The 220889-nt window shown below is 43.3% G+C and overlaps 6 protein-coding genes across 12 annotated transcripts in view; 5 read left to right on the top strand and 1 right to left on the bottom strand.

The window, feature by feature from the left end:
• The window catches only part of vps53 (VPS53 subunit of GARP complex), a 31673-nt gene extending 23513 nt beyond the window's left edge, over positions 1–8160 (bottom strand). The window contains exons 1-4 of the mRNA XM_020467926.2: positions 7602–8160; positions 7065–7145; positions 5684–5733; positions 5530–5596 (exon numbers count right to left, since the gene is read on the bottom strand). Coding sequence (XP_020323515.1) covers positions 5530–5596; positions 5684–5733; positions 7065–7145; positions 7602–7691 — 288 coding nt within the window. The 5' untranslated portion in view covers positions 7692–8160. The remainder of the gene's footprint in view (positions 1–5529; positions 5597–5683; positions 5734–7064; positions 7146–7601) is intronic.
• Positions 8161–15921: 7761 nt separating this feature from the next.
• LOC109875542 (TLC domain-containing protein 2-like) lies at positions 15922–40250 on the top strand. The gene is made up of 5 exons (XM_020467884.2): positions 15922–16180; positions 16574–16656; positions 21052–21134; positions 35025–35193; positions 36220–40250. The coding sequence occupies exons 1-5, from the start codon at positions 16002–16004 to the stop codon at positions 36459–36461; spliced, it is 756 nt and encodes a 251-aa protein (XP_020323473.1). The 5' UTR covers positions 15922–16001; the 3' UTR covers positions 36462–40250.
• A 5470-nt stretch (positions 40251–45720) lies between these two features.
• On the top strand, positions 45721–54020 carry LOC116354691 (uncharacterized). Its single transcript, XM_031795230.1, has 4 exons — positions 45721–46187; positions 47162–47319; positions 49915–49962; positions 52379–54020. Exons 2-4 carry the CDS (start codon positions 47184–47186, stop codon positions 53188–53190), a joined length of 996 nt encoding a protein of 331 aa, XP_031651090.1. The 5' UTR covers positions 45721–46187; positions 47162–47183; the 3' UTR covers positions 53191–54020.
• Positions 54021–68181: 14161 nt separating this feature from the next.
• LOC109875600 (clustered mitochondria protein homolog) lies at positions 68182–93084 on the top strand. Of its 3 annotated transcripts, none has more exons than XM_020467966.2 (27): positions 68182–68530; positions 76009–76199; positions 76477–76648; positions 77046–77189; positions 77919–78046; positions 78596–78750; positions 79008–79133; positions 80891–81038; positions 81205–81297; positions 81537–81971; positions 82205–82464; positions 82746–83188; positions 83797–83898; positions 84140–84240; positions 85792–85944; positions 86148–86210; positions 86379–86620; positions 86770–86854; positions 87061–87214; positions 87598–87737; positions 87851–87931; positions 88017–88142; positions 88328–88449; positions 88580–88673; positions 88824–88958; positions 89144–89217; positions 89378–93084. In XM_020467966.2, the coding sequence occupies exons 1-27, from the start codon at positions 68407–68409 to the stop codon at positions 89517–89519; spliced, it is 4233 nt and encodes a 1410-aa protein (XP_020323555.1). In that variant the 5' UTR covers positions 68182–68406; the 3' UTR covers positions 89520–93084. The 3 variants fall into 3 exon arrangements, with proteins under 3 accessions (XP_020323555.1, XP_020323554.1, XP_020323557.1); XM_020467965.2 differs by having other exon boundaries at positions 82746–83272; XM_020467968.2 differs by lacking the exon at positions 68182–68530 and adding an exon at positions 69563–69653 and having other exon boundaries at positions 82746–83272.
• A 613-nt stretch (positions 93085–93697) lies between these two features.
• Positions 93698–181241, top strand: LOC109875604 (lissencephaly-1 homolog A). Of its 3 annotated transcripts, none has more exons than XM_020467976.2 (11): positions 93698–93777; positions 130153–130452; positions 156364–156448; positions 158811–158885; positions 159400–159606; positions 166864–167032; positions 168380–168482; positions 168637–168865; positions 173193–173294; positions 173574–173730; positions 177292–181241. In XM_020467976.2, the coding sequence occupies exons 2-11, from the start codon at positions 130421–130423 to the stop codon at positions 177363–177365; spliced, it is 1233 nt and encodes a 410-aa protein (XP_020323565.1). In that variant the 5' UTR covers positions 93698–93777; positions 130153–130420; the 3' UTR covers positions 177366–181241. The 3 variants fall into 3 exon arrangements, with proteins under 3 accessions (XP_020323565.1, XP_020323562.1, XP_020323563.1); XM_020467973.2 differs by having other exon boundaries at positions 93759–93921; XM_020467974.2 differs by lacking the exon at positions 93698–93777 and adding an exon at positions 93985–94118.
• A 1670-nt stretch (positions 181242–182911) lies between these two features.
• LOC109875612 (methyltransferase 16, N6-methyladenosine) lies at positions 182912–219093 on the top strand. Of its 3 annotated transcripts, none has more exons than XM_020467984.2 (10): positions 182912–183032; positions 183399–183536; positions 191033–191220; positions 198788–198928; positions 199038–199153; positions 199417–199559; positions 205597–205666; positions 207025–207114; positions 212349–212525; positions 218008–219093. In XM_020467984.2, exons 1-10 carry the CDS (start codon positions 182998–183000, stop codon positions 218701–218703), a joined length of 1794 nt encoding a protein of 597 aa, XP_020323573.1. In that variant the 5' UTR covers positions 182912–182997; the 3' UTR covers positions 218704–219093. The 3 variants fall into 3 exon arrangements, with proteins under 3 accessions (XP_020323573.1, XP_020323574.1, XP_020323575.1); XM_020467985.2 differs by having other exon boundaries at positions 182985–183111; XM_020467986.2 differs by having other exon boundaries at positions 183014–183135.
• The last annotated feature ends 1796 nt before the right edge of the window (positions 219094–220889 follow it).

Here is a 220889-nt window from a genome sequence, read left to right as displayed (position 1 = left end):
GGAGTTGGCAAGACAGCAAAATAGACTTGGGACCAGGCTATTTAGTCTCTCCTTACAGCAGGCCAGAAGCAAGTGTTCACGCAAGAATTTGGCTCTGGGTTTGGAGATTACAGGCTAATCAAACCAATCACTATATCTTGTTCAGTAGGAAAACCCAGGGACATTCTGGAGTCATGCTATTCTCCTCTCTTCCTCGTCAGGTCATATTTATAGCGCCTCACCAGGGGGATGGAAAACCAAACAAAATGTTGTGATGAGAAACCAGAAGGAACGGCGTGGGGATGAGAAACCTCTCCCACAGTTTGCTCTCACATTCCAGTTGGTAAGAAGAGTGGTCTCTCCCTACTGCCAACCGATGCACAGAGAGAGAGATCCAACTACTCATTCCCAACCCAATAGCCATGGATTTGAACCCCAACAACCCATGTTATAGACTGACTGACTAATGGAATAGCCAGTGGGCCTGCACATGACATGCGTTATAACATCGCTTATAGAGAGAGGTGCAAAGCAAAATGTAAAATAAAGTGCAACTCTGATCAAAAGATGAATCTCCAACTCTCTCAAAATGTAGGCCTAGTAACTAGTGTTTGGCCACAAATTCTTGAAACAATCAGAGTGGAGGGGAACAGAGTGGTGCTTATTTCACAGAGAAGTAAACTAATTGCTATGTTTCCCTTTTAGGCCACACAGCTGGGCTTTGATGGTCTGAGCTGGGCTTTGGCACTGCCATCCAATGCCAGGGTAATTGGGGGTAGCTGGTCCCAACACTGGTCCATCGTGGGGTGTCTGTGTCTGTGGGGGGCCTCTCCTCTCCTTCTCACACAGATGGAATCCTAACAGCCGGCACCAGCTGCCCAAGGAATGTACCACTTTTACAAGGCTCTTCAAAAACGCAAGTGGACGAACAGGGCAAATGCAAACACACATCTATTCTGTTTAGAGGCCTAGCATGATGACAGGGTCAAAGAGCCAGACAAGGTCACACACACACACCTTTCAGTTAAACCAGCACGCATGGAGGACAGGCTCTGATAATAACCATGTAGTCCATCTGTTACCAGGAAAAAGTGAGGAAAGTCAGGGGCAGGAAGCTGAGAACCTTGGTCGGTCATGACCTGTTGAGGGTTGCCACTGGCCAGGACCATCAACATACTTTGAATACTTTACAAAATGCTTCCTTTCCGCCTTACTTCCTTGAGCTTACCATTGACTGATCTATATCTGATTAAATAAGTGAAAGAAAGGTCTCAACCGTAACTGCTTCCACCAATCCAACCCTCTCAGATCTTTGATTACCTCAGGGAGGGAGGGAGGATGTTATTTTGATTCAAACAGGCCCCTAGAGACAAACTACCTCTAACCACCTTAGGAACCCACCAGAATACTAATTCCAAAGCCCCTCATTCACAACAACCTAAGGCCCAATCAAACAACCAATACCAAGAACACACACAGACACACACACTAAGTAGAGTCCATAGTCTGAAGACCTTGATAAAGAATTAGACTGGAGAAGCTGCTCAGTGAGCCAGCCTGTCTGGCCTCTCTCCTCCGAACGTTAATTTCCTACATTTAGCCTAATCGCCAAAGCGTCTGAGCATTGGGTAAGGAGTGGGGAGACCACAGCCCAGGACACTTCTGCCTGGCTGAGATCGCTATCTTTGCTACGCCCACATCCATCCCCTGTTCCAACCCAGTCCCAGACGGGGAGAGGCCATATTTCAACCCTGCAGAAATAGAGCACTGTCTGCCACACATGTGGACTCTATTTGGGGATTTTTGGAGGAGGGGAAGCCAGGGGGCGGTTAGAGGGGGGTTTCTTTACTGTCAGATATGAAGAGATGTCATTGTGGGGTACATCCACAAGTCACACATTCCTCCTACCCACAGACCCTGTAGTTTATGGGGTAAGCCTAGGTTGTACATTTATTATTTATTTATTGAACAAAGCAAAGTGAGTTAAGAACAAATTCTTATTTACAATGACGGCCTACCCCGGCCAAACCCTCCCTAAACCCGGACGACGCTGGGCTAATTGTGCACCGCCCTATGGGACTCCCGATAACGGCCGGTTGTGATACAGCCCGGGATCAAACCCGGGTCTGTAGTGACGCCTCTAGCAGTGCAATGCAGTGCCTTAGACCGCAGTGCCACTCGGTCCCCCTGAAATAGTGAACGAAGACATATTAAACATGCAAAAAACAGCATACAAGGCATTCTTCATATGTACCTAGCTGAACAATCACATACATTGGTTAAGAAAGCAAACAGGAGAGGCAACAATAAGTAGCCAATTGTCTGAACTAAGTACTCCATGATAACAAGGACAGAAATATGTTCTGATTTATTACAGGAGAGGGCAAAGCCATTGAGAATCAAGTATATACAGCTGGATGCTTGGTCCATAGAAATAGAATGAGCATTGGTTTGTATGGGCATGTCCATTCTAGTCAATCTATTTCTGTGGTTGGGTGGGCCACACGTGTGTCCAAATGACATGGTAACCATCACAATAACCCAGTGTTAAAGGATATGTTCATATTGTTTTGGGGAACAGGCAACAGCAACACATCAACATCAAACAGAGAATGAGAAAGCGAGGGAGAGAGGAAGAGGGTAATCGAGAGTTTTCCGTACTGCATGTAATATATTGTGTTTTGTATACTTAGGTCCCAAAATTTATTTCCATGTAAGTGGACAATAAAGTATATTGTATGGAAAACCAAGAAACAAAGAAAAGATAGGAAGGGATACACAGCAGATGAAAGAGCAGAGAACCCAACTTGAAGCAGTAAACCTCCCTTCCTGAGTTTAGATGAAATATTTATGTTATGTTTGCTTCTCAAGGAGGTTCCCATTCCGTCTCAGTGTTCCTAATAAGTACATCCAGATGCTAGGAGCTACAGTAACACATCTGCAACACACACACGTAAGACATTTGCATGGACACACACACACACAATAGCCATAACCCATCCACATGACGGCCGGCCGGATCCCCACCCGCTGCCTCGTTGACGACCATAAAGCCCCACAGCTGACCTGACCAAGTGGGGACATCAAGCTGCACATGGGAAAAGTTTGGTGCTTAGCTGAATAATGGCTATGGTGACTGAGCTATGCAAGCTCAATGCTGTTAACATTTTCTGGCATGAATGGCTAGGCTACGTGTAATTGATAACAAATGTTGCTTTGTGAATGAGCCTCTCTAGCCTAGTGACTAGAGTGTTGGGTCAGTAACCAGAAGGTTGCTGGATTGAATCCCAGAGCTGACAAGGTAAACATCTGTCGTTCTGCCCCTGCCTGAGCAAGGTAGTTTAACTCTGTTCCCCGAGCACTGAAGACGTGGATGTCCCTGGGCGACACTCAGGAAGGGGCTCCCGAGTGGCGCAGTAGTCTAAGGCACTGCATCTAAGTACAAGAGGTGTCACTGCAGTCCCTGGTTCGAATCCAGGCTGCATCACATCCGGCCATGATTGGGAGGCGCACAATCGGCCCAGCGTCGCCTGGGTAGGCTGTCATTGTAAATAAGAATTAGTTCTTAACTGACTTGTGTAGTTAAATCAAATATTTTTTTAAAGTCAATTAAGGCCTCTCTGATTCAGAGAGGTTGGGTTAAATGCGGAAGACACATTTCAGTTGGACAACTGACTAGGTATCCTCCTTTCCCCACTCCCATAACGTCCCACCCTCCCCCAAAACTGAGCCTCCGCAACTCACTCTCCCATACTGACTCATTGCTTGTCGAGAACAATTAATCAATTTCCTCAGGGCAGAAATAACTTCCCCTTTTAGTTTTGGCTGCAAAGTATCATAATCAGTATGTCTGAGAGCAAATTATGAATCACTTGTAAAATTGTTCCCTCTGAGATTGTAAAGACTAAAGAGAATGGCGAGGAATGGAAAAAACTAGAGTTGACTTGGGATTGAGGCAGTTTAAACTGCAGCGAGCCAGAGTGAGACATGTTTGGCCTTCTGGTCCATGTTACCATGACGATAGGCTGGACAGACAAACCACTTGTAGCTACTTTTGACAGCTGCTTAGTAGAAGAGCTAGCGAACAACAACAAACCAGTCAGAACTGCTTACACAAGGAAGAGAAGACTGAATGGAATGTGTGTGTGTGCATGTAATTCCATCAATCAACAACATCAAAGAGCCCCCTCCTAGTTCTAAGACTCTGATATGCATCTACACCAACATACATACACCTAATATCCCTGGCATTCTGATTCCATCTACCCCTTGCCTGGGGATTGGGCATCTGAAGCAGACACCTCCATCCCCACCCTGCTGATCACTGCCAGTCTGCCGCCCCTACAGACTAAATACAAGGGAAATCTTAACAGTCCTTCTCCACCTCAGTTCTTTTTCTGTTCCCTTTCTTTGTCATTAGGAGCGCTCAATTAATTAGGTGGATTTGGCACCTTCGGACACACTCTGCCAAACTAGAGCCCCAGGCGAGCTAAATCAAATCCCGCTCTCCTCTTCTCTCAGTCTCCATCTCTGGCTGTAATGAACACCTCTCCACATTTCTGTCTGCAAATAGGATTTTCCCTCAGCTCTTTGGGAGATGTGGATTGTTCAGTGGGCCACAGCTACGAGACCACAAGACCCAGAAACCCAACGGTACAGTACAGTGTCATGCTTGCCGTGCCTACCAACCTCATGGGTTAGTGGATTCTGTCCAGAACACTTCTGATAATCCTGTGGAAACAGAGCAGGACGGGACCACCATCCCAGAAACACACAACACACACACACACAGAAAGAGCTCCCCCATCAGGTGTCACGCCTCAAAACCACAGTTCCCTGACAGAGCGAGGGTCTGAGTTAAATCAAGGCTTTTTTCTGACTTTCTCAGACGAGAAATGGCGGGACACCAAGCCACAGGTCCAAATGTAATCCCTGAATAATGAAGGGTAATCTTTTCCTTTAAGACAGCAGTAGTTCTAACAGTAGGGAATGAGATGGTTCTGACTCATCCTGTCCTTTTCCATGGTATTAGTGAGGACAGAGGAACAGAAAAAGGAGCACCAACATATTTGTCTGGGTTAGAAGGACTAATCCTGGGGAAAAGGTTGCAAAACATCATCTCAACCAGTCTGTTGGAGGGGTGATGTGTGTGTGTGTGTAGTCAGTGTGAGACTGAAGCAACATGCTACAGTCTTGTAGCCCCAAAGTCAACCCTCTGTGAGGGCCCGCCAGTGTAGACTGACTGGCCGGTCTCTCTCGTCACCAAAAGGCCCTACTGTGTCTAACAGTAAACTGCTACTGCTATTCATCTGTCACAGCATGCTGTCGCTGAGCCCAGTGCTTAAAGCCAAGCATAACAAAACACTGCCTGCCACACACACACATTACCCCATCCAAACATGAGCTTACTCATGCACACAGCTTAGTCCTTAATTAGCTCATTAATAACAACCAACCAACCAAACTATTTACACAGTCAGGGGCAGTTCCTAGGAAAATTAACCAATAACAACACACTGAAGAGTAATCCCAGACGGTCCCCTCACTCACCTGTCTGCCATCCTGACCCACGTTGGTCTGACCTCTCACCACCATCCTGATGTTGTCATCCAGACGCCTGAAACACACACACAAAATCAATAATATTATGTCAAACTCATCTTTTAAAAAACTTCAACCAAAACAACACAATGAGGTCACTCACCGAATCTTCAGACGGATCTTGTTGACCACTTCATCTATATTTGCCAGTGACTGTGAGGAAACAGGGGTATCATGATTATCAATTGACCAAAATCTACTCCCCCACATAAAACCATGTTGCATGGACTGATTTGGATGATGAAGGATCCTTTTCTAATGTTACAAAGGTATGCAGGCAGCGCCACCTACTGGGCATGTCTACATGATTATTACTTTCGACTTGGTCAACCTTTGTTTTGCTAGGCCATATACATTTCACAAAATGTTTAATGAATTTCATTTTTTGAAAGGAAGGTGAGCAAGTGACAAAAGAAAAATAAGTAAACACTTTTTAAAATACTATAGGATCTTTAAAAAGAAAGGAGGACCAAGGCACTCATCATATAATTAATTAAAATGCCTTTATTTGTATGGAATGTTCAATAGAAACAAAGTTGTAAAAAATCCGACACGTTTCGGCTACAAGGTCTGTTTGATACGAGCAGGGCGCGCCGCGCTTTGCACGGTCACGTGGCAGGCCATAGCCTGGTTCAACACAGGGCAGCTTAATCGAATCCCCTCAATCAGTATATCGACAGAGCGTGCCTACAACATCAAGGAGCCTTTCCAGGCGAGATTCTCTATAAACACGCCACTTCGATACAACTATGACCGTTAAGTGACTTTTTCATAGCAGGTTAGGAGAACTTACGCAGCAGGTTAGGATAATTAGGTTAAGATTAGGAAAAGGGGCCTCCCAAGTGGCGCAAGCTGTGCCACTAGAGATTCTGGGTTTAAGTCCAGGCTCTGTCACAGCTGGCCGTGACCGGGAGACCCATGAAGCACAATTGGCCCAGCGTCGTCTGGGTTAGGGGAGGATTTGGCCGGCAGGGATGTCCTTGTCCCATCTCATACCAGCAACTCCTGTGGCGGCACCAGGTGTATGGTGTTTCCTCCGACACATTGGTGCGGCTGGCTTCTGGGTTAAGTGGACATTGTGTCAAGAAGCAGTGCGGCTTGGTTGGGTTTCAAAGGACGTACTGTTCTCGACCTTCGCCTCTCCCGAGTCCGTATGGGAGTTGCAGCGATGAGTGTAACTACCAATTGGATACCACGAAAAAGGGGTACAAATTAAAATTACATTTATTTAAAAAATAATTAAAAAATAAAATAAAAAATAAAAAAGGTTTGGGAAAATGCTCGCCTAACCTGCTAAGAATAGTCACGCAGTGTTTTTAGGGAGTCCCTTTCCAGATTGAAGCCAGGAAGAATTCAAGTTTGGTCTCAGCCAGGTGCTAGACTATAACTTTTTTATTATCATGTAACAACATAGCTTTGCTTAGAATCACAGAAGTAACGTAAAATAACTGTAGTTTCTGTGAAGTAATGGACTCTAGTCTTACCTGCTCAGTGGGAAACAATGTATTGATGTATTCCACAGCATTAAAATCTGCTCTGTCCAATGGGTCTTGACTGGGGAAAACCTAAGGCATAAAAAAAGATGACTCAATGAATACCTTGTTGGTTCTTCATTGCTTAACACCTAGCCTATACAGTGGTTAATAGCTAGCTAACGTTACTATCTATGTAGCTGGCCTAACAAACAGTTTTCCTAATTAATTAGAATCAACAACCATGCATTTCGTAAAGAAAGCTGATTTCATGCATTTCACTAATGACATTTTCAGATAATTATCTGAACCACTGTAACTAGGTGATGTTGTACAAAGCTAGCTAGTCTGCTAACTAAGTTAGCTAGAAATACAAAACTATACACTGACAATATGATGACTGTTGACATGTATTAAAAATAGCTAACGTTAGTAGCTAACTAGGATAGCAACACAGCTAACGTTAGGTAAGCTATCTAGCTCATACCTGAATACAGACTACCATTTTCATTGTAGATAATAAACGTATCCTTGTTTGCACATGATTACCTGCTCGATGGCCAACTGCACCTCCGGAATAAGATGCAAAATAGCCTCCAAATCCTCCGAAAATTCCAATTCTTCCTCCTCCATCATCATGCACAGCTAGCAAACTACCGCAGAAAGCCGAGGCAGGTCACTTCCTTCACCTTGTTCTTGTTCTTGTTCTTCTGTGGATTTTAAGTGGCGTTTTGCAACCAACATTAAGGTGTATTAACGTCACTAACTGGATTGGAGCGTGGACCAGAGACAGGGAAGGTCTACATCCTACCCAATATTATCGTCTTCCTAAGGAAACTAAATACATAATTAAATGCTACATCCCCTGAAGATTTCCCCAACAGTGCACTTAATCTTGGCTCTTCAACCCCATTACACCTCAAACCTAATAACAATCGCTCTCTTTCCCTCCCATATTTCTGACACTGAAATAGAACGTGTTTCACTGTCTCTATTTCCTCCTGACACTGATCGCGCCTCCCAGTCAGATGTTTTCCCACCAATTTCAATGTACTATTGAGCCTCTGTGTCCCAATCTCATAATTGTTATTACACTTTCCTCCCTTCTCCCTCGGCCTGAGGACCCTCCCTGCCCCCACCTTTTCATGACTCTAATACCGGGCGCAGATGATGTGGATGTCGATTAAGGCACCTCTCTAATTCAGAGGAGTTGGGTTAAATGTGGAAGTAACATTTCAATTGAATATATTCAGTTGTACAACTGACTAGGTATCCCCCTTTCCCTTTTTTTTTGTCTTCACTTCACTTCCTTTTCCACAACTCTTGCCATTTGTTTTCAACCACTGTTTTTATCAACCCCTTCGCTTCTGTTTTACTGATTGACAATTCTATCTCAACATTAGGATGTTTAAGAGTCTGCTTGGCGATAACATCCACCTCCTCATTCACCTCTACTCCCACATGAGCTGGTATGCAGAGGAACATCACAAATATCCCCATCTCACCCTAAAAACCTCAAACAATACATCCAGTCTGCTCCGAAATACAAATTAATTTAAGCTCATCAGCGCTGCACGGCAGTCAGAGCAGATGACTACCCTGTCTGGCCTCACGTCTTCCAGCCACTCTGCAGCCAAGAGTATGGCCATTGATGGGTTCTGACTTCTACACTTGAAATATGAAATATCCTTGTTCATGGTACTGAGGGAGAGAGGGGAATGCATGTTATTGTTATACATCAGGTATCATGTGGAAGGGAGAAGGGCCACGGTCTGGTACAAGTCAACAGGACAGCCGTGAGTTAGGGAGGTGTGAGGAATTTGGGCCGAGGTCAGGTCAGATGAAGTGAGAAAGAACAGACATCCCTAAAGTCTTGTCTAGCAACAGAGGTGTATTGGCTGTCTAGATGTGTAAGCAGGAGACTCCGCATAGGAGAAAGGTTTAAATGACACTGCTTCTGTGGGTGAATAAACTTGTTTTGAGCTTTTCATAGTTGTCCATTAGTTTTTACTCTGTTTATTTAGAACTTAACACAATCAACTCCATTGTGTAAACAGATAAATTATCCGTTGCTCTTTTTGTCACTGCCACCTTAAACCCGGGAACACGAAAAGCTGCACCTGTCCTCCCTGTTTTAGGGTCCTTAGATCCATCTGTTAATATAGTCAAGAAAGCATAGTATTGTGTTCTTAAATGGTAACTTACAACTGAATCTACTCCTTCCTCAATAGCTCAAGCAACTCTAGACCTATCACTGGCTGAGGGAGCAACCAAGGTGGGAAGGTCCCCAAGAACACAGCGGCCTCCATCATTCTTAAATGGAAGAAGTTTGGAACCACCAGGACTCTTCCTAGAGCTGGCCGCCCTGCCAAACTGAGCAAATGGGGGGAGAAGGGCTTTGGTCAGTGAGGTGACCAAGACCCTGATGGTCTCTCTGAAAGAGCTCCAGAGTTCCTCTGTGAAGATGGGAGAACCTTCCAGAATGACAACCATCTCTGCAGCACTCCACCAATCAGGCCTTTATGGTAGAGTGGCCAGACGGAAGCTACTCCATAGTAAAAGGCACATGACAGCCAGCTTGGAGTTTGCCAAAAGGCACCTAAAGGACTCTCAGACCATGAGAAACAAGATTATTTGGCCTGGATTATTTGGCCTGGATGCCAAGCGTCACATCTGGAGGACACCTGGCACCATCCCTATGGTGAAGCATGGTGGTGGCAGCATCATGCTGTGGAGATGTTTTTCAGCGGCAGGGACTAGGAGAATAGTCAGGATTGAGGGAAATATGAACAGAGCAAAGTACATAGATCCTTGATGAAAACCTGCTCCAGAGTACTCAGGACCTCAGAATGTGTCGAAGGTTCACCTTACAACATGACAACGACCCTCAGCACACAACCAAGACAACGCAGGAATGGCTTCGGGACAAGTCACTGAATGTCCTTGAGTGGCACAGCCAGAGCCCGGACTTAAACCCGATCAAACATCTCTGGATAGACATTAAAATGGCTGTGCAGCGACGCTCCCCAGACAACCTGACAGAGCTTGAGAGGACCTGCAGAGAAGAATGGGAGAAACTCTCCAAATACAGGTGTGCCAAGCTTGTAGTATCATACCCAAGGAGAATCAATGCTGTAATCTCTGCCAAAGGTGCTTCAACAATGTTCTGAGTAAAGAGACTGAATACATATTTCAGTTTTGTTGTTTTTTTTATGAGAAAACAAATCTAAAAAACAGCTTTTGCTTTTTCATCATGGGGTATTGTGTGTAGATTGATGAGGGGGGGAAAATATTTATTCAATTTTAGAATAAGGCTGTAACGTAACAAAATGTGGAAAAAGTCAAGGGGTCTGAATACTTAGCTACCTCAATTACGTACCCCTGCACATTGACTAGGTACTGGTACTCCCTGTATATAGCCATGTTATTTTGTCCTCCCTATATATATCCTTGTAGTTTTTACTCTTTATTTCTATTCATTATTCACTGGGCATTTATTCCTCATGTCACTATTTATATTTTTTATTTGATCTTATCTTTAACTCTGCGTTGTTGGAAAAGGACCTGTAAGTAAGCATTTCACTGTTAGTTTTCACATTTCACTGTTAGTTGATCCTCTGGTATTTCGGTATGGTGAGAGGAAAGGACGTCATGTCTCCATGTCTCCAAAAACATCTGGAATGTTGGTCCTCATGAACTGTATGAAAGCAGCAATGTGTTGGGGAGTGTAAACCATTAGTACCACAGTTATTACATCAACATAACTATAGTTTGTTAATGATAACCATCGCCATAGTTACCTATCAATGATGACAGCCTTTCTAGAATCCACCTCCACCTGGATTTCCTCCAGGAAGTCAGAGTTAGCGATGACATCTAACATCGAACCCAAACCCGCTGCGCATGTGCGCCATCGTGCATAAATGTATTTTGCGCGAGCAGTGTGGGTGCAATAATTGAATAACATGGATTTCTAAATTTAATTTGCGACGCTCGCGCACGCGATGTGTCCGGTCTGGTCAGCATGTAAGGAGAGATCATGATGGTTACCTCAATAACTACAAAAGTGCGTACGTTTGAGACATTGTGAAACCCCATCTATCAGACCTGCGTTCAAATAGTATTTATTTTCTTTAAAATGTTTCAGCTCTGGTTGATTGAGCTTGCCTGACACTGAATACTACTTGAATCCAGGTCTGGTTAATTCAAACAAATTGTGGAAATAGGATAGGAAAGTTCCACAGAGACCATGTAGAGAGATTTAACAGTGAAAGTGTGAGCTGATGGAAAGTCTAATAGATAATTGATGTATATTTGAGGATATGTAGAAGTATCAGAGATGACCTACCAATCCCTGCTATCACCAAATCCATTTCCACGACTGCACCGCTGCTCAGAACAACCTCTTTCACCTACACAAACAACTATTTGCCATCTTAATCATCACTATGGGTCTTGAGAGAATGTTGATTACGTGTATTACAGTGATATAACACTCCCTAAGTGAGGAGGTTGAGATGATGTTTGCTGATGGGTGAATATTGGTTTACTTTACCTTACCATTCTCCCCTCTGATCTCCACCACTCTGTCATTCATGTAGAACTTGATTTTTGCTCTCCTCCAACATTTTTGACAGAAGAGAAACAAACACTCATGTTGATATTTGTACTATCAAAACTTGGGATTTACATATACATAAACATTTGTAGCCTAGTGGTGGGTGTTGTATCAGGTAGAGTACATTACATATGATAACCATTGTCTCAGGCCTGCATTGTCATCTTCCCAATCTCTGGGCTCAGGCACCTCTCAAAGGGATATGAGCAGTTACCAACCATCACCACACTGGCAGCTTTGTCTGCCAAGTAGGATGCCACTCCATATTTATGACTTAAAAATGGAGGAGGGAAAACTTGGTTTTGAGGCACACAAATCAAATGAAAGTCTTACTTATCAAATTCAACAACCTTACCTTACTGTAAACAACCAAGTCACAAAACTATAGTATATAAACTATTTACTATTTACATTTATAAAAAATAAAATAAAATAAAAAATAGGACTTCTCCTCAGTGTACAGTATGAAATTATCTCTTTATGGTTAACCTATGAGGGAGGCTCCAATGACCACAGCTTTCTTTCCCACACAGAACTGGTGGATCTCCTTCTCATCCTCGTAGCTCTGCAGTATCCTCACTCCCTCCAGCTCAGAGCCAGGACAGCTCAGAGGCTCTAAAAGAGAGGCAGGAATAGAGGGAGACGTCGGTAAAACAACAGCTAACATGCTAATATGCTAGCATAGGACAGAGCAGTAGATAGGCATACAGATTCAGTAGTTTGACATTTAAAATTCAAATGGTCACCAATTCAAATTAGAATGTGATTGTCATGGAAAATATGGTGACAAACGTTGTAGGCCTATAGCTATTGGTGTCCTTTAGGAGTGGTTTCTTTGCAGCAATTTGACCATGAAGGCCTGATTAACACAGTCTCCTCTGAACAGTTGATGTTGAGATGTTTCTGTTACTTGAACTCTGTGAAGCATTTATTTGGACTGCAATTTCTGAGGCTGGTAACTCTAATGAACTTATCCTCTGCAGCAGAGGTAACTCTGGGTGTTGTGTGGTGTCAGGAAAATAACCTCACACTCAACGTCAACAAAACTAAGGAGATGATTGTGGACTTCAGGAAACAGCAGAGGGAACACCCCCCTATCCACATTGATGGAACAGTAGTGGAGAGGGTAGTAAGTTTTAAGTTCCTCGGCGTACACATCACAGGCAAACTGAATTGGTCCACCCACACAGACAGCATCGTGAAGAAGGTGCAGCAGCGCCTCTTCAACCTCAGGAGGCTGAAGAAATTTGGCTTGTCACCAAAAGCACTCACAAACTTCTACAGATGCACAATTGAGAGCATCCTGTCGGGCTGTATCACCGCCTGGTACGGCAACTGCTCCGCCCACAACCGCAAGGCTCTCCAGAGGGTAGTGAGGTCTGCACAACGCATCACCGGGGGCAAACTACCTGCCCTCTAGGACACTTACACCACCCGATGTCACAGGAAGGCCATAAAGATCATCAAGGACAACAACCACCCGAGCCACTGCCTGTTCACCCCGCTATCATCCAGAAGGCGAGGTCAGTACAGGTGCATCAAAGCTGGGACCGAGAGACTGAAAAACAGCTTCTATCTCAAGGCCATCAGACTGTTAAACAGCCACCACTAACATTGAGTGGCTGCTGCCAACACACTGACTCAACTCCAGCCACTTTAATCATGGGAATTGATGGGAAATGATGTAAAATATATCACTAGCCACTTTAAACAATGCTACCTAATATAATGTTTACATACCCTACATTATTCATCTCATATGTATATGTATATACTGTACTCTATATCATCTACTGCATCTTTATGTAATACATGTATCACTAGCCACTTTAACTATGCCACTTTGTTTACATACTCATCTCATATGTATATACTGCACTCAATACCATCTACTGTATCTTGCCTATGCCGCTCTGTACCATCACTCACTCATATATCTTTATGTACATATTCTTTATCCCCTTACACTAGATTACTTGTTGGTTATTACTGCATTGTCGGAACTAGAAGCACAAGCATTTCGCTACACTCGCATTAACATCTGCTAACCATGTGTATGTGACAAATCAAATTTGATTTGATTTGATTTGATTTGTGTTCCATTCCTGTGGAGGTCCTCATGAGAGCCAGTTTCATCATAGCGTTTGATGGTTTTTGCGATTGCACTTGAAGAAACTTTCAAAGTTCTTGAAATGTTCCGTATCGACTGACCTTCATGTCTTAAAGTAATGATGGACAGTTGTTTCTCTTTGCTTATTTGAGCTTTTTCTTGCCATAATATGGACTTGGTCTTTTACCAAATAGGGCTATATTCTGTATACCCCCCTACCTTGTCACAACACAAATGACTGGATCAAACGCATTAAGGAAAAACATTCAACAAATTAACTTTTTAGAAGGCACACCTGTTAATTGAAATGCATTCCAGATGACTACATCATGAAGCTGGTTGAGAGAATGCCACGTGTGCAAAGCTGTCATCAAGGCAAATGAGTGGCTATTTGAAGAATCTCAAATATAAAATATATTTGGATTTGTTTACCACTTTTTGGTTACTACATGATTTCATATGTTATTTCATCGTTTTTATGAATTCCCTATTATTCTATAATGTAGAAAATAGTAAAAATAAAGAAAAACTCTTGTATGAGTAGGTGTTCTAAAACTTTTGACCAGTAGTGTACATCATTTTCTAAACGTATTTACTTACTTGAAAAGGTTCTCCCAGCCATGTGGATGATTGGAAACAAGGCAGCAAAGTTTGTTTGTCACCAGAGCGTTATAGAGCATATTACTGTATACCTGTGAATAAATTCATGAAATGGAGAATGGATTAAACTAATTACCCATTTATAACCAGACCTTCATACAAACTTGCTGTCCTGAATTCTTGACGCACAGTCGAAGGTGCTGCTATATGCTGCCATATGCTGCCAGCACACCCAAAAGCGAGCCACTCTGTGCGCCTAAGCAGACAATTTACCGTGTGCTCGTGTACATGAGCCGTTACAGCAGTTACAGTTACAGCAAAAATAATATAATATTAACAATCTATCCGATTGTGTGATGGGTGTGTGATAAGATCTTAATGTCCATCTTGCAGGTCAGACTCCAGACACACCATCCCAGTGACCTGATCCTGACCTGTAGAAGCTTGACCCTGGCATTGACTCATATCTGCAATGGGGGAAAAATCATATTCCGCAGGGAAAATGTAAAAGGAAGGTTATGTCTGTATTTTTTCCCACAAATAAGATAATGCAAAGAGGATGGGTTAAAGAAGCCATTCTTTTTTACATTAAAAGCAAATGCTGTCAAATGGGGAACCCTTCTCTCCAAGCACTTTTTTGTGTTTTCCATCCGATGGCGATGAGATTGCGTGCACTGTCAAAATTGCGGAACATAGTTTCCTAGAACAGGCCATTAATTTTCTAAATAACAAACTTTGCTCACCTGTTGTCCTGCCAGGCAATGCACTAGTCCCGAGAAAATGAAACATTGAACGTATCAGACTGTACAATACCGTTGGTCGGCTCTTTTATTTTTTAACCAAAGAGTCGTTCGCGCGTGCATCCCAGTCTGTCACGTTGAGACGTCGGAGACGTTTTCTACCCACAGCAGCACCAAGAGCCAAACCAAGCTGAACTAGTTTTATCCAAGGGAAATAACATAGCTATATAATCCATACAGTCATACCCCACACCTCCTCAGCACTACACCGCTGATTCAAATAACCAGAGTTGGTTGCACCCAGTATGGGCCCAAGGACCGAGTTTGGGAAACCCTGTCATAGCCCACTGAATATTGTAGCCTACTGGATTTTAAGCCTATCAGTCCATGCACAACCATACATGTAAATTCCAAATACATTTAATTTACGGAGGATTATGCCTAATAGATTAGGAAAATAAGGAGTCATTGTGGATGAGGGAGTAATTATAACTACTACATAAGATAGATATGTATTGTGCAGTAGTATCCTAATTAGCGGTCATGTATGCAACAACCACTAATCACATACCATATATAGGAGTTACAAAATCAATTGTGTGGCCTAATATCTACCATGACCACAAGAAGTCGCCCTTTTCAACACAAAAATCAACCTGCGTCTATTTTGTCTGGTACGTTTCAGGAAAAAAACGATTCCCATAACGCTTTATGAATGAACAGAGGCGGGGCGATAACTTCATGACGCACACTTCAGTGAGTGTAGCTGCACCCGCGTTGACAGCGTAAATATCAGTCCGGAGCAGAGACTTCAGCGCGCGAATTTTCAGACGTTGAATTCTTCAAGTGGAGAAAGACACAGACAGGAGTTGGTCGTGGCCATGGAGTTGAATTCAGTGCTTTTGACGGCGGGTGGCTCTATTGGATTTTTTAAACTTGTCAATTGTGGTGTCAGTAAACTCCCTATACCCGAGTCTGCGTGCAGAAACGCCTGGAAATGGAGAAATGTATGCACATCTTTGACACACAGTCTGATAACTGGGATATGGTCTGTACTGTGGTGAGTCGTTTTCCACTGCCATGATGCTTAAAATGTAAAGATACATTGTTTTCAATTAGCCTACTGAAAGCTTATACGTTACAGACTAGTAACTGATATAATAGGTTTTATAATACATTTTTATGTTGATTTTTGTCGGATAAGGTAACGGAATAATGTGGACAATGTTTTGTTCTGGACTGAATTGTGAAATGTTAAATCAATGAATCTATGGTCATATAAAATGCTTCAGATTCTACTTTTATCTAGCCAACACATATTTTCACTATTCTAATTATGTCAATTTCTCTCCCAATAAAAAAATATATATATTTCATTGTTTTGAATAAAATATCAATTTGAATTGCTTTCTGCTTATTATCGCAAATGAATTTGTCTATTCTTCCCCTACAGCTTTTTCGTACACCCACAGATGGCCGAAGATTTGATAGGAACCCATTCTGTGTTCTCGCATGCGTTGGTTTCTGTATCAATCGGTGAGTGTGTGTGGATGGACAGAGGTAAAGGGAAGGGGTGTGTGAGCTTTCCACACATAGCCACAGGAAGTAGGTGTGCTGGAGGTGCTGCAGCTCCCCCTGATAATTTAAAATAATTTTGCCAAAATTAGGTTATAACAAATCATTTCCCCCAAAATGATATTACTCCTGTTTAAACAGACACGAATCAAATTATTCAAAATACTACACCAGAGAGCTTAATTTAGCTACAGAGGGTCAATAGCTTCTAAAAAAAATAGCAGTCGTTTAAGTTTTATCACAGGCACGTACAGTTGGGAAGGCTGCAATTTGACCAATACACCCTCCAAATATTGAACAGCTTGTTCCGTTGTGGCCAACGCGGACTGATTGAGACAAACACATGCAGGCACTCACACACGCTAGCACACGCACTATACACACACGTATATTTTTATATTGTTATATGGTGGTATTATACATTTTTTTGTAAATATGTAGTGGGTTAATGATGTTATTTGATGTACTTTTATTAAGAAAAGTGTTTGTTAATTGTGTGATGTGCCTTAATGTGTCTGGACCCCAGGAAGAGTAGCTGGCAGCAGCTAATGGGGAGTTTATTTATAGAGTGTGCGACTCTATTTATTTTTATAGCAGCTAATGGGGAACCATAATAAATACAAATCGATTTTGGAACTTTGACTGTTAAACTCATGGCTACACTAGCAATTTCTGTCAGTCCTGACTTGAGTGGGAACTGCCATCTATTAATTATATTTCTGTGGTTGGTTACGGCTGCCAGTAAGCATTTCACAAATTTCAAAATACATTCACGAGAAAAACGTGGCCCTACCGTTTGGAAAGCAAATGCCTACGGGTGAAAAGAGAATACTAATCTGTCTGTAGAACTTTATTTCTCAACTTTTGAGCGATTCTGAGCGAACAGCACTGCTTTTCAAAGTAGTTTATCTTGAGATATTGGCACAAGCACATCAGCAGTCACCGGTGAGTAGCCTATGCTTCATCTTTATAATTGAGTCAGTTACTGGACAGTTTATTTTGTACCCTACTGTAGCCTATACTATATATCAGGGTTTCCGTTATGAAGATTCGTCGCCGGACAAATTTACCGGTCATCCATTTGCACTGGGTTCATAACCTATTAGGATGCCCACCCACGCAGCCAGCACAATCAATATATATATATATATTTTTAATTTTTTTATTTAACTAGGCAAGTCAGTTAAGAATAAATTCTTAATTACAATGATGGCCTACCCCGGGCCAAACCCAGACGACGCTGGGCCAATTGTGCGCCGCTCTATGGGACTCCCAATATCTTCCGGATGTGACGCAGTCTGAATTCAAACCAGCTACTGCAGTGACGCCTCACTGAGGCTCAGGAGCCCTAAACGAGGGACATTAGCCAAATAAGCCAAATTTACATGACGTTAAAAACAGCCTATAACAACTTACAAAAACACTATTCCTTGTGTTTCCTTGTGGGTTATTACTTTCCTAAAGCAACAATTGTCACCCTCATGGTTCAGCTGTCAGAGATTTGAGCACTAAATGCATCATCGTAAGGGATGCATAAGCCTATAGGCTTAGGCGTCTACTGTGATATTAATATTTAAAGAATAAATAAAAATGAAGAGAAACTTAGCTCTAGCCCCAGAGAAAGAGAGAGGTATGCCGGCGGTATGCTGGCTACCCAGACTATTTGCAACCCCACCCCCTCTTTTACACCACTGCGCTACTATCTGTCATTATCTATGCATAGTCACTTTAATAACTTTACCTAGTAGTACATATTACCTCAATTACCTTGACTAACCGGTGTCCCCGCACATTGACTCTGTACCGGTACCCCCTGTATATACTCTCGCTATTGTTATTTTACTGCTGCTCTTTAATTACTTGTTCCTTTTATTTCTTATTGTTATTCGTATATTTTTGAAATTGCGTTGTTGGTTAGGGGCTTTAATGTAAGCAGTTCACTGTAATGTCTACCTTCACCTGTTGTATTCGGTGCATGTGACTAATACCATTTGTTTTGTTTTGAAGCAGTGTAAGCAACCTTCCAATTACTAGTCCAATGCTCTAACCACTAGGCTACCCTGACCTGCCACCTTACAATGTCTATCTCTCAGGTGATTTGGAACAATACTGTGTGTGTGTGTTTCAGGCAGCCTATACCCTTCCACTGATCCCTCCCCCAATCTCCCCAACACGCTTCATGTGTCTGACAGCTAAAATTGCTCTGTAGAATGAGAATTAAGCCTGCAGCACAAGTCAAACACCAGACCATAGCTTTCACATTTTTAGGAGTCTCTGCTAGATGGACAACATCTTTACGCCAAGCTTAGAGTAAACCCCAGCAGTACAGCTCCTTTAAATATAACTTCCTCTATTTTGACTTTGACTGTAATTGGCTAGTGTATTGTTTCCCCCAATGGCATGAGCCCATTTAAATGACTGCATGCCACGCTATAAACTGCTAATTTATTGGATATGTGCCTTGCTAACAAGGGCTCCAACAAGGGCTCCCTTAGAATTCCAAGACTTGTTAGCATTCTCCCAGAGAATCCAACCCACCCCCGAATGCTGCCTGCCAGTGTTGTTAGTTTTGCCAGAGTTCTAGAATCAATGGAGGGGCATTATGTTGCTTCGTCCCAAGCACCGCTCCGGACCTACCCCCCATAGATCACGTGACCCTAGAATGGGCTGTAGCGCCTGAGAAGAAGGCTGTTGATTTATGCCACAGCAGCCTGCCCGGGTCAAATGCCATATGTAACAGAGAAGGGAGTCAGGGTGAGGAAGGTACGTCCTCTGAGCCCTGCCTACAACAATGTGGCGTGACCATGACACTGAGCCTATAGTATGGTTGTCTCTATCAGGCCACAATGCAAAGCCGGAAAGAGAAAGTATTTCCACTATAGGCAATTTCAACATGGCAGATTGGCCACATAGTGAAAACCCACTATATGTTCGGAGGACATATTGACATCATTTTTTATTTTGCTCTGATTGACCAAACAATCACTAGCCTGGGACTCTGTTTGTGGGCCAAGTTGATGTTGTCAGGCCAAGACAACAGTGTTGACATTTTGGAATGCAGAACAGTTACATTAGGTACTCTCCCAGGCTGACCAAAGGTAAACGCAGTGTTAGACACCAAACATGACACTCATGAAGTGCCCCTCTCCTATTCAAAAATATTTTTGTTTTGAGAATCCGTGATCGGTCACAATATTTTCTGATAATAACTATTTCAGTAGACTTCTGTATTATTAGTTACCATCTCAAGAACCAAACATTCCAGGGTTTGGCTGTCAGCCAGTATAAAGACAAGTTGTGTTTGATCGCCATGTCGTTGGACGGTCACTGCCCAAAACCCACAGAACGGAAGAGTTTGGCTCCAGTCCCCATTGTGACAACATATAGAGCTATGCTGCTGTCGTATTTAAACACTTCTCAAAAAATACAACTTTTTCAGCCACGTGTGGTGTTAGACAGGTGAGAGACTGGGGCAGAAGGACAGGGGCAGGGGGAGAGAGAGGGAGAAAGGGGGAAAGAGAGAGACAGAGGGAGAGAGGGGCAGAGAGAGACAGAATCAATCAATCAAACCTTATGAAACACTGTCAGTGTCATAATGATAAGAGAGCCTGTTGGAAGGCCAACTGACAGAGTGTTGGTCACATGCTACCATGGTTCGATAATGTGAACACTTGACCTAGGTTGCCTGTCTTCACTGGTTGTAAAATGGCTTTTCTTTATACACCTCTAAGAATGATAAAATATGAATGGATGACACTTTTTTTAAATCTAATATTATGGCTCCTATTCAGTCAAAATTGATTCCCAATGCACAGTGAGAATTATTTTGGGGATTCAATTTGGATGATTTGGTTAAGTAAACATCAGTTGTTTCTTCAGCGTGTGTTTGTCATATACTGTAGCAACTGAGGATGCTCTCAAGGTGCCCATCTCATCACTATATTTACAGCAGCTTTTTGGTGTTGTCAAATGGATGTCAAATGGAATATGTAGTAGGAACGCAGACTGGGGTTAATTCTTATCTGCCCTAGAGGAGGACCTCCTCCACTACACACACACACGCTCACACACACACACGCCAGACTATCTTTAACTCTTCATTCTTTTTACACCATTCTGAAAGTCTGTCTCCATGGTTACACCCATAGTGGAGGACTGATTAAATAGCGTTCTCTAACTGACATCTTGGTTACCATCCTTGGTTTCGTCATGGAAGCGACTGGCAAGAGGGGTCCCCACTAAATATACTTGATAAGCCAAATGGTCCTCTACTGAAAAAGCCTTTGTTCAATCGATCTCCATTCCTTTGTTTTGGTTCTAAGCTAGAATATGCCTTTTCTATATTTTGTTCAACAGGTTACTTCATCTATGACTTCCTTGATATGGTGCTCAACCAGAAGATGATCCTGTCATGGGAGCTCCTATTCCATCACACAGTGGTAAGTGGTCCTCCTGGTAGCATCTAGGAGGTTTGAGGTACACGTTGTGGACAACCACAGATCTAGGATCAGGTTACCTTACCTCACTCACCATAACCTTGATCATGTATCAGCGGTTAGGTGAAACCTAGCCTAGAATCTCCTGTCTCAACCTTATTATCTAGCTAACACCAGAGAATACTGAAACAGTGCACACACATTTTACACATAAAACTACCACAGTCATTGGCCCCTGTTAGCATACAGCACAGACCAAATCACATTTTATTGGTTGCTTGTACAGTTTTGCAGATGGCATCACAGGTGCAGCAAAATGCTTATCTCTCTAGCTCCAACAACGCAGCAATATATAGCAATACAATAACAATAATCACATAATCACAAATAAAAAGAAGAACAAGAAATGAAGGCGTATCAGAACCTGCCTGTTAACCTTGTCCAGCTAGCATTCCTCATCAGGCTCCTAACCTGTCAGACATCCCCTTGAGGATGTCAACCCCCAGGCACTCCAGTGTAACAGAGGTCTTTGGGCAACCACACTCGCATGACGAGTAAATTTGCCAGAGACCTGATGAGTTGCATTGGCTCCCTAAGTCAATGCCTAGACTTTAGCTTAGCAGGCTAATGTGCTCTTCTGTCCCTCAGAAAATCAGAGTTCTAACCCCATCGGTCACAGTAGCTAGGAACTAACCCTCATTATCGTTCTCTTCCCCATCAAAGCTAGACAGCTCCAGTACGACGTAATAGGCCTCAAATGAGAGCACCTGCTGAAAAGAAATGCTCATTATTCATCATTGTCCTTTGAGAAAAGTGTTCATTGTTTACCAGTGTTCTTGAGAAAGACCTGATGGTCTTGTTCTCATTCCCTTGAGAATGGATGTCTCATCTTTGTAGAATGCTGCTCCAGGCTTTAACTCAGGGAATAAAGTTGCCTGTTGGCAACAGATCTAGGATCAGTTTTTCCCTCTCCCCATCCTAACCTTAACCATTGAGGTGTAAAATGCCATTTCCATGGCAATGCTGAGCTTTTGAAGACTTTTTTTTTAAGGACCTGTTTGGGATGTTGATGTACATTTTTAGATGAGTGGATAGAAGATGATTTGTGTAGGTTTGCACCTGCCTTTCAAGGATTTTGTTGTGTCGGTTTCTGTCTGCCTGTCTCATAGATTTCTTACTTATATACTTAATGTTTGTGTATACCCATCTGAAATTGAGCCAATGTATATGGGCACTTGCCTGTTTATATGTGTGAGCCTCTATAAGTGTGTGTCTCAGTATCTCTCGCACACATGCTGGTGAGTAGTACAGTATTCACACTCAGCCTCTCATGTGTATGTATGACTCACAGCTGACTGTTCCTCGTCAATGTATCAACACTGTCCAGGGCAAGTCCTGCATATCTAAACTGACTGACTGACTGGACTCACCCTGCCAGGCAGCTCCATATCTAAACTGACTGACTGGACTCACCCTGCCAGGCAGCTCCATATCTAAACTGACTGTCTGACTAGACTCACCCTGCCAGGCAGCTCCATATCTAAACTGACTGACTGGACTCACCCTGCCAGGCAGCTCCATATCTAAACTGACTGACTGACTGGACTCACACTGCCAGGCAGCTCCATATCTAAACTGACTGACTGGCTGACTGACTGGATTCAGCTCAGCTTGTCAGGCAGCTCCACCTGCTTCTGGCCCTGGAAGGTTAGTGAACCAGTGTATTTTGGCTCAGTCCCTCCCTGGACTCCCAGCTCCCTTGATGTCTCCCTATGGTTCTCATCCTTTCCTATCCCAGGGCCAGCAGCCAGCCAGTGAGTCCCCCATTCTGAGGTTTTGTTTTTGTTGCTCTTTGCTCCTTTTATTTGCTGGAAGCTCCATTCAGGACAGGAGAAGGAGGAAGTCTGGATGTGTGTTGACAGACCGCCCATGGCTGTGGCCTAGGAGGAACTATGACTTCCACTTTTCCTCTCCTTCTCTCACATCCTCCCTTTTCTCTGTGTTGTGATCCCTTTCATTTCCCCGCTCCCATCCTCTCTTTTTCTTTATCTCCTTATCAGTCTTTCTATATTCTCTCTCTCCTTCTCTCTTTGCTCTCACCCTCTCTTTTCCTCCTTCCATCTGGTGTTTACTGCTGGGGTCTGGTCCTGGCACTAATAATAAATAAGAACATTGTTTTGTGATTTTGGGGAGAAGTAAAGGGAGAGAAACTCTCTTTCTGAATCTGAGATCTCAATGGAGCATTTTGTTGGTCTTTGCTATTGTCTTGTTGACTATTTCTATGGTTTGCGGCAAAAACCACCTTAGTTTGGCATACCCCGTCCCCATCCTCTGAAAGTAATGTTGGTTACAGTCAGTCACTCACTTTGTAATCCAGTATAGGGGTTTCTCTGAAATGCAGACTTAACAACACTAAAGACTCAAGCTAAGGAACGTCCCTAAAGAGTTAACAAGGAAAAGTTGTAGTAGTAGTTCCAGTAGTCGTCGACCAGGGTTCATATTCATCAGGGCAAATCGTAAAATGGGTCAAAACGATGTGCAATGGAAAACATAAACTAAGGTTTCTTATTGGACTAGTTCAGATAGAAGGCTACCTCCCAGTTTCAGCCCGTTTTCTACCATTTCATGTCTAGTGAACATGACCCAGTCTTAATAACTGGGGGTGGATAAGCTGTCAAACGTTCCATGGAAACTTGGGGATTTTTTCCACTTAAGTGGAGCTTGCTGGGTAAGAAAGGCGGGAGTTCTCTTACAATGACATATGGGTACACCACTGGCAGTTTTACACAGAGCAACACAGAGTCCCCTAGTATAGCCACTGACCCTTCCTTTCCTTTGAGAAACTGTCTGTGGCAGAAATAGGGCACCTGTAACAACACAGCACTGCCCCACTCAGATCTGACTGAGAAGATACTGTAAAATATGTATGAAAAAGCATAATGAAGATTCATAACAGAAGATATAAGGGCTTTATAAGTGTCTGGAAACAGAACGAAATGGATAGACATTCTGACAAACACTAGATTTGCATTTTCAGAACTGTAGAAGTTGTCAGGGACGCTTTTTGTTTCTAGGGGATTTTCTCCTGTAGTTTCAGTAACATTTTTGGAGCTGCCACTGCCCTAGACTGGGTTCATGGAAAAACAAGGAATCATTTACCATAAAATACTCCCCTCTCCTCCTCGTGTGCTGCCCCAGTTGGCCATGATATTTGGAAATATTAAGGTTGCTATGAACAAAGGTGAGTAGATGCTAGAGAACTGCTGCAGAAGTTAATGAAAAAAGCATTTTGAAAATGGCATTGCATCTAATACAGTTCATTTAAGATATGTAGATCAGCAGGGAAGATGTCATTTGACTCAAGTTGCTTTTATAATTGAACTCTCTATTGCTACGCTCTCAGTTCAAATGTTCTCTCACTGTCAGATGTTTTTGTGTGTTTGCCATTTCCCTCATCCCTGTCTCGTTACGCATAATTGAGTTTGCTTATTAGTAGTGCTTAGGGCTGGAAGGGAAGTGAGTGTCATGCGCTACCCTCTAACTGACATTTACTGCTGTGTTCCATCTTTGAGATTTACTATGTTATCTATTCCCTTACATTCTGTATGTGCCCTGTCTACCACTGCTGCCATATCGGGAACCCAGTCTACCCTCCCTCAGGTTCTCTAACCCCATCTCCATGCTTAGTCTATTCTCCATTTGAAGGGTCATAAAACACCAGCCTAAAGATATGAATGGAACTCTGTTCAGTTGACTACAGTGATGTTTGATATAATCAGGCAGTATTGGAGAAGCTAGAAGTTTCTACTTGTTCCCTGTGAGAATGTAATGCGATTGGATCCATGACTTAGGCCTAACTTGGAGACTCCGTGTTCTACAAGAACTTCCGCATGGCCGTATTTGGACGTCACCGGTGGCTGTGGTTGTGTCACTGTGGTGTGACGCTTATGGAATGTCATGCCTGCACGCTTCTCTTCTCCTCCTTTCCTCTCCTGTCCTCTCATTTTCTCTCCCCCAAGCTTCTTCTCTACTGTAACGATTGTCGTCGGGAGAAGGAGAAGAGCACCAAGGTGCAGCGTGGTAAGTATTCATAATACTTTTAATAAATACGAATACTTGAACAAAAACCAACAGCACAACAAACGAACAGTTCTGCAAGGTGCAATACACACAAAACAGAAAACAACTACCCACAAATCATAGTGAGAAAACAGGCTGCCTAAGTATGGTTCTCAATCAAAGACAACGATAAACAGCTGCCTCTGATTGGGAACGATACCAGACCAAACACAGAATACAAAAACATAGAACAACACATAGAATGCCCACCCCAACTCACACCCTGACCAAACTAAAACAGAGACATAAAAAAGGAACTAAAGTCAGGACGTGACATCTACAGACCCTGATAGTCCTACTCCTGCAGACCAGTCTTACTCCATGTCCCCTCGTTCTGTCAGATTCCACTGACACGCAGTCTAATATGGCCGCAGTACAGCAGCCGCCAAAGCTGTGGTACATGCCATGCGTTCTGCTTCGTCATTCCAACATTTTTGAACATTCTCAACCCCCTGCTCTCTCTTATGTGTACTCTAAAAGCAAAACAGCATGTTGAGTTTTAATATCGAATTTGTAAATTCCTTAACATACATTTCCGTAATGTGGTTTGTTTTGTTTGTTAAATTGTGGTTTGCTTTTCACAAACCACTTTAATGTCCCTGGACTTGAAGAAGCAATGCCAGCAGGAGCAATTTCATTTGTATAGCAGGCTGCTGAATGTATTTGCAAAATAAATATTCCAAAAAACTTAATGTGCTCCACACAGACACTCCCATTTTGGCCAGGGTTCTATTCTGTGGGTTGAGGAGCCAGAAGGAATACCGCTTGCTGTTTATTCTTGCGCAATTCTCATCTCTTTCAACATGTCGCCTAAACATAGAGCTATGAGCTATAACCTCATATGGTGTTTTAGCCCTGCCCCTGCATGAATGTTATTCGAACTTACAAGAGCCAAAGTGAGAACACCAGTTTTGAGTTGGGATGCCATTCTACCAAGCATCCACCCACCTACTGTGTAGTACAATAGAGAAGGATAATGTGATTGAGAGTGAGATTGAGTGTGAAGGGTAGGAACGCAGGGTGAGGGAGAGAACGTGTCTATAGATTCTTGGCAGGAGAGTCGTGGTGTGTTTTGCGGAGCAGGGAAACACTCCAAAGAGCACCTGGTGTGTTTCCAGACAGGAGACATCTGGTCTCCACATGAACCCCCTCTCACACACACTCAGCCCAGCTGTCCGCCCCCATATCCCCTACACCCACACAGTCAAAACATCACTCCATCCCCCACGAATCCACCCACTCAAGACAGCCTCCGCCCCTTTCATCATTTAGCTTTCCATTCCTCAGTGTTGTTCTATACAGTAAACCACTAACCCAATGATACCATCCTATCTAAGGCCCCTCTCATCCAACATCCATACATAGATTGAACCACTCACTTAACTATAAACCAGTCAACCATAAAACATGATGAGTAAAGTTCTCAAAAATGCAAGTAAATACATTTTCTTGGAATTCTAATAACTCAACAGTGAACTGTAAACATGTTGTTGTACGCTGGTATTGGACAGAAACATATTTCTTGTGCTTAGGGCCTAACAATAAGAATGCCAACAACGTCCCCTAGAGAAAAAGTCCCTGCGAAGTCATGATGTCCCTACATTGTTATGAAGTGTCCACATTGTCAGAAAACCCCCACATTGTCCCCTCATTGTCATGACAACACCTTCAGTTCCAAAGGTTGGGCAGGAAATCCAGATGTGCTTAAACAGAGCGACTGTTGTGAGACGTTGACATGGCAACCAGGAATGCGGTTCTTCGAGGAATCTGCCCCGTTTAGAGACCGTAGAGTCAGGCTCAGGGGGAGGAGAATGAGGGAGTTGGTCTTTACTGACTTGAGGAGGAATGGTCTCTAATTGTTTTGTGTATGTCCCCCACCGAGAGAGATCCCTCCCTGACTTAGCTGCCAGCTAGAAGGATACCTGGGAATTCCAAAGCATGCACGTCTGTGGTTTTCCAGCAACTATGGAATGTGTGTAGTCTTGGGAGGAGAGGATGTACTCAAAAGATATCCCAGATTCCAACGTGTTTAAGGGAATTCCTATATTTAGCTCCTAAGTATCCATAGGATAAGTGTATTGTTTCACTGCTAGTAGTGTACATTTACAGCCAAGGGGTCACTGAATAGTGTAGGTACATTGTTTTTAAAGAAGCTTCTGTACTAATCAACATCTAGAAGAAACAGTTAGGTGAGAAATAGTGAGGTGAGTCACTGCAAAAACACACCAAAACCAATTCACACTTCCACACCTATTGCCTGGCAACCACTAGTGAGGACTAGTGACTTGATTATGAATAATGTCACAGCAACCTCTAAACATATTCCTTGACACACTTTGTTTTTCTTTTACCATTACTAACCTTGGATACACACCATACACGTAATGTTTTGGGTTTTCCTAACTCTATGGTCGTCTGTTTAACTTTAGTCTTGTGACATTGACCCTGGTCAGCCCTAGAAGCGTCATCCTAGTATCTACTACTGCGGATGTGTGTTATTTTATGTAATGTGGATGTGTGTGTTTATGTAAGCTTGTGTGTATGTGTCACGACCGTCGTATGAAAAATTGGACCAAGGCGCAGCGTGAGTGGAGTTCCACATTTTAATGATAGTGAATTTTCCAAAACAACAAAGATATAACAATCGTGCAATACGTAGCGCACATAGGCACTCACACAAAACAATATCCCCCATAGCAGGTGGGAAAAAGGACACACTAAGTATGAGCCACAATTAGAGGTAAAGGTTATCAGCTGCCTCCAATTGGGAACCATACACACACCAACATAGAAATATAATACCTAGAAACACCCCTGGTCACGCCCTGACCTATTACACCATAGAGAACACCGAGGGCTCTCTATGGTCAGGGCATGACAGTATGTGTATATGTGTGAACATGATGGTTCATACACGTATCTTTTACGTGTAGACTTTGACCCCTCGCTACACTCCCGTACTGTACATAAAACTTCCTCTCCTGAACCACACCCTGGCCCTGCTTTATACAAGACAGGACATCTTCCAAAGGCTTTCCCATTAGTTCCTTACCATAGACTTGCCAAGCCCATTTGCCAAGCCCACTTCCCTTACTCGAGTCCAGTATTGACACGTTGCTATCAGTGTAAATGTTTGAGTGTGATGGGGGGGGGGGGGGGGGGGGGGGGGAGTTTACCAGCCTGGTTGTGCAACCCAACTTTACAGTAATAGCCTTGTGTGGGTTTTTCCTCATAAAAAACATTTAGTTAGGAATACCTGTTACCGTTTTGATTCTTAGAATCATGACTAGTGGAGATGACACAGAACTCCTGCTGTTGTTATGTTCTTCATAGTCAGAGGCCACTATATTAGACCACCCACCCTCTGATGTCATCCCACTCAACCCACTCTCTTTAATCATTAGGCTTGTGATAAAATCACAAAAGCATCAAACACGTAACACCCCATTTTGGGTTTGGCATGCTTATTGAGTGTGTGTGAAGTTTGTGTGCATATGCATGATAGTATATTGTACAGGGAGTTAGGGTCTGAGTGTTGTTTATGCCTTCCTGTTATATTTAGGCCCTGTGAGGAATTTGTGGGATGCAGTGACACTACCTGGCTGCCTGGTCCCTGTCCCCATGTTTACATTACCCATACTGCACTGCCCTGAGGAGTGGCCATCAAAGGCTGTTTACCTTCACCTTTGACGCTGTGATGAGACACATTAAGATTTGGTGTGAGGGGGTGCTCGGCAAATAAAATCCCAATTTATTGGTCGCGTACACAGTTTTGCAGATGTTATCGCAGGTGCAGCGGAATGCTTATGTCTATAGCTCCAATATCTCGCAATACAACAACAATACACACATAATCCAAAAGTAAAAATAAATAAATACTAGAAATGAAGACATATCAGAATGAGCAATATCAAAGTCCGGATATAAACAAATATATGTATGTGAATGGTATGTATAGACCTGGGTTAGGCAACTAGATTCAGCCGCGGGCCATTTTTTTGTCCAAGCAAATGGTCTGGGGGACGGAAAATTATAATTTAAGCCCAGAAAATTGACCACAACTAAGCCCCAAAAAGATATTTATTATTTTTCAAACAATCTTTTCATACCTTACATTCTCATACCTTACATTTTTATTTGCGGGAATAATTGGAAACAGATTTACTAAATAAACCTACATTTCAGCTGGTAATTTTGTATTTTGTGACCAAAAACTAAACTTTTTTTATTTTTTACAAATATAGTCACTCGCAGCAGGTTTTGGGCCTCCTGTTGCCGACCCCTGATATAGACAGTATGGACAGTATGGACAGTGTATGAATAGAAAAGGTATGTATGCAGTAGTTATATAGAATTGGCCATGACTAAAGTACAGTATATACATATAAAGTGGGTAACAAGTTATGTAAACATTATTAAAGTGATTGTGATTCCATTTTTAAAATGTTTTTTTAAAGGGCAGCTGTCTCTACGGTGCAGTGTAGAATACCTGGTGGTAGCCGGCTAGTGACCGTGTCAAAGGTGTAGGGAAGGGTACTGGGCAGAGGCTGGCTAGTGATGACTGTTTAACAGTCTGATGGCCTAGAGATGGAAGCTGCTTATCAGTCTCTCGGTCCATGCTTTAATGCACCTGTACTGTCTCCACCTTCTAGATGGTAGTGGTGTGTGTGTGTGTGTGTGTGTGTGTGTAGCGTGTCTTCATTTCATCATTCTGATTATCCTGCAGAACAGGCTGTTCAGGCTGCCAACATTCACTCCGGAAGCCTTTTTTTGTCGAGAGGTTTCAATTCATCTGTAACCAGGGGAACAGGTTTGGTTCCAGGTGTGTCTCTACCGCTCAGAGAGAGGATGAGCTGACTCTGTTGTTCCATTCACACCTGTCTGACATTTTGGTTTCTCTGCTGCTTTATCTTTGTCTGGCATCTTTGCCATGACCTTACAAATCTTAGTCGGAGGAAGTTGCATCTAAAGGCTTTTCTACACCAAAGTCCATTCTATGTTATTCCTACAATTTGAGTATCTATGCCACCTTTGTTTTTATCCTCCGCCTTCGTAGGTCTGCCACTGCTGTGTGTCACCTTGCTCTTCCTGAACAATATCGGCCATCTTGGCTCTATCTGTCCTTTATCTGCCATTCTTTACTGTGGTTGAGGAAATATACACACACACTCACACATACTGTTTTCACCCTTTCTCCTTTATCCAAACCTGTTCAATATACACAAAACGAGAACTCTTTTGAAATTAGGTTTCTACTGCTGATTTTTTGTTTCCGTTTCAAAACGTATTGCTACGTTGTACCCTACTGAACACGACACAGCAGCACATACTGTAGGGACAAGGATAACCTCACCGTGCCCACAGACTGGGTCCCCTGCCAGCAGTCTCATCACCCTGGCCCTGTGCTACCAGCAGCTAGACGTCCAGCCTTACCTTGGCTTAGCAGGGGATAGCCTGCTAATGCTGAATCATTCTAATGGTCCAGGGGGCTGTCTTATCTGTGACGATCCAGGGAAGGGGGGATTACAGTAGCTTCAACCCCAACCAGTGGGGCTCACGGTCAGGCACGGTTTGGGGATTAATCTCCTCTCATGGTTTGATTTGATTTAATTTGGTTGACTGACAAGACCTGGCCAGGACCCAGGCTATGGTCTCTGGTCCTAATCCTACCCCACAAAGAGCCACATGCCTGAGCTCGGGCCTCGTGATGACCCCCTGTCTCTCTCAGGATGAGTTCAGATGGGTCAGTTGGGACATACTCGGTGCTTTGGGACTACCATCTCCAGATGATGCCCTGACTGATTCGCTGGGTCATAGTAAGGTTAAAGGTTTTGTTACTGCCAACTGTTGTATTAAATGGCTGGCTGCTGTATAAGAGATGTACAGTTCATATCACGTGTTTTATAGTAGGTAAGGTGTAAGGTGATATAGTGTGTAGCTTGTGTAAGGTGATACAGTGTGTAGCTTGTGTAAGGTGATAGTGTGTAGCTTGTGTAAGGTGATATAGTGTGTAGCTTGTGTAAGGTGATAGCGTGTAGCTTGTGTAAGGTGATAGTGTGTAGCTTGTGTGAGGTGATAGTGTGTAGCTTGTGTAAGGTGATAGTGTGTAGCTTGTGTAAGGTGATAGTGTGTAGCTTGTGTAAGGTGATATAGTGTGTAGCTTATGTAAGGTGATAGTGTGTAGCTTGTGTAAGGTGATAGTGTGTAGCTTGTGTAAGGTGATAGTGTGTAGCTTGTGTAAGGTGATATAGTGTGTAGCTTATGTAAGGTGATAGTGTGTAGCTTATGTAAGGTAATATAGTGTGGAGATTGTGTAAAGTGATAGTGTGTAGCTTATGTAAGGTAATATAGTGTGGAGATTGTGTAAAGTGATAGTGTGTAGCTTATGTAAGGTAATATAGTGTGGAGATTGTGTAAGGTGATAGTGTGTAGCTTGTGTAAGGTGATAGTGTGTAGCTTGTGTAAGGTGATATAGTGTGTAGCTTGTGTAAGGTGATAGTGTGTAGCTTGTGTAAGGTGATAGTGTGTAGCTTGTGTAAGGTGATAGTGTGTAGCTTGTGTAAGGTGATAGTGTGTAGCTTGTGTAAGGTGATAGTGTGTAGCTTGTGTAAGGTGATATAGTGTGTAGCTTATGTAAGGTGATAGTGTGTAGCTTATGTAAGGTAATATAGTGTGGAGATTGTGTAAGGGGTTATTGAGTGAGTGCCTTCTCACCCACTTATATCAATGATTACAGTCGGTTATTATATGCATGGCTCTGATTACCCACTACCTTCCCAAGACCAGGGAGGAAACTACAATCAGACTTTACTGAAGATCCCGCTCACTAACAACACTCCTCAAATATCATAAAGGAAGCCATGGACATACAAGCATAAACAGGCATAAACACACATACTAGGATCTCCAATGAGTCTGATAAGTCTATTGTCCCAGGAATCATTATTTTTTTAACTAGGAAAGTCAGTTAAGAACAAATTCTTATTTACAATGACGGCCTAGGAACAGTGGGTTAACTGCCTTTTTCAGGGCAGAACAACAGATTTTTACCTTGTCAGATCAGGGATTCAATCTAGCAACCTTTCAATTACTTGCCCAATGCTCTAACCACTAGGCAACCTGCTGTATGCAGGCTTTTTATTTCAACCAGTAATCCATGGTCAAATTCTACTATTTGAGTATCACAGATAGGTAACCAAAATAGTGTCTGAATATCTAAAAGTATTTATGAAATAGGTGATTCAGAAATGTGTGTTCTAATTAACCACGCAGTTGTTCTTAATACATACAGCAAGTGTCTGTCTTGATGTTCAGCCGAAGTGAGAACCAGTCTACACAGTGAGTGCCAAGGATCAACGTTGAGAGACCATACAAGACGTAACAGAGAGAGCTGCTAGGTGATAGATAACTACAGTATGTAAACAGAATCCTGGCCATGAGGTCTCTTATCAGGGCATTGTATAAGGCTATTATTTGACCTCCACGGTTCCTGTTTTGAGTGTCCCTAAGAACATGTCTGTTTGTGTGTGACCAGGAGGAATGATCAGACAGCTTGAGGTTTAGTGTGAGTGTGTATATATAAGAGACTGGGGTGTTTACCTGGGGCTTCTCTCTGGGGAGAGAGTCACACACACCTTATTGACTAAGAGCAGCATGTGATTAAGGCCTCTACATTAGAAAACAAGGGGAAGATAGGACATAGTACTGTATCTCATGTCAGTGCTGGCCTACTGGTAGTCTAGCTAAATAGGTGTTATTATTCAGACATGCTTGGACTTGAGTTGCTACATGTAAGCGTCTCATTCTGTCTTTTTATTCCTGTTGAGGGGGTTGCCACTAGCCGGTGTGTGTGTGTAACGGATGTGAAATGGCTAGCTAGTTAGTGGTGGTGCGCGCTAATAGCATTTCAATCGGTGACGTCACTTGTTGATGTGTGCAGAGGGTCCCTGGTTCGAACCCGGGTATGGGCGAGGGGACGGACTAAAGTTATACTGTTACATGTGCTGACCTTTAGACTAGACCCCAGTGTGTGTGTGGTGCTGTATATCACATGACCATTTGTCAGTTTAGGGATGGCACCTCCTCCGTTGACTTCAGCCTCACCCCTGGGGCCACACACACACACACTCACACACTTAAAGCCTCCCATTGGGTCCTGCCTAATTGTTAAGCTCAGTCTCACAACCAAGCCATTGAGGATGTTTGAACCGTTGTGCTTTACATTGCTACATTGGTGTGCCAGTAACTGCTATGTAACATGGTCTACAGTTAGTTCAGGGGGGCTAAGGCTGCGTTTCAATTGGCACCCTATTCCCTATGTAGTTTGCTACTTTTGTGCACAAGCATGTAGTGCACTATATTGGGAATAGGGTGCCATTTGCGAGACAGATTGAGTAATCCAGTGCTTTGAATGGAGAGTAGTGACAGTGTGGAGAAGGTTAGGGTTAGTAACAGTGTGGACAGGGTGAGGTCATTGTACTACTAGGGGGTTGTTCTTTCGGAATGGGATATTTTAGGAAAACATAAATCTGCCCTCCAGTCTGCTACAGTAACTAAGTTGGATGTGAGATTTACTGATCCAACTCTGACACACAATACAATACAGACCTTGTAAAGGCAGCTGCAGTCTAATAAAAGATTTTTCAAAAGATTTCCCTGAAGTTGTTGTATCACAGAGCAGTACGTATACATTCATAGTGTCTCTATTGTAGCCTGGCGCTGGGTGCCACCTATTGGTTCTGTTACGCTACTACAACATCACCCCCTGTTACCAAAGACTCACAGATAGAACAATGAGACAGATATTTCACAGGATGTATATGTGAAGCATCTGCTTGGCGTTTCTACTCACTACCAAATATGGTAGTGAGAGGAAGCCCAGTGGCCGGCAGTGGGAGAAGATGGAACAAGATGGATTTTGGCCGACCTTCTGCAAATGTTCTCATCGATGAAACATTTGATCTCAATACAGTTTTCTGTTCCTAAAACTAGAATATGTTAAGAACAGAGTGGACTACATTTTATAGACTTTAATCTTTGCCAAAGTTGTAAAAAATTGAGTTGTTTAGAAGGAGTGCAAAGGCGAATTGAGTTATTGCATATGCACACTTCACAGAGTAGGCGTTCCTTAACGGAAATATGCAGATGTATGCTAGAACGGGCTAATAAGATCTCGCTAGCTTGTGCTTGGCTCTGCCCACCTCCTTGCTTGTTCTGCCCACTATGACTCATTTGCTCACATTAGTTATATAAATCTTTGACTATCTGATATGCTGTAACCTCACTGACATTAAATTCATAACCATGACCTTGCAGATGTTTGATAAGCATGATGACCTTCCTCAATGTAATTATATAGTGTTTGACGTTCAGAGGCATGTATCAAATAAAGGAAAAACAAACAAGGGCTTGTTATGAGAATCTAACTATGACATTTTCCTGGAAATAATACAATATTTATCATAAAAACAAAGGCTGTAGTGTTGTGAGTCAGACAGAGATGGTCTTGCACCGTTGTTAATGTGGTAGACATGACCTAAGTCATGAGATCCCAGTCATCCCACTACTACCTCATGAGATGATGGTTAACCATGTGACTTCCAGGTAGAAGAGTTAGTTGTTTTTTTGTTATGTTATAGGACTCGTGAGTTGACTTGGACTCAAAGGCTCGAACTTAGGACTTGAGTCAAACTCTCGACTTAGGAACCTGAATACATCACTGCCACTAAGTGACTAACTTTCTCTCATTCTCTCTCTCACTCTTCTTCCTCCAAGGTGATCAGCTGTTTTGGCATCGCCGTCCTGACCGGTCACTACGTTGGCTTTGCTGTGGTGGCCCTCCTGGTTGAGATCAACTCTGTGTTCCTCCACCTGCGCCAGATCTTACGCATGGCCAGCCTAGCAGCGGGCGACCTCTACCGCATCAACAGCATGGTCAACCTAGGTACTGTCATGTTCATAAGGTTTCAATGATGAAAGTATATTTTTAATGAACAGCTAGCTTTTGCTAGTCATTATCCATAGCTTCACATCATGAGTTGCCATGAAGGGGTTTGTTTACATGACGTTTCAACTGTTGTAAAGCACTGTTGTGAGTAGATTATACAAATGTTAGCACCATAGAATTACATGCAGAATTACAGATATACTGAACAAAAATATAAACGCAACATGTAAAGTGTTGGTCCCATATTTGATGAAATTTTGGGTACAAATTTGTTTGCATCCCTATTAGTTAGCATTTCTCCTTTGCCAAGATAATCTACCTGACTAATGTGGCATATAAAGAAGCTAATGATCATTACACAGGTACCCTTTGTGCTGAGGACATTAAAAGGCCAATCTAATATGTGCAGTTTTTTCACACAACACAATGCCACAGATGTCTCAAGTTTTGAGGGAGCATGCAATTGGCATGCTGACTACAGGAATGTTCACCAGAGCTGTTGCCAGAGAATTTAATGTTTGTTTCTCTACCATAAGCCGCCTCCAAAGTTGTTTTTTAGAATTTGGCAGTACGTCCAACCGGCCTCACAACCACAGAGCACGTGTATGGCATCATGTGGGCAGGTGGTTTGCTGATGTGAACAGAGTGCCCATGGTGCCGGTAGGGTTATGGTATGGGCAGGCATGAGCTACGGACAACGAACGCAATTGCATTTTATCGATAGCAATTTCAATGCACAGAAATACCAGCCGGCAATTTCAATGCACAGAAATAACTGTCATCATGACGAGATTGTGAGGCCCATTTTTTTTTATATATCTGTGACCAACAGTCATGGGGAATCCATACATTTATTTAAATTTACTGATTTCCTCAAATGAACTGTAACTCAGTAAAATCTTTGAAATTGTTGAATGTTGTGTTTATATTTCTGTTCAGTATAGAAATACATATAATTTAATAAATATATGTTCTTGGCGCTAAGACGTTGTGCTGAAAGTAACAACCTGCATATCATTCCAGGTACCTACGTGGTGTTCCGGATCAACACCCTGGCCTGGATGACCCGCTGGCTGGTCCTGAACCGGGACAACATCCCCCTGTTCAGCTACACAGCTGGGAGTGTAGGGCTTGCCGTCATGACCGCCATGAATATAGTCCTCTTCTACCGCCTGCTGAGGTCTGACTTCCTCAAGAGTAGTGCACCCATGCCCACAGAGGTTAAAGAGAGTAGAGGGCAAGGAGAGGGAAAGAAGGAGACATAGTGTGGGATAATCTCTCTCCTGTTTTGGGGTACAGGCATTTACAATTCACACAAGTCCATTGAATGATAGCCAAAAATACACGTATGTATAAAATATACAATTCTACTATTCATTACATTTGATGTTTTACAGTGCATTCGGAAAGTATACAGACCCCTTGACTTTCGCCATATTTTGATACGTTACAATCATATTCTAAAATGGATTACATTTTTTCCTTATCAATCTACACACAATACCCCATATGACAAAGCCAAAACAGGATTAGTCATTTTTGCAAATTAATTTGAAAAAAAAACGGAAGTATCACATTCACGTAAGTATTCAGACCCTTTACTCAGCACTTTTTTTGAAGCACCTTTGGCAGCTATAACAACCTTGAGTCTTCTTGGGTATGACGCTGCAAGCTTGGTCCACCTATATTTGGGGAGTTTCTCCCATTCTTCTCTGCAGATCCTTTCAAGCTCTGTCAGGTTGGATGGGGAGCATTGCTGCACAGCTATTTTCAGGTCTCTCCAGAGATGTTCGATTGGGTTCTAGTCTGGGCTTTAGCTGGGCCACTCAAGGACATTCAGTGACTTGTCCCGAAGCCACTCTTGCCTGTGTGCTTAGGATTTTTGTCCTGTTTTCATCTTTGTCAGGTTTTCATCAAGGATCTCTCTGTACTTTGCTCCATTCATCTTTCCCTCGATCCTGACTAGTCTCCCAGTACCTGCCGCTGAAAAACATCCCCACAACATCATGCTGCCACCACCATGCTTCACCGTAGGGATGGTGCCAGGATTCCTCCAGACGTGATGCTTGGCGTTCAGGCCAAAGTGTTCAATCTTTGTTTCATCAGGCCAGAGAATCTTGTTTTTCATGGTCTGAGAGTCCTTTAAGTGCCTTTTGGCAAACTCCAAACATGCTGTCATGTGCCACCAAGAGTCTTGGTAGTTCCAAACTTCTACCATTTAAGAATAATGGAGGCCACTGTGTTCTTGGGGACATACAATGCTGAAAACATTTTTGGTACTCTCCCCCAGATCTGTACCTCAACACAATCCTGTCTCGGAGCTCTACGAACAATTCCTTGGACCTCATGGCTTGGTTTTTGCTATGACATGCAAGGTCAACTGTGGGCCTTTATATAGACAGGTGTGTGCCTTTACAAATCATGTCCAATCAATTTAATTCATCAAAGTTGTAGAAACATCTCAAGGATGATCAATGGAAACAGGATGCTCCTGAGCTCAATTTCGAGTCTCATAGCAAAGTGTCTTTCAGTTTTTTAAATTTGTTTTTGCTTTATCATTATGAGTTATTGTGTGTAGATTAATGAGGGGGAAAAAATAATTTCATCAATTTTAGAATAAGGCTGTAACCTAACCCAAACCTGTGTCTTCTTAAACATGTTGTAAACATGCTGATTAACACTAGCACTAAGAATTGAAGACGTTTATTGGCCAATTCTTATATAAACTAAACACTTGCTACCTCAGAAGTCTGTATGAGCTACATGAGCTCTGCTATCTATGTTGTAAGGGTTCAGCTGTCTTGTTGCCAATTGCAAACCGGTAAAAAGGAAATTGGCCTTTTTATTTGAAGGTTGATGAACTTCACTAGTTGTTCGGTTGTTGAAGTCTTTAATGTTTCAACCAGAAGAATAATAAATCATCCAAATTAAGAATAGAAGTGGCATGTTGGTATTCATCAAAACTGTTTGGTTGCTAACCAAACAACAAGGCTGACTTCAGATTGGGTTTCTCTCTCTCTCACACACACACACACACACACACACACACACACACACACACACACACACACACACACACACACACACACACACACACACACACACACACACACACACACAGAGAGAGGCAACAGCTGCTATGTTAGTCCATTTGGAGATTGCTCTTTAAGTCTAGAGTGTACCTGTCAATTCTAGGTCCACACATTCACCTTGACAACCAAGAGAGAAAGCTCTTCCCACGCCCACCAGCTAATGACATCACTAATGACATCCAGCCCCACGGGCCATTAGGCTGGCGTCTGATGACTCACATGGGGTGGTGGTCATTGAAGTGTTATTACAGATTTGGCCTGAAGGAGGCAGCATTCTCCATAGATTCATAATCTAGGTCAGGGGTTGGGTTCCTTACAGTCTCTAAGGAAGGATATGGGACAGGTGAACTAATCCTGGATTTGTGCCTAAAAGGGCAACTTCAACCTAGAGCTCCAGTCCTGATTGATGTCACACTTTTCCCCCAGCTAACACACCTGACTCCAGTAATCATCTAATCATGGGCCTCCCGAGTGGCGCAGTGGTCTAAGGCATTGCAGTGCTAGCTGTGCCACTAGAGATCCTGGTTTGAGTCCAGGCTCTGGCTGCGACCTGGAGACCCATGGGGCGGTGCACAATTGACCCAGCGTCGTCCGGGTTAGGGGAGGGCTTGGCTGGCAGGGATCTCCTTGTACCATTGCGCTTTAGCGACTTCTGTGCCGGGCGCGTGCATGCTGACACAGTCGCCAGGTGTATGGTGTTTCCTCCGACACATTTGTGTGACTGGCTTCCGGGTTAAGCGGGCATTGTGTCAAGAAGCAGTGCAGCTTGGTTGGGTTCTGTTTCGGAGGATGCACACCTCTCCCGAGTCCATACAGGAGTTGCAGTGATGGGACAAGAAATATGGGAGAAAAAGGCAGAATATATATATATATGTATACAAAAAAATAATTTGAATCCCCTAATCATGATCTTCAGTTTAGAATGAAATGAGTTTAATCAGCTGTGTTTGTTAGGGATGGGAAAGTGTGGCACCACTCCGGCACTTCGGTATTGTTGCGCTGAAGATTTTATAACAAGATGTATTTCTATGTTTTGTTCCAGTTTTTATTTAATTAAATGTTTTTATATTTGTAATTTATTTGTACTCTAAAAAAAATGTGGATTAATTGTCAAGGGTGAATAAAAGTATAAATATGTTTAATGAACACAGTTATCCCTTTGAATAATATTGTTTATACCTTCAGAAGAATTGTTGGTTATGTTGGAGCTATATGGATTGCTAGCTACAGTATGTGGTGTATAAGCTGTTGAGCATTGTGGTGCTTCTGTAACCAGTGAGGTGTTCTGCCTGTTTCCCTGAGTCTAGAACATCCATGAGGGTCTTTTGGAAAGAGACTTTATTCTTTTTGGCTTTTTGCTTATTTTGCTCTCTGACTAAATACATCCACTATTGCAGGGGTGGGCAGTCTTACCCTGCAAGGGCTGATGTGGGTGCAGGTTTTGGTTACATCCAAGCAGTAATTCTATTTGACCAATTCTTGATGAAATAGTATGATGAGAATAGCAAAATTAGATGACCCTACCAATGGCAACACACTGCTATACTGTACCACTATCGACAATGAAAAGACACTAATGATGTTTGATATGAAGCTAGTTAACAAAGAATAATTAACAAGCTTGCTTCAGCTGCTTGAATAGACCTCCCTAACAACAGAGAGTCGATGAAGGGCTGAAGATTTGTCTGTAAAAACAGTCATTTGTTTCCATTCAAAAGTTGCCTTTTTTTGCGAAAAGACTCTTGAATGAACTTCACTTGTTCACCACATATATGTATGTGCTATATTTGTTTATTTTCTAGCAGCTTAACCTTCAGTTGTGATGGTGATATCTGAAGTACTTGCATTAACTTGTAAGCTTTATATTGTGTGCTGTTTTGTAATGATATGATACCAGGAATGACATACTGTTATTGCTATTTGCCATTATAATTAAAAAGTACCATTGTGGCCTAGATGGTTGGTAAGTGTCTGTATATTGTTGTAGTCTTTTGTAACTTTGGTAATAAAGGATACGACAATCCTTACAGTGTTGCATAAGAGGTGGGGCGAAGCCAAAAAACGTGAAGTTGGTCGATCCCCGTCGAGGGAGGAGCTGATTTTTTGTTAAATATATGAGAGTACAACATTCTTATGTTGACCGGAAAATTTGTTGGCACCTTCAGTTCTTGCACATTTTCTCATAAGTATATTTCAACACTCTGCTCAGGCAAATTTGCCAAACTTGGAACCAATCAGAACTCCCATGCCCCTCAACTACAAGACCATTGTACTTGCCTATGGAGCAGCAAGAGGATCTGCCCCTCCCTACCTTCAGGCTATGCTCAAACCCTATACCCCAACCCGAGCACTCCGTTCTGCCACCTCTGGTCTGGCAGCTTGAGGACTTGTGAGGTGTCTGTTTCTCAAACTAGACACTCTAATGTACTTGTCCTCTTGCTCAGTTGTGCACTACTCTTTCTATTCTGGTTAGGGCCAGTTTGCGCTGATCTGTGAATGGAGTTGTACACAGTGTTGTACCAGATCTTCAGTTTCTTGGCAATTTCTCACATGGAATAGCCTTCATTTCTTAGAACAAGAATAGATTGATGAGTTTCGGAAGAAAGTTATTTTTGTCTAGCCATTTTGAGCCTGTAATCGAACCCACAAATGCTGATGCTCCAGATACTCAACTAGTCTAAAGAAGGACAGTTTTATTGCTTCTTTAATGAGAACAACAGTTTTCAGCTGTGCTAACATAATTGCAAAAGGGTTTTCTAATGATCAATTAGCCTTTTAAATGAAAAATTTGGATTAGCTAACACAACGTGCCATTGGAACACGGGAGTGATAGTTGCTGATAATGTGCCTCTGTACGCCTATGTAGATATTCCATTAAAAAATCTGCCTTTTCCAACTACAATAGTCATTTACAACATTAACATTGTCTACACTGTATTTCTGATGAATTTAATTGACAATCTTTTTTTTTCAAAAACAAGGACATTTCTAAGTGACCGCAAACTTTTGAACAGTCATGTACATATTAGCCAACACAGCATATCCTACACATATAGCATACCTTGCAATTCAATCTTCTCTAAAAACAGCTGGGCTGCCCAGCTAGTGAAGTATTTTGAAAAGATGTGCAAGAATTGACATTGCCAACAAACAGACATGTGTTCAGAATACATAAATATACACAATATGTGAAAACCAGCTAATCACTCACTAGGGACCGATCATCTTGAAAACTAAAGCAGATACAATGCTTTGGCCCACCTAGCCGTGTTGAGGTAGAAATGGCCTTAACCACCAAAGATCTAGGTGTATTTGATACCATTCCATTGATGTATTTGATACCATTCCACCAATTCCACTCCAGCCGTTACCACAAGCCCGTCCTCCACAATTAAGGTGCCACCAACCTCCTGGGAGGCCTGTAAAAAGCAATTCAGAGTAGGAGTGCTGATCGAGGATCAGTTTTGCCTTTACATTATAATGAATAGACAGGGGGGACCTTGAAATGCTTTATGAATACAGGCCTTGATTACCCAACACCAAATCCTAGCCTTAACCATTATGAGGATGGTAAAAATATCTGACCTTGGGCCAGTCGTTAGAGGCAACTTCTACCCAGCACCACAGTCCACAGATGTCCCAAAAATCTTGAAACGCCTCCTTGCCTTATCTTCTTTCCTTCATTATTACTGATAGATGATAGGACTATTCAACTTGAATATCAGTGGCGCTGTAAAAAGAGACATGGGCTATTTGAACACCGTGCAGAGCCTGAGATTACTTACAATCTTTCTTCAGACAAATACAGTATCTTGCTCATTATTTGATCTATAACATGTACACTACCGGTCAAATGTTTTCGAACACATACTCATTCAAGGGTTTTTCTTTATTTGTACTATTTTCTACATTGTAGAATAGTAGTGAAGACATCAAAACTATGAAATATGGAATCATGTAGTAACTAAAAAAGTGTTAAACAAATCAAAATATATTTTATATTTGACATTCTTCAAATAGCCACCCTTTGCCTTGATGACAGCTTTGCACAATCTCGGCATTCTCTCAACCAGCTTCACCTGGAATGCTTTTCCAAGGAGTTCCCACATATGCTGAGCACTTGTTGGCTGCTTTTCCTTCACTCTGTGGTCCGACTCATCCTAAACCATCTCAATTTGGTTGAGGTCAGGGGATTGTGGAGGCCAGGTCATCTGATGCAGCACTCCATCACTCTCCTTCTTGGTAAAATAGCCCTTACACAGCCTGGAGGTGTGTTGGGTTATTGTCCTGTTGAAAAACACATGATAGTCCCACTAAGCCCAAACCAGATGGGATGGCGTATTGCTGCAGAATTCTGTGTTAGTGATGCTAGTTAAGTGTGTCTTGAATTCAAAATAAATCACAGACAGTGTCACCAGCAAAGCACCCTCATACCATAAGACCTCATACTCCATGCTTTATGATGGGAAATATACATGCAGAGGTCATCCGTTCACCCACACTGTGTCTCATAAAGACACGGCAGTTGGAACCAAAAATCTCCAATTTGGACTCCAGACCAAAGGACAGATTTCCACTGATATGATGTCCATTACTCGTGTTTCTTGGCCCAAGCAAGTCTTTTCTTATTATTGGTGTCCTTTAGTAGAGGTTTTGTTGCAGAAATTCAACCATAAAGGCCTGATTCACAGTCTCCTCTGAACAGTTGATGTTGAGATGTGTCTGTTACTTGAACTCTGAAGCATTTATTTGGGCTGCAATTTCTGAGGCTGGTAACTTATCCTCTGCAGCAGAGGTAACTCTGGGTCTTCCATTCATGCGGAGAGCCAGTTTCATCATAGCGCTTGACAGTTTTGCATTTGAAGAAACTTTTAAAGTTTTGAAATGTTCCATATTGACTGACCTTCATGTCTTAAAGTAATGATGGACTGTCATTTCTCTTTGCTTATTTGAGCTGTTCTTGCCATAACATGGACTTGCTCTTTTACCAAATAGGGCTATCTTCTGTATACCTTGTCACAACACAACAGATATTCCATAATTTTGTGTTTTGTTGATGGTGGTGGAAAACTCTGTCTCAGGCACAACTACAGAATCTCCCATACGTTTTCAATTGGTTTGAGATCTGGTAACAGTGGGCCATGGCGTATGGTTTACATCGTTTTCATGCTCATCAAACCATTCAGTGACCATTCATGCCCTGAAGATTTGAGGCATTGTCATCCTATAGCCATGGTAGCCAAAATAAAAGCCAAAATAATAACTTGGCCAGCCTTTTTATTATACATGGCCCTAAGCATGATGAGATGTTCATTGCTTATTAAATCATTCAGGAACCACACCTGTGTGGAAGCACCTGCTTTCAATATACATTTTATCCCTCTCTGATTCAGTGGGGTTGGGTTAGATGCGGAAGACACATTTCAGTTGAATGCATTCAGTTGTACAACTGACCTTTCCCTTTCATTGCACCTATGCACCTTTCCCTTTCATTTACTTAAGTGTTTCCATTATTTTGGCATGTACCTGTGTATGTTTAAGCCTATCTGCCTTTCCCCATGAGTAGATCATATGTCATACAATCTTGTCTAAACTATGTATAGGATGATAATTTTGTTTTTTTATTCTGTTTTTTAAATTAATTGGGGTTTTGTAATTAATAAGATTCCAATGTAACAGATATTTAGTATTTTAATGTGAAAATAAAAAACATAACATTGGAAATTATTTTGTTTATTCATTCCATCAGTGGTTGAGTAATGAACACGAGGGGAGACTGGTTTCAAGCGCAGGGCGGACCATGTGTTTATTGCAAAGGACCACAGGAGGCAGGTAGCTGGGTCCAGGGGCAGGCAGAAGGTCATACACAGGAGGAGGCAGGTAGCTGGGTCCAGGGGCAGGCAGAAGGTCATACACAGGAGGAGGAAGGTAGCTGGGTCCAGGGGCAGGCAGAAGGTCATACACAGGGGGTCCAAAAGGGCAACAGTACAGGTAGGGAAAAGGCTAGTAACATCGTCCGGGAGATCAGGCAATAGGGAGATAACAGGAAATCCGATAGGCTAAAGTACATGCAGGGAATAGGCGTTGTTAGCGAGGCAGGCAAAAACTATCATTCATGGGAAACCCAGCACTCAAAAAGCTGTGTGTCACAAAACAAACAACACCTCACAGTGATGGGGTGCAAAGAACTGAACTAAATAGTGTGGGATAATGACATACAGATGTGTGAACAGGTGATTAGAATTCAGGTCATTGGGATCTGCGTTCAGGGGATCTACATGTTTGAGGGTGTGAGTTGGAAGCAGACGTTACAGGGTGCAGATGTTTGCCAACATATTTGAGGCATCAGTAACTCAATATCACAGCCTGGTCTCATAGACTAGACGTAACATAGTAAAGGTAAATCCGGGACGCCCAAATTAGTATGATATGTTAGGTTAGATATGGTTACATAAGACAGATGGTCACGTTAGGCAAAAACAAAAGTATGGTGATTGGTCGGGGTGAGCATATAACACGAACATCAAGCAACCCAAAGGTTTGAATCTCATCTCGGACAACTTTAGCAACTTTTCAACTACTTAGCATCTTAGCTAACCCTAACCTTAACCCTTTTAGCTAACACTAAACTTAACCTTAACCCTAGCATAGCTAACGTTTGCCAACTAGCTAACCGTAGCCACCTAGCTTGAATTCGTAAAGATATCATACATTTAGCAAATTCATAACATATTGTACGTTTTGCAAATTCGTAACATATAATACAAATTGTAATTTGTAACATATCATACGAATGGGTGATGGACATTCACAAATTAATAAATATCATACCAAATGTAGCATATCATACTTCATACTAAATGTGGGGTCTCGGATTAACGTAAAGAAAAATACTAAATGCTCTGAGACCAGGTTGACTCAATGATTGACAGACTTAATTCATGGCCAATTAAGCCTAATTATTATGCCAAATGTTGAGAAACTATTTAGAAACGTAGATCATTTCCCTATAGTCTTAACAGCTAGGCCTATCCGTCAAGCCTAGCAAGACATTGCCCCCCCCCCCCCCCCCCCCCCCCTCCTCAAGAGCAATGACCCTGTCCATGGTCCTGAAATTAAGTCATTTATTTGGAGTGCATATTCTCAAAGTAGCCCATTTGATATCGTAAGAGGCCTGGCTGGAATAAACAGGCTTTGGTGCCACCCCAACATTTGTCTATCCAAAAGTACAGTCATTTTAATATTCATAATAAAGGCTCTCCTGTCCTGTCTCTTCCTTCGGACTACTGCTATATCGATCCTGGCAAAAGTCGATATTGGGTACGGCCACTTCTTACAACAAGCTGCACTCTAGTCGTACGATCATCTCGCGTGTTCCGGTCACGATGTCTTGTTTTCATCATACGACAGTAGCCTACAGTACCAGCTCAACCAGCGCAACCCAACGGACGAGGGAGGAGAGGGATGCTGCGCCTGTCGAAATGTATCGCGCTCCGTTTCAATATGTTACACAGATGTAGGCTACAATCTACTTGCTTATGGTGACCTTGTTATGAGTATTATTTTTGCAATAACATTGACTGACGCAGCGAGATGGTGCGGCAGTAAGGAATATATATTTATCCTGTTGTAGCCTCCCAGGACCGTTGTGCGATGCGTCGCTGATTTTTTTCTGCATACAGGCTATCCTTGATAGATTCGTCGTCTTTCGTCCTTGATACAACGTTGTCGTCGGCAGATAATGTTGAATTGAGCTCAATTATTGGACGAATAGTATAAATGGTTTTGGAACATTCCTGGAAAACAATCATGTATGGATCGAAGAACTTGTTTATAGATCTTATGAATTCCATATAGTAATTCTGTGGGACTCCGTTCAAAATTATCTAAAATAGCACGGTAAGCATGGATCATTTTCATAACATTTCCACATCTATTGAGTGTATTGTAGGCATGTAATCTACTGATAAATTGATATATACTGGTATTAGGACTGTCAACATACCGTAACCTACCAAGCATGTTGCGTTGGTTTCTCCCATCTCTCTATTGGGTGATCAATGAACCTTTTACCGCATGACCTCAATGGTGAACTCATACACACGTTATCTTGCCTGACATCACCATCATCAATCAATGTGGGTTTTTATTTATCTTAGAATATATGGAGAATTCGGTGTTTCTCTTGTTGTAATGCTTAATGAAAATGTATGTCAGGTGGTATTCTAAACTGCATTATAAAGTAACATTAAATAATGAACCTACAGGGAAGTTCAATAAAGAAGGGGGAAAGATACTGCAAATGCATCATTATACACACACACACACACACACACACACACACACACACACACACACACACACACACACACACACACACACACACACACACACACACACACACACACACATTTGTAATCCTTTTATTATTGTTCATCATTAGTAGCAGAAAAGTGACACTTATACACATGCAGGTATAATTAGGCCACAAGGCACTAAGTGGTATATATATAGCCAATATACCACGGCTAAGTGCTGTTCTTATGCACGACGCAAAGTGGAGTGCCTGGATACAGCCCTTAGCCGTGGGATATTGGCCATATACCACAAACCCCCGAGGTGCCTTACTGCTATTATAAACAGGTTACCAACTTAATTAGAACAGTAAAAATAAATGGTTTGTCATACCTGTGGTATACAGTCTGATATACCACGGATGTCAGCCAATCAGCATTCAGGGCTCAAAACATCCATTATAAACCACGTTGCATTGTGCGTAAGAACAGACCTTAGCTGTGGTATATTGGCCATATACCACACCTCCTAGTGCCTTATTGCTTAATTAACACCCTCTGACCCCATTCTCTGTGCAGGGTGCAGGACAGGTGTGTCATCATGGAACCTACAGGCTCCACCTTGGACATGCAAATGAAGAGTGTTGAGAGGAGTACAGTGTTTCTCAGACAGGAACATCTCACCCTACTGCATGGCCTACACCTGGAGATCCTGTCCTTGCAGAAACGATGCACCGGTGAGTCTATACATCACAAACACACACACACAATTACATCATTTCCTGTCAGTGACTAATGTATGGTGTGGTATGTATTTAATCAGGCTTTGTGGCAAGTGATGTGGGACAGAATCCATTATAGAATTAATACACTCTATCTCTCTCTCTCACACACACACATCATACATAATCCATAGACAGATGTCATAACCCATATGAAGGAGGCTCAGCTCTGTCCACTTGACATGTCAGCAGCCAAGAACAGATCCAGAGAGCAAGAGAGAGAGAAGGGGTGGTCAGATCAAATTAGACTAGTGGAGTAGACTGTGACCCTCTTTACAACAGCAGTATTACTGCAAGCCATGCAGAGGGAGCCCTCACTGCAGAACAAGATGTAGCCAAGAAGGCCATGAAGCATCCCTATCGATGCATCTCTTCTCTGCCCTCAGCTCTCCTACTGTTGAGTTAAAGGGCATCACCACATGGTGTTATGGTTTGACTGACAGACTAGGCCTATACACAGCAAAGATGCTATAGCCATCAAATCTTAGATACAAACTCAATGTAGCCTACTGTACTAGTCTCTCAGCGCAATAGTTCCTTGGGACTATTAACTTTAACAGAGCAGGTTTACCTCAGTGAATCCTCTCCCCACTACAGCCAGGGTTTGTTTCCATGAAAGGGAACCACAGGTCAATATCTTCCTGTTCCTGGTAGTCAGAGGGTCTGATTCCTCCTCTCTGCTGTGGTTCATCTATTATCCTCCTCCTCTTTCTCTTTCATCATCCCTTTCTCTTTCTTTCTTTCTTTCTTTCTTTCTTTCTTTCTTTCTTTCTTTCTTTCTTTCTTTCTTTCTTTCTTTCTTTCTTTCTTTCTTTCTTTCTTTCTTTCTTTCTTTCTTTCTTTCTTTCTTTCTTTCTGTCTGTCTGTCTGTCTGTCTGTCTGTCTGTCTGTCTGTCTGTCTGTCTGTCTGTCTGTCTGTCTCTCTCTGTGGAGGTTGGTGGGATTTGCTGAGCAAGCAAAGAAGGGTGATAGGTTAAAGGATTTACTGTGCTTATTTTGGGAGGTAAACTGTCTATTCATGTGAGTGAGAGGGCATGGGCAGGGAAAGAAAATAAATACTGCACAGTATATTTTAGTCTTTGTCCTTGAGGGCAACCCAAGCATGGCGTCTGTCTGTGCTGACTGGAGAAGTGCTTAGAGTCCACCCAGATAAACAGAATCAGTTTAACTCAATGTGATTACTGTATGTCCAGTCTACACAAGGCCCTAATCATGTATGTTTGAAATGTCTGCAATCAAGTTACTTGACAGACTATATGCAAACAAATATATTGGACATATTCAATAGCAACAATTTTTTTAAACGGTTTATTTTTCAATGATGGCCTAGGAGGCAGGGGCAGAATGACAGATGTGTACCTTGTCAGCTCAGGGATTCCTACTTGCAACCTTTCAGCTCAGGGATTTGAACTTGCAACCTTTCAGTTACTGGCCCAACACTCTAACCACTAGGTTACCCTGCCGCTAGGCTACTTCAATAGCACTACAATCACAAGTAGAGATGAACATGGGTAACAGGGATCCCGGGACTGTCCCGAGAACACTGTTCACATTTCCTGAAAAAATGTAATGAAAGACATGAAAAATGACACAATTTCCCCCCAATGTTAGCACTAATGCAGGCCCTACACATGCGCAGTGTCAGATCACCAAAAAACAAAACAGCAGATTATCCAAACAAATTGTCAATGAAGCCTTTAGTCTATCTAGCGCATTGACTTCACACAAAGTCACCATAAATTCAAAGTGCATTCATAATTGACACTGCCGGACTGCACACGCGACCCGAATGCAAACCCTACAGGAAACCCCTACTATAAGCCTTTTGACTACAAAATAACGTGTGCCTCTTTTAGCTGTCATGGTGAATCTTCAGACAGTCACAAATTTGATAGGCTTATACACAATTCACTACATAGGCATCTCTGTCACAGACATGAAGTCTGTTAACAATTCGGGGAGGCATGAGGAAAATGTAGTCTTCTCCTGTCCTAGAGCCTAGGCTATTTTCCTATCCAGTCTCAATCCTAGTGAAACCTAAAATCCTGATTCCTGTCTTGCATGAAAATCCCTAACTTTATTCTGTAATCCATAGGTTGCATTATCAAAGCACGTCTCTTGTCAAAATACCGCAATAACATTTCCCCTGCTTCTCTGCGCTGACTCATAGCCTAGCCGACTTGCTGCCCATATGAGTGCTGAGGAAATATTCTGTTGAAGAGTATTTTGCTCCACTCATACAGGAGTAATAAAGAGTTTTGTATTTTTTGGGGTGATTTATCAGGGGGTGCTGCAGCACCCGTACTTCCCGCGGCTATGATGGCACTTCCGATTTTTGCGTTATTTCCCTGGAAAATATATGAATCCCTAGTTTCGATCAGTTTTAGCATTTAGTCTTTCAATGAGACACATCCCCGCATTCATTTCTTTTATATTTTTATATTCCTATCTGTCTCCTAGACTTACTCATATTACTAATTTCTGTCTCACACATTACTCATTCATGTCTCTGTCTCACTGATGTCTCATTTCTTGTCTCTGTTTTCTCAGAGTTGACATCTGAGCTGAATGTGAAGCCTCCAGGCAAGAGTGAACTGGGTAAGTTCTGTGTCCCTCTTTCTTTCTTTCTCCCCCCCCCCCTCTCTCCAAGCTTGGCTTTGTGACACTGACTGTTTGTCCTCTTTGGCTCATCACCCCAACTCCCCATCGCACCCTCATGGCAGTAACCCTCACTTTACCCATCCCCCAACGGACATCCCTGTGATCGACCTCCCCAAACAATCTCTCCCTTCTCCCTCTCCCATAAAGACCATATTCCAAAACAATCATCATATAGGGGATTCACATTTTATGGCTTGATTTGCTGTTACCAGGAAAAACATATAGGAGGATGGGAATTGTGTAGATTGGCAGCAGAGTTCAAGTTCATGAATATGAACCATCAGACAAAGGGCTGTGCACCTTAATAGGTTGTTTGTTGAATTGGAATGTCTAGATACAAGATGGATATTATGCTAATATCTTAGCTTAGATAATTACAGAGACAGAGGGGATGGGAGGGAAGGGTGGTGGAGAGAAAGAAAGGAGGAGATGGGGGGGTCATGCCCATCTGCAGCCCATTAGAACTCATCAGGACCCCCCTCTTTTTCCAGAGCAGTCCATCCCTTGCTCTATCACTCCGCCACAGCCCCCTCACTCTTCCATCCTCGCAAATTGATCCATCCATTTTTACTCCCCTCTCATGTTCCTCTGTGCCCTGGTGGAGGGATCAAATTACAGTCTGTTTGCTGAGACAGAGAGGTGGAGGGACAAGGGAGGATGGTACAGTTAGGGGGGCACAAGAAAGTGTTAGAGGGACAGTAAGAGAAAGAGAGAGATAGAGAAAGTGGTAAAGAGGGAGTGAGAGAGGGGAGAGAGAGAAAGAGAGAGATAGATAAAGTACTAAAGAGGGAGTGAGAGAAAGAGGGAGAGCGAGAGAGAAAGGGGGAGGGGAAAAGGATGGAGAAATGGAGATTAGATTACATAGCATTTTCTATATTTGTAGCATGACCTCACCACCCTGGTCTAGTGGGTGACAGTTAGACAGAGACCAGGGAGAACTACACCCAGGAGAGAGAGAGCTGGGGTTACCCAGAGAAAGGGGGAGGGGAGAGAGACATGAAGGGAGGGAGGGGAGAAACAGAGACGGAGAAAGAATTATCTGTAAAATAGTGATTGGGATCGGGAGAATAATTAAGACAGAGGGATGGAGAAAGAGGTATGGAATGAGAGAGACTGGTACAGAGAGAGGGATTAAGAGGGATGAGAGGAGAGAAGAACAAGAGAAAGAGAGGAGGGTGAGAAAGGAGATAGAGGAAGGAAGGGCTACTTATATGAATATCAGGTTCCTCCTATTCTAAACGTAATGCAGCAATCACAATATAGGCCTAACGAATATCTCTACTGATCATTTTACAAGGATTTCATATCAAAGTTTCAACTAATCACAGCACCTTTTGCTCCTCTTTTTGGGGGATTCTTCCTTCCCATCCGTCTTCTTTGACCTAATTCTTGGGTCAACCAGCGTACCAGAGGCTGTGGTGTAATTCCTCTCCGTTTGCACAGCTGTCTAAGCCCAAATCCACAGCTACAGTACAGCTACAGTTAGGTCTGACTAAGGCTTTTTTCCTACTAGAGGGATTTCAATGTGATGGAGAACCGTAGGTTTGACCAAAAACCCCTGCAAATGTTGTACAATGATTTTAAACTGGCGGTTAAAACTGGATGCAATGATGTTATCACTGCCAATTCCTGGTGTAATGATGACATCAGTGCAGCCAATTTTGTCCACTGGGAAATAAGTTATTATGTTACTAGATTGAATTAAATATCGGCCACCAACCCACCAAAACAATCACCTTCCTTCCCCTCCAATCACACCACCACTGCACGTGAGCAGTCTGCCAGTCTGCTATCTTCAATCTCTCTCTATAGTGGGTAAGTGGCAGCAGATGGCACATCCTGCCAGTGGCCATGCCGTGGTTGGTAGGGATTGGGTGGTGGCTACTGGCAGGGATTTCCTCAATGGCTCTGTAATCCTTTGCACATATGTGCTCAGTCTTCTGCCTTTGTCCAGGCAATCCCTAAACCCACATACCATTTCCTATCTGCCAGATTATCCACAAATGTGCATTGAGGGTAAATTAGTGATTGAAAGCAGCAAGCTCTGGTCACATTACTTCATTTCATATCCATTTGACTGACTGGATCATATCCAGGCTGTGTGTTATTTCTCTGTATGTGCTCTATGATCTGTTCTCTGGTCCTATGTCCAGATGAACAGGGGGTTGGGGGATGGGGTTAGGAGTGCTATGTGTGGGTAATAGATGCCAAGTACACACTGCCCTTAATGTAAATCTGGCAGCTGCATTTGGGGCATGTTTTTCTGTCTGTATGTTAGTCATCTGTCTGTGAATCTCTGATGATTTGACTTGTGTGTGCTTATCTGTTTGTGTGTTTGTGTGTCTGTCCTCAGACCTGGCGGAGGAGGAAGAGCAGCTGGAGGCCCGCTGTCTGGAGGTTGAAGATCGCCTGGCCGAGCAGCAGTGCACCCTGGGAGAGCTGCGTAAAGAGCTGATTCACAAGGGGGCGCTGGTAGGCGCGCTGCGGGCTAACCTCAAGGACAAGGAGCGCCGCTTCCTGGACGAGCTGAAGAGCCGCAGCCACCGCTCCACAGTGCTCAACACAGAGCTGCAGAAGCAGACCGAGGCGGCAGCCTACCTCTCCTTCCAGCTGCACGCCGCCCGCCAGAAACTGCACCACCAGAGACTGCAGCAGAGGCAGCAGGCCCTCAGGGAGAACCGGGAGAATAGGGATCATCATGGGAAACCCCCTGGGCTCCAGTACAGCCAAGCAGCTGAGTGGGACACCGCCACCTTTTCTCCATTTTCTCCTCAGTCGCCCTCTGGTTTCTCCAATGCCTCCAATGCCAGCTCCGCCATTGCCTCCCCTGTGGTAAAGCCTAAACGCAGGGGCAGCAGGGCCACATCAGGGCACCAGCTCCGGGCGGAGAGGGCCAGGGAGTGTGTCCCCCAGGAGAAGGTGATGGGTCCCGCAGAGCCCACCGCCATGCCTGACCCAGCGCTGTTCCTCCACCCTCACCGCAGGCACCACAGGTCCAGGGCCAGGCATTCCCACTCCCCGGCCCACAGACAGCCTCCTCTGGTGGGGGAAAGAGGGGAGGAGGAGGGGGGTGGAGAGGGGCCAATGGAGCCCCAGGATGGAGCTCCTCCTAGAATGGCAGCCACGGCCACAGCGCCACCTGCTGGCTGGTCAGATCAAGGCTGAATAGCTAGCCCCACTGTGACCATCCCTAGAAATGCATCATCATCACTAGCATCATCATTACTATCATCATAATAATTGTAATCATCATCCCTATGACCGTCTGATTTTATTAATACTGTAAATTGCCCATTGTCCTACACCTTGATGGAATTGATTCTGAAATTAATATAGCATTGTTGATTATAATCCTATTAACTCTAATGACTGGTATTTAGATGTATTGCTATAATGGACACTTTTTATAATTATACATTTTGACATGACCTGAATTAACTCAAACTTCCAGGTTTACGAACACCCAAAGGGGGTTGTTGTTACAAATCACTTCACGTCAATGTGTGGAATCATGTAGTTGAATGCATTTACACTGGCGTCGCTCTATATAACGTTATTATGGGGCCTTATCCGAGTGTGGCGTCCTTTGTGGAGGTTAGTTTAACCTATGGCCTGTAGCCTTAGACCACAGCACCTACTGTGCAATTACCTTACCCTACTGTGTCGTTTTAGGGCCAACCATAAATCAACACTGGGTCGCCCTTGTAGAAAAAATGTGTCTGACCTCTGTTGCGCTGAGTCACAGTTGGGTAGCGTTTGAGCATCTGCATCTCTTGTATGTCCTTGCTGTGAACACGATTGATCTTCAGATCTTCATTGTTGGCCTTCACTGGCAAAGGTCCCACAGGTCCAAGAGGGGTAGTCATGCCGTCCTATCCCACTGAATCTTTCTTTATTCCATTGGTCATACAATAGGTAGGCCTACAGCACACTATACAGTGCCTTGCGAAAGTATTCGGCCCCCTTGAACTTTGCGACCTTTTGCCACATTTCAGGCTTCAAACATAAAGATATAAAACTGTATTTGTTTGTGAAGAATCAACAACAAGTGGGACACAATCATGAAGTGGAACGACATTTATTGGATATTTCAAACTTTTTTAACAAATCAAAAACTGAAAAATTGGGCGTGCAAAATTATTCAGCCCCTTTACTTTCAGTGCAGCAAACTCTCTCCAGAAGTTCAGTGAGGATCTCTGAATGATCCAATGTTGACCTAAATGACTAATGATGATAAATACAATCCACCTGTGTGTAATCAAGTCTCCGTATAAATGCACCTGCACTGTGATAGTCTCAGAGGTCCGTTAAAAGCGCAGAGAGCATCATGAAGAACAAGGAACACACCAGGCAGGTCCGAGATACTGTTGTGAAGAAGTTTAAAGCCGGATTTGGATACAAAAGGATTTCCCAAGCTTTAAACATCCCAAGGAGCACTGTGCAAGCGATAATATTGAAATGGAAGGAGTATCAGACCACTGCAAATCTACCAAGACCTGGCCGTCCCTCTAAACTTTCAGCTCATGGGAAACCCAAGGAGAAGACTGATCAGAGATGCAGCCAAGAGGCCCATGATCACTCTGGATGAACTGCAGAGATCTACAGCTGAGGTGGGAGACTCTGTCCATAGGACAACAATCAGTGGTATTTTGCACAAATCTGGCCTTTATGGAAGAGTGGCAAGAAGAAAGCCATTTCTTAAAGATATCCATAAAAACTGTCGTTTAAGGTTTGCCACAAGCCACCTGGGAGACACACCAAACATGTGGAAGAAGGTGCTCTGGTCAGATGAAACCAAAATTGAACTTTTTGGCAACAATGCAAAACGTTATGTTTGGCGTAAAAGCAACACAGCTCATCACCATGAACACACCATCCCCACTGTCAAACATGGTGGTGGCAGCATCATGGTTTGGGCCTTGCTTTTCTTCAGCAGGGACAGGGAAGATGGTTAAAATTGATGGGAAGATGGATGGAGCCAAATACAGGACCATTCTGGAAGAAAACCTGATGGAGTCTGCAAAAGACCTGAGACTGGGACAGAGATTTGTCTTCCAACAAGACAATGATCCAAAACATAAAGCAAATTCTACAATGGAATGGTTCAAAAATAAACATATCCAGGTGTTAGAATGGCCAAGTCAAAGTCCAGACCTGAATCCAATCGAGAATCTGTGGAAAGTACTAAAAACTGCTGTTCACAAATGCTCTCCATCCAACCTCACTGAGCTCGAGCTGTTTTGCAAGGAGGAATGGGAAAACATGTCAGTCTCTCGATGTGCAAAACTGATAGAGACATACCCCAAGCGACTTACAGCTGTAATCGCAGCAAAAGGTGGCGCTACAAAGTATTAACTTAAGGGGGCTGAATAATTTTGCACGCCCAATTTTTCAGTTTTTGATTTGTTAAAAAAGTTTGAAATATCCAATAAATGTCGTTCCACTTCATGATTGTGTCCCACTTGTTGTTGATTCTTCACAAACAAATACAGTTTTATATCTTTATGTTTGAAGCCTGAAATGTGGCAAAAGGTCGCAAAGTTCAAGGGGGGCGAATACTTTCGCAAGGCACTGTATATGTTATACAATAATTTAAAGTAACATTAGTTCACTGGCCTGACACAAAAATCTTACTGGGTTTCAAATAAAATGTGCCTCTGAACTTAAAAAAAACGAAAACACATATTAGATCACAGGATTACAATCAATCAATCAAATGTATTCATAAAGCCCTTTTTACATCACAAAGTGTCACAAAGTGCTACACAGAAACCCAGCCTAAAACCCCAAACAGCAAGCTATGCAGATGTAGAAGCACGGTGGCTAGGAAAAACTCCCTAGAAAGTCAGAAAACCTAGGATGAAACCTGGAGAGGAATCTGGCTCTGAGAGGTGGCCAGTCCTCTTCTGGCTGTGCCGGGTGGAGATTATAACAGTACATGGCCAAGATGTTCAAACGTTCATATATGACCAGCAGGGTCAAATAATAATGATCACAGTGGTTGTAGAGGGTGCAACAGGTCAGCACCTCAGGATTATTAGCCGATCATTCAGAGTTAGAGACAGCAGGTGCCGTAGAGAGAGAGTCGAAAACAGCAGGGTAGCACGTTCGTTGAACAGGTCAGGGTTCCATAGTCGCAGGGAGAACAGTTGAAAATGCAGCAGCAACACGACCAGGTGGACTGGGGACAGCAAGTAGTCATCAGGCGAGGTAGTCCTGTGGCATTGTCCTAGGGCTCAGGTTCTCTGAGAGAAGAGAGAAAGAGAGAGAGAAAGAAAGAAAAGAGAGAGAAAGAAGAGAAAAAAGAGAGAGATAAAATTGAGAGAGCATACTTGAATTCACACAGGACACTGGATAAGACAGGAGAAATACTCCAGATATAACTGACTGACCCTAGCCCCCCGACACAAACTATTGCAGCATAATTACTGGAGGCTGAGACAGGAGGGGTCGGGAGACACTGTGGCCCCGTCCAACGATACTCCCAGACAGGGCCAACCACAGCCCCAAAACCACTAGGGGGATATCTTCAAACATTGTTGAAGCTTTTGGATGAGACTGGAGTTCCTGGGTAAATAGGAATAGGTTGTAATCTAGCAGATGCTTTGCATAAACAGGACACTTTTGGGTGATAATATATTGGGACCAGTTTGGCCAGATGTTTCTCTCAGGTTTTGTGAGGTGTTTGTAATACCGTACACAGAGAAGAGTGTTTGATTTGATTTTAATTCTTTGTGTTTTTATGGCTGATTTGATTTCACTATTGATTTCACTATTACTAGTCAAGCAAAAAGGGTTGTTAGGGCATTCTGGCAGATTTGTCTCAAGTCTCAGAGAGCTGAGAGGAGAAAATGTTTCTTAAGTAAAAGGGTCATATTGGTTATATACACGGTAGATTCCAAGCTGTGGAGGCAGCATCTGTTGAAAGTCATTATTTGACACAATAGAAAAAGCCAATGACATTGAGTTGCACTTGACGGACCCCAGTGGTGTAGACAGAATAGCACCCAAACAGATTAAGATGTGGGGTGTCAATGGATCTGAAGATTTAGCCTAATCTATTTGACTTTTTATGAGCTTTTAGTTGATGAAATTGGTGGATTTTACATTCAATGTCAGATTCTTACATTTTTAAACCGTTTATCTCGGTAGGTATATATCATAACCCTTATATGAATGTACATATACACACACATATATATATATAGTCTGATTATAACTAAATATAACAGGGAGGACATAAAAAAAAAAAATGTTGTCATTTAGCAGACACTTACAGTAAATAAGTGTATAGGTTTTCATACGGGTCCCCCATGGGAATCAAACCCACAACCGTAGCGTTAGCAGTACCGTTCTATACCAACTGAACCACACAGGAAGAGTCGTCTATGGATTATTAAGTACATGTAGTAAAATGGAATAGTGTAAAAGGTATTAGAAGGATATGTTTTATTACAATTGTTTAACTTAATATTTAAACTTATTTAACTGATTGTTTATTATATCACATAATGTTATAAAACTATTGTTATTTTCCGTATTTATCTGTTTATAAGGCATTTGGAGGAGGAATTGTCATGGAATGCCTTTGAATAAGTGAAGATGGGTTGAATTTAGTGCAGACATTTAACGTTGTAAAAAACAACAATGTAAGAAGAGCCTGTCTCATTACTGAAAAGTAACCAACTGACAAATTGCAAAGGTTACCGTTGCTGGCAACAATTGCGGTCAAGCCCCCTAAAAGATGTCCCATGTCCCATAGGAACAACGTTCTTTCCGTGTAAAAAAAATGCAAGGAGGTTCTGCCATGGTGCCCAGATTAATGGTCAATGTAATTTAACCCGTAGCCTGCAGGCAAGCAATTTGTCATGACTGTGCACTATTTCCTCAGCTCCTGAGAACACATTCCCTATTCAATATCAGAATTACAGTAACATGGCAATCCTCATTGAAAATGTTTTTATACAGCACATGTGATTCTTAGGGAACTAGAAGTTAGACTGTTAAGCTTTCGTGTAAAGCAAACATCCTTGGATTATGTACTTGTGATATACCTGTGCTTATAGTGATGTAGGTACAGATGTGGTCTGTGGCTAGAGCCAGCCATGTCCAAAATACTCTACAACTAAGCAATAAGAACAGAGAAGACTGACACTTCAAATCTGACACATTTTGGACATTGAAATGTGTAAGAGTGACACGCTGATACGATATTATATCACAGATAAATAACAAATAAAAACACTATCCCTTTATTCTTAATGAATCAAAATGCTAAACAGCTTTTAATATCCTGTTGAATCAGATTGTGGTGAAAGATGTCTTATGGTGACAATGATGAGCCAAAGAGGCCCAACACAGTTGTCTGGTGTTCTGTCTTAGAGTAGTCGCGCTGTGACTATGCTGCGTAACGTTACAGCACAGCCATGCACAATTACATAGAAAAAAACGAAACGTCCCTTGAGTGCCACGGATGTTGAATACAATTATATTTGAACTTACTCAGCCAATTGTGCGTGGGGTTGGGCATTCAGTTGATCAAAATTAGTAAACCAACTTCAAAACGCAGGTCTCTGTGTGTGGCAATCAATATTCGTTTGCTCGAGACCAAAGGAATATGCGCGAGACGGAAGTACATGCACGAGATGAATGAATACTAACCGAAGTCTTGCAGGTGTTTACATGGATTTGCGAATGTGCCAGGTGATAGAAATTGCAACGGCAGGTAAACGTTGGGTAAATAATACTTTCCTGTGGATGTTCTGAAGGACCAACCTCACAACAGGTAGAGTAAGTTCAAAAGTAATTTTATTGAAGATTCTGGCTTGTAAGGAAACTTTGTTTCAGACTGTATACCAATAATTCATATCAGTCTGATTTATTAGGCAAGCCTTAGTGTTGAGTTCTGTCAATGTTATCCTCTTTCTGGATACCAGGGGGAGGATGAATCATAAAATCATTTAGTTGATTATTCATAGAAAACTCATATCTTCCCATCCTGCTCTCCTTTCTTCCTTCTGATGCTTTGAGGAGGTGTCAAGGAGAACAGACACAAGGAATCAAGTAAAGACTTTTGAGATACTATATCACTTCTATATTCTATCTGGTTTCCAATTCCACATTTCCTCAAATGTTTCTCTATACATTTACTCACTAGCATGAAGAAAATTAGGATGAGGGAGACATTTGAATACATTTCTCCTGCAGAGAATGTCTTCCATTTTGATGAGCCATTTTTTTGTTGTTGTTGCCATTGACGCCCAGAGGTCAATCCCGACAAAGTCAGAGATCACTGAGGTAAATCCGCAACATTATTTCATACTAGTGGGTGTCACCATTACCTCATCGAGTCCGACTCATGTCCGCTACATGGGCATTTTAATAAGTATTTGGTTTTAATCTTGTTTGATATTTTTGGTCTTTTCAAGCAATAAAAAAGGCACCACTTCATACAACACAATGTATGCCGTGAGACACTCTGAAGGCGCCTCCTCTCAAGACCCCGAGGTGTGCTGTGTCATATGGTCCCTTGCTGAGCACCCCCCAACCTCCGTCTCTACCGCACTACTGTGTTAGCTTACTGTAGAGCATAGAGCTGTACATGTTATTTGAATAAAAGTTAGGTTTGACTAAAGTTTGTCTATCGTGTGTTATATTTTTGAATGCGTTACCCTGGATTATACAGTTTGATGACGAACACCAGCTCTGAAATCTAGATACATAAACGTCCCTTTTTCAGGATCCTGTCTTTCAAAGATAATTCGTAGAAATCAAAATAACTTCACAGATCTTCATTGTAAAGGTTTTAAACACTGTTTCCCGTGCTTGTTCAATAACCCATAAACAATTAATGAACATGCACCTGTGGAACGGTCATTAAGACACTAACAGCTTACAGATGGTAGGCAATTAAGGTCACAGTTATGAAAACTTAGGACATTAAAGAGGCCTTTCTACTGACTCTGTGAAAAAAAAGAAAAAAAATGCTCAGGGTCCCTGCTCATCTGCGTGAACGTGCCTTAGGCATGCTGCAAGGAGGCATGAGGACTGCAGATGTGGCTAGGGCAATAAATTGCAATGTCCGTACTGTGAGACGCCTAGACAGGAGCAAGGGATCAATTTGGAGGTGGAGGGTCCATCATGGTCTGGGGCAGTGTGTCACAGCATCATCGGACTGAGCTTGTTGTCATTGCAGGCAATCTCAACGCTGTGCATTACCGGGAAGACATCCTCCTCCCTCATGTGGTACCCTTCCTGCAGGCCCATCCTGACATGACCCTCCAGCATGACAATGCCACCAGCCATACTGCTCGTTCTGTGCGTGATTTCCTGCAAGACAGGAATGTCAGTGTTCTACCATGGCCAGCGAAGAGCCTGGATCTCAATCCCACTGAGCACGTCTGGGACCTGTTGGATCGGAGGGTGAGGGCTAGGGCCATTCCCCCCCAGAAATGTCCGGGAACTTGCAGGTGCCTTGGTGGAAGAATGGGGTAACATCTCACAGCAAGAACTGGCAAATCTGGTGCAGTCCATGAGGAGGAAATGCACTGCAGTACTTAATGCAGCTGGTGGCCACACCAGATACTGACTGTTACTTTTGATTTTGACCCCCACTTTGTTCAGGGACACATTATTGCATTTCTGTTAGTCACATGTCTGTGGAACTTGTTCAGTTTGTTTCAGTTGTTGAAACATGTGTAAATATTTGTATGAACATAACATGTTAAGTTTTCTGAAAGTAAACGCTGTTGACAGTGACAGGACATATATTGTTTTGCTGAGTTTACATATACATACATAAAGTATACACACCTCTTGACTTTTTCCACATTTTCCTTTGTTCCTGCCTGCATTAAAATTGATTAAATTGGGGCCTCCTAATGCACTGCATTGCAGTGGTAGAGGCTTCACTACAGACCCGGGTTTGATCCTGGGCTGTATCACAACTGGCCGTCCCATAGTGCGGCGCACAATTGGTCCAGCGTTGTCCGGGTAAGATGAGGGTTTGGCCGGGCGTTCTAACTCATTCTGATGGGCCGGTAGCCTGCAGGCTGACCTCGGTCATCAGTTGAACGGTGTTTCCTCCAACACATTGGTGCTTCCAGGTTAAGCGGGTCGGTGTCATGTTTTGGAGGACGCATGACTCAACCTTTGCTTCCCGAGCCCGTTGGGGAGTTGCAGCGATGAGACAAGATCAAAAAAGGTTAAAAATGTGTTTTATTAAATTGAGATGGTGTGTGATACCCCATAATGTCAAAGTGGAATTATGTTTCAAATAAATGTTTACAAATTCATCAGAAATGAAAAGCTGAAATGTCTTGAGTCAATAAGTATTCAACCCCTTTGTTATGGCAAGCCTAAATAGGTTCAGGATTAAAAACATGCTTAACAAGTCACATAATATGTTCCATGGACTCACTCCAATAATAGTGTTTAACATTATTTTTGAATGACTGACTCATCTCTGTACCCCACACATACAATTATCTGTAAGATCCCTCAGTCGAGCAGTGAATTTCAAACACAGATTCAACCATAATGACCAGGGAGGTTTTCCAATGCCTCACAAAGAAGGACACCTATTGGTAGATGGGTGTAAATAAAAAAGCACATTGACATTGAATATCAAAAACATGCTTTGCAAACAACAGATGTAGACTAACAGTGAAATGCTTAATTACGGGCCCTTCCCAACAATACAGAATACAAAAATATATACACTACCGTTCAAAAGTTTGGGGTCACTTAGAAATGTTCTTGTTTTCCATGAAAACATACATGAAATGAGTTGCAAACTGAATAGGAAATATAGTCAAGATGATGACAAGGTTATAAATAATGATATTTTATTGAAATAATAACTGTGTCCTTTGTCCTTCTAGTTGTTAATTCGTTGAGGTAATCTGAAGAGATTTCACCCCATGCTTCCTGAAGCACCTCCCACAAGTTGGATTGGCTTGATGGGCACTTCTTACATAGTGCCCATCAAGCCAATCCAACTTGTGGGAGGTGCTTCAGGAAGCATGGGGTGAAATCTCTTCAGATTACCTCAAGCTGTTCCCACAACAGCTCAATAGGGTTGAGATCCGGTGACTGTGCTGGCCACTCCATTATAGACAGAATACCAGCTGACTGCTCTTCCCTAAATAGTTATTGCATAGTTTGGAGCTGTGCTTTGGGTCATTGTCCTTGTCCTGTTCTATGAGGAAATGTGCTCCAATTAAGCACCGTCCACAGGGTATGGCATGGCGTTGCGAAATGGAGTGATAGCCTTCCTTCTTCAAGATCTCTTTTACCCTGTACAAATCTCCCACTTTACCACCACCAAAGCACCCCCAGACCATCACATTGCCTTCACCATGCTTGACAGATGATGTCAAGCACTCCTCCAGCATCTTTTCATTTTTTCTGTATCTCACAAATTTTCTTTGTGATCCGAACACCTCAAACTTAGATTCGTCTCTTCATAACACTTTTTTCCAATATTTAGAGGCTGAGCCCAGTGAGAGGGAGAGAACTTACTGTGAGCACCTGCACCCGGGTGAGGTAGAGCAGTGCCAGCGGTGGCAAACTCACCCACACTGCGGCTGGATGAGAGGGGCGTGAACGCTGGCAGCCAAAACAGGATGGGGGCGGGGGGTGAGTACCAGAGAAACCGGGTGAAAAAAATAAGAGAAAGAAATATAAAGAAAAAAGGGGGGAAAAGTGTGAAAGTCACCCAAAAGCAAAACCAAAATCATAACAGAGCGAATGGAGTCAGTGTGAAAGCAGAGGCAAGGCAGTGTGGTGGTCAGTGTGAATGAGAGAAGGAGGAGCCTTTGAGAGAAAGGGGTGCATCTCCATAGTCTAAAGTGGTTTCCTCTCCTTGTCTCCTCTGCACAGATCTGAAAACATATAGGATAGGTGAAAGATCAGTGTGGATGATGGAATGGAGACAAGGAGAGGACGCCACTGTAGAGTGCTGCGATGCACCCAGAGAGCAGTGCTTTCCCATCCACCACTGTGTAGAAATCAAGAAGTAATCTGCAGACAACGTCCAGCAGAGGGCGGTGTGGTACATTCAAAACTAATTCCCTTGGGGGAAACTAGCCAGTGAGTGAGTGCGCGCCTTAAGCAACCAGCTTGCAAATACAGTTCCAATATTTCTCTGTCCAGTGTCTGTGTTCTTCTGCCCATCTTATTATTTTCTTTTTATTGGCCAGTCTGAGATATGGCTTTTTCTTTGCAATTCTACCTAGATAGCCAGCATCCCGGAGTCAACAGGCGTCTGTTTCTCAAACTAGACACTCTAATGTCCTCTTCCTCAGTTGTGCACCGGGGCCTCCCACTCCTCTTTCTATTCTGGTTAGGGCCAGTTTGCTCTGTTCTGTGGTGGGAGCAGTACACAGCGTTGTACGAGATCTTCAGTTTCTTGGCAATTTTTCGCATGGAACAGCCTTAATTTCTCAGAACAAGAATAGACTGACGAGTTTCAGAAGAAAGTTCTTTGTTTCTGGCCATTTTGAGCCTGTAATCGAATCCACAAATGCTGATGCTCCAGATACTCAACTAGTCTAAAGAAGGACAGTTTTATTGCTTCTTTAATCTGGACAACAGTTGTCAGCTGTGCTAACATGATTGCAAAAGGGTTTTCTAATGATCAATTTGCCTTTTAAAATGATAAACTTTGATTGGCTAATATTGGAACACAGGAATGATGGTTGCTGATAATATGCCTCTGTACGCCTATGTAGATATTCCATAAAAATCAGCCGTTTCCAGCTACAATAGTCATTTACAACATTAACAATGTCTACACTGTATTTCTGATCAATTTGATGTGATTTTAATGGACAAAAAAATTTGCTTTTCTTTCAAAAACAATGAAATTTTTAAGTGACCCCAAACTTTTGAACAGTGTACATTTATAGTAATAATAGAAGAAGAAAATAGTAACACGAGGAGAAAATACACAATGAGCAATGATAGCTTGGCTAAATACATGGGATACCAGTACTGAGTCGATGTGCAGGGATACAAGGAAATGTAGGTACATATGTACATATAGGTAGGGGTAAAATGACTAGGCAACAGGATAGATAATTGACAGTAGCAGCAGCATATGTGGCGAATGTGTAAGTGTGTGTGATGAATGTGTGCCTGTGTGTTATGTGTGAATGAGTGTGTGTTGGAGTGTCAGTGTTTTTTATTTATTTTTATTTCACCTTTATTTAACCGGGCAGGCTAGTTGAGAACAAGTTCTCATTTGCAACTGCGACCTGGCCAAGATAAAGCATAGCAGTGTGAACAGACAACACAGAGTTACACATGGAGTAAACAATTAACAAGTCAGTAACACAGTAGAAAAAAAGGGGAGTCTATATACATTGTGTGCAAAAGGCATGAGGAGGTAGGCGAATAATTACAATTTTGCAGATTAACACTGGAGTGATAAATGATCAGATGGTCATGTACAGGTAGAGATATTGGTGTGCAAAAGAGCAGAAAAGTAAATAAATAAAAACAGTATGGGGATGAGGTAGGTAAAAATGGGTGGGCTATTTACCGATAGACTAAGTACAGCTGCAGCGATCGGTTAGCTGCTCAGATAGCAGATGTTTGAAGTTGGTGAGGGAGATAAAAGTCTCCAACTTCAGCAATTTTTGCAATTCGTTCCAGTCACAGGCAGCAGAGAACTGGAACGAAAGGCGGCCAAATGAGGTGTTGGCTTTAGGGATGATCAGTGAGATACACCTGCTGGAGCGCGTGCTACGGATGGGTGTTGCCATTGTGACCAGTGAACTGAGATAAGGCGGAGCTTTACCTAGCATGGACTTGTAGATGACCTGGAGCCAGTGGGTCTGGCGACGAATATGTAGCGAGGGACAGCCGACTAGAGCATACAAGTCGCAGTGGTGGGTGGTATAAGGTGCTTTAGTGACAAAACGGATGGCACTGTAAGTACAGTACCAGTCAAAAGTTTGGACACACCTACTCATTCAAGGGTTTTTCTTTATTTGTACTATTTTCTACATTGTAGAATATTATAGAAGAAATCAAAACTATGAAATAACACATGAAATCATCTAGTAACCAAAAAAGTGTTAAACAAATCAAAATATATTTTAGATTCTTCAAAGTAGCCACCCTTGATGACAGCTTTGCACACTCTTGGCATTCTCTCAACCAGCTCCATGAGCTAGTCACCTGGAATGCATTTAAATTAAAAGGTGTGCCTTGTTAAAAGTTAATTTGTGGAATATCTTTCCTTCTTAATGAGTTTGAATGTGTGGGTAGAATCCAGTGTGTGTACATAGATTCAAAATGAGTTAGTACAAAAAGGGTAAATGCAGATAGTCCGGGTAGCTATTTTGTTAACTATTTAGCAGTCTTATGGCTTGGGGGTAGAAGCTGTTCAGGAGCCTTTTGGTCCCAGACTTAGCGCTCCGGTACCGCTTGCCATGCGGTAGCAGAGAGAACCGTCTATGACTTGGGTGGCTGGAGTCTTTGAGAATTTTTAGGGCCTTCCCTATGACCCATCCTTGTATAGAGGTCCTGGATAGCAGGGAGTTCGGCCCCAGTGATGTTCAGGTCCGTAGGCACTACTCTCTGTGTTCAAGCAGTTGTCATGCCAAGCGGTGATGCAGCCAGTCAAGATGCTCTCAATGGTGCAGCTGTAGAACTTTTCTGAGGATCTGAGGGCCCATGCCAAATCTTTTCAGCCTCCTGAGGGGGAAGAGGCTTTGTCGTGCCCTCTTTACCACTGTGTTGGGGTTTTTGGACCATGATAGGTCCATATTGATGTGGACACAGAGGAACTTGAAGCTCTCGACCAGCTCCACTACAACCCGTCAATGTTAATGGGAAGTGTTCGGCCTTCCGTTTGATGTTGTTCCCGATAAGCTCCTTTGAGGTTGTTGTCCTGGCACCACAATGACAGGTCTCTGACCTCCTCCTTTTGAGCATGGTGAAGTTATTAATTACACTTTGTATGGTGTATCAATACACCCAGTCACTACAAATATACAAGTGTTCTTCCTAACTCAGTTGCCAGAGAGGAAGGAAAACACTCAGGGATTTCACCATGAGGCCAATGGGGATTTTAAAACAGTTACAAAGTTACATGGTTGTGATAAGAGAAAACTGAAGATGGATCAACAACATTGTACTTGCTCCACAAAACTAGCATAAATTACAGAGTGAAAAGAAGGAAGCCTGTACAGAATAAAAAATATTCCAAAACATGCATCGTGTTTACAATAAGGCACTAAAGTAATACTGCAAAGAAATTTGGCAAAGAAATGATCATTTTGTCCAGATTACAAAGCTTTATGTTTGGGGCAAATCCAACACAACACATCACTCAGTACCACTCTTCATATTTCAAGCATGGTGGTGGCTGCATCACGTTATGTACATGCTTTTTTAAATAAAAAGAAACAATAGAGCTAAGCACAAGCTAAATCCTGGGTTAAAACTTGGTTAATTCTGCTTTCCAACAGACACTGGGTGGCAAATTCACCTTTCAGCAAGACAAATATACACTGGAGTTGCTTATCAAGACGACATTGAATGTTCCTGAGTGGCCTAGATAGTTTTTACTTAAATCGGCATGAAAATCTTTGGCAACACTTGAAAATGGCTGTCTACCAATGATCAACAACTAACTTGGCAGAGCTTGAAGAATGTTTTTAATAATAATGGGTGAATATTGTACAATCCAGGTGTGCAAAGCTCTTAGAGACTTACCCAGCTGTAATTGCTGCTAAAGGTGATTCTAGCATGTATTGACTCAGGGGGTTGAATACTTCTAATAGACACTCATATATCGAATAAAGATATATGAGTGTTTTATTTCTGGTCCCATGTTTCATGAGCTGAAATAAAAGATCACAGAAAGGAATATTTCTGTCTCTAATAAAGGCCTTTTGTGGGGAAAAACTCATTCTGATTGGCTGGGCTCCCCAGTGCCTTCGCCCCTGCCCAGTCATGTGAAATCGGGCCTAATGATTAGGTCCTATTGAAGTTATTTCAATTGACTGATTTCCTTATATGCACTGTAAACTCAGCAAAATCTTTGAAATTGTTGCATGTTGCGTTTATATTTGAGTTCAGTATACATACATACATGTTTATATTGAACCAATAAGGCCAAGGTGGTGTGGTATATGACCAGTATATACCAAGGCTAAGGGCTGTACTTACGCACAACGCAATGCGGAGTGCCTGGACACAGCCCTTAGCCATGGTATATTGGCAATATATCACAAACCCGAGGTGCTTTATTGCTATTTTAAACTGGTTACCAACGTAATTAGAGCAGTAAAAATGTTTGTCAAACCCATGGTATACGGTCTGATATACCATGGCTGTCAGCCAATCAGCATTCATGGCTCGAACCACCCAATTTATAAACATCAACAACAACAACATCATCGGAAGTGTAGGCCAATATGGGTAAAGGTCAACCTATTCAGTCCTATATCCCTGGTTCATCAGCTTTGATATTGAGTGCAGTAGTTTTTCACACCCCTATAGCCATAATAACCAAAGAATGATGTTATACAAAAATTCTACATTTCGTAATACCAGTATGCCATATGGGCACAAATTACATGTCCAAAATAAATTCCAAGTTATAATTTTTGTGATCCTAGATACAACTGTTCATAAAAAAAGTTAAAGAAGTTATTTGGCACACTGCGCTTCCCGTAGCCAGACGTTTTGGCCAAATATTTTTTAGAATTATACCAAGATAGACCACAGAACAAGAAAGGAGGTGGGCAGAGCCAAGCATTCTAGTATACATCTGCATATTTCCGTTAGGGAACAACTACTCTGTGTGTGCGTGTGCAATAACTCAATTTACCTTTGCACTCCTTCTAAAAAGTATTTGTTTACACATTTTGCAAAGGATAAAGTTTACAAAACATAGTCCATACTGTTCATAGCATATTCTAGTTTTGGGAACAGAAAACTGTATTGAGATCCAATGTATAATTGATGAGAAATATTTGCTAAATGTGGGCCAAAATCCATCTCTTTACATCTTCTCCCACTGCCCACCAGTAGGCTTCCTCTCACTACCATATTTGGTAGTGAGTAAAAACGCAAACCGGATGCTTCACATTTATACATCCAGTGAAATATCTGTCTCATTCTTCTATCTGTGTTTTGGGGGGGTGGGAAAGAACGCAAAGAGGTCAGGAGGAGGAGAAACCACGTGTGATTGCCATGTTCAGCGTTGACTGTCCTTCCTCTGTAGACTTGTTTTTGTAAGATCGTACCCTCTGCATGTAGCTGGCTAGCCCGTTAGCTAAATAAGGAGCATTTAACAGATTCACATAGCAATTTTGAACAACGGATTTTTGTTGCCACCTTTGACTAACTAGCTGCCAAATAATGGTGAGCAAGACTGATGACATCCCGGCGTCAGTACCCAACTGTAATGTTAACACAGTTGATCTTGTAGGAGATACGCCAGACCGCAAAGAGACTACCAAGGCAACACACAGGGACCCTTGTGGTAAGCAACTAGCTAACGTTACGTATTTATCAAGTTTGATAGGCTATCCTGCGAAATGTTAAAGCGGTATCGGAATGCTGGGTAACTAACGTTAACTAGCCTAGCAGCGGCATCGGTTGTAAGTTATGAAAGTGTGCACATAGTCATGTTAGCAAGCTAACTGCACAGATGCAGAGTTCATTCAAAGTAACTTAGTCATCTCATCTGTCACTGAGTTGATTAGTCTGCTAACTAGCTGGAAATGCAACAATGGGCCTCAACATTCAAAACAGTTTTCTATAACCAAGATGAGTCAATTCTCAATTAAACGATGACAGCTAGCTACACCAGCCATTTTTAGGCTTGTTTGAGCTGTTGAACTAGCTAGTAGTTGTTGTGTTTGCTAAACTAACGTTAGCATGTCGCTAAGTGGTTAGCTCTGGCTATATCACGAGGGTTTGGCTAACAATCAAATAACTTAAGTATTTAGATAATGAGAACATTGTTGACAGGTGAGCTGTTCGGCTAGCAAGTTAGCTCATTAGCTGTAACAAAGACACAACCCTTTGTTGTGTGGCTGACTTGATGTAACTAGTTAAAGTTAGCTAGCTTAGAAATAGTTAACTAGCCAGGCTTGGCTAGCTAGTAGCAACGCAGCCAGCGGCGATGCTGGCTTGTTGTAGAAAAATGGTTGATATAAATGTGATTCTAGAAATAGTCGTAAATGTATCCAGTATCTTAACAGTGTCGTGCGAGCACCTGACGCACATGGGACCACAGCTGTTATGTACCTGCCTGAAAGAACGAATGGACTGAAGGTCACCTTCAGTGGAACTGCACATTAAGAGAACAGAGGGGTTCTAATCGATGTGAAGTAATTTCACACGCCGTTTTCTATTAATAGAAACGTATTTGTTTCATTGTCCATCAAATGCATGCTATTGTTGTGACCTGGTAATATCGAAGTGACCAGATCACCAATGTCTCCGTTAGTTGGCGTGATACCTCCCCGGCCTCCCTCCCGTTCAGAACCAGAGGTTGGCTGTTCCTCGACCGGGAAGCGGAAGCTGGCCCTTTGAGAATAGTAATGGTGCATGCACCGTGAGAGAAGGTTGTACTTGAGACATTCTGAGTCATATAGCTGGTAAGTGTCGTTTAAACAAACCGATAATCATTGTTCGCCACCCGATCGCATCATTTAAAGTATTGATTGTCGAGACTAGAGGTCGACCGATTATGATTTTTCAACGCCGATACCGATTATTGGAGGACCAAAAAATGCCGATACATGTATTTGTAATAATGACAATTACAACAATACTGAATGAACACTTATTTTAACTTAATACATCAATAAAAATCAATTTAGCCTCAAATAAATAATGAAATATGTATTTGTAATAATGACAATTACAACAATACTGAATGAACACTTATTTTAACTTAATATAATACATAAATAAAATCAATTTAGCCTCAAATAATGAAACATGTTAAATTTGGTTTAAATATTGCAAAAACAAAGTGTTGGAGAAGAAAGTAAAAGTGCAATATTTGCCATGTAAGAAAGCTAACGTTTAAGTTCCTTGCTCAGAACATGAGAACATATGAGAGCTGGTGGTTCCTTTTAACATGAGTCTTCAATATTCCCAGGTAACAAGTTTTAGGTTGTAGTTATTATCGGACTATTTCTCTCTATACCATTTGTATTTCATTAACCTTTGACTATTGGATGTTCTTATAGGCACTTTAGTATTGCCAGTATAACAGTATAGCTTCTGTTCCTCTCCTCGCTCCTCCCTGGGCTCGAACCAGGAACACAACGACAACAGCCTCCCTCGAAGGAGCGTTACCCATGCAGAGCAAGGGGAACAACTACTCCAAGTCTCAGAGCGAGTGACGTTTGAAACGCTTATTAGCGCGTGCTAACTAGCTAGCCATTTCATTTCAGTGAAATACGGAACCATTCTGTATTTTATCTAAGGGGTGGCATCCATTAGTCTAAATATTCCTGTTATATTGCACAACCTTCAATGTTATGTCATAATTACGTACAATTCTGGCAAATTAGGTGGCCCAAACCGTTGCATATACACTGACTCTGCTTGCAATGAACGCAAGAGAAGTGACACAATTTCACCTGGTTAATATGGCCTGCTAACCTGGATTTCATTTAGCTAAATATGCAGGTTTAAAACATATATACTTCTGTGTATTGATTTTAAGAAAGGCATTGATGTTCATGGTTAGGTACACATTGGAGCAACGATACGCACCGCATCAATTATATGCAACGCAGGACACGCTAGACAAACTAGTAATATCATCAACCATGTGTAGTTAACTAGTGATTATGATTGACTGATTGTTTTTTTTTTATAAGATAAGTTTAATGCTAGCTAGCAACTTACCTTACTCTACTGCAGTGCAGTGCAATGAGAGGCAGGTGGTTGAGAGGCAGTGCAATGAGAGGCAGGTGGTTAGAGTGTTGGACTAGTTTTTTTTATTTAACCTTTTATTTAACCAGGCAAGTCAGTTAAGAACAAATTCTTATTTTCAATGACGGCCTAGGAACAGTGTGTTAACTGCCTGTTCAGGGGCAGAACGACAGAATTGTACCTTGTCAGCTTGGGGGTTTGAACTTGCAACCTTCCAGTTACTAGTCCAACGCTCTAACCACTAGGCTACCCTGCCGCCCCCAACTGTAAGGTTGCAAGTTTGAATCCCACGAGCTGACAAGGTGAAAATCTGTTGTTCTGCCCCTGAACGAGGCAGTTAACCCACCGTTCCTAGGCCGTCATTGAAAATAAGAATGTGTTCTTAACTGACTTGCCTAGTTAAATAAAGGTGTTAAAAATACCTATTTTCGATTGTTATGAAAACTTGAAATCGACCCTAATTAATCGGCCATTCAGATTAATTGGTCGACCTCTAGTCGAGACAGTCACATGACGTACTACTGGTATAGGTTTGGTGAATGTATGGCCACTGTTGAAATTACACAACCTTATGCAGCTTTCAGGACAATGCCACAGCTTTCAGTGTCACATTTGACAGGACCTTGTGTTGGCACGACTATAACTTTACACACACTATAGTTAGTTCAGTTGTCAAACTTCGATAGGTCTAACTTGGATAGGTCTCATCATTGTCACAATTATTGAGCGACCACTGTACTTGCATCTGTAGAGAATTTCATTGATAGTAGGGACTCATTTTGTCACAGCCAATAACTGACATGTGTATTAACATATAATTTGTATCAGAATACAACTCTTTATTCCAGGTATTTGTAGGTATGTTATGTTTAAACAATAATTTGCATTTGTTAATGCAGATAATTATTTTGAGACATAAACAACACTTATGTACCAATCAGTATTTGTTGGACGATGAAGCATCTTTTTAATTGGCTAGCCTACACCTAGACTAGAGCCTTGTATGTGCAGCACATCTGCGATCATGCTTTCTTCAAGTGAATATAAGTTCATATTGATGGACAAAGTGTTTGTTCATCATAGAGCTTTTGTCTGTTGGCAACGTTTGTCAGCTATTGACAAGACTCATTCACAACTCCATAGGTAAGAAATTATCATTACCAACAACATCATCATTTACCCCTAAACCACTTTCCTATTCTTATCAACACTTCAAGATACTATCACCTCCTTGATCAGCTTTCTAATGCAACTCACATCTCATTTAATAGAAGCCTGCTGGACTGGATAAATGCCTTAGCCAACAGGCTCTAAATTAGACCTAACTACCAAGACACTGAGCTGTGCATCCTGCAGTACTTACAGTATTGTGACAGACAGCACATGGCAGACTGATGGGGGTTGAGGGGGTATGTTAGTGATTGTAACCAAAGAGGCTTAAATGCTCCTCAAGTGTCAAGAGGTGATCTTTATAGTCTTCATGTCACTGTCCAGACTCTCCACACCCTCCCTTCTAGCCCCATGTAATCTCTTGTAAAGTTCTACTAACCTCAGGCCTTCGTAATCACAACACAGAGAGGTATACTACAAAGCAGGATCAAATGAGTTAGCCAGCTAACTTTGATAAGCAACCCAAAATGACTGATTTGCTTGTTCATGAAAATAGTTTTTTTTGGACCATGCCCATTTCAAGATCTTTCTCAAAAATATAAAGTTATATCAGAATATTTAGGAAGGTTAGCTGGCTAAATCTTTGATCCTGCTTTGTAGTACACCCCTCAGGTCTGAGGTCATATATAACAACCCATTCTAAAACACATCAACATGCTTCAGACAGAGGAGCCATTTGACTGGTTATGAGAACTCCCTGCAAAGATGTATGCATGACTCTTCAGGAAAGCTTTCACTCCCTGATCTCTATCAATGTATCAAAATAAGGTTTGCCATCTTGTGGTGTAATAAATCTATCTATGTTGGGCTTTGTAAAAAATAAATACAAATAAAGCCCTTGCTCTGTGTTCCCCCCCAATGTTCTCTGTTCGATTTCTTGTTGCCCTGAGCCCATGGTCTGTAGGTCCGCCATGTCAAGTGGATGGTGAATTAATTCATCTTTAGTCGAAGCAAGAAACGCGGTCAGTCTGTGGTAAACCTTGATCAGAGATATAACAGCTTACAGCAGACAGGGCAGCAGACAGGGCAGCAGACAGGGCAGCAGACAGGGCAGCAGACAGGGCAGCAGACAGGGCAGCAGACAGGGCAGCAGACAGGGCAGCAGACAGGGCAGCAGACAGGGCAGCAGACAGGGCAGCTTGGAGACTAGTGGTTTGCTCTCTGGATTAGTTGGCCTAGTGGTCTTTCGCAATTTTGATTGAACAAGAACGTTAGTAGTGATCAAGACATTCACACCTCGAGGAAATTATTTAATGATTGTTGATCTCTTGTAGCTCCTTTCTATTATTTGTTGATCTCTTGTAGCCCTCTCCTTTCTGTTATTTGTTGATCTCTTGTAGCCCGCTCCTTACTGTTATTTGTTGATCTCTTGTAGCCCGCTCCTTACTGTTATTTGTTGATCTCTTGTAGCCCGCTCCTTTCTGTTATTTGTTGATCTCTTGTAGCTCGCTCCTTTCTATTATTTGTTGATATCTTGGAGCTCCTTTCTATTATTTGCCTGATTCATCTCCTTCGTCTTCCTTTCCATGCTATCAGGGACTTAACTCTGTGTTTTTGTCCAACTGGTTTAACTGAATGCTGGTCAGACTGGAGGTCTTCTGCAGAATAATGCCAGTATGACAGAAGTATGGCAGTTTGCAGATTTTGATTTCCCTTCCTTCCATATCTTAATGCCCTAATAGACTGCAGCTCTGAAGGGTTTGGCTCTTTGGCAAAAGGTTGTAGTGATAATGGTAATTTGTTGCTGCCCTCTTCATATGTGAATTGTGACCAACAACATTCATCTCTTGTCTACACTACACACAGTGACATGAAGGCTCAACCTCAACAAGTTTAGTTTGGCTAAATGTTGAGTTATGCAGAAGGTTGTGTAATATTGGACCCCATTCCCTATCACCTCACCCCCTCGTGCTCTGTTCTGCTGCTGTAGGGCCAAGTGGGTCTGTTTTGCAATTATTAGGCTACATGATTGCTTCAGCTTTCATAATGCTGTATAGCACTTCGTACTCTTGGTACTGGCTCTTTTGTACTCTTGCCTTCTCAGTGCAGATTGGATATCATTGGCAGCCAGCATTAATATACACTATTATTTGCAGGCATTTCCACTACCTTCTCAATTTTACTTGAGAAACTGAAACGGTTTACGTTTTCATTAAATTACAAGTTACAAAAACAGTCAAGCTGAGCTAAAAACTGAATCTTGAATAAAGCGAAGGGCCGTGTATGACCGAAAGGATTCCCACTGTGTGTTTGTGACCACTCTAAGAAAATGCAATAGCTGGGCCATTGATGGAAGAATGAATGGAGTGATGAAGAGTGACTTGGATCAGGCCCGAAGTAGGACACCCAAGGGGAGAGACAGAGTAACTGATGTAACCTTATCAAATCTGTCTGCTCCTCCTGCCTTGTTGTAGAAGCAGTCACTGGAGACACAGGTCACTGAACCTGTTCCTAAAAAAACAGTTGATCCCTTCCTTCACCTCCCTTCTGACCTACAGAAACATTATCCCTTGGCTCCTATTGTATGTTCAAGTCTATTCTCCTTGCTCTTTTTTAGAAGTCTGTCTTCTCTCGTAGCGTTGACCAGTTATTGGCCAAGGCTGTTGTGTTTGGTTTTCAGAGCATGACAAGTCTCTTTCTTTCTCGCTCCCTCATTCCCTCCCCCTCTCTATTTCTATCCCCCCTCTCTATTTCTATCCCCCCTCCTATTTTTTTTTCCAAAATTTCTCTTGCCTGCTCTCTCTTTTACTGTAGATTTCCCCCTACCGCCACGCCAGCTGTTTACCCTCCCCCAACCACCCCCTCTACATGTTATCCCTGACACTGCGTTACCCTTGACGTTGAACAAGGGCACGCTGGTTGCAGTTGTCTGGGAGAGAACAGCCCTTCCACAGGCCCCACTAGCTGATATTTATGTATGTAGCCTTTCCTCTTGGCAACCCAACCCACACCATTCAAATGAGTTTGACAATATTATTTTGGCTACTTTCTTATGATATATATATTTTTTAACAGCACCTTCTTGCCCTTTACTGTTGTCTGTGCCCAATAATGTTTGTACCATGTTGTCCTGCTGCCATGTGGTGTTGCTACCATGTTGTGTTGCTGCCTTGCTATGTTGTTGTCTTAGGTCTCTCTTTATGTAGTGTTGCGTTCTCTCTTGTCGTGATGTGTTTTTTTGTCCTATATTTGAACTTTTACATTTTTAATCCCAGCCCCCGTCCCCGCAGGAGGCCTTTTGGTAGGCCGTCGTTGTAAATAAGAATTTGTTATTAACTGACTTGCCTAGTTAAATATAAAATTAAAGCTGTGGTAAATAGGAAACACCACTGCTACAGCTAGAGGGGGTTTCCACAGTTACAAGGCCTTGTGCCAGTGAGGCCCCTAAGGAGGTTGAGATGGAGAGTAGATGGATACATACACAAGGATGAGGGGAGGAGTTGTGGGGTTGGCTTTATTTTCCTTTCACACTTTATAGTAAAGTTCCTTGTTGTGGACCTTGGGAGTCTGGTGCCCTATGTGGAGAAGGCCAAAGGCACCAGGCAAACCACTAGCTTTTGTGTTCTGTACAATAATCTGAGTGATGGTTGAGAGAAGCAGACCATGGTAACCTGTATCCCTCTGCCCCACAAAGCTGGAGATCTTGTTTTCTGTGCTAATTGGATCCTATTGTTCTCCTTGGATCCTATAAGTCGCCAACTTGGCACTGTAGACAATGCCCTTCCGGAGTAATCCAATCTGGCAACATGCACTACTTTGTTTGCTAACTGTAGTCTTATTATCCTTATTAATTTAGATATGTGTCACTCTGCCATGGCAACGCCTTCTCTATCCATCTGTCCAATCAGATAACAAGCTATGTTGAATGTCTCTCCTCCTGTTCAATCACAGGGCACAGTGGAGACACAGCGGTGATGAATGGGGGTGTGGCCCACAATCTTTCGGAGGAGGAGTCCAGGCAGGATGGGGCTGGTGACACAGACGGTGGGGAGGATTCTAACGAACAGGAAGTGATTGTGATTCAGGATACAGGTTTCACCGTGAAGATCCAGGCACCCGGGACGGAGCCTTTTGACCTCCAGGTACAGTACATACTTAGACAGCCCAACTGCCGGTCCCAATTTGCTCACTACCCGTTGACCCGCCTAATCCTTTGACGTCTACAGATCTGAAAAGTGTAAGCAATATAGTGGAAGCTCCACCAGCACACTGTTTATACCTATCCAGAGGCTTCAGATCTGCAAACATTGAAGGGTTAGGGACAAGGTGTACAAGTAGGGACCAAATTGTGACCAGCTGTACAACCATACACTGTCAGTCTCTATTGCTATAAGATGTTAAACCCGCCCGCTCCCGCAGGTTTCACCCCAGGAGATGGTGCAGGAGATTCACCAGGTGTTGATGGACCGTGAGGACACCTGCCATCGTACCTGTTTCTCCCTGCAGCTGGACAGCAACGTGCTGGATAACTTTGCTGAGCTGAAATCCATCGAGGGCCTGCAGGAGGGCTCCCTGCTCAAAGTAGTGGAAGGTAGGACTTGGTGTTTTGGGTATGTTCTAAAGTCAACCCCTAGTCCTAGACTTTATTGATCTTAAAGCCTAAGGATTGTTTAGGTGTAAGATCTACTCCTAGTTCCCTTCCTAGAGTGTTTCCTCGACTGTAGACCAGGCCTGGGCAACTCCAGTCCTCGGGGGCCTGGTTGGTGTCACACTTTCCCCCCATCCTTAGCAAACACTCCTGATTTAAACTAATTGCATTTTTAACTGAAGATCATGATTAGTTGATAATTGGAGTCAGGTGTGTTAGCTGGGGCAAAAGTGTGACACCAATCAGGCCCTCGAGGACTGAAGTTGACCAGGCCTGCTGAAGACTGTCCCTAGATTGCCTCAATAATAATGAAATGGCTATCCTCTCTGTCTCTCTCCAGAGCCCTACACAGTGCGCGAGGCCCGTATCCACGTGCGTCACATCAGAGACCTGCTGAAAGGCCTGGACCCGTCTGATGCCTACAACGGCGTGGACTGCAACTCCCTCTCCTTCCTCAGCGTCTTCACTGACGGGGACCTGGGAGGTGTGTGTGTGTGCGTGTGTGTGTGTGTGTGTGTGTGTGTGTGTGTGTGTTTGCGTACCCATTTGTTTATTTGCGTGTGTGTTTGGGTGGGTCTGTCAGTGAGAATTGGGGTGAGTGATATTTCAGTCAGTATTCTGAGGTATCCAGCCACCTTTGTACTACATATTAATGTGTATGTACAGTGGGGCAAAAAAGTATTTAGTCAGCCACCAATTGTGCAACTTCTCCCACTTAAAAAGATGAGAGGCCTGTAATTTTCATCATAGGTACACATCAACTATGACAGACAGCCCCAAAACATCACTGCTCTAGAGGAGATCTGCATGGAGGAATGGGCCAAAATACCAGCAACAGTGTGTGAAAACCTTGTGAAGACTTAAAGAAAACGTATGACCTCTGTCATTGCCAACAAAGGGTATATAACAAAGTATTGAGAAACTTTTGTTATTGACCAAATACTTACTGTCCACCATAATTTGCTAATAAATTCATTAAAAATCCTACAATGTGGTTTTCAGGATTTTTTTTCTTCTCATTTTGTCTGTCATAGTTGAAGTGTACCTATGGTGAAAATTACAGGCCTCATCTTTTTAAGTGGGAGAACGTGCACAATTGGTGGCTGACAAAATACTTTTTTCCCCCAGTGTCTGTTTCCTCGGCAGCAGGCTATAAAACATATTTGGTCAAGATGCGGTAGTCTGACCTGTGACCTTATCGTCTCCTCTGTAGACAGTGGTAAGCGGAAGAAGAAGGGCAGTGAGCTGGAACAGATAGACTGTACCCCTCCAGAACACATCCTGCCTGGCAGTAAAGAACGCCCCCTGCTGCCTCTCCAGCCACAGAACAAGGACTGGAAGGTAATAATGGCGGTAATTATGGTGATTTTAGCAAACACTTTTATCCAAAGAGACATACAGTTTTTAGTGACACATATTTCATATTTGTGGCCCATGCAGGAATCAGAACCCACACACCTGGTGTTGTCAGCAAGCTAATCATGATCATTCTAATGCCTTTTCATTTACATAGATTCATGTTTATCTAAGTGACATTGTCTGACAGTTAAAAAAACGTCACATTCTTCAAGGAGTTTGTCCATTTGTAGTTACTGGTTTGCGCTCCAACCTTTGATCTGCTTGTAGGAGCCATTTATTTTTATAGCTGACAGTGATTTGCCAGACTTACTCAAGCCTGGCACTAGTACACTTTTTCTAGAATAAGTAAACATGGTTGAAAAATAAAGGGTAAGATTAGTTAAGTGACTGAAACCAGCATACATCAGCTGGCTGGGTCATATTATGTCCTTACCACCATAAAGTGCAGATGAAGTAATCAGTCTATGGCCCTTTTCCAGTATCCATAAGTCACATTCCAATGTCCATATCTGATTCCGCCTCTCTCTGTAGCCCATGCAGTGCCTGAAGGTCCTGACTATGAGTGGCTGGAACCCCCCTCCTGGCAACAGGAAGATGCATGGTGATCTCATGTACCTGTATATGGTGACTGTTGAGGAGAGACACATCAGTATCACCGCCTCTACACGTGGCTTCTACCTCAACCAGTGAGTCTGGCTTTCCCTGTCTCTCATTAGAATTACCGCATACTGTTTTCATGCTACTGAGCCAAGCCGAGCTGTATGTATTGTGTTGGGATGATTACACATCCACCAGTTGCTGGAACTGTACTGGAAAGTGTGAAAGGAAACTATCAGAGCCAGCATGGTTAGGTTTGGCTAGATGGTGTGAAAAAGTTGTGTGAAAAACTGTCCAAGGGCGAAAGTTGACCATAATGAGCGATGACCATGGTGTTGTGTTCCAGGTCGACCACCTACACCTTCAACCCCAAGCCAGCTAACCCCAGCTTCCTCAGCCACTCGTTGGTTGAGCTGCTGAGCCAGATAAGCCCTGCCTTCAAGAAGAACTTCACTGCCCTGCAGAAGAAAAGGTAAGTAGTCTACACTATCCACAATGCACTGTGCTTTTTATTAGTTCTGTGTAATGGGGGGAAAACATACTGATAAGCATACAATTATTAGTAATTATATCAGAATTTTACACTACCGCTCAAAGGTTTGGGGTCACTTAGAAATTTCTTTGTTTTTCGAAAGAAAAGCAAAAAAATGTAATAACATAAAATTGATCAGAAATACAGTGTAGACATTGTTAATGTTGTAAATTACTATTGTAGCTGGGAATGGCAGATTTTTAATGGAATATCTACATTATCAGCAACCATCTCCTGTGTACCAATGGCACGTTGTGTTAGCTAATCCAAGTTTATAATTTTAAAAGGCTAATTGATCATTAGAAAACCCTTTTGCAATTATGTTAACACAGCTGAAAACTGTAGTGCTAATTAAAGAAGCAATAAAACTGACCTTTAGACTAGTTGAGTATATAGGGCATCAGCATATTTGGGTTCGATTACAGGCTCAAAAGGGCCAGAAACAAAGAACTTTCCTTTGAAACTTGTCAGTCTATTCTTGTTCTGAGAAATGAAGATTATTCCATGCGAGAAATTGCCAAGAAACTGAAGATCTCGTACTACTCCCTTCACAGAACAGGGCAAACTGGCTCTAACCAGAATAGAAAGAGGAGTGGGAGGCCCCGGTGCACAACTGCAAGAGGAGAGTACATTAGTGTCTAGTTTGAGAAACAGACGCCTCACAAATCCTCAACTGGCAACTTCAATAAATGGTACCCGCAAAACACCAGTCTCAACAGTGAAGAGTGAATAGGTGACTCCCGGATGCTGACCTTCAAGGCAGAGTTTCAAAGAAAAATCCATCTGACTGGCAAACAAAAATAAAATATTAAGATGGGAAAAAGAACAGACACTGGACAGCAGAAGATTGGGGAAAAAAGTGTTATGGACAGACAAATCTAAGTTTGAGGTGCTCGGATCACAAAGAAGAACATTTGTGAGACGCAGAAAAAAATGAAAAGATGCTGGAGGAGTGCTTGATGCCATCTGTCATGGTGGAGGCAATGTGATGGCCTGGGGGGGCTTTGGTGGTAGAAAGTGGAAGATATTTACAGGGTAAAAGTGATCTTGAAGAAGGAAGGGTATCACTCCATTTTGCAACGCCATGCCATACCCTGTGGACGGTGCTTAATTGGAGCCAATTTACTCCTACAACACGACAATGACACAAAGCACAGCTCCAAACTATGCAATAACTATTTAGGGAAGAAGCAGTCAGCTGGTATTCTCTCTATAATGGAATGGCCAGCACAGTCACCAGATCTCAACCCTATTGAGCTGTTGTGGGAGCAGCTTGACCGTAGGGGTACGTAAGAAGTGCCCATCAAGCCAATCCAACTTGTGGGAGGTGCTTCAGGAAGCATGGGGTGAAATCTCTTCAGATTACCTCAACAAATTAACAACTAGAAGGACAAAGGTATGCAAGGCTGTAATTGCTGCAAATTGAAGAACACAGTTGTTATTTCAATTAAAAATCATTATTTATAACCTTGTCAACATCTTTACTATATTTCCTATTCATTTTGCAACTCATTTCATGTATGTTTTCATGGAAAACAAAGACATTTCTATTTGACCCCAAACTTTTGAGCGGTAGTGTATATATATTTTTTCAGAGCTAACAATATTAGACAGCCATTGTGGTTTTTCTTGATAATTCTGGTAATTACTTCTGAGGAATAATCCCACTGGCTAATTTGGTTTCTGATTGGCTGCAGGGTTCAGCGGCATCCGTTTGAGAGGATAGCAACACCCTTCCAGGTGTACAGTTGGACCGCCCCCCAGGTAGACCACACCATGGACTGTGTCAGAGCTGAGGACGCTTACACCTCCCGTCTGGGCTACGAGGAACACATACCTGGACAGGTACACACACCTCCCGTCTGGGCTACGAGGAACACATACCTGGACAGGTACACACCTTGCGCCTAGGCTACGAGGAACACATACCTGGACAGGTACACACACACACACACACCTATAATACTCTGTTTTGGTTTTGTGTAACATTGCGTCTCTGTTATTTATTCAGACACGAGACTGGAATGAGGAGCTGCAGACAACCAGAGAGCTGGCCCGGAAGAACCTGCCTGATCGCCTGCTGAGAGAGAGGGCCATCTTCAAGGTGAGCCAGCCTACAGCAGTAGTTGAAGCTAATCTCCTTTCCCGTCTTCTGTCTCCTGCACTCTGGCCCTCTTATTTGCTTTCGCTAGTGAGCTTTGGTCATCAATTCTCCTCCTTGAAACACCCTCCTTTCAGCTCCGTTTCTCTGTTTCCGTCTATATCCTGTAGTGTGCAGACTATTATGCTGCTTTCCATCCTCTACATCCTTACACGTTCACTCTCTAACCCTCCTCTCTCCAGGTCCACAGTGACTTTGCGGCTGCTGCCACTCGCGGTTCCATGGCGGTGATCGACGGCAACGTGATGGCCATCAATCCTGGCGAGGAGACACGTATGCAGATGTTCATCTGGAACAACATCTTCTTCTCCCTGGGCTTTGATGTCCGCGACCACTACCGCGAGCTGGGCGGGGACGCTGCCGCGCACGCTGCTCCCACCAACGACCTCAACGGTGTCCGGGCTTACGGGGCCGTAGACGTGGAGGGGCTGTACACCCTGGGGACAGTGGTGGTGGACTATCGGGGTTACCGTGTCACGGCCCAGTCGATCATCCCTGGCATTCTGGAGAGAGAGCAGGAGCAGAGCGTGATCTACGGATCTATCGACTTTGGGAAGACAGTGGTGTCTCATGGGAAGTACCTGGAGCTTCTGGAGAGAACCAGTCGACCACTCAAGGTGAGGATATCATGAGGATAATGCCAGTTTCATGCTTTATTTTTAAGTCTGCTAATTGTTTGGGATTGACTTTATTTGTCACTACAAAGTAGGCAAACTTCAATATCTTTTGTTTAACTGTTTTTCTGTCACTGCACCGGCCTACAGACATTCAACGTTTATCACTGCCATGCCACAAACCTGCCATACTGTGGTTATCACATTCTCTCTGTCATAATGACTGACTCTTCCAGGTCCAGAGACACAATGTACTGAATGAGAAGGATGAGTCCATGGAGCTGTGTTCCTCTGTTGAGTGTAAGGGCATAATCGGCAACGATGGACGCCACTACATCTTGGACCTTCTGAGGACCTTCCCCCCCGACCTGAACTTCCTGCCTGTGGAAGGGGAGGAGCTTTCCCCTGAGAGTGTGAGACAGGGTTTCCCACGCCAGCACCGCCACCGTCTGGCCTGCCTCCGTCAGGAGCTCATCGAGGCCTTCGTTGAGCACAGGTACCGTAGAGTGCTTTAGGGAGGTGTTTTAATTCTGTGTGTGCTATGGGAATAGCATGGAGACTCTACCTTTCACATTTACATACCTGTGTTGTAGTGGTTAGCTATGGGCTTCCTTGGTGGTTTATGTGCTTTAGATAGGGTACTGGTTATGTCCCTCAAGATGGTCATCAGATGCTATTTTTAGTGTATGATTGGGTATGTGCAGATTTGAATGCTCACGTAACTGACTATGTCCTACCTCCTCTGGGATAATAAAGATTCTGTACTCTACTCCTCAGATACCTCCTCTTCATGAAGATGGCAGCGCTTCAGCTTATGCAGCAGAAAGCCAACAAGGAGAGCAAGCTGGCCACCCTGACAGAGAATAGCAGCCCCGGGGCAGCCGTTCCAGCCCTGCCCTCCACAGAGACCCCCGATGCCTCGGCCGAGTCCTCAGAAACCTCCACAGAAACCCTCACTGACGCCAACTCAGACGCAGTCCAGACGGAGACCACCTCCACCTCTGATGCCCCTCAGCCAGCAGCAACAGAAGCCACCACCACAGAAGCAGCCCCCAAGACAGAGCCAATGACAGAAACAGACAGTTCAGCTACAACAACCACTAATGCCTCCCAGGCAACCCCTATAGAGGATAATGTGGTTCCCACGGTGACCACCAATGGGCCGTTGGTGCCCTTTGCCACAGCAATTCAGAACGGGGAGTGCGAGAGCCCTCTGGAGGGTAAGGCTGAGGATATTATCCCTGGCTTAGCCCAGGCCAAAGAGCTGGCTGAGTCTTTAGCCGCGGAAGACGGATCCGGCATCGGTACGTCCAAACCGTTGCAGGGTAGAGAGAGGCTGGGGAAGCCCAGTCGGTGGGAAAATGCATTGAAACAAGAGGGCTCTTTTAATTTCACTAAGACATGCATTTAGAATGGTGTGTGTGTGTGATTTTTTTTCATCTGTATGTTGCCATCTTCATGAAGAGGTGTCTAAAGGGGCTTAATGCTGGTGTCTTAGTTGCATCTCTCCACCTGGATATTTGTCCCTGTCCAGTTCTTAGCCTCCTAAGTGAGCATGGACCCCAGTAAAATCACTTGCCGTGTGGGATATAGCAATCTTATAACCACAGATCTCTGTTTTGTTTCTCATTGGCTAGTGTGACAATTAATCAAAGGGTTTGTGACTCAGAAAGAGTCAATTTGAGGAAAGATGATAGTGATTTTTGGGGAACTTACACCATATAATTTTGATTTGTTGCCCAGGTAACTTGTTATATTGATATTCATTCAACTTCTCTCTCTTCCTCCCCTGATCTCTCCAACCCCACCCTGACCTGTTTCCATCAAGACCCTAAAAGCCGAGAGGTGGTCCTCAACGCCTGCAAGGCCGTGGGTTCCATCAGCAACACCTCCTTCGACATCCGCTTCAACCCAGACATCTTCTCTCCAGGTAGGAACTGTCACTTTATGTTGGTGGATGATGGGAAATGTAGCGCTTTTAGGAGAAGTTTGGTGTGGCAGCTGGCTCTGCTGAACACTACCAATTGTTGATAATTTTTTGGTATCAATTGCTGTTACCTCCAAAGCACTTCACAGGAATTACCTTATTTTCACATTCATGAAACTAAAGCGTATTAAAAGACTATTGCACCCCCTCCCCCCAAAAAACATTTCTGATGTCTCTCCCACAGGAGTCCGTTTCCCTGAGGACAGTGCGGATGACATTCAGAAACAGAAGCAGCTGTTGAAGGATGCTGGAGCCTTCATGGTGTCCTGTCAGATTCCGTCTCTGGTAAGTTTCAGGGCGGCAACATCCTACCAAGCACAAGCAGTCATTACCTTCACTATATTACAACATAATCAGCCATACAAAATTGGGTTTAATTATTTATTTACTAAATACCTAACTAATCACACAGAATTACACATTTAAATCATAACTTAATTAGAAATGACGTCATAAAGGAAAATGTCCCTAGCGGGCGGAACAGATATGACAGCTGGTTACACAAAAGAAAAGGGGTTGGATTTGAGTGAAAGGGCGAGAAGACTGAGGAACAAAGGGTGAAGCTGTGCTATCGTAAATACAGTATCTTATTCATTCTAAATTACCGCCCATTTGGAAAAGGAAAATGCAATAAATATTTACTCTGAGCTGCGCTTCGGTAGGTTGGTGGTAGATGGAAGACTGTGTTGCCCAATCGAGTCCTCTGTCCTTTGAAGAATGTCTCTGGTTGTCAATTGGATACGTTGTAGTAACGTCGTTGTGCGATAGACTGGATACTCTGTTCCTTCCTAACCCTCGTTTGCAGCGGCTGTTGCTAACTCAACGGCTAGGAGGTATCACTTCTGTAGTGAATAAGAGTTCAAAGTTCATACCATTCGCAACCAAAGCTCACGCTGATGTTGGCTTCGTTCTGTAGTTATTATCTGAACCATTCTAACATCGGATCGTCGTCCTCGGAACAGGAGGTTATATTGTCATCAAGGGCTTATATAGGAAGGGAGAGGAGGGCGTATTTGAAAAGTTTTATAGCCCATGTCCCTTCACAGGGGCAGGCCACTGATAGGGCTTTGCTCAATCTTATGAAAACCCAAATCTCACATTTTAGAAGCTCAAATCACATTTCATCCCATCACAAATAATTTCATATTCAAACATTTAAATTGAACAACAATTCCATGTGAATCCGATAACTCTGATGTGTAGACTTCCACTCTAGAGTTTGTCATCTAATCATTGATGAGAATGTCTCAGATGACAACCGAACTGACATCATATTCATTAAGTACCACCGCATATGTTCAATTGGTTGGAATACCAGAATATAGTTCATTTCCCCCCCACCTTCTGATGTTCCCAGAATCTCTATGTTAACCAAGGGTTTTGCAAATATAACATCAGTAAGGTAGAGAGAGGAAAAAGGGGGAAAATAGGTATTTATGACTGTTATAAACCCAACCCCAGGCCAATGTCATGACAGCTGTTTGTGTCTTAATGACTGTTATACAGGTGCATGTTATTAATTGTTTATGGTTCATTGAACAAGCATGGGAAACAGTGTTTAAACCCTTTACAATGAAGATCTGTGAAATTGAAATTATTTGGATTTTTATGAATTATCTTTGAAAGACAGAGTCCTGAAAAAGGGACTTTTCTTTTTTTTTTGCTGAGTTTATTTGCTTACATCGCTAGCCTTTTTGTCTAGCTATTTGTGGGTGAGTGGGTTGGTGTGTTTGTTTTGGTTATTTGTATTTTGTTGTGGGGGTGTGGTAATTTTAAATTTCTTACGTTGTATGTGGGAATTTATTTTAATTTTACTTTAAACTTTTTTCACTCCAGGTAAAAGACTGTCTGGACCACAGTGCTCTGCCCATGGATGGAGCCACGCTGACCGAGGCGCTGCACCAGAGGGGCATTAACGTGCGTTACCTAGGCAACGTACTGGCGTTTGTGGACCAGACCCCAGCCAAGGCACAGCTGGAGCACTTCTATGTAATCCTGACCTCCATTCGATCTTGAAGACTGACTGAGGAGAATTATAATGAAGGGCAATGATATCATTATGCTAATAATGCTAACCTTCTATACTGTTCTGTTGTTTCTACTGCAGACATTGCAGAACAGAGTGCAGGACAATACATCATCTGCATTTCAACTTGTTTCCTTTTTATTCAATTGTTTTGTATGTTCTGTAGAGAATAGGTATCAGCGAGTTAATCACCAGATGTGCGAAACATATCTTCAAGACATACCTCCAGGTGAGCGCAATTTTTCGAGCAATAATTGTTGTAGAATTATGATCACACAGGTCTTTGCTATTTTGCACCACGGAATTGTCACCCCTACTTGCTTATCATAGAATGTATTTGTCTCCCTTTGAAATTGATTAAATATGAGAACAATAGACTATGTACTCCGTCTCCCAGGGTGTTGAGTTGTCGGCCCTCTCCGCCTCTGTCAGCCACTTCCTCAACTGCTTCCTGTCCTCTTTCGATGCCGTGGCACACTTGCCTGCTGACGAGCTCGTGTCGCGCCGCAAGAACCGTAAGCGCCGTAACCGTGTCCCGGGGGGAGGGGACAACACTGCGTGGGCCAGCCTGACACCCAGTGAGCTGTGGAAGAACATCGTCTCTGAGGCCCAGAGCTACTACCACTTCACCCTGCACTGGTGGGTGAGAATTAGGGTTGATTTTGGCACAATAGTAGGCTTGACGTTAGCACATTATGCTAACAAGCTACCTCTTCAGCCTGCACTGGGTGAGTGTGCTTGGGTTAAAGTTGGTGTATGTTTTCCTAAAAACATGCATTTTTCTACAGCGAGAATGCCGACCAGGTAGTGGAGAAATACGGCCTTCAGAAGATCACCCTGCTCAGAGAAATCTCCATCAAAGCTGGCATCCAGGTAACTGCCATCAAACCTTATTTCGACTAGGTGCAATGTTCATCATATTGTATACATCTGTCCAATACCTTCAGATCTACAGAAATGCCTAGGGAGAAGGGGCCAGGGGTCAAATTGTAATTCAAAATGTATTTGAATGATGTCACGTTTTTAACCCTGTCCCTTCCAACACTCTTCCTGTGTCGTCTGCCTCCCTGCGTTTCTAGATCCTGATAAAGGAGTATAACTTTGACAGTCGCCACAAGCCTGCCTTCACAGAGGAGGACATCCTTAACATCTTCCCTGTGGTGAAGCACGTCAACCCCAAGGCCTCCGATGCCTTCCACTTCTTCCAGAGTGGACAGGCCAAGGTCCAACAAGGTGAGGCTAGCATGAAGCTACTAGACCTCAATCAGTATACAGCACTACTTACACTTATAATGCAACTCACATGCATGCGCACACACACACCTGCTACAGGTCCAGCATGGTGAGGTGGGTACCAGTCCTGCTAGGCGGGGTCAGCATGGTTCCTCCTAGGGCTAGAGACAGATATGTAAATTAAACTCTACTCACACATGCAACACACACACACAGGAAAGTTCAGGAGAAATGTTTCCTTCCTCCCCATACAAACCATGCAGATACATTCAGTGTCATGCAACTTACATTCAGTGTCCTCTCTGAACCCATTCACATTACTTTCTGTTGCGCTGTACAACGATTGTGGAAGCCTGACTTGTCAACAAGGTCTCTGTGTGCAGGTTACCTGAAGGAGGGCTGTGAGTTGATCAACGAGGCTCTGAACCTGTTCAACAACGTGTACGGGGCCATGCACGTAGAGATCTGTGCCTGCCTGCGTCTGCTGGCTCGCCTCAACTACATCATGGGAGACCACCATGAGGTGTGCTGCTTTCGACATTATAAACACATTTTGATATTCCTCTCACGCATGACAACAAATGGCCACAGCAATTCCAATGACTTAGTCCTGACTGTGGTCTTCTCTGTCCACAGGCTCTCAGTAACCAACAGAAGGCTGTCTTGATGAGTGAGAGGGTACTGGGCGTCGAGCACCCCAACACTATCCAGGAATATGTACGTATCCAGGAAAACATTTTTTTTTTTGAAGACAGGTTGTGTTTACTGTTTCTAAATGCCTCTGGTTGCTTTCTCTCCCCAGATGCACTTGGCTCTGTACTGCTTTGCCAACGGTCAGCTGTCCACTGCTCTGAAGCTGCTGTACCGTGCTCGCTACCTCATGCTTATGGTGTGTGGGGAGGACCACCCCGAAATGGCGCTTCTAGATGTGAGTGGGCCACAGTATTTCATTTATTTTCTTTTGATTGAAACCATCCTGTGGGTGTTTGTCACAATGTTAACTCTGAAGTTATCTACCATTTTTGTGTAACCCTTTGAGGTGTGTTTGTGACCTTTATTAAATCAGTTCTCCTTACACCTGTTCTCCCTGTCATCCCGGGTCTCCTCCTGTAGAGTAACATTGGCCTGGTGCTGCATGGAGTAATGGAGTACGACCTGTCTCTGAGGTTCCTGGAGAACGCCTTGGCCATCAACTCCAAATATCATGGACCCCGCTCCCTCAAAGTAGCCCTCAGGTAACTACAATGAAGAGTCCTTTCTTGAGTGACTGAACATCAATTTTGTTATTATAACTGATTTGCTGTTCTATACTCTAGTTTGTATTATCTTCAGTTGATTTAATACAAATCAAATGTTCTTCTGCAGTCATCATCTGGTTGCGAGGGTTTACGAGAGCAAGGCAGAGTTCCGCTCTGCGCTCCAGCAGGAAAAGGAGGGCTACACCATCTACAAAAACCAGGTTACAGCTACAGTACACAACGCTCTACACGTCCTCTCATCAGAAGTGGCTTAAGAACATTTGCTGAAATAAGAATATGTGCTAGATTACCAACAACTGATAATAGTTTAAGGTCTCTTTCTCACTTTCTTCCCCTCTATCCCCTCTCAGGTGGGAGAGGCCCACGAGAAGACTAAAGAGAGCTCCGAGTATCTGAAGTACCTCACACAGCAGGCTGTGGCTCTGCAGAGAACCATGAACGAGATCTACAAGAACGGCTCCAACGCCAGCATCATGCCACTCAAGGTACGTGGCTTAGGGCCTAGCTATATTTTCATATGGGTTTTTATCTGTAAGACAAAATGAAAGGGCCTTGTATTGTCCCCAGATGATAGCATACCTGCGTCTGTAGATTATGCTTTCAAATGTATTGTGGGTGTTAGATTCATAGTACAGTGTGTAATTTTGTTGGGTTCCACCACTTTTTCCAGTTCACTGCTCCCAGTATGGCCAGTGTTCTAGAGCAGCTCAATATCATCAACGGCATCATCTTTATACCCCTCAGGTAAAGTGAAGTAGCACCTTACTTTTACAGTTTGCTTTGAAAATAGAAACCTTTCAGGACCCAGTACTGACCCCTGTGGAATTCCATCTCCTCTTAAAAATATAAATGTGTCAGCGCTCAACATTAACCCTTGTGGTATCCTAACCCATTCACTCTGCAGCCAAAAGGACTTGGAGAACCTGAAGGCAGAGGTTCAGCGGCGGCAGCAGCTTCAGGAGTCAGGGAAGAGCGTGGAGGATCTCACTGTGGACGGTCCACTAGAGCTGGAGGACAAAATACCCATGGACGTTAATGTTGATTAACGTCAAACCCTCCACACCACATTACTTTCTGCAAGGGAGAGGACGTGATACAACTGCCATCTTCTTGAATGAGCATGTGGACCCGGGAACTGAGGGGTGAGGGGCAGACAAAGAGAAACATCTATGTATACAGTAGGTATAGAGTTTATAAGAGGAACTTCAAGGAGTAACAGAGCAGGAGTTAGTATTTACAGGCGTAGGAGAATACAGAATCCATGTTAACATGTTCAGTCTGAAAGTCTACAGCCTCAAGAGCTTTGGTAAAGAAGCAAAACGAATGTAAACTTGATATCTGCTGCTGTGTGTGTGTGAGAGAAGGCGACCAAGGACGACCATGACATTGTATTACCAGAGCCTTATCCACTGTTCATCCCACTCCACATCAACCAACTGTTCTCCCTACCCAAGGACCACTTTTTACCCAACACCTCCAAAACTCCTGAAAAAGCCACTGAGGCAACTACGGCTTGCCTCGAAAATAACATCTGACACCCTGTCCCAGAACTCAGGGGATTCTTTAAAAAAAAATTTTTTACTGCAAGATTAAAGTCACTAAAATTGAGAGATTTCTCTGTTTTGGGCCACAAAACACAATTCTCTTGCGTTTAGTCTTGTTAAACCTCCCCACCAATCACACATTTGCTCTTGAGTGTACCCTATGGTCAGTCAAAATTGTATTTGTATTTCATGGTTTTATCATGAGTTGCTGCTGTGTCTGTTGGTTCTATCACAGAAAAACAGACGGTGACGCATGTATGCTCTCCAATTCATCTTTTGATTGTTACACCTTTTTTTTGTAAAGATTTATCTTTTTGTAAAAGCAAAATGGAAACGAGGGAGACGCCATTTTTAGCTCTGACAATTATCCATTAATTTAAAGGTAAAGTCAGCGATATGATGTAGGTGCACAAAGTAAACGGCGTACTGGATCAATTTCCGCAACAACCTAGAGTGAAGCACAAGGCTAAACTCACCCACTGTTTTCGTCCCGTACCTACCACACTCGAACAGTTTGAAGTGAACCCATGCACATGCGCTGATACTGTGGGAGCAAAGTCAAGCGCCTCGCTCATTGAATTATCTGCGGTGTTGCTCGTAGCAACATCATTTCGCTGTTTACCTTTAAGCCATGTCTGTTTTTATAGAAAATATGAGTGGAAAAGATGTATAAATAAATCTGTCTGGCGTTTAGACAGGTATTTGATTAATGTTGATGGAAATACAGATATGAAACGTACAACTATGGCTTGAGCAGTAGACCTATATAGGACTCTTATGTTAGATGTGTCCAGTCTTCTATTTTTCCACTTTGAAAGAATATGTGCATGTATGTTTTTGTTTGTGTAGTCCGAGAGAAGGAATCGGATATGGCCATGATGAATTTGACACTTGCAGCTTCGTAGTATAATGACTAGGTTGGGTAAGCCACAACTTTCCAAATGTTTTATTTTTTATATGCAATGGCTGTGTTTACACAGGAAGACAAATTCAGATATTTTGTCCAATTATTGGCAAAAAGATCAGAATTGGGCTGCCCGTGTAAACAAAGCCATAGTAAAACCATGGGATGGCTAATGCAAACTTCCATTCTCATGTAACATTCTTGGCCAGCAATGTTGTAAATCTGCTGATATGAAGTGAGTATATGAGAAACTCCTTGTTTCAAAATAGTAAACAGTTATGTTTCCATTGTTTGGTAAACCCATTCAACAAGTTGACAGTAAATCGGGCAACAGCAGGCGATGTATAAACAAAGTTTCCTCGTCAGTATTGAGTGCACTTTCCAGTGCTGTCTGTCTGAATGCATACACACATACAGCACCACCAAAAGTGGGTTGAGAAGGGCTTCTTCAATATACCAAAGAAGACTGATTGAGGTGTGTGTTTTGTGTGCGCTTGTGTACGACTCTCCCTTGCAAATGTCTTTCTAAAAATTGTTGCGGTGTCTAAATGTATGTGATTAAAGCAATAGAAACTATGCTGGAACTGATCCTTTTGAAGTGCTGCACCTGTGGCTGCACAAACTGCTGTCATTGTAAAAGGCTGTCACTAAGAGAGGAGACAGAGCAGTTACAGTAATTAATTTCTTGATTATTATGCTCCTAAAAAGCTGGAACAATAGAACTTTGTATGATTTGTGCCTAATTTATGCTTTTCAAAACGTTTTAAAATATTTTTCTGGTTTCTTTTTAAAATTTTGCTCATGTTTTTCAAAGGAATATCATTGGTTTCCTTTTTGAAATATGTGTATCTGCATTTCCTTCTCAGGTTCAACTTCCTCTATGAATGTCAGTCCTGTCTTGCATTACACTTAGTAGCCATGGGGTGGTGCTCTAGAGTACTTCAGAAACAAATGAGAAGGCTTTATTCGTGTGAAATAATTTTGTCCCATACGCTGTTAACAAGCATATGTCAATGCTAGTTTGTAACTAACTGTTCCATATGCTTCTCATTCACTGGATGTTGAGGAAAGGAAAAAAAGTATTTGATGGAATTGTGACGATATGAACCTGAACGTTTTCAGACTATTGATTGATGAACATTTTAAATTGTTGACACCTTTACAAAAGACAGATTCTGTCCATTTCTGATAGAATAAACTTATTTAGAGTGATCAAAAATACTTTTGTCTGCCTCGAGCCATCACATTTTTTTTTTTCATGGATCATAATCATGCTACTTTGATTTATTCACAAAGGCACTAATTATTGTTGGAGTTCAGCTGCAATTCTGTTCTAATTGCGTCATAATGTACCTCTTGATACATTCAAGTAATTGCATGAGAAACTGATTTGACTGTTCTTTAGATGTTCAACATTTGGAGACATTCAGAATATAAAGGATATCCATCCATACAAACCAAGGGGTTTACATAACATGAAGAAATATGTAATTTCAATGCTCTGGAAATGAAAAATTGTAATATTGACAATATTATACATTGTCTTCAGCTTTGATAAAATAAACTGGAGGTCTGTCACTCCCTACTGAATTAATCTAATTTTAAAGCTCTTCAAATGACTCCCAGCACTTAACTGATGTCGCAGATATGATACTGCTATTCTGTACATTTACACATCCATTTCATGTTCTCTCCAATTTGATACAAAAAATGTGTATTTTCCAAGATAGCACATCGAATCACCTAAGTAGCACACAAGAAACCACCAATCGAGCTGTCTCTTTACTATGTAGAAAAATAGAAGGCTCTGACCATCAACATTTCATAGATGCACTGACACTGAGCGGGGTTGTCTCTGCCCTCTCGTCTAGGGGGGAGAAAAATAGGTCCTATGGGGCCAAGACAGTGCAAATATGGTCCCTATCACCTCAGTGTAGCTGGCTGTCTAACTCAACGAGGGTTTGTCAGTTTGATGTTTCATTCTTCTGTTTTCTCTCTTACCTTGAACTGATGAAATTTCTTCTGCACATTTCTAGTGTTAAAGTCTACTTCCCTGGCTGTGTGGTACCTGTCTGTTGCTCTTTACAAAATAACAATCGAATTATTTTTGGTCGTGAGTATGCTTTTGTATTAAAATGAATAAAGAAAACTAGCAAATAACAATTGGCTTGGATTTTTAATAACTACTCATGTACATTGAGATCTGATCTAATCAAACTTTTCTGAAATGATTCCAAGCTATCTGACTTATAACCTTTATTAAACTAGGCAAGTCAACAAAATCGTATTTACAATGATGACCTACCACAGCCAACCCCTAATCTGGACGACGCTGGGCCAATTGTGCGCTGTCCTATGGGACTCCCAATCACGGCCGGTTGTGATACAGCCTGGAATCGAACTTGGGTCTATAGTGACGCATCTAACACTGAGATGTAGTGCCTTAGACCGCTGTGCCATTCTTGGACATGCAATTAGATGCAGTCCTATCATTATCATGTATTCCAATGGTAAAGACTGGTTGATTATCTCTGCTAGCGGACAGGGGACCTGTCACACAAATGTTACAGTACGTAATTCAGAGACCTATGGGACGTCATCAAGAGAGATCAAATTCTGATAACATTCTGGAATCTGAATATCCACTATAAACAGACGTAAATGACACCATTGACAGAGGCTGACTAATGATGTGTTGTCAAAAATAGTGAGTGTTTACTAATAAGTAAAATTATAGTAGTTTATCAGTGGATGTTTGCAAGTGTATATTTAAGTAGGGCTGTGAGCGAAGGCGTACGCGCGCGTCGCTGTCAGTTTGCGAACGCAAGCGCGTCACCGACTCCGAAGGCAACTGCGGTAAGTAAAACAAGGATTGGTCGAGAGACAATTCGGCATACTTTAAACTCGACATCAGAAGTCCCTTATTTTGGAACAAAAAACATCCTCTTGGCTTTCATAACTGGCCGAACTTGTTAAAGTTTTTCAGGAGAAACTATTAGGGTAAGTGTAAATGATTTTGCATCATATATTGAGTATCGAAGAAATGCTAGGTGGGGAAAATGACGATGTGGCTGTAGTTTTTGCGCCTCCTTTTTATGTCTCAAAATGGCGGACAGGCCGCTTGGAGCAGCAGGTAGCTGGTCATCAGAGTTGTAAATGACTGTGTTAACCAACTAGTGACACTGGTCGATTTGCATGTAAGTAACTTATTAACCTGCTTTAAGTTACCATTTGAATCTAACTTGCACCTATTTTTCCAAGTAAATGATCAAATTGATTCGATCATTTTATATCAACTTTACAGCTCACAAGGCAGCTAACTAATGTTGTTCACACAGTGGAAATAATCATCAATTATGTGTGTAGGTAGCTAACCTAATAAACTAGTTTATTTACTGACTTGTTGCAATATCTTTTATCGATGTAGCTAGTTAACTTTCACTAATATTTTGCGGAGTATATTGGTGAAGTTCAATTCAATACTTCACCTCGCATTCGAATTGTTAGGCTAGCTAGCGTGCGCGCTCTAGTCTACCCTGCGTTCGCTTGGCGATCATATGTAGGTCATGATTTGAGACCGTTATTAAACATACCCGCTACAAATACTTACCAACTAATGTGTGGTGTTGTCGAGTGTAAAACGATATCTAGCTATCTGCTTGAACACTTTGTGACAAGCTAGATAACTTTAGCTAGGTAACGTTACCTACGATTTTAGAATGTTCAGTAATGGGAAAGGGCGTATGCAATCGGTTGTATTTCATTTATTTTTTACATCTATTTAGTAAGTAACTAGCTAAGTCTAAATATGTTATTTTCCTAGTATTGGCCGAATGTCATGTGAAACAATAGCTGTGGTCTGGCATTTTGATACCTTTTTTAGCTCCGCTAGCTACCAAGCTAGTTGTATGTTTCCTGTGTAGCCACTGGCTACCCTACTCCAGCCATAACGTTACATCCAGTCAACTGGACAACTTTGATCAACATTTTGTGAAATGTCATCAGCAAGGCTCTACATTAGACCGGTACCGTTTTTACAGAAATCTTTCACTGCAAGTTGGCTCTGTTTCACGAATCACCTAAGTCTGAATTTATGCATTCAGTTTATAAAAATAAGGGTGGAGCACATTGGTGAAAAAAGAGTTGTAGGAAAACTAACATTTGTATTGACCAATAACTTCAGCTTGAAACCTATGTTTTCTAAAATACTTTTTCATTTTATTTGGTGATTGATATCGATTAAGGATCGACTAGTCTGTTTGATCACATGTGGGTTGAAAGGCAGTGATACCCTCTATTCGGTTAGAAAAGACACCACCCCTCTGCTACTGCAGAATGGATCCTTCAGCCAGCATCGCTTTGAAACTGACAAGTCATTCTCCTCTTCGCCCGCCTTGTGGATGGTACCCCTGTCTTGTTTGTAGCCTGGATCCTTTGCTTTACAGTCCACTTCCCCTTAATGTACCATTTCATCCTGGACAGACCAGAGCTTGGCTATGCCTGTAAGGATTTCTGCAGCAGCTGATGCAACGGAAATTATGATGGGATTGTTTTAGGAGTGGCGCTTCAATTAATAACTCGGTAGCTATAATTCCTCCTCCAGTTGTAGCTAATGTGGTTCTTGGTTGAATTAGGTACAGTCATTGATGTAAGCAATCAGAGATGTTGAAGTTCTAAGTTCTGTTAATAGGCTACTTGTTTGTGGTTGCAGGCATGACAACTTTCCAGACTCATTTAGAAAATAAAGCGCATTATTATCGTGAGAATATAAACACGTGTGCCCTCAAAAGTATCTATTGTGCAAAATGGCTAATCAGTAATCATTGTATTTGTGTTTCTCATAATGGCCTCAATACACACATGCTGTGATATTTGGCTGTTATCAGAGGTGGGACTATGTCAACTGGACTGAGTGTTCAGCCTGCCTTTCAGTTTTTTGAGTAGTACCTGACCAATAGCGACATCGAAAATGTGTTTTTTCAGATTGCTCTGTGGAGGGTGTTTGATTACCCTCTCTGTGGAGGAGGTGGCAGGGTAAGGGAGATGGAGAGGATGAGACTGGGTGTGTCATTTTTGTGAATGCCGAGTGCCTCACTGACAGTCAGCACCAGATGCCCACGTTACCCTGATTTGAGCTTCAGCCCAGAGGTCACAGTAGGACCGTGGCTGACTTTCAGCACAGGAGGACTGGTCTAACACACACACACTGCTAGTAATGACCTACCAGGCCAGCAGCTCCCCTCCTTTCTCTGGATCTGGGACAGCCAGGTTGGGTTCACCTTCACATGACGGCTTGGTACCACTGCTCATTCAATGGGTTTTTGATTGGAAATCAGTCTTTCCAGGATTCTGTAATCCCACATGTTTGAATCAATAATTTCCTGCAATATGCGAGGACTTGGAAATCACTGCACTATTTCAAACCATCACAATATTGTTGCATAAAACTGACCCATCACTGCAGTACAAAAAGGCCTGCTATTTCAACCAATCACTGCACATTTACTGCATAATAGGGGTCAATCAAGCCACCTCTCACCCAAGAACGTTCCCCAAATTTGTCAATTGATGCATATGTCAGAATTGCCTTAGCAAAATCGGGCATTTTTGTCTGAAAATCCCCCCGACATCCATGAAAGACTGGGAAATATGGTGACTGTATGTGTATCTTCTGTTAGCTTATGTCATTGTTCTATATAGCAGCTTGATTCCCAAATCCTGTAATGCATAACTAAAAATGGATAATGTCTTGATCCCTGATTTGCACAGTGCACTGCACAGCCTACATGGATCAATTGAAAATATTCTGAAAACCCTTAATTTGATATGTTCTCATCAGTTTAATGTTGGCCTATGTGCAGTCAACTTGGATTTGTTAAGTAGCCTTATCCTATGTAATTTTGGTGCATTTTAAAGCACTTAGAGATTAATTATGTAATGGAATAGCATTATAAAAGTTTGTCTTGTGTCAGTGGTTTAGCTACCACTCACTGATGTGTTGCCCTGGCCTGTAGCAGCACCTCTTCTCAGACTCTCCCAGAGTCCTGTTTGTAGCACAGACCACAGTGTTGCTGCTGAGCACAGCACTCCCTCAGAGGATGTTTACTTTGATCTGCTAATCATGGCTTTTCTATCAGGGGACTCTGACAGCATTGATGGCTAGACCATGCTTTATTGGACTCACTTAGCTTCTCGGCAGCAGCAGTGCACATTCAGTCACTGCACTCGATCATGATTCCTCCCTCCTGCAATCTGTTTCAATTGGACTGTTTAAATATGCATGGAAGGAAGAGTAGCCAAGATTGACTTCTCCCACAACTCTCGCTGGGATGTGGCTAGTCAACAACGCTAAGATATGTTCAGTTTGATATGTGTTAAGTTTAAGAATGAACGCTATATGTTAATGAATAGTAGCAGCCGCCTTCCATTTTATCCCTGGATAATTTAGCTTGTAAAATAGCCATTGCAGCCAGCCCAGTTGATATCCCCTGGAAGACTGCAGTGTGTGCCAGATGTTCAATTATTTTCTGCAGGAGTGCCCTGCTTGCCTAGAAGGGAAATACTGTGCAAAGCTGGTAATTATTTACAGAATAACTAGCTTTGAAAATCCCATCTGAATGTAGCCTAGGCTATGTTGGAGGTTCTGGCTGTTCCAGCTGTTATTTTAGAAGAACCCCCCCCCCCCCCCCCCCCACACACACACACACACGCATGCTGGTGTTATGACAGGGCAGCTTATTCAGTGTGTGGGTGCGCGATGATGGAGGGGTGAACGGGCAGGGGCTTGGATGGTTGTTGTCCTTGATCTTTTTGGCTTTCCTGTGACATCGGGTGGTGTCGGTGTCCTGGAGGACAAGTCGTTTGCCCCCGGTGATGCGTTGTGCTGACCTCACTACCCTCTGGAGAGCCTGGCAGTTGTGGGCGGAGCAGTTGCCGTACCAGGCTGCGATACAGCCCAACAGGATGCTCTCGATTGTGCATCTAAAAGTTTGAGGGTTTTATGTGCCAAAACAAATTTCTTCATCCTCCTGAGGTTGAAGAGACGCTGTTGATGTTGCGCCTTCACCACACTGTCTGTGTGGGTGGACCATTTCAGTTTGTCTGTGATGTGTATGCTGAGGAACTTGAAGCTTTCCACCTTCTCCACTTCTGTCCTGTCGATGTGGATAGGGGGGTGCTCCCTCTGCTGTTTCCCGAAGTCCACGATCATCTCCTTTGTTTTGTTTACGTTGAGTGTGAGGTTATTTTCCAGACACCACACTCCGAGGGCCCTCACCTCCTCCCTATAGGCTGTCCCGTCATCGTTGGTATTCAAGCCTACTACTGTTGTGTAAGCTGCAAATTTGATGATTGTGTTGGAGGCCTGCTTGGCCATGTAGTCATGGGTGAACAGGGTATACAAGAGGGGGCTGAGCGTGCACCCTTGTGGGGCCCCAGAGTTGTGGCGATGTTTCCTACCTTCACCACCTGGGGGCGGGTCGTCAGGAAGACCAGGACCCAGTTGCACAGGGCGGGGTCGAGACCCATGGTCTCGAGCTTAATGACGAGTTTGGAGGGTACTGTATAGGTATTCCTATTCCTTATTCCTTTTGTCCAGGTGGGTTAGGGCAGTGCAGTGTGATTGCGTAGTCTGTGGACCTATTAGGGTGGTAAGCAAATTGGAGTGGGTCTAGGGTGTCAGGTATGGTGGAGGCGATATGATCTCTCAAAGCACTTCATGATGACGGAAGTGAGTGCTACAGAGCGATAGTCATTTTGCTCAATGGTGACCCTCCTTGAGGCATGTGGGAACAGCAGACTGGGATAGGGATTGATTGAATATGTCCGTAAACACACCAGCCAGCTGGTCTGTGCATGCTCTGAGGACGTGGCTAGGGATGCTGTCTGAGGGTTAAAACATAAACGTGTTACTCACGATGGCTGTGGTGAAGGAGAGTCTGCAGGTTTTGGTTGCGGGCAGTGGCACTGTATTGTCCTCAAAGCGAGCGAAGAAGTTTAATTTGTCTGGGAGCAAGACGTCAGTGTCAGCGACAGTAATCCGTGATTGACTGTAGACCCTGCCAATAACAGTGGGGAGAACAAGTATTTGATATACTGCCGATTTTGCAGGTTTTCCTACTTACAAAGCATGTAGAGGTCTGTAATTTTTATCGTAGGTACACTTCAACTGTGAGATGGAATCTAAAACAAAAATCCTGAAAATTTCTGATTTTTAAGTAATTCATGTGCATTTTATTGCATGACAAAAGTATTTGATACATCAGAAAAGCAGAAAAAGCATTTTTATATCTGGTATAGAAACCTTTGTTTGTAATTACAGAGATCATATGTTTCCTGTAGTTCTTGACCAGGTTTGCACACACTGCAGCAGGGATTTTTGCCCACTCCTCCATACAGACCTTCTCCAGATCCTTCAGGTTTCGGGGCTGTCGCTGGGCAATACGGACTTTCAGCTCCCTCCAAAGAATTTCTATTGGGTTCAGGTCTGGAGACTGGCTAGGCCACTCCAGGACCTTGAGATGCTTCTTACGGAGCCACTCCTTAGTTGCCCTGGCTGTGTGTTTTGGGTCGTTGTCATGCTGGAAGACCCAGCCACAACACATCTTCAATGCTCTTACTGAGGGAAGGAGGTTGTTTGCCAAGATCTCGCGATACATGGCCCCAAAGAATGATGTTTCCACCTCCATGCTTTACGGTTGGGATGGTGTTCTTGGTTGTACTCATCCTTCTTCTTCCTCCAAACACAGCGAGTGGAGTTTAGACCAAAAAGCTCTTTTGTCTCAAGACCACATGACCTTCTCCCATTCCTCCTCTGGATCATCCAGATGGTCATTGGCAAACTTGCGTGCACTGCAGGATTTTAATCCATGGCGGTGTAGTGTGTTACTACTGGTGTTTTGACTTCATTACCTGCTTTTGTCAGGTCCCTTCAGTAGTTATCAGGGACATGTTTTACATCATTGACTGTAGCAGGGCTCTACGCTGACCTTACTTACAAGGAGAATATGTGGGCCTAAGTTGAAGAATGTAAGAGCACAGAAGACCTATTCGCACGGGACTAGTATTACTAGAGAAAATTGATTATGTAATTATTAACCCTAGATGGTTGTTAATCCAGAGGGCAATTCGGATGGGATTCTTTTTTCTTCGCCATCTCCTCCCTGTAATTCTTTCCTTGTTTCATTAAATTGACATAATTATTTTCTAAGCTTGAAGATATTTCAACAAGTCCAGGGATACACCGATAACTCGAGCTTTTTGTTCCCAAGTTTGTAAACCATACCAAACCATAATATTTGAATTGAGGAAGTGTCATCATAATCCTTAGGATAATTTAGCGAACTGCAGTATGTCCTAAATGCCTCCTAGCCTTGAGATGCATTTTAAGACTATGGATGCGAAAGTGAACGTATCATTTCCAAAAGTTTAGGTCAGTTGTATTGTTCTTTGCCATCTATTAACAGCAAGGGTTACATTAAATGATCACAATATTTTTTTACTGGTCATTTAGCAATGTTAAATTAATACGCACAAAACATTTACAGTACCAGTCAAAAGTTTGTACACCTTTTTAAAAACTATTTTCTACATTGTACAATAGTAGTGACTGCATCAAAACTATGTAATAGCACATATGGAATCATGTACAGTTGAAGTCAAAGTTTACAGACACCGTAGCCAAATATATTTAAATCCAGTTTTTCACAATTCCAGACATTTAATCCTAGTAAAGGTTCCCTGTTTTAGGTCAGTTAGGATCACCACTTTATTTTTAAGATTGTGAAATGTCAGATTAATAGTAGTGATTTTATTTAAACTTTTGTTTCTTTCATCACATTTCCAGTGGGTCAGAAGTTCACATACACTCAATTAGTATTTGGTAGCATTGCCTTTAAATTGTTTAACTTGGGTCAAACATTTTGGGTAGGCTTCCACAATGTTCCCATAATAAATTGGGTGAATTTTGGCCCATTCCTCCTGACAGAGCTGGTGTAACGGAGTCAGGTTTGTTGGCCTCCTTGTGCGCACAAGCCTTTTCAGTTCCGCCCGCACATTTTCTAAGGGATTGAGGTCAGGGCTTTGTGATGGACACTCCAATACCTTGACTTTGTTGTCCTTAAGCCAGTTTGCCACAACTTTGGAAGTATGCTTGGGGTCGCTGTCAATTTGGAAGACCTGAATGTCCAAATGGACAACGACCCCAAGCATACTTCCAAAGTTGTGGCCTACCAAGCTTAAACTGATTTCTTGACGTTGCTTCAATATATCCACACAATTTGTCTCCCTCATGATACCATCTATTTTGTGAAGTGCAGCAGAACACCCCACAACATGATGCTTCCACCCCCGTGCTTCACGGTTGGGATGGTGTTCTTCGGTTTGCAAGCCTCCCCCCTTTTTCCTCCAAACATAACGATGGTCATTATGGCCAAACAGTTCTGTTTTTGTTTGACCAGACCAGAGGACATGGCTTCTTCCTTGCTGAGCGGCCTTTCATGTTATGTCGCTATTGGTCTCGTTTTTACTGTGGATGTAGATACTTTTGTACCTGTTTCCTCCAGCATCTTCTCAAGGTCCTTTGCTGTTCTCGGATTGATTTGCACTTTTCTCACCACAGTATGTTCATCTCTAGGAGACAGAACGCATCTCCTTCCTGAGCGCTATGGCGGCTGCATGGTCCCATGGTGTTTATACTTGCGTTTTAGTTTGTACAGATGAACATGGTACCTTCATGCATTTGGAAATTGCTCCCAAGGATGAACCAGACTTGTGGAGGTCTACAATTTTTTTTCTGAGGTCTTTGCTGATTTCCTGTGATTTTCCCAAGCAAAGAGGCACTGAGTTTGAAGGTAGGCTGTGAAATACATCCACAGGTACACCTCCAATTGACTCAAATGATGTCAATTAGCCTATCATAAGCTTCTAAAGCCATGACCAGCTGTTTAAAGGCACAGTCAACTTAGTGTACAGTCGTGGCTAAAAATTGAGAATGACACAAATATTACTTTTCAGTCTGCTGCCTCAGTTTGTATGATGGCCATTTGTATATACTCCAGAATGTTATGAAGAGTGATCAGATTAATTGCAAAGTCCCTCTTTGCCATGCAAATGAACTGAATCCCCAAAAATCCTTTCCACTTCATTTCAGCTCTGGCACAAAAGGACCAGCTTACATCATGTCAGTGATTCTCTCATTAACACAGGTGTGAGTGTTGACGAGGACAAGGCTGGAGATCACTCTGTCATGCTGATTGAGTTTGAATAACAGACTGGAAGTTTCAAAAGGAGGGTGGTGCTTGGAATCATTGTTCTTCCTCTCAACCGTGGTTACCTGCAAGTGAACACGTGCCGTCATTGCTTTGCACAAAAAGGGCTTCACAGGCAAGGATATTGCTGCCATTAAGATTTCACCTAAATCAACCATTTATCGGATCATCAAGAACTTCAAGGAGGTGTTCAAATGTTGTTTAGAAGGTTTAGGGTGCCCAAGAAAGTCCAGCAAGCCCCAAGACCATCTCCTAAAGTTGATTCAGCTGCGCAATCGGGGCACCACCAGTACAGAGCTTGCTCAGGAATGGCAGCAGGCAGGTGAGAGTGCATCTGCGTGCACAGTGAGGCAAAGACTTTTGGAGGATGGCCTGGTGTCAAGAAGGGCAGCAAAGAAGTCACTTCTCTCCAGGAAAAACATCAGGGACAGACTGATATTCTGCAAAAGGTACAGGGATCAGGGATCTGACTACTGAGGACTACTAAAGTCATTTTCTCTGGTGAATCCCCTTTCTGATTGTTTGGGGCTTCCGGAAAAAAAGCTTGTCCGGAGAAGACCAGGTGAGCGCTTCCATCAGTCCTGTGTCATGCCAACAGTAAAGCATCCTGAGACCATTCATGTGTGGGGTTACTTCTGGCCACGCAGTCGTGGGTGAACAGGGAGTACAGGAGAGGGCTCAGAACGCACCCTTGTGGGGACCCAGTGTTGATGATCAGCGGGGGGTTGATGTTGTTGCCTACCCTCACCACCTGGGGGCGGCCCGTCAGGAAGTCCAGTACCCAGTTGCACAGGGCGGGGTCGAGACCCAGGGTCTCGGGCTTGATGATGAGCTTGGAGGGCACTACGGTGTTAAATGCTGAGCTGTAGTCGATGAACAGCATTCTCACATAGGTATTCCTCTTGTCCAGATGGGTTAGGGCAGTGTGCAGTGTGGTTGAGATTGCATCGTCTGTGGACCTATTTGGGCGGTAAGCAAATTGGAGTGGGTCTAGGGTGTCAGGTAGGGTGGAGGTGATATGGTCCTTGACTAGTCTCTCAAAGCACTTCATGATGACTGAAGTGAGTGCTACGGGGCGGTAGTCGTTTAGCTCGGTTACCTTAGCTTTCTTGGGAACAGGAACAATGGTGGCCCTCTTGAAGCATGTGGGAACAGACTGGGATAGGGATTGATTGAATATGTCCGTAAACACACCAGCCAGCTGGTCTGCGCATGCTCTGAGGGCGCGGCTGGGGATGCCGTCTGGGCCTGCAGCCTTGCGAGGGTTGGCACGTTTAAATGTTTTCCTCACGTCGGCTGCAGTGAAGGAGAGTCCGCATGTTTTAGGTGCGGGCAGTGTCAGTGGCACTGTATTGTCCTCAAAGCGGGCAAAAAAGTTATTTAGTCTGCCTGGGAGCAAGACATCCTGGTCCGTGACAGTGCTGGTTTTCTTTTTGTAATCCGTGATTGACTGTAGATCCTGCCACATACCTCTTGTGTCTGAGCCGTTGAATTGAGATTCTACTTTGTCTCTATACTGACGCTTAGCTTGTTTGATTGCCTTGCGGAGGGAATAGTTACACTGTTTGTATTCGGTCATGTTTCCAGTCACCTTGCCCTGATTAAAAGCAGTGGTTCGCGCTTTCAGTTTCACGCGAATGCTGCCATCAATCCACGGTTTCTGGTTTGGGAATGTTTTAATCGTTGCTATGGGAACATCTTCAACGTACGTTCTAATGAACTCGCACACCGAATCAGCGTATTCGTCAATGTTGTTGTCTGACGCAATACGGAAACATATCCCAGTCCACGTGATGGAAGCAGTCTTGGAGCGTGGAATCAGATTGGTCGGACCAGCGTTGAACAGACCTCAGCGCGGGAGCTTCTTGTTTTAGCTTCTTTCGGTAGGCAGGGAGCAACAAAATGGAGTCGTGGTCAGCTTTTCCGAAAGGAGGGCGGGGCAGGGCCTTATATGCGTCGCGGAAGTTGGAATAGCAATGATCCAAGGTTTTTCCCGCCCTGGTTGCGCAATTGATATGCTGATAACATTTAGGGAGTCTTGTTTTCAGATTAGCCTTGTTAAAATCCCCAGCTACAATGAATGCAGCCTCCGGATATATGGATTCCAGTTTGCAAAGAGTCAAATAAAGTTCGTTCAGAGCCATCGATGTGTCTGCTTGGGGGGGAATATATACGGCTGTGATTATAATCGAAGAGAATTCCCTTGGTAGATAATGCGGTCCACATTTGTTTGTCAGGAATTCTAAATCAGGTGAACAGAAGGACTTGAGTTCCTGTATGTTGTTGTGACCACACCACGTCTCGTTAACCATAAAGCATACGCCCCCGCCCCTCTTCTTACCAGAAAGATGTTTGTTTCTGTCGGCGCGATGCGTGGAGAAACCAGCTGGCTGCACCATCTCCGATAGCGTCTCTCCAGTGAGCCATGTTTCCGTGAAGCAAAGAACGTTACAGTCTCTGATGTCCCTCTGGAATGCTACCCTTGCTCGGATTTCATCAACCTTGTTGTCAAGAGACTGGACATTGGCGAGGAGAATGCTAGGGAGTGGTGCACGATGTGCCCGTCTCCGGAGTCTGACCAGAAGACCGCTTCATTTTCCCCTTTTTCTAAGTCGTTTTTTTGGGGTCGCCGGCTGGGATCCATTCCGTTGTCCTGGGTGAAAGGCAGAACACAGGGTCCGCTTCCGGGAAAGTCATATTCTTGGTCGTACTGATGGTGAGTTGACGCTGCTCATATAGTAGTTCTTCTCGACTGTATGTAATGAAACCTAAGATGACCTGGGGTACCAATGTAAGAAATAACACTTAAAAAAACAAAACTGCATAGTTTCCTAGGAACGCGAAGCGAGGCGGCCTTCTCTGTCTGCGCCGGAAGTAGACACCTGTAAACGAGGGTCACCTGAAGTGTACTGTTAGAGGCGCTTGACCAGAAAGCATGCTTCAGTTTGTTTTCTTCCTGTATTGAATACAGATCATCCCGTCTTCAATTTTATCGATTATTTACGGTTAAAAATACCTTAAGTTGTATTAGAAAAGTAGTTTGAAATGTTTTGGCAGAGTTTACAGCTAACTTTTGAGATATTTTGTAGTCACATTGCGCAAGTTGGAACCAGTGTTTTTCTGGATCAAACGCGCCAAATAAATAGACATTTTGGATATATATCGACGGAATTAATCGACCAAAAGGACCATTTGTGATGTTTATGGGACATATTGGAGTGCCAACAAAAGCAGTTCATCAAAGATAAGGCATGAATTATATTTTTATTTCTGCGTTTTGTGTCGCTCCTGCAGGGTTGAAATGGTTTCTCTCTTTGTTTACGGAGGTGCTATCCTCAGATAATAGCATCGTTTGCTTTCGCCGAAAAGCCTTTGAAATCTGTTGGCTGGATTCACAAGTGTAGCTTTAATTTGCTATCTTGCATGTGTGATTTAATGAAGGTTTGATTTTTATAGCAATTTATTTGAATTTGGCGTTCTGCATTTTTCCTGGCTTTTGGCCACGCTAGCGTCCCACATATCCCAGAGAGGTTAACAAGAAATTGAGTGGTTGAAAAGCGTGTTTTAATTGCTCCGACCTAAGTGTATGTAAACTTCCGACTTCTACTGGAGTAACCAAAAAAGTGTTATACAAATCAAAAAAAATTGAGCTTCTTCAGTGTAGCCACCCTTTGCCTTGACAGCTTTGCGTGCTTTTGGCATTCTCTCAACCAACTTCAACTGGAATGCTTTTCCAACAGTCTTGAAGGAGTTCCCACATATACTGAGCACTTGTTGGCTGCTTTTCCTTTATGCAGTCCAACTCATCCCAAACATCTCAATTGGGTTGAGGTTGGGTGATTGGGGGTGGGGGGTCCGCTAGCGGAACGTGTGTCCAAGACCGGTTTAAGCGGTTTTTGCTTTTAATATGGACTTGGTCTTTTACCAAATAGGGCTATCTTCTGTATACCACCCCTACCTTGTCACAACACAACTGATTTGGCTGAAATGCATTATTTGGCTTAAACTCATTTCCACAAATTAACTTTTAACATGTCAGACCTGTTCATATAAATGCATTCCAGGTGACTACCTTATGAAGCTGGTGGTGAGAATTAGTGTGGAAATCTGTTTATAAAGGCAATAGGGTGGCTACTTTGAAGAATCTCAAATATTCTGTTTTGTTAAACACTTTGTTGGTTACTGCGTGATTCCATGTGTGTTATTTCATAGTTGATCTCCTGGATTGAGTAGGTGTCAACTTTTGACTGGTACTGTAAAGAATAGCATTCACTGTGAAAGGTGATACATGTGGGCCCTTCATATATAGGCTATGCATAGCATTTTGTTCAATTTATCCAATCTTTTTTTGTTTCTCAAACCGTGAGCAACACCTGTGAAATTCAGAAATTTCTCTAATGTTGATTCACACGGGACTAGCATTATCAGAGGACCTCGGAGTTTGCACAAAAATTGTTATTCTGGTTCGAATTATTACGCTCCTGCCATGTAAAAATTAATGACATGGCAGATTCGGATGGGACTAAAATGACAGATGTGGTGTTTTGTGCACGTAATTACATTACCCGACCAATCCCAGTAAGACTTATCCCTTATGACTAGGGCAAAATAATTGTTGGAGCCCATTTGAAAAAAAGAGGTGACATGTTGTTTTCTTTCTAGTAGTGATGCAAGGATGAGTGTCAATCTGTGGTCACTGTATTCTCCATGGCATAGGGAAGTAATCATTGCAACAATTATGATCGGATTTATTTTCACTTTTCCACATGCGCTGGTGCTCCTAAATAAAAATTCCAGGTCCCACAGCAAAATATTTTGGCGCATATGCAAGTCAAATGGTCGCACTGTAGAGCCCTGGCCTTCACCGATTTATTCATCCAATAACCACAGCAGTCAGGTGACAGACGAGAGGTCGTCAGGGCCCTGCATTCATAAAGCTAGTGCTGATTTAGGATCAGTTTAGCTTTTCAAATACACAGGAGACCTGATCCTAGATCATTTAACTAAACCGAGAGGCTTTGAGTACAGGCCCAGGGCTTCAACATTTAATGTACTCTATATTCAAAGCCAATTTGGATTGTTCTGGGGGTGGCGACAGCAAAGGAATCATGCTATTGTGATTGGTACTTGGATGTGGTAATCTGGGAAAGGGAATGCAGTGATATTGGACTTGCCCCCGGGCAGGGATTCTTCTAAGTCCCTATTGCTGTATTCTTTGTTTGGCACAGTATGGTAGAGCTGCTAAATACTACATGCTGCTAAATAGCACATGTGCGCCACCCATTGTTTCCATCATTCCATAGAAGTGTACCCCTGAAGCATTTGCCATTTCTTTGTTCATGGCTTTGTTGGACTCCAGAAAGGCATTGACTAAATGCAATATCAGTGTACATTACTATTGTAAGGATGAAGATGAAGAAATCCAACAGTTATTTGCTGTGTTTTGTTAGCCTGTTGACTCATGCTTACATCTCTCTAGATTTTGATATGCTATTGTAGGCCTACAGTTAATCTGCTTGCTGCTTTCATTATTACATTTATAATCAGATGTCAACTAGCCTACTAGTCTTAGTTGATTGTAAATCAAGATATTGTAAATTCACCTACACCTCACGGTTTGAAGGCTGTGAGAACTTGCATCACCGTTACAAATCCCTTTTGGCCCGACAGTCTAGGGGAGATGTTAACGAGACCTGTAATATAACTCATGCAAATTATAATAGTGAAAAAGTGAGAACGAAATAACCACAGACCACAGCTGGACCCAAGGAAAGAAACAATAAGCATCCAAAACACCCCTAAGCTAGACTAGCCTATTTCAACAACAGCTAACTAACCAAAAAATACAGTGGGTGGTCCGCCCAGTTTTAACTAGTGTTTTTAACAAAGTTTACCTACGGGTAGTGTATGCCCATGGGCAACTTGTCTTGGTTCCCCCTTTCCCACCAGCAAACAAACACAAACACCATAACCAAAAACAATACTCACAGGTGAGGACAAAGTGATAGAGGAGCTCAATACATAAAGAGCGATAGAGAGACATAGTAGGCGAGGGTGAAACAGAGCGATCTACAGACATATGGCATTTACAGAGAGATTGAGCTCTAGAGCAAACTAACTGACAGGGTTTTTAAAGGGAAAAGAACTGTGATTGGGTAGGAAACAGGAGGTGTGTCTGATGATTGATTGGTGACTGATTGGGGAGTGATGATTTTCACCTGTGAGGGGAGAAGGAGAGAAAAGAACACAGGACACACACACACACACACACACACACAGGATACCTGTATCTGTAACGATCTCAAACACTGCTTTTTTTTAATAACAGTTATTGACATTACTTTGTTTTCCTGTTTTTAGTGTCAGTGGAGTGTTGACCAAGAAAGTTTCCCTGTGAATTGAGGCGTTCTTAGAATATTGATTCCTTACTGGAGGTTGACCAATTAATCGGAATGGCTGATTAATTAGGGCCGATTTCAAGTTTTCATAAATCGGATATCAGTACTTTTGGACACTAATTTGGTGATAAAAAAAAAAAAAAAAAAAATGTATTTTTTTAAATATATATTTTTTTACACCTTTATTCAACTAGGCAAGTCACTTAACCTCTTATGGCTGCATCCCTTGTTCTCAATTTCCGCCTGAAGACATACCCAAATCTAACTGCCTGTAGCTCAGCCCCAGAGGCAAGGATATGCATATTCTTGGTATCATTTGAATGGAAACATTCTGAAGTTTGTGGGAATGTTCATTGATTGTATGAGAATATAACAGTAGATCTGGTGGAAAAGAGAAAGGAAGAGCATACGTTTTCAGTTTATTGTTGTAGCATCATCTTTCACATGTAATAGAATAGGATGCCGGAGATACTTTTGATGGATAACACAAGAGGGCAACTGTAGGTGTGCAAAGTTTCAGACTGATGACTTCAGGAATGGGTGAGCTACATGACATTTAGCATGAAGTCACCCAGGTGTCCCACACAAGTTGCCCAAATGTACCCAAGTGGCTGAATTGGTGAAGTTATACATTTTGAAGCAAATAACTATATACAAATTACCAAAATGGTATTCTGACACACCCCTCCAAAAAACACACAATACATAAAAATAAAATAAATAACAAGGGTAACTATTTATACACTTTCAATATTTGGAAGACCCTCAGTCTTCGGAGTCAGTGTCACTGTGAAAGAAAATGTTCAGTTAGAATAGTTTCACATATGAGCCCTGTATCAACAGGTATAATAAATATATATATATATATATATATATATAATGAGTACGGGGAACATAAGGTTGAATATATTATTATAGACCTACTAGATCTACTGTATTTTATATTATGACATTTCAGCTAGATCTACTGTCTCTATTATATTCCAACAGACCAGCTGTATCTACTGTCTCCATGTCACTTTGGCCATTGTTGTGGGCCTGCCCTCCCCTCAACAGCCTCAAATAGGCTATTTCATGTGGGGGTGGGGTTTGGCAGTAGACACGTGCATCTCACATTTCATTACATTACATTTTTATATATTGCTACTAAAATTGTAAAGAATCACAAATAATATTTTATATTATTAATTTCAAACAACTTCATAAGCATGAGAAGAACTTACCAGTCCAAAACTATCTCCTCTCCGTTCAAAAAAATATTCCTCCATTTGGGAATCGCTAAATGAATCATCCTCCAACAATCTGTCTCCCGATCAATTTCTTCTAAAATTGTGTGTACATCTGTATATCTAGACTTAGATTTAGCTTTCCCTGACTTAGTCGTCATACTGATTTGATATACACTGCTCAAAAAAAGGGAACACTAAAATAACACATCCTAGATCTGAATGAATGAAATATTCTTATTAAATACTTTTTTCTTTACATAGTTGAATGTGCTGACAACAAAATCACACACAAATTATCAATGGAAATCAAATGTATCAACCCATGGAGGTCTGGATTTGGAGTCACACTCAAAATTAAAGTGGAAAACCACACTACAGGCTGATCCAACTTTGATGTAATGTCCTTACAACAAGTCAAAATGAGGCTCAGTAGTGTGTGTGGCCTCCACATGCCTATATGACCTCCCTATAACGCCTGGGCATGCTCCTGATGAGGTGGCGGATGGTCTCCTAAGGGATCTTCTCCCAGTCCTGGACTAAAGCATCCGCCAACTCCTGGAAAGTCTGTGGTGGATGGAGCGAGACGACATGATGTCCCGGATGTGCTCAATTGGATTCAGGTCTGGGGAACGGGCGGGCCAGTCCATAGCATCAATGCCTTCCTCTTGCAGGAACTGCTGACACACTCCAGCCACATGAGGTCTAGCATTGTCTTGCATTAGGAGGAACCCAGGGCCAACCACACCAGAATATGGTCTCACAAGGGGTCTGAGGATCTCATCTCGGTACCTAATGGCAGTCGGGCTACCTCTGGCGAGCACATGGAGGGCTGTGCGGCCCCCCCCAAAGAAATGCCACCCCACACCATGACTGACCCACCGCCAAACCGGTCATGCTTGAGGATGTTGCAGGCAGCAGAACGTTCTCCACGGCGTCTCCAGACTCTGTCACGTCTGTCACGTGCTCAGTGTGAACCTGCTTTCATCTGAAGAGCACAGGGCGCCAGTGGCGAATTTGCCAATCTTGGTGTTCTCTGGCAAATGCCAAACGTCCTGCACGGTGTTGGGCTGTAAGCACAACCCCCACCTGTGGACGTCGGACCCTCATAGTTTCTGACCGTTTGAGCAGACACATGCACATTTGTGGCCTGCTGGAGGTCATTTTGCAGGGCTCTGGCAGTGCTCCTCCTTGCACAAAGGCGGAGGTAGCGGTCCTGCTGCTGGGTTTTTGCCCTCCTACGGCCTCCTCCACGTCTCCTGATGTACTGGCCTGTCTCCTGGTAGTGCCTCCATGCTCTGGACACTACTCTGACAGACACAGCACACCTTCTTGCCACAGCTCGCATTGATGTCCCATCCTGGATGAGCTGCACTACCTGAGCCACTTGTGTGGGTTGTAGACTCCGTCTCATGCTACCACTAGAGTGAAAGCACTGCCAGCACTCAAAAGTGACCAAAACATCAGCCAGGAAGCATAGGAACTGAGAAGTGGTCTGTGATACCACATGCAGAACCACTCCTTTATTGGGGGTGTCTTGCTAATTGCCTATAATTTCCACCTGTTGTCTATTCCATTTGCACAACAGCATGTGAAATTTGTCAATCAGTGTTGCTTCCTAAGTGGACAGTTTGATTTCACAGAAGTGTGATTGACTTGGAGTTACATTGTTGTTTAAGTGTTCCCTTTATTTGTTTGAGCATTGTATTTATTTGTATTTTTATGGGGCTTTGTTCTCGGATAATCGTATTCTTTCGCAGTAAATCCTTTTTTAAACCTGACAATGCAGTTGGATTAGCAAGATTCTATGCTTTCGACCCATGTGAGACACTTGTATTTTCATGAATGTTTAATGACTACATGTAGCGATCACCGTATGTTGTCGAATTTAATCCCGCTAACGGATTCGGTTCGCAGAGAGGTTAACAAATATTGGCAAATCAGCCATTCTATGCAGTTTCCTATTATACACTGAACGATATGAAGTGAAATTCAATGTGTTGTATTGCGTGTGAATTGAATTTCAGTGACACGTTTTTGCGTAGCACATGCGCAGAACGTTTAGAAAACGGGAACAAGCGTCTGGAGGATGTGGCGAACAGAACGCTAGAACAGATTATTTATTTATTTTTCCCTCTGGTATCGCGAAACTACTTGGTATTGTGATACTTGGCCTGGTATTGTACCGTTGGTATTGCGACAACACTAGCTCCAACAGTGTACTTACTACTGACAACACTGTAATTAGAATGGTAAAGTGCAATGTCGAACACGATACACAAATTATACACAGAAGCTAGCTATTAATAGTAAAAAAACATCTAGTTTGGGAAATCAACATGTTAGATTGCACTACAGTCATTTAGAAGGCTCTTATCCAGAGCAAGCCTACTGCTTTCATGTTGCCAGCCATGTAGCCCCTGCCTGGAGTGTATGACACATGGGAGCAACCAATGCAGTGTTCTATCTGTAAAGTTGTGAATGATTCACCTCACTGAATAAACTCCTGAGACTTTCCCCCTGCAGTCAGTGTATGACAGGGTGGTTACCGCTGGCATGGTGATGACATCAGTGTTCATAGGTCAGGTGGTGCCCAGGGCACATCACATTCACAGCAGAGTTCAAAGCCAAAGCCCCATGTATCTTTCCTCTAGCTCTCTGCTGCTGACAGCCAGTTCTGACTGTCCTGCTACACCAGTGTCAAGTCCACCAACCGCTGATAAAGAACCACTGTTTCCGTGTTTTATTGATTCCGGTATTCCTCATTGCTGGTTTTGTGTAGAATCTATTGTAGGGCTCACCCCATTTAGTTGACTGGTAAAAAAAAAACAATTTAAATATTTTTGGGGGGTTGATTGGCTGTTTGTCAACTTTATTTTTATTTTTAGGTGAGCTGTGGCAACAACAAAAGAGTTATGGCACACGAGACACTTGAGTGGACTAATCCATTGTTGAGGCCGCAGGGATGGTACACCAGTATCGCTAGTTGTACATTTACCCTTATTTACCATACTTTCTTATCTACAATGTTTGGTAAGGGTCATTTATTTTAATGCATTTCATTTATTACATTTTCAGCGTTGTAGGAGTGGACACGTTGTTTGCAGAGTACACAACCTAGGTTAAACTTGTAACAAAAGTGTTGGGTTATTTCATTCCATTTACGGTTTGTAAATCTAGTCATTATTTTGTTTGGAGCGCTCCTGTTAATCTTGTGTAAGGACATGCACCTGATTATGTAGGCTTATACATGTACCCATTTGGGAATCTGATACTATTTCTGATAGAGATGCTTCATACTGCCTAAAAAAGAAGGTAAAGGAAGTCAGTTTTTAAATAATTGAAAAAAGGCTACTTTGAGGAACTATACCCATTTGATCAATCTTTCCAGCTTTCTCTTTCTATAACCACAGCATGAAAGGTGAAAAAAAATGTCAAGCTCAGATCCAGTGGAAATGTCATAAAGGCCTACCTTTATTATTTACTTATGCAAATAGCCTACTGCTGTGTCTGTCAGGAGCTCACTGGTGCAGTAAACTGAGGACCCAGAATATTTTATAAAATTGTTCCAGTTTGCTAGAGCAAGCGTCAGGCCAGACCTAAGTTAATAGTTGATACAATGTTTAAAGTTCCTTGCAGACAGGCCATGCATAGCAAATGTGATTTATAGCATATATATTTTTGTCATATTTTCTAACTGTGGGCTGCAATGTTTGTATTTATTGGCAATGGTAATAGAAGATACTTTTAGATGTATTTTCATTTAGATAGATCTGGTTAACCACATGACATTGATTTTGAGATATGAAGGCTTCATTATACATTTAAATGAAAATAACAGGCACGCAGATAAGTGGAAATGGTATGATAACTTGGCAACGCTGTTGTAGCATATTACCGTCAACTAGAAGTTGCCTAATGGCAGAATCTGGGAATGCCACCAGCAGGAAGAGGGGGCGGGTCTGGAGCAGGATTTTGTTGTCTTCTGGTTAAGCTATAATCTCTGGCTCCTTTAATTTGTCACAATTTTTAATTGCTGTGCTTAAGCATCAGACAGTAACCTACATATAGTGGATTTTATTCAAACATAGGGTGTGTCTATATATGGGAAAATACACATTTAAAAAAAGGCCTACCAATCAATTGGTCGAAAGAACAGATCTCGGTCAACCAAGATGTTTTGTTGTTAGGGACAGCCCTAATCTATTGACTAGGCAACCTCTGCTTTTATACGTTGTCTCTAGGTTTGATGTAGGTACTACTCTTGCTCAAAGGGTTCCCTTTCTCTTGCAAAAAAGCAACAGGTGGAAATTGACTGTTGACTAATATAAGGAATGTAATTGAATGATCTTCCAGTAGGTTACAACTAGAGGTCGACCGATTAATCGGAATGGCCGATTTTTTTTTATTTATTTAATTAGGGCCGATTCATAATCGGTCATCTTTTTTTTTTTTTTTTTTTTTTACCATTATTTATGACCTAAGGCTCATATTTCTGTGTGTTTTATAATTAAATATTGATATTTGATAGCGTGGTCTGACTGAGCGGTGGAAGGCAGCAGCAGGATCATAAGCATTCATTCAAACAGCACTTTCTTCCGTTTGTCAGCAGCTTTTCGTAATGCTTGAAGCACGGTGCTGTTTATGACGTCAAGCCTATCAACTCCTGAGATTAGGCTGGAAATACCTTTAGTGCCTATAAGAACATCCAATAGTCAAAGGTCTATGAAATACAAATGGTATAGAGGAATAGTCCTATAACTATAGCCTAAAACTGGGAATATTGAAGACTCAAGTTAAAAGGAACTATTCATATAGTCAAACTTTTTTTTTTGCATTATTTAAACCAAATTGAACATGTTTCATTATTTATTGTATTATATTAAAATAAGTGTTCGTTCATTCATTGCCTGCGTCCGTAATGGGTCCGCGGTCAAACGACCACCCCTCATCACTGTCAAACGCTCCCTAAAACACTTCAGCGAGCAGGCCTTTTTAGTCGACCTGGCCCGGGTATCCTGGAAGGATATTGACCTCATTCCGTCAGTAGAGGATGCCTGGTTATTCTTTAAAAGTGCTTTCTTCACCATCTTAAATAAGCATGCCCCTTTCAAAAAATGTAGAACCCTTTCAAAAAATGTAGAACCATCTCCAAGGTGGCATAGCAGTTCAGACGTCTTTTGTCCTCGTCTTGTCCTGTGTATATATATATATATATTTACAACTTTTTCACATACATTTTATTTTTATTTTCCATCAACTCATCTTCAAAACACTCTCCTGCAACCCGCCTCACCAATGTATATTTATAAAAAAGTATTATTTACCTCAGATCTGTAATCCTCCAAGAAGCTAGCCAGAAACTCCAGGAGGCTGGCCTGAAACTAGCCAGAAGCTAATCCAGAAGCTAGTTCAGAAGCTAGTTGGCTCCTTTACTGGCAAGTCGTTGGTGTTCAGCTAACCACGGTTTGTGGTCATCGGCTATCCTTTGGCTCGAAAGTCTATCGCCAGTTCTGTACGGCGCAGCGCGGCTCGGAGCGGAGCATACCGGACCAATTTTTCTCTCCATGTCCCTGGATTTCGACTGCTCTCTGGACATTCATGCCCGGATCTCACAGCTAGCTAGCTGCTATCCGTGTGACTATCGGCCTTCGTCGATTCCGGAGCAAACATCAATTGTTCCGGAGCTAGCAAGCTCCGTCAATCACTCCTGAGTTCCATCAATCGCACCTGGGCTGCAGTCGCCTATCCGGACCCGTTTTGCTGCCTTCGCGGAGCCCCACCGGGCCTTAACAACTGGACTGCCGACGTTATCTACCCGAAGGAGTTATTCGGCTGGCTCCTCCGTCGCGACGTTACCTGAACGCCCATCTGCGGCCTGCTAACCGTTAGCTGTTTTAACGGCTGCTATCTGAATAGACAATCGGACAATTTTCTTTTTGTATTATTTTTTATTATTATTATTATGTTTTCTTCTTGGGCCTCTATAACTATATCTATTGTTTTTATTTTTGTTGTTGTTGTGTGATTTGGATTGATCCCCTCTACCACACGGAACCCCACTAATCTACTGACGGAGCGCAGGAGGTGGCTAACAACAGACCTCCATCCTATGCTAGCTTGCTACCGATGCCCTGGCTGTCTAAATCACCAACCAACCTCTCCACTCACCGGACCCTTTTGATCACTCGACTAAGCATGCCTCTCCTTAATGTCAATATGTCTTGTCCATTTCTGTTCTGGTTAGTGTTTATTGGCTTATTTCACTGTAGAGCCTCTAGTCCTGCTCACTATACCTTATCCAACCTATTAGTTCCACCACCCACACATGCAATGACATCTCCTGGTTTCAACGATGTTTCTAGAGACAATATCTCTCTCTTCATCACTCAATACCTAGGTTTACCTCCACTGTATTCACATCCTACCATACATTTGTCTGTACATTATACCTTGATGCTATTTTATCGCCCCCAGAAACCTCCTTTTACTCTATGTTCCAGACGTTCTAGACGACCAATTCTCATAGCTTTTAGCCGTACCCTTATTCTACTCCTCCTATGTTCCTCTGGCGATGTAGAGGTGAATCCAGGCCCTGCAGTGCCTAGCTCCACTCCTATTCCCCAGGCGCTCTCTTTTGACGACTTCTGTAACCGTAATAGCCTTGGTTTCATGCATGTTAACATTAGAAGCCTCCTCCCTAAGTTTGTTCTATTCACTGCTTTAGCACACTCTGCCAACCCGGATGTTCTAGCTGTGTCTGAATCCTGGCTTAGGAAGACCACCAAAAACTCTGACATTTTAATTCCAAACTACAACATTTTCAGACAAGATAGAACTGCCAAAGGGGGCGGTGTTGCAATCTACTGCAAAGATAGCCTGCAGAGTTCTGTCCTACTATCCAGGTCTGTACCCAAACAATTTGAACTTCTACTTTTAAAAATCCACCTCTCTAAAAACAAGTCTCTCACCGTTGCCGCCTGCTATAGACCACCCTCTGCCCCCAGCTGTGCTCTGGACACCATATGTGAACTGATTGCCACCCATCTATCTTCAGAGTTCGTGCTGCTAGGAGACCTAAACTGGAACATGCTTAACACCCCAGCCATCCTACAATCTAAACTTGATGTCCTCAATCTCACACAAATAATCAATGAACCTACCAGGTACCTCCCCAAAACCTTAAACACGGGCACCCTCATAGATATCATCCTAACCAACTTCCCCTCTAAATACACCTCTGCTGTCTTCAACCAAGATCTCAGCGATCACTGCCTCATTGCCTGCATCCGTAATGGGTCAGCGGTCAAACGACCTCCACTCATCACTGTAAAACGCTCCCTGAAACACTTCTGCGAGCAGGCCTTTCTAATCGACCTGGCCGGGGTATCCTGGAAGGATATTGATCTCATCCCGTCAGTAGAGGATGCCTGGATATTTTTTTTAAATGCCTTCCTAACCATCTTAAATAAACATGCCCCATTTAAGAAATTTAGAACCAAGAACAGATATAGCCCTTGGTTCTCCCCAGACCTGACTGCCCTTAACCAACACAAAAACATCCTATGGCGTTCTGCATTAGCATCGAACAGCCCCCGTGATATGCAGCTGTTCAGGGAAGCTAGAAATCATTATACACAGGCAGTTAGAAAAGCCAAGGCTAGCTTTTTCAAGCAGAAATTTGCTTCCTGCAACACTAACTCAAAAAAGTTCTGGGACACTAAAGTCCATGGAGAATAAGAACACCTCCTCCCAGCTGCCCACTGCACTGAAGATAGGAAACACTGTCACCACTGATAAATCCACCATAATTGAGAATTTCAATAATCATTTTTCTACGGCTGGCCATGCTTTCCACCTGGCTACTCCTACCCCGGACAACAGCACTGCACCCCCAACAGCAACTCGCCCAAGCCTTCCCCATTTCTCCTTCTCCCAAATCCATTCAGCTGATGTTCTGAAAGAGCTGCAAAATCTGGACCCCTACAAATCAGCCGGGCTAGACAATCTGGACCCTTTCTTTCTAAAATTATCTGCCGAAATTGTTGCCACCCCTATTACTAGCCTGTTCAACCTCTCTTTCGTGTCGTCTGAGATTCCCAAAGATTGGAAAGCAGCTGCGGTCATCCCCCTCTTCAAAGGGGGGGACACTCTTGACCCAAACTGCTACAGACCTATATCTATCCTACCGTGCCTTTCTAAGGTCTTCGAAAGCCAAGTCAACAAACAGATTACCGACCATTTCGAATCTCACCATACCTTCTCTGCTATGCAATCCGGTTTCAGAGCTGGTCATGGGTGCACCTCAGCCACGCTCAAGGTCCTAAAAGATATCTTAACCGCCATCGATAAGAAACATTACTGTGCAGCCGTATTCATTGATCTGGCCAAGGCTTTCGACTCTGTCAATCACCATATCCTCATCGGCAGACTCGACAGCCTTGGTTTCTCAAACGATTGCCTCGCCTGGTTCACCAACTACTTCTCTGATAGAGTTCAGTGTGTCAAATCGGAGGGTCTGCTGTCCGGACCTCTGGAAGTCTCTATGGGGGTGCCACAGGGTTCAATTCTTGGACCGACTCTCTTCTCTGTATACATCAATGAGGTCGCTCTTGCTGCTGGTGAGTCCCTGATCCACCTCTACGCAGACGACACCATTCTGTATACTTCCGGCCCTTCTTTGGACACTGTGTTAACAACCCTCCAGGCAAGCTTCAATGCCATACAACTCTCCTTCCGTGGCCTCCAATTGCTCTTAAATACAAGTAAAACTAAATGCATGCTCTTCAACCGATCGCTACCTGCACCTACCCGCCTGTCCAACATCACTACTCTGGACGGCTCTGACTTAGAATACGTGGACAACTACAAATACTTAGGTGTCTGGTTAGACTGTAAACTCTCCTTCCAGACCCATATCAAACATCTCCAATCCAAAGTTAAATCTAGAATTGGCTTCCTATTTCGCAACAAAGCATCCTTCACTCATGCTGCCAAACATACCCTTGTAAAACTGACCATCCTACCAATCCTCGACTTTGGTGATGTCATTTACAAAATAGCCTCCAATACCCTACTCAACAAATTGGATGCAGTCTATCACAGTGCAATCCGTTTTATCACCAAAGCCCCATATACTACCCACCATTGCGACCTGTACGCTCTCGTTGGCTGGCCCTCGCTTCATACTCGTCGCCAAACCCACTGGCTCCATGTCATCTACAAGACCCTGCTAGGTAAAGTCCCCCCTTATCTCAGCTCGCTGGTCACCATAGCATCTCCCACCTGTAGCACACGCTCCAGCAGGTATATCTCTCTAGTCACCCCCAAAACCAATTCTTTCTTTGGCCGCCTCTCCTTCCAGTTCTCTGCTGCCAATGACTGGAACGAACTACAAAAATCTCTGAAACTGGAAACACTTATCTCCCTCACTAGCTTTAAGCACCAACTGTCAGAGCAGCTCACAGATTACTGCACCTGTACATAGCCCACCTATAATTTAGCCCAAACAACTACCTCTTTCCCAACTGTATTTAATTTTAATTTATTTATTTATTTAGCTCCTTTGCACCCCATTATTTTTTTATTTCTACTTTGCACATTCTTCCATTGCAAAACTACCATTCCAGTATTTTACTTGCTATATTGTATTTACTTTGCCATCATGGCCTTTTTTGCCTTTACCTCCCTTCTCACCTCATTTGCTCACATTGGAAATAGACTTGTTTATACTGCATTATTGACTGTATGTTTGTTTTTACTCCATGTGTAACTCTGTGTCGTTTTATCTGTCGAACTGCTTTGCTTTATCTTGGCCAGGTCGCAATTGTAAATGAGAACTTGTTCTCAACTTGCCTACCTGGTTAAATAAAGGTATTTTTTTTTAACAAAAAATAAAATATAGCCCTTGATTCACTCCAGACCTGACTGCCCTTGACCAGCACAAAAACATCCAGTGGTGTTCTGCATTAGCATCAAATAGCCCCTGTGATATGCAACTTTTCAGGGAAGTCGGGAACAAATATACACAGGCAGTTAGGAAAGCTAAGGCTAGCTTTTTCAAGCCGAAATTTGCATCCTGTAGCACAAACTCAAAAAGGTTCAGGTTCTGGGACACTAAAGTCCATGGAGAATAAGAGCACCCCCTCCTAGCTGCGCACTGCACTGAGGCTGGGAAACACTGTCACCACCGATATTTAAATCCACTATAATTGAGAATTTCAACAAGTATTTTTCTACGGCTGGCCATGCTTTCCTCCTGGCTACCCCTACCCCGGTCAACAGCCCTGCACTCCCCACAGCAACTCACCCAAGCCTCCCCCATTTCTCCTTCACCCAAATCCAGATAGCTGATGTTCTTAAAGAACTGCAAAAAAGGGGTTGTTTGTAGATGTATGGAAGCATGCAAAACTGTGTCCTATTCCGAAAGACTGCAAAGAACCCATTACTCCTGCCAATAGTCAACCAATTAGTCTACTCCCTACACTCAGTAAGATATTGGAGGGTATTGTGAGTAGACAAATGTGGGAGTATATGGAAAAGAATGATCTGATTACAGCCAATCAGCATGCTTATCACAAAAACCATTCCACTATCACTGCATTGGTTGACATGACTGACCAGTGGCTCAATGCTATGGGTAATGGCAGGTTTGTAGGTGTACTATTTTTAGATTTTCAGTGCAGCATTTGGTTTAGTGAATCTACCTGGTTAAATAACAAATCATAATCGGCCGACCTAGTTACGCCTCTCCCCTATTTGCCAAAATAGTTTGAATGCATTGATATGTAGGCTACGTGTGCCTTTTTAAAATACAATTTTTAAATATACGTAGTTCTGTCCTTGAGCAGTTCTTGTCTATTTATGTTTTGTGTGGTCCCCAGGAAGAGTAGCTGCTGCTTTTGCAACAGCTAATGGGGATCCTAATAAAACACAAATATTAGTCAACGCAGGCCCCTGTGCCTTTGGGTCACCTTGTCCTGGGTGCTATGTTGAAGCAAATGCTGGAATTGATCTTCTCTTCCAATGCTCTCGTCATTTACCTCTGTCGTTGTTGAGAAGGAAATGAGGAGTTGGGACACGAGGAATGCATTGGAGGAGAAGAAGCCCAGGAATCAAGAAAAATACTTTGAGATTCCCCCTTAGCATTTAACAGCTGTGTTTTTGTTTACTGGTCTGGGTGAGACTGTGATCCTGCTCCCAGTAGATTAAGAGGTTTACCGTGGCGGATGGCCGTGGTTGTAAACTCAGGTTAATCCCAAGTATCAATTGGTTCCTGAGTGTAGTATGTTTTCCTGTATGCTTGGAAGCACTCATGTCCTTTTTGCTTTGAGTTTGTATAAAATTAAGTAATAGTTAAGATGTTTAGAAACTAGAGGTCGACCGATTTATGATTTTTCAACGCCAATACTGATTTATTGGAGGACCAAAAAAGTCGATACCAATTTTTAATCTGCCTATTTAAAAAAAAAAAATCTAAAAAACATTTGTAATAATGACAATTAACACAATACTGAATGAACACTTATTTTAATTTAATATAATACATCAGTAAAATCAATTTAGCCTAAAATAAATAATGAAACGTGTTCAATTTGGTTTAAATAATGCAAAAACAAAGTGTTGAAGAAAGTAAAAGTGCAATATATGCCATGTAAGAAAGCTAATGGTTCAGTTCCTTGCTCAGAACATGAGAACATATGAAAGCTAGTGGTTCCTTTTAACATGAGTCTTCAATATTCCCAGGTAAGAAGTTTTAGGTTGTTATTATATGACTATTTCTCTCTATACCACTTGTATTTCATTAACCTTTGACTATTGGATGTTCTTATAGGCACTAGTATTGCCAGTGTAACAGTATAGCTTCCGTCCCGCTCCTCGCCCCTCCCTGGACTCGAACCAGGAACACATCGACAACAGCTACCCTTGAAGCAGTGTTACCCATGCAGAGCAAGGGGAACAACCACTCCAAGTCTCAGAGCGAGTGACGTTTGAAACGCTATTAGCACGCACCCCGCTAACTAGCTAGCCATTTCACATCGGTTACAATAGCCTAATCTCGGGAGTTGATAGGGTTGAAGTCATAAACAGTGCTGTGCTTGCGAAGAGCTGCTGGCAAAACGCACAAAAGTGCTGTTGGAATGAATGCTTATGAGCTTGCTGCTGCCATCGCTCAGTCAGACTGCTCTATCAAATATCAAATCATAGACTTAATTTTAACATAACACACAGAAATATGAGCCTTCGGTCATTAATATGGTCAAATCCGGAAACTATCATCTCGAAAACAAGACGTTTATTCTTTCAGTGAAATACGGAACCGTTCTGTATTTTATCTAACGGGTGGCATCCCGAAGTCTAATTATTCTTGTTACATTGTACAACTTTCAATGTTATGTCATTATTATTCAAAAATTATTTGCAATGAGCCAGGCGGCCCAAACTGTTGCATATACCCTGACTCTGCGTGCAATGAACGCAAGAGAAGTGACACAATTTCACCTGGTTAATATTGCCTGCTAACTTGGATTTCTTTTAGCTAAATATGCAGGTTAAAAAATATATACTTCTGTGTATTGATTTTAAGAAAGGCATTGATGTTTATGGTTAGGTACACATTGGAGCAACGACAGTCCTTTTTCACAAATACGCACCGCATTGATTATATGCAACGCAGGACACGCTAGATAAACTAGTAATATCATCAACAATGTGTAGTTAACTGGTGATTATGATTTATTTTTATTTTTTATAAGATAAGTTTAACAAGTCCAATACAGCAAATGAAAGATAAACATCTTGTTAATCTACCCATCGTGTCCAAAAATGCTTTACAACTAAAGCACAACATATGATTGTTAAATCACCGCCATGTCGAAAAACACACACAGCCATTTTCCCAGCCAAAGATAGGAGTCACAAAAAGCAGAAATATAGATAAAATGAATCACTAACCTTTGATCATCAGATGACACTCATAGGACATCATGTTACACAATACATGTATGTTTTGTTCGATAATGTGCATATTTATATCCCAAAATCTCAATTTACATTGGCACGTTACGTGCAGTAATGTTTTGATTCCAAAATATCCAGTGATTTTTGCAGAAACACTCATAATAAACATTGATAAAAGATCCTAGTGTTATTCACAGAATTAAAGATATGCTTCTCCTTAATGCAACCGCTGTGCCAGATTTTTTTTTTTTTACTTTACGGAAAAAGCATAATCTGAGAATGGAGCTCAGAACCCAAAACAGCCAGAGGAATAGTCGCCATTTTGGAATCAACAAAGTTAGAAATAACACCATAAATATTCACTTACCTTTGATCTTCATCAGAAGGCACTCCCAGGAATCCCAGTTTGACAATAAATGACTGATTTGTTCCATTTATGTCCAAATAGCCACTTGTTGTTAGCGTGTTCAGCCCAGTAATCCATCTTCATGAGGCGCAGGCACTCCGTCCAGACAACTCAAAGTTCCGTTACAGTCCTTTAGAAACATGTCAAACGATGTATGGAATCAATCGTTAGGATGTTTTTAACATATAACATTTAACATATGACACATAACATCAATAATGTTATAGAAAAGACAACCTGAGAAATTCCTTTTTCACCTGCCATATGCGTTCTGTTATACTCAGACATCATTCAAACAGTTTTAGAAATGTCAGTGTTTTCTATCCAATACTAATAATAATATGCATATATTAGCATCTGGGACAGAGTATAAGGCAGTTCACTTTTGGCACGCTATTCATCCAAAAGTCAAAATGCTGCCCCCTATCCCAAAAAGGTTAATTGACTTGCCTGGCTAAATAAAGGTGATTTTTATTTTATTTAAAAGTACAAAAACAACATTTTTATATACTGACGTTTGATTGCCATTGCGGAGGGAATAACTACAATGTTTGTATTGGGCCATATTCCCAGTTGCCCTGCCATGATTAAATGCGGTGGTATGTGCTTTCAGTTCTGAGCGAAAGTTGCCGTCATTACACGGTTTCTGGTTAGGGAAGGTTTAAATAGTCACATTGTGTACAACATCTCATATACACTTCATTATAAACTAGCTCACTGAGTCAGTGTATGTCACTGTTATCTGAGGATACTTGGAACTAATCCCAGTCCTAGGCCATCATTGAAAATGTGTTCTTAACTGACTTGCCTAGTTAAAAAATAAAGTATAAATAAAGGAGTAAAGTTTTTTAAATCGGTGTAAAAAAATACTGATTTCCGATTATGAAAACTTGAAATTGGCTCAATTAATCGGTCAACCTCTATTTATTTTATTTATTTATTTTTTTATTTTACCTTTATTTAACCAGGTAGGCAAGTTGAGAACAAGTTCTCATTTACAATTGCGACCTGGCCAAGATAAAGCAAAGCAGTTCGACAGATAAAACGACACAGAGTTACACATGGAGTAAAAACAAACATACAGTCAATAATGCAGTATAAACAAGTCTATATACAATGTGAGCAAATGAGGTGAGAAGGGAGGTAAAGGCAAAAAAGGCCAAGATGGCAAAGTAAATACAATATAGCAAGTAAAATACTGGAATGGTAGTTTTGCAATGGAAGAATGTGCAAAGTAGAAATAAAAAAATAATGGGGTGCAAAGGAGCAAAATAAATAAATAAATTAAAATTAAATACAGTTGGGAAAGAGGTAGTTGTTTGGGCTAAATTATAGGTGGGCTATGTACAGGTGCAGTAATCTGTGAGCTGCTCTGACAGTTGGTGCTTAAAGCTAGTGAGGGAGATAAGTGTTTCCAGTTTCAGAGATTTTTGTAGTTCGTTCCAGTCATTGGCAGCAGAGAACTGGAAGGAGAGGCGGCCAAAGAAAGAATTGGTTTTGGGGGTGACTAGAGAGATATACCTGCTGGAGCGTGTGCTACAGGTGGGAGATGCTATGGTGACCAGCGAGCTGAGATAAGGGGGGACTTTACCTAGCAGTGTCTTGTAGATGACATGGAGCCAGTGGGTTTGGCGACGAGTATGAAGCGAGGGCCAGCCAACGAGAGCATACAGGTCGCAATGGTGGGTAGTATATGGGGCTTTGGTGATAAAACGGATTGCACTGTGATAGACTGCATCCAATTTGTTGAGTAGGGTATTGGAGGCTATTTTGTAAATGACATCGCCAAAGTCGAGGATTGGTAGGATGGTCAGTTTTACAAGGGTATGTTTGGCAGCATGAGTGAAGGATGCTTTGTTGCGAAATAGGAAGCCAATTCTAGATTTAACTTTGGATTGGAGATGTTTGATATGGGTCTGGAAGGAGAGTTTACAATCTAACCAGACACCTAAGTATTTGTAGTTGTCCACGTATTCTAAGTCAGAGCCGTCCAGAGTAGTGATGTTGGACAGGCGGGTAGGTGCAGGCAGCGATCGGTTGAAGAGCATGCATTTAGTTTTACTTGCATTCAAGAGCAATTGGAGGCCACGGAAGGAGAGTTGTATGGCATTGAAGCTTGCCTGGAGGGTTGTTAACACAGTGTCCAGAGAAGGGCCGGAAGTATACAGAATGGTGTCGTCTGCGTAGAGGTGGATCAGGGACTCACCAGCAGCAAGAGCGACCTCATTGATGTATACAGAGAAGAGAGTCGGTCCAAGAATTGAACCCTGTGGCACCCCCATAGAGACTGCCAGAGGTCCGGACAGCAGACCCTCCGATTTGACACACTGAACTCTATCAGAGAAGTAGTTGGTGAACCAGGCGAGGCAATCATTTGAGAAACCAAGGCTGTCGAGTCTGCCGATGAGGATATGGTGATTGACAGAGTCGAAAGCCTTGGCCAGATCAATGAATACGGCTGCACAGTAATGTTTCTTATCGATGGCGGTTAAGATATCGTTTAGGACCTTGAGCGTGGCTGAGGTGCACCCATGACCAGCTCTGAAACCAGATTGCATAGCAGAGAAGGTATGGTGAGATTCGAAATGGTCGGTAATCTGTTTGTTGACTTGGCTTTCGAAGACCTTAGAAAGGCACGGTAGGATAGATATAGGTCTGTAGCAGTTTGGGTCAAGAGTGTCCCCCCCTTTGAAGAGGGGGATGACCGCAGCTGCTTTCCAATCTTTGGGAATCTCAGACGACACGAAAGAGAGGTTGAACAGGCTAGTAATAGGGGTGGCAACAATTTCGGCAGATAATTTTAGAAAGAAAGGGTCCAGATTGTCTAGCCCGGCTGATTTGTAGGGGTCCAGATTTTGCAGCTCTTTCAGAACATCAGCTGAATGGATTTGGGAGAAGGAGAAATGGGGAAGGCTTGGGCGAGTTGCTGTTGGGGGTGCAGTGCTGTTGTCCGGGGTAGGAGTAGCCAGGTGGAAAGCATGGCCAGCCGTAGAAAAATGCTTATTGAAATTCTCAATTATGGTGGATTTATCAGTGGTGACAGTGTTTCCTATCTTCAGTGCAGTGGGCAGCTGGGAGGAGGTGTTCTTATTCTCCATGGACTTTACAGTGTCCCAGAACTTTTTTGAGTTAGTGTTGCAGGAAGCAAATTTCTGCTTGAAAAAGCTAGCCTTGGCTTTTCTAACTGCCTGTGTATAATGATTTCTAGCTTCCCTGAACAGCTGCATATCACGGGGGCTGTTCGATGCTAATGCAGAACGCCATAGGATGTTTTTGTGTTGGTTAAGGGCAGTCAGGTCTGGGGAGAACCAAGGGCTATATCTGTTCCTGGTTCTAAATTTCTTGAATGGGGCATGTTTATTTAGGATGGTTTGGAAGGCATTTTTAAAAAATATCCAGGCATCCTCTACTGACGGGATGAGATCAATATCCTTCCAGGATACCCCGGCCAGGTCGATTAGAAAGGCCTGCTCGCAGAAGTGTTTCAGGGAGCGTTTTACAGTGATGAGTGGCGGTCGTTTGACCGCTGACCCATTACGGATGCAGGCAATGAGGCAGTGATCGCTGAGATCTTGGTTGAAGACAGCAGAGGTGTATTTAGAGGGGAAGTTGGTTAGGATGATATCTATGAGGGTGCCCGTGTTTAAGGTTTTGGGGAGGTACCTGGTAGGTTCATTGATAATTTGTGTGAGATTGAGGGCATCAAGTTTAGATTGTAGGATGGCTGGGGTGTTAAGCATGTTCCAGTTTAGGTCGCCTAGCAGCACGAACTCTGAAGATAGATGGGGGGCAATCAGTTCACATATGGTGTCCAGAGCACAGCTGGGGGCAGAGGGTGGTCTATAGCAGGCGGCAACAGTGAGAGACTTGTTTTTAGAGAGGTGGATTTTTAAAAGTAGAAGTTCAAATTGTTTGGGTACAGACCTGGATAGTAGGACAGAACTCTGCAGGCTATCTTTGCAGTAGATTGCAACACCGCCCCCTTTGGCAGTTCTATCTTGTCTGAAAATGTTGTAGTTTGGAATTAAAATGTCTGAGTTTTTGGTGGTCTTCCTAAGCCAGGATTCAGACACAGCTAGAACATCCGGGTTGGCAGAGTGTGCTAAAGCAGTGAATAGAACAAACTTAGGGAGGAGGCTTCTAATGTTAACATGCATGAAACCAAGGCTATTACGGTTACAGAAGTCGTCAAAAGAGAGCGCCTGGGGAATAGGAGTGGAGCTAGGCACTGCAGGGCCTGGATTCACCTCTACATCGCCAGAGGAACATAGGAGGAGTAGAATAAGGGTACGGCTAAAAGCTATGAGAATTGGTCGTCTAGAACGTCTGGAACATAGAGTAAAAGGAGGTTTCTGGGGGCGATAAAATAGCATCAAGGTATAATGTACAGACAAATGTATGGTAGGATGTGAATACAGTGGAGGTAAACCTAGGTATTGAGTGATGAAGAGAGAGATATTGTCTCTAGAAACATCGTTGAAACCAGGAGATGTCATTGCATGTGTGGGTGGTGGAACTAATAGGTTGGATAAGGTATAGTGAGCAGGACTAGAGGCTCTACAGTGAAATAAGCCAATAAACACTAACCAGAACAGAAATGGACAAGACATATTGACATTGAGGAGAGGCATGCTTAGTCGAGTGATCAAAAGGGTCCGGTGAGTGGAGATGTTGGTTGGTGATTTAGACAGCTAGCCAGGGCATCGGTAGCAGGCTAGCATAGGATGGAGGTCTGTTGTTAGCTACCTCTTGCGTCAGTAGATTAGTGGGGTTCCGTGTGGTAGAGGGGATTAATCCAAATCACACAACAACAACAAAAATAAAAACAATAGATATAGTTATAGAGGCCCAAGAAGAAAACATAATAATAATAATAATAAAAATAAAAAAAAAAATAAAAAAAAAAATAAAATAAATAAATAAATATATTTTAAAAAAAATGTCCGATTGTCTATTCAGATAGCAGCCGGTAAGACAGCTAACGGTTAGCAGGCCGCAGATGGGCGTTCAGGTAACGTCGCGACGGAGGAGCCAGCCAAATAACTCCTTCGGGTAGATAACGTCGGCAGTCCAGTTGTGAAGGCCCGGTGGGGCTCCGCGAAAGCAGTAAAACGGGTCCGGATAGGTGACTGCAGCCCAGGTGTGATTGATGGAACTCAGGAGTGATTGACGGAGCTTGCTAGCTCCGGAATAATTGATGTTTGCTCCGGAATCGACGAAGGCCGATAGTCACACGGATAGCAGCTAGCTAGCTGTGAGATCCGGGTATGAATGTCCAGAGAGCAGTCGAAATCCAGGGACATGGAGAGAAAAATTGGTCCGGTATGTTCCGTTCCGAGCCGCGCTGCGCCGTACAGAACTGGCGATAGATTTTCGAGCTAAAGGATAGCTGATGACCACAAACCGTGGTTAGCTGGATACTAACGATTTGCCAGTAAAGGAGCTAACTAGCTTCTGAACTAGCTTCTGGATTAGCTTCTGGCTAGTTTCAGGCTAGCTTCTTGGAGTTTCTGGCTAGCTTCTTGGAGGATTACAGATCTGAGGTAAATAATACTTTTTTATAAATATACATTGGTGAGGCGGGTTGCAGGAGAGTGTTTTGAAGATGAGTTGATGGAAAATAAAAATAAAATGTATGTGAAAAAGTTGTAAATATATATATATACAGGACACGACAAGACGAGGACAAAAGACGTCTGAACTGCTATGCCACCTTGGAGAGAGGAACCATGAGACTAAAAAGGCGATTGATTGAATTATTAAAATAATTATTTGAGCCCTGTTGTTTTGAAGCCCTTGTCACTTGATTTAATTTGTATTGTTATCAGCCAATTCAGACCCAAAATTAGTTTGGGTCTGCCTGGAGATTTGGCTGTACAGTCTGTCCTGCTTTCTACTGTTCTATTGGACACCCATTGGGATGGGAACGGAAGTGGGCTCCCTTCAGCTGGATGAATCTGGGTCATCTCTCTAGCCTGCATGTGTCAGGGTCTCCCTACAGGGTGAACCAAGGGCTCCAGACTGAACTGCCACCGTGACATGACCAGGCTACCTCATAGGGCTGGAGTAGTGGGTTGTTGGTGGAAGTTAGAAGAAGAGGGGTTATTGGGAGAGTTGTACAGGTGACTCACCTGATGAAAATGAGGATGTTTTGAATTCTTGCTGGGTGTCACATTGTTGACCAAGCCCTTAAGTATATTAGTCTATTGATTCAAGAGGTCAGCTGCATTATTGTGACCTCCATATCTTTCTGGTTCTCAGTATTGTGACGAGATTGCTTTAGACCAAGGGGGCCCACAAAATTGGGGAGTAAAAAGGGGCACACATTGTAGTTTTTTTTTTGTCTCGTGGGCTGGAGGAAGTACCCCTTTTTTTCTCCCCAATTTCGCGGTATCCAATTGTCCCATCCCTGCAACTCTCGTACGGACGCAGGAGAGGTGACGGTCGAGAGCCGTGAGTTCTCCAAAACACGGCCCAGCCAAGCCGCACTGCTTCTTGACACAATGCTGGTTTAACCCGGAAGCCAGCCGCACCAATATGTCGGAGGAAACACCGTACACCTGGCGACTGTGTCAGCTTGCATGCGCAGCCTCGTGGATCTCCCAGTCACGGCCAGCTGTGACACAGCCTGGGATCGAACCCGGGTCTGTAGTGACGCCTCAAGCACTAAGGCACAGTGCCTTAGACCGCTGCGCCACTCGGGATGCCCCGCAAATTGATTTTAACAAACATTTGGTCCCCCAAAAAATGTAGCCCTCCGTTTAATTTCTAAATCACGACGCGATCCTTGTGCCCAAAAATGTGCCCACCTCTGCTTTAGACACATGATCTTTACTGTCATATGAATGTCCTCGTCCCCATCCCCAGTTCTATGTGGTGTCTGTCATGCATAATACTGACCGCTCGCTCTCCTTTTCTCTCTCCCTCGACTTTCTCTCTCATGCTCATATTCTTCCTGCTCTTTCTCTTTCCAGATGCGGTTTAGAACTGACTGGTAACCCTACTGCAGGCGTTATCCTCGTCTCGTTCCTGGAGCCAGAGCTTTTGGGGGGCAGAGTCCTGCATTTAGTGGCAGAGCCTCCATCCCCCAGTTAGCCGGCGTCGTTGTTGTGCATCGGAACGCCATCACTGTCAGTGTGTCTGGTGTTCATTAGATTGAACTGATCTGATCTTCTGACTGGGGAAACTGCAGCAGCTGCAAGCCACGCCTTGTGCTCGACCATCCCTATCCCTGCTGCCACCATGGTGCTGTCACAACGGCAACGAGACGAACTGTGAGTAACACATACACGACCAACCATGTTAAAACACACAACCCACAATTTTGTTGCAATAACTTGCTGAGCTGCCCTGTCTTTGATATCCACCACCAGCTGTTCCTTAGAGCCACCCTGAATAACACAGCCATGTGACATCAGCAGTACCTGTGACATCAGCAGTAACTCTATCAGGGACTGTGGCTGGTTAATGTCTTTATTAGGTGGGCTAGAAGCCCCATGAGCTCAATACATGCATCTGTATTCAGCAAAGTGGGGAAAGCAGGTGAACACTGAAAATTGCATTTTCTTCCTAGCCCCACTGCAAAGTGCAAACCTTCTATGCCTTGTTAACCATTCGATCCATTCCAGAGACACAAAGCAACATATCTCTAGCTAGTAGTTACCATTGTTCTCATCAGACAGACATGGATGTAGTGAAGGAAAATGCCAACTCAACTCACAGCACAAGATGTGCATTGATTTTTGAAACCGACCAACTGAGGTGAACAATAATAACTAAAACTATAAGGCCCATCCAGGAAGAATCAATGATCTGTAGTTAGGTGGGGTGCTTGGGTCCCAGACACCCCTGAGGTCCCCAGCCCAAATATATTGATCTCCTCCTTCCTGTCTCAAATGTTATTGATCACTATTCAGTTTGGCCTCTGTAACCCAAAAGATGGCATGAGGCAGAATATAACAAAGGATGTGGATGATGACACTGCCTAATATTCCTAGTGCAGAGAAGATCTCTTTAGCTTGTGGCCAAGGAAATGGTCTGAGGTATACAATGGCTTTTGTACTTTGTGGAAGTCCAGACAGTCCCATGTGTGTTGTCCCGCGAATCGTTAGCCAGAGGCATTGATTTGCGGAGTTCTCCACACACACACACACACACACACACACACAGAGATGTGTTCATCTGTGCAGTAAGTCAGGGTCGATGTTGAAGCCAATAGCAGGGGAGACACTGTTGTAGCCAGAAATAACAGGGTAGGTGTGTAACCATCCCTGCGGTGTCTGTTGCCCTGTGGTGTCTATGAACCTGGTAATTAATTCCTGAGGTGGGGGATAGGGTTAACACAGCCCTGTGTCAGATCAGATGCATGATGAGAGTTGTGTAAGAGAAGGTGAAGAAATGTGGGGAGGGGGTGTGTGTGTGTGTGTGTGTGTGTGTGTGTGTGTGTGTGTGTGTGTGTGTGTGTGTGTGTGTGTGTATCTGAGCTCGGCCCGGGGTAAGGGGATTTCAGATCTATAGGAGGGGAGAGATGTCAAAGGTTATGCGTTTAATTAACACACTCATTTCTAGGGTCACATTAATGCAGGAATGAAAAATATTTGTGTTTTTATATCTTGATGTGTTTTATATCGATGTGTTTTGTAAACTCAGATCAAAAATGCTTGTTGTAATAATAAGCTCTCGTTATCAATGAAATAGCTACATTCACGAACCGGTGTTCTATCAGCAGACAGCTCTGACTGTTGTGGAGCCACTTCTCACAGTACTTTTTTTTTCTTTTTTCAGAATGTTAGATTAACTTGAAGAAAACATTAGGAAATGTAGCTGGCTACATTTTTCTGATAAATATTAGAAATATTATAATCGTGCATTTGTTTTTGCAAAAAAAAATACCTAGCCTTTTCATTATAAGCTAATTTACTTAGCTAGCTATGTGTGGCTGCTGGCCAAATAGCATTGCCTTTCTGTTGTCATCTGAAGCTATTTTCTGCCGAATGTGTTGCACCAAATGTACTTTGTGTGAAGGAAAACGAGTTGCATGCCCCTGATCACTCTACTGAAGCAGAAAAATAACCGGTTGAAATGGTTTAATGATCTGCGTTTTGAAAATGTATCTGTAATATTGTGTTAGGAAGAGTTAGCCTAACAATGCATCTTTTATTTGCATTGATGAACTAAGTTGGTGCTGTTACCTTATCTGTAATGAGATAGGTTGACAATGAATGTGTCGGTCATTCACATGACATAACAGAACACTCGTCAGTCTCTTGAAACTGTTTTAGTTTAGCCTTCGAAGACATGGGGCCAAAGGAACTCTCAGTATCGCTATTGAGTGTTCCGTTGGAATTCTAATCCTCCATGCTCTTTAATCAGAACACTGAGCAGGCTCCTCACATTCTTCTCCTTCTACTCCGTTATGTAATGTCCGGACACGCACTACAGGAAACCAGTATGGGACCATTGCTCCATGCGAGCCGCCAGGCCGATGAGGACCAGCATCTGTTGCATTCCATCTATTGTGGAGTCTGTTGGCCCTGGTGTTTTAAGAGAAGGCTCTTGACAGTAAAACACCCACTCCGATCTGTGTGACAGACCAACCGCCAGTCCCGCTCTATCTGTGTTCTGTGAACCCTGGTGGGAAACCGGGTAGACATCTTGAGTCATTACATCTAAAACAATGGACTGACTGTAGGGAAATGGTGACTGTTACCAGCTGACTGCCCGCCTGCCCTGGCCTCCTCAATACTCTATGACCCCTGTTCCCCTCCCTCACCCTCTTCATGGTTTGTTATCAAGCCGCACACAAATGGATCTTGTTCCCGTTCTATTTAAAACTTCCTCCCCTCTGCCATTGCTTTTGTCTCAACTCAACTGTCAGATTGAGCTGGAGAGAGATGGTTCTTCAGGGCATGTGTGAAAGCTTCTATAAATTGCTGATGCTTTTTGAAAGAGAAAGTCTAGTAGAATGCATTTTGCTCACTGATATATAAGACATGTCACCATAGAGATTGTTTGTTCAGGGAGAAAGAATGGGGAAGACATTTGTGTGCTGGTTTTGTAAGACTAGACTTTTTTGAGAAACTTTGTGGTTCTTGGAGGTCTTCCTCACTTATGTAAATTGTATTTATATATGTGTGAGAAGCCTTATTCTGAAAACAAAAATATTTGTCTTAGGTGTCAGGCCTATTTTATCAGCTGTTACGATTACGAAATATTCTTTTTGCAACCAGTCCTTTTCTATTCTTATTTCCAGAACCAATGAAAAGCACGTATTTTGTTTTTCCATGGTCAGTGGATTCAAGCCCAGAGGTCACGACAGAGCCCCCCCCCCTTATTATGAGGAAGACGTTAAAGCGTCTTTATTTTTTCCTGCTTCACAAAGAACCTCTTAGTATTTTCCAGGTCTTTAGTCAAATATGTTTCATGTGACTGTGTTCCTTCTCAGCAGCCCCCACTGGCTGTGACTGCTCTGGCGTAGCTGCATCATGAATGTTACAGATTATTAATAAACAGTGAAAGTACATGTACAGGCTGAGGCAAATGGTACAGAATAGCAGTGAAGGGAACCTGAAGACAGACAGTACACACTCACACAGACCTTTGATCCGCATCTATGTGACTGACTGGAAAATGGAGGCCTGTTATTTTTTTTTTAATCGATGCCGTTTTTCACTCTTGATTGTTACGTAACTTTTCCATGCCGTTTCTTTTTGGGATAGCTAAGCTTCTCGTCTCTCCCTGTGGAATTGTCAGCTGACGTTTCTGAATATGCTAAACATGGAGACGTCATCAAATGAACACATTTTGACGGCAGATATATTGCTGTAGTGGTACAACAAGCTCAATCACTCCCTGTGCTCTGTATTGGGTGTGGCAGCTGGCTCCTATGGGAAATGGCTCACACCTGTCCACCTTGTCTACACACTCACCCCTACATACACTCACCCCTGTGGCGTGCTCCTGGTGGGCTGGGTATCGAGTTTGGCTGGGTGGGCTGGCAAGGGGTCCATCATTAATATGTTCTAATATCCAGCCTTCAGATATGCACAGACCTGATTGTGTGGGACACAACTGTTCTAACTACACTGAAAAATGCTGGTGCTCAGACCATGATAACATACATTTCTCAGAGCATATTTCTTGAAACCTGTTCCTGTTAGAGGATGTTTTTGCTTGTTGAACCTAGTGCATTAAATGTTGGACAAATGTGCTTTGTATACATTACACAAGCATGTAGTGTACTTCAGCAGGCTAATCTAACTGAACCTGACTTGTGGGTCTTGCCGCTAGTCCTCTCTACTGCTGAATACATGAGTTGGTAATCTAAAGCCTGTGCTCCCCCACTCTCCCTCGTTGGTATCGCCCCTTCTCTTGATTTCTCCCTCTTGCGCTCTCCTCTACCCCATTTCTCTTTATTTTTATTTTTTTTAACACTCAAGCTGAACAATGTAACACCTGGTAGGTTTAGTCTGCCCTTGACTGCTGAGAGGCGCGGCCTCTGCAGAGCCCACCAAATCCCATTATGCTTGCTACTAGTGGAAGAGGCCATTAGTTGTATGACGAATCTACGGCAGATTGTGTTCACCATGCATATTTTGTGTGTGGTGTGCATTTGCAGCTGACTCAACATTTCTAAGCTAGACACACAAACACACACCTCACCTCCATGTGTTGTAGAGCTCACTGACCCTCCAACCAGCAGATCAGTACCATGTCATTGCCTCTGTATGGAGTGGGGAAACTGACTTGGTTGGTACTGGTAAATACTACAGTCAGAATTACCTTCATTTCACTCCCTTTCCCTGTGCAGATTCACAGCTGTTTAGATAGTGTAGGAGTGCAGTATGGAGTGCTGAACCATGCTGGGCTCCTCTAATCTAATCCCAAACCAGTCAATTCCATTTTAACTGGTGCCTCCACTGCTAAAGGGGATGCATTAGCTGGCTGAGTATTGACTGTGACATACCCACCTATCTCACAGACCAATAATAAGTGAACTAAGCCTACTTTATGGTATTATTATTAACCTTTTTAACGTGAGTTCCAAATAGCTCTTACGGTCATCCTAGTGTGAGCTATTTTGTTGACAAAAAAAATCAGTTTAATGCACATGTCACTTTTAAAAAATATGATTATTACGCAACGGGACAGTTAACCCGTACGGCCTGTTAATCATGTATAGGCTATGTTTCCACTTGTCAATTTTCAATTATTTTCTAAGAAGTTTCATTTTCTGACAACCGTTTGAATTGAGGTGTGTTCCGCTTCTATATTAATTCACACAAAGTAGCACATTTCACTGTTGCGGACCATTTATGTTTGAGGCTTTGACCGGCTCCGTAATCTTCTCTCTTCGTGGAGATCCCAAGCATTTCCACAGATGAATTATGCAGACATTTGCACAGTCTTGCACAAACCTTTTTCCCCTGGCACATTTTCTGGCTGGTGCTCGCATTCCGTGAATTGTTGTTTTTCCTTACAAATAGTAACTTTGGACGTGTGCGTTCCTATTAAATGAAGTGCCTTATTTTCTATATATCATGTTGTCATTTCTACTGTATACATACATTCTGTATGCTAATTTATTTAGTTTTATTCACGTTTTCAAGAACTGGTGCAAATCATGCATTCCGATTGAGTAGATTGTGATGGAAACTATATGATGTGGTTGAAATACATTTTTGAAGGTTGAACTGATTTATGATGAGCCTAATGTTCAGCTATGTGTGGCGCCATGTTTGTTGACAATATACAATGCATTTGGAGGGTCACGTAAACATCTGTCAGACCCAAAAGTTAATGACAAAATGAGGTGAAGGAATGGTTCACTAATCTTTTGAGTAAACTTCTGGAAGAGAATGATCGTAGACTACATACCCCCTTCAACATGAGTACTGAAAACCGACCAAACTCATATCGTCTCTTGTCTTTGGTTGATGTGAGAACTAATGGTGGTGAGTACAAACTACTCTAAATTGTTAGTAATCCGATGGGTAAAGAAAGGTTTATTTCAATCAATGGTGAGCTCAACTGTGAAGTGATAAATTGTCAATAGTAATTGCTATTAGCTAATTCATATTGTGGTTTCTGTAGGCTGTGAGTTAGCTAAATATGACTGCTTGTGTTATGGCAATCTTTCTTCGGTTAGTGCCAGGACTAATGTAGCCTTCATTTTCCGGTTTGGATAATTGTGTTGTGCTGTCGCAACGTTTGAATGTCTAAACATTGTAAACCACGTCACATTCAGGACAACTTGGTAAGGACTGTTTGTGCAAAATGCGAAAAGAAAAAAGGGTGGCCAGCTCAAACGTTGACTGTTGCGTCAATCGAAACTGGACGTTTCTAATCACACCGGGTTGAGAGTACACTCCAGGGACCACAGTAGAATGATCGGACCAGTTTGTTGGTACGTGTCAATAGGGCTGGGTGGTATATAATATTTTATGATATACTGGTATTGATGCAGGGACCAGTTTGTGTTTTTACTTTACCTTCTATAATGGTATTTGAATGTTTTAACTTCTCAGGGTTAGGCGCCCCGACGGTCGCAGATTTTAGAGAAACAACAAATGTTCGTACATATGTGTCTTATATCGGCTGAAAGCTTAAATTCTCGTTAATATAACTGCACTATCCAATTTACAGTAGCTATTACCCGAGAAAAAATAGGTCTGATATATTCCACTCTGATGGTGAAATGTGTACTTACATTCTGAAATCTTGCTCTGATTTATCAACCCAAGGGTCCCAGAGATAAAATGAAGTGTTGTTTTGTTAGAGAAAATCCTTTTTCATATACTAAAAAGGTCCATACAGCATACACGATCGATTTTGTATTTTCACTCGTTCAATTTGCAAAGAAAGGAATCTGTGAAAATCTAACCCTAAACGTTCTTTCAACCAGTCAAATCGACAACAAAAAAATCCCCCCAGCCCCAGCTGAAACACCTGACTCTAATCACCTAATCATGATCTTCAGTTTAGAATGCAATTTGATTAAACAGATGTGTTTGCCAGGGATGGAAAAAAGTGCGACATCAGTCAGGCCCTTGGGGAAAGGAAGTACCCACCTCTGCGCTAGAGGGTAAACATTTTCTAATGGCTAAAATAGTTTCCCCACCCCCTCAATCTACAAACAATACCCCATAAAATACAAAGCCAAAAAAGAAAAAGCTTTACCATTTTTTTCAGTGGGGGGGTTATATTTACATAAGTGTTCAGAATTTCTCCCATCAAGCGCTGTCAGGTTGGATGGGGAATGTTGCAGCACAGCTATTTTCAGCTCTCTCCAGAAATATTCGATCAGGTTCAAGTCCAGGCTCTGGCTGGGCCTCAAGGACTTTGAGACTTGTCTTGAAGCCACTCCCTCGTTGTCTTGGCTGTGTGCTTAGGGCCGTTGTCCTGTTGGAAGGTGAACCGCCGCTCCAGTCTGATAGCCTTGAAAACCTTGTCAGGACATCTGTACTTTGCTCAGTTCATCTTTCCCTCCATCCTGACTAGTCGCCCAGTCCTGGCCGCTGAAAAACATTCCCACAGCATGATGCTGCCACCACCATGCTTCACCGTAGGGATGGTGCCAGGTTACTCCAGACATGACATTTTGCATTCAGGGCAAAGATTTCAATCTTGGTTTCATCAGACCGGAGAATCTTGTTTCTCATGGTCTGAGAGTCTTTAGGTGCCTTTTGGCAAACTCCAAGCGGGCTGTCGTGACTTTTACTGAGTGGCTTCTGTCTGGCCACTCTACAATAAAGGCCTGATAGGTGGAGTGCTGCAGATATGGTTGTCCTTCTGGAACATTCTCCCATCTCCACAGAGGAACTCTGGAGTGACCATCGGGGTTCTTGGTCACCTCCCTGACCTAGGCCCTTCACCCCAGCTCTAGGATTTCTTGGTAGTTGCAAACTTATTCCAAGAATGTTGGAATCCACTGTTCTTGGACCTTCCATGCTGCAGAACTGTTTTGGTACTCCTCCCCAAACGTGACCCTCGACAAAATCCTGTCTCTGAGCTCTACGGACAATTCATTCGACCTCATGGCTTGGTTTTTGCTCTAACATGCACTGTCAATGGTGGGACCTTTTTATATAGACAGGTGTGTGCCTAACCAAATTATATCTCGTCAATTGGATTTACCACAGGTGGACTCCAATCAAGTAGAAGAAACAGCAAGGATGATCAATGGCAACAGGACGCACCAGAGCTCAATTTCGAGTCTCATAGCAAAGGGTAGGAATACTTGTTGTTTTTTATTTTAGCTTTATTTAAACTAGGCAAGTCAGTTAAGAACATTCTTAATTACAACGACGGCCTAGGAACAGTGGGTTAAACTGCCTTGTTCAGGGGCAGAATGACAGATTTTTACTTTGTCAGCTCGGTGATTCGCTCTAGCAATATTTCGGTTACTGGCCCAACGCTCTAACCACTAGGCTACCTGCCGCCCTGAATAAGATATCAGTTTATGTTAAAGACATTTGCAAAAATTACACACGCAAAAAAAACGCTTATTCATTATGAGGTATTGTGTGTAGGTTGCGGAGTTATTTAAAAAAAATCTAGTTCGAATGAGACGAAACGCAACAAAATTTGGATAGTCAAGGGGTCTGAATACTTTGAATGCACTGTATGCACGCACGCAGTACCAGTCAAAAGTTGACACCTAGTCCAGGGTTTTTATTTACTTTAACATTTGTTGAATTTCTTTCCTTCCATTTGAACCAATCAGTTGTGCTGTCTCAAGATACAGAAGATTGCCCCATTGTGTAAATGACAAAGTCCATTTTATTTTAAATATAACTAGGCAAGTCGGTTAAAAACAAATTCAAATTTACAATGATGGCCTACCGAGGAACAGTGGGTTAACTGCCTTCAGGACAGATTTACCTTGTCAGCTCGGGGATTCGATTCAGAAACCTTTCAGTTACTAGCCCAACGCTCTAACCACTAGGCTACCTGCCGCCCCATTATGGCAAGATCAGCTCAAATAAGCAAAGGGTGGCAATTTCGAACCATCAAAACTATGAAATAACACATGGAATCATGTAGGAACCACAAGTTTAAAAAAAGTGAACAAATCAAAGTAGCCACCCTTTGCCTTGACAGCTTTGCATACTCTTGGCATTCTCTCAACCAGCTTCACCTGGAATACTTTTCCAACAGTCTTGAAGGAGTTCCCACATATGCTGAGCACTTGTTCGCTGCTTTTTCTTCAGTCTGTGGTCCAACTCATCCCAAACCATCTCAAATTGTGTGGCCAGGTCATCTGATGCAGCACTCATCACTCTCCTTCCTGGTAAAATAGTCCTTACACAGCCTGGAGGTGTGTTGGGTCATTGCCCTGGTGAAAAACAAAATGAGTGGGACTATGTGCAAACCAGATGGGATGGCCTATCACTGCAGAATGCAGTGGAAGCCATGCTGGTTAAGTGTGCTGCGAATTCTAAATAAAATCACTTGTCACCAGCAAAGCACCATCACACCTCCATGCTTCACGGTGGGAACCACACATGCAGAGATTATCCGTTCACCTACTGTGTCTCTCAAAGACATGGCGGTTGGGAACCAAAAATCTCACATTTGGACTCGGACCAAAGGACCGATTTCCACCAGTTTAAATGTCCATTACTCATGTTTCTTGGCCAAAGCAAGTCTCTTCTTATTGGTGTGGTTTCTTTGCAGCAATTCAACCATGAAGGCCTAATTCACGCAGTCTCTTCTGAACAGTTGATGTTGAGATGTCTTACTTGGACTCCGTGAAGCATTTATTTTGGCTGCAGTTTCTGAAGCTGGTAACTCTGAACTTACTCTCCTCAGCATAGGTAACTCTGGATCTTCCATTCCTGTGGCAGTCCCCGTGAGAGCCAGATTCAATATTGCGCTTGAAAAAACTTTCAAAGTTCTTGAATTTTTCTGTATGGACTGACCTTCATGTCTTTTAATCTGTTATGGCTGCACCCCTTTGTTCTCAATTTCCGCCTGAAGACATACCCAAATCTAACTGCCTGTAGCTCAGCCCCAGAGGCAAGGATATGCATATTCTTGGTATCATTTGAATGGAAACATTCTGAAGTTTGTGGAAATGTTCATTGGATGTAGGAGAATAGAACACAGATCTGATGGAAGAAAAGAGAAAAAGAGCATACGTTTTCTGTTTTTTATTGCTGTATTATCTTTCACATGTACTAGAATAGGATACTGGAGATAATTTTGATGGATAACACGAGGGAAACTGTAGGTGTGCAAAGTTTCAGACTGATAACTTCAGGAATGGGTGAGCTACATGACATTTAGCATGAAGTCACCCAGCAAGTTGCCCAAATGTACCCAAGTGGCCGAATTAGTGAAATTACCTATAACTATATACAACATATCAAAAAGTAATTATAACACACACGCCAAAAAAAAACAGTACACCCTTTGGAAGTCCTCGACACAATATTTTGCTGCTGTGCCATAGCAGTCTCTTTCTGATATAAAGCAGAGGCAAACTGAATAAGTGGTGCAGTTCATGCGACACAGAACACAACGACGCCTCCATGCTGTGCCCTTTTGGCCCTGAGGCACAAAAGCCTTTTATCAGCCTTTTATCATCACATAAAATAAACATATGTATTGTATAGAGCAGAGGGAACAGTCCCTAAGGTGAAGTGCTGTTCCATTCAACTCCGGCCATGGTTGAGGGCCTGCCCTCCTCTGAACAGCACCCAATGGCTATTTCATATGGAAATGAAGAGGAGTAGCAGGCGCAGTGGCCATATGTGTGTTTGCTGTTCTACTCCATGCCATTTTAATAAAACAATTGAAAATATATATCTGACATGGAATATATATATATCACACAAACAAACCACACATTTCATTACAAATTTAAAAAAATATATATATATATTTCATAAAACGGCATTAGCACTTACCCGTCCAGGAGTACGTCCTGTCCTTGCAGAAACAGCTCCTGAGTTCCTGTTTGAATCACAACACAAATCTCTTTCACTTTCGACTTTGACTTTGCTTTTCCTGATTTATTCGCCATGATGTCTTCAATGAAATCGTTGAAAATACCACTTTCCGAAATACAGCTGCGCGTAACAAGCCTCTGATCGTCAAGGCGAGAATGGAGTTCGTTACGCGTGCGATATCAAACAAGGAATGGTGTTCCAACCCAAAACCATTACATACTGGCGTTTACCTCAGCTCATTGGCGATCTACCCAGCTAGATTTCAAGAAGATCATTGGGCAGAAATACAGTCCCATCAATGAAGCTTCGCTAAAATGATTGGTGCGTAAGGTAGTCATTGCTCGTTGTCTTCAAATCAGTTCACAATTTTTTTTTATTTGGCTGTGTTGCAAACATCCAGAGGAATGAACTGAAACCAACCATGACTAGATAAACGATGGTTTACCGTGTGTAATTACGTTGAATGCTCTGTAAAAAATTGATGAGATGGAATTCACGGCACAAACAGGTTACAAAATGTTTCGATTTAAGCTATAAAAATGGATTTTATCAAAGAAAACGGCACTTCATTTGATCACTGGGACCCTCAGGAAGAGAAATAAGAGCAAGATATCAGAATGTAAGTCATAATTTTACCTTCAGATGTGAATGTGTAAAAACTGTCATGGCGGAAAATGTTTCTGTTGATTGCTCTTAAACAAAAGCATGGTATTTGTTCTCTGTAATAGCTATTTTAAATTGGAAAATGTAGTTTGATTACCAAGATCCCAATCTTTTGAAGGGCGTAAGACACTTGCATTTTCAAGAATGTTTAATGTTACGATGTTGTATTTTTAGTTGTCACTCTGAAATTTCCCCTGATGTTGATTCCTGTACAGGGATCGCAGCCATAACAGGTTCTTCTTATGGCTGGGGGCAGTTTTGAGTAGCTTGGATGAATAAGGTGCCCATAGTAAACTGCCTGTTACTCAGTCCCAGTTGCTAATATATGCATATTATTAGTATATTTGGATAGATAACACTCACTGTTTTGAATGATGTCTGTGAGTATAACAGAACTCATGGCAGGCAAAAACCTGAGAAAAAAATCCAGCCCGGAAGTGGATAATCTGACGTTGGTCATTTTTTAAATCATTCCCTATTGAAGATACAGTGGGATATTGGTTGTTGCACCTCCTAAGGATTCCACTAGATGTCAAGTCTTTAGAACCTTGTTTGATGCTTCTACTGTGAAGGGGGGCCAAATGAGTGGGGAATGAGTCAGAGGTCTGCCAGAATGCCTTGAGCTCGTGACGCTTGTTCACGTGAGTTAGCTCGCATTCCATTGCATTTCTACAGACCAAGGAATTCTCCGGTTGGAACATTATTGAAGATTTATGTTAAAAACAGACTCAGGACAACTGAGCTTTGAAGGAATATGCAGATTTAAAGAGGAGTCCGTAATTTGCTTTCTAATAATCATAATCTTTTCCTCAAAGAAGTTCATGAATTTATCACTGCTAAAGTGAAAGTCATCCTCTCTTGGGGAATGCTGCTTTTTAGTTAGCTTTGCGACAATATCAAAAAGGAATTTCGGATTGTTCTTATTTTCCTCAAGTAAGTTAGAAAAATAGGATGATCGAGCAGCAGTAAGGGCTCTTCGGTACTGCACGGTACCGTCTTTCCAAGCTAGTCGGAAGACTTCCAGTTTGGTGTGGCGCCATTTCCGTTCCAATTTTCTGGAAGCTTGCTTCAGAGCTCTGGTATTTTCTGTGTACCAGGGAGCTAGTTTCTTATGAGAAATGTTTTTAGTTTTTAGGGGTGCAACTGCATCTAGGGTATTGCGCAAGGTTAAATTGAGTTCCTCAGTTAGGTGGTTAACTGATTTTTGTCCTCTGGCGTCCTTGGGTAGACAATCTGGAAGGACATCAAGGAATCTTTGTGTTGTCTGTGAATTTATAGCACGACTTTTGATGTTCCTTGGTTGGGGTCTGAGCAGATTATTTGTTGCAATTGCAAACGTAATAAAATGGTGGTCCGATAGTCCAGGATTATGAGGAAAAACATTAAGATCCACAACATTTATGACTGTGACAGTGAGTGGGTCCAGAGACATGTTGGACAAAACCCACTGAGTCGATGATGGCTCCGAAAGCCTTTTGGAGTGGGTCTGTGGACTTTTCCATGTGAATATTAAAGTCACCAAAGATTAGAATATTATCTGCTATGACTACAAGGTCCGATAGGAATTCAGGGAACTCAGTGAGGAACGCTGTATATGGCCCAGGAGGCCTGTAAACAGTAGCTATAAAAAGTGATTGAGTAGGCTGCATAGATTTCATGACTAGAAGCTCAAAAGACGGAAACGTCATTTTGGGGGGGGGTAAATTGAAATTTGCTATCGTAAATGTTAGCAACACCTCCGCCTTTGCGGGATGCACAGGTGATATGGTCACTAGTGTAGCCCGGAGGTGAGGCCTCATTTAACACAGTAAATTCATCAGGCTTAAGCCATGTTTCAGTCAGGCCAATCACATCAAGATTATGATCAGTGATTAGTTCATTGACTATAATTGCCTTTGAAGTAAGGGATCTAACATTAAGTAGCCCTATTTTGAGATGTGAGGTATCATGATCTCTTTCAATAATGACAGGAATGGAGGTGGTCTTTATCCTAGTGAGATTGCTAAGGCGAACACCGCCATGTTTAGTTTGGCCCAACCTAGGTCGAGGCACAGACACGGTCTCAATGGTGATAGCTGAGCTGACTACACTGACTGTGCTAGTGGCAGACTCCACTATGCTGGCAGGCTGGCTAACAGCCTGCTGCCTGGCCTGCACCCCATTTCATTGTGGAGCTAGAGGAGTTAGAGCCCTGTCTATGTTGGTAGATAAGATGAGAGCACCCCTCCAGCTAGGATGGAAAATCACCAGATGTTTTTGGACTACTTTACATAACGCCCCAATGTATACTGAGATTTTCTTATATAAATATGCAGTTTATCGAACAAAACATATGTATTGTGTAACATGAAGTCCTATGAGTGTCATCTGAAGATCATCAAAGGTTAGTGATTAATTATATTTCTGATTTTTGTGACTCTTCTCTTTGGCTGGAAAAATGCCTGTGTTTTTCTGTGACTTGGCTCTGACCTAACATAATCGTTTGTGGTGCTTTTGCCGTAAAGCCTTTTTGAAATCGGACACTGGTGGGATTAACAAGAAGTGTATCTTTAAAATGGTGTGAAATACTTATGTTTGAGGAATTTAAATTATGGGATTTCTGTTTCGAATTTGGCGCCCTGCACTTTCACTGGCTGTTGTCCCATCGATCCTGTTAGCGGGATCTCAGCCCAGTCTCAACGTCAACAGTGAAGAGGCAACTCAGGGATGCTGGCCTTTTTGGCAGAGTTCCTCTGTCAGGTGTCTGTTCTTTTGGCCATATTAATCTTTAAATTTTTATTGGCCAGTCTGAGATGTCGCTTTTTCTTTGCAACTCTGCCTAGAAGGCCTGCATCCCGGAGTTGCCTCTTCACTGTTGACGTTGAGACTGGCAAATTGAAGAGGTTCTAGGGTGGCAGGTAAGGTGGCGATATGATCCTTGACTAGTCTCTGAAAGCGCTTCATGATGACAGAATGAGTGCTACGGGATGATAGCTATTTAGTTCAGATACCTTTTGCTTTCTTGGGAACAAGAATAATGGTGGCCATCTCGAAGCATGTGGGGACAGCAGACTGAGATGGGGATTGACTGAATAAGTCCGTAAACACACCAGCTAGATGGTCTGCGAATGCTCTGAGTACTCGGGTAGGGATGCCATCTGGGCCGGCATCCTTGCGAGGGTTAACACGTTTAAATGTTTTACTCACATCGGCCACGGAGAAGGAGAGCCCACAGTCTTTGGTAGCGGTTTGTGTCTGTGGCACTGTATTGTCTTCAAAGCTCGCAAAGACATTGTTTTAATTTGTCTGGCAGCAAGACTTCGATGTCTGCGACAGGGCTGGTATTCTTTTTGTAGTCCTTGATTGTCTGTAGGCCCTGCCACTGGTGTTTGAGCCGTTGAATTGCGACGCCACTTTGTCTAAATACCGCTAGGCAGGTAGCCTAGTGGTTAGTGTTGGGCCACTAACTGAAAGGTTGCTAGATCGAATCCCTTAAGCTGCCCCTGAACAAGACAGTTAGCCTACTGGGGAACAGTGGTTTATCATTGTAAGTAAGAATTTGTACTTAACCTTTCTAGCGCAGGGCTTCCGCTAGCGGAACACCTCGACAACATTCCGCTGAAAGACAGTGTGCGAAATCCAAAAATAATTTTAACAAGTCTAATACAGCAAATGAAAGATAATCGGACACGATGGTTAACAAGATGTTTATCAAAAATGCTTTACAGCGAAAGCACAACATATGATTGTTAGGTCCTAGCCAAGTCAAAAGAACAGCCACTTTTCCAGCGAAAGATTGGAGTAAAAAAAGCTGAAATATAGATCAAATTAATCACGAACCTTTGATCTTCATCATATGACACTCATAGGACATCATGTTACACAATACATGTATGTTCTGCCCTACGTGCAGTAATGTTTTGATTCCAAAACATCCAGTGATTTTGCAGAAATACTAAAAATAAACATTGATAAAAGATACTAGTGTTATTCACAGAATTAAAGATATGCTTCTCCTTAATGCAACCACTGTCAGATTTCAAAAAATCTTTACGGAAAAAGCATAATCTGAGAATGGAGCTCAGAACCCAAAACAGCCAGAGGAATAGTCGCCATTTTGGAATCAACAAAGTTAGAAATAACACCATAAATATTCACTTACCTTTGATCTTCATCAGAAGGCACTCCCAGGAATCCCAGTTTGACAATAAATGACTGATTTGTTCCATTTATGTCCAAATAGCCACTTGTTGTTAGCGTGTTCAGCCCAGTAATCCATCTTCATGAGGCGCAGGCACTCCGTCCAGACAACTCAAAGTTCCGTTACAGTCCTTTAGAAACATGTCAAACGATGTATGGAATCAATCGTTAGGATGTTTTTAACATATAACATTTAACATATGACACATAACATCAATAATGTTATAGAAAAGACAACCTGAGAAATTCCTTTTTCACCTGCCATATGCGTTCTGTTATACTCAGACATCATTCAAACAGTTTTAGAAATGTCAGTGTTTTCTATCCAATACTAATAATAATATGCATATATTAGCATCTGGGACAGAGTATAAGGCAGTTCACTTTTGGCACGCTATTCATCCAAAAGTCAAAATGCTGCCCCCTATCCCAAAAAGGTTAATTGACTTGCCTGGCTAAATAAAGGTGATTTTTATTTTATTTAAAAGTACAAAAACAACATTTTTATATACTGACGTTTGATTGCCATTGCGGAGGGAATAACTACAATGTTTGTATTGGGCCATATTCCCAGTTGCCCTGCCATGATTAAATGCGGTGGTATGTGCTTTCAGTTCTGAGCGAAAGTTGCCGTCATTACACGGTTTCTGGTTAGGGAAGGTTTAAATAGTCACATTGTGTACAACATCTCATATACACTTCATTATAAACTAGCTCACTGAGTCAGTGTATGTCACTGTTATCTGAGGATACTTGGAACTAATCCCAGTCCACGTGATCGACGCAATCTTGAAGCGTGGAATCCGATTGGTCTTACCAGTGTTGGATAGACCGAAGCGTGGGTGCTTCCTGTTCTAAACTCAGCAAAAAAAGAAACATCCACTTTTCAGGACCCTGTATTTCAAAGATAATTAATATAAATACAAATAACTACATCTTCATTGTAAAGGGTTAAACACTGTTTCCCAATCTTGTTTTAATGAACCATAAACAATTAAGGAACATTCACCTGTGGAATGGTCATTAAGACACTAACAGCTTACAGATGGTAGGCAATTAAGGTCACAGTTATGAAAATTAGGACACTAAAGAGGCCTTTCTACAGACTCTGGAAAAACACCAAAAGAAAGATGCCCAGGGTCCCTGCTCATCTGCGTGAACATGCCTTAGGCATGCTGCAAGGAGGCATGAGGACTGCAGATGTGGCCAGGGCAATAAATTGCAATGTCTGTACTGTGCGATGCCTAGGCAGCGCTACAGGGAGACTGGACAGACAGGTGATCGTCCTCTCAGTGGTAGACCACGTCTCGGACCTGTTGGATCGGAGGGTGAGGGCCATTCCCCCCAGAAATGTTTGGGAACTTGCAGGTACCTTGGTGGAAGAGGTGGGGTAACATCTCACTGTAAGAACTGGCAAATCTGGTGCAGTCCTTGAGGAGGATATGCACTGCAGTACTTAACCTGTTGGTGTTAGGGGGCAGTATTTTCATTTTTTGAAAAAAATGTTCCCGTTTTAAACGGGATATTATTTCAGGAAAAGATGCTAGAATATGCATAGCTTTCGATAGAAAACACTCTAACGTTTCCAAAACTGTAAAGATATTGTCTGTGAGTATAACAGAACTGATGTTGCAGGCGAAAGCCTGAGAAAAATCCAATCCGGAAGTGCCCCAGGTTTTGAAAGCGCTGCGTTCCAATGACTCCCTATATGGCTGTGATTGTACCATCAATGAGCTTACGCTTTCTACGTATTCCCCAAGGTGTCTACAGCATTGTGACGTAGTTTTACGCATTTCTGTTGAAGAATAGCCGTATGGGGGTACATTGCGTAAGTGGTCACATGGTGGCTCCGAGAGAGATTCTCGCGTAAAGTGCAGAGGTACCCATTACTCCAATCGGTCCTAGAGAAAAAGGAATTGTCCCGACGGATATATTATCGAATAGATATTAGAAAAACACCTTGAGGATGGATTCTAAACAAAGTTTGCCATGTTTCTGTCGATATTATGGAGCTAATTTGGAAAATAATTAGGCGTTGTGGTGACCACTATTTCCGTGAAGAACAAACGGAGCTGAATAACAAGATGTTAATTTTGGGGGAAAAATTTACTTTGGCGATCTACCTGGGAGTCTCGTGAGTGAAAACATCCGAAGTTCATCAAAGGTAAACTATTTAATTTGATTGCTTTTCTAATTTCCGTGACAAGGTTGCTTGCTGCTAGCAAGGCATAATGCTATGCTAGGCTATTATAAACTTACACAAATGCTTGTCTAGCGTTGGCTGTAAAGCATATTTTGAAAATCTGAGATGACAGGGTGATTAACAAAAGGCTAAGCTGTGTTCCAATATATTTCACTTGTGATTTTCATGAATCGGAAGATTTATGTCCGTTGCGTTATGCTAATTAGTGTAAGATGATGAAAACGGTCCCGTTCTCGGGATGGGATGTCACTAGAGGTTAATGCAGCTGGTGGCCACACCAGATACTGACTTACTTTTGATCCCCCCTTTTATTCAGGGACAATTTATTCCATGTCTGTGGAACTTGTTCAGTTTGTCTCAGTTGACTTGTTATATTCATACAAATATTTACACATGTTAAGTTTGCTGAAAATAAATGCAGTTCACAGTGTCAGGACGTTTCTTTTTTTTTGCTGAGTTTAGTTTCTGCAACAAGATGGAGCAACAAGATGGAGTCGTGGTCGGATTTTCCAAAAGGGGGCCAGGTGAGGGCCTTGTATGCGTCGTAAAATTTAGAGGAGCAGTGGTCGAGTGTGTTACTCGCTCGTACTGCAATTGAAATGCTGCTAGATTTTAAGTAGAGTTGTTCTCAAATGAGCTTTTGTTAATTACCAGCTACAATAAATGCAGCCTCAGGATATATGGTTCCAGTTTGCATACGGCCCAGTGACGTTCCTTGATGGCCGTCTTGGTTTCCGCTTGCGGGGGGATATACACGGCTGTGACAATAACGAAGGAGAGTTCTCTTGGGAGATAATGCAGTCGTCATTTGACTGAGGATTTCTAGGTCAGGTGAACAAAACAACTTGTTCTTATATGATTTTACAATTACACCATGAGTTGTTAATCATGTAACATACCATACCCTGTCCTTCTTTCCGGAGTGATGTTTATTCCTGTCGGCAGCATGCACTGAATATCCCGTTGGCTGTAATGACTCTGACACCATGTCCCAAGCTAGCCATGTTTCGGTGAAACAGAGTATGTTTACAATCCCAGATATCTCTTTGGAAATCAACTCATGCCCTTATTTCGTTGACTTTAACTAGGGACTGGACGTTAGCGAGTAATTTACTCTGAAGCGCTACGTGGTGTGCGTGCATCCGAAGCCTCACTAGGAGACCGCTCCGGCCCCTCTCCTCCGGCACCGTTGTTTTGAGTCTGCCTCTGGAATAATTTCAAACGCTACAGACGTTTTCATGAAGACCGATTTTTCGGGATGTCTCATGGTCTGACAAACACTGCTCTAGCTCTGCCACCTTTCACCGCAGATGCCGAAGAGCAATATCGGTGGATTGAGAAACATATTTCTAGCTGAAATAAACAAATTGGTATTTTTTATGTTAATTAGATTTCCACAGTGACGCTACCGTTGTAGGCCAAGGGTTCATTGCTGGATGTCTGCAGGTAAGAAGACTGTTAATTGCTGCTGTCTAATGACATAGACATGGGGTCAGTCTCATGGTACACTATTCTCTACATAGTGCACTGCATTAGGCCAGAGCTCCCTATTCCTCATACCAGAGCACTATGAGACACTGGTCAAAAGTAGTACGCTAATAGGGAATAGGGAGCTATTTTGGATGAAAGTCTGCAGTAGCCCAACCCCACCTATCAGATTCATTGAACTGGACAGAATTCATATGACTGACTTGTCTTTTTCATGGACATTTATGGTTGCCCAGGGATACAACTGTAATGACCCAATCCTTTTATATAATTGGTTCAAACTCCTGAATGTTAGAGGCAAAGGCCTTTCCTACACACTCAGAACTGTTGAGTACAGTACCTACATGGTTATAGAGGGGGAGAGAGAATATGGGCACATGCTCCACACAATCCTTTGTTATAGAAATGTCTTAAAAGCTTCCCGCTCCCTTGGTTTTCTCTTTCCCTCCCCCTCTGTGGGCAGAGTAACTCCTGTGCCTTACAATAGTGCTGCTCTTCCATGGCTTCGTGATCTTAACCGCTCTACTAAGCCATGTATCACATTGCTTTTATTCTATTGTCTATTTATTGAATGTTTCTCTCTTTCTGTAATGTATTTCTCTGCCTGCCAGTCAGTGGCCTTGTCTTTTTATAACTGTACTGAGCCTGGTCCTCCACCCTATTTGTTTCTACTGAGGTTATCATTTCACAGGCCAGAGAGAGAAGCACTGTAACACTGAGCCAGAACAAGCCCAGGTTGTGATATCATGCTCTATATACAGCAGCAGGCAGGCAGCACAGAGCAACTGATAAAACATTGAGCCTATTCAGAGTTAAGGTCTACCACATAGAAGCCTTAATACGCCAATACCACACTTGGGTTCAAATAATACCATGTTATCTTTCAAATACTTTAGCTGCACGTCATTGAGCTTGCCCGGTGCAATATAATAGTCCTAAAAGTGCAAATTCCACACAATTTGTAATCCAGGCAGTCAAGAAAATGAATACTAGCTACCTTTTTTTAAAACCAGGTCTACAGGGTATACCTACACACACAACCAGCATATACGATCAAAGACTTGACCTACATACAAATGGATATAAAATTCAAAAGGGAATAGAATTCTATATGTGACACGGTTCCTCAGAGTTCAGACATTCATTAAATGTTTTAAGCATACAGGCTAGTGTTGAAATATTCAGCAGGTCTATACATCTTGTCTACGGCTGTGATGTCAAATGTACTTGAGAAACCTTGTTAGAGAGATGGTGTCCTGGCTGGCGAAGCAGAAAAGCTAGTTTTATAGCCTGGATTGACCAGTAAGAAGATGGCTAAGTAGCCCATTGCTTGGTAATGATTGGCACAATCAAGACTGAGTGAGTGTATACTGAAATGTGTGCATGTCTTTGACTCTATGGGCTGTTGTAGGGTGTAAGACTAGGCAATATGTAACAAGTTTCTCTGAGTTGGAAGGCTAATTTAGGATCCGGTCCCCCCCTGTCCATGTAATATTATTCATTATAAAAGACAAAACTGATTCTATATCAGCAATCCTACTCAGATGCTTGATACATGCAGCACCAGGTCTGTCGCGCATTGCCTTGCTTTTAAATTAATTTCATAGTGACTTTAGGGGCCGCAGGTAGCCTAGTGGGTAGAACAGTGGGCCATAACTGAAAGGTTGCTAGATCGAATCGCCGAGCTGACAAGGTAAAAATCTGTTGTTCTGCCCTGAACAAGGCAGTTAATCCACTGTACCTAGGCCGTCATTGTAAATAAGAATTTGTTCTTAACTGACTTGTCTAGTTAATTCAAGGTTAAATAAAATAGTGCAGTGTGAAAGCTGTGCAGCGTGGCTGCTCTGGGGCGGGGCTCTTGAAGCAGGCGTGTGTGGTGCGGAGCTAGCTCAACAGGACGTGACGTGATCAACACGCTGGCTGGCAGGCAACAGGCTTGCGCTGTATGAGCTAATGCAGCCTCTCCTTGCTCTGTTTGTTGTATATTCTTCATGGAACCGCTCTCACTGTCTTTGCCATTTGAATAGCAGCATTTCACCCTCTGCTGCATTCAGCCTATGTTTAGGGTTGTTATACGTTTTTTTGTCTAATTTGTCTACGCTCCCATTGGTGCAATAGCTGGTGAAATCCTTGTTAGAGGAGTTTCTCATGATCATGTCATTTTTTAAATTATATTTTTAAATAAAAGGGTGGGGTTGGGTATTGGCTGTCTAAGTAAGCAGCATGACGTAATCTATTTGCCAACCACTGTTTTTGTGTGTGTGTGTTGAATTGGTAAACAACAGTTTGTAGATACAGCATGTACTCTGAGCGAGGATGTCTTTTGTTACCTCTGGCCATGGCGGCCCACTCACTGATAACAACCAACCACACACGGTTTCCTCTCACTGTGGGCTGGTAGCCATGGAGACCAGCGTGCTTGCGCTCTGTTAGTCCTCTTCCCATTTCTCTCTCCCACCCTCTCCCTTTTCTTTTTCCCTCTGTTTTCTCTTCTTCCTTTTTATCTCCCTCTTTTGCCCCTTCTCTCTCGTCTGTTCTTGCCGCATAGTGAATTTGGTATGTTTTTTTTTATATAACCCCCCCCCCCCCCAGAGGTCGAGCCAGGGTGAGGAGGGAAAAGCTTGGATCTCAACAGTCCGACACTGCAGTACTTCAGCATCTTGATTTGACTGATGCCGATACAAGAATGCTTTTGTCCTTCCCAGTCTCTGTTGCTCTCATTGATACATCTTGTTCCTAGCTGAGGTAGAATAATTAATTGGCCCCCATCTTCCCTTGTATGGAGGTCAGATATTTCACCGGATGTAAAAATGTGAAGCATCCGCTTGGCGTTTCCACTCACTACCATTGGCCAGGAGAAGATGGAACGAGATGCATTTTGGCTGATCATCTGTAAATGTTGTTACAGATGAAACATTTTGATCTCAATCCCAAAACTAGAATCCAGAGTGGGAAAAAAAATAAGGCTTGTTTAAAGGAGTGCCATGGCGAATTATTGCACATGGGCACTTCAGAGTAGGTGTTCCATAATGGAAATATGCAAATTAATGTTAGAACGTGCCAATTGCATTTCGCTAGCTCGTGCTTGGCTCTGCTCACCTTGCTTGCTCTGCCCACTATCAATAATTTGTTCCTATTTGAACTGACAGGCTGTGATCAATCGTGGCTTAGTTTTACCAATCCTTGGTGGTACTGTAAGCGTTTAATGAATCTGAAATGAGAAATGGGGTGATGTCTATCTCTTGCTTGGCTCTGGAAACCCTTGTGCAGGGTTTTGTGCTTTTCTGGAGGACAGAACAGGCTGTAGCTGGTTTGGGTTGTTCTTTTAATATATCTGTGTACATGACACCAAGGATCTTTTTGTTTTGCCCGTCTCAGCTGAGAGGCCCACAGTGTACCATTGTCTGCTGCGGCAAGCAGCCCCCGAGTAAGACTGACTGTTCTGTTGCAGCCCAGGATAACACTAGTACATACGCACAACCAATATGCTTCAGGGGTTTCTGTCTCTGTCTGCTGGGCCTGGGTGGAGCTAGGGAAACACGGTACACACAGTCACAACACACACCCTTTTAACTCTTTTACACAACACACTAACCTCTTCACCAGACCTGCAGCAGGCTGTCACATGGCCGATAACCTCCTGCTGACCTTCAGTTGTAATCACACTGCTATTGTCATCTGGGAGTAGGCAGGGATACAGGAGGGGAGGAGGGGGAGGGCAGGGTGGTACATGGAGCACAGGGTGCAGTCAGGCTGAAAGGCCAGCTACATGCTGTCCTGACAGACTGTCAAACACACACACACACACACACCACTTTAAAGCCAGCCAGCCTCCATGTGTCTGCCAAGCCCAACATCTTTATTTAAAATTATTTTTTGGTCAATTTTCTCACTCAGGTGAATAGCCTTGCCCAATGCCCCCACACACATCCAGACCATACAACGCTGTGAGAGTAAGCCCTCCTTGAACTTTGACACCTATTATCGATCTATCGAACTTTACTACTTAAACTCACATTCTGTTCTCACTGTAAATTCATTCCGTTCAGACCAGGGTTTCCGTTAGCCAGTAATAGTTGGCGTCAGAGAAGAAGAAAATAAAAAATCCCTTTGCAAAATAATGCTTTTTCTTTAGGCAATTCAGTCATTAGGCTATTCACCAGTTGCGGTAAATACATTTTGACTGGCCATGCTTATGTCTAAGTTACTTTGTATAATTTAATGGAATTAAATTGCCGTCTGTACAGTATATTTGTTTTAATCACATGCGCAGAGCGTACAGATACAGAGCCTTTGAATGGACAATCTGTCAGACAGACTGCAGTATCTTTCGCTGCTTTCGCGACAGCTGGGGACTCTGGAAAAATGAGGTCAAATCATGACCTCTGTGATCTTCAGGTCGGAAAGTCGGAGCTCTAGAAAGAAGCCGGAGTTCCCGAGTTGGATGACTGTTCAAAACAATTTTTCCCAGTCGGAGCTATGTTTAAAAAAGAAAATAATAATCATGTCTCGACTGCACAGAAGTCGGAAGTCTGATATTCCTGTGGTCCCAGTTGTTTTGTAAGAGATCAAACGGCAATGGAAGGCAGGCTTCATCAGTGCATCACACCATTTTGCAATGAACTGGAGGCAGTATGCATTTTTTTTTAAACTACTTGTGTACAGTGTGTGGACACCCCTTCAAATTAGTAGATTCAGCTATTTCAGCCACACCCGTTGCTGACAGGTGTATAAAATCAAGCACACAGCAATGCACTCTCCGTAGACAAACATTGGCAGTAGAATGTCCTTATTAAAGAGCTCAGTGATTTTCGACGTGGCACCGTAATAGGATGCCACCTTTCCGACAAGTCAGTTTGTCCATCTTCTGCCATGTCGAAAGCTTTGAAGTGGAAACATCTAGGAGCAACAACTGCTTAGCCACGAAGTGGTAGGCCACACAAACTCACAAAACGGGACTGCTGAGTGCTGAAGTGAGTAGCGCTTAAAAATCGTCTGTCCTCATTTGCAACACTCACTACTGAGTTCCAAACTGCCTCTGGAAGCAACTTCAGCACAAGAACTGTTCGTCGGTAGCTTCATGAAATGGGTTTCCGTGGCCCCGAAGCCTCACAGAAGCCTTAGATCACCATGCACAATGCAAAGCATCAGCTGGTGTGGTGTAAAGCTTGTTGTCATTGGAGTAGTGGAAACCCGCTCTCTGGAGTGATTTATGGCGCTTGACTATCTGGTAGTCCAACAGACTAATCTGGGTTTGGGGGATGTCAGGAGAACGCTACCTGCCCTAATGCATAGTGGAGCTGTTTTTAATGGTTCGGACTAGGCCCCTTAGTCCCAGTGAAGGGAATTCTTAACACTACAGCCTAGTGACATTCTAGACGATTCTGTGCTTCAAACTTTGTGGCATGGGGAAAAGCCCATTCCTGTTTCAGCATGACAATGCCCTGTCTACAAAGTGAGGTCCCTACATAAATGGTCGAGATCAATGTGGAAGAGCTTGACTGATCTGCACAGACCCCAACCTCATTGAACACCTTTGGGTTGAATTAGAATGCTGACTGCAAGCTAGGCCTTATCGCCCAACATCAGTGCCCGACCTCACTAGTGCTCTTGTGGCTGAATGGAAGCAAGTCCCCGCAGCAATGTTCCAACATCTAGTGGAAAGCCTTCCCAGAAGAAGGGAGGCTGTTATAGCAGCAAACGGGGGAACCAACTCCATATTAATGCCCATGATTTTGAATGAGATGTTCGACTAGCAGGTGTCCCAAATACCTTTGGTAATGTAGTGTATATATATGTAATTATTTGAGACCTGAACATTTTAATACATATTGAGGCATGTCTTACCTTGCTTCAAAGCAGCCTATTAGAGCTCCCTTTTTACTTCTTCAATGGATATTTTCATATCGGTCACATGAAACCGCTTGCATGTGCCGTGCACTTTGACAACTGTTTTCCCACTAATTGCATTATGAAACAAACCATTTGTGTGTGGCCTTCAGCCTTGTGCAAGTTGCACCCAATGCATGTCAATAAATTGAAAATGTTGCCGGTCTAATGTCCTGCTCCACATTTCCTTAACGGAAACCCTGGTTCAGACAAGCGTTTCAGCTGAATGACTTTTAGCACTGAAATAACCTAGCCCTGGGTGGGTAAATTTAGCCTCAGCCGTGGCTTTAGTTCCAGGTTGCACCCACAGGTCAGTTACGTGTGTGTATTGGCCCAACTCTGAACAGAGGAAGAGTCACACAGTGAAATGACTGCCTGACTCCTCTCTGTCTGGTTTATCTCCACATCTCATACCGCTAGGTCATCTTTCACTTCTCGTCTAATATAAAGAATTTTATAGAATAGCTGGTTGTGCGCACTATGAGTTGTTTCTGTGGTGTACAGTAGGCTAGTTTTAATTTTCTCTCTACTCTGTGGGGAGTGATTCCTCCATTATTTGCCCAGAGCAACAAGATCTCATTATCGACAGCAGACATGTGCAATCTGTGCCAAATTGGTCTGTGCGTGTGATTTTTCTATAATGCATGTCAAACAAAAGACCAATGCAATTTACATGTTACTCAGACATGCTTATTTAATTTATTTGTTTTACCTGTAGTCACATCCCTGACTCTAAATTAAGTATGTCTCGTCTTCTAATCTCTACTGCTTTTAACAAGTTAACTAATTGCTGTTTTGTCCTATTGCAGAAATCGAGCGATAGCTGATTATCTTCGTTCCAATGGATATGAAGAGGCTTATTCAACTTTCAAGAAGGAGGCAGAATTAGACATGGTGAGTAATGATGGAACACATTACACACACTATCAATCAAGCCTATTTACCCAAACAATACGGCTTTGACTTCTACTTTATTCCCCCTTTTAATTGACGCGGACGTGTGACTGAATCCATATGAGCCCAATTAAGGTGCTTTACAGCCATGATTATAGGTAGTCTCTCTCACACACACACACACACACACACACACACACACACACACACACACACACACACACACACACACGACACTGCAGTCAGGGTTGTGGAACAGAAGCTGAAGATAACCTCTCTCCCTGTCTTCCCAGCTGTGCTCTATCAGAGCTAATGTAACTGCAGGTAGTTAGCAGCTAAAGCCCTGAATGAAAGAGCCCTTTGAATTTATGCAATGAACAATCTCTCCTCAAACAAGACAAAACAAGGAGCAAAGACGACGTGTGGCAGGTTAACATGTAAATGCTCCCTCTGCCTCTTTCTCCCAGTCTTTGTCATTACCTCTCTATTTGTATAGCACAGATGGGAGAGGTGTTCAGTCCTTCCTTCTCCCTAGTTAGTGGAAACAGCCTGAATAATATATGATTACTATGGACGGAGAAGCTCTGATGCGTCTGACACCACACGCACGCACTTTGAAAGGATTGTGTTAAAAGCCTGCCCTAATGATGCTGGCAACTCCATTAACAGCCTTCCATTGCCTTAATCTAGTCTATTCATTATCTGTTAAATGAGGAGGCTATGCCAATGGAGAATGAAGGCATTTCCCCTAATGCTACATTTACACAGCCTTTGTCTCAAGTTTCTTTTAAGACCTCCTAAAATAATGTAATGCGGTTTCTAGGTGAGCAGAGTGGTGTTGAAGATGGCATACTAAACAGCATGCCACACCTTGCGTCTGGCACGGCCCGCACGCACGTGCGCACACATACACCCTACTGATAGACTGGCAGACCACAGTGATAAGGAGGTGTGTGTGTGTGTGTGTGTGTGTGTGTGTGTGTGTGTGGAGCACTGACTGACTTTGTGTTAAGCCATCGGCAGATGGCAGATCACATTTCTCTCTCCTCCCTCTCTTCACAGGCACAGTGCCACAACTCCTTTCATCCCTCCATCCCCATCACCTCTCCTCCTCCCCCTTATCACTCTAAGCGCTGAGTGAGGCAGCAACTGTTCTCTTGTACACCTCTGCTATTTCTTCCAAGGAGCAGCAGCAGCTCAGCTTCAGTACACACACCTGCCCTCTGTGCCTTGCAGCACTACTTCACACATCCACATTTTCTCTTCTCCTAAGAGGGGAAAGAAATGGGTTAAATCTACCACAAAGCAACAAAATAATTCCCTCACTGAAACTGGCTAGCCTGTCAAGCTGGTGACCTGGTATAATACTTTACTGAATCACCAGAGAAGAGGGGTTGTACTACCCCTATCCCAATGCACCTATCTCCCTCTTGGCTCTTTCATCGTCTCCCATTAGTAACACCACATGAAGAGACAATGGAAATGCGTAGCAACTCTACTCAAACACCATCCCTTACCCCTTTGAGTTTTTAGAGTTTAATAGCCATATTAACAGGGTTACAGATGTAATTACAGGGTACAGTGAAATATGACCCTGATCACTGTGACTGGATCTATTTAGCATGCTGTGGAGGCAGAGGCAAGTGTGGGGCTCAGCTGCAGGTGACTTAACTCGACCTCACCCTGGCCCGTTGGCACCCCCAACTTAAACAAGAGCTGGGGGGCTCTGTCTAGTCTCCACACATACCAACCACTTCTTTGTCCTTTTCTGCCATCCCTGAATAAAACATGTAGGCTAGTTTTTAGGCAACATGATAGTCTTGATCTTGGCTAGTACCCGCAACAGGTTTCACTTAAGTTCGCCTTACTCCATACCCTAGCCATTCTGTAAACACGTACCAGAAGTCCCTCCTTTACCCTTTAGGAAAATGGCCTCCACACCCCTGTTGCTAGTTTTTTTTCTACAGGTGGAAGCCGCTCTCTTGCCAGGCTCCCTGAAGTTAATTTTCCTCCCCAGTGTACGGTTTGAGGGCATAAACCCTTGTCTGCAGGAGATTAGTTTGTGTGAGGGGGATTAAGAATGTGTTTGTGTCTCTAAGTATGTCTCCGTGTGTATATGTTTACAATTAGCCTCAAGGCTGACTATGTTTGGCTGTAGGGATGTAAATCCCATTCCTTATTACTGCGCTCTCGCTCGCGCACACTACTGTTCCCGAAGACTCTGTCTGCAATCTCAGCTGCCCCACAGGCAGACCCATAGGCCCCACTGATTAGGCCTAAGCTAAGTTCTGTGCTAGTGTGTGTGTTTCTGTGTGCGTGCAGTGTTCTTTTCCAAAAATGTATTTTTTTTTTCCCCAACCAGAATGAAGAATTGGATAAGAAGTACGCTGGCCTTTTGGAAAAGAAATGGACCTCAGTCATCAGATTACAAAAGAAGGTTTGTTTTGTTTCAGGTGATGCTTTTGTAGCTGGGGATTGTGTCTCCTAGTCTTGGCCCATGACTGCGGCGGAACGTCATCTGAGCCGATACTCACTATACACAGCGTATTAAAAAGATTACACAACAAAGAATTTAATGTGTTAACCTAATGCCCTTAAGATATGAGATCGTTTGATATGAGTGGCTTTGATGTGCTTACATAGCAGTACACTGAAGAAGCCAGCAGAGATTTCCATGTATCATCAGCATTAGCAAGCTTATATTAGATGTTTTTGCTCGCTTTTACAGATTATACACGTACTGTATTCCAAAATGGAGGTTTTCCAAGCATCTCAAAGTGCTTTACGTTGTAAGGGCTAAACTCACCTCATCCACCACCAATATGTATTTCCCACCAGATGAAGCGCGGCAGCTATTTTGTGCCAGAAATTTCTAATTTCCTTCTTTGTTACCGCATATCCTATTGTGACGGTATTACAATGTTGTCTACATATGCCCCCTAACCCCCAAGGTGATGGAGCTGGAGTCAAAGCTGAACGAGGCCAAGGAGGAGATAACCTTGGGTGGGCCCATAGCCCAGAAGCGTGACCCCAAAGAGTGGATACCTCGCCCGCCGGAGAAGTACGCGCTGAGCGGCCATCGTTCCCCCGTCACACGTGTCATCTTTCACCCAGTCTTCAGTGTCATGGTGTCTGCCTCCGAGGACGCCACAATAAAGGTCAGTAGAATATAAGAACCATCATAAACAACAAGTATTTACTCTGTTATTCTCCAGGGAAACAATTAAACAATGTACAAACAACGTGATGCACTTAAATGGGATGCAAGCAAAACCGCCCCAAACAACTTCCCCAACACTGTGCTGGCAAGTTATTTTATCCACTTGTATGGGAGTTGACAGTGATATGTATAACTGCAACCAATAAGGCCTGGGTTTGAGTCCCTTTTCAGTAAAGGTCAACTGCAGAGCTGTGTATCAACCATTGAACTACATCATCTTTAACCAATTCATGTCCTTACACAATTTCAAAACGCGCCACTGAACCAATTATATTTGGTGCAAAAGCATGAAATTGGGTGTCAACATATGTTGAGCAAAAATATAAACAGAACAGGTAAAGTGCTGGTCCCATGTTTCATGAGCTGAAATAAAAGATCCTGGAATTGTTCCATGCTCACAAAAAGCTTTTTCTCTCATTCTGTGCACAAATTTGTTAACATCTCTGTTAGTGAGCATTTTCCTTTGCCAAGGTAATCCATCCACCTGATAGGTGTGGCATATGAAGAAGCTGATTAAACAGCATGATCATTACACAGATGCACCTTGTGCTGGGGACAATAAAAGGCCACTCTAAAATGTGTAATGTCACAGATGTTTTAAGGGAGTGTGCAATTGGCATGCTGACTGCAACCATGTCCACCAGAGTTTGCCAGATAATGTAATGTTCATTTATCTACCATAAGCTGCCTCCAACGTCGATTTTGAGAATTTGGCAGTATGTCCAACCGGCCTCGCGACCGCAAACCACGTTTAACTACTCCAGCACTTCCACATCCTTCTTCTTTACCTGTGGAATACTCTTAAACCAGACAACTGGACAGCTGATGAAGCTGTGGGTTTGCACAACCCACACATTTTTGCACAAACTCCCAGAAACCTTACCGGGAAGCTCATCTGCATGCTTGTCAGGGTTTTGACCTTGACTGCAGTTTGGCGTTGTAACTGACTTCAGTGGGTAAATGCTCACGTTCGATGGCCACTGGCACGCTGGAGAAGTGTGCTTTTTAGGGATGAATCCCAGTATCAACTGTTGCGGGCAGATGGTGTGTGGGCAAGCGATTTGCCAATGTCAACATTGTGAATAGAGTGCCCCATGGTGGCGGTGGGGTCATTGGATGGGCAGGCATAAGCTATGGACAACGAACACAATTGCATTTACCGATGGCAATTTGAATGCACAGAGATACCATGATGAAATCCTGAGGCCCATTGTCATGCTGTTCATCTGCCGCCATCCCCTCATGTTTCACCATGATAATGCACAGTCCCATGTCGCAAGGATTTGTACACAATTCCTGCAAGCTGAAAATGTCACCAGACGTGTCATGCATTGAGCATGTTTGGGATTCTCTGGATTGACGGCGTGTATGACGGCGTGTTCCAGTTGCCGCCAATATCCAGCAACTTCGCACTGCCATTGAGGAGTGGGACAACATTCCACAGGCCACAATCAACAGCCTGATAAACGCTATCCAAAGGGGATGTGTCACGTTGCATTAGGCAAATGGTAGTCCCACCAAATACTGACTGGTTTTCAGATCCACACCCCTACCTTTAAACAACAAAAAAAAGATATGTGACCAACAGATTCATATCTGTATTACTGGTCATGTGAAACCCATAGATTATAGCCTACTGAATTTATTTCAATTGACAGATTTTCCTTATGAACTGTAACTCAGTAAATTGTTGCATTTATATTTTTGTTCAGTGTAGTTGGTGCAAGTTTGAGTTTATTTTATTTTTTACAGGGGCAGTGCACATTAATCAACGTTTCAGTAAAAGTGTCGGTTTTAGCCAGCCGGCTAAATTTCAACCGCAGTCCCTGGGCAGGTTATTAAAAACAAGTACAATATAGACAATCATTGAGCACATGCAGAGCAACGGGACAAGCAAGACATAGCATACAGACAGCGCAACATAGGACAAGCAAGACGTAGCATACAGACAGAGCAACATAGGACAAGCAAGACGTAGCATACAGACAGAGCAACATAGGACAAGCAAGACGTAGCATACAGACAGAGCAACATAGGACAAGCAAGACGTTGAACAAAAAGCAGTAAGACAAAATTCATTAAAGCAACAAAGTGTTTCCACACCTCACAAGCTACAGACATGGAAAGTGGCAATACACAGCTAGGGATCATGATCAGAAATATGATTGACCTTTAGCCATATTCATACATTTTGTGAAAGTGTGATAGGTGGTGCAGTTGTATGTCTGATGGCAGTGAATTCCAGATATGGGAAGCTCTCACAGAGAAAGCGGATTTACTAAAGGTGCTTATCCTTAAGGGAACTATACAGTCACCTCTCATGGCAGACCTTGTGGATCTGCTGCCATATGTTTGGGTTTTCCATTTTACAAAAATACTCAGTGGAGGGGGAGCCAGGCCATTTAGGATCTTGAATCTTGTGTATTGCACAAGATTTTCCCAACTCAGGAGTAGAGGTCGACCGATTTATGATTTTTCAACAACAATACCGATTTATTGGAGGACCATAAAAGCCGATACCGATTAATCAGCCGTTTTAATTTGTATTTTATTTTAAATGTATTTATTTGTAATAATGACAATTACAACAATACTTGAATGAACACTTATTTTAACTTAATATAATACATCAATAAAATCAATTTAGCCTCAAATAAATAATGAAACATGTTCAATTTGGTTTAAATAATGCAAAAACAAAGTGTTGGAGAAGAAAGTAAAAGTGCAATATGTTCCATATAAAATATGTGCCATGTAAGAAAGCTAATGGTTCAGTTCCTTGCTCAGAACATGAGAACATATGAAAGCTTGTGGTTCCTTTTAACATGACTCTTCAATATTCCCAGGTAAGAAGTTTTAGGTTATAGTTATTCTAGGAATTATAGGACTATTTCCCTCTATACCATTTGTATTTCATTAACCTTTGACTATTGGATGTTCTTATAGGCACTTTAGTATTGCCAGTGTAACAGTATAGCTTCCGTCTCTCTCCTCGGTCCTCTCTGGGCTCGAACCAGCAACACAATGACAATTACCATGCGCTAACTAGCTAGCCATTTCACTTCGGTGCCACGAGCCTCGTCTCGGGAGTTGATAGACTTGAAGTCATAAACAGCGCAATGCTTGACGCACAACGAAGAGCTGCTGGCAAAACGCACGAAAGTGCTGTTTGAATGAATGTTTATGCGCCTGCTTCTGCCTACCACCGCTCAATCAGATACTTGTATGCTCAGTCAGATTATATGCAACGCAGGACACGCTAGATAATATCTAGTAATATCATCAACCATGTGTAGTTAACTAGTGATTATGATTGTTTTTTATAAGATAAGTTTAATGCTAGCTAGCAACTTACGCCCACATCATAGCTAAGAGTGTACTTAGGCCACATAGATAATGACAATATTACAGTATCGATCATTGTCAATCTAATTTGGGGTTTTGAGAATGTTGAGACACTAAATTACTATTTTGAGTTACATTTCAGATTAAATTGTTTAAAAGCATATAGTATTACTTGATCTGTTCTTAACCCAAATATGCCAAATACAGTGCATTCAGGAAAGTATAAGTTACAACCTTTATTCTAAAAAATTATTTTTTAATTATTTTTTATTCCTCATAAATCTACACACAATGCCCCATAATGACAAAGCAAAAACAGTTTTAAGAAATGTTTGTGAATCAAATATTTAAAAATAACACATGTATTCAGACCCTTTACTCAACTTTCTTGAAGCACCTTTGGCAGCAATTACAGCCATGAGTCGTCTTGGGGATGACGCTACAAGCTTGGCACACCTGTATTCGGGGAGTTTCTCACATTCTTCTCTGCAGATCTTCTCAAGCTCTGTCAGGTTGGATGGGGAGCGTTGCTGCTCAGATATTACCAGGTCTCCAGAGATGTTTGATCAAATTCAAGTATGGGCTTTGGCTGGGCCACTCAAGGACATTCAGAGACTTGTACTGAAGCCACTCCTGCATTGCCTTGGCTGTGTGCTTAGGGTCTTTGTCTTGTTGCGAGGTGCACCTTTACCCCAGTCTGAGGTCCTGAGCACTCTGGAGCAGGTTTTAATTAAGGATATCTCTGTACCTTGCTCTGTTCATCCTTCACTTGATCCTGACTGGTCTACCAGTCCCTTCCACTGAAAAACATCCCCACAGCATGATGCTTTACCGTTGGGATGGTGTCAGGTTTTCTCCAGATGTGACGCTTGGCATTCAGGCCAGAGGTTCAATCTTGCTTTCATCAAACCAGATAATCTTGTTTCTCATGGTCAGTCCTTTAGGTGCCTTTTGGCAAACTCCAAGTTGGCTGTCATGCCTTTTTACTGAGGAGTGGCTTCCATCTTGCCACTCTACCATAAAGGCCTGATTTTTGGTAGAGTGCTGTAGAGATTTTTGTTCTCCCATCTCTGCAGAGGGACTCTGGAGTGACCATCGGGATCTTGGTCACCTCCCTGACCAAGGCCTTCCTCCCCTGATTGCTCAGTTTGGCCGGGCGGCCAGCTCTAGGAAGTCTTGGTGGTTCCAAACTTCTTCCATTAAGAATGATGACCACTGTTCTTGGGGACCTTCAATGCTGTTGAAATATTTTGAAAGATGGAGTACGCTGTAGCAGGCCTCATTCTCTATTGACTTGCATTGGATTTGCTCAGCTGTATAATATGCTCTAGGCATGTGTGGATTTCTTTTAGATATTTTTTTACGAAATGCAGAGGAGAGATGCTCATAAAACAATAGTGTTTTGCTTTTGGCTGCGTTCCCAAAGCGATGAGCTCTGCTTCCTTGTTGTTCATTCAGCCTGTGTGCCAGCCTGGCACCGCATCAGCACTACCTAATACCTACCACACTTGCCCGTGCGCTTTCTCTCGCTTGCGTTCTCCTTTTATCAGGACACGCTCTACAGCAACCCCCCCCCCCCCTATCGATTTGACATCCATAAATTGCTATTTTTAAGTGCATTAATACAGGCAGTATAATAATGACCCTGGTTCGTCTGCCATGCTGTTTTTACAGCGTCTGGTCTGCTGCGCTACCGCAGCGAGCTACCTCTGTGCCCAAATGAGTATAAATATTTGTGCTGTATCTTTTATTCATGTGGAATCAGTCGCCTGTTCTCTATTTTGCCACACTCCCTCCAGGGGCCTTCACCACCACCTCCCCCCTTCCTTTACTCCTGTTATTTTATCTTTCGCTTGCGTGCTGGCCCCCCTGCCACGACCACCATCCAGCCATCCCAGAGCAGGCACAGTCGGGCTCCAAATCTCCCAATCTGCCCTCTTATGCCTCTTCTTTCCTAGCCTGGCTCGCTTCACTCTGTGCCCTACTTTCCCTCCAGACCTTGCTGTTAAATCTTTAACTGGGGAGCTGAATGTAAGAGCTCTGCACACTGACATTCTCTCTTTGACCTTCCAGTAAGGCTGTTGGTTTGCCTGCAGTCTGAAACTAGTCTCTCTTTCTCCTCTTTTGCTATGCAGGGAGTAATTGTCAGAGCTTTGATGCTCTGCTTGCCCTCACTCCTTCCCCCTCTGGTCCTCTGCTATCCCTTCTGCTAACGTAGCAAATCTATGCAATCCATTTTTATTTTAAAAAAAAATATATATATATTTTTTTTTTTTACATATTACCGTCCTTGAGCTCGCCACCTTGGCCGTATGTAAATCAGCAGGTTTTGTGAGCAGTGAGTCTTCTCTACTTCCTTTGCTCTCTGTGTCTCGCATTCCCTTTCTCTGCATGGTGATAAGAAGCCCTGTCCCTCACACTAAACTAGGCCAAACAGCTTGAGGTTGAGTGTCAGGTTAACTGCTGCTTATGGCAAGAAAGACCCTGCCTTCAGCGCAGACTGGACCACATTATTTTAAAGTGACTATTTTAGTATCCTCTCAAGTAGGCCTATATTAATTACTGGTTTGATCTTTAAATTGAATGTAGCTTATTTTTAGTTGGTCAATGGAAAGAGTTAACGTTAGTCTCTCTCTCTTAGAGCCACATCGTTGCGAGTGGCGTACATTCATTTTATGGTTTATCTCATGCTGTTAGTACATAAACACAGTTTATTTTCAGGTTAGCCTCCCTTGACCTCTGACCTTATTACCTAATGACATTGTGCAGTTGCATCTATACTGCAGCTTACTGAGCTAACAGGATACGTTGGTCTGCAGAAGAAAATACCATAAAAGCTGTAATAAATTGCACCACTGTTTCACTAGCCTGCCATTTGCATAGGTAACAAGCTCAGCACTGATGGGTTTGGTGGCAGAAGCACAAGCTCCGCAGACTAAGTGATGGTCTTGGTGGTACTGGCAGACTTAACAACACGCCATACTGGGGTGGATTTTGTGGTAGACTAGACTCAAAACGGGCGGGGGCGGGTGGAGAAAGCCCAAATGAGGCAGAAGGAGGGGGCTTCTGTCAGTTTGCCCAAGTCCAGCCCCCCCCCCCCCCCCCCCCATGCTCAGTGATGGAGGAAAAGCTTATCCCCACAGTGCCTGCCTGTCTGGAAACACAGGGTAATGTGATACCCATCATGTTTTAGATGCAGCCAAACTAGTGTTTGTTGTTGACCCTGCTATTTAAGACCCAAATCCCACGGTCAATATCAACACAATCACAATAGACATTTATTCAACCACCCTAGGCTTATTCCTTTCTCTCACTATCCCAATATGGGGATATTTGAATTTATACGCTTCACAGACAAATGTATTCTTCTAGAAACAGTAACTTAATCAGACAAAGGTTTTGAACGTTGAATATGTATGGGGTCGGTGTTTGCATGTCGAGACGCTGTCTGGCTTGTAGGCTCGTCATTCTGTGCTGTTGGAGCTCTAGAGACGAACCTCAGACAGTGAACTGTAGGTATTTAATGTATAGAGAAGTATTTCTGGCACCTCACCCAGGATGTATTGGTTCTCTTGTGATATGACATTAATATGATATTCTACTGCATTTTATTGATCTATCCTTATCTCTCTGTGCCACTCACAGCCTGCCTCCTGTAAGCCTGTTTTGGCTGCTTGGTCGCTCAGGGAAGAGGCAGTGTCACGGTGCAGACTAGGCTAGACAAGACAGTGGTATTTGGTCTCTGTTGCGGTGTGAGGACTTCTAGATTTTGGAGAGCAGCTGAGGGGTGTTCTGTTCATGCGTTATGTTCACACAGCAGCTGAAATGGTGTGTTTTCTCTCCTTGCCAGGTGTGGGACTATGAGACAGGAGACTTTGAGCGGACGCTGAAGGGTCACACAGACTCTGTCCAGGACATATCCTTTGACCATACTGGCAAGCTGTTAGCCTCCTGCTCTGCAGACATGACCATCAAGCTGTGGGACTTCCAGGGCTTTGAGTGCATCAGAACCATGCATGGTGAGGGGACTGAAGGGACAGGAGTGGGTGGGTGGGACTGTCTAGAGAGCTAATCGGTTGAAGGATATTATGTCTTAGACCATGAGGAGGACCAGGGATGGCAAGGTATGTGTGATTCAGGTTCAGGCAAAGCTTGGATGAGCAATTCCAGACGTATGTGTGAGCATGTGTTTGGATGGTGCGTTGGGACACAGGTGCTACCGATGCTGTTCATTATCACATATGATATGGCTCATCCTCAATTACGTTCATGGCAATCTGCTTCAATTAACAGATAACCCAGGGAAACACAGGAGCTTCACATCACAACCAAATTCTGTCACACAGGCTTTAATGTTAATGCCAAACTTAACATCCTCCCCAATCCAACTCCTACAGGCGGTGGGGACTTTCTCTCTCACTCTTGCACTCACTCACACACCCTCAAGACGAGGTGCTATTTCTCATATCATCAGCACTCTAAATGTACCAGTCCTTAGGCAGTGTCACTGCCCCTCCCCTCTTTTAATCCTAATTGCTGGATAATTCCAAGCGGCACATTTTACGTGTGCCTTCAGGCCCCCCTGAAATAGATAACAGCCCTTTTGAGCCTTTGACCACCCATTACTATAACAGCCATTGCGCACTGTGGGGGTCCCCCACACACACACACACACACACACACACACACACACACTACCCCTCCCCACCACATATATTTAAGCTTGCCTTTTTAGAGCCTCTTTAGTTTCCTCATCTTTTTAGCAGATTAAAGATGGCTGCCTTGGTCTCTAGGTAATTAACTGCCTCTTCTCCAGGAACAAAGACACCCTGGATGTAATTGGCCATCTCACTATTCATGTTAATTGGCTAATTTGAACAAAACCGATTTTTATGGCACGTTTTAGTTCCGGTGACATGATGGGGAGGACTTCTTGTCAAAATGGGTGGCATTCAGAAATGGCAAGGCTTGGGCAGGAAAAGCTGGCTAACAATGCATTTAGCCCATCTGGCCTCTGTCTAAAGTACAGTACTTGGACATTTAACCAAAAGTTATTTGTCAGTGGTTATTTTGGAAAGGGGATACCTTGTCAGTTGCACAACTGAATGCATTTAATTGAAATGTGTCTTCCACATTTAACCCAACCCCTCTGAATCAGAGAGATGCAGGGGGGCTGCCTTAAATCGATGTCCACATCATCGGCCCCCGGAGGGTAAAATTTGTTGTTGGTAGAATGACAGACTTTGTCAAACTTGCCAGCCCGGGGATTTGAGCCAGCAACCTTTCGGTTACTGGCTCAGTACTCTCAACCGCTAGGCTACCTATGGCCCAGTGACGGTCTCATTGCGTTGTCTTTTGTTTTCCAGGACACGATCACAATGTTTCATCTGTTGCCATCATGCCCAATGGAGATCACATAGTATCTGCCTCGAGGGACAAAACCATTAAAATGTGGGAGGTGGCCACTGGGTAAGTATGTTGCCAAATAGCAGTGCTTACCGTGAGCAAAAATGTTCACAAGTGTGCAGGAGCTTCTCTTCTTTTAAGTAGTATTCTACATTTCCTATGCCTCTGCAAAGTAAGCAACCATCTTTAACCCATCTCTCCTCTTCCCATCCATCAGCTACTGTGTGAAGACGTTCACGGGCCACAGGGAGTGGGTGAGGATGGTCCGGCCCAACCAGGATGGCACCCTGATCGCCAGCTGCTCCAACGACCAGACGGTGCGTGTGTGGGTGGTGGCATCCAAAGAGTGCAAGGCTGAGCTGCGGGAGCACGAACATGTGGTGGAGTGCATCTCTTGGGCTCCTGAGAGTGCCCATCCCACCATCTTGGAGGCCACCGGCTCAGAGGTGAGGAGCTTGACACTGAAATATTGATATTCACACTGAACTAAAGGCTTTGCTTCCTCCTTCATTCCTCAAAACGCCACCTGCTGACTCTTCAAAAGCACCTTGCCCTGTCCCTGGATCTGTGCCAAAACCTTTATGTGCATTCAGAAAGTATTCAGACCCAGTCCCCTTTTCCACATTTTATTATGTTACAGCCTTATTCTAAACTGTATTAAATAAAACATTTTCCTCATCAATCTGCACACAATTCCCCATAATGACAACGTGAAAACAGGTTTTTTTTTTTTCCCATGTTTTAAAAACCTTATTTACTTAAGTATTTAGATTCCTCGTAATAAGACTCGAAATTAAGGTGAGGTGCATCACGTTTTCATTGATAATCCTTGATGTTTCTACTTGATTGGAGTCCATCTGTAGTAAATTCAATTGATTGAATATGATTTGGAAAGGCACACACCTGTCTATATAAGGTCCCACCGTTGACAGTGCATGTCAGTAAAAACCAAGCCATGGTTTGGTCAAAAGAATTGTCCGTGGAGCTCCGAGACAGGATTGTGCCGTGGCACAGATCTGGGGAAGGGTACCAAACATTTTCTGCAGCATTGAAAGTCCCCAAGAACACAGTGGCCTGCATCATTCTTAAATGGAAGAAGTTTGGAACCACCAAGACTCTTTCTAGAGCTGGCCGCCAGGCCAAACTGAGCAATCGGGGGTGAAGGGCCTTGGTCAGGGCGGTGACTAAGAATCCGATGGTCACTCTGACAGAGCTCTAGAGTTCCTCTGTGGAGATGGGAGAACCTTCCAGAAGGACAACCATCTCTGCAGCACTCAACCAATCAAGCGTTTATGGTAGGGGCTAGACGGAAGCCACTCCTCAGTAAAAGGCACATGGCAAACTCCAAGTGGGCTGTCAAAAGGTACCTAAAGACTATCAGACCATGGAAAAACAAGATTATTTGGCCTGAATGCCAAGCATCACGTCTGGAGAGAACTTGGCATCATCTCTAAGGTGAAGTGTGTTGGCAGCATCATGCTGTGGGGATGTTTTTCAGTGGCAGGGACTTGGAGACTAGTCAGGATCGAGGGAAAGGTGAACGGAGCGAAGTACAGAGATTCTTAATGAAAACAACCTGTTTCAGAGCACTCAAGACCTCCAGAATGTGGTAAAGGTTCACCTTCCAACAGGACAATGACCCCAAGCACACAGCCAAGACAACACTGGAGTGGATTTGGGACAAGTCCTCAATGTCCTTGAGAGACCCAGCCAGAGCCCGGACTTGAACCGGATCAAACATCTCTGGAGAGACCTGAAAATAGCTGTTTAGCGATGCTCCCCATCCAACCTGACAGCTTTTTTTTCTGCAGAGAAGTGGGAGCAACTCCCCAAATACAGGTGTGTCAAGCTTGTAGCATCATACCCAAAAAGACTTGAGGCTGTAAGCGTTGCCAAAAGCGCTAAAACAAAGTACTGAGTAACGTGTCTGAATATGTATGTAAATGTGATTTCAGTTTTTTTAAATACATTTTTAAGAAACTCTATAATCAGTTTTTTTGCTTTGTCATTATGGGGTAATGTGTGTAGATTGAGGAGGGAAAAAGTATTTAATAAATTTTTGGAAAGTAATGTAACAAAATGTGGAAAAAGTCAAGTGGTCTGAATGCTTTCCGAGAGCATTGTATGTACATGGCTTAAGTAAAATGGTAATGTGATATCAAGATAATATTGTGCGCACACCTATTTAAATGTTACGGCTAGGTACATACAAGTGTCTGATTGCCCAAGGGAAAGTTGACCTAGATATTCCCGGGTGAACACCCAAGTTAATAATATGCCCACGTCCTACAGTGCGTGTATTTCTTATGTCAGAAAATGTACTTTGCTCTCCACCCTCCCTCTGACTTCCCATATATCTTGCTTATTTGGTCCGTCTTCTAACCTAAGATTGGCACCTCACAGAGCCAGACATGTTTGAATCAGACCATGAAATTAAAAGTACAGGAGCAACCCTGTCATGAACCCAGGGTCAGACCATCACCCTGCCCCTGTGATTGTCCTGCTCTCCCAAGTCTTGTGATTATGCATGTCCAATTTCAGTTTCATTCGATTAAAACATTTATCCTCACCGGCAGCTAGTTGCCCTGTCAAGAACCCGGTCTGCCTCGATGCCTGCGCACAATGATACACAATATCCCATGTTCTCACAGAGGGAGCCGGTTTTTCTCTTTAGCGCTCTTTCTGTATTTACCCATTTTGAATGGTTGATGTGCTAAGTCTGCAGTGATGGTATTGTTGATCTTGGCTAAGGTATTGTTGTATGCGCACACACACACACACACACACACACACACCCCATTACCCTTGCCTTTGATCAAATGCTCCTTTTGAAGACTTGAAGAACTTGGTGCTTAGGAGCAGAGCTGGTTCAGGTAGAATGGTTCTCCTGACATCAATTATACTGGCACACTTTATGTTCTGTGAACAAAAGCAGCCAAATGTGAGTCTAACATTTAAGACTGCTCTGCTCTATGTGCTGAGATGAGCCTGCACAGGGGAACCCAAACTGTTAGAGTTCTGAAACAGGGAAGGGCATGTTCTGAGGCATGTAATTACTTTTATATCTGTGTGCACACTACATGTCCAAAAGTATGTGGACACCTGCTTGTCGAACATCTCATCCCAAAAACATGGGCATTCATATAGATTTGGTCCCCCCTTTGCTGCTATAACAGCCTCCACACATCCGGGAAGGCTATCCACTAGGTGTTGGAACATTGCTGCGGGGACTGATGTTGGGTTATTAGGCCTAGCTTGCAGTCAGCATTCTAATTAATCCCAAAGGTGTTCGATGGGGTTGAGGTCAGGGTTCTGTGCAGGCCAGTCAAGTTCTTCCACACTGATTTTCACAAACCATTTCTGCATGGACTTCGCTTTGTGCACAGGGGCATTGTCATGCTGAAACAGGAAAGGGCCTTCCCCGAACTTATGCCACAAAGTTGGAAGCACAGAATCGTCTAGAATGTCATTGTATGCTGTAGCATTATGATTTCCCTTCACTGGGACTAAGGGGCCTAGCCCAAACCATGGAGAACAGCCCCAGACCATTATTCCTCCTCCACCAAACTTTACAGTTGGTGCACTGCATTCGGGCTGGTAGCTCCAAACTTAGATTTCTGTCCGACTGCCAGCGTGATTCATCACTCCAGAGAACAGGTTTCCACTGGTCCAAAGTCCATTGGCGGCGCGCTTTACGCCACTCCAGCCGACGCTTGGCATTGCGCATGGTGCTCTTAGGCTTGTGTGCGACTGCTCGGCCATATCATGGTTCTCCTAACAAACAGTTAATGTGCTGACTTTGCTTACAGAGGCAGTTTGGAGCTCTGTAGTGTGTTGCAACTGAGGACAGACCATTTCTATACCCTATGCACTTTGCGGCTGAGCCGTGGTTGCTCCTAGACCTTTACACTTCACAATAACATTTGCAGTTGACCTGGCCAGCTTTAGCAGGGAAGAAATTTGACGAACTGACTTGTTGGAAAGGTGGCATCCTATGACTGTGCCACATTGAAAGTGACTGAGCTCTTCAGTATGGGCCATTTTTCTGCCAAAGTTTGTCTATATGGATATTGCATCGCTATGTGCTCGATTTTATACACCTGTCAGCAACAGGTGGGTCTGAAATAGACAAATTCACTCATTTGAAGGGGTGTCCACATACTTTTGTATGTATAGTATATAATATCCCACCCATACATTTGGCGACGCTTTGTTTGCCTAGTGCCCAAGAAATAGTTAGTGCTGAAGACCAAAAATATCCTCTTCACTCATGCTTAGCTGCTGAAGATAGATATTTGATTTTAAAATAAGAAATTGATGGTTGTTTTAGTATGGGAAAATTACAATTTATACTGCACCACAGACCATATAGAAATGGAACAATTGAATGTAAGTGCACATTTTGGTCTATAATCAAATATTGCCCTCAGCTGTAAGGTCCCCTCAGTGCAAGTTTCTGCTATTGTGTTCAGAATCACTCTTATATGGAAGCAGAGTCTGTAATTGAACCTCTGAAGTGTAGGCATGTGCCCTGCTCTGGAGATACATTGTCTGATAACTATTTTGTTGGTAGTCCATTTCCTCTGATTTTAAGGTGGTATTTATTTATCAAAGGCTGTGGTATAAAAATACATTTCAGAAGGCTGCTGGCCCTCACAAAGAAATGATTAAGGGTTGACGTCCCGCAAGTGAAGACTGCTGAAGGTTCTGTATTGGTATTTTACTGCAGCAATTGGAGCTCATCGTGTTCTTGTTCTCCCTGTGTCCTTCCAGTCTAAGAAGAGTGGTAAGCCGGGCCCTTTCCTGCTGTCTGGCTCCAGAGACAAGACCATCAAGATGTGGGACGTCAGCATTGGGATGTGCCTTATGACACTGGTGAGTGGACCATCAATCTTAGACACAATAATTTGGTAATTTTGATTCATGCAGTTTTTATTTGTAAAATGTCCACATTTTATGTTGTTGAATCCAGTACTCGCATGACATGAATTGCAATAGGATTGACCTTCTTGAACCCTAGTCTTAACTGAACACTGTCCCAGGTTGACTGGTTTTCTGAACTAAGCATAGTCCTGGACTAAAAAGCTAGTTTTAGTCTGGGAAACTGACCATAGATTTTGTATTAACAATTCTAACCAAATGCTTTTATCCCAGGTTGGCCATGATAACTGGGTGCGCGGGATGCTTGTCCACCCCGGAGGCAAGTTCATATTGAGCTGTGCTGACGACAAGACCTTAAGGATCTGGGACTACAAGAACAAGCGCTGCATGAAGACCCTGAGTGCCCATGAACATTTTGTTACCTCTCTGGGTAAGCCGCTCTCAATCTTTTCTTCTACAGTCAACGTAAATTACAGCTAGGTCTTGTTCAGTACGGCACACTGTCGCAAAATGTTAGTGCTGGGCGATTAACTGAAATTTCAGGTATTTTTTTCAGTTTTAACCCAACTAATTCCATTTAGTTTTCTTTCTATGCGCTCAATGCACACATCGCACAGTTTCTCTAGAGATCAATCAGATCCAGCCTGAACTGTGTTTTGTAGTAGGGAGTTAGTTTCCAACTTGCCAATATTCTACTTAGTTTAACGCATAAAACATTGACTACAATGACCATAATCCATTGCGCATTTACTTGTCCTTTCTGTTTCTACACTGCTCAAAAAAATAAAGGGAACACTTTGACAACACAATGTAACTCCAAGTCAATCACACTTCTGTGAAATCAAACTGTCCACTTAGGAAGCAACACTGATTGACAATAAATTTCACATGCTGTTGTGCAAATGGAATAGACAACATGTGGAAATTATAGGCAATTAGCAAGACACCCCCAATAAGGAGTGGTTGTGCAGGTGGGGACCACAGACCACTTCTCAGTTCCTATGCTTCCTGGCTGATGTTTTGGTCACTTTTGAATGCTGGTGGTGCTTTCACTCTAGTGGTAGCATGAGACGGAGTCTACAACCCACACAAGTGGCTCAGGTAGTCCAGTTCATCCAGGATGGGACATCAATGCGAGCTGTGGCAAGAAGGTTTGCTGTGTGTCTCAGCGTAGTGTCCAGAGCATGGAGGCGCTACCAGGAGACAGGCCAGTACATCAGGAGACGTGGATGAGGCCGTAGGAGGGCAACAACCCAGCAGCAGGACCGCTACCTCCGCCTTTGTGCAAGGAGGAGCAGTAGGAGCACTGCCAGAGCCCTGCAAAATGACCTCCAGCAGGCCACAAATGTGCATGTGTCTGCTCAAACGGTCAGAAACAGACTCTATGAGGGCCCGACGTCCGTGCAGGACGTTTGGCATTTGCCAGAGAACACCAAGATTGGCAAATTCGCCACTGGCACCCTGTGCCCTTCACAGATGAAAGCAGGTTCACACTAGGCACGTGACAGACGTGACAGAGTCTGGAGACGCCGTGGAGAACGTTCTGCTGCCTGCAACATCCTCCAGCATGACCGGTTTGGCGTTGGGTCAGTCATGGTGTGCGGTGGCATTTATTTGGGGGGCCGCACAGCCCTCCATGTGCTCGCCAGAGGTAGCCTGACTGCCATTAGGTACCGAGATGAGATCCTCAGACCCCTTGTGAGACCATATGCTGGTGCGGTTGGCCCTGGGTTCCTCCTAATGCAAGACAATGCTAGACCTCATGTAGCTGGAGTGTGTCAGCAGTTCCTGCAAGAGGAAGGCATTAATGCTATGGACTGGCCCGCCCATTCCCAGACCTGAATCCAATTGAGCACATCTGGGACATCATGTCTCGCTCCATCCACCAACGCCACGTTGCACCACAGACTGTCCAGGAGTTGGCGGATGCTTTAGTCCAGGTCTGGGAGGGGAGCCCATCCGCCACTTCATCAGGAGCATGCCCAGGCGTTGTAGGGAGGTCATACAGGCACGTGGAGGCCACACACACTACTGAGCCTCATTTTGACTTGTTTTAAGGACATTACATCAAAGTTGGATCAGCCTGTAGTGTGGTTTTCCACTTTAATTGAGTACGACTCCAAATCCAGACCTCCATGGGTTGATAAATTTGATTTTCGTTGGTCATTTTTGTGTGATTTTGTTGTCAGCACATTCAACCATGTAAAGAAAAAAGTATTTAAGAATATTTCATTCATTCAGATCTAGGATGTGTTATTTTAGTGTTCCCTTTATTTTTTTGAGCAGTATGTATAGATATCTATATCTATCCATACAGTGGGGCAAAAAAGTATTTAGTCAGCCACCAATTGTGCAAGTTCTCCCACTTAAAAATATGTGAGGCCTGTAATTTTCATCATAGGTACACTTCAACTATGACAGACAAAATGAGGGGGAAAAATCCAGAAAATCACATTGTAGGATTTTTTATGAATTTATTTGCAAATTATGGTGGAAAATAAGTATTTGGTCACCTACAAACAAGCATGATTTCTAGCTCTCACAGACCTTTAACTTCTTCTTTAAGGGGCTCCTCTGTCCTCTACTCGTTACCTGTTTGAACTTGTTATCAGTATAAAAGACGCCTGTCCACAACCTCAAACAGTCACACTCCAAACTCCACTATGGCCAAGACCAAAGAGCTGTCAAAAAACACCAGAAACAAAATTGTAGACCTGCACCAGGCTGGGAAGACTGAATCTGCAATAGGTAAGCAGCTTGGTTTGAAGAAATCAACTGTGGGAGCAATTATTAGGAAATGGAAGACATACAAGACCTCTAATAATCTACCCTCGATCTGGGGCTCCACGCAAGATCTCACCCCATGGGGTCAAAATGATCACAAGAACGGTGAGCAAAACTCCCAGGACCACACAGGGGACCTAGTGAATGACCTGCAGAGAGCTGGGACCAAAGTAACAAAGCCTACCATCAGTAACACACTACGCCGCCAGGGACTCAAATCCTGCAGTGCCAGACGTGTCCCCCTGCTTAAGCCAGTACATGTCCAGGCCCGTCTGAAGTTTGCTAGAGAGCATTTGGATGATCCAGAAGAAGATTGGGAGAATGTCAGATGAAACCAAAATATAACTTTTTGGTAAAAACTCAACTCGTCGTGTTTGGAGGACAAAGAATACTGAGTTGCATCCAAAGAACACCATACCTACTGTGAAGCATGGGGTTGGAAACATCATGCTTTAGGGTTGTTTTTCTGCAAAGGGACCAGGACGACTGATCCGTGCAAAGGAAAGAATGAAAGGGGCCATGTATCGTGAGATTTTGAGTGAAAACCTCCCATCAGCAATAGCATTGAAGATGAAACGTGGCTGGGTCTTTCAGCATGACAATGATCCCAAACACACCGCCCGGGCAATGAAGGATGTGCTTCGTAAGAAGCATTTCAAGGTCCTGGAGTGGCCTAGCCAGTCTCCAGATCTCAACCCCATAGAAAATCTTTGGAGGGAGTTGAAAGTCTGTGTTGCCCAGCAACAGCCCCAAAACATCACTGCTCGAGAGGAGATCTGCATGGAGGAATGGGCCAAAATACCAGCAACAGTGTGTGAAAACCTTGTGAAGACTTACAGAAAACGTTTGACCTCTGTTATATACCCTTTGTTAGCAATGACAAAATATTGATACACTTTTGTATTGACCAAATACTTACTTTCCACCATAATTTACAAATAAATTCATTAAATCCTACAATGTGATTTTCTGGATTTTTTTTTTTCTCCTTTTGTCTGTCATATAGTTGAAGTGTACCTAATGATGCAAATTACAGGCCTCATCTTTTTAAGTGGGAGAACTTGCACAATTGGTGGCTGACTAAATACTTTTTTGTCCCACTGTGTATCTATATATTCAGGTCATAATGTTAAATGGAATATAGGTTTATGATGAATAACCTATCTACTCTTCCTTTGTACTAATGCCCTTTCTCCTCTCCTCTCAGATTTCCACAAGAATGCTCCGTACGTCGTCACCGGAAGCGTAGATCAAACAGTTAAAGTGTGGGAGTGTCGCTGATCCGATCAGACCTGAGCAGATCAGACCACCACCACCCCCTCTCCTCCCACTCCACCCCTCTAGGCCTCTTTCCACCCCCCTGCACCCCACCCCACCTCACCTCCCACAGTCTCCTTCATCTCCTCTGGCTACACACACACACCATGGTTAATTCCTTATCCTGTCATAACGCTCTCTGGTCCAATAACTATGGTCCTTTTATGTACATTATTCTGGATGTAGATTGAGCTATTAAATGTTGCACAGCAAAAAAAAGTATTGCATGGTGATGATGAATACAAAATTGTATACTGTAAATTTACATGATAACGTTGTCTAGAAGTACCATAGGTTTAACATGGGCGGGGCTGTCTGTCACAGGCAGCCTTACCTACCTACTTACTGAAGGCAGATGTTTCTTTGTGTGTCACAAATGGCTCCCTATGTGGTGCAATTACTGATGGCCAGGGCCCTTGTGCCCTGTTAAAAAGTAGTGCTCTATACAGGGAATAGGGTGCCATTTGGGATACACTCTTTGACTGGGTGTAAAATGTAGGGCACTAAAACTGATAATTTAAAACACGTTTCTTTACATGTCATATTTCTTTTTGTCTGCCTATTTTATTTTTATATATTTTTTTCTCTCCTTTTCACTGTTGTAGTCTCTGTTGGTGATGTTTTTGAGGGGGTGGGGAAACGACAAAAGGAAAAGTATAATCCCTTGATGCCGGAGGATATGAGATTGTCGGTTTGGGGGGGGGGGGGGTTATTGGAATAATCTGTAGCTTTGTAACTTCACTTCTGAAGTGTGCATACCATTTCTCTTCATGTGGAACTAGTGAATATATTAATTGCTGCATATACAAATGTTTCAAACTGTATCTTTGGACAGCTGGGGGTTTGAGAAAACAAAACAGCTTTTTACTCTTGTCATGACGTGTACTAAACTTAGTAGAAAAACGTACAATTATCCTATACAATAAATGTGTTCTGCTTCACGTTTATTGAATCGGATAACATTTCTGTTTTGGCATCTCAATGAATTAACCTGGCTATGCTGTGCAGATGGTGCCCTTATTTCCGTTGGTTAGCATTTAGGCTAAACTCAGTGGACTGTAAGCCTAAATGCCAACCTGAAAGCTATGTGAGACGATAGCGTGAGGTTACTCCTCCCTGATAAGCTGCCCCCTGTCTGTTCGCCCCGGTACTGGGCCTTACGGTTGGCCGCAACTGATAAGGCGAGCTTCTCAGCTTTTCTCTAGCACTTGGCCCTTTAGCAGCAGACATCAGGGATCACCTCTTTTAATTTCAATTCACTTGAAAATAATCTTTAGGTGTCTCCCTCCCTCTGTAAGATGGCTCATTGACATCCCAAGTCTAACCTGAGTGATTTTCCATTGGACTCAACTGAACTCTCCCTTTTTCAAACCATTTGACGAATCTGGTGTCTGCTGGGTTGTCTGTTATACTATAGGAATCATGTAAGTGATTTGATGCTCAGTTGGCCATTGTCTTGTGCTGCTTGTGTCTATGGGCTGTGTAAATTAGGGAGGGTAAGCTTAAGCCTTAGTTTTGGATGAAATATGCAAGTTTCGAATGAGTCGGAATGTCATAGCATGACAAGGAGTCAGTTGCCCCTCAGGTATGTTTTGGGATGTGCAAAAGATCTCTCCGGGGGGGGGGGGGAGAAATGGTTGAGAGGTAATAAAGCTGTTTCTGTGGGGGGCAAAATACATGTTATTTTACTGAGCTGTAGGGAAGTGTCCAAATCTGTTTCCACCAAACTGACTGGTGAACTGTTGGGGTGATTCATTCAATTGATGATGAAATAAAATGCTAGTAGTAGACATGCTAATGAATGCTTGTGTTCGTTGTACAGTAGAGCGGTCTGATGGTAGTTCTTGTAAAGGGATCGTAACCCCTAAGCCTACTTAAAGCAGCTCCCTTCCCACAGACCGGCCTTGGCTTTGGTCTTGGGCTAGGCTTCCTAGGCTGCGTTTGTGCCCAGAAGAGTGCTTAGACTCCTAGTGAAGAGCTCTCGAGGTGAAATTCCACAGGCCGACTAACACATTGCAGTCGTCTCCTGGGTGGCAGGCAGATCATCATATTCTGTTCATTTTATGAGCTTGGAGGCTGAACAAAATGAAAACCAAATCCCTCCATTTCCCTTAAAAAAAATTACATCTTGCTGCTGCTTACGCTGCAGCAGGTGAGGGAAAATCCTATTGTCTGGCACTTCCCTGCTTTTCTTTAGATCTTTGGTCCTTTGTTGGACTGATGATCGAAGATGTAAGAAATTTAAAAATACTTAATTTTTTTTTATCAGCCTTTTTCCTTTGATGAATTTCTATAATAAAGAATTCCACTTGCTTAACTGATCTTATCTTAAGCTTCTTTGCTGAATATCTTCCTGTTCCTCTTCCTGTGTGTGTTTGTTTTGGATGTAGCTAGCTGCTGACCTTTGAACCCTCATAGTGGCTAGTTTGACCTGTCAACAATAGAACTGCTTCATGTACCCCTGTTGTACCAGGGGCTGAGCTCTCTGGTTTGGTGGGCCTTTCTGGTTCAAGAGCTGTGATGTAAGCCACTGAACACTCAGGCCGAGTCTGAAATGGCACCCTAATTCCCTAAAAAGTAGTGTATTTCAGACGCAGACTCAATCAGCCACAGGCCACCCCGCTAAACTGCCAAATGCTAATTGGTCCATTTGACAAATGATATACTGTTAAAAGAGCGAGAAGTAGAATAAGAGAACTCTATCTCTTATGAGAAAGGATTGTATCCCTCCTGTGTCTTACCAGTAAGCAGGTGTGTAGTTTCTATGTATACGGTGTATTTTGAATATTGACTTTTCAAAGACACCAGACAGACTCTACCAGACAGGTCAGCTCAAGCTGGCATGATGTCTGCAGACAGACTGCTCTGTACTTAATGTGGTTTTTTGTTGCTGTTAGGAGGACAGGTCTGTAAATTAATGAACTGGCTCCTTCCTCTATATGTGATGGGATTGCGGCAGACTAAAGATGTTCTAAGAGAAAATAATCTTCTCAATGAGAGAATACCACTTTTGCCTCTTCTGGACTAGAGGCTTCCATATGCATTTAGTCAGACCCAGACTGGTCTTTCTCCAAGCTGCTTTCTGTCAGTCAGTGGGAGACTGATTGGAGAGTCGGCGTGCGTTACTCCATACACCAGCAATCGATAGGAAAATTGGACATGGTGGTGCTGATGCACCATAAAACGTGTTTTAGCTGAAGCCCAAAAAAATATCTAGTAGGACATTCTGGTGTAGCTTCAGCATTCAGATGTCCTGATCTGTTCTGTTCTCGATGCTAGACTGTTAGCTTCCTGATTTAAGACGATTTTTCTCTTTGATTGGCTAAATTCAGAATTATAATATCGGGATCCTTGGGTGTTAATTCTAAACCAGGCCTGAAGTGAACCTAAATGGATATTAGATTTGTCTCTTGTTGTCAACTTTTTCCCTTTCTTGGGTTGGATAAGAAAGGTCTATAAACAAATTGTTGGGAGGGAGAATGTGTCTCTTCTTGTAATATAGTTATCGAATGAATGCTTTATATAACTGTGCTGTTGTACCTACCCTGTGAAAATAAATCACTTTTTGCCATTTGCAGGTCCCAAGCAATCCCTATGCTGCACTGGCTAGGTGGATCAGAGGGACTGGCAGACAAGCTTTTCACTGTCTGTTGGTCCTTTCCCCCAGTCTCAAGTCCATCTGTCTGCTATGATCTGCCTTGTGAATAGATTGAGGGCTTCAGACTTCTTCACACCTTTAACAGGATTTATTGTTTTGCTTTCATGGTCTTTCTCACGTTCAGCAAAATTGTTAACATCTGGATGTCATTATTGTTTGCAACATTAAACAAATATCTGTGACTGTTGTCCTTTTATTGGGTTGGAGGGGGGTTCTCAAAGAACATGCACAGCGTGCCATATTACATGTCTATAGCAAGTTCACACAGGAATTTACTGATTTTGAGCTAAAGGTTTCATTGATGGCGTGTCTAAACATTTCATGATTTTCTTCAGTGACTGCATGGTGTTTTTTTTCTTAGGTCAATAATGAGCCAGACTAGGGCTATTGACATTAATCATTAAATGTTCATAATTACATTGTATACTGTGTATATTAAGTATTAATATAATGGGAGGGATTCATTAACGTTCACAGCTGTGAGGAATGCCTGGCGATGATGGAAACCATACTTGGAACAGAATATTATTGACATTTTACATTAATATTGAAAATAATAGGTGAAGCTTAAAATGCAGCTCTGGGCACAGATGAATCATGAGTAGTTTAGGCTATGACTCAAAAGTATATTCGCTCAAGCAATAGTTAATTTACTTGGATACATTTGAGCAAGTGTTAACATCTGTTGTACTGTAGCCCCTTTGCAATGTTTGATTGGGTGGGTGAGGTGTACAATTGCCATGTTGCCATCTGCTTCAAAATGAATTCAAGTTTAAGGAAGCACAATTTGTATGTGAATAATAAATCAATCAACCACACACTCGAGATCATGTATAAAATTGCTGCCTGAATACTACTGATGACACACATGGCCAAGAGTATGTGGACACCTGCTCGTCGAACATCTCATTCCAAAATCATGGGAATTAATATGGAGTTGGTTCCCCCTGTCCTGTTATAACAGCCTCCATTCGTCCGGGAAGGCTTTCCACTAGGTTTTGGAACATTGCTGCGGGGACTTGCTTCCGTTCAGCCATGAGCATTAGTGAGGTTGGGCCTGGCTCCAGTTCATCCCGAAGGTGTTCGATGGAGATGAGGTCAGGGCTCTGTGCAGGCCAGTCAAGATCTTCCACATCAATCTCGACCAACCATTTCTGTATTGACCTTGCTTTGTGCATGGGGGCATTGACATGAAACACAAAAGTGCCTTCCCAAACTGTTGTGCTTGTGTGCGGCTGCTCATCCATGGAAACCCATTTCATGAAGCTCCTGGCTAACAGTTATTGTGCTGACATTGCTTCCAGAGGCAATTTGGAACTCTGTAGTGAGTGTTGTAACTGAGGACATAAGATTTTTACACTCTACACTTCAGCACTCAGTGATGCTGTTCTATGAACTTGTGTGGGCTACCACTTCATGGCTGAGACATTGTTGCTCCTAGATGTTTCCAATTCACAATAACTGTACTTACAGTTTATTTGGGCAGCTCTAGCTGAAATTTGATGTGCTGACATGTTGGAAAGGTGGCATCCTATGATGGTGCCACGTTGAAAGTCACAGAGCTTTCAGTATAGGCCATTCTACTGCCAATGTTTGTCTATGGGGATTGCATGGCTGTGTGCTCGATTTTATACACCTGTCACCAACGGGTGTGGCTGAAATAGCCAAATCTTGGAGGGATGTCCACAAACTTTCGTATGTAGCCTCAGCCTGTCAGACTTCAAAAGGTCTGTGCTATCTGGGATCCTACACATTGAAGTTGAAATTTAACATGGTTAGGTAAGAAGTTAGATTATTGATTTAGGGTAGGGACGTCCCAAGGATCCTTGAAAGCACTGACACTTCAAAATGTGTCTTTGGTATTGTTTCAAAAAATGCGCGGAATATTGACGTCACCAATGTCTCGGCGCAGAGTTGTGACTTCATCCACCATTCCGGATGAAATGCGGTCTAAACGTTTACGCAAGTCTAACGTGAGTTCTCTGCTCGTGTGTGCAAGACAACTGTTGAAATTTTCAAACTTTTAGAATATATTCCGAGCGAATATTTCAGGTACTCAAATCACCAAAACAAGAGGTTAGCTAGCGCATCTCGTTTAGAGAGGTCTAGCTAGCCATTTTGTTGACAGGCAACATGGATTTGAAATGTGCTTTAGCTAACGTTAGCTAGCTTGCAGTTTACTGATGAATGCCTGTTGTTTGCTAACAAGCTAGCTAATACCCACATAGCGTTATCTTTGTATGCTTTTACACGCATCTACGTCAGTTAGCTAACTTGTTAGCATTCCAACCCTTTGACGAGTTACTGGTGTAAATACAGCTGTGTCCTTCCTTCCACAGTGAGGTGAGAATGTCACTGAACAAATCAATGCACCCGCGGAACCGCTACAAAGACAAGCCTCCGGATTTTGCCTACTTGGCCTCCAAGTATCCAGACTTCGAGCAGCATGTCCACACCAACCTGGCAGGCAGAGCTATGTGAGTACAGGGACGTATTCATTAGCTACTGACATCGTTGACCTTTTAAGAACCAAACGGAAGCAAACAGCAACACGATAATTCTATTTGACAAATGCAGATAGGTCCTTTGCGGTTGTATCCATTTAGAAAAACGTTTTTCAACAAAAACGGCGTAATGAATACGCCCCAGTACATATGCTGTGGGCCAGTGGTTCCCAACTCCGGTCCTCGAATATATATTTATTTATTTAACCTTTTATTTAATATCCCATCAACAGCCCCTGACAAACACACCGTGATAAGTTAACTTTTCAACTAATCATCAGGCCATCAATGAGTTGAATCTGGTATGTTTGTCAGGGGCAACAACAAAAATGTGCTGTTGGAGGTACGGGAGTTGGGAACTACTGCTGTAGGCTGTTGACAAGTTATCTACGACTGAGTGCCATTTTGTGCCACTATTGATTTTGTCACACCAGTAAAACCCATTTGTGTGGCAGGATGATTATTTTTTTTGTCCTTGAGTGAAAAGTGCTGCCAACTTCCCAGCATCTTCTCTCATTACTGTAGCTTTCTCACCAGTGTGTGTGTGTGTGTGTGTCCTCACTATGTTACCTGAACTCCCAGTAGGAGGTTCAGAGACTTAGCAGGAGAGAGGCATCAAAGACTCTTTGATTTTCCTCTCATCCTTTTTTATGGTGTTGTGGTGGTTTTCTCCCTTCCTCTTTTGGAGGGAATGGGGTCTCTGGATTTGGGCAGGGATCAATCAATGCCTCTGCAGGGACACATCGCCCAGTGTCCGTCCCATTGAGCTGACCGTTATGATTGGATGTCTGAGTGCTAGAGTGTTGGGAACTGATGGGGTATGGGGAGGAGGTGAGGTGACTTTAGGTGTTCAGTTTTTAGACAAGATGACCTTAACGGGCGTCATTGCTGACAACCATGATGATTAGTAACCTGGCCATGTTGGTGCTATCGTTAAGTTAGACATTACCCATAGACACTAGCTTCCCTGATCTCTATTGGAGCAGGGTTTAGGAAAATGCCTGTGGTTGCTTGTGAGGTTCATCAGATACAGAGGAAGAAAAAGGATGACTCATGATTAATGTATGCACTACAGACAGAATCTCAGCTCTGATGGGGAGGAGTGGGAAGTTGTGAACCAGGGCTGGAGAGGGACTGGGAGCTGCAGAGTGGGGGGTTATGGGACACAGAGCCTGGGGAGGGAGGAAGGCAGTCTCAATTCTTCCTGAGCCACTAACTGGAAGACAGGGTCTGCCAGCCAGTAATTGGGACATACAGGGATATGAAATATGCAGAGAGTAGGAGAAAGAGAGGTGGGGATGGAAGTAGTGGGAGGGAAGGGACAGAGAGCGAATGAGCGAGAGGGAGCCTAGATGGATGTGGAGATGCAGAGAGCTTTGGTGCTGCTTTCTAGCTCCCTGAGTTGCTTTTCAGATCACATTTCTACTGTCAAGATTGTCATAACTGTTCTTCACAGCACAAAGGCTTGAGAGAGATTTCTCTCACAGAACTGACAAGGGGGAATATTGTGTGATTGTGAGTCCTGTCACATATCATCACATCGTGGTGTGCATTTGTGTGATTTACCCCCTCCTGGTTGTGGGAAAAACAAACATGCTGGCTGCTGAAGTCAAGACAGTCAGGGGTTGGAACTGAAATAATTGTCCAATCTTAACAGAACCCTTATTTCGTTACGTTCCACTGTTCCGACCAGCAAAATGAAGTTCTGAACCTGTTTGAACCAACAAAAAAACAAATGGTTTATATCATTCCTTTCTGTTCCTTTTTAAAGCTTTGAAATCAACAACAAAAAAATGTTAGATTACTTTACCAGTCAGTGCAGGGAAGCTATTTACATGCATTGGACAGGCGAGTGTAGGGCGCGAGATGCAACAGAAATGTTGTTTGGCGAGAGAGGATGGAGGACGAGGCTTGCTTTGAAGCTCTGGGTATCTTGTTATGGCATGCATTATCTGAATTAGGCCCACAGAATCATACCTATAGAGGAGTGGCTTCTATTGAGGAACTTTGAATGTCTTTGAACTTTAGAGTTGGCTTAACGTTAGAGCAGCTAGCTAGCTAGCTAGCTAAAAAGCTTGTGTGTGTGCGCAAAGCGTCACCAGACTATGCTTTGGAGGGAGAGAGGCAGGTTGCCTATGTGTGCACCCACTGGCAAAAGCTTTTCAGCTGGCAGGCACACGCTGGAATAAGTTTCTGGGTGACAGAGTGAGAGCTTTTCATAGGTACTTTGTTGCACCTGGAACATAAAATAACATTATTAACTGGTTCCCATGCTTTTAAAATAACAGTTCTGTTCTGGGACAGTATAGATCACCTTTGTTCTGATTATGTTGCAAAAAAAACAGCATTTGATTTGGAATAGAGTTGTGAGGGTGTATGAGAAACCAATTTCAATAATTTCTTTTAATTTACAAGACTAAATAAAGTATTGCATCAAGAAGCTTAGAGGCGCGATTGAAAGACGTCCTGGTCGACCAGTATTGCCTTCACTTGTGTCTGCAGGAGAGGTTATTATGGCTGGATAGGCAGCCAGGTGCAGTAGAGCGAAAGACCTGACAGCTGAGCAGGAGAACAAAGAAAGAGAGGGAGGCTGTTGGGATAATTTTGTTTTTGACATCAACTCAACTGCGAGGTCATCGTTACACCTGGAGCTGACGGAGCCAAATAAAACACATCTCTCTTGCTCTTCTATTCTTTCTATACCTCTCTCTCGTCTCTGTCCTTTCCTTCATCTCTGCTTCTTTTTTCTCTGCCTTATTTCTGTCTTGCTCACTCTCTTCTTCCTTCATCCCCCTCTCCTCTATTTTTCTCTATCTATCTACTGACTGTGCGGTCTCTGTTTGATGGTAGAGGATGAAAAGTGTCCTGTGTAGCCGGCCTCTCTTTTGATTCCTTCTAATGACAGACTGAAGGCCCAAACTGCCCCTGGACTAGCCTGTCCAGCACCACTCCAATTAGTTGGTGGATACCCCCCACCCCCCCATGCTCGTGTGTATACCCCTCTCGTTTGTACGCTGGAAATGATCCAGCCTCGTCTTTGTGTTGAAATTGACAACCGTCTGCTCAGTGTGAAAATTACATTGTGTAAATGCAAATGAATGTAGACAGACATGCCGATGTCACCACCAGGTGCAAGCATCTACTGTGAAAACATATTATATGAAACATATTGGCGTGGGCTGTGGGTATTTTCATTGTGAATGTGCAGAGTGTGTGTGAGCTAGTTAGTTTATCAGTTGTCTGGCGTGGCTGTTACGTGACTTTGTGGGTGAGCAGTGAGGCAGAGGAGAGCTGTTTAAATGTGCTTGATGTCCATCTGCAGCAGCCAGGTGGTAATTACAGAAGAGAGAATCATTACTATACAGTACATGACTCGCTGACAGAAGGATAGACAGAAAGAGCTCCATTACCATACGTGACTCACTGATGGACAGAATGACCGACTGTGGGAGACAACACAACCTCTTTCTCTAGAGTTTGCTCACTACCAGACCTGCCTGGGTTAAAATATTATTTGTTTTCTTTCAAATATTTCAGCAGCGCTTGATTGAGCTTGCCTGGTGCAATGGAACAAATGCAGTAGTCCCAAAAGTGCAAGATCCGTAAACTGAACACAGACCTACCAGTGAGACAAGTCTTCATCCTGAATATCCCTACAATCCAGCACTGATGTCTCCCTGCAGCTCTTACACTAGTGTGAACACAATTTAAAGCTTCAAGGGAACTTCAAGATTAGTCCACTGCTTGGCAAATCTTGTCTATGGATATTTTCCTCTTTGCCAGTGATTTAGGATCCCCTTCTGCCACCAGGCAAGTGGTTGGATTAGCATACTTCTGTATTTGTGGTGTATTAATCTGGTAAGTAAGTAGCCTTAGTTGAGTACTTGAGCAGCCATTGATTCAGTGGATCAGAGTTATCTTGGGGAGACGACGAGGAGACGACCAATCCCTCTAGGAGATGAATAAACCAGTCTCCTCTCACTCACTGAGCCCCACTGGAGCTGGCGGAGACTGAAAGATAGAGGAGAGGTATGTGATTGAGAGAAGTTTGACGAGATGGATGAGAGAGAATTAGCCTTTAGAATTGAAAGTAAGATATATTTGCGGCGGTTCTCGTCAAGGAGGGAGAGCGATGTAAGAGATGGAGAGAGCGAGGACTGAATGGCAGAGAGGTGGGATTAGGAAGCATGAACCAGAGAGATGACCCAGCCCAGGCATTTCATCGCGGCTGTCTCTGGCTGGCTGACGACCCATGATGTCACGGCAGGGCATAAAAAATGTAACAATCTGGATGACATTTAATTTGGCTGTCATCGTTTTTGGGGGTGCAGATATTACCAGCAGAGAAACCATCCCTGGTGCGTGGAGTTTTTTTCCAGTCTTCCTTTAATAAATGGAACAACGGAACTTTCCATCTCAGTGGTTTCCTTCCTGGTGCTCTGCTTGCATTGTTACCATCGTAGAAGGCAGGAGGAGGTGGTGAAGGGAGAGATATCAGTCTGAAAACGAGTGCCCTGGCTAGACCATATACAGTGCCTTTAGAAAGTATTCACACCCCTTTACTTTCTACACATTTTGTTACAGCCTGAATTTAAAATGTATTCAATTGAGATGTGTGTAGATTAGTGACACAAATACCCCATAATGTCGAAGTGGAATTTGAAAATCTATGGCTAGACTGGAAAATGTATGTCTAGCAATGATTGACAATCAACTTGTTTTATGAATAATAAGCTTTTTTTTGGGGGGTGCAACGCTTTTAGACTTACCCCAAAAGACTCCAAGTTGGAATTGCCGCTCGGGTGTGAATACTTATGCAAATTCGATATTTCTGTATTTATTTTCAATAATTTAAGCAAACATTTATTAACGTGTTTTCACTTTGTCTTTAAGGGGTAGTGTGTGGAGATATGTGAGAAATTATAATTTGAATCCATTTTGAATTCAGGCTGTAACAACACTGTCTGAAGGCACTGTACATCTTTTGTGTATGCTAAGCTTGCAGATCTGAAGGCACTAGATGGGTAGCTTATATTGTGGAAGTGGGCTAAATCACCTCAATCTCCCTGATTGGTTGACTGGGTTTCTGATTACGGCCAACTGATTACCAGGACCATTCTGATTGCTTCGCTTGTTAACCAATGAGAGTCCCTGATCAGCATGGACTTTGATTCGGGCTGAGCTCTTTACTGAGGATAAATGTGGTTTCTTTGAATGGCTTCAGCTTCTCCTTTGCATTTAACTTAGTGGCACTAAAAAAAAAAATGTTTTATACCTGATGAGCTCTTCTACATAAGTTCCTCCTTCATTTAAAGTGGAGCTCTCCTAGTCTTGGCTTCACCTCTGCGTCAGGAACAATCAATACATGTTGTGTTCAGTGCAGTGAACAATAACCTGATGTGGGAAATGGAGCTGCTAATCTGCCAAAAAATTATCCTGTGCATTCAGAATTAAAATGAGTTTGACCTGAAGGTCACCTCTCCATCTCTATCTGTGCTGATGGACTACGCCAGTGGAGGGGGGAGATGTGGGGGCTTACTGTGCTTCTGGCTTCTTTAGCTGCAGCAGTTCCCTTGATAGAAATAGATTTGTTCATCTCACTGCACTAGGACTGTTCTCATGCTCATCAGTTTCACTTCCCTCATCTCTCATGAGGTCACATTCTTTTGTTCCATCTGCTGATATTTTGCTCTCACCCCCACTTTCTAATTGCTGTATTCCCTGTCTTTCTCTTTGTCCTCTTTCTCTTTGTCCTCACTATTGTTTTTCCAAATGCAGAGGGAAACTGCTGAGTATGCCTCTGCCCAGGTAGTTTGGAGACCAGAACTCCCTGTGTACTCACCCACCACAACCCTACCACAGCCCACAACCCTCCTAACAACAGATCTCAACCTTTGTCCCCCTCACAACCTTACTCTGCTTTCATTAAGTCAGGTTCCCGTAGGCTTCTTACCGCCCTTATCATTCCACCTGAGTCCTCTACATCAAAATTCCCCTCATTCACCTTATTCCTGTAGCACTTTAACACAGACAACATGAATTCTCTCATAAACGTGGTTTATACTGCCACTGGTTTGTCCCATGTCCCACACCGTCCATCGTCTGGCACACAAACGTCCACCCTACAATGTGCGTCTCGTGCACGTTCACGCTTCTTCCGGTATCAGCCATATTGCTCCAGCGTGGCTGGATTTACGTGTGCTTTACTGCCTGTGTGTGCCGGTGGTCCGGGGTGGTTGCCATAGAGATCTGGCGTTGCAGTGCTCTGCAGTACATTCGCACGCGCACACACCCATTACGGTCTAAAAATAGAAGGCTGGGCAGGCAGGCTCTGAACGGCCTCGTTCTCTGCATATTGATCATCTGACTGCTTCTAAGAAGAGAAACTGTGAAACCTGACGACTACCGTAGCCAATGCCTAGGATTTAACTCAGTGGGCTAACACAGTCTTCAGGGACACGGGTTCGAACCCCAGTCTGTCACATTGTACTAGATAAATTACACTTTCCCCCATAGGCACGTAGTCTAACTCATCCTCTCTCTATAGTCACGCTCTTCATCAGTGAAAGTCTCTCCTCTTTGCTGTAGCTGTGGTGAATAGGCTCTCCATCTCGCCCCCCGAACCCAGCTAGGAGGTGCCAGACGCTCCTATCACCAGGAGGTGTCTAATTGCTGTCTAGAGGTGTGAATGCAGCACACAGACTGGTTAATTACACACATCTTGCTCTATCTGTCCTACTCTCTTTGTCTCTCAAACCCCCAAATTATTTTGTGTTGTTTCTCAAACACAAAACGTGCTTTCAAGACAATGGATATCATAAAAAATGTAGAGCGAGAGGTGTGTGGGTCTGTTTTAATGCTGGAAAATATGATTTCTATATCATTAGCGAAGAAGTGTAAATTGATAAGCTCATTTAATTTGTTGACGGGTCACATCGTGGTGGTTGACGTGTGATGAGCAGTAATGAGGGGGAATGGGAGATATGGAGCACTGGGCTGCTCAGGAAGGGAAGGGGGGAATGTAGTCGAGGGCTGCCTGGAAGAGGGGCGGTTTATGTGACATGGTGTCAGCCTGGAAGGGTGGTCTTTAGGAGAAGCAGCAGTGGCAGGGTGGTCTTTAGGAGAAGCAGCCGTGCCAGGGTGGTCTTTAGGAGAAGCAGCCGTGCCAGGGTGGTCTTTAGGAGAAGCAGCCGTGGCAGGGTGGTCTTTAGGAGAAGCAGCCGTGGCAGGGTGGTCTTTAGGAGAAGCAGCCGTGGCAGGGTGGTCTTTAGGAGAAGCAGAAGGGTGGGGTAGAATTGATTTGCCATTTAATTTAGGGTTTCTTAGTTAGTTAGCTCTTTGTGAGTTTACAATAAATGTGTTAAGGTCTGGGTTTATGGTGTAGTTACTTGTTTTTCTTTTACCTGTGTAGTTATGGTTTAGTTACTTTAGCATTGTAACTACATCTGTTGCCCCTCCCCCTCGTGCAGGCTGAACTTCAAGGAGCCAGAGGCGGTGCGAGCCCTGACCTGTACCCTGCTGAAGGAAGACTTTGGGCTGACCATAGACATCCCTCTGGAGCGTCTCATCCCCACTGTGCCTCTCAGACTCAACTACATCCACTGGGTGGAGGACCTGATCGGAGGCCAAGGGGAACCACGCAGGGGCATCGATATCGGTACAGTTCTGACCTCTGATAACCCCTACTAAATATAGCCCCTCTCCCTTGATCTCTTTGAAATTAACCATCCATCTTGTTTCAGCTATCATTGCTAGGATGCCTTTTTACCACCAGTCCTATGTCCTGTTTCTGTAGAGGAATAGATTGGTTTTATAAGGCCTGGCCCTTTAATCCCTCCACTGGTTCTTAGTAAATTAGACAGTTGGTTTCTCACCTGTCTATATAGATAGAGCACAAATATCCTCGATGCTAAATGGCATGAATAAACTCCCATTGGGGCGGCAGGTAGCCTAGTGGTTAGAGTGTTGGGCCAGTTACCGAAAGTTTGCTAGACTGAATCCCCGAGCTGACAAGGTAAAAAAAATCTGTCTTTCTGCCCCTGAACAAGGCAGTTAACCCACTAGGCCGTCGTTGAAATTAAGATTTTGTTCTTAACTGACTTGCCTAGTTAAATAAATCCCATATAAACATCACATCAGTAGTGGAGAGTGGTCAAGTTATTTCATGTTTGTTTGCTCAAGGGATATTCCTCCAGCAGTAGCCAAACCGCGCTTCTTCACACCCGCCCGCTTAACCCGGAAGTCAGCCACACCAATGTGTCGGAGGCAACAATGTTCAACTGACAACCAAGCTCAGTCTGCAGGCACCCGTCCCCGCCACAAGGAGTCGCTAGAGCGCGATGAGCCAAGTAAAGCCCTCCCCTAACTCGGATGATGCTGGGCCAGTTGTGTGCTGCACTTTGGGACTCTCGATCGCAGCCCGTTGTGATACAGCCTGGGATTGAACCCGGGTCTGTAGCGACGCCTCTAGCACTGCGATGCAGTACCTTAGACCGCTGCGCCACTCAGGAGTCCCAGTGCATTACATTTGACCAAAGCCTATGGCTAGTAGTGTGCTATTTAAGGTGCTATTTGGGGGACAACCTATAAGAACGTCTGCCTGACATTGAGCATTACAGGCTGACAGAGAGGCTGGCAGAGAGGGGCTACCTGGCACAGGTCTAGCCCAGGACACATCTTCACAAAGTCGAACAGGAGTGCTGATATAGGATCAGTTTTGCCTTATGAAATAATGAATATGAATTTAATTACAGGGGGGACCTGATCCTAGATCTGCACTCCTACTCTGAGACATGTTTTTAATACAGGCTGACTCTTACTAGTCCAAGGGCAGCTGACTGCCCATGTGCATCACAGACTGGCACAGAGGCTGGCAGAGAGGGGCTGCATGATGGTTAGCACATCCACCTTCGGATCCCACATGTACTGTAGGCCTATCTATTTTCTGGGGACCACTGGATATCACTGGCCAAATCCCCATCCACATGTCATGGCTGGTTTCCTGCTCTATCCATCAGAGAGTGTGATGTGTGTTCGTCAGTTTAGCTCCTCAGAGAGACGGACAGGTCAGTGATTGGTGACCCTGGTGCCTGGTCCATTCTGTAAGCTGATTGGAGCTGTCACTCTCCTGATGGATAGCCACAGGGCATTACTCTCTCCCAAAGCTTGACCTGCGAGGTGGCATCTCCACTGCCCCAGGGGGACCTCACTGTGGTTGGGTAGATTGGAGGCCCTGGTCGCTGTTAGACCTGGATGATCTGATCATGGCAACTTACTGCTATGCAATCTTGGTCAGACGTCCTCGTCTTGTCGTGTCCCATATATATTTACAACTTTCTTCGCATGTCTTTTATATATTTTCTTTTCCAAAAACAACTTCAAAACACTCTCTTGCAACCCGCCTCACCTATTATTATTTATTATTATTATTATTATTATTATTTTAGTATTATTTACCTCAAATCTGAAATCCACAATAGAAGCTAGCCAGAAGCTAGCCAGTTTACTGGCTAACATTAGTATTCAACTAACCACGGTTTGTGGTCATCAGCTATCCTTTAGCTCGAAAATCTATCGCCAGTTTTGTTCAACGCGACTCAGACCAGAACATACCGGACCTATTTTTCTCTCCATATCCCCGGATTTCGACCGCAGGCTCTGGACATTTACATCTGGATCTCACAGCTAGCGAGCTGCTATCCGTGTGACTATTGGATCCTGGAGCAAACATCAATTATTCCGGAGCTAGCCAGTTGAAGAGTTCCAGCCACTACTGGGCTACAATCACCTATCCGGACCCATTTTACTGCCGATGCAGAGCCCCACCGGGCCTCCACGACTGGACTACCGACGTTATCTGCCAGAGGGAGTTATCCAACTGGCCCCTCCGTCGCAACGTTACCTGAACGCCCATCTGCGGCCCGCTAATCGTTAGCGGTCTTATCGGCTGCTATCTGAATCGGACAATTTTTCTTGGGTCACTATAACTATTTTGCCAATTGGATTAATCCCCTCTACCACACGGAACCCCACTAATCTACCGACAGAAACGCACAAGGTGGCTAAAAACAGACCTCCATCCTATGCTAGCTTGCTACCGATGGCCCGGCTAGCTGTCTGAATCGCCGTGACCCCAACCAACCTCACCACTCACTGGACCCTTATGATCACTCGACGAAGCATGCCTCTCCTTAATGTCAATATGCCTTGTCCATTGCTGTTCTGGTTAGTGTTTATTTGCTTATTTCACTGTAGAGCCTCTAGACCTGCTCACTATACCTTATCCAACCTTTCAGTTCCACCACCCACACATGCGGTGACATCACCTGGTTTCAATTATGTTTCTAGAGACAATATCTCTCATCATCACTCAACACCAAGGTTTACCTCCACTGGATTCACATCCTACCATACCTTTGGCTGTACATTATACCTTGAAGCTATTTTATCGCCCCCAGAAACCTCCTTTTACTCTCTGTTCTAGATGACCAATTCTCATAGCTTTTAGCCGTACCCTTATCCTACTCCTCCTCTGTTCCTCTGGTGATGTAGAGGTGAATCCAGGCCCTGCAGTGCCTAGCTCCACTCCTATTCCCCAGGCACTCTCTTGTGATGACTTCTGTAACCGTAAGAGCCTTGGTTTCATGCATGTTAACATTAGAAGCCTCCTCCCTAAGTTTGTTTTATTCACTGCTTTAGCATACTCTGCCAACCCGGATGTTCTAGCCGTGTCTGAATCCTGGCTTAGGAAGACCACCAAAAATTCTGAAATTTTCATCCCTAACTACAACATTTTCAGACGAGATAGAAGGCCAAAGGGGGCGGTGTTGCAATCTACTGCAAAGATAACCTGCAGAGTTATGTCCTACTATCCAGGTCCGTACCCAAACAATTTGAACTTCTACTTTTTTTTTTTATCCACCTCTCAAAAACAAGTCTCTCACCGTTGCCGCCTGCTATAGACCACCCTCTGCCCCCAGCTGTGCTCTGGACACTATGTGAACTGATTGCCCCCCATCTATCTTCAGAGCTCGTGCTGCTAGGCGCCCTAAACTGGGACATGCTTAACACCCCAGCCATCCTACAATCTAAGCTTGATGCCCTCAATGTCACACAAATTATCAATGAACCTACCAGGTACCACCCCAAAGCAGTAAACACGGGCACCCTCATAGATATCATCCTAACCAACTTGCCCTCTAAATACACCTCTGCTGTTTTCAACCAAGATCTTAGCAATCACTGCCTCATTGCCTGCATCCGTAATGGGTCAGCGGTCAAACAACCTCCACTCATCACTGTCAAACGCTCCCTGAAACACTTAAGCGAGCAGGCCTTTCTCATGGACCTGGCCGGGATATCCTGGAATGATATTGATCTCATGCCGTCAGTAGAGGATGCCTGGTTATTTTTTTTAAATGCCTTCATCGCCATCTTAAATAAGCATGCCCCATTCAAGAAATTTAGAACCAGGGACAGATATAGTCCTTGGTTCTCTCCAGACCTGACTGCCCTTAACCAACACAAAAACATCCTATGGCGTTCTGCATTAGCATCGAACAGCCCCCATGATATGCAACTTTTCAGGGAAGCTAGAAACCAATATACACAGGCAGTTAGAAAAGCCAAGGCTAGCTTTTTCAAGCAGAAATTTGCTTCCTGCAACACACACACAAAAGTTCTGTTACACTGTAAAGTCCATGGAGAATAAGAACACCTCTCGCAGCTGCCCACTGCACTGAGGATAGGAAACACTGTCACTACCGATAAATCCACTATAATTGAGAATTTCAATAAGCATTTTTCTACGGCTGGCCATGCTTTCCACCTGGCTACCCCTACCCCCTTCAACAGCACTGCACCCCCCACAGCAACTCGCCCAAGCCTTCCTCATTTCTCCTTCTCCCAAATCCAGTAAGCTGATGTTCTGAAAGAGCTGCAAAATCTGGACCCCTACAAATCAGCCGGGCTAGACAATCTGGACCCTTTCTTTCTAAAATTATCTGCCGAAATTGTTGCCACCCCTATTACTAGCCTGTTCAACCTCTCTTTCGTGTCGTCTGAGATTCCCAAAGATTGGAAAGCAGCTGCGGTCATCCTCTTCAAAGGGGGGGACACTCTTGACCCAAACTGCTACAGACCTATATCTGTCCTACCCTGCCTTTCTAAGGTCTTCGAAAACCAAGTCAACAAACAGATTACCGACCATTTCGAATCCCACAATACCTTCTCCGCTATGCAATCTGGTTTCAGAGCTGGTCATGCGTGCACCTCAGCCACGCTCAAGGTCCTAAATGATATCTTAACTGCCATCGATAAGAAACAATACTGTGCAGCCGTATTCATTGACCTGGCCATGGCTTTCGTCTCTGTCAATCACCACATCCTCATCGACAGACTCGACAGCCTTGGTTTCTCAAATAATTGCCTCGCCTGGTTCATCAACAACTTCTCAGAGTTCAGTGTGTCAAATCGGAGGGTCTGTTGTCCGGGCCTCTGGCAGTCTCTATAGGGGTGCCACAGGGTTCAATTCTTGGACCGACTCTCTTCTCTGTATACATCAATGATGTTGCTCTTGCTGCTGGTGAGTCTCTGATCCACCTCTACGCAGACTACACCATTCTGTATACTTCTGGCCCTTTGGACACTGTTAACCTTCCAGGTGAGCTTCAGTGCCATACAACTCTCCTCCCGTGGCCTCCAATTGCTCTTAAATACAAGTAAAACTAAATGCATGCTCTTCAACCGATCGCTGCCTGCACCTGCCCGCCTGTCCAACATAACTACTCTGGACCGCTTTGACTTAGAATATGTGGACAACTACAAATACCTAGGTGTCTGGTTAGACTGTAAACTCTCCTTCCAGACGCACATCAAGCATCTCCAATCCAAAGTTAAATCTTGAATTGGCTTCCTATTTCGCAACAAAGCATCCTTTACTCATGCTGCCAAACATACCCTTGTAAAACTGACCATCCTACCAATCCTCGACTTCGGCGATGTCATTTACAAAATAGCCTCCAATACCCTACTCAATAAATTGGATGCAGTCTATCACAGTGCCATCCGTTTGCTCACCAAAGCCCCATATACGACCCACCACTGCGATCTGTACGCTCTTGTTGGCTGGCCCTCACGGCATACTCGTCGCCAAACCCACTGGCTCCAGGACATCTACAAGACCCTGCAGGACAAAGTCCCCCCTTATCTCAGCTTGCTGGTCACCATAGCAGCACCCACCTGTAGCACGCGCTCCAGCAGGTATATCTCTCTGGTCACCCCCAAAACCAATTCTTCCTTTGGCCGGCTCTCCATCCAGTTCTCTGCTGCCAATGACTGGAACGAACTACAAAAATCTCTGAAACATATCTCCCTCACTAGCTTTAACTTCTTGGATATAGGGGGCGCTCTTTTAATTTATGGATAAAAAAACGTGCCCGTTTTAAGCGCCGTTTTTGTCACGACAAGATGCTCGACTATGCATATAATTGGCAGCTTTGGAAAGAAAACACTCTAAGGTTTCCAAAACTGCAAAGATATTATCTGTGAGTGCCACAGAACTCATGCTACAGGCGAAACCAAGATGAAACTTCAACCAGGAAATGGGCAGAATTTTTGAAGCTCTGTTTTCCATTGTCTCCTTATATGGCTGTGAATGCGCCGGGAATGAGCCTGCCCTTTCTATCGTTTCTCCAAGGTGTCTGCAGCATTGTGACGTATTTGTAGGCATATCATTGGAAGATTGGCCATAAGAGACTACATTTACCAGGGGTCCGTTTTTTTTTGGTAGCCAAACGTGACGCACCAAACGGAGCAATTTCTTCTAAACAAATAATCTTTCAGGAAAAACTGAGCATTTGCTATCTAACTGAGAGTCTCCTCATTGAAAACATCTGAAGTTCTTCAAAGGTAATGATTTTATTTGAATGATTTTCTGGTTTTTGTGAAAATGTTGCCTGCTAACGCTAAATGCTACACTAGGTGCGCTAGCTGTTACACAAATGCTTGTTTTGCTATGGTTGAGAAAAATATTTTGAAAATCTAAGATGACAGTGTTGTTAACAAAAGGCTAAGCTTGAGAGCTAGCATATTAATTTAATTTAATTTGCGATTTTCATGAATAGTTAACGAGCTTGAGGCTGTATTCACGATCCTGGATCCGGGATGGCTCGACGCAAGAAGTTAAGCACCAGCTGTCAGAGCAGCTCACAGATTACTGCACCTGTACATAGCCCATCTATAATTTAGCCCAAACAACTACCTCTTTCCCTACTGTATTTATTTATTTTGCCCTTTGCACATTCTTCCACTGCAAATCTACCATTCCAGTGTTTTACTTGCTATATTGTATTTACTTCACCACCATGGCCTTTACCTCTCATCTCACCTCACTTGCTCACATTGTATATATACTTATTTTTCTACTGTAATTATTGACTGTATGTTTGTTTTACTCCATGTGTAACTCTGTGTTGTATGTGTCGAACTGCTTTGCTTTATCTTGGCCAGGTCGCAATTGTAATTGAGAACTTGTTCTCAACTTGCCTACCTGGTTAAATAAAGGTGAAATCAATCAAATAAAATGGCTGTCTGGATCACCTCTTGTTAATCCATTATGGACAATAAGAGACAGCGGGAGTGGCATTGATATTGAAGGAATTTAATTCCTCTATTTTAATTCCCAATTAAAATTAAACACTCTGTCAATTCTGAGAATTTGTAAGACCCTTATTTTATAGGAATGGACAGAGCCCGGTCTTAAATCAAATAGCAGCCTTTATTCACGAGAGTACTGAACACGATACAGGTTACCACAGGTTATAAACTGAAAATTGCGTCATTAGTTCCAGCACCAACCCATGCCATCTCCGTTCCAGTACAAAGGCTGTATCTCAAGCCTTCCCACATCCGTCTCCCTACCAATTTAATATAATTTACGAGTCAAGGTTTTCTCGTGTAGATAAGCATTCTAGCCAGTCTGATTCATTTGTACCAAGGAACAGACAGTCATTGTTCTAACTCTTGACCACATTCACACACATTATATTCAGTACTGGGATCAAGAAAGAAAATGTATACATATACAGTAACATAATAGTATTCTGATTAGTACATATACAGTAACATAATAGTATTCTGATTAGTACATCCTGATTGAAATGTATACATAATTGGTCATTATAGATAAAAATTCCCTTAACAATTGAATACACACATATCCCCAGGTACTGGAGCGTCCTGTATCTACCCCCTGCTGGGAGCATCTATGAACGGCTGGCATTACCTGGCTACTGAGGTAGATGACATCTGCTTTGACTATGCCACCAGGAACGTAGAGCAAAACAACCTCTCGGATCTCATCAAAGGTCAGTGGCAAGCTGTCCATTGGTAGCCGCATTGTAATGTTCCACTACTGAAATGAAGATGGCTTGAAACCTTGTTCATAACATGTCCTTGCCCTGTCTCATGTCCCAGTGGTGAAAGTTCCCCAGAAGACCCTGTTAATGGACGCTCTAAAGGAGGAGTCAGCCATCGTCTATGACTTCTGCATGTGTAACCCTCCCTTCTTCGCCAACCAACTAGAGGCTAAGGTAGGCCCCTTTTAAATGGAAAGTGTTCTGAGAATCTGGAAAGACTGCTTTATAAATCTAATTTATTCACTGTTCACCTCCCCCTCTATTTTTCTCTTTTCCTTTCTTTACCTTTTCTGTCATGCCCTTTTTCTCCTACCCTTCACTTTCTCGCCCCATGCCCCTGTTTTCCTCTCCTTCTCCCTCCCTTGCTCTTCCTCCCTTCTCTTTGCCTCCCACCCTGTTCCTCCCTTCTCCCCCTTTCTCTCCATCCTCCTCCCCAGGGGGTAAATTCCAGGAACTCTCGTCGTCCTCCCCCCAGCTCAGTGAACACAGGTGGGGTGACAGAGATCATGGCTGAGGGAGGAGAGCTGGAGTTTGTCAAGAGGATCATCCACGACAGCCTGCAGCTCAAGACACGCCTGCGGTGAGAGAGAGTAGGACACGTAGGACGTGCGCGCGTAGTACACACAAACACACCACACATTGGTCCCCATCTGTACACTGGGTGTGGTGGAGTAGCGTTCAAGACCGCATCACGCTGGTTTCCGATTGGTCATGCTTTATAAACTCAGCAAAAAAAGAAACGTCACCTACTATTTGTATGAACATAACAAGATTCAACAACATAAACTGAACAAGTTCCACAGACATGTGACTAACAAATTGAATAATGTGTCCCTGAACAAAGGGGGGGGGGGGGGTCAAAATCAAAAGTAACAGTCAGTATCTGGTGTGGCCACCAGCTGCATTAAGTACTGCAGTGCATCTCCTCTTCAAGGACTGCACCAGATTTGCCAGTTCTTGCTGTGAGATGTTACCCCACTCTTCCACCAAGGCACCTACAAGTTCCCGGACATTTCTGGGGGGGAATGGCCCTAGCCCTCACCCTCTGATCCAACAGATCCCAGACGTGCTCAATTGGATTGAGATCCGGGCTCTTCGCTGCCCATGGCAGAACACTGACATTCCTAGCTTGCAGGAAATCACACACAGAACGAGCAGTATGGCTTGTGTCATTGTCATGCTGGAGGGTCATGTAAGGATGAGCCTGTAACGCACAGCGTTGAGATTGCCTGCAATGACAACAAGCTCAGTCCGATGATGCTGTGACACACCGCCCCAGACCATGTGATATGAGAATTTTGTTATCAATGTTCATAAATATTCAATTCATCTACTCGGTCTGCAACCCAGTGTTTGTTAAGGTTCCAGTTAAAATGAAATAGACAGAATTCCCAGCTTACAATAGTCAAAATGTTTATTCACGAGAGCACTCTCCAGTTCATTATACAAAGACATCCATTTTATACCATACACCTTACTTACGCACACGAACATTAGGTGAGTTATATTCTTCTCCATAGTTCTCACCTCTGTATATCACTACCCAGCCGACAGTTCCATTCCCCAGAGATTAGGGAAACCTTGAGGGGTACTCCCTGTCCCATCATAAATTTCCAAGAGTTCTAGCCGGGTCGGGTCAAACAGTTTAATTGTGCTCGGTATCTTCTTAGGCACACATTTCTCCCCCTTCTGGGCCTCCTTTGATCCTTGTTGGATTTACGTTTAATACTTGAATTATTCCTCATACCTGCTACATAAATTGTCATCTCTAATAGTTAGGTTTCAGGGTAGAATTCTTTAAACATATAAATTATTTTATCACCATGACGGAACCTCCACCTCCAAATTGATCCCTTGCTCCAGAGTAAAGGCCACGGTGTAACGCTCATTCCTTTGACGATAAACGCAAATCGGACCATCACCCCTGGTGTGAGGCCCTGCCTTACAACAGGCCTACAAGCCTCAGCCTATTGCGGACTGTCTGAGCACTGATGGAGGGATGGTGCGTTCCTGGTGTAACCCAGGAAGTTGTTGTAGCCATCCTGTAGGTGTGATGTTCGGATGTACCGATTCCTGTGCAGGTGTTGTTACACGTGGTCTGCCACTGCGAGGACGATCAACTGTCCGTCCTGTCTCCCTGTAGTGCTGTCTAGGCGTCTCACAGTACGGACATTGCAATTTATTGCCATGGCCACATCTGCCTTCCTCATGCCTCCTTGCAGCATGCCTAAGGCACGTTCACACAGATGAGCAGGGACCCTGGGCATCTTTCTTTTGGTGTTTTTCAGATTCGGTAGAAAGGCCTCTAGTGTCTGAAGTTTTCATAACTGTGACCTTAATTGCCTACCATCGGTAAGCTGTTAGTGTCTTAAGGACCGTTCCACAGGTGCATATTCATTAATTGTTTATGGTTAATTGAACAAGCATGGGAAGCAGTGTTTAACTATTTGGGATAGGTGTCAGCATTTTCACTTTTGGATGAATAGCGTGCCCAGAGCAAACTGCCTCCTACTCTGTCCCAGATGCTAGTATATGCATAGTGCATATATGCAAGTATTGGATAGAAAACACTAAAACTGTTTGAATGATGTCTGTGAGTATAACATAACTCATATGGCAGTTGAGAACCTGAGAAAAATCCAACCAGGAAGTGGGACATCTGAGGTTGTAGTTTTTCAAAGCTTGGCCTACTGAATACACGGTGGGATATGGATGAAGTTGCACTTCCTACGGCTTCCACTAGATATCAACCGTCTTTAGAAACTTGAATGAGGATTCTACTATAAAGGAGGGGCTCATGAGACCTGTTTGAGTCAGTGGTCTAGCATAGTGCCTTGGTCTCATGATGCGCGCTCCCGACAGTTACCTCTCGTTCCAGTGCTTTTCTTCAGACAGAAATTCTCCTGTTGGAACATTATTGATGTTTCATGTTAAAATACATCCTAAAGATTGATTACATACATCGTTTGACATGTTTCTAAAGGACTGTAACGGAACTTTTCGAGTTTTGTCTGGACGTAGTGCCTGCGCCTCATGAAGATGGATTACTGGGCTGAACACGCTAACAACAAGTGGCTATTTGGACATAAATTATGGACTTTATGGAACAAATCAGTCATTTATTGTCGAACTGGGATTCCTAGGAGTGCCTTCTGATGAAGATCATGAAAGGTAAGTGAATATTTATGATATTTCTAACTTCTGTTGACTCCAAAATGGTAGATATTTCTCTGGCTGAATTGGGCTCTGAGCTCCATTCTCAGATTATGCTTTTTCCGTAAAGTTTAAAAAAAAATCTGATACAGCGGTTGCATTAAGGAGAAGCATATCTTTAATTCTGTGTATAACACTAGGATCTTTTATCAATGTTTATTATGAGTGTTTCACAAAATCACTGGATGTTTTGGAATCAAAACATTACTGCACGTAACGTGCCAATGTAAATTGAGATTTTGGGATATAAATATGCACATTATCGAACAAAACATGTATTGTGTAACATGATGTCCTATGAGTGTCATCTGATGAAGATCATCAAAGGTTAGTGATTAATTTGATCAATATTTCAATTTTTTGTGACTCCTATCTTTGGCTGGAAAATGGCTGTTTTTTTGACTTGGCTATGACCTAACAATCAAATGTTGTGCTTTCGCTGTAAAGCATTTTTGAAATCGGACACGATGGGTAGATTAACAAGATGTTTATTTCATTTGCTGTATAGGACTTGTTAACTTCTTGACGCACCCATCCCTTTAGCAGGGTCATTTTCATCAACACCCGCTGAATTGCAGTGCGCCAAATTCAAATTAAATGACTAAAAATATTTAATTTTCATGAAATCACAAGTACAATATAGCAAAACACAGCTTAGCGTGGTGTTAATCCACCTGGTGTGTCAGATTTCAATACAGCTTTTTGGCAAAAGCATAACAAGCGTTTATGTAAGAACATCTCTCTCAGTAGACAAAATATTAAACACTAGCAGCCAAGTAGATTGGTCACGAAAGTCAGAAAAGCAATAGATTAAATCGCGTACCTTTTGATCTACGGATGTTTGCACTCACGAGACTCCCAGTTACACAATAAATGTTCCTTTTGTTCCATAAAGATAATTTTTATATCCAAAATAACTCCATTTGGTTGGCGCGTTATGTTCAGAAATCCACAGGCTCGAGCGGTCACGACATCGCAGAATAAAATTCCAAATAGTATCCGTAATGTCCACAGAAACATGTCAAACGTTTTTTATAATCAATCCTCAGGTTGTTTTTAAAATATATAATTGATAATATATCAACCGGGACTGTCGCTTTTTCAATAGGAGAGGAAGGACAATGGCTGCCCCACTCTGTTGCGCAAGCAAATCTCTGCGAACACCCAGCTCTGGGCCTGAGAACCCCTGCCCTAGAAAGGTTAAACCCTTTCCAAGGAAGATCTGTGAAGGTATTTGGATTTTTACGAATTATCTTTGAAAGACAGGGTCCTGAAAAGTGACTTTTTTTTTTTTTTTTTTGCAGAATTTATCTGCGCCAATTCCCTAGACCCCAAATATAATATAGAAAAGCCTGTTTATCAGTTGGTGTTGGTGGGTGTTTGTTCATTACCTTCTGTTACAAATGCACCCTTTCATTTAGGATGTAAGGTAAGGAAGGATGATAGAGGGCCACTGATGTAGGAGAGCAGAACGATGGGATGGAGCTGTCACCCAGAGTTTGTTTAATGAATTGGCACCAGGAGTTTGCAGTCACCCACCCCCACGGCAGTATCTGCATGGCCATAGGGAACGTGTGTGTGAGGGAATTAGATTTGATCACACTGCGCACGTGGTGACCGAGACAAGTGGCTGACTTGGAAGGTGTGTGATTGTATGAGTGTGTTGCACTGTGTCACTACCATATTTTTGTGTGTAAAGGTGATTGTCACCCACAGGAGAGTGTGTCGGTGTGTGCATATGTTTGTGTGAAAGTTGAGTGGCCCTCACAGGGGGAAAAGTGTCCATCTCTCTCGGTGTCTGTTTGCCTGCATGTGTCTGTGTGTTCACACCGGTGTACTTGTGTGGTGCGCTTGGCTGGTGTTGAATGTCTGCCACAGGGGAAGGTGTGCCTGCTCTAGTCTCCCGCTTCTGTTCGTTCCTCTCCTCCCCTGTAGTGTGTGTAGTTTGTTTGAGGCCAGGGCCAAGGCAGCAGTAGCAGGCAGTCACTCCACACACTGCATGCTGGGACAGCAGAGCAACCACCAGGTGTCCACAGAAACCAAGCCAGCCCATCTGATTGGTCCTCTGAGACTCACGACCCCCCCCCCCCCCCAACCACCAGCCAGGAAAGTCCCCCTTTTCAATGAGATGCCCTCTGCTCGTCATTGTCTGTTATTGATCTGATAATCACTAGCTATGTGGAGAGGGTAATAACGTTGTAATCACCGGTCTTTGTACTCTTGGAAGGAATAGCTTGAAAATAAATGTAGAACTTTGCTAAGAATCTGACTGCTTCTGTCTGTGTGTGTTAACATGGATGTTCAGCCTCCTCTCTGCATGACAAAGTGGGGACCATCTGGGGATATTACAGGTCCTCAATATTTCATGGTGCCACTTGAGGCGAGGCCTTTGCACCCCTACCCAAAAATTTCACTCCCACCCTTACCCTTACCCTCTCACCCCCACCCCTACCCAAAACCATCTCACCCGCACCCTTACCCCTTATGCCAATATGACTAGCCAAGTTTGAAAATATGATCTTGCAGTGTTAAGCTTTCACAAGGCAATTCAGAGAAACCTATTTGTAATTTTGGTAAGCATAGAAAGGAGTCATGAGTGCATTCAGGTGTGTGTGCCCTGGCGAATTCTCTTCACAATAATCACACAACCTCATTCTCGAACATCTCAGGGTGTGAAGCAATGTCATCTTGTAACTGTACATCAAACATAATGATCCTAAATGTTGACATTGTACACACCATGCACACAGAGCAGAGCACATGTGGCAGTACACAATTTTCGGGGACCGAAAGCACTACTTTCAGAACTACACAAGAGTACCGGAGAATCTCTTAAAAAGATTGTGACATTACTATAACAATAAGCACGCCATCCTCATCATACACAGCATTGCTCATAGATATATAGTATCTAGGCCTAATTAATCTAGACAAGACGGGCAACCCAACCAGACAAGGTTTGTCATGCATTGTTTTTCTATCCAGATTGACTCACTGTTGGTTTCTCTTTCTCCCCGCTAGGTTTGTCTCTGTGTCTCTCATGCTAAGTTACTCTGTATTTATCCTTGCTGGTTAGTACTGAGGCTCTATATGCTGTTGTATTGATTACAGTAGACGTATCTCTTCATTGCAGAGGAAAGAGCGTGATCTGCCCTGGTCTGGACTTCAAAGCTCTGTTCCACCATAGAGAATCATACTGGCCCTGTTGTCTCTCTCTCTCTCTCATATATATGTAGTAATTACAACTAACCTCTTTGCCTCAGAACTACAAAGTCCGTTGGGATGTTTTTCCATGGAGGGAAGCAAGAGGTAGATCCTATATCTGCCGCTTGTTTGATTGCAGGCAGGGGTTCATGCCCAGCGCGCTGGACTCACACACTCCTAATAGATTATTATTTTTCCAGGTGGTACAGTTGCATGCTGGGAAAGAAGTGCAGCCTGGCACCTTTGAAGGAGGAGCTGAGAAAACAAGGGGTGAGTGCACAAACACACACCTGCGTATATTTGAGAAAGGTTTCAGAATGGGAGCTCTGACGAGGAGACATTTGATGCTCATACATGATCTTATACACACAGCACTCGCAAACAGGTACAACACACAGATGTACTGTACCAAGCCCGGGTACAACACACAGATGCTCTGTGCTGTACCAAGTGTGGGTACCACACACAGATGCTCTGTGCTGTACCAAGCGTGGTTACCACACACAGATGCTCTGTGCTGGACCAAGCCCTGGCATGTGTTAAAAATATCCTGATTCCCCATATGTACCCAGTGGTAAGTTGAGGTAATGGAGGGTTGAATGAACTCCCTCCCACAATCTCTAATACCACCTCTGAGACGGAAGAGGGGGATCAGATACCTTCTGAACCATAACGGATCAAGCCTGGCTAATACGCTGGCTAAGCAATGTCACAGCCCAGACCTGATTGAGCTGAATTCTATTAGCCTTGCGTGACTGAAACACATGGCAGGGCCTACACACAAACATTCATATTACACACACGTACGCATACACACACGGTAGGTCAGTGCAACTAACGTTCATTAGCTCCATTATCCTAGATATTAGCCCCTAGCACATGACTGCTAACTGACTGGCTATAGAGGTTAGTCTCCAGCCCTGTGCCACTGTCAGTCGCTTACCTCCGAGATTACGAGACTCATACACTGGGGATGACTGGCACAGCAGCTCCCATGGTGTTAACCACACACGGGTCAATCACTGGGGAGGACCATCCCACGCACCTCCAGAGGTGTCAGAGGGCTGTCGCTGGTCATTAGTGTTAGTGCAGCCTTGGCCAACGTCCAGCGCAGGGGTGTAATAGGAGACCTAATTAATATGCTAATGCTATTTGCACCCTGTATCTCTTTCTCTCCATCTTCCTTGTTCTCTCGCTGCTTGGTTCAGGGGGTGTTTAGGGGTCAACATGGCGCTCTCATATAGGGATGCGTTTTCTTGCCTCTGAGATCCATGTCCCTGACCTGCATCCCTGGAGCACATTCCCCACTGAAACCCACTGCTTAATGTTTATGTGTAGGGAGGGGGTACCAAGTGGATACTATTCAAGAGTCTTTTACACTGATCTTTTCCCCCCAGGTCCTTCATGCTTATTGGAGGCTTTTCTCACGAGTGCTCTGCTCTGGCACTAAGCGCTGTATGTGTAAATGTGTCCTGTTCACACCTTTAAGGATGTAGTGCTGCGCTCCTTCACCTGGACATGCTGGGGATGTGCCTCTGTAGAGCTACCTGTGTATTGCTAATGCTTGTTGTCGTCTGCTCCATTAGCGTTGTCTAATGTTCTCTGTATCGGTCTGTTTCCGTTCCCAGGTACCCAAAGTGACCCACACAGAGTTCTGCCAGGGACGGACCATGCGCTGGGCTCTGGCCTGGAGTTTCTATGATGACGTTACTGTTCCGGTAAGCTGGCTCTGGTGGGTGGTTCCCCTTGGGTCCTCTCCCAACCAGTTCATCTATAGTGGGAGAGTAGAAGAGAAAGAAGGCATCCAGAGCCATGTCCCAACTTATACCCCTGCTACTTTTCCAGACATTCCCAGACGTTCCCAACATCCCCACACTTCCTTAATAATGCATTCCTGGCCCATCCCACTCCATTCTCCAGCCAATTCCATAAGAGAACACAGGCAGCACTCAACCTACTCTCTGGGGAGACGTTTGCGTCCCTCCCCTAATTTGCTGTATCCAGGCAACAGTTGTCGGGGCAGGACAGTGCGCACACGCACGCCATGCCATTAGGCTCTTGGGCCACTGAGGGAATGATAGAATGAGAGAGAAGAGCGAGCTAAGGGCATCGGAGCTCAATATGAGTGTGAGAGCTGGAAGTATTGCGAATAAGAACTAGAGTAAAAAGGGAGCTAGAGAGGCCTGGGGATGTTTTTAAATTACGTGTTTTAAATTTAACCTTTAACTAGGCAAGTCAGTTAAGAACAAATTCTTATTTACAATGACGGCCAAACCCGGACGACGCTGGCCCAATTGTACTCCCAATCATGTGATGCAGCCTGGATTCGAACCCAGTGACTCCTCTTGCACTGAGATGCAGTGCCTTAGACCGCTGCGCCACCTGGGAGCCTGGGAGTGTTGCAGTATATGAAGACTCCTTTGGTGTCAGTCAAATTCTTGTCTCGTTTTGCCTTGCACCACAAAGGCAGCTGAGCAGAAAGATTGGCCTACATTTTACTGCCCTCTCCTCACACAGTGGAGCACTCCATTACCAGGCAGACTGGGGAGGAGTGTGTGTGTGTGGGGGGGGGTTCTATGCATGAATTGTGCATATGACTGTGCATGTGAGCGTACAAATGTCTGGCCTACTTAACCCATGGATTACTAGAGCAGGCACCTGTGTACTAGTAACTAGCTCCTCCATGGCACCACAGCCTGTGTTTTCAGCACAACCTGGTGATTCAATCAATCGCTCTGACATCTGACTGATGTGTAAGGCAGGAAGTGAATCTCACCAGCCACATTGACAGAATCTGATCCCTTCATTACACAGAGAGGGGGAGATAGAGAGAAAGGAAAAGGTACAGAGACCATAAAAGGCGACTTGGAGAGGGAACATGAAAATCAAAGTGCTCTAGCTCGTGTTGGTATCTGTTCTGAGTGTCATGTGACAATGTGGGCCCACAGCAGGGTGCATGTCTGGCATGCAGGAGAAGATTTACAGCAAGGGGCATGGTTAGGGAGGGGTTAGGGAGGGGTCAACAGGATCAAGACCCTGGTATTGAGGTTCTGGGAGGGGGCTAGCCCTAGCTAGGTTCAATGGCCATCTCTCTTCTGCTGAGCTGTCTGTCTGTGTGGTCAGGAATTGAATATCAGGGGAGCCATGCTGGGGCTCTGTTTGTTCAGCTGAGCACCCAGGCTTGAGTCCTGGTTAGAAAATTGGGGCAGACTGGCTGCTAGAGAGAGAAACAGACAGACTGGCTACACAAGATGACTAGAGCGAGGTGTGGTCAATACAGAAAGCTATTTTTCTTGTGTGTGAGGAGGTGGGAGTGGGTGAGTCAGGTTTATAATGGAAAGGGAAAGGGGGGGAAAGAGCAAAGATGAATCACTGGAGACCGAAGAGTGAACTTAGTCTTATAAACACAGACTAGATGAGGAGAGGTGTTCTTTCCTGTTAGTGGTTTTTGGTATGTGCTTGTAAGTGTTTTTCAGTGTGTATGCTTTTGTTTGTGTGAATCTGTGTGTGTACATTCATATGAGTGTGTGTACTGCGTTACTGTGTGTTGTGTCAAGGATATGCTGTATAGACAGGCTACAGAAACGCATGAAGCAGCTATAACCAGGCCTGGCTGGTATAGACTCCCAAGACAGACCTGGGTTCAAAATCTATTTGCAATCTTTCATTTGCTTTAGCTTTCCTAGAGTGCCAGATGGGCAGGGCTAGTAGTTTTGTGATTGCCTGGCACAAAATAACCAATAGAACAATCTTAATCTAGCCCGGATAAATTATAAAAATAGTATTTGAGTCCAGGTATGAGTCTAGACTAGACACTGTCAATTCTTTCTCCTATTGACTAGTCTGATAACACCTTTTTTCTATGGAAGGATAATACATTAATTAAACATCTCACAGATAACTGATCTAAGACCAGTTTGAATGTCGTGGTCCAGTCCTCCATTCTGTGCTTACTATGTCAGTTGGCCATATTGTCTGAGTGACTGACTGACTGCAATGTCATTATTGCATTGATTCACTGCAGACCCGATCTGGCAATCTGGTGAATTTAAATAGGTTATGGTCCAATGAATAAATGTTAACCTATAGCACAGTTTAAGGTAGAGTGCCCTGTGTTATTATTATGTGGGGACTTGCTTAGGGAAGGAATGCCTCCACGATAGCAGCGTGGCAGCTCTGAGGCAAGGCACAGCAGGGCCAATGTCACTTGCTGAGGTGTAGGACATGGAAGGAGCGCCCCCTTGTGGTGTTTTGATATTACCAACTCAATTTCCTAATGGTATGGTTCTTTGCCTTCACAATTCAATGTGTTGAAGGAGGAATGTGGAAGGTAAAGAATAGCAGTCACAGGAAGAGAGAGACAGTTGTGCAGGTCATGACTCATCCCTGGCCTAAATCTACAGGAGTCCAAGACTCACTCTCCATCAATCCCTCTTTCACTCACTCACTGACATTCTCTTTCATTCACTCATTGTCACACGGAATGAGTGAGAAAAATGATTTTGTTTCCTCTTCTCCGTCCGCTCTTCTCCTCCTCACTACATTTTCATCCATCATTCCCTAGCCGCCCAGAGGGACTTCCATGGATACTAGTAAAGTAGTGGAGCAAGTTGAGAGCTTCAAGTTCCTTGGCGTCCACATCACCAGCAAACTAACATGGTCCAAGCACACCATGACAGTTGTGAAGAGGGCACGGCAAAACCTATTCCCCCTCAGGAGACTGAAAAGATTTGGCATGGGGTCTCAGTTCCTCAAAAGGTTCTACAGCTGCACCATCGAAAGCATCCTGACGGGTTGCATCACTGCCTGCTTTGGCAACTGCTCGGCCTCCGACCGCAAGGCACTACAGACGGTAGTGAGAACGGCCCAGTACGTCACCGGGGCCAAGCTTCCTGCCATCCAATACCTCTATACCAGGCTGTGTCAGAGGAAGGCCCAAAAATTGTCAGACTCCAGCCACCCTAGTCATAGACTGTTCTCTCTGCTACCGCACGGCAAGCGGTACCAGAGCGCCAAGTCTGGGTGCAAGAGGCTTCTAAACAGCTTCTACCCCCAAGCCATAAGACTCCTGACCATCTAATCAAATGGCTACCCAGACTAATTGCATTGCCCCCCCTTTTATGCCGCTGCTACTCTGTTATCTATGCATAGTCACTTTAATAACGCTACCTACATGTACATATGTACGTACATGTACGTACCTCGACACCGGTACCCCCTGTTTATAGCCCTGCTATTGTTATTTACTGCTGCTCTTTAATTATATTGGGGGTATTTTCTTAACTGTATTGTTGGTTAAGGGCTTGTAAGGAAGCATTTCACTGTAAGGTCTACCTACACCTGTTGTATTTGGTGCATGTGACTAATACCATTTGAAGTGAGACTTCACTTAAGAAATTGTTCACTCAACGTAGTCAATGTTTAAGCTTAATTGTGTCCGTTTCTGAGGGTGTGTAGTGTACTACTACTTTAAAAAAATATATACATTTTTTTTAAAGTAATCATCTAGTTTTTCAAAAGTATCTAATCTTATTACAATATGTTTGCTGGTAACGGAGGACAGTTACCGGTTTAAATCCGTTACACATACACAGGCAGGGTTGGGGAGTAGTATTTACAGTGCATTCGGGAAGTACTTTTTCCACATTTTGTTACATTACAGCCTTATTTTAAAATTGATTAAATATTTTTCCCCATCAATCTCCATACAATATCCCACAATGACAAAGCAAAGAACTTTTCTGAGTTTTGGGAAATCTCAAAATAAAACTGAAATCACATTTACGAGTATTCAGACCCTTTACTCAGTACTTTGTTGAAGCACCTTTGGCAGCAATTACAGCCTCGAGTGTTCTTGGGTGTGACGCTACACGCTTGTGTTTGGGGAGTTTCTCTCGCTCTTCTCTGCAGATCCTCTCAAGCTCTCAGGTGGGGGAGCGTTGCTGCACAGCTATTTTCAGGTCTCTCCAGAGATGTTCGATCGGGTTCAAGTCTGGGATCTGGCTGGGCCAGTGAACCTTCGCCCCAGTCTGCGGTCCTGAGTACTCTGGAGCAGGTTTTTATCAAGGATCTCTCTGTATTTTGATCTGTTTATCTTTCCCTTGATCCTGACTAGTCACCCAGTCCCTGCCACTGAAAAACATCCACACAGCATGTTGTTGCCAGCACCATGCTTCACCATAGGGATGTTGCCAGGTTTCCTCCAGATGTGACGCTTGGCATTCAGCCAAGGAGTTCAATCTTGGTTTCCTCAGGCCAGAGTCTTGTTTTTCATGGTCTGAGAGTCCTTTAAGTCCCTTTTGGCAAACTCCAAGCGGGCTGTCGTTCCATTTACTGAGGAGTGGCTTCTGTCTGGCCACTCTACCATAAAGGCCTGGTTGGTGGAGTGCTGCATAGATGGTTGTTGTTCTTGAAGGTTCTCCCATCTCCACAGAGGAACTCTGGAGCTCTGTCAGCGTGACCATCGGGTTCTTGGTCACCTCCCTGACCAAGGCCCTTCTCCCCCGATTGCTCAGTTTGGCAGGTGACCAGCTCTAGGAAGAGTCCTGGGGGTTCCAAATCTCTTCCATTTAAGAATGATGGAGGCCACTGTGTTCTTGGGGACCTTCAATACTATATGTATATGTGTTTTGTTTTAAATAAATATGCAAAAATGTCCACAAACCTGTTGTCGCTTTGTCATTATGGGGTATTGTGTGTAGATTGATGAGGAAATTGTTATAGTAAATCCATCTTAGAATAAGGTAACAAAATATAGAAAAAGTCAATGGGTTTGACTACTTCCCGAATGCACTGTATATTGTGCATTTACCAGCAGTCTTCCACACTGTCATCATGAATCACCATTTTTATCTGAGCAGGTTTAAGATGGATTCACTATCACCTACATTGAAGTACGACTACTTCTTTCCGTAAACCCCACAATCTGTAAATTTTATTTCTCTCTCCTCAGTCTCCACCCAGTAAGAAGAGGAAGCTGGAGAAGTCTCGTAAGCCACTGACCTTCATGCTGCTTCAGCCCACAGTGAAGGAGCTGCAGTCCCAGGCCTCCTCTATAGGCTGTCCCTCCAACCCCAGGCCTGTAGAGACCATCACTGCCTGGCTGGAGAAGACACTCAGTGACCTGAAGGTAAACACATACAGGGTTTTTTCTGGATCAAAAGGGGGCTTAGGTGATGGGTGTGGCCGGCCTGTCGGCGTAGCTGAATTTGTTGCAGGCAAGAACATTTGAAAGGCACACACCTTGGCAGGGGAGAGCAAAGTTAGCTGTTTTTAAAGCTAATTTCCTCAGATATACACTTTTCCATGGAGCTGAGAACATTTTGCCGTTTTAAAAAGAATGTCCTGCAATTCTACACATTTTGCCATGGCTTATGCTGAGTTTAGTGCTGAGCGAATCGGGTTTTTTGAGGTGCGTACGGTTTCCGTCCGATTATACTCATTGATGTTGAATTTGGGCCTAAAAGTGTATTGCTTTGCTGTGTTTTTTTTGCAGTATTACTTTTGTCATTTAGCTCATTATTGTGGAGTCACTACAATGTTGATCCATCCTCCGTTTTCTCCCATCACAGCCATTGAACTCTGTAGCTGTTTTAAAATTACCAATGGGCTCCTGGTGACATCCCTAAGCAGTTTCATTCCTGTCCTGCAGCTCAGTTCAGAAGGACAACTATCTTTGTGTATGGGTGGTTTAATACATCATCCACAGCCTAATTATTAACATGACCATGCTTAAAGTGATATTCAATTACTGGCCTATGAGGCTTTCGAAAAGCTCCCTTGGTCTTTGTAGTTTAGTCGGTGCTTGAAATTCAGTACTTGACAGAGACCTTACAGATGTACAGTGGGGAGAACAATTATTTGATACACTGACGATTTTGCAGGTTTACCTACTTACAAAGCATGTAGAGGTCTGTAAATGTTATCATAGGTACACTTCAACTGTGAGAGACGGAATCTAAAACAAAAATCCAGAAAATCACGTATGATTAAGTAATTAATTTGCATTTTATTGCATGACATAAGTATTTGATCACCCACTACCTACCAGCCGAAAACAGGGACGGTGAAAAACAACTCGTCACTGCAGCCTAACGTTATATTACCCACGACACGTAACCAGCTGCAAGGCCTGTCATTAGGACAATACAATCAATACATGTTAACTGGCGGGTGAATTCCAGCTCTCACAGACCTGTTAGTTTTTCTTTAAGAAGCCCTCCTGTTCTCCACTCATTACCTGTATTAACTGCACCTGTTTGAACTCGTTACCTGTATAAAAGACTGTCCACACACTCAATCTAACAGATTCCAACCTCTCCACAATGGCCAAGACCAGAAAGCTGTGTAAGGACATCAGGGATAAAATGGTAGACCTGCACAAGGCTGGGATGGGCTACAGGACAATAGGCAAGCAGCTTGGTGAGAAGGCGGCAACTGTTGCTCTGTCGTAATCGGCCGCGACCGGGAGGTCTGTGGGGCGACGCACAATTGGCCTAGCGTCGTCCGGGTTAGGGAGGGCTTGGTTGGTAGGGATGTCCTTTTCTCATCGTGCACCAGCGACTCCTGTGGCGGGCCGGGCGCAGTGCGCGCTAACCAAGGTTGCCAGGTGCACGGTGTTTCCTCCGACACATTGGTGCGGCTGGATTCCGGGTTGGATGCGCGCTGTGTTAAGAAGCAGTGCGGCTTGGTTGGGTTGTGTATCGGAGGACGCATGACTTTCAACCTTCGTTTCTCCCGAGCCCGTACGGGAGTTGTAGCGATGAGACAAGATAGTAGCTACTACAACAATTGGATACCACGAAATTGGGGAGAGAAAGAGGTAAAAAAAAATATGGAAGAAGCTCAAGATGGCGGTCAATCGCCCTCGGTTTGGGGCTCCATGCAAGATCTCACCTCGTGGGGCTTCAATGATCATGAGGAAGGTGAGGGATCAGCCCAGAACTACACGGCAGGACCTGGTCAATGATCTGAAGAGAGCTGGGACCACAGTCTCAACGAAAACCATTAGTAACACACTACACCGTCATGGATTAAAATCCTGCAGCGCACGCAAGGTCCCCCTGCTCAAGCCAGCGCATGTCCAGGCCCGTCTGAAGTTTGCCAATGACCATCTGGATGATCCAGAGGAGGAATGGGAGAATGTCATGTGGTCTGAGTCAAAAATAGAGCTTTTTGGTCTAAACTCCACTCGCTGTGTTTGGGGGAAGAAGAAGGATGAGTACAACCCCAAGAACACCATCTCAACCGTGAAGCATGGAGGTGGAAACAGCATTCTTTGGGAGGCTTTTCTGCAAAGGGGACAGGACGACTGCACCGTATTGAGGGGAGGATGGATGGGGCCATGTATCGCAAGATCTTGGCCAACAACCTCCTTCCCTCAGTAAGAGCATTGAAGATGGGTCGTGGCTGGGTCTTCCAGCATGACAACGACCCAAAACACACAGCCAGGGCAACTAAGGAGTGGCGCGCCGTAAGAAGCATCTCAAGGTCCTGGAGTGGCCTAGCCAGTCTCCAGACCTGAACCCAATAGAACATCTTTGAAGGGAGCTGAAAGTCCGTATTGCCCAGCGACAGCCCCGAAACCTGAAGGATCTGGAGAAGGTCTGTATGGAGGAGTGGGCCAAAATCCCTGCTGCAGTGTGTGCAAACCTGGTCAAGAACTACAGGAAACATATGATCTCTGTAATTGCAAACAAAGGTTTCCTTACCAAATATTAAGTTCTGCTTTTCTGATGTATCAAATACTTATGTCATGCAATAAAATGCAAATGAATTACTTAAAAATCATACAATGTGATTTTCTGGATTTTTGTTTTAGATTCCGTCACACAGTTGAAGTGTACCTATGATAAAAATTACAGACCTCTACATGCTTTGTAAGTAGGAAAACCTGCAAAATCGGCAGTATATCAAATACTTGTTCTCCCCACTGTTTGTATGGGGGACAGGAAGGGGTAGTCATTAAAAACAGTGAACTATTATTTCAGAGTGCGAGTCCCATAACTTATTTGTTAAGCCAAAGTTTTACTTCTGACCTAATTTAGGCTTGCCTAAACAAAGGGGGTGAATACTAAACTTTTTTTTCCCACTTTGATCTACACAAAATACTCTGACAAATTGCTATTAAATCTAACTTTAACATTTTCACATTTGGTTAGTTAGTTGGAGTAGAGCTTGTTTTATTTGATTACTTTATTCAATATTTCAAAATTACTATTTTAGTAGTACTTCAAATGTAAATCGGGCATACTTTTATGACCCCTGAACACCAACCATCAGTCACTTAGATCTATTTTCCGGTAGAGATACCTTGTGAAGCAACTGCTCTCTACTCCTCATGATCGGCGTTCTCTCACTGTGTCTGCCCCACACTAACCTAATGTAGCAGCCGTAAAAGAAACACAGACTGCACAAGTAGACATGCAATGGATTATGGTCATTGTAGTTAATTATGTTTTCTGCGCTAAACTATATAGAATATTGGCCTGCTGGAAACTACAGCTCCCTACATCGCACAGTTCGGCCTGGATCTGATTTTATCTCAGGGGAAAGTGTGCAATGTGCTCATTGAGCTCTCAGGGGAAAAAAATGGGATTCAAATAATTGAACAGACATTGGTCAATTTGTTGTTTTAAAAAACAAATGTATGAAATTGAGCACTAGTTGTTATGCTCTAACATAAGGAAATCAATATGAGCCCAAAATACTCCTGAATGCATCATTATTTGAATTATAGAGCCTCCCAGACAGTCTACCTCTTCTTTTGGTGATTGAAAACTAATAATGTTGATATTATATATATAGGTCCATTATCTTTTCTACATACTTTCAATGTTTCAGGTGTTTATATATTTAAACAATTTTCCATTACAAAATAAATCTACACACCGGAAAGTATTCAGACCCCTTGACTTTTTCCACATTTTGTAACAGCCTTATTCTAAAATGGATTACATTTTTTCCTCAATCTACACACAACACTCAATGACAAAGCAATAACAGGTTCTGAAATGTTTAAAAAAGAACTTCTACTTATTTACATAAGTATTCTATGAGACTTTAAATTGAGCTCTGGTACATCCTGTTTCCATTGATAATCCTTGATGTTTCTACAACTTGATTGGAGTCCACCTGTGGTAAATACAATTGATTGGACATGATTTGGAAAGGCACACCTGTCTAAATAAAGGTCTCACAGTTGACAGTGCATAATCAGAGCAAAAACCGAGGTTGAAGGAATTGTCCGTAGATCTCCGGGACAGGATTGTATCGAGGCAAAGATCTGGGGAAGGGTACCAAAAAATGTCTGCAGCACTGAAGGTCATCATTCTTAAATGGATAAAGTTTGGAACCGAGACTCTTCCTAGAGCTGGCCGCCCGGCCAAACTGAACATTCGGGGGAGAAGGGGCCTTGGTCAGGGAGGTGACCAAGAACCCGATGGTCACATTGACAGAGTTCCCCTGTGGAGATGGGAGAATATTCCAGAAGGACACTCATCTTTGCAGCACTCCACCAATCAGGCCTTTTATGGTAGTGGTCAGATGGAAGCCACTCAGTAAAAAGGCACATGAATACACTCTTGGAGTTTGCCAAAAGTCACCTAAAAAAACTGACCATGAGAAACAAAGTTCTGGTCTGAGGAAACCAAGATTGAACTCTCTGGCTGAATGCCTAGTCTGAAGGAAACTTGGCACCATCCCTACGGTGGTGGCAGCATCATGGTGGTGGCAGCATCATGCTGTGGAATTGTTTTTCAGCGGCAGGGACTGGACGACTCGTCAGGATCCAGGCAAAGATGAATGGAGCAAAGTAGAGATCCTTGCTGAAAACCTGCTCCAGAGCGCTCAGGACCTCAGACTGGGGTGAAGGTTCACCTTCCAACAGGACAACGACCTTAAGCACACTGCCAAGACAATGCAGGAGTGGCTTCAGGACAAGTCTCTGAATGTCCTTGAGTGGCCCAGCCAGAGCCTGGACTGAAACTGATCGAACATCTCTGGAGAGACCTGAAAATAGCTGTGCAGCGATGCTCCCCATCGAACCTTACAGAGCTTAAGAGGATCTGCAGAGAAGAATGGGAGAAACTCCCCAAATACAGGTGTGCCAAGCTTGTAGCGTCATACCCAAGAAGACTCGAGGCTGTAATCGTTGCCAAAGGTGCTTCAAAGCACTGAGTAAAGGGTCTGAATACTTATGTAAATGTGATTTCAGTTTATTTTTAATAACATTTGCAGAAAATTCTTAGCCTGTTCTTGCTGTGTCATTATGGGGTATTGCGAGAAAAAAAAAATCCATTTTAGAATAATGCTTATGTAACAAAGTGGAAAAAGTCGGTCTGAATGCACATATAATACGCCCAATACTTTTCTATGCAAAAAAAGACACATACAGGAATCACAAGAACACTCCGCAACACACACACACACTCGTACTGTAAGGAACTCATACCACACACACACACACAACTCCTTAAGCATTTACATGTATACACCTCATTCATTGACATGCCTTACTGCAAACATACACCCTAACCCAGTTTTTCCAACAGGGGAATACAAATCTGAGATCCTAGACAAAATACACAGCAACTGTCATCTATGTTCTACAGGTGCTGTACAAGCGTGTCCCATGTGGGAGGAAAGAGCAGAGTCTGTTCCTGACTGTTGTGGAGAACACCTGGATCCACGGGAGACAGAGACGCAGAGACCAGGGCCGACACCTCCGAGAGCTGCCCAGAGCGCCCCCCAGTGGTATTTCCACCACCCCTTCCTCAGTCACAGCCCAGCACCACTCGTCTACACACATTCCGGATAGCTCACACTCAGAGTCACACACTCCCACGGCAGCACAAGGGCCAGGCAGTGTTCCACAGTCAGGGACCATCCGGGCCAACTCTCAGCGGGCCAGCGGACAGGAAGTCCAAAGCCAGGAGGAGGAAACCAGCTGTGTCCCAGTCAAGAACAGTGGGACAGAGGAGGATGTCATCATGGAGTCTTCTCCCTCTATAACACCCAATACCATACTGGCACAGACAGCACTACCCACCACAACACAGAAACAGGAAGCCATAATCACAGAGGAAGTACCTACCGAAACACAGGAACAGGAAGTGATGCAGCCACAGAGCCCTGGCGCTGTGCAACACTTCCTGTTTAAGTGCTTGGTGAACGTGAAGGCTGAGGAGCAGGATGTTGCTGTGGAGATCCACTGGGTGGAAGGCCAAAACAAGGACCTGATGAACCAACTCTGTACCTACCTGAAGAACACTCTGTTTAGAGTGGTGGCCAAGCCACTGGGGACATAATGGAACATGGTTAACCTGTAGTACTGGGTCATGTTCATTAAGCAGTAAATGGTAGATGGGAACTTAACTTAGCAGTTGTCCTATATTCTATTTGTGACCCGTTTGTAGCAGGTAGTGTAAAATGTACTTTGCTGGTTCATTAGTTTCACCTTAGTCTCCTTGTCAAGGTTATAATGAGCAGTGACTATTTTTAGTTAATTCAAGTTTGATAAATTACATTTAGAAATGTGTTTTAGTAACATGTAATTTGTCTATTTCCATGTTCAGTTAGTGTTTTACAAACAGCTGGTTTATTTCCAGAGACATTAAATTTGAGGATGCCGTTTCCATAAACTACAGCTAATCCACTTGTTTCCTCCTGTTGACGAAATACAGCTTTTTAACACATTCTGGGGAGACACTTGCTTCACCTTTTTTATAAGTGGCCTGTCGTTGTATCACAATTAGGAAGTGATGCCAGCCAAATTAGATGGCTATTGAGTTGTTCAGCTAGTAATGAATGGTCTTTGTACACACACACACACACACACACACACAGTCTAAAACAATACCACCTCATAGTAACGCAGGATGTCCAATCTTTCCTCAGTCTTTCCTGTGCCTAGAGTGCATGTACATTGGAATTGTCCGTAGACAATTATCACATGAACAGACGCACTTCCTGAGCAGAGATTTTAGATGTGAATACCAGAAAACGTGGCCCAGCAGTGGACCCAAAGTGTATTTGTCACGTGCACAGGATACAACTGGTGTAAAACAGTACTGTGAAATTCTTACCTTGGGAGCTCTTTCCCAACAATGCAGTGCTGGTAATAATATATAATCAATGAACAGCAGCGTTATGGTAGTAATAAATCGAATCATTATAGATGCAGAGGTGGTGTGTGAATGTGGCTGTAAGTGTATGGTGTCAATGAGTAGAGACTTGGGAGAGCAGTAGTTAGCAAGTTAAGTCTTATGGCCAGGGTAGAGGAGTCTGAGCCTTGATGCACCGTTACCGCCTGTTGGACGTGAGCATGGAGAACAGTCCATATCTCGGGTGGCTGGAGTCTTTGGCCATTTTTCTGGCCTTTCTCAGGCATCGCCTGGCATGCATGTCCTGGATGGCTGGGTGCTCACCCCCAGTGATGCGCTGGGCTGTCCGCACCACCCTTTGTAGGGACTTCCGGTGCAGTTGCCATACCAGAGGGATACAACCAGTCAGGATGTGCTCAATGGTACAGCTGTAAAGACTGTGAGTGTATAAACAACATCACATTTTATTGGTCACATACATGTTTAGCAGCTGTTATTGCGAGTGTAGAGAAACACTTTCTAGTTCCGACAGTGCAACAATAGATCTAACCATTTCAAAACAAATACCTAATACACACAAATCCAAGTAAAGGAATGGAATAATTAAGCAATTAAAGCCCGAGGAGGTGTGGTATATGGCCAATATATGACGGCTAAGGACTGTTCTTAGGCGCAACGCGTACTGCCTGGACACAGCCCTTAGCCGTGGTATATTGGCTTTTTATCACAAACCCCTGAGGTGCCTTATTGCTATTATAAACTAGTTACCAACTTAATTAGAGCAGTAAAAATAAATTGTCAAACCCGTGGTCTGATTTACCATGGCTGTCAGCCTATCGGCATTCAGGGCTCAAACCACCAGTTTATAAGAATATATATGGATGAGCAATTTGGGTATAGAATACCCTGCATACCACTGCTGGCTTGCATCTGAAGCTAAGCAGGGTTGGTCCTGGTCAGTCCTTGGATGGGAGACCAGATGCTGCTGGAAGTGGTGTTGGAGGGCCAGTAGGAAGCACTCTTTCCACTGGTCTAAAAAATATCCCAATGCCCCAGGGCAGTGATTGGGGACACTGCCCTGTGTAGGGTGCCGTCTCTCGGATGGGACGTTAAACGGGTGTCCTGACTCTCTGAGGTCATTAAAGATCCCATGGCACTTATCGTAAGAGTAGGGGTGTTAACCATCACGGTCACCTAATAATCCCCAGTTTACAATTGGCTCATTCATCCCCCTCCTCTCCCCTGTAACTATTCCCCAGGTCGTTGCTGCAAATGAGAACGTGTTCTCAGTCAACTTACCTGGTAAAATAACGGATAAATAAATTTAAAAAAAATATATATATATATATATGAGATGAATAACACAAGATATGTAAACATTAAAGTGACTA

This window comes from Oncorhynchus kisutch, linkage group LG18 (genome assembly GCF_002021735.2).
Source record: "Oncorhynchus kisutch isolate 150728-3 linkage group LG18, Okis_V2, whole genome shotgun sequence".
Lineage (NCBI taxonomy): Eukaryota > Metazoa > Chordata > Actinopteri > Salmoniformes > Salmonidae > Oncorhynchus > Oncorhynchus kisutch.
This window is presented reverse-complemented; position numbering and strand designations above follow the sequence as displayed.

What these genes read in the sequence shown, in the direction of transcription:
- LOC109875612 (XM_020467984.2), top strand. Translation starts at nt 182,998, where the DNA reads ATGAAATGCGGTCTAAACGTTTACGCAAGTCTAAC. An exon ending in AACGTTTACGCAAGTCTAAC is followed by an intron (nt 183,033 to 183,398) that starts GTGAGTTCTCTG and finishes TTCCTTCCACAG; the next exon opens with TGAGGTGAGAATGTCACTGA. An exon ending in ACGCAGGGGCATCGATATCG is followed by an intron (nt 191,221 to 198,787) that starts GTACAGTTCTGA and finishes ACATATCCCCAG; the next exon opens with GTACTGGAGCGTCCTGTATC.
- LOC116354691 (XM_031795230.1), top strand. Translation starts at nt 47,184, where the DNA reads ATGGAACCTACAGGCTCCACCTTGGACATGCAAATGAAGAGTGTTGAG. An exon ending in CTTGCAGAAACGATGCACCG is followed by an intron (nt 47,320 to 49,914) that starts GTGAGTCTATAC and finishes CTGTTTTCTCAG; the next exon opens with AGTTGACATCTGAGCTGAAT. An exon ending in TCCAGGCAAGAGTGAACTGG is followed by an intron (nt 49,963 to 52,378) that starts GTAAGTTCTGTG and finishes GTCTGTCCTCAG; the next exon opens with ACCTGGCGGAGGAGGAAGAG.
- LOC109875542 (XM_020467884.2), top strand. Translation starts at nt 16,002, where the DNA reads ATGGAGTTGAATTCAGTGCTTTTGACGGCGGGTGGCTCTATTGGATTT. An exon ending in TCCTATTCCATCACACAGTG is followed by an intron (nt 21,135 to 35,024) that starts GTAAGTGGTCCT and finishes TCTTCCTCCAAG; the next exon opens with GTGATCAGCTGTTTTGGCAT. An exon ending in CAACAGCATGGTCAACCTAG is followed by an intron (nt 35,194 to 36,219) that starts GTACTGTCATGT and finishes ATATCATTCCAG; the next exon opens with GTACCTACGTGGTGTTCCGG.
- LOC109875600 (XM_020467965.2), top strand. Translation starts at nt 68,407, where the DNA reads ATGGTGAGCAAGACTGATGACATCCCGGCGTCAGTACCCAACTGTAAT. An exon ending in CACTGACGGGGACCTGGGAG is followed by an intron (nt 77,190 to 77,918) that starts GTGTGTGTGTGT and finishes TCTCCTCTGTAG; the next exon opens with ACAGTGGTAAGCGGAAGAAG. An exon ending in ACTGCCCTGCAGAAGAAAAG is followed by an intron (nt 79,134 to 80,890) that starts GTAAGTAGTCTA and finishes GATTGGCTGCAG; the next exon opens with GGTTCAGCGGCATCCGTTTG.
- LOC109875604 (XM_020467976.2), top strand. Translation starts at nt 130,421, where the DNA reads ATGGTGCTGTCACAACGGCAACGAGACGAACT. An exon ending in CCGAGGACGCCACAATAAAG is followed by an intron (nt 159,607 to 166,863) that starts GTCAGTAGAATA and finishes TCTCCTTGCCAG; the next exon opens with GTGTGGGACTATGAGACAGG. An exon ending in GTGCATCAGAACCATGCATG is followed by an intron (nt 167,033 to 168,379) that starts GTGAGGGGACTG and finishes TTTGTTTTCCAG; the next exon opens with GACACGATCACAATGTTTCA.